At 42.7% G+C, this 208,716-nt stretch overlaps 13 protein-coding genes, 1 long non-coding RNA gene and 1 other non-coding gene across 27 annotated transcripts; 4 read left to right on the top strand and 11 right to left on the bottom strand.

Annotated features, from left to right (window-relative positions):
- Nucleotides 1–58,242: 58,242 nt before the first annotated feature.
- fam181b (family with sequence similarity 181 member B) lies at nt 58,243–60,389 on the bottom strand. The gene has a single exon (XM_040190966.2). It carries the CDS (start codon nt 60,196–60,198, stop codon nt 59,266–59,268), a length of 933 nt encoding a protein of 310 aa, XP_040046900.1. The 5' UTR covers nt 60,199–60,389; the 3' UTR covers nt 58,243–59,265.
- A 3,239-nt stretch (nt 60,390–63,628) lies between these two features.
- prcp (prolylcarboxypeptidase (angiotensinase C)) lies at nt 63,629–73,511 on the bottom strand. The gene is given in 11 exon segments (XM_040193284.2): nt 63,629–64,640; nt 65,082–65,269; nt 65,418–65,585; nt 67,050–67,222; nt 69,024–69,181; nt 69,325–69,506; nt 69,696–69,797; nt 69,884–70,024; nt 73,026–73,285; nt 73,288–73,393; nt 73,395–73,511. Coding segments are annotated over 11 exon segments (1,791 nt in total). The 5' UTR covers nt 73,497–73,511; the 3' UTR covers nt 63,629–64,429.
- A 580-nt stretch (nt 73,512–74,091) lies between these two features.
- Nucleotides 74,092–77,887, bottom strand: rab30 (RAB30, member RAS oncogene family). Its single transcript, XM_040193336.2, has 5 exons — nt 77,766–77,887; nt 76,499–76,597; nt 76,327–76,410; nt 76,057–76,240; nt 74,092–75,708 (listed from the first exon to the last, which is right to left on the bottom strand). Exons 2-5 carry the CDS (start codon nt 76,589–76,591, stop codon nt 75,458–75,460), a joined length of 612 nt encoding a protein of 203 aa, XP_040049270.1. The 5' UTR covers nt 76,592–76,597; nt 77,766–77,887; the 3' UTR covers nt 74,092–75,457.
- Nucleotides 77,888–78,225: 338 nt separating this feature from the next.
- On the top strand, nt 78,226–80,278 carry ndufc2 (NADH:ubiquinone oxidoreductase subunit C2). The gene is made up of 3 exons (XM_040193360.2): nt 78,226–78,743; nt 79,415–79,558; nt 80,086–80,278. Exons 1-3 carry the CDS (start codon nt 78,605–78,607, stop codon nt 80,133–80,135), a joined length of 333 nt encoding a protein of 110 aa, XP_040049294.1. The 5' UTR covers nt 78,226–78,604; the 3' UTR covers nt 80,136–80,278.
- Nucleotides 80,279–80,325: 47 nt separating this feature from the next.
- Nucleotides 80,326–81,268, bottom strand: thrsp (thyroid hormone responsive). Its single transcript, XM_040193348.2, has one exon. It carries the CDS (start codon nt 81,012–81,014, stop codon nt 80,595–80,597), a length of 420 nt encoding a protein of 139 aa, XP_040049282.1. The 5' UTR covers nt 81,015–81,268; the 3' UTR covers nt 80,326–80,594.
- A 943-nt stretch (nt 81,269–82,211) lies between these two features.
- Nucleotides 82,212–84,998, bottom strand: guca1c (guanylate cyclase activator 1C). Of its 2 annotated transcripts, XM_040193299.2 has the most exons (5): nt 84,686–84,998; nt 84,173–84,322; nt 83,534–83,621; nt 83,283–83,386; nt 82,212–83,183 (listed from the first exon to the last, which is right to left on the bottom strand). In XM_040193299.2, the coding sequence occupies exons 1-5, from the start codon at nt 84,878–84,880 to the stop codon at nt 82,923–82,925; spliced, it is 798 nt and encodes a 265-aa protein (XP_040049233.1). In that variant the 5' UTR covers nt 84,881–84,998; the 3' UTR covers nt 82,212–82,922. The 2 variants fall into 2 exon arrangements, with proteins under 2 accessions (XP_040049233.1, XP_040049242.1); XM_040193308.2 differs by having other exon boundaries at nt 83,112–83,386; nt 84,686–84,996.
- A 777-nt stretch (nt 84,999–85,775) lies between these two features.
- On the bottom strand, nt 85,776–91,779 carry c15h3orf52 (chromosome 15 C3orf52 homolog). Its single transcript, XM_040193322.2, has 7 exons — nt 91,440–91,779; nt 89,158–89,229; nt 88,826–88,900; nt 88,589–88,700; nt 88,295–88,455; nt 87,626–87,696; nt 85,776–87,501 (listed from the first exon to the last, which is right to left on the bottom strand). The coding sequence occupies exons 1-7, from the start codon at nt 91,479–91,481 to the stop codon at nt 87,306–87,308; spliced, it is 729 nt and encodes a 242-aa protein (XP_040049256.2). The 5' UTR covers nt 91,482–91,779; the 3' UTR covers nt 85,776–87,305.
- Nucleotides 91,780–92,725: 946 nt separating this feature from the next.
- On the bottom strand, nt 92,726–105,769 carry LOC120829465 (capZ-interacting protein). 3 transcript variants are annotated; one of them, XM_040193582.2, is made up of 6 exons: nt 105,329–105,769; nt 96,394–96,477; nt 96,169–96,237; nt 95,627–95,695; nt 94,797–95,012; nt 92,726–93,653 (listed from the first exon to the last, which is right to left on the bottom strand). In XM_040193582.2, the coding sequence occupies exons 1-6, from the start codon at nt 105,332–105,334 to the stop codon at nt 93,243–93,245; spliced, it is 855 nt and encodes a 284-aa protein (XP_040049516.2). In that variant the 5' UTR covers nt 105,335–105,769; the 3' UTR covers nt 92,726–93,242. The 3 variants fall into 3 exon arrangements, with proteins under 3 accessions (XP_040049516.2, XP_077959376.1, XP_077959447.1); XM_078103250.1 differs by lacking the exon at nt 105,329–105,769 and adding an exon at nt 104,365–104,427; XM_078103321.1 differs by lacking the exon at nt 105,329–105,769 and adding an exon at nt 96,700–98,067.
- Nucleotides 105,770–108,013: 2,244 nt separating this feature from the next.
- On the bottom strand, nt 108,014–111,528 carry LOC144407988 (uncharacterized). The gene is made up of 3 exons (XR_013467724.1): nt 111,388–111,528; nt 108,209–111,192; nt 108,014–108,116 (listed from the first exon to the last, which is right to left on the bottom strand). It is a non-coding gene; the product is annotated as an uncharacterized LOC144407988 (long non-coding RNA).
- Nucleotides 111,529–126,943: 15,415 nt separating this feature from the next.
- Nucleotides 126,944–130,658, bottom strand: mlnr (motilin receptor). The gene is made up of 3 exons (XM_040188091.2): nt 130,472–130,658; nt 129,072–129,902; nt 126,944–127,564 (listed from the first exon to the last, which is right to left on the bottom strand). Exons 2-3 carry the CDS (start codon nt 129,847–129,849, stop codon nt 127,257–127,259), a joined length of 1,086 nt encoding a protein of 361 aa, XP_040044025.1. The 5' UTR covers nt 129,850–129,902; nt 130,472–130,658; the 3' UTR covers nt 126,944–127,256.
- Nucleotides 130,659–132,569: 1,911 nt separating this feature from the next.
- fndc3a (fibronectin type III domain containing 3A) lies at nt 132,570–173,622 on the bottom strand. Of its 9 annotated transcripts, none has more exons than XM_078102731.1 (29): nt 173,257–173,421; nt 172,980–173,120; nt 170,617–170,683; nt 170,357–170,502; nt 162,747–163,271; nt 160,832–160,907; nt 150,508–150,584; nt 150,163–150,403; nt 149,733–150,044; nt 149,012–149,070; nt 146,375–146,541; nt 146,205–146,264; nt 145,976–146,114; nt 145,231–145,284; nt 145,005–145,129; nt 144,632–144,806; nt 144,098–144,184; nt 142,564–142,702; nt 141,972–142,040; nt 141,731–141,849; nt 140,713–140,818; nt 140,301–140,476; nt 139,998–140,111; nt 139,739–139,888; nt 138,589–138,929; nt 137,738–137,950; nt 137,297–137,463; nt 136,130–136,254; nt 132,570–135,064 (listed from the first exon to the last, which is right to left on the bottom strand). In XM_078102731.1, the coding sequence occupies exons 5-29, from the start codon at nt 162,756–162,758 to the stop codon at nt 134,741–134,743; spliced, it is 3,627 nt and encodes a 1,208-aa protein (XP_077958857.1). In that variant the 5' UTR covers nt 162,759–163,271; nt 170,357–170,502; nt 170,617–170,683; nt 172,980–173,120; nt 173,257–173,421; the 3' UTR covers nt 132,570–134,740. The 9 variants fall into 9 exon arrangements, with proteins under 9 accessions (XP_077958857.1, XP_077958795.1, XP_040031490.1 ...); XM_078102669.1 differs by having other exon boundaries at nt 170,595–170,683; nt 173,257–173,418; XM_040175556.2 differs by lacking the exon at nt 162,747–163,271 and having other exon boundaries at nt 170,595–170,683; nt 173,257–173,418.
- A 2,381-nt stretch (nt 173,623–176,003) lies between these two features.
- rcbtb2 (regulator of chromosome condensation (RCC1) and BTB (POZ) domain containing protein 2) lies at nt 176,004–184,191 on the top strand. Its single transcript, XM_040176847.2, has 12 exons — nt 176,004–176,299; nt 177,355–177,489; nt 178,089–178,239; nt 178,484–178,650; nt 178,840–178,998; nt 179,374–179,481; nt 179,563–179,705; nt 179,944–180,134; nt 180,646–180,772; nt 182,257–182,396; nt 182,493–182,623; nt 182,776–184,191. The coding sequence occupies exons 2-12, from the start codon at nt 177,364–177,366 to the stop codon at nt 182,914–182,916; spliced, it is 1,584 nt and encodes a 527-aa protein (XP_040032781.1). The 5' UTR covers nt 176,004–176,299; nt 177,355–177,363; the 3' UTR covers nt 182,917–184,191.
- Nucleotides 184,192–190,096: 5,905 nt separating this feature from the next.
- Nucleotides 190,097–192,818, top strand: lpar6a (lysophosphatidic acid receptor 6a). Its single transcript, XM_078102978.1, has one exon. The coding sequence runs from the start codon at nt 191,150–191,152 to the stop codon at nt 192,251–192,253; it is 1,104 nt and encodes a 367-aa protein (XP_077959104.1). The 5' UTR covers nt 190,097–191,149; the 3' UTR covers nt 192,254–192,818.
- A 10,373-nt stretch (nt 192,819–203,191) lies between these two features.
- On the bottom strand, nt 203,192–207,550 carry nek3 (NIMA related kinase 3). Of its 2 annotated transcripts, none has more exons than XM_040182804.2 (13): nt 207,257–207,550; nt 206,848–206,941; nt 206,661–206,758; nt 206,479–206,562; nt 206,163–206,230; nt 205,963–206,049; nt 205,145–205,199; nt 204,782–204,982; nt 204,438–204,552; nt 204,199–204,345; nt 203,980–204,102; nt 203,764–203,881; nt 203,192–203,551 (listed from the first exon to the last, which is right to left on the bottom strand). In XM_040182804.2, the coding sequence occupies exons 1-13, from the start codon at nt 207,371–207,373 to the stop codon at nt 203,485–203,487; spliced, it is 1,374 nt and encodes a 457-aa protein (XP_040038738.2). In that variant the 5' UTR covers nt 207,374–207,550; the 3' UTR covers nt 203,192–203,484. The 2 variants fall into 2 exon arrangements, with proteins under 2 accessions (XP_040038738.2, XP_040038746.2); XM_040182812.2 differs by having other exon boundaries at nt 204,199–204,342; nt 207,257–207,536.
- Nucleotides 207,551–207,900: 350 nt separating this feature from the next.
- Nucleotides 207,901–207,973, top strand: trnak-uuu (transfer RNA lysine (anticodon UUU)). The gene has a single exon. It is a non-coding gene; the product is annotated as a tRNA-Lys (tRNA).
- Nucleotides 207,974–208,716: the final 743 nt, after the last annotated feature.

Raw genomic sequence — 208,716 nt, 5'->3', positions numbered from 1 at the left:
TTGCCTGGGAGCTTACATGACACACCATACACACATACCTTGTTACAGGGGCTGTCCAAGGCGACTTGATCAATCACACCAGGAGTAACCGCTGATATTGCAGTGTGGCCATTGTATGCAGAATGTGCAGCGCGCTCCCTGAAAGAGGCTGAATTGACAGCGTGGTGAATAGTGCCGTATGTTCCTGATAGAGAGAGAGAGAGAGCGTGTTGTCACATAATGTAGCCTTTCTGGAAGATTATACCAGCATCCTTCAGTCGGACTGAAAATATTGTTGTACCTGAATGCCAAGTTATTAACAGCATTGGATTTTGTTTGGATATGTTACAAATGCGGTGTAATAACATGTATTACTACAATAATACAACAATCTACTAATGCTTCAGTGTCATTATTAGTAGCTTCCCTTGTGTGCTGTATATCGGTTACTACTGCTGTAGTTGTTGACTGTTTTTACCACTTAAGAGCTCCATCTGTGACTGGCTAATACAGTAACCTTTACGGCTGAACTACCCGTGCACTAATAATGCTGATAGTAGCTTTAATTGCTATAATTAACAATGAGTGAGATCTCCTCCAGCAGGCTGTTCCAAAGCAACAAACCTGCTGACATTTTGTTTTTGCAGTCTGCACTGAAGTTATACTCATGCACATATAATAGCATAACGAGGTGCCTTGCAACAGTTTGAATATATTTAGTGGCTCAGGCTTCTATAACAACAAAATGATTATAATCAGCGCTACCAGAATACCAGGGTAATGACCCGTTAGTGCAAGGTCCCGTGACCTCCTTTGTAATAAACTTGATCCCCGTATTAAAGGTGAGGTTGCGCTGGGTGGCTAATAATAACGGTGATCTAAACTTTTGACATCTTTTTAAATAGAAATGCTCAGTATTGAATAGTGAGATAATAAAAAAAATGTATCTGCATGTAAATTTGTTGTATGAATTGATTTTAAAACAGTGGGTGGATCTTCCCTTTTCCATGGAGAGGCCTTGTGTTGTATTTATAAGTGTAGGCAGTGCTCTTCTGCCCGAATTGACCTTACAGATGAAGATGAGGCGGCCATGGGAGTGTGAGGTGAGCGACAGGGTGAGTCACCAAGGCAAATGATTTGTTAGAAGTAGGATATGACTTCTGGCAGATTCTCTTTGTTTCAGATGACAGCGAAGGTGTGCAGTTGTTGCTGGTGATGTACATCCACCGGCTCGTCAAACAGGTACGCCACTGTCAAAACAAGAACAAACATTTCACTTTAACAACGAAATGCTGGCGTATTTTGTTGTCATCCTTTATCACGTACAACTTCTGCTGTTTGAGCAAAATCATTTCTCTTTCATTTATTGTAATTATGGCTGCTCTGGGGAGCATTTGTAAACTTTAACATAACGCAAGGCATGTGTCATGAATTAATTCTGTGCTCCTCTTCAGTGATTGAAGTCCAAAACGTTTTCAATGGGAGGCAGTTTCTGAATTATTATTTTTTCCAGCCATCTGTTATATTCTACATCTTCGTTAACAGGTGAATAATTTATCTAATGCATGCGCTAACAACAAAAACAAATAGACTACTCATTTCATATTCTTGCAAGATGATAAGTAGCGAAGTGGCCCTCGAGTATACCCGTGAAACTGGAAATGCCTCTTGCTCATTTTCTCATTCTTAAGATCTTTAACCTATTAAGCTATTTTAACTTCATAAAGTTGGTGCTGTAAAATATTTCATGCCAGGTGACAAAAACAAGGTTACGGATGGTCCTGCCATCCTCTCACTAACATGGACTATCTCTGTGTGTTGGAGTCATTCCAGCCGTTCCCAAGTTGTCTTTTAGTCAAGAGGCACCATTGGTCTCCAGGAAAAAATTGTTTTTTTCAATTGCGGTGTGATATTGATGTAAGCATTAATGCATCGTTTGGAAAGAAGGACACGGATTTCTTAAAAGCCCCAAATTACTTCCTGACAAAATGAACTGCAAATATTAATGTCAATGTGAGAAAGCTGTAACCGATTTAAGAGCTGAAGTATTCTTCAGATGATAAGAGCTAGTGGCTGTTATTATTTTTTTTTCTTTCTCTTTTTAAAAGCCGATAAGTGGAGTGAAGAATTTGGACTGCCGCGGAACGACACGGATGTGATTTGCCAAAATATCCTAACTGCTTACGAAGGTCTCAGCTACTGACACAAGGTCATGCCACAACATTAAGCTGACGCTGAAATAATATGGACAAAGCACACATGGAGTAAAACACAAAACTCTGTGGCAGTACACGGACACAATGGCTGCAGAGGTTATCTCTCCCATCGTGTTACAAATAAACCTCCTCCTTGAAAAAAAAAGAAGGAAGAGGGGGAAAAACGTGCGCGGCTAGGCCAGTCTCTCATGGGGAGGGCGTCTCTGGACAACAGTCTGTTTCGGTCGCGAGGTCACCGAACTCCCAGTGAGAGCGCAGGACGCGTTGAGACTCAGATGGAAAATACGACGTCCTTTAAACTGGTTTGGTGATTTCCTGGATCCAAGTGGTTCCCGTGGGCGGAATCTTGAGGAGGCTCGTCTTGAGGGGGAGGGGGGAGGGTTTGGTCCTGCTTCTCGTCCGACACCCGGGGAGACGTGTGTAATGTAGAGAGAGCAGCTGAGAAAACACTTCAGTGGAGACAGACTGCCCCGACCTGCCTTTATTCCCGACAGCTGGAATGATAAATGCTCTGATTTAAGGTGGTTTGAATCTAAATCTGAGGAACACAAACTATTCTGAGACAACGGGGAAGACATCAGTGGAGCAAAGCCTGTGTAATGTATTAGTTCTCTAGTTCATGTAATATTAGAAGCAAATTTATGTTCAATGTTAAATCAGAGAGAGAAAAGCACTATAACTTAAAGCGGAAGCGTATAAAATGTTTGGCAACATCTTCGGTGATAAATTATAACTGCTCCTTTTTTTTATTCTGAAATTTGAGCTTTTCTGGGCGCTGCTGCTTGGGCTTTTCTTTTAGCCATGGTTGCTGTCAAGTCTTGTGCAGACCACCTTTGATCTTTAGCCTTCCCTGTAGTTAATTTAAGCAAGCACCAACACTTTTTTTTATGTTGTTACTCTAATGTTGTGTAGAGCTCCATATCTGAAAATGTCAGACTCTTACACAAGTAAAAATGTGATAAACTGCACCAGTGTGTGAACATGCTCCCTTCTTGACTTGATGGAGGTACACTAGTTAGAAAGGAATTCTAATATGTTCACTTAATTATAAATCCAACAATCTTCTCTTTGCCTCTCATGAATGATCTGTGTACCCGTCTCTTTACCATTGACATAAAGTCCATGTTCACTAAATGATCACGTCCGCAACGACAACATTTCGCCAGGCATCCTCGACACACTTCATCTGACAATGTTCATGTTTGCTCAACTATGGGCTAGAAAGGACAAGATAATCACAAAGTTATGGTTAAATTAGTCCCTGAGAGCTGCGTGGTCCTTTATTTGACCCCTCGTTTTAAGCATGACAAGACCTTGGATATGCATATTTGCAGAGACATTGTTGGTAAGTCCCCAAATAACACTCTAGTGTTAGTAATCAGCCTAATTACCCTAATTTTCTCCTGGTGTAGCATCATGCACAGCTGACGTTTGGCTTCTCTAAATATTCAATGGAAATTCATTGCAACACAGCAGCCACTCCAATTTGATCAGTTGTCAGTGGACTTTTGCCACAGCCACAAATTGAAAGGCGACATTAGCCAGCTGGAAAATGGACATGGAAAGCAGATTGATGGCCAGAGGGAGACTGGATGAAAAACTGCCGCTGGCTCCCTTGATACAGAAAATGACTCGCGCCTCGAGTTTATCTTCATCAAGGTGTTGATAGCAGGACTGCAAACCTTTTAACTCTCCTCTGATCAGCGGAGATGACAAAATACTGCAGCACCTACTTGTCTGTGAAATTCGTGGAATTAAGGGCTCTTTTTGGTAAGTGCATTTCAGAGCTCCCCAGAGAGTTAAAAGCCGAATTAAATGTGAAAAAGAGCGCTGGCTTTTAATTATTTTTTCTATGCATAATAGATCACTGGGAATATTTTCCGTGCTCTTGTGTTCTTGTAGGTCAGATAGAGTCCAGTGTGTATTAAACTGACCAAACAGACATGCACTGAGCAAAGAAGGGGAGATAAATATAAGGAGGAATAATGTAATTAAGGAACAGAAAATGGATTTTTCAACCTTTGTCTTCATAATCTACTGTTTGCCCACATTTAGGAATCTCTATTTATACAGTATGGGCTCAGGTAGGGGGCAGAAGGGACATGAAAAGACGTGACTGAATTTATTTGACTGTCAAATAAGGATCATTCTGTCAAACGTGGTTGTAGGGCAGATGTTTGTGGAATCGAGGGGTTCGGACGGCACAATTGGTGTTTACAAGTTTGTCAGGTGTGTCAAACGTAGACCTCTACTTGACTAAAGCTACTTTGATAAACTGTGGTGCGTTAGCCTTTCTTATTCCCGCGCAGTTCGCCCTCCTCATTCCAACAACAAAACAAAGCGCTTTTTTGTGAAGTTATTATGGACTTATAAATGGGCATCTGATTGTCATATTGCCGCGCGTCACTGAGGGAGATTTTCTTTAAGCCTGGACCCATATAGCTCAAATACGAGAGGTAACAAGGGAGAGAAGACCAGAGCACACGGGGAGGGGGAAAGGAATGGGGGGAGATTTTGTCAGCGTTAAAGGCTTGGAAACAGATGGTTGCTAAAAACCTCGCAGCCTACAGGAAAACAAAGGAGGTATTTTAAATTGGATGGTAAAATCGCTTGAGTGAAGGAAGAGGAAGGCCTTGCTTCCTATTGAGGCCCCTTAGATCTGGAGCTCTCATTTCTGCCAGTATTGCATGATGGCCGGGGGGGTAAAAACACAACAGAAATACCTCAAAACACTCTGGGCCAGGTTGAAATTACACCAATGCTAACTCGCAGCATGACCGTTGGATTCCAACTTCAATGGAGAAGTGTTTTCTTTGCTCTAATAATTTCAGACAGTGTTTTTGCAAATAAGTAATGTACATCTAAGGCAATCCGTATGTTGGGATTTCTCTGGTTGTTTCCAGTGGTTGTGCTAAAGCCATTGGGCAAACAAATCAAATGAATGCTATATAATATATATTATGCTCAATTTTAAAGTAGTGGAGACTCTCTTTCTTAATTCGTACAGTGTTGCTACAGAGTTGCTACAGTGTTGTTGTTTTGCATGAATTGTCAGACTTATTTAGTATCTGTACATGTGGCACAATTCCAGGTGATTTTAATTCGCCGAGTTGAGACTAAATTTGACTGAATAAACCATCAGAGTTCACATTACACCTGTAATCTTTGCTGCCACTCTCGGGAGATTAATCTAACACTTAATCTGCATATTTTAAAATGTACACACACGTCATCGTCTGCGCGAGAGGGCTGGGTGTCTGCCACATGTAGAGTGGGCTTCCTCCTGCCACACAAGGTTAAAACCTGTCAGGATTTGTGCCAGGCCAACTGTCCCCCACTCTGGACAAGGACCGGGCCAATAAAATGTCCTTGTTGTCTCAGCTCCGTTAACAGAGGTTAGGTTACTTTGAGAGCAAAATCCTTCCTGAAACTATGTGAGACATCCAAATAAGACAAATGGTAAACATACTTCAGAGTCCATAAAGGGATGATCTGGATATATCAAATATCCTCATATACACCGACTGGGCAACGGCAAAAGAAATTCCAACACGGTTAGTTTTTTATTACTTTTTGTCCAAACAACTGGTCAGCCCTCAAAAGCAACTTAATAGAAGTAGAATTTTTTTTGTTTTTTTTAACTCTGTCTAGTTGTTTTTTTCCCCCACAATAATAAAATGCAACGATTCAATTTGACATTCATCTAGAATGAAATGTTCCTTGAAACATTAGGAAACTGTTCCTCAATGTTAAGGGAAGCGACTGCACTAATGCATTAACATTGTTGACCGTCTCGAGGTCGTGCCGCTGCAGAGAAGTGGTGCGCGGCCGGCCTGAGTGTGAAAGACAGATCGGGGTAGTGGTATTAATGGGAGTCCCTTTGCCGGGGAGCGTCGCTGACCTCGGTCTCATCCCTGCAACCTTATGCATGATTGATGAATAAAAATGAAAGTCAAGATGTCTTCCGAAGCTGTGGTATCTAATCTCATTACGAGACGATTCTTTTGGCAAAATGAGAACAGACCCAGCTGGGTCTCGGCTGGCACGCCTTTTCATTTTGCAGCACTTCTGCTGTCTCAGACAGAGACTGGAGATACAAAAACAATATTTCTGCGACTTCTCTCCACCTCAAAAACAATTGGATTCACTGATGGGTCAATAAATATTCCATCTCCCGAGTAATAAACATGTATTAGCTGGCGGTTCTCTCTTTTCTTCTCTCTGTCCTCCATGTAGCATGCAATGTAAAAATACATTTAAAAAACGTCATGTGGTTTAAACGTGCATTTTCACTTTGCTGTGAGCAATTTGCTTACAGTTCGGCTCATGAATTATTAAAAACCAGAAAATACTGTGTTTACCCTTGATATGACAAGGCTCTCTGAAGCTACAACACTGCATCGGATGTTGTCAACATAGGTGCACGGATGTGTCACCCAAGCGATGTGGTTTTCAACTGTTTGTTCTCTAGCATTAGGATGCTGCACCCTGTGCTGCAGAATACAAACAAAGGCCTTCTTTTCTTTTTGAAAAGCTTCACACTAAACCCAGCCGCCGCTGCAAATTTGTCTCACTCACTATATGCAGCCACATCATGTCATATTACAATATTTGTTTTGAACTGTTTAAGCAATCATTCCCTCAACCGATGAGGATGCCTAGAGATGCTTATTCATAGATTGTCATATTTTTAAAGCTATGTAGCTCAGATCTCTGATCACTTCAAGAGGAATTATTTGGCAACAGAGTACATGGCGATTAGTTGTCCATTCATACGACCTACACAGCAAAAAAAATCCGTGAAATATACGGTAAATTACTGGCAGCTGTGGTTGCCAGAGGTTTACCGTAAAAAAAACAAAGTGACGCCGTTTTTTTGCACCCGTAAAAATTCCAGTTGAGAACAGTTTTGTTTAGAGAAAACCACTATTAAAAAAACAGATACACCGTAAAAAGAAATCGTGAAATATACGGTAAATTACCGTTTTGTTTGTATAAGACAATACGGTATGTTTTTTAAAAACAGCATTCATTCTGAACCTAATTAAGGTCTTTCTCAGAGATAAACACAGTACAACTGTATGAGTTACGGTATTTTATTACAAAGTTCAAAGCAAATTGCCAGCAACTGTATTTTCCAGAAATCCATTGAAAAAAAAAAGGTATAACGTATTACAATATGCTGGCATATATTTCAGTCAACATCAGGAAATATTAAATAAAGCTGATGGTAAATCAACATCCAGGAAGCGGAGCGGTTCGGGACCTTCTGCTTGAGGACTTGTATCCTCAGGTGTTCACTGCGGATTGGGATAATCCTCCAGTCCAAAAACAGTTAGTCCAAAAACAGAAACAAAGGCAAAGTTAGATTGATGCACTGCTTGAGCAGAGACACATTCACTGCCTTCTTGCGTTTAACTGAGCTTCAATGACCTAGAAGAAACCAACACTCTGAATATACAGTAATTCCACTTTATAGTTAATCAAAATTAATAAATCAGGTTAAATGTTAAAAGAGGACCCATTTTAGCACAAAGGCATCAACGTGGAAAAAAACAGGACAAGGTGAACAAAGACAGCGTCTAATAGCAGGTGGCATGAATACATAGTTACCACTCTGACGACAGAAGGATCTGGCGCTGAATGGCAGGAAGACCCAAGTTGATGTAGGAGAGTCCCCTGATGGCTGATTTGCCGTCAGCTGTTCCAGCCACAAGGGGACAGGGGAAACACAGGCAAAGCAAACAAACATAGGGGGAGCTGCTGGACTGACAGCATGACATTCACTCTCAAGACTCAATCAAGACTTATTTTCACGTTTCATGTGGTTCATTTTTTAACAACAAGGATAACTGCACATCTAATTAATCCCATCAATTATACATTTTTGTATACATTTTGTGTGACTTGTGAGCGGTGAATGAGGATTTGACCATGAAAACGTTTTTACATCCACTGACTGGACAACTCACAGCGCGTCCTTCCATGAGATGCTCCTTCAAATGAGCTATTAGCTGTTTTGTATTTTGACATTGACGTTCACATAACGCCACACCGCATTTGAGAGCTTTCCCGACAGTAACGTTAACAGAAGCTGATAAGTTAACGATGTGTCCGGGAGAAATGAGCCTTAAATGCTCCATATCGAACAAAGGTCTTTTTGCAACCAGCTTCAACGCACCTAAACAAAAAACGTTGTTCATTTCTATGAAGTTTGCAATGAAGCACATAACCCCTCTGTTTTTTAACCGACCTGCCACAGTAATTGTATTGAAACATTTCCTTAGCCAACGTTTGGTAAACTAATGTTAGCTAGCTAACGTTCAGTGCAGAACAACGTTTTTGCCACAGTGATGCACAATAGTAGAAAACAAAGCATCAAATTAAAATATAGCTTAGATGATTATGTAGGCAAGTTACCTCAAGAAGAAATGTAGCCCGGAGTCAGTCAGGCCGTTGTTCCAGCAATGCAGAGTGTGTAGAAATCACTCTGAAGTGGAGTTGAAAAGTTCAATCTTCTTCTGCCCTCCTGTCGTATCTCTCTCTTTCCTTCTGTCTCTCTCTATATCCCTCAATTTTTCTCCCTTTCTCTGTCTCTCTTTCCATAAAAAATCGGAATGGTTAATATACTGTAATGTACAATGTAATAAATGCAAAAAATACTGGACCGGCTGTGAATGCCATAATACATTATATTTCCACTTGCAGCAAAATAGTCCGTACATTTAACAGTAACAAAATGTATTTTTAAATAGTAATACATGCAAAAACTATGTTATTGAGTGTTGTTCATATTACGGTGGATTACCGTCATCAGTACAATTTTTAGTGCAGTGACCAACTGTATCCTTTACAAATTATAAATGCAAAAATAACAGGGCTGGCTGTTACATTTAAAATACGTTATATTTCGGTTGCCAGCACAGTAGTCCGTACATTTAACAGGGACAAGATTGTATTTTTTTTAAGTTATAAATGTAAAAATTACGGTACAGAGTGTTTTTCATAATACGGTGTATTTCCGTTATCGGTGGGCTACACTGTTTAGTACTATTAACAGTGAGAAAATGTATCTCTTACAAGAAATAGATGCATTAATTACGGTTTGCGCTGATATATACATATACGGTATTTCAATGTGATAGAAACAGAAGATTACCTATTTTTAATCAACGGTCTTTTACCGTTGCAATTTAACAGTTTATTACCGTAAAATCAACATACTTCTTTACAGTGTACCAGAGGGTTTTACCAGGCAGAGTAACATGAAACCAGAGGGATGGTTTTCTGTCTGTGAGTGATGATCACCCAACTAATTACTTCCATGAACATACCCAGTAACACACACCATGTGCAGTTTATTATTTCACAATACAATCATGCGAATATTTTGGGGTAACTGATAAAGAAACGTCAGTTAAAAATATTTGTTTTAACTCTCGGTACTGTGTACCAATTCTAATGCACAAAACTGTAAAATACATGAACCAGACTGCCTGACAGTTTTGCTTCAGTGTAAATGTAAAATATTAAACCCTCACTAGGCATTCCAGCAGTTTAGTGAACCTCAATATAATTGGACTCTGTTTTGAGAGTGTTTGAAAATGACCCTTAGACTTTGTTCGCACAAAATGATCACAATGACCTAAACCGGTTCGTCAGATACACTTTGACCAAATCAAAATGTGGTTTTCTTGTGGATTGAGGAAGAGATATTTCTTCACACATAACATTTTCAACTGGTGTTTAAAAAAAGGTACGGCTCATTTAAGTGAAGAGTACCGACAGATCTACCAGGCTTATGGCAATTTACAGGAACCGGGATATGCCACAAGCAGTATTTCACAGGTTTACTCATGTGATCACAGCCAATAATGTGTAGGGTTGAAAATCACTGCCATCATGTGATCACAGCCAATAATGTGTAGGGTTAAAAATCACTGCAGTGTTTTGGGGTTTTTTGTTATCCAAACACAAATCCAGATTGAAAAAAAGACAGGAGAGAGAATACAATGTGATGTGTATCTGAGCTTTACTGTGCCCAGGTGAGTAAACTGTATATGCTTTTTCCCCACTGGAGGGACCAAAAGGAAATGTGCATTTATGAAGATGTATTGTCTTATCTTGCTCACCAAATCCATCCATACATGCATGCCTTATAACTTAATTTCCTCTTTTATGGATATAGTTATTTTGTGTTGTTTGTCATGAAGAACCATCCTGTTTTATACAGCTGTGAACTATTTTGATTTTGTAGTTTGTTTTTCTACTTGTTTATTTTGAGACCCTTGTCTGCAGCGCACAAATGAGCCTTCTTTGCTTTACTCATGTGATGTTATACCATTTGTTCATTCATTGTAAATGATAATGCTGTATTAATACACTAATTCATATGTTGTAATGTACTACAAGTACGTTGGGGAGTTTAAGAGCTCTGGAAGCCCTGTTGTTAGAATTTCTTCTTAATGATAATGATATTGAACATGGTCAAAAAACACAAAATAATTCAACTAAACATCGTAGTCATCATCGTAGCTGTATTTCAACTCAATGAGCATTGGTTTTGCTGGTCCTGCTATGACAGCTTCTATAGCAGTGAGTGTGACAGCGTTGCAGGAAGGGCTGGTCCAGCAGCACCGGAGTGGACATGTGATGGATGGCAGGAACAATCTCCTCCATACGTGTGGCTTTGACCTTGTTGCTACTGATGTTACACGTAGGCTTATACCGACCCGTTACAGCTAAAGAGGCCGAACTCATCAACGCATGCTTCCCATCAGTCCAGAATCTAGCAAGTCTAAGGACATTCAAGGCTCCAACGATACAAAAGGCTAAAAGTGCACAAATACATCTCTGAGGTACTGAAATGGACAGTATTTGAAATTTTGAATATTCCCAGTCTTCCACATGCAGCTATGAAATAATGACTTCACAATTGGACAATCTAGTTTACCAATGGCTTCATTCACTTCATAATCCCAAAAATCCCTAAAAACGCTCTCTGAACTGTTAAATTGAACTACTATTTATTCATGAGTTGCCGACTCCAGAGGTTATCCATGCGCGTGCCAGGGGAGCATAACTATGTGACCCAGACCCCAAAATAATTTCTTGAATTTTGGCAATGACTCAAATTATGTGCACCATGATGGTGACAGTCAACGACTTAATGTGTTACTAATAATTGTCAGAGAGACTCTGAAACAGAAAGGCAAGTGAAGTCCTTTACTAGTGTTCATGCAGGGTGTAAACCGGGAGGTCCGTCCATCGGGCATGGGAATGGGCATAGTGAGCATGTGAGAAGGACACGAGGACCAGGTGAAGGGAATGGGAAATGATCTGGTGTGGATGACAGGATCTGGATTGACAGGAAAGTTCATTAAACAAGCAGGCTGGATAAAAACTAATAAGGCACATAGACTTTGATACAGAATTATGTAATATCTCAAAAAAAAAATGATGAATATAACTGTGATGTCAGGTCATGTTCTGACTGAAGTTTTATTGGGAATCTGTTCAGTGTCTCTTTGGCCTTTGCAAAAGAACTGCTTGCAGCACACTTCTGCATTTAAGTGAATCCGTCCATGTTACGAGCACTGCCAGACCGCTCATAATACAGTTGCACACGCATCTCTTGCAAGATGTCTGCCGGGGAGCTGCATTCAAATAATTCTATAACTACACATTTAACATTCAATCACCGAAAGCATTTAGACAGCATGACACACACACACACTCACACACCATTATTTTCTTTTGTGGTTGTGATGCAGTAGACTGTTCAGCGGTGCAGTGGATCCGCACATCATGAGGTAGTTATGCTGAATAGAAGGGGGAACATGAAATAAATTAGGAGCATGGAAAATAATTCTTGGGTCTGAAAAATGGCATTGTGTGGTAGCGCTGAAGTCCCACAGGGTGGCTCATGATGTGAATAGTGACAGATTGTGCACATGATACTATTAATAATACCTGAGAGGGTTTTCCCCTGTGGAAGGAAGGATGCTAACCATCTCATACTTGATTATTCCTATCATTCTACAGATTGTTTAAAGTATGTCATTTCACACAACCATAATGATCAACCATAATGATCACCTACAAGAAGAACTGGTCCTTCAAATGTAATACAAATGTGAAAAGATTAAGAACCAAGGTCGGGAGAAAAGGACAGCCGTTGGACCGGCGTTCACCAACCCTCTGTAATAGGAGTATTGGCTCCAAAATGATGTCTCCAATTTGCCTATCGTGAAAATATTGTGATTGTTTTGATTGAGGATCAGATCACAAGGGGACAGGACTTAATAAAAACCGATAAAAAAAATGCATTGTGATCCATTTGACCGCATACATTTTAATAATTTGATAATAAGAGCTAATAAAGCACCAATGTGGGTGCAACAGGAAAATTAGTCTTCAAAGCTGCAGAGCTCCTTTTGCGCCTCCTTTTACTTATCTCCAGTTGGATAGCAAATTGCAAATGTAACATCTTGGAAGGTTGGTCAGCTTTCACCTACACCCAGTGTGTAGAATTGATTTTTTTGCGTTTAACTTCCAGTTTACTATTCACGGGAAATGCATTACTGCCTCCCACCAGTAAAAAAAAAACAGCCACGCATTTGATCTTTGCAAACGGAAGTAATGTACGTGTGTGAAATCCAATCACAAGTGGTCAATCGATGTGGAGACCTATCCTGAATGTGAACAGAGAGCCTTACAACTGTCCACTGACATGTTATTGCTAGGTGGGTTTATTACTCCGGCTTCTAGTAAGTACCTGGCAGTTTGGGGGGGGTAACCGACTCCTTGCTCTTACTGAGAGCCGCAGCTCTCTGATCAACATGAGCTATATAAGACTCTTGTTTGAGCTCACATGGACACTTGTTGCCTCTGCCCCCCCCTCCCCCTCCCCCCAGCCCCCTAGGCAATACAGTACGTGTGCAGCTCACAATGGAAATAAATTAATTCCAAACACACCAACAAATGTGCTTTTACCACATCATTTCTAAATGTGTACATATTACACCGGTCTTGGGTTAAAGACTTGAAAAGCTGTGGAGCTTTTAATCTGCAATCACTATATGTGCCAAAGACTCGCCTCGCAACTCCCAGTCCTCTGATGACATTTCAATCTTGCGCTCAATCAACACTAAGAAAGAGGCTGTAATCATCTTTCAGCTTACGCTTAAAACGTGTCTCTATTCCTTCCGCATCCCTCTTCTCCAAAACACGTCTCCGTTCTTCACCGTTTTAAAAACGCTTTAAATGTCCCCACACAGGCACACACAGACACACAATCACACAAAAATCTACAGTTAGCGAGACACGGCAAAATCATTCCCGTAAAAGGGAGATAAAAAATTTCTTCATTTCAATAAAATAGCTGACTCTCTATGGAGGCAAATTTTTGATCATTTGAAAAACACATGTGAACTTGGAAGTCAGTCAGTCAGTCCTTTATTTTTTTGAATAAAACATTTTTATTTTTCACTTATATATTTTTTGATATTGCGGTTTTATATTTTTAGGTTCCAGATTTTATATTTTCAGATCTTATCACTTTTTTCACTTTCACTTTCTTCACCCATCAATATACGCCCCTCTCATTTGATGCCCCCCGCCCCTCCCCCTCCGCCCCTACGCCAGATCGGGGCCAGAAGTCTGAATGTCAAAGAAAATGATCCGAAAGTGAAAAAAACATTTGAAACATTTCTCTCATTGAATTGACAGAACAAAAAGCAGCAAGCTATCAAAGCGTAGAAATCATAAACAACTCTTACCTTTGCCATTTTGAACGAAGTTATGAAATTAATCTGGGATCCAAGGTTCTTGATGCCTTTAAATGAATTTCACGGGCGTTGTCATTCTTGAGGGTCATTTACACTCCACCCATTCTGGCTTCTAGGTGGCTAAGGAAGCGGTCAATCATTTACGCGTAGGTTTAGTATCCAATAAGATCAGATGATTTGAAAAAGTGGTCAAAAAAAGGCAGATCGGCCAACGAGAGCAGGAGTTCGAAAACAAAGAGTTTTAATCCTTAATCTATAAACATGAAACTTAACCTTTGGGTTCACACACTGAGCTATAACATAGATGTTTTATAGGATTTAGAAGGCTCTTGTGATTTGTGTGATTGAGTGATTTCATTTCAGGTGAAACATGTTAAGGTTTTTTGTGTGTATTATATTCATTTAGTTCTTCACCAATAACACAAATGTATTTTTACACGTCAGAACACTCACAGGGGTTTGCCTTTATCCCCACAGAAAAAAATATTTCTGGAGCAGAGGGCAAAAAACTGCCTCAGTGCACTGAGGCAGAGAGAGTTTAATTACATCAGTGTCACCTGGAAACTATAAATGCTGACAGAATGGTCAAGGGCTTGTGTTTTATAAATATCCAATATCTGATGTATCTAACTTTACTGACAATAAAGCAGGAACCTGAAGTTGTTTGTTGCAAACAAACCATAAATTCGAGAAAAAAAAAGGTTCTGACACAATGCATTGTCAGCAAGAGACCAAGTTTGTGAATGTTGCTACACATGATTAATCCTGGTATCAACAAGCTGTAATCACCCTCTCAACCCCCTACAAAACATCCTTGAATAAATGGCCTGAAGAAAATCTTATTTATACTCTTGGGTGCATTACATTATATATGCTTCGGCCTAATGCATCCCCTCATTCCTTTCTTCTGTTTGCATATGCAGTAAAGAGTACAACGGGGAAACACTGCAACAATAAGTGTCACACACTTTGAGACAATACACTGTTGGTTACCTTGCCTTGTAATGCCCATCCTTTCAGATCTATGGGTCTAATTAGACCGCAAAGACAAGTTCACGCAGTCTGAGCAGCGTTTGAGTTGGAGGGTCGGGGACAGCCACTGGCTGTGGAAGGATCCCCTACTGGGACGGGGCCTCCGCTCCTATCCTGACTGTAAACCACGCCGTTTGAGGGGTGTGTTAGAAACAAAGTTCTCCACAGAGAACTAACCAATAATTTAACGGACAAATGTTTTACTTTTCAATGAATACTTTTGAATGTTAAATACTTTACTACAAGCATACAAGGAAATCATGAAATTATGCATAACAATCACTGGTATACTGCATAATAAGAGAAAGAAGCTCTAGAATACACTAATTTTTGCTGAAACTAAATAATAGTTAAAGAAAAAGAATCATAAAGTATTATTATATTCGACAGTAACGATGAATTGATTGCTAAAGTGTGCACTTAAGATTGTGTGAAAAGCTTGCAACTCTGCTGTGAAGACACGACTTCTTCCATGCTGCACTAAGTCTGCAATCTAGTGTTTCACTTTGTAAGATGATAGTCACAAAAAAAGCTCTCATTTTTCTCCACTGCACGCTTACCTTTATTCTTATTTCTTAAAGTGCTTTTATTCCATTATTTCCCATTTTAACGTTATATTCTCTTGGCTCTTTAATTACCTCAAATGTCTTTAACTGCCTTTCTTTGGCACTGTGTCTCAAAGCTTTTGATATTTTATGCAAACCACTTTGATGCCTATTTCTAAATAAATAAACCTGCTTTGCCTTGAGAGATGGAGAGAGGAAATGCTGACTAAGCGTCACTAACCATTTCTTCATGCATTCAGTGCTTTGCTAAGCTTAGCTGGACCGAGAGCTCTTTCCGTGTGTTCACCAGCGTTCCATCCCTAATGGCGCAGAATACAACGGTACAGACTTGTATCGTGGATACAGATGTTTTTGGTACATCTATGTTATTAGAAGAAAATCACCCTGTTACCAAAAGGCCGCTGTGTTGACTGTCCGAGTCACAAAGAAGACAGGCAGAATCAGAGTGAGGGGGTTTCGAGCTGTGAGGGTCTATGAGCAGACCACAGCCTAAATCCAATGGACTACCGCCTTTGAAAGGTGATAAATCGAATAGGAATTGGGTTGGTTTTGATCTACTGATGGCCAGATGTCACTTCTTTGAGCTGCTTGAACTAGTGTGATGTTTTGTTAGTCTGAAAAAGGTGTTTATATTACAAAAATTTGAATACCATCAATTTGAAGCGGCCTCTGCCATTATTACAGCATTAAATATGTTGTTGGTTAGTCACCATTCAGCATGGTACAGTACTAAGTGGCACACATTTGTTTACTGTTCATCTATAGAGCACAAATGACTAATTGTACAGAGAGTGATGCATTAACATCCCCCATTCAAGGTCCTTTTCAGCCCACTTGGCTTCAGTGTTCTGATATACATCTGCAAGATGATCATATCTGCAAAGACTGTAATGGATGCAAGTTGATTTTCATTCTCTTCCTGTTTAAAGCAAAAGTCAACATTTTACTCTCAGGTTATGATGTTATTTGTTGTTGGAGCTCAAGCCGTTTTGGGAGATTTGTGACTTAATCAGTGATGCTAATTAAGTTACAAATCTCAGCAAGTGTGTTTTTTCCTTTTCTTTTGACTTAAAGTAAATTGGTATATTAATATTGTATTGTGGTGAAAGCCTTTTTTGTCTCATGTATTTGAGCTACATTATTTTTTGAGCTTCAAGCTGTAGCCTGTCGAGTTGAAATTCAACATGCATTTTCTGCATGACCATACTTCACACCTGCAGTGCAGTTTGCGTGCAGAATACATTTGACCTCTATTGGCACGAGTTAGAATATTGATCCTCTCTTCTTGATGACAACCAAGAGTCAGCTGTAATTGATCCGAATCAATTAAAGCACTGATAACCATCAGGAAACTTCACAGTGTGAAAGCTAATAGTATCTGAGAATGCACTTGTTTACTTATGTGCATACAACACTCTTAGCTGATGCCAAAGCACTTTAAATGATAAATTATCTATAAAGGAGTGCTCAGGTCTAAGCACAAAGGACGAAATGGTTGTTGGGGGAGATCAGATATTGCAGTAGCGCCTGCAGATTATTGCACAATCGCTTAGATTGCTTTGATGGTTTAGATTACCATGGCACATACTTTCATTTTAATTGAAATTTATAGTAATCTGAATCTGAAAAAAATCTGTGTGCCTGGATACAAATGTCCTCTATCTATTGAACGTTTTTTCTGCTGATGCTCAAAAATGTATCCATCACTCCTGGTATACCTTTGAAAAATGTCGACCAGCGACCAACAACAACAACAACATACTTGAATCACTTCCTTTTGTCTTTCCAGCATGCATGCAGTTAGTTACGGTTTAAAACTCATTATGTAATTCTTCTAATTTTGAAATGCAAAAAACAAAACATGACATGTTCCGTTTTTCACTGCCGAAGCCGTAAACCTGTTTTACCCTGATTTGTCCTTCACATATGTTAGTATCTGCTTGCACCCACAGGCTTACACCTACTAATAGTATTAATATTTGTGCTCTTTTCACTCTGGGTTCACAACGAATTCCCTGTACTTCAGATACAAGATTTGCTGTATATCACTTAACTATGAGAAAAGCCGGATGGCTTGAGAACAAGCATCAGCTCCGTGCCACACAAGCAGAGATTATCCCGATGCAGCAGAAGCAGCGGAGACGGAGGCACATCCCCACGGGCTGTCCATTATCATTGTTGTTGGCTGGTTTCACACGTCTTCAGGCACAAAATATGTTTACAGGGTCAATCACCTGCCACCTACTCAGTCTGAGTAATTGGAAATGACAACTGTTACATATTGAATTTCCAGCAGAGAGGAAATTCAGTTCCGTGCTTCAGTAAATACTTATTGCATCAGCTGGGTCCTTTGTGCTTTACATAAGCAGCTGCTCAAATGACCTCAAAGATGCTGTTGGAATACATTTACATTTCACACTGCGTCTAACGGTGGCCAATGAAAAAGCTCCGTCTGTCTTGGAAAGGGTTGCAAAAATAAAGGTTAAAGTTTTGTGGAAAACAATGACATCACGTTGCATTTGACAGATTTTGACCCTTTGTGTACCAGTGTGCTAAGTGGTAGTGCTTCAGCCCACGTCTCAAAGTTTAAGTAAATCTGCATATTTCATGAACATGTACAAATATTCACTTTTCCATCTAGTGAATGCACTTTTTGAATTTTAAAGGTCTCTGGATAAAAGCATCAGTGAAAAATAGATAATGTGAAGGTAAAAATGTGTTTTTTAAATGACTGAAAAAACAATAAAATAAATAAATTATGCAATGCAGAAATAAGAGCTGAGATTGCTCTTGTAATGAAGAGCAGCCAGTGGTACCACTCATTTTCTTCTGTCACTGTCATTGAATGAACTCAATCAAGTCCAATCTGTAAAATTGGAAATGGCTAACGCAAATAAATGTTTAGCAGGAGCAAGAGCGTCTCATCAATAAAGAATGAAGAATTAACAAACTGCAAAATGTACAGAGCCATTTGCCTAGCGTTAAATAAATCACTTTGAGTAGTTCAATACAGCATCAACGTAAGTTCTGGTACGAGCTACTTGAGCTTTTAAAATAATGAAAGCTAATCACAAAGATTGTGTGTGTGTGTGTGTCCTTCACCCTGCGCTCCTCAAATAGCATTTCGGACACACCCCAAAACAAACAGCAGCACGACTTACTTCAATTAAGACTGATGTGTGTAACAGAAGTAATAAGAAGCACTCACTATACTCCATATGTAATGAAAACCTGACTTTATTAATAACATAATGAAATTAAATGTATCTCTGTGGAAATTGATATACAACAACGAGAGGCACAGAGACAGACAAGACGTTCATGCTTATTGTTTGCAGATGTGACAATTTAAAAATCTATTCTTACTACATATACATTTTCACTTCTCGTGTGAGAGCTTTGCTTGGAAGCTCCTGCCAGCGAAAGTAGGCGTGTTTGAGATGGCTAAGCACACATGGATTAAATGTGTCAATCATTGGATGCACTTTGAGTAAACAAGCTTACACGCTATAATAACAGCAGTGCTAACTTTATGCTGCAGTTTATTGTATGTTACAGATCTGAATATTGAGAAAATGTAGTCTAAAGTGACTCTAAGTCAATATATGTAACAAACATGATTAAATAAAGAGAAAAAAAAGAGAAACACAACCTAATGTATCACAAGATGTTTCAGCCTTAGATATTATAGCTTCTCTCCACTGTATATGTCAGTAATCTGGCATCATCTCACTTGATATGAAGAAAAGTGCTCTCACAAATTATAATTTGATGCTAAAAGAAGAAAAGAAAATCCTGCTAGTGGCCTGGATGCCAAAGGAGCACGTAATTTTACTACCATTGCTTGTCTTCAATGTAAATGTAATTATTATTATTATTGTATGTCACACACTTTCTCTGTATACTTTGTTATCTTTCCAACTGGTCCATAATAAAATATCCCTAAAAATGTCTGCGCACCAGAGGAGCCGTAACAGAGTGTACAATGAGGTTGATACAGACACAGGTTACTAAAGGTAATCTATTTGTTTGTCCTTTAAACGAATAAATTCAACTTTCAAAGCAATTGAAATTAATTTGTCAGTGAGAGCATTTTAAAGATTGCAATAATGACAAATGCAAGATCACGAGAGGACTTTTTGGAGTGGAGGAATGATTATTGTTGCCTCCGGTGGGAAGAACTGAACACAAATATACTTTCTCTCATAGATTGCTGTATGTAGTCATGATACATGTGGGACTGTACTTCCTGTTTCACCTTTACCTGCACTTATGACTAATGAAAATTCAAATAATCATCATGGTGGTAAAAGGACCTTCATAGGATAATTAAAATACAACGGCGGGTGACCACTCAGGATATTACAGAACCAGAGGTAAGCTACTCCTACCCATCTCAGTTTAGTAAATGAAGACAGGGTGAAGAACATTTAACGTTATGGCGTTCAAGTGTGACTGGTAAGCAGTATCAGATGGCCAGAGATATTTTTTTAAGAAAAAAATAATTACTGTCTGGAAAGCAAAGGTACATACATTCATACATTCAAATAGAAAGTATGGTTCGGCATATTAATCATAGTTATTGGTAGAGTAATAATTTAATCTTATCAGCACACAGTACAAACAATAAAAAGAGGATCAAGCTGTATCTTTTGCAGCAGTTAGGCCAGGGCGCATATTCTGTGTGACGCAAGTGCAAATGCAAATCTATTGGTTTTGTATTCCAACAGGCACTGCTGGTCAAACATAAATGAAACATTAAAAAAACAACTAATTAATGCAAATGTTCGTTGTTAGCGGTCTAATGAATTTTAATGCAGGTTATCAATTCTGGAGCGAGCAATCCACAAGAAAATAAGAGGCTTTGCTTTACTAAGCTGCTGTCTGCTGTGCAAGCTATCAGTCAATGAGGATATTAACGCAGCAAAGGAACCTCCTTAATCGAATTAGAACCACAACTACGATCATCTGCCGTCTTGCTCTCAAACTTTCGCACTGTCCTCCAACCAGTTATTTTGCGCATGGCAAATTGACATCTACATCCAGAAAGCAATTAGTAGATTGTCCTCGAGATGAAAATATAAATTCATGGACAAGAGCAAAAGCAATATGAAGGCTGGATATTTTTTGTCAACCGCACTGAATTGAGTCACCATAATGATGTTTAAATGGGCATAATGAGGGGGAAACAAGTATTAGATACAATCTTACATGTTTTTGTACAAAGGACACCCTGAAGCACATAAACAATCAAACAGAATCTCGTTTTTGAAACAAAAAGTACTAATCACTTACTTTAATTAACTTCCCTTTTCTGCTCAGGAACGCCACGAGGGAAGTCAAAGTATTTCTTGTTTACCCAGTAAAGACCAAACAAAAGGGAGAATGTTTGTTATGGAGGTTATGGTGCAGTGGTCCAGAATATACAATGTTAATAAAGCTGCCAACCACTAAATCTCGGGGGAAAATGAAAAGTGACTTAACTACTGTGGGGGAGGGAGAATGGGCCCTCCAGTTGTGACTGTGCATGATTATCAAGTGCGGTTAGGAAAATAAAGGTTTGGCCGAGGGAATGCCTCTATTGCTTTTAGGGACTCGTTCTTCAAAGGTTTGTATGGGGCTCAGTCAATGTTATGCGTGCATATGTTCTAAACCAATGAAAACTCTTCACAAAAGGTGTTGTTGAGAAAACTTTAGGCCGTTAACCTAAACCTAAAGGACCGTCCAGACCACAAAATCTTATTAAATAGTCATTTGAGGTCACAGATCTCTTTGCCATTCGCTATTCCATTTGTACGCTCGCCTTTAATCCGACCACTCTTCCAAATGAAAGACCAAAGGGATGTGATGGCTAAAGAGAACAGGCCAAAACAAATTAGTAGAAATGCATCAAGAAAGAAGAAAATCTACAAATGAATTCAAGCTATACCATAAACATTCTTAACCAGCTTACACATCGCATTACATTTATAATGCTATAGTTTAATTGTTTCATACTATTCAGTCTTAAATAATATTCCACCACAACAGCGGGTATGCCCATACATGTGGTACAGTGATTGTTCAGACTATTTTGCATAGTGCACGGCTCCTTTCCCCTCGGGTGAAATTATTTCTCTATGTGGACCGACATATCTTAGGCTGTGAACTAATGGCAGCGCCGTGCCAATGGGTGCCATGTCCAGTCTGAGATCCAACAAAGGGCTTTCTCTAGAGGTTTCCCCAACGAAGCACAGCCACAAACAAAGACAAAGCAGTGTGACCATCTAGTTGCTGCTTTTTTAGGTTTTAAGTTTCCCGATTTCAGCGGCTACCGCAGTGACAGCATCTTTGTTTTGCTCTAAATAAAGAGGGCAGGACAGCTGCTCGTACAAATACAGTCAGTCTTCCAGTCATCTTCTACACGGTTTTTCCTTAGAGGGTCACGCCGGGGGGGGCGGGAGTCAATCCTGGGGTACACACCCGGGACAGCAGCATGGAGACAGACAACCATCCACACACCTACGGCCAATGTAGAGTCACCAATTCAGCGAACACCCAGAGCACGTCTTTGGACTGTGGGAGGAAACCGGAGTACCTGCAGAGAACCAAAGGCGCACACGGGGAGAACATTCAGACTGCACACACAAAGGCCGAATGGAGCTGAATGGAGTTGAACCCAGGACCTTCTTGCCGTGACGGTGCAAACCGCCACACCACCGCGCCGCCCTGTACGAACATAACATAAAAAAACTGCGAATAATAGCATTTACATTTTTTGTAAAATATACTTCTATCTTTTCTTGGAGGAGATGACCTTTCGGGCGCATGTAAAGCCATTCATCTGTAGCACACGGCTCTGACGCGAGAGCTGAATTATAATGCATTGATGCTCTCAAGCAGAACCTTTTCTATTAAAAGTGAACCACAGTGCGGAGATGTTTCAAGGGCCCATGGTATTTTTAAGTCACATACAACTTCTTACTTCAATGTCCCCCAAAACATGGTTGTTGGCTGACTGAGGCCGATACGAAGCCAGAGATTGTAAACTCCAAGTCTCCATCCAGTGTTTTTACTGCAGCTGATGATGTGATGTTAGCAGGAAAGGTCGCTAGCCGTAGCCGAGGAGCTGGCAGGCATGTTGAGTGTGATAGGAAGCACCCTGCAGTCCCTCCAAATCGAAAGCTTCTGCACTGACCAGAAGACTCATTTCTGGCCTGCGCTGCAAACCAACAGCTTTTGACACACATTGCTATGTCCACAGAGCGCAGAAACTGCACTAAAACCGTTTTCGAAATGTACTGTACTTTATTCGAAATGGATTTTACCGACAGGTGAAGCATGTCGTGCAGCGCCGGCCTCTGCTGATGAACTGTGGTTGTTCGGCGCAAAGTCAAGTCCTCTGTCACATGAAAACGGTTCTTAGGACACAGAGGGTGTCATTATCGCTCAATCTGATGGATGAGCCGCTGGCTGGGATGTGAACCGGTCCCGGCCTCCGCTTTGGTTCAAGAAAGTGCTATTCCTCGACGGGAGACTCGCAGTGATTGAAGTATTTGCGACAAGACAGAAATGTGAGGGGAGAAAGAATGCGGGTGACAGTGACTCATGTTGGTAACAGCAAAAAATGCACCGCGGCAGGACACTGACCATGACTGATAGAAAGACAGTTTGTGTAGCACGTCCATGTCTTTTTGGCTCAGGATAAAAACATGGCTGCCTCAAAGCTCTCCCCATTTTTGCACAACCGTAGCAAAAAGTGTACGTATGATTAAGCCGGCAGAGAAAAGTGCTTTCTCCTCCATAAAAAAAATGTTATAAAGGCAGGATACGACATAATGAAGTGCAGCACTTCAAATTCAGAGTTGAATGAGGGCAGTTTCTCCATTTCTATGGTTAATATTAATCATGATGAGGAGCTTAAACTATTCTGCTCCAAAGTAAAAGCAAACAGAAATATCACATGGAAAGTCTCACTGCTTTAATTTTTCCATCTCATTATTCTACATATTCCACTTCTTAATTCTTTGTGCTCTTAGAATGACTTACTAGAGAATAACGTTAACTGATATAAAACCCAAGACATTAGCATTAACCGTTAATTGGAGACACTGATCGAATGACGCTGGGTGTCTTGGAGATTCTAAAATATCCGGCCTGGAATATAAAGACACACTATTAGGAAAATAACATGTGTTACCCGAGTATTGTTGTACTTGAGTTTTGACTGCATTTACCATAATGTTGGTTAACGCCTAATGAAAACCCTAACGCCTGTAATCATAAACAAATCCCCTTTAACCACCTATGAAACAATACTAACTGAACGTTTTATACATCATCCAAATTAAGTTTCTCATTAGTTATGTGTGGAAGAAAAGGGGAAGCACAAGAATGAAAAAGACACGCGAGGACGCGTCCTGTCCTCTCTGCAAGAATACAAGTGCACCACTTGTGGAATTTGCACAGCTGCAGACGCACATCTGTCAGTTCCATTTCAAGGGAAGCTGATACAGAATGATGTACATATCAGTGTCAGGGTATAAATCCTGCTGTCAGTCTCAGCTGCTGCTATCAGTTTATGTCCTGTGAAAATGAAATGGTTACCTGAGCAGATCATCGCTGCTGACGCTGATTGTACACCCTGTTACGCCGCTGCAAAGTCGTCTGGTTCCCTTACTGTTGGGCACGTTTTGAATACACTGACAGTAATAAAAAGGAGGCCTGCGGGAGTAGCAGGCGTTTTTTCAGTATTCACCAAGGCAACGCAGACTCCTGATTTGATGGATTTTTACTTAACGTACAGCTTGAGCTTGTGACGGATATTGCTTTTAGCTCACGATAGTTGGAGTGCAAACGAACCCTGCTTGATTTTGGAGTCATGTTTCCATGAATGTTCAGTGCAGCAGAAAGAAATGTTTTTAAAATATTGATTTATCCAGACAATAGCGTGTTTAAGGCAGCGAGAATCTCCTTGCTGGGGACTGAGGAAACATTTTTTCCTCTGGCAGCTTTAGTAAAAAATAAAGAACATCTTGCGACTGTTATCTTACTATTGTATCAATGGAGCATCACTGTTGCGTTGTGGTTTGGCACGGATACACCTCGATAATCATGGCTGCTGTGACTATTTTTTATTTAAGGCTATTCCCCCAAAAATAGGACAAAACAAGTCATTGGGTTTAAGACAAACTCTGTATTAATAGACTTTATTGCCAACTGATTTATCAAGTGCACAACCATGTCTTAGTGACCTGTTTCCTGTGTAAAAGTAATTGCGTGAGCAGATACTTGTACATGGTCATATATCACCAACCTGCGTTGTTCAAAGCAATTCACGGGTTACTTTGTGATGAGCTGCTGTAATCTATTTTTTTTCTTGGTGTACCACTTCTGCTGTAGCTGCCTTGTCTACTTCAGTGATTTTGTTCATTTCCCAGACTATTGACGACCTCCCGTGAACTTACGTGTGGGTGGGCTGGGTGGAAGCGATAGGGACAGCGCTGGCAACAGTGAGAGCAAGAGATCACATTTTTCAAGCCGAGAAAAAGTCACTTGTACTCATATTTAGTGTCTCTATTACATTGTGGTCTGTTTAAGATACTGTTAGCAGATAAATGGGTATCTCTGCCTCTCTTGCCATGCATTTCCTCTTGCATGTTAGCTGAACCATCGCTGCAAAATAGGGGGGAATAGAAAGAGCCCCTTGGGGTTTGAGTAAATCTGATGTTAGCTATTTAATGACTTCATCAACATATAGGCTACGACCTGGAGAACATAGAGGGACCCCCAGCTGCTAAGGAGCTGCTTCTCTCAGGTGCTGGAGGACATGCAAATGATTACACACATTTACCAAGTGGCCGGAAATATTCCAAATCAATTCTAAAGATGCTCTGTATTTGCAAATAAGAAATCTGAGTATACAAAAAGTCAACTGTTTGCTAAATCAATCTACAAAAGATTCAATAAAGTCAGTGTTACGTGTACAACTTTTTTCCGCTGGCCAAGTTCAACCATGAGATGCAAATACCTGCCATAAAAATGTGGTGGAAAGAGAGTACGGTGCTTCAGTTTCACCTTGTTGCCAAGCATCCGTGCTGCTGTAGCTCTCTGGGGGAAGATGCTGGACGCCGCACCCCCCCCCCCACCCCCCCACCCCGGGAGGCAAATACTTTAACAAAACAAACAATAATTGGAAGAAATTCTTTTATAGACAAAAGAAACTAAAAGATAACACAATGTGTCATGTCCCCCACCCCATTTCTCACGTTGTGACAAGCTGACAATGATATTTTTGGCTGTGAGACAGATATCCAGATAATTGGTTCCTCACCTCTCACCTTATGGGAGGTGTGGGCGGTTGAGCTGCCACACACTCTCACCAATTTAAGGTGAGCTGCTGTAGGTCAGGAGTCCCTCATGTCCTCAGATTTAAGAACAGAGGTTCCAGCTGCTTTTTTGTCGGTTGACTAAACAACGTGAGTGACAGCCGGTGAAGGGAGCCAAATTGATTTCATCACATTATGCAAAGCTTTGTGGTCATCCCCTGTGTGTTCTCCTTTCCACTTACCCATGACTGATAAACATTTATATTAATTTCAATAATGTTACCAAAACTATCGGAAAATAGATAGAAAATCTGTTAATAGGAAATTACTTACATAAGAGCAGTTGAGTGCATTATTTCGTCAATAAATAGGGTGAGAAATCAATCTATCAACAAAATCAATAATTCTGCATAGAATACCATATCCAGGCAATTGATTGTAACAGACAATACACTTTCCGGAGTTCATGTTCATGTTCAAAACGGATATTGACTTTTATTTGAAGTTGTGCTGTCTGTAGCCACACCTGGGTTTGGTGTGGACTCAGAGAAAGTTCAAAGTCATTGTGTGAGTTCTTCTTTCTTTTTCCCTTGGATCGCTTTCTTTCAAGAGCAGGAAGCAGGCAGTGTGGAGGGTGCAACACGAGCGTTCAAAACATATCCAGGCAGGGTTTCCCAGGGCGGACACGTATTCAGATTCTGACGACTGAACTTCTTTTGAAAATCTGAGGCTGGCACCAGGATCTGATCAGACCTTCAGTGAATGGGTGTTCTGCACTTACTTAGACTCTCGAGTAATATGGTACTAAAGAAGTGAACGATGCATTCAGCCTTAACCTTGTTTGTGGTTGGGTACCAGCTCAATTTTATTTAAACCTATTTCCACCGGTAATAATAGTAGAATTAGCCAGAAATACAGACCAAGCTCTAAAGATGTGCCTATAAATGCAGCTAATCCAAACCTGTATTTAACAAACAACAAATGAATGCTTAAATTTAAGTCTTTGTTTTTGAAAGACAAAAGATCAAATGAACATGGCGCTGTGGCCTTTAGTACAAACGCTTGTTGTGAATGTACTGAAATCCTCAGTTTGCTTTGCAGTAATTGCAGCAATCGGCATTCCATCCCTCTCTAATCCCTTGTTGTCCCGTAATAACATCCAACAACATGCCCTCCTTCCCTCAAGATGCCATGTGTGGTCTGTTTTTTCCAAATCAGTTTCATTGCATACCAAAAAATATATAAAAGTCCATTGGTGGGTTTGTGAGGGCAGACCCACCAATGGGTCCTGTGTAACATCAGAAACAGGGGTCCACACAGCTCACTTTGTCTGCCCACATCATACAAGTAGCTGACAATGATCATAGACTGAAAATACAACAACAGCAGATATATATATACACACACACATGCTGAAGGTGTGCTTGATAATGAAATTGTTGGCGGCAAACGTTTATACTATCAGGAATTTTAAATAGCTGTTTTCCAGCTGTGATAACAGATAGGGAGGTGAAAAAAAAAAAAAAACTCTAGCTGAAGGCATTTTGTCTTCTCTAGCATCCTGCCAGTTTTGTTCCACTGCCCATTTGTCAACAGTGATGTCCAATCGCTCAGTGCCAGGCGGGCAAATCAGCGCCTTGTCACTTTTGAAATGACAATTTGATACTCAGTCAAGTCTGCAAACGCCGTTTGCCTTACAGCCACTCACTACCTCAAAACAAGCACTAAAAATAAAAGCCAGCCAATCTGAGAGCGCGGGCTCGCATGCAATCTGACCAAAGTGACCAGATTAGAGCTCGGAGGTGACTTTGAGATTCAAGACATTTCTTCTCGTTCATCAGACGCGTTAATGCAAAGTTGAGTCGGGAGACGGGAAGCCTCTGTGGCGGGCTTATTGGACAGCGTGATGAAATTTCAGTTTCATCTCCAGGCAAAATAATCTCAAAACTGGAGGATCGGTCATGGTCAATAAGCCATGTAATATAAGCAATCTAAGATGAATGTGAAGCCCCAGTGGTCTTAATGCAGGAATTTAAGACATACACTGCTTAACGCAATGCCAAAGTCACAAAACACTCCTCATTGTGGCAATTAAAGTCGAAGCCATCTTGTGATTACCATGTCAGTCCTCCCACCAGCTCGTTTTGTCAGCCTCATATTGCTTTGGTCTGCTGCGATTGTTATCATAACTTGTAAATATTCCACACACTGATGTGAGAACGTTCGGCGAGGGTCGGGATTAATAGACAGCCACACGAAAAAGCGGACGGATTCAAACCCAGACATTCCCTTTGAAGAGAAGATATACCTGGTGGCAGAGTTTTTGATCATCTGACAGCAAACTCATTAGAAAGCCTCTGCATGCAGGCTGATGCACGTTGCAGAAAATGGCCCTTTATTGCTTCTTTTTTGCCAGAGAGGTGTTAATAATGAGCTTTTCTTGCCACAATAGCGAGAATCGTGTATGAGCATCCAAAATCAAATAGCTAAGCTCACAGTCTTTTATTTTCCATCAGTATAAACAAAAGGAAGATCTATACTGCCGGTTTTTCTGTCGTCTTCTTTTCATCGCTTCAGTCTGGAATTCAGATTCCACAGCTTTACTCCTGCCCCCCTACCTACATGTCCTTTGCGTGATGTTTCTGAAGCAGATGGTGTCCACATTGCACACTGTGATGCAGTGAAAATACAGTGGGTGTCATTTTTTTACCACCTACTCTCTAGTCCTGCACTTGCTTTTATGAGTGGTCTCATTTTGGTTAACAGTGCACACTTTTAACTCCCACTCCACATCAGGTCGGACTCTCTCTTGACCGCTTGCTATCGTTTTACATTTTCTCCTCTTACCTGAAAGTTAGAAATATGTTGGTCACAGCTCAAAGTGGTGTATAAATCATTGCTACATGACTACCATTATCAATGTCTGGCAGTTTAATCACCAGAGTCTCTAAAATGTGTTTTAGATGTGTGCACATAACATCCCAGTGTGCAGAAATCCTGTAACATTATTCATTTATTTTCAAACTGATCTGGCCAGGTGCAGATTATTTAGCAAAAATACTACTGACTAAATTCTAGATCATGATTCACTCAGCAGAATCCAGGTTAAACAAATTAAATCAAAACATGTAAACTGCGTTGTTAACGTAGACAAGCTTATCTGGGAAACATCATATGCACTTGCATATGAACATGATCTTTCCTAGATCAGCATATGCACTTACATGGAGCTAAAATGAATACAGAACTATGTTTAATTGTGTTCACCGATTGAGTTTGTGTCATAATAGATTATAAATAGAAGTAGCATATGTTTACTGATAAACTCGACTGTTACATCTTTACATTACGTGAAGGTGTAAAATCTTGTGTCACACATACTAATTTAATTTTATTAAAAGTATCTCACAGAAGAGCTTTTAAAGTTAAATATCAGCCGATATAAAAATAATTCTTGATGGGAACCAAGATTTGTTGTATTGGGCAGTTTGTTTACGCAGTCTTGCAGTCATTGGATTTCAACAAAGGTCACTTCGAAACAGGAATTTTGTAAGAAAGATGATCGGGTCTGGGGACCAAATCAGAAATAAGCATTAAGCCCTGTAATGTGAACATAATTGACTCTCGTCATTCATTATTTCCATAAATCATGTTAGGTGTCAAACGTGGACATACTACAACCCAAACGGTATCACGTTGACCAAAGTGTTCCTACGAGCTCTTCCAAAAGAATACCTGAATACAATTAAAGCAACTCTAATATATATATATATATATATATAAATATCAGTCATTTTGTAGCCATTTGACACAAAAATGACATGGAAATGAATGCTTGTCTTAGGAATTCAAATCAGGCGGAGTGGATCAGAAAGGTTTCTTGTAAAAAATGTTTGTGAGCGGTGAAGTAAAGCATGCCAACTATCTTTGTTCCTCTTTGCCAGCTCTCAGTGAAACGTTCGTGGAGGTATTGGGCTAGAGGTGGGCTTCGAGTGTTTCTACTACTGAAAAATGTAATTTATGTTAATGCAAAAAGGTGCCAAACACTTTCCCGGGCTGTTTACTCATCAAGTAAATTGGCTGAAAATGAATGACGACATGTGCTCTGACGGTAAACATGGACTCTCGAAGAGAACAGATGATTGATATGCTCAATCCCTCTTTATTTGATTAACTTCTGTTCTCAGTCTAGAGACATTTGAGACCTCCCCAAATTTACAAAGAGGATAGGGGAAAAAAAGATTAACTATGTGATGTATTGAAGTGACCACTGACACCTAAAGGGGTATAATCCATAGATACACATTAATGTAATTGGTGAGACCTTCCAGTGGATCTAAATCAGAAACAAGACAACATTTCTACATTTTGACAGCCTGCCTGGTTGAAGAGGATTTAAAAATAAGAGTTTTGAATTCTGTTGATCTACAGTAGAGTGTGTGTGTGTGTTTATATATATTGGATCATCATATTGCTGGCATGCAGCAAAGAGAACACTCAAGATTTTTTGGAATGGCATCTGATTATGAAGGGCATGTAAAGGAGGTCAATGGATAACTTGTGCATGACTGAAACTCACCCTTGACTTCATTATATCATCTACCAGACAAAGTCTATCATCCTCTGGCAACTTGACAAAATGGCCAACACCTGGAAGCTTATTGCTTTTACTGTAAAATGTATGTAGTTTTTTACCCTGTCAGTTTTTTGTGTGACAAAAGTCATTTGAAAGAGCCAACATTTACAAGTCTAGTTAGCTTGCTATGCTAAATAAATAAAGAATTGAAAAAGCTATAAATATATATAACTTTTTATTTCCAAAAACAACGAAGGTAATAGATAATGTAATTTTCCTAATGTTTCAGGAGGTTAGCCAACACAATAACTATTGTTTTTGTTCAACTAGATACTATTTGTGCGTATTTCATCATATATTGCGGCATAACAGTAATTGACTAACATTAATTATACGCACCGGTTTTCATCACAGAGTAATGTACACAATTTTATGTTCTGTCCGCAGAACCATGAAAAACATTTTAACGAGTTTCAACTGCGACTGTCTTTTGTTAATACAGAAGAAGGTGGGCGGAAGACGTCCCAATCAAATCAAAAGCGTTACTCTCCCACATAGTGTAATTTACGTGTTGCTTTTGTCCTACAAAAGGAGCAGGACACAGGTGCAGACATTTCTATTTGAATTAAATAAATCATGAATACAGTATGATGGCACACTCAACAAAAATATAAAAATACAACATCTGTGTCACAATGATTCACCTCAACACATGTGGAAAGCAATTATGTTTTTGTGTTTAGCGGTGAGCAGTACTCAGTTCTTCTTCTTTCAGGTTTTCTGACGCTTCACAAGCTCTTAAAAGGGATCCTGAAGAATTACAGACAAAGCCACTGGGATGCATTTGCATAGTATTATAAGTTGAAATCATTCAGACAATACAAACGTTGTCCGCTCTCTGGCAGTTGGAGGCAATTCAGTTCACTGATGTGTTTTTAATGATATTTCAGGAATAGGCTGTTAAGGTTACAATCAAAGACACTTGCACTATGCTGTTTTTCTAAATGACAGGGTAGTGTGCTGATGGATTTCCATTTCATTAACTAGGCTGTATGTACTGATAAAAATATGGGAGCCCTTTACTCCCATTATCATAATTGTAATGCAGTGGCGGTTGGTCCATAGAGGGGAATGGGGCGTGGCCTCACCATGAGCGACGAAAAAGGCAAAGAAAATGTTTTTTGTTTATTATATTAAATATGCATTTTACAAATATTAATTATCAATATTATTATATTATTATTATGATATTATTATTATAATTATATATCAATATTTGTGTTTTTGAAACGTGGATTAAATACCCGGTAATATTTGTAAAAAAAACAACTTTAAACGTTAAACTTGAAATCAATTATTTGGAGTGTCTTTGTATAGACTTATTATTTGTTCATGGGTTAAATCGTTACGTTTATTAATTTCTCTATAAAAAGTACTGCCTTTGGTAACGTAACTAAAGGAGCATTTCAACATTAAGTCTAAAATGACTCTTACAAGTGTCTGATTCAGTTGTGATGATATTAACCAGTTTATGTTTATGGCTGAATCATTTAGTCCCCAATTATTTGGTTCATTCATCACATAACTGGCTATATTTGTCCACCAGAGCACCTGAAATATATCTTAAAGTTTCATCAAATAAACCACTACGGGGTGCAAGAAAGAACAAAAAAAGAAATAACAAATAGAAACATCAATAATTATCAGGCTAATATTAGATTTTGTCCCATCAAAACTTGTATAGTTTTATAGTTGTTGATTAATCAAGGACAGATTTTGGACACATCCATAAACCTGCTGGAAATCTCCAATGCATCTGTAGAAACGTGTCTCCAGATGTCGAGAAATATCACTGGCGGTAGTTTGAGTGCAATTACTGACAGGCTGTGAACATTGTTATTAGACACAAGAGTGTGAATGTTCTCGGTGTTTCTTTAGACAGAATAAAACAGCTGAAGTGACTGCACAGCTTAGTGAAGAAAAGTCCTTGCAGGCGGGAGAGAGACAGAAAGGAAACATGAGGACCGAAGTGAAACATTAATTTCTTGTGAACTTCAGTCACAAACTGCTTTGAAATGGTCATCTTTTATCATTTCACGGTTCAGACTCAAAGAAATAGTACATAAAAGGTCTGAACAACAGGAATCAGAGGTTTATCTCATGGTACCAACTCCAAACTAGAGCCTTCTCCACCTGATCCAGTCCAATAAATTATTAACACCAATGAATGCCGACTTCTGTCTGGATTCCTCACTTACCTTGAGCTCTTTTGAGGGCCACAGATCGCGTCATTATCACCTTTTCAGACTCTTAAGACATTGTAATGAAATTTCTAACAGGAAAACTTCAGTGTGAGTAGTTCTCCGGCTTGAAATTAACTGACTGAATTTGCCACACGGTGTGTTCTTATCAACGTGATCTCCAAAACCTGTTCGTAAAAATGTATACGAAACAGATCACATCAGATCAGAACAGATCCAGACTTTCTGTTTCATCTAAATGTAAGCTAACCAGCTAGCTTCACGTCCAACAACTCAATTAGTTGTGTCATCGATGGTCTTTTAGAATGTGAATGGTTGTATGTCTCTGTGTTAGCCCTGCGATTGGCTGGCGACAGTCCAGGGTGAACCCCGTCTATCGCCCGAAGTTGGCTGGGATAGACCCCGGCCCCCCGTGACCCTGTGTGCAGGATAAGCGGTTTGCAGATGGATGGATAACCTGTATATAGCACTATTATATTGTCATAATTAGAGATGGGGGGCGGCGCCACCTACCGCCGGGGAGGTTGAAGAGGAACCAACGGAACTCGGACCGAAGTTCGGTTATTTGATGTGTGGCGGAGAGCGTGACGAAAGACCAAAATGAGTGACTGTCACGCTCAATATATATGATATACTGTATACTGAATATATACGTATATATAAACATATATAATATATTGTAATATAAGTATCCTTTAATATAATATATTTATTATATAATATTTATTTGGGATATTTCTAATAGTTACGATATGGTAGTTTGTCTTGCTTGGCCCGAGCAAAAAAGAGATTCAGAGCAGGATTGCTTCACCCCTTGTAGATAAAGTCTCCTAACTAGAAGCTTCTGGCCCTAACAAGGCCCGTCTTACAGCACATCAGTCGGAACGTCCTTGATCTGAGAACACATCGCTCTCGGTGTGATCGTGCACATCAGGGTGGAGAGATGCTCTGAAAGGAGTTGGAGCACTGCAGCCAAGTCGTTTGCTCATGCTTGTTATGGCTGAGCTAAAGAGGTAATCCTCATAACCCAGACAGCTGTGGGATGGTAATGCAATGCTTTCATTGTATAATTCAGAATGTCATTGCATCGGTATTCAATTTACAATTCTTATTTTGTTTCCAAAATCAAATGACAGTGTGACTATCATTGCACAGGATGGTTGTGTTCAATATTACGATTAATGTTACATTTAGTTTTGACAAACTGATGGGGATAACGAGGTGATTCTCTGCAGGCTGTAGTCTGTAGTTCTGCCATTACCATACATTTATTCAGTACCAGGTGTGGATTTTTTTTTTTTTTCAGCAAGGAAATCAAATGAGAATAGCGTTTCTGTACCTTGGAGCCAGGCTCATTAAAACATCACTTTGTTAAATTGGAGAGCCACCAGACAAGCCCGTAGCCCTGGTGAAGGCCTATGTGGCCTGCCACTGCTGTTCGGCTCAATAAAATAGCCCAATGAAGTGCTTTATATCCTTCCGGAATCCAGATTTAATTTTCATCTCCGCAGCATAGCGATGCAGCTGACACCCACGGAGGAACTCTGACTATTTACAGGTTCCTGCTCAAAGCCCGTTTTGGATGAATCTGTATTTGTAGGAATCCTCAATACACAGTGTTCACATTACAGGTAACACGGTCTGAATACCATTGGAGGACGACAAGCTTAATCTTATTAGGTTTTACGAAATATTATGGAGTTTTTTCGGCAATTATATCAGCGAGCACAGAACAGGCAGATGTTTTTCATTACACTTTTCGATCATTTTTTCAAAACCTTGATACATGCAATAATCAAAATTTCAGAAAAAAGGATAGGCCATCAACACATGCTGCATATTATAATAAAGGCATGCCTATGCCTCACTTGCACAGATGGAATTACAGGGCAGAAAATAGGCTTGTCAAGGTGAATGACATCTCATATTTCTATAATTCACAGCAAATAAGCACCTGAATGTTCACCGTTATTGGAGTTTCTCGGTCTCTGTCTTCTAAAATTGATATTTGTTTCCTTTTCCAATGGGCCAAACACAAAAAAATCCAGGTAACTAAGTGTGGGCCTTATCATTACATCACCTTAAAACTGCTTCAACAGAATTACAACAATAAGTGGTCTAAAGAGCAAATTGAACAAAGTGGACAAGCAGTAAACAAGCAGAAACTTGTATTTCTCAGATCGCTTTTCAATATTCAATGTTCGACTGCTAATCTGGCACCCAATCTCTTTGACGAATGCACAGATCTGGAGTGACACCACAATCTGTGCCCCATGACTGGGCCGTCGGCATGCTGTCGGTCAGCCTGTCAGCAGTGCAACAGTGCCATCTACGGTGGTGTGGCAAACGGGCCTGGTCATCCATGACACAGTGATGACTTGATTGGACTGCACTCTGTTCTCAAGTCATCACCATACCAATGAGAAATGGTTTGTCCATATTAGTAAAATGAGTGTTTTTATGCCTGACAAAACCTAATGACATGGAGAGGTGTATGTAATGTGCTGGAACCCCATTACGTCTTGGAAACACATCTTAATAATCTTTGGACATTGCCCCTCTCTTTGCAAAAAGGACGTTCACCCTCACCACCCTTTAGAAAAGGCTGCTATTAACCTGCAGATTACAGTGACCATGAGCTGTCTTTACGCATGGACATCGTATCGGAAATGTGAACTGCTGTGATGAGGTTGGAGGCCACTGCAAGTAGTAATGGAGCATACACTTTTGCAATTTGCATGCTGTGATAGTTAAGGAGACGAGACCATCATTGCTTTTCACTTATTTTCAAGGTCATGGAGTACTGCTAGAAATCTGGGTAGAATAACCGTGCATGTGCAGGGTCAGAAAATGGTTTTCTACGCTTGCATACAGAAGCCAGTCAAACTGTGCTTCCGTTAGGGAAGGGTATTCTTCATTAAAAGTTATGCGAGTCATTCTTTAATTTGTTCACTCAGAAAGGTCTCAGGGATAATATTAAAAACATGTCAAATAAGAAAAGTAGACCCATATAATGCAAATCTATCTGGAAATAGTTAAGGGGTTATTGTTTATTTGATTTCAGAGGAATGTAAAATTCCTCTTCAGGTAAATGAAACAATTAATGTAGAAATTAATGAATCCTTATAGGCATATTTTCTAATAATTTCCTAAAAATCAGGAGAAAGAACAACCATTTAAATCCACATGAAAAGCATTGTATGAAGCACCTCAAATCCTAGTTTTCAAATCTAATTTGAGGTTTAATTTTGGATTCCTATGCGTTTGTAACCTAGAAATCATCAGTACATAACAAAAAGTAATTATCAGCAATTCATACGCACTGACTTTTAAGAAAACGTTGGTTATGTAAGAAAAATGGAAAATGTTCAACATCGGTTCATTATCTCACTCGTGAAAATCGAAGAAGTTAAATGAACGGGCAGGAGAGAAGAGCAGAATTCATGCGCCACGTGTCAGTGCTTATTTACCTTTACATGTGGGGTCACAAGTACACTCAATTTATAACGGCAATGAAGCCAAAAAGGGGAATAATTCCAGAATTGTGTGCGTATAATGGAATTTCACAGCCATGGGGACTTAGTGTTGCCCACCTCACAACACCATGAAAACAAATCCTTGACCAAAGAATGGGTTCGCGTTAATTCGGTCCCATAACACACTGAAATTCAGCCCCAGAAATCCCCTCCAGTGGCTGGAAGAAGTCTATTAGGCTGCAGTAGATCTATTACAGCAGTTTGTATACTGCACCAAAGACATCTCTGTAAGCATACATTTTTGCGATGCATGCTTTCTACCAAATGACCTTCCCTTTGCACTCTGAGTCCATACTGAGCATCAGCTTTTACAATCATATTCACGAGGATAGCTTTATGGGACTCATAAGGCCACCTTCATCCAGGAGCATAATATGTTTGTGTGAGGGATATAAAGCCTGTAATATGCAATAAAATATGTCCTTTAATGAACTTTGTAGAAAGATTGAAGCGCCCACACAGCCGTAAGTACGGGGCACATAAAGAATTGCTAATGGAAACTTCCTGTACAACTGCTATTAGGAGAGTGATCCGTCTGGTCTTCACATCTAACCGCTGTCCATTTGAAAGATTGGAAATCCATACAAGTTGCATGGGATCATGATACCCTTCACTTTAAAGGGCATCAGGGGTTTGGTTTAGCTAATAAGGTACATAATAACTTTAAGATGACGAACAGGCCTTAAAAGAATAGAGCCCCACATGGTCAAGCTTTTTTCTTTTTACGGTTTGATCTTGACTTTGATCCGACGCGATCACATCAAATCTAACCCACGGAATCTGTTGCATGCTGTGAATCCGTCCGGCGTATGATGGATGATGGCGGTGAAGGAGCTGAGAGGACCAGCGGACAGGGCAGACCCTTACACCTGAGCAGCCAGGGATGGCTCGGCCACATGCTGTTCGCGTCATTACACAGCCTCAGCCTCAGACCTGTGAGTGCCGCCCTGATTGATGGGCTCCACCGGGCCAAACGGCCCAATGGAGGCGTTCCACGCAGACTGTGGCCCAGCCCATCCATCTCGAGTCCCTAGTACAGAGAGTCATGTTACCGTAGCCCGCGTCTCCTCCGGCACCGGGCGGCTCAGGCTTAATCCCACTGCCTGATTAAATGGGCCGCTGGGTGCAGCGAGGGCACGATTCAATATTGTGTGCTAAATTGCCAGTGACAAATCAGGAAGTGGGAATGAATTCAACACACAATGAATAAAACACAAAATGGCATTGGTTTGGGATCAACGCGAGCAACCATCAGTTCATGATGTTGTTTATTTGGGATGGCAGTGTTTCACAACGCTTAAAGTAAAGTTTGTATAATTTAGGGTTTAAGAAAAACCATATGTTGTTTGTCACAGTATTGCCATGAAAATACATAGTTTTATCAACTTGATTATTTTATTGCCAAACCAAAAGATTTGAGTCGTGAATGCCATGTTAAACATTAACAGTTATCCCTTGATGCCGTGTCTTTACTGATAGTCAATCACTGCCAGCACAAATTAAGCGTGTGCTTGTGTCTGACTTTGGTCTTTGTTTTAGTTTAGGAGTCATAAATCATCAGGGCTTCACAGAAAATGTCCTATGTGGGAAATGATGAATTATAAAAGGTGTGATGCAGAAACTATCAGCAGCTCATAATATCTATCTTGTGCTCATCTATTAAAGCAGAGGGAGGGACTTGAATTGCTCGCCAAATGTCATTACCTTCAATTTACCCTGAATGACATCTTCAGATTTTCTGACAGTGCACTTAATATCCACCGCAGAGGATGCGTCAATATGCAGCATGTGAGATCCTTTCCAGTACATGGCAAATACTGACAAAGCCATTTGTCCATCCACAGGGACGGAATGGCCAATAACAAATGAATGACTTCCCGCCTGCCCCTTTGGACGTTTCTGCCTCTGCAGCCAGATGCAGCCGCCAGATGCACACAGCTTGTCTGCTACCTTGCCGCTTCAATAACTCTCATTACGGTAATTGTTGCCTAATGTTTTCATAATCTACTGCTTACAGGAAACTGTTTTTCCTTTCTCTCATACCATGGCTGCCTCCCCATGGTCCCATTCTCAACGCACATTTTTTCAAATTCTTCATCCACGTTTTTTCCATCAATAATGAGCCGGGAACTGTCCCAGCTGGCTGCTTTCCCCCGATCGAAGAAAGTCAGGCAGAATTGCCGCTGTTTTGAATGAAAGACAGTGAGCCATCAGAGAAAGGCCAATGGATTTCACTCTTGTGATTTAATGAGTCACTCATATGCCATGTTGGCACCAGCTCGCAGCATCTGGCACTTGGGTGGCCGTGCGCATTTGCAGAGTTTACTTACATTTCACCTCTGCGTTGCTCAGAATGAAGGATTGCCTACTTACCCCCTGCTCTACGGGGGGTTTTCATTCTAAACACACTGTAAAGTATTTGGTTGAGTGATCCTCTCAATCTCACGAGGTGGTGATGAAGTGCGTCTATTACAACCTGCATGGAGGTCCAAAATGCTATTTTTTATGTGAAGATTTGTGTTCACCCTGGAGGGCTCATTAGTGGGCAATTACCGATCAAATCTCTTTGCAAGCGTACTGACAATTAGCCACTTCTTCTGCTTCATAATCTGTGAATATGACAAGAAAGTTATGATGGATCATAAAATATATTGCAGCTAGAGCTGCTGCTTCGGCTTTGGTTTGGCAAAGTAAGACTATTGGAGACCATTGTGTTGCCCAGCAGGGCAAGGACACACTACTGTGATGTCTTTGTCAAAGGCAATCGAGACCTGCATTTGTGTCCAGCGGGAATAAGAAGAGTCTGTGTTTGTTTTTCTCTCAGATGTGTCCAAATAACAATTGTGTGCAAGACATAAAACTTTCAAAGTTTAGGTTTAGTCTTATATTAATTTAATAAAAAATAATTTTCATATTAAATAAACTAAACAATATACAGAGTTTATGTATTTTGTATTATTAGTATTACTATTAAGTTAAATCATTTTAATTAATTGCAACTTCAACTGTTGAAGCTTTCCTTCTCTAAATTTTCCACCCCATAGGTTTTATTGTCTGTGCCTTGTGACAGCCTTATAATGAAGGTTAAATACATGAATAGGGCAAAATTAAATACTTACAGTAATTGTGTGTTCTGGGCAGCCCATAAGTGCGCCTACAATTAGGGAGTGCTTGGTCAGCTCAGTGTTTTGTTAAACTGAAATTACACACAACTGGGAACCAGCGCTGCAGTGTGACGTTTGCAAACTTTTGTCAAATGATGCAGGATAAATGTTAGCACGGCCGGAGTTCCCCTTTGGTCAAGGAGGGCAAGTCCATTAGTTTTCCAATCACTACAATTGACCAAAATATTTTTAGGTAATATCTCAAAGCGCTAGTATGGTTTCTTAGAAAGTCCACTGTTTTTGCAATAATGAAAACTTACTTAAAAAATCTTTGGATCTTGCATTTCTCTCTAATTATCTCACATGTGCATTCCGCCTGTGACATTTAGCCAGGGCGTTTTCAGTAAGTCACAGGGTGGACTGCGATGCCATTAGGTGATAAGGTTCATTTAACGTGGACCTCTCATCAGCACATTTCTCCCGCCTTAAGGCATTAAATACAATCCACGCTGATTAGCATCGGCCTCATATCAGGAGAAACATAATAGCCCCACTCTGAAGGTGAACCTCCTGCCGCAGTTTCAGTCAATGTAGACCACCGATTTCTTGGAGTTAGAGGATTATCTCTGCAGCTTTGTCTCTTGAGTGTTGCTCACACACACACACACAGACACACACAGAGGGTAGTCTTATTTTGTATTCATATAATGTAAAGTTGGTATTTGGTAATTAAACCATTCAGTAACGGCATGTCCTTCATACTTATGGTGCGTACCTTGATGTAATGTCGCTGTCAAGGTTTATTAGTTGATATAAAGACAAATTAGAATGGAGCCTAAGTGTTTCACCAAGCTTGGTAATTGAAGGGACCCAGCCCCTGTTTGCCCTTGGGAACAAAAGATGAAAAAAAAATTAGCTGCAGGTTTGTTTTTCCTAATTACAGTGGTATAATATTTCGGAATCGGTATACTTTTCAAATACGACATCCAATATGCCTTTTCTTCCACTTGGCAGGTTTACTATTAGATCCGTTACAGACTGCCGTGGCTCTGTGTGATAGTGGATTTGATTATGTAAGAGAAACCACCTCCTGCGGTTGTTACTGGATCTAATGGTTAGGATAGCTTATTAGTTGAGTTAGTCGTCTCAGATTTACATAGTATTTCCAATCATTCCTTAATCAGCTGAAAGACATGATCCGTGTGCAGAAAAACCTGTTCAACTACAGCGCCTGTGATCGTGACAAAAGCCAAGCACCGGGCGGGGGGGTTAAAACTCAATTAGATTTCTGCATAGATAATTCAGGTAACTGAGTTGTAATTAAACACACCCCAGTCTTTAGGATACAGCTAGACAACATGCCAGGGAAACACTTACCAAGGGCCGGAAATCTACACGGGTAGACTACAAGTAAGGTTTAGCTCCAGATATAAAAAATAATTGGGTCATTGTTCGCATGATATTGAAAAACAAACTCATAACTTAAGTAAGGAATTGTTGAATTAGAAATTGCGGGATTGAAAGGGCTTCAATGTAAAATGCTCCGGATTTACAGTAAACACTGGCAAGTGGCATTTTCTATTGTTAGGAATCAGGATACCACAACAAGCCAAAAGAACAAACAAAGGGCTGACTGCCTAGGAGGGTCTACAAAGAGGAGAAGTCAGCAGGGACATCAGTTCGATCAGCGGCCAGGGAGCAGAAAAGACACGGAACATGAAACTGAAAGATATATTAGGAAAATCAATAAGCAAAAGAACTGCCATGAACATCTTATGACGGATGCACACACTCTCTGACTCAGACTGTGCAAACATCGTTCTCACCGTTCTGTCGTGCTGCCAAGTTTATTTGCTCTCATCCTTTTGAACTCATAATCATGTGAGTGCAATATGTTGGATTTGGTTGTACAATAAAGGAGGAGAAATAGTTACTTTTTTAGGAGGGCAAAATCCTTAGAAAATAAAGTTCTGTTTGAAAATCTTGGATGCTATTATACCTGTTATTTTTTATTTTGCTTGTATCATTTTAAAAACAATGCATCTTATAAAGTAAAAAAATGTCAGTGCTCATATGGACAACGGCTATAGTTCATAAAGAAACTCAAGAAAGACTCACTGATCCTTTAAGTTTGTTTTAACTTTTAGAAAGCCATTAAGCATACGGTACTGTTCTTTTTATGTGTTTTACTTTCAAAAAGCATTAACATAAATAAACAGCCGGCCAAACTCCTTCTTAAGAGCCAGGAATGCGAGTATGCTGGCTCCTGTTAATAAATACATATTACATCTTGGCAACGTTGAATTGGAGAAACTAGAAAAGAGAATACAAAACATCTCAATCAACTGAATTAGAGAAATCTAACAAAGTCACTATTCTTAATCATTAAACAGATCAAGAACAAGAACGTTGCTTTGTGAGGGAATTCAGACACAGGATTGATTTGGATAATAAATGCAATGCCACACGGCTTTGATTAAGCCCTCTGCAGTTTCCACCGCTACTACTTTCAGTTTCCTGTTTTGCACTTAATCACAGATGTCAAAATAAAATGACCACACCTATTTTATCTTTAAACAATAAAATAAACCGTAAAGGTTAACTTAACCTAAACTGCAATATATTGAAGCCAGAACACATTCTGACTGGAAATATCAAACTAGCAAGAGGTCTGCAAAGTTTGAATAGTGACAACACTTTGTTGCCCGATGTGTTTTTGGGGGAAAAACACACAATTTCACCTAATGTTTTTGCCTGAAGGCAAAATTCCTGACAGAAACAAACCCTTTTCCTCAGCGAGTGGTGGTGGCTCAGCGGTGGTCTCGCGGGGTTGAACGGATTTGTTTACCAAACGATCGGTAACCATGGCAAAGCAGACTTCATCACTCTCGTGCCAAAGCATCTCTCATTGCCTGCAGCAGCAGCAAGCAGCAGGACATAGGAAGACCAGCAGACCACGCGTCCCCCCCCCCGCCCCCCCGCTGTCTCTCTGCTGTTCAGAATACAGGGCCACCTCTCAACAGAGGACAGCACGATATTTGTAGTTTTGTTGTTATTTGTCGAACAATAAAGAGCGTTATGTTTTCTTAAACATAAGATGCAGAAAATCAGGTTGTGATCCCTAAGAATCAAAGAGCATGATTGTCTCTAATCACAGCTCACAGATGCAGTGATAAGACACTTTGTGATTTGAGCGGAGGTGCGGTTGCAATCACACACTTGACAGCTTGCTGTATTCCACGCCCGTGCAAACACCTTTGATTGAATCCAACAAGTTCATTCCATGGGTTGTTTGAAGTTCTGCAAGAACCAAGGAAGATTTCTTTTTTCTCATTCAAATAAACACTTGATTACCCTTCTCTCTCCGTGGAGTTGATGAAGCGTTATTTTTTTCCTGCTATTATTAGTTCACGTTTCCGGTATCATCAAGCTATTTCGCGATAATCTCTGGGATGACATTGAGATGATATTACACAATGTGTTCCATGCTTGCACCTGGCAAAAGCCTCCACAGCCAAGCAAGTACAATGCATCACAGCGCATCCAATAAAGCCTCCACAGCATGCATATCTCCGCGGGATTACAATCTGCGACATGTGGCTCATTAAATTGTAATGTCATATGTATTTTGTACGATTCTTTGAAACGGAAGTGTCCACCCTTCTTATTGCCTTTACCTCCTGGAGGAGCGGTATGTTGGAGAACACTAATGGTCCGTTACTTTGATTTAAATCTCTGACAAAAGCCCCCTTTCCTGTTATTAGCTTCCCTCAAAATATGCAGTGGAATTGTACTCTGCTTTACTGTCTGCTATAACGGTGTGATTTCTATCAATCATCGTAGGGGGAGTGTCAAGAGATCTGGCAAAATCCTTGGAGGACAAAGTCATGTTTATTGTTTTGTTTTTTCAATTTTATTTCTTCAGGTCATTACACGTCAAAAATCACTTGCAAGGAAATGTGCGTTTGTCTCTTTTTTCGCTAAAGGTGAATTACTTTGCCCTGCCCTCTGCATTTATCAGACAGAATGATAGCGTGTCCAATTACAGTTTAAAAATAGCCCTTAATTAAAATCAACGCAGTTCAATTAAGATGAGCTTAAGATTCATGCATGTTAATTAAAAAATGAAATGGTAGGTAAGCATTCTGTGCCAAAAAAAATGAAGAAAAGCCTCAAGTGCTATTCTGTTAGCACGACCTGTGCTTTGATTGTTACAGGACACATTAAATGTCATGACAACAGCTACACATTATGAGAACAGACAATGAAAATATCACATTCGCAAGCGAGACAAACCGCAACAACATTCCCACATGTCATAAGAAAACATTCTTCTACCAACACAACCACATTATATGTTCACTGTCACCACATCATCATATCTTTATATCATTCTGTAAATTCTACAAACCAGCACGGAATAGGCCTCCGATAACGCATGCGTCTGTGCCAGGATGCAGTCTTCACACAGCAGCTGATCCTTTACTTCATGGATGTCAGCTACTTACGGAGCTTTTCTTTTTGCAGATCACTAATCAGTGCTAGATGAATGTAACATTTTGCATCCAGGCCTTGTGTGACTATTCTCCAAGTATCATGAGTCGCGTAAGCATATCCGCTGAATGTTGACAGAACAAGTCACTCATGTTGTTACGGAAGGAAAGTGCAGGTGTTCAAGATATGACACACTGCTAAAGACAAACTGTTAACCAACATTTGGGCCATAACCTCCCATTGCAGATGGTGTAATGGTGGTGATGATGTATTGCTGCATTTTACACTCATATTATCTCTGTGATTGCTTTTCTTTGCTGGGTATAATATTTCACTGTAGTGTACACATCATTGTTGGAGGATTTGAGATGATACAAGCACTGAGCAGAGAGCTGTAGAGGTTTATCACAATACTGCCAGAAGCAAATATTATCTCCAATTATTGAAAAACTGTGACAAATTCTCCTGGGTTTCTTTCTTTATTGGAAACAAATATTTTAAGAAAAAGAATAGAGAAAGCCATTTTGACATGTAGCTCAAACTGTGATTTACAGGTGGCTAAAGCTGTGATGGTATGGGGATGGTCCCAAATGACGACATACAGTAGATGAGTAAGCACCAGAACCAATTCAATAGCTTGATTCCAAAATTTGGACTTGCTATTGTCTGCAAGACAGGCAGGGGACAGCAGTTGAACACAAAGTCAGACTATATCCCCAAATACAACTGAAGACAAAACAACAAATAAAAAGGACCTTTCGTGGTATAAACACAGACTGAGAAACGAGAAAGTGAGATGAACAGGTGAACAAGAGCACGTCTGACTAGAGAGGTGAACCTAATGAGGGCGGGGCAGACAATCACAAAGCAGATTAATGAACAAAAGGCCCATAACAAGACACATTAGGAGTTAACTTCAAAATAAAAGAAAGGAACACAAACCTGAATTTAAAAAAAAACATGGGAAAAGGAACAAAAGCCTGTATGGAGCCTGTATGGAGCCCTTTCTGTGAATAACCATTAGATGCGCTCTTTACCCACAAATCAATGCAATACGACGGGATAACCAGTGAACGGAGAAACCACATGAAATCAGACAATGTTTACTCATTTAGTCACCAAATTGTGTTTTGATAAAAAAATAGTCAAAACACTATTTAAAATTGCCTCTCATCTCAAGAGAGCTTGGAAGACATTCAAATCAGGGAGGAATTATCGTGTACAGCTGATGGTTGGACGGTTGTTCAATACAGTTCCCCACATGCAAGCTGCTCCGCAACCTTTTATTTCTCAGTACATCACCGACAGACAGACAAATATAAACTCCTTTCACCAGCCCACAGGTCCCTTGGACAGACATTTTATATTTGCCCAAACATACGGAGCCTGGTTACATAATCAAAATAAAGTCCCAGAGAAACTAATTAAACAAGGTTTGAGTTCATCCTTACCTGAACAGAGTGAAGTGGTTAAGGTGAGTCAGAGCTCTCGGTTTGCTCCAAAGCTGGAGGTGCTGCGAGTAAACATAAAGGGTATTCGTAGGGCAACAAGCAGGAAGGGCAAGGAGCAGACTGGTTTCAGTATGTTTTTAGCCTAATAATTAATCCCAAAATCAGACAAGGAAAACAAATTGTCAGAGAGATCATTTCAATTTTGCAACCTTGACACTACATTCTAGACAACTCATGGAATAAAACTGCAAGACTAGATTTGAATGTACAAGATGAGTTTGGCTTTTACCTTCTCATAAGCACAACAGATAAGACTAACAAATTAAAATACGAATGATTGTTTCATGCATTCCAAACAGCACAAGATAACGTCTGCTTTGAGAGCCATAATGCGTGGCCATTGGTATCTGTATGACTATACTGACTGGCGTGTAAACAGGTTCGAAGGTCATCTCAAATACCAAACATAAGCTTCCGGGGAGAGTTAGATGCATGCGCTTTGTGTACACGGTCCTTCCCTCATCAGCATGTTCCTCGCTGTTTCCTGTAATATCCAAATGTGAGCAGCTGAGATGGTGCCGGACGCCACTTTGTTACCGAGAGGACAGTGTCTGACCTTCTCACCGTGTTCGCTATCATAATGCGATCTGAGTAGGTCACAGAGGACTACACTCATACTAATCACCTTGATGGATGGGATTGGATATTTAGTCACGTGAAGCTAAAATATTTTCCAGTTATCATTTAATGAGAAGAAAATGTTTTTTCCCCAGAAAAGAGCTGCTATTAGTTACAAAAAGATCTTAGTTAGGCTGTTAAATAAACTCACTATAATGATGTCAGCTTTCATGCCAAGAATCCTTCTTGATAAAGAATTCACCAGAATTCGGTCGGACCCGGCATCGGGCCGCGGTATCATTTGTATGCCGATCTTCCCTCCTGCATTAATGTCAATTGAACACATTAATGCGCACTCATGTTAAGGATCAGATGCTGTTGGTTCAAGATCTTATATTAAGCATTCAACCGATTTACTGGTGTGGGATCAGGGTTTATTGATGAGTCAATAGTTATTGCTGTGCATGTAAATAAATGCTTTGTCTAAGTCCTCTCAGCAGTTTTTTTAAATATCCAACACACCTTGTAGTATAGGTTATCCTCTTAAATCCAAAAGGATAATAATATACTTTGTATCCTGTCACATTTAGAGAATTATCCTTCGAACAATGAGTAACGATTAACCCGAGCAGTTGGGTAACATTGGGTTGGATAAAATCTAACATAAGTCTGGAACAAAGACTGAACAAGGAAGCCAATTCAATCATTAAAAACAGCTGTACTTGAACCAAAAAAAACTCAAAACATAAAGTTCACTCGACTCAGAAATACCCACAAAAATGTTCAGCAATTTAATATAAACACATCTTCTGGGCCCAAATAATCAAGTGAAAAGTCCCTTAAGGGAAGGTCTCAAGTGAGGAGGCCAGATATTGTCAATTGGAGTGTATGAGAGAGAGTATACGGCGTGGACAGGTGTGTGTGTGTGTGTGTGTGTGTGTGTGTGTGTGTGTGTGTGTGTGTGTGTGTGTGTGTGTGTGTGTGTGTGTGTGTGTGTGTGTGTGTGTGTGTTCCAGGTCGGTCAGAGAGAGTAACGCAGAAGTCTCTTCTCCTGCCACCTCCTCCAGAGATCGGACAACCTCCACCCATATACCTGGTTCCACCGACCTCACTCCTTATTCACTGCTCCCTTATGGCACATCCACGGTAGAGAAACTAGAGATCTCTTTAGTCTCATTTGCTTCATTTCGCTCCTCTCTCTCTCTGCCATGCAGCCTCTGTCAGTAGAATATTGTACCCGCCCAATTTGAAGCCTTCCTTGCCCCACCTTATTTCCTGTTAGGTGGAAAAAGGGGCGAGTGTGCAGACTTTTCTTCTGCTACGACCTCGAACCTCTTCGGCTGGGCGACAAAGCTGTGCTTCTCTTCATGCGACTGCATTCTTCATTCATAGACTTTCGTTAGATCTGTTTGTGTCATAGCAGAGTGAGCACAGGAATCAGTTACAACATGACAAACGTCCAGTATTTCCTAATACAACCACTGCAACATCTGTGCAACATTTTCTACATCAAATAGAGCCCCAAAACATGTCACAACCGGCAGGCGTTTCGAGATAAAAGGTTGGAATCAAATCTGACTCTAAAGCTCACTCTGTACACAAACATGTCCCAACGTTTTGGTGGCCGCATTTTTCCCCCTAGGAGGAGGAAACTTTGGTATTGAGGTCAAGTGTCAGGGTGTGAAGGTGTGCGATTGTGTTCATGGGGGGAGAGGAGGGAGGGTGGCAGTGACAGCAGCCTGATATGAAGGTGCATGGCCACTAACAGATGTACTTACCTGGGCATAGAGTTCCTCTGTCGCCAGTGTGCTTAAGCTGTGCCCTCTTACGTAAAGCCTCGCCTCAAGCATCGAGAACAAAAAACTAATTGTGTTACCGCTATTGCACCAGAATTGTTAGCAAAGCCATATACTGGAATTACGGTTAACGCCAACGACTAATCCCACAGGCTGGCGAATGTATTATTTTAGCCAGCGAAAAATAAATGAATGCAAAGCTTAGCAACTGAATCTGCTTTGGGCAAACTGAAGGGTGTCGTTGTAGGTCAGTCCGATTATTCTGAAACCCAAATTGTCCAGACAAATGTCCCAGTGAAACGTGATCCCTCTAGTGCAACAAAAAAAACATTTTGAAAAGTGTTGATGAAACGACTTGGTGATTGCTGCGAGTAAAAAAAAAGTAATACATTGATGCAAAAAGTTTTCAATAAGGTAACCTGCTTAATTCAAAACAGCACAGTCAACAGTGAGTGTGTATTTATTTTCGGTTCATCCTCATCTAAAAGAGTCTTTTCATTTCACGTGTTATCCTGTGTTTCTTTATAAAGCACTGACTCACAGACACTCGTGCCCACTTGTCTGTTCCAAGATGATTTCCAGCACTGGTTCAGACTGCAATACATGATGAGTCAGCACAAAGCAGCGCCATCAACAACAAAACATAAACTGTGTGAGGTACTGCCCTATTTAGGTGAAATGTTTTGAAAGCAATTGCTCAATTTCATACGCCTTGTTGCTCATCATGACCAATGAAAAAATGTCTGTTAATGATTCCGGAGGTTTTAAAAAAGATTAAGTATTCACATGTGAAGCTCAATATTCCGCTCACAAACGTCTGATTGGATGTCTATGCAGATATTTCTGCCAATTTCTACTTGGTAAATGACTTAAACATGATTGCCCCATTCTTTTTTTAAATTCCTATTAAGAACCTATTTCCTCTATGAGGTGTGGGCTTTTAAAAAAAAAAAAGCATACACCTCATAGAGGAAATGGGTTATTTTGCTAACTGTATTCCGCTGCACAGAGCACTTACGGAGCATGTCTTTCTAATAAGTAATTGTGTTGTCGGAAAATAGTAGTAATAATTGATATTGCTAAAGAATAGGCTGTCTGGTTATTTGGAAAGTCTAGAATTAATTTTTCAGAGTAAGGCTAATGGAACAATTTACCAGATGAGAAAAAAAAATGTTGCTGGCCAGCAATACAATCAGTACATGTAGACATCTCCTGGGATAGAGATGCTAATGGCCCTAATCTGCATACATTAGCATACCACAAAAACGAACAAGGACATGAAGAGGCAGCGTGTCTTTATAACTTTGTTGCTTTAACTCAGGATTGAGTCAATGTGACTGAGCAACTTTATTATTAGGAGCTTTTATAAATTAGATAAGAGGAAAGAACCAAAGCCTTTAAGATTAGTGATTTTGGTCAAAATTGCGTTTAAAAGCAGATCCTAAATTGAATTTTAGCCAGTGGAATGCAGTTGATAATGTAATTTTATTTCTTTTCAAGCAGTTTAGTTTCTAAACTATTAATTAAACTGCGAAAATCGCCTAAAAGGTAAAAATGATGTTGTTCATCGCTGGACTGTGTGCCATATTTTCTGTTGTTGCAATGACTCAGTTCCTGCTTATCTGGAACTTACGGTATCTGCGAATGCTTTTATCACAGTGAGAGAGAGAGCAGAAACTAAAACACAACCTGAGATCTTCGGAGTTGAAGAGACTGACTGAATCCCATAAATAATTTAATTAATCTTCCCCTTGCACTTTGTAAAGAAATCTACATTTTAAATAAATTAAACAAAACAAAATGTCCCAAGAAGGGTTTCTTTCTCTCTCTCCATGAGCAAACCTCAAACATTGACAGAAGAAGCAGACACAAGATAAACAGTTCATTAAAAATGGGGGCACGCCATTATTCACAGAGTCGCTCTGCACGAGCTGCACCACGATGCAGAAGGTACAAGGAGGTAGACAAAGAAAGCAGTTTCATCCAAGAATACACCTGGACAGAGGAATCTTTTGGACATAAATCAAATCATCTAAACAGCCGAGAGGATTAAGCGATGGAAGCCAGAAACACAACAGAAATGTGCTCTAGCAGAGGACGAAAAAAAAACCCTGAAAAATGAAGACCGTACTGTTGCATGACAGAAGAGAGTATGAATAAATATGATTTATGCTACAACCATTTTAAGACTTGATATATGTTGCATGCATGTAATACATTCATGTAAATAGACTGAGAATTATATAATGTCCGCTTTTTGGGGACTTATTAGTCTTACATAGCTTGAAGATGAATACATTCAGTTTGCACATGCTTAATATTTATTTCACTCCGTTTGAATTCCAACTAGATCTTATTTATTGTTTTGTCAGGGGGGAGAAATAAAAAGCCTCAGCCATTTAGTGGACGAGAACACTGTGGGTATTTCGATACTGTGTAATTGGGTTGACTTAGATGTAAAGCCGAACAAACGGAGCTGAGGGAGCAGAACAAAGGGCCGTGTGATCTTGGGTGACAGCGTACGGCATTAGTTCTCTCATGTCAGTCAGCTCACACAGGCACATGGGCTTTCGTCGCTCATGAGGTCTTTGTACTTTGTGAAGCGACATTGTAGCCGTCACACAGACGCGGCCCTTTCACCTAGGTAAGGTTCGACTAAATTTGTTCAACTTAAACACAAAATATATCAGTGTTGTGCGCTCCCGCACGCTGCCCGGCTTCTCGGGGCACTCGAGCCGTGCCAATTAAAGTCATCATGGTACTTTTTCCCCTGAACCGCTTGCACACATCTTTGCCCTGAAGCTGAGCACAGACTGCGGCCATTACCACAAACATCACCCTGTGGGGTTCGCTTAGCCAGCCCAACAGATTGTTCGTGCCACGGGTACGTCTGAGGAGCCGGTATTGGAAATTGTTTGGTAAAGGGCAGGCACTTCCATGAACCTTCAGATGAACAATATGTCAATCAAACTCTTAATGAAGCCAGTCAGCAGACACCTAACCCCCACCCGTAGCTGCCTCACGGGATGCTGGCTGCTCCGTACAGTGGCTCAACGTGCACAAAAACATGTGCATTGCTTGCACCTTGACCAGTATGGTGTGTGATTGTCACGTTGTCATAATCCTGTGATATATCGCAAGAATCCAGTTGCCATGCAAGGCGAGACGAGGGCCGGCACCAGAGATGTGTTCGGGCTTGCCGGTTATCACAGCGCTGAGAGTTGTTCGGCCCATCCGGTACCTCGTGGACTTGGGGGAGGCTAATGGCTGTGCCTCCCGAGTGTCCGCGATGTTGCACCGTAGGGGAAAAATCAGCGCAAAAGAGTGAGATGCTTCATACAGATGTGCGTAGCCAACGTGTTTTTAATGGGAAATCTGTGCTCAGATGAAGGGTTAGAAAGGTGAGGACAAGAACACCTGCTCCTTCACGTTGAGACAGTTGAGGTGGTTCAAGCATTTGATCAGGTGATTTATTCAGGGTTCCCTTTGCAGATGGCTTAAATAGCCTATTAATTATTATTAAATAGATTTTTCTAAATTATATTAAGAAGAAAATGTATCTCACATGGCATTGGGAACTCCAGGATTCCCCTAGAAAATATGTTTTTTATGAACCTTCAATCAGACTATTTCCATCTTAAATGAAACAGATTTATTCCAATAAAATAATTGGGGAAAAGGGAGTGGAAAACAAATCATATAAAACTCAGACAAAAAAAACATGAATCTGATGAAACAAAAATGAAATTAAACTTTTAGGTGTGTGACTCTTTAAATAACCTGTTTAACATTTTTGGACACACAAATCATGGAAGCATTGACAGCAACTGGCGTTTTCTAAATAAAAGATATTAGGAAATCCATATTTTACACTTGCTCACATCTGCACAACAAGTTGCCATTTCTCAGCACACCAACTAAAGGCCTGTATGTCTTCAGCGTCAAATGATGGATCGATGGTGTCATTACAGGACTGTTTTATATTCCAACAGTTGAGAAAGGCCAAACCCTGCTATTGGCAACGACAAGCTGAAAATAGATGTCCGCTAGATTTCTCATAAAGATAGTCTGATATCAGTGCGTCTGGTGTCCTTCACCCCTCCCGCCCCCCATCCCCCATTCCTCCCAGAGGGGAGGCTCCAGCAATTACGAGGGAAGAAATCTGTGACAGGTAATGGGATTTTCGCTGCTTTAAAGATTATTATGCTTCTCAAGGGATGTGCGGGTGGTACAGTACAACTTCCTCTCCTTCAGATGATGGGCACATCCTTTACATCTTTAGATCAGATCCTGCCCTCTGTTTGATACAATGACAGAGATGCTTCAAACGGGACCTCCCTCCTAACATCCCAAAACATTTGCATCTGACTGTAGCCAGTAGAGGAGATTTATTTTACAGGCTGCTATGAGTCATAGGTGAAGACATCAAAAGAGAGACAATTGCAGCTACAAAAAATAATAGAACAGCTTTGTGTGTCACGGATTAACAGTTTTCACAAAGTAACATCTATTTTGAGGTGAGAATGTCACGTTCCTACTGCACATCCCTGCAGGATGACAAACTAAATTGTCAAAAAGAAGTGTTATCATGTTGTGTGCAGTGGCAGACTTGGCTGCATGAATTACTACAGACAGGCTATACATATCCAGCCCTCGGCAAAAGTGTTATGCAACAACTTTTTTCCTCAAATCTTTTGCTATACCCACAGCTAGTAAGAAATGGTAATTACATTTCTAATTTATGTTGTTGTGCACTCTAAGATGTTGGACACAAAGCTGGAATGCATTTGCGGCTGCGAAGCTACAATGTCTGCATCTAACGTCCTACTGAGGTGGCCAAATCCTTAATGTCTCCCTTAAACCTTGGGTCACGGGTCAAGTGTACAGTATGTACCTCAGTATTATGTAAATGGGAGCGCGACAGCACTTAGCAACATAAAACATCACCGTGGCATGAAATTGTGGGCCTTGGCCGTTTAATATTTATTTTCTTCACAGCTAAAGAGATGAAGGCGGTACAGCATCTTACCGAGTGGGCCAGGAATTTTTAAATCTATTTTATTTCATTTTTTTAAAGAGCAACATCATGAAATAACAATGTAATGTAATACAGTCTTGCATACTATTAATAGTTTTAGTCAGTATTAGCCTTTATTCTCTCTAGTATTATATAACAAGTGCTGCTGTTATTATTAGTCTCATCAGATATCAGGGAGCTGAGTGCGAGGCAACAAGAAAGAATAACCCAAATGCACACGATTGGGCAATTCCTGAAACGTCCCCCCATGAAAAGTTTCAGATTTCAATGTTGACGGTTCCATGCAGGTTGCAGGTCAGACGCATGGAAAGCAAAGACACAATACGGCAAATTATTGCGGAGAAGTGACTGGAATATGCTCTGCAGGGCTCGGGTTGGTGGGCATGGAGGCTCGAGCACTGGGAATGTCTGGAGAGGGTTTACCGCAGGGAAAGAGGGAGTGCCTGGAAGTGACAGACTGGGGGGGGACTGGGACAGATGGAGAAGTCTGAGGGCATCTGGTGGACAGGTAGAAAATGGCAATGAAGGTTGTGAAACTAATGGATGGAGAGACAGAATGGGAGCTTTCTGTCCTGCATTTCAAAATCCATCACAAGATAATAACTGACTATGTTTATTTCACATTATAATGTCATTGCACATTTGTTTTTTACAGGGTTCACAACAGGGACATGTAGAAGATGTTCACTAAACAGTTCAATACAGCAAATCATGTTGGAACTTGACTCCAGGCCTTTTGCGATAATCAACATATTGACATATCACGCAATATATGAAAATGATCGCGATGACGTTTGGTGCTGTGATATATTACATTCATTTTACATATAAATGAATGTCACCAACATTTGAGTCAATCGCGCTGCCTCTGTCCTCTTGTCCTCATTCTTTGTTGAAAGCGGAGGCGGGGCTCAGGCAGCGCCTCCACACACACACCCGCGCACACACACGCACACAAACACACAGAGCCGACACCGACAGCTGAAGAGAAGGCGTGATGGTAGCGCGTCGCCCTGCCGGCTGCTGAAGCTCCCCGGGAAAACCTTTTTTAAACCCTACCGCACCGCATCAAGACCGATGCTTCACGCATCGGCCCCTTGCTGCGTGTCCCTTGCACTTATTTTTTATTTGTTATGTTAATTTAGGATATCTGTCTAAATATTCTGAAGAATAAATCCTTTGAAAGAGCGTACTTGTATTATTATGCTACTATATAGCCATTATGTAATCAGGGGCATAAAATGGTCTGAAAATTACAATAATATCGTTAATCGCAATTTATTTTGGTGCAATAATCGCACCACAAAAAGTAGTTATCGTGACAGCCCTACTTGAATCATTGAGCTAATGGACAATGCCACCCAAATTCTTTTTAACCAACCTCTGCTACACAACTGAGGAAGAAAACACATGAATAAATAAGAAGCCCATAATTTTTTTTATCTGTAAGAACTCCAGCGTCACGCTGAAAGAGGCGTTATTAGTGCGTGTGAAATCTTTTAGCCCCTGCTTAGTTTAGACTTCAGGGCCCCATTCATACAAAGCAGCTATGAGACTAAGTTTTGCAGTTCGACTTTCATTTAGAGACATTTGCAACAGTAATACGAGCACTGCACCGGGAAAATTGTAATGAAGCCCGATGTAAAGCTCTTAATTTTCTAGATTTTCTGACCTTCACCTGGTGTCGCATGCTTTGGATAGTGACAAATGGCAGAAATTGACTGGATGTGGGGGTCATCAATAAGAGTTGACCTTGTTAGGAGTCACCTCTCCGCGGAGGGGCACAAAGACACTAATTGATGGGGAGAGTCTTGAATAATTCAAGGGGTCCACGGCTGGACAGAATGTGTTTGGATATTAGATATTCAGCATGGTAAAGCCTCTGTTTAGCTGTTTATGGGGGGTCCAACGTTTTCTAGCAGTGGCTCTTGTGACTTATGGCCAAGGCTGCTTCAGTAGAATAGAATCTCTATGGTTGCAAATTAGCCTAAAACAATATAATTGTTCAAATATTATTTCTGCATCCTTACAGCATTGGACCATTAGCAGACCCTTCCTTCAAATATAAAGGGACTAAATACTAGATTGACAACATTTCTAACAGTTCCGGCAACTGCTGAGACGAAAGGTCGCAGCTAACAGTGCTAACGTCGCTAACAGCGCTAAAAGTCCAAAGTGCAGACAGAGCTAACAGTGTCATGCATGGGGGTGAAGCGGAGGGTGCGTGCTTTGTCTCCATGGCAACACCGTCGGTTGGGACGATGTTATCAGATGTGCGGTAAGTATATGGCTTTGATAGAATTCACTAACTGTATATTGCCCTTATAAAGCGTCTGAATTTTGACAGACATTTTGCTTCCTTAGGCCTCTTTGATAGCTTACCCATTTGATCATGCTGAAATAGAATGAGTTGTTTTCCTTCAAGTCATAACAGCGGCTCCACCTATTAAAGTCTCTTATCCGAGCGGGCAATGGCATTTGGACTGATATTTATTCATGTGATCTGCATGAGAGAGTGGTGTCATTCAATAGAGTCTGCCAGAGATGAAAGGATTGTCTCTAAGACTTTTATCTTGTGCTCAGTGTTCAATTGTTATCACTCTGATGAAAACATACAGATGTGAGCAAGCATTCCCCACAACACTCTAAGGAGGGAAGGAGTACATCATATCTTCTGAAAATAACTACAAACATAAAAAGAAAGCAGTGATAGAAATCCATGTGGGAAGAAACATGTTGTGTTGTGAGGAAAGTGTCTTTTGCAATCTCACTACCATTGACAAAAAAGGATGAGGAAGGGATGCATTAATAATTCAAAATGAATGTCCACATATACTAACTGCTATCACTGGTTGAGACCTTGCGATTCAAAATGTGACAAATGCACCGTGAAGTTGTATCTCTCTTCACTGACTTTATTTACTGCCTTGCAGGAGGAGGTCCTTGGAAGGTTGGAAACAGCCTATATCACAGTCTGTGATGAAATAACATTACTAGAGTTATGGTTGTCATGTTTCACTTGATTCCACCAATGTATTTAGGGCTTTGATAGGAAATATTTTGGAGTACATATATAACCAAAGGAATAAATGTATCACTGGGCTTCTCGTGATAGTAAATGCACTTTTTGGACATTGAAGTGCAAGGTATACAACGGCTAAAATTTGGTTATGACAGATATATTGTATTAACATGCATGCTGACAGTTATTCAAAAAGACGATCGCAATCTTTAAAATCATTCAACGTCTAATCAACAAACACCATGATATCACAAAGTATTTTATCGAGATAGAGCAGTTAGCAAGATTCCTCTGCAAAGAAATCAATTAAAGATAACAGCAATACTTTGATAGCCAACATGTGAAATATTTCTTTTTACATTATTGTATTAATTTGCCCTCTATAAAAGAAAAACACAAAAAACAATTATCTGACTTTGGGACAAAAGTTGTATGTCACTGAGTGAGACCACATAGGCGTGTGGATATCATCCGGTGCCGCGATTCCAACCCGCTAATGTTAACAAGACATGAAGAGAACAAGCTGAGAAAGGTCAGGCAGAAGGCGATTGCAGATGGACACTCAATTTCCAGCGTGATACTATGAACAAACAACTCTAAAATAAAGCTTTCGCTCTGTAGTATTTTTAACCATGCTCCTGTGTTTCCATTGGTCATATCTGTGTGCATATACAAACCATTATACCACATGTGTGCGCGCGTTATTGTATTATAAGATCATAGGATGCTGGGAAGAATCTGCGGAATATTATCTGGTTTACCTAGATCTGGCTCTTGTTATTCAGGGCTGCGCCAACACAGATCTTGTTAATCGCTTTGACAAACACAGCATCTCCAGTGTGCTATAAAGCAAAGCAGGATACAGTTGTGGCTCCATCAGTGGGCTCTCATCTGAATGTATCAGCCAGTGTCAACTCAGAGACACAAAATCCATATGCCTTCTGTGTGAAAATGTGCTGGATTGCAAATTGCCAGATATTATTTTGTCGTGCATATGACAGGGAAGTGTTGACCAATCTACGAACAAAGCCAGCTGGCAGGAGGTGAGGAAAAAAAACCTGGCAGACAAGTGTTTCAAAGTAGAGCATACATTACAATGAATGTGTACACCATCACACAACACTAGTGAGTAGAAATCCATTTAAAGCTCTATAAAACAGATTAAAAATCTTAGTTTACAAGCATTAATCCCCCCCCCCCCCCCCAACGTACACAATTCCGGACGGATTGGTTTTATGGAGAGACATCTGAGAAGGCACTCAGTTTTTCCCCACTCAAGGCTAAAATTTCAAACATGATCTCGTACATCAGATTGATCGTTTTGTCTGGCTATAGGAGTCAGTTTTCCAATGCAGCATTACTGCCCCCTACTGCTCACATTGAGCAGCCGCATGCAGGCCTGAGGACACAGACTGATCTGTGGCGCTCTGCCATTTTGTATTGTTTTCTGATTGAAAATTGAGAAAGTGAGTGCGCTACGGCTCAATAAATCCTCAGGGGGGGCAGAAAATTGTTCTTGTCTTTTTCAACAAGCCAAAGCGCGGTAAACTTCATCTGAGCTGCCAAGGAGTGAACAACTATAAGGCCGCTGGTCAGTTACAATGTGTGTACGCAGCAACGCAAAGTGTTGCTCCCAGACAGACAGTCTTCTGCAAAGCTATGATCATAAAACAAAAAATTTTTGGACAGTGCGTTTAGGGACTTGACCTTGATTTGACATCCTTCCTCTATAGTCTCTGGCCCGTGCTGAGACAGATCTACATCACAGAAAAAGTACTGTTGTTTTTGAAAAGACTACTATGACATTCTTGTTTGAATGTTTCTAATATGTCTGAAAAACAACCAGATTAACGTAGTAGCGGTTGGTTAGTGACCTTCAACCACCAGCAGGGGGTGAGGACAAATTTAGTGGGGTCACGGAAGTCAAATGTCCAGGGAGAGATTTCCTGTCAGCAGGTTACACTGCGGGAGCTCAAACGCGCAGCCAACTGCATGTAAAAATGCAGGCAAGGAAAGGATCCTGGACAAACCCCATAATCAAATATTTAGCTGCCAAATGGACCAGTAGAGCGGTGTGTGAATTTAATCGAAGTCCTCCATCTTGGCTCATTAGTGGGAATAAAGACATGTTTGTGGAAACATTGAGGAGTTAATTGAGGGCAATGAAGTGAAAGGGATTAACATTTATATGAACTTTCATTATTCTAGTCTCACAACACTTTAAGGTGTTGTACAGGATGTTTAACATGTAAAGTAAATCATGTAGCGCTGACATTATATAATTCTATATTGATTCAATTGTTGTTCAATATGTCAGCTCTAAAGTAAATACTATTTACTTATTTAGTTTTCATTCATAGTTTCGCGCATTGACTCATATGTCAGTTTCGTAACACAACAGTTATATCGCATTGCATTCAAATAATAAGTAAAAGTGCATCTATAAAGAAGACAAAGGCTCATAAAGTGCTTTAATAAATAAATGCAACACCAAATACAACAAATAAAATCCAGCAAGTAAGAACAAAATCAGAGCAAGCACACATCGGTAAAAACATTTAAAACACTGAGCAAAGTTTGCTGACCTGACTCCCCTGTATTTATCTGTATCTATTTACATATGGTCATATTTTTCTCAAATTTGCCCGAAACTGTATGAATACCTTGTAGAGACACACACTTTATTCCATGCGGCGCCTTTGTACCCTCTGGTAGTCGGGAAATCACTACATCCATGATAAGCAATTCACACAAACACTTGCATCACAGTAATAAAGACCAGCTTTATTTTGTCGTCTTGCAATGGCTCGATACATTTAGGGCGCTTCCAAAAAACTGGATACAAGTGGTCACTCTGCCACTCTGTGAGGGCTGTAAAACGTTGGAATACAAACACAGCATCACACATTGTTGTAAAAATAATTTGAGCAGAGTGTGTTTTCCCTTCTCCGTAGAATAGATTGTTTCAACATGTTTTGTTGAATGTGATTTCAGTGATACGTTTTTTTTTTCTAACAGCACTTTTAGTGGAGTAAGCTGACAACTATTTCTGCTTTTGACTTTTTTAGGAAACACAAACATGTTAGAATGAATTGACTGATTAGATATATCCTAATGAAAAGAGCTGTATTTTTCCTTCCCAATGTTGCTAGAAATTGCCTGAGGTAATGAAAACAACATCCACTTGAGAAGCATTTTAATATTAAACAGAACAGTCGGTAGATGAAACTGACATGTTGAGTGACACAAGAGGTACAAGCCATCCAGTTACTTGAAAAGCTTTGGATATTTTTTTGTTGTTGTTGTTGTTGTTGCTGTTGTTGAGGGGGGATTGGCACAAATCGCAGAAATTCCGGTTACGAAATTATTTGCGTGACAGATAAACAAATATAATAAGCAACTCTCTCAAACTAGTGTTAAAATTGAGCAATTTTTATCTTCCATTTGTCTGCACTTTCAACACCACAAATGTCCCCCTTCTCATAGAGATGAATAATTAGCTCTGTTATAACCACCGCTTAGATCGTAGGTGGCCTGAGGTGCGGAGCAGTCCGTGAAGTAGTTGGGGAAGGCCAAAGTGCACAGCGCGTTGTCCTCTACGGACACAGAAGCGGCCTCAGACGGACAGTAGACGGGAGGCTGGCTCGCACCTACTTTCTTACAGGGTCCAGAGTAGCTAGTCCAGGGCTCCGAGTACAGGAGGCCGCCAACCAAATGCTGAGCCTCGTAGGAAGTGGGATCCGGGCCTCCCATCTCCGGCTGTACCCGGACACTTTGATAAAGGTCCTGTTCGCTGACCATGTTGCTGTAGTCGGGCCCCAGGAGCTCAAAGAACTCGGCGGCCTCGGGGTTGCCTCGCTCCAAGTCCTTCAGCGTCATCCCGGACGTGGAGCTGACTTTGGAGCAGTTGGCCGGCTCGGTGAAGAAAGAGGGGGGTAGATTGCGGTGCCTCAGGGGGGGCTTCCTGGTTCTTTCGCCCCTTATGTCCTTCACAGGACTGAAGAGGGCTGCCAAGCTCTTGCTCTGCAAGCTGGCCTGGACCCCGTCGCGTTTGGGTGGGGTTTTGCTCTGCGAGGGCTGAGCCGCAGGGGAACCCTGCCTCTTGACCGGGGCCTCTGCCGTGTTTGCTGGCGTTATGATGCCCGTGCACCTTTTGATCTGCTTTTGCAGGTACTTCCGGTGGTTGACCTTCCTCTTGGATTTCACCGGCTTGTCCAGAGCCAGCTTGATGTTGCTGGAGGCCGAGTCTATGAAGCTCAGCAGGTCGCTGGTGGTCTCTCTGTAGTCCTCTTCGGTTTCCGCCTCACCCAGGAGGCTCCCGTCCAGACTCTTCTCCACGTCGTACTCCATCACAGAGCCAGGGAAGCAGAAATTCATGAACTGAGGGTTCATGATTGCTGTCTGAACAGCCATTACTCTGCGGAGCCCAGCGGCTACACCTGTGGCATCCGCTGTGCTGCCTGAGACAAAAGTTTCTTCAGAGCATGTCTTGTTCTTACCCCTGACAAACCCTCGGTCCTGATGCTGCTCATGAAGTTCCTGTAAACATTCCAGTTTGGGAGTGAAGGGCTGGGAGGGAAGCAGGGAGATCTTTCAGGGGGCCGGACCAGTGATGTCAGAACATCAAAGAGGAGGGGCAAAGAGAGTGCAGGACTTAACTCTTTGCTTGTGTCTGACCACCTGCATCTAAGAGGGATTTGTCTGAAATTCCCTGCAGAGTTGAAGACAATAGCTGCCGTCACAACTCTCCCCCTCTAGTTTAACTGTTTGTGTGTGCGCCGAAACAAAAAGGCTTGCATGAAGCCGGAGGATATTACTGTAACCGTGAAGAGAAAAGAATAGTAGTTGTTGTGCCAAAACCTTAAGCTTTTAAGTGTAGTATTATTATTAAGGATACCACATTTGGGATACCAACATGTTAGGCGGGTTAAGGTCAAATGTCCCATATAAAATACAGCCAATGAGTGTCATTATTCATAATATTGACACATTTTGAAACTTTTTAACCACTATTCAACCATCAAACCTACTTGTGTGTTTCCTTAGTGAATTATCAAGTAGAAGTTAAGCAATGAATCTAATCAATGTTCATGTAGGCCACTGACACAAACCCAAATATCAAATTGAGGCTAAACATTAGTGAGAAAGGCTTCTTTTCAGTGGGAAAATCTCTGTGCCCAAACAGATGCCACTATTTGGGAGAATCTCCCCCAACTGCTCGCCTGTGTCTTAATCTGCTCATGGCAAAAGTTGATTTCTAGTGCATTCCCAGGCCAGTGGGAATTTCTGCCCTGGCCTGACAACTATTATGGGCTGCCTTTGACATAAAGCCCTACAGGGTCTAAATAGCCTCTATTCTTCGCCCGGCACTGAAAGGGAGCTTTGTGCCAGAGATTCATTAAATTGCACCTCACAGCCCCTTCGTAAAATGGGTCTCAATAATGAACAGTCGATTTAACTAGAAAAGCGGCCTGAGCTGTTAATTTAAAAAGGGGAATAAAGTGCAGTTCAGGCTCAGGGGGGGCAGACGAAATGTTGACCCTAAGGTATCGCGTGTATTAAACTTGTGTAGTAAAGCATAACTTGTAAAACTTTACTTGTTCACAGGAAGTTTCTGGGCCGGCCGTGAATGCAACGGAGGATGTGTCCAAGAGCCAGATTGTTATGTTGCCAGCACTCATCCCAATTTGAGTGGAATTCCAGCAGAATTCTGAGTGTATGGATGGTCGGGCACAGTTTAACTTCACAAAAAATGTCTAATTGGCCACCGCATTTGAGTAGCCAGAAAGTTTCAATCTGATCACATTAAAGGCTTCGTGTATTATTCACATTTCAAGTTAATTATTAGCTGAATTATTGAAAGACGATCCCTCCTCTTACCAAAGTGCATGCTGAGGTGAGGCAGGGACTCGTTATAGAGTTGGAGGGATGAAAGGAAAAGTCTTAAGCAGCGAGGGAGTGAGGCCGTTAAAAAAAAAAATCTTTCTTATGTTAATTCCCGGGGAGGAAAGGAGACGGTGAAAGTGATAGCACTGATCTAATTATCCGTGGCAGTATGCAGCTGAAAAGAAATGCAGAAAAACTCAAATCTACGAGCAACAACTGGTTACAAAACAAATAATGTCCGTCTGTTTGTACAGCTGGCCATGAAAGACCTGATTAAAAAATAAATAGCCTTGGCATACTCATCTGGCATTATATTACAAGCTTTCATTTGTAAATTCAACACTTTTAGTTGATCGCAGGGATGCCACACCACAACGTCTCATGAATTCAGAGGAGAAGAACTGAGCTTTTAACGCCTGGATAAAGTGAGTCTGCCTCCCTTTCCTAGTTTTGGCAAAGTGACATCATCACAGTCGTGGCAGCGATCCCACCCCCACGCCCCCCCCCTTTTTTCCCCTCTAGTCGAGGGGCTTTGGCTTTTGTGCCAGTGGGTCATTCACATCAGAGTCTGACGCACAGATCCCGGAAACAAGTTTCTATTGTGGCGTGAAGGCTGCGAGGGCGAGAGGGGTTGAGGCCGAGGCTCAAGGGTTAGGAAAAAGAATATATAAACAGAGAGCTTTTGACTTGTTTCCATTCTCCAGACATTAAGTGAGAAGTGAATAGTTGTTTTTTTATTCAGAATACGGGCGGTTTTAGAGTTAATCACAGAGGTCAAATTACTTCTTTTTTTTTTTTACATTGTCCAAACAAAACATATTTTATTATTAAGTTTAAGTTTTTTAATTCAGAAAAAAAAAATAGTTTTCTGCTGCGCAGTTTCCCCTACAAGATTTCGTCAAACCCGAGAATTTATGGATTCAGCCGCACCCTCATAGTCCTCGGGAGCGAGATGCTCGGCTCAACGTGATGTGACACGCACAGGCCTAATCTCTTCCTACTAGTGTGTGGTCCCCGTCTGAGCAGGGACATGCTCTGGGTTTTGGGGTCGGGAGAATACTAATAACACCTTTGATTGATGACCAGTGTCACAGACTGAGAAAGGGCCGGCAAAATTAATGACCTCTCAAAGTCCTGAGAAAAAGTTTATGAACGGCATTTAGCGGCGGAGACCCCGTCCTCCCCCACGTTTAGCTATGTGTCCGAAATCCAGTGAGGCCTGTGACAAAATGTCCAGGCTTTGTGTCGCCGCAGTAGAAAATCAACCCACATACCAGTGCAGGACATGCCCCCACCCCCCCACCTGCCTCACAACGTCCCGTCATGTCAGGAACTTCTGCTTTCAAAGAGGGCGGCGAGAAAAAGAAGTGACCCAGAATAGTTTAAAGGGAATTAAAAAGCAACAAGACAAGCTTTCATTAGCAGTCCACACGCTTTAGTCTCAGTAGTTTCACGACACTTGATTCTTTTTTTTTTTTTTTTTTAAATAGAAAAAAAAAAGAAAAAGCAGCTTCTTGGTGAACTTCAAAAGACTTTTTGGTCCCGGCCGATTCCTGATTTACTTTTAACCTTCCACCAACCCTCCTCAACCTCTCTGGCACCCCAGGAGTTGTATTAATAATATTACTAGCAGGGGGGGAACAAACCCAGGTCCATGAGATGCCTTGGTGCAGCAATTTAGAGCTTTAATGGCAAGCCAGTGAATGAATGTGTGCCGGGGGGAATCCCACAGGTTGGTCCACAGGGGAGAGGTCAGCAGGCGGAGATGCAATAATCTCCCACCACTGACTTTATTGCCCTCCTCCGATTGGCTTTTTATTAAATCACAGCCCCATGCTATTGTTCCTGCTGCTAGGTGGAAGTAACTAAAACGGCAGAGTCTCTCTAAAACATGACAAAGAGTTGGCTCCAAAGAGTAACGCAACATCCTCATATGATCCCCAGACAATGATGACAATTTCATCGGTAGCTTTTTAATCCGTTTTAGCGGCAGACAACACATTAAGCACAGGTGGTATAAAACAAATAGAAAACTTAAGAGCGAGGAATGCACTGTGAGCTGGAACAAATGAAGTTTAATATTACATTGTGCAGAGGGTATTAAAAAAAAAAGTCTTCTGTAAGAGTCACAAAACAACAGCAAATAAAACACTTACTTACTGTAGAAGAACTACACCAGCAATGGCTAATCAACAAGAAAAATAGAAATGAACTGTAAGGTGGTATTAACTAAACATATCCCTGATTGTACCGCAGAATAACAACAATAATACACAAGCTTGGAGGCAGAAAGGCCTTAATGAGCTTTTGGCAAATGCTGTGATGCAGATACAGACTAAACTGAGGACACGATCCAGTCGTTTGATGAAAATAATGTGAATAAATGTAAGAAAAAAAAAGAAGAAAAAAAATGACAGTTACTAGTGAATCTCATTTATTTCTCCTAATGGAAAGCCTCTCGAAGCAATTTGAAAAGTATAGTTTGGCATTAAAATAAATGGAGCGCATCTCATTAGGTCTAATACACTTAAGATATAAAAAAATTGCCACGTAATCAATGATGTTGCTATTAAGATCAGGAGTTCAGTTCAATTTTTGCAAAAAGTCGTGATTCAATGTAGACAAAATGTTTTACCACAACACTCATTTTGGAAAAAGGCTCAAACTTTGGCATAACGATGCAGAGAGCTGTCACATAGATTAAAGCTCCACATAAAGCACATAGTACCTGAAGGCCAGCACAATGTCACAGGAACTATCAGGTCTGAGGGGGTCTTTTAGCCTGCTTGATCCACTTTCGAAAGTACATCACCTCTAACGCCCGGGCTGCGCGGACTGAAGGTGGGTCGTAGTCATTCCTGTAGCGGAGGTCCAGGTGATGTGCTCCGTCAGGGATGACAATGGAAACCAGGGAATCTGTGATGTTGGAGGTCACTCCACCGGACGACCACGGGTCGAGTCCTCCGTTACTGAAATAACAAAACAGCAGAGGCCTTGGTCAAAGACTTGTGTGCCACATGTATGGGGGGGGGGTCATTTAGAGTATTTACATAAAGCAGCATTGGGGAACAACTGCTTGTAAAAAGTACACAGTACTTACAAGATGTAAGAAACCAACCCTGCTTCAAACATGGGTCCACGTGTGTTGTGTGTCGGTATCCGACAACCCCCTTTTAATACTCGGGATATGTTTTGACAATTTGTTTAAGTTGCTTTCAAAAGTGAGTGGCAGACCTGACAAAAGCAGCTACACGTATTCACCCGCATGAAACCCAGCTTAGTATTTATGACTCAGCCACATTTTCACCTCCTGCCGCTACGCTTTTATTAGCCCACCATAGAAGCCAGTCCAAATCAGCACTTTAAATGCCTCTCAAGGAACCAAGAACCGCTCCACTCGCCGCGGTTACCTGAAGATGATGTTGCTGTGCGAGGCGATGTCCTTCCCGCCGTAGACCGCGCCGGCCCAGTCCGCCCGCGGCCTGACACCAAACATGGCGCTGCACTCGTCGGCGAAGGCCTTGAAGTTCCACTCCTCGGGTTCGAACATGTCCTGCACGCCGTCTGTGCACATGGGCATCACCATCTCCGTGCAGGCCTGGGGAAGAGGGGATCGAACACGCGTTCACCGTGACAGGTCAAGCTGCCCGCTGACACGGGGCTGTGCTGCGATTTTTTTTTTGCGACAAGCCTGGCTGCCCGCCCCCCCGCCCGCCTGCCCCTCCCTGCACGCCCCCCCGCCGCACCTGGTAAAACCAGCCGAGGAGGCCGAGGCTGCCGGTTGCCGTCTGAGATGTGTTGAGGCAAGAGGAGGTTCCGGTGAAGTTGTAGTAGACCTTTGCTGCTTGGGAGACGCCGTGCAGCAGCTGGTAGTCGGACACGCCGGGATCGTAAGCCAGATGTTTGCACACCACCTTGAAGAAAGCAAAACCACGAACAGGCAAAACATAATAACAGAATAAGTCGGTGATTGCTTTACAGCGGAGGCGTTGACAGCTTCCTGCACCTACACAAAATCACCTTGTATCCAAGTTGTTTACAACACTGCAGCGTTCTTGGGGCTCAAAGTGTTTTTCCACATAAAAAGTGGTGGCGCCTAATTTGCATGTGAAATTCCCTGGAATGAACTTGGATTTATCGCTGTAATCTCGGCACCAGGAGGCAACAGCGAACATTTTCTTATAGCCAATGATCTAAATGTTGCTCCACTCAATACTATTTTGTTTGACCACGGTTGATTACCTTAGAATTAACAGCGTGGATGATAAATATTTGAGTTTCACCCTCTGTTTAATTTCCCCGTGTGTTGTTATGGTTGCAGCAGCAGAGTTGGCTGCTGCTGTTGTTCTGCACTCTTTGTGAGGCAGACAAACTGGGCTTTCTTGTCCTGAGGTTGGAGGGGAGCTGCGCTAGTGTGGAGTTTGTTACCAAGGCTTTTGTCTTCGGGGTTGGGGAGGAGTTGGTGGTCGATGGATGAGGAGGGCCACAGACATGTCCAACCAAAGATTTATACCAGGAAAAAAAAAAAGAAGAAAAACACTGCAATTGCTCCAAAGCATCTTCTCCTTACTTTTCAGATAGGATTAGGCTTATACATTCATCTCTGCCAACAGATTTCCCCTCCTCTAAGCCCTCAATACCCCGTTCTCACACTCACTCAGATAATCACATTAGCTTTGTCATTAAAAAAAGCTCCTCTTTGCACCCACTGCCTAAACCGCTTAAACCACCCATAGGGGTCGCATACATTAAAGGCAAGTAGCCAAAAAAAAACAAAAAAAAACTCATAATGACCCTCTAGTGTTTGTTTCCAGTGACGCTGCTGAATCTCTCCAGAGCATAACTGATAAATAAGCAGAGCGAGAGGAATGCACCGCGCTGGTAAAGGCTTTGGTGCATGTCCGCTGTGCGGGGCGCTCGTGGGGTGTCCCAGAGAGGCCGGACAACAGCAGAGCTTGGTTTGAGCACGTGACACGTCAAGGTGACTGGTGGAATGCACTGCATCCAAGTCAATCAGCCGCAGCCACTATACTGTGACAAGCTCTCACATGAAAAAAAAAAAGACATTTTGTAATGACGGGGGTTTATCAATCTTGGCAAGTTATACCATTATTTTTTCACCTCAATTGGCTAGTGAAGTCCACTTTCTCTGTGGTGTCATGTCCCAAGAGGAAAGAAAGACCCAATGGTACGAGAGGAAGCTTCTCATCTAAAGAATACTTCAAATCTAAAAAGAAACGAGATCCTCGTGAATATTAATGAAAGCGAATTGACAGCCGTTGTCTACAAAAACTTGAACAACAGTTTAAAATTATTTGGATCAGTTTTTCCTCCAAAAATGTGCTTCTAAATCTTAATTTAAGAGGGGATCTTTGTACCGTGATCGGCCAGCGAGGGAGTGGCTGCAGGAAGTTGGCTTCGTAGGGGTAGTCCACCATGGCCAGGTTCACCCAAGTCTCCTGAAGCCAGTTCTTGAAGCCGACAGCATCGCTCTTGTTTTTTAGAGGGATGCATAGACTGAATTCTTGGGACAGCCACTGCAGACCAGACACTTGTCCAAAGAGAGGAAAAAATGAGATGTCACTATTGTTACTTCAACTGCTGGGTACTAGACTTTGTTGAAATTGTTGTTTTAAACAATAGTTCTATAGCTCACATGGGTCCGGTATGAAATAAGTTGCATGCAAAAGAACCATTATCTTCTTGTCTTTTAAGTGTTCAATGTTATGAAGCAAATAATCATTTCATTTATGCACAGAAAACATCGGTATGATGGTTCATCTTTCAGAGAAGTACGGGGACAAACCTGTGGTATTTCACACTTTGGTGCAGACTGTAACCAATTGAAACTTCTCTACGATGACCAACACGAATACTTGAAAAACGCAAACAGTCCTTTAAGAGTCAGTAGGGTTTTTGTCCTTTCTTGGCTGCTGCATAAAACATGGCGCCCGGCTCTATTAAGACTACCTGCTCCACATGTAGATACACACGGTCAAAAGTTCTTACCATCGGGTCTGGCTCTCAAAAACTTAAGATAATGAATCCCGATCATTAGATTACTGTTCCTTTAAATGGATCAAACCTTCTGATTTTTATGTATCTTTAACAAAAAAGTATTAATCCTTATACTTTAACCATCACAGTTAAATCAAACCGTGAATTGCTACTCACATTAAATTATCCGATTAATTGTCTAAACAACACATCTTCTTTCTTATTATCTTTTTCAGATGGGACAGATGCTACAGAGAAGCTTCCAACAGCTTGATGATGTATACCAGCTGTTGCAAGCATCTCGGTCAGAGATATAAAAAAGTACCACCACCCAGATGTTAATCGTATTGTTTAGTAATATGACAAACAGCAGGCTTTTCTACTCTAATGGGATGGTACTCAGTTTAAGACTGCTGCGAAATCTCAATTTCTCTTTTTGCCATTCCTTTTAAAAATTCCTTTTAAAATCCTTTTTTTTTTATTGATATAACCATCAGAATAAAGATTGGTACCTCTATAAATTTATAAGCCGTGGTTAATGGCTTTACTGGTGTGTTCTTCTTTCACTGATGCTCAATAGAACAGTCATAAGCTATTAAGAAGAACACCTTTTGGGTTGCCAGGTAGTGGCCTCTTCCCGCAATCAACATCAGATATTTAGTTAATTAAATTAATCTTTTAAATTAATTTAGAGGAGGATTTTCTCTGACCTGGCAAGAAGGCGGCGATTGCTATTAAAAGCATACACCTGTTCAATAAATCATGAGTAAATGTTTTAATAACAATAAACCAAGCCATTATTTACAGCTTATTAAGCCTTTATTAAAAGAGGCGCCTCATTAGAAAGAGGTTCTGACCCTTTCATTCCCAACTTTCACCACTAAGGTGTGATCTGAATAACAAGTACCACACAATGTAATAAAGCTTACTCCTACAGTTTAGGATTGTGGAATTGGAAAATGTACCAGAGGGATCCTGTAGGAAAACTCTCTTATTCTGATCTGATCTGAATACTAAAGGACTGAGGCGTCTGAGTTATGCAGGCTGTAAATCTTATGGATCCACACATAACAATCTGTGCTCTGTGCCGCCGAGAGGCTCCAGACTTTATAACCACTTTATATAACAAGTTTTAGTAAGAGCTGTCTGGTTTCAGGCTTTAGCAGACAATGAATTGAACCCACAAATGTAGACAATGTGGAAAAAACGTGCAGGAACTCTTAATATCCAGGAGGCTTTTTCACATATATACGATAAAATGTGGTTCATTTATCATTCTGCATAATTCAAATGGACCTTATTCCCGCCAATATGACCGGAAGGATAAATCAGCCCACCTTGACTGTACAACTTACCAGTGGAAGAGACATTGTTTATGGCCTTCCAAGACTTTCGGATGTTTGCATCGCAGTTGTACCCACTCCTGGCGTAGTCCTGTGTGACTATTTTATAAAAGTCTCCACACGGCACAATACCGGTGAACTGCCAAATTGGTGCAGAAGCTGCCAAAGCTCTGAAATACAATAAGCAGAAGAAATTCACTAGGTATTACACTCCACTAGTTCATCTTTAAATAATATGTGTAACAAATATTCCCCTTAAATCTGTTGTGGAATCCAGCCTCAAGGTTCCCCCACATCCGCACCAATATCTCACCCAATAACTATATTGGGGTATTTCATCCTGAACCAGGCGGCGAGCATCCCGCCGTAAGAACCTCCGACAGCGATGACGGGACTGTGCTGAGCTCCCGGTAAAGTGCTCTTCAAGTTCTGAATCAGCACTGCAAAATCTGCCAGGGCTTGCTCCGAGGTCAGGTAGTTCAGGTGCTTGCTGTCCTAAAAGCGTGTGACAAGTATAATAACAAATTAATACATTCACAAAAAAAGAGAAACGGCACTGACATTGAAACACGCACAAGTGTTTTTTTCTTTTTTCTTGTTGCTCATTTCTTACGGGCCGAGAAAAGATGAGAAAACACTTTTCAGGCCTTAATCAGATTTGAATCCGACTGCATCTTCACTCACGCTGTAAGAGTCTTGTCCAAATGGCAGAGACTCTCCATAGTAACGATGTTCTGCGAAAACCAGCATGGCGCCCAGCTCCTCCGCAGTTTCCCACATGAAGCCCTGACACAGAGATGGAAACTGAAGAACTGAAGCAGCAGCGGGGATTATGTGCAGCGTCAGTGCAAGGCCACAGGTGGGATGCTCACAGTGTTGTTGCAGAACCAGGTGATGTCGCCCTCGTTGCCAGTGTAGAACAAAACGGGTCCCCCGGGCTGCTGCCAGTGTTTGTGGGCCACAAGGTACCTCTGTTTGAAGGTGCCATCCTCGAGGAAACCGAAATGATCAATCTGTGAGAGATAAAACAGGTGAAACCAGTGCATCATCTTAAACGTATTCGCCGCGAGCTGATCAACGACATCATCGCTATCACAGCAGCTAAACTGTGCAGCTTGATTACTTAAAAAAAATTAAAAACTGACGGTCAAAATCTGAATGTCTCTTGTGGTTCGGCCAGACAGAAAACCCAATGTGGCGATAATTCGCTGATGTGAAAATCAACACACAGCGGTTTACAGGTCGCAGTCCATCGGGCGCCAACTACTCGGTGTCGGATCGGGGGCCAACGTGGGAAATGACAGTCCCGAAGTTGGGATTTTGGAGTAATTAGCCCCAATTTGTATTAAGATATGTTTGGAGCCAGTCGAAGGGATGCCGCATTAGTTCCCCTTTAGATGAGCTCCGAGGTGTCCTTTCATCCAAAACTCGGGGATTCCGGGGCGTCTTCCCCTTTCAGCGATTTTCCCCGTATTCTTCGAGAAACAAAGGCCGAGAGAAACCAACAACTTCACAGAGCCGACGGCCCCTGCAAGGCGGTCGGGTTGTCTAACCCCTTGAAACAGCACCAACGCTTAACACAAAATGTTTTTGTTTTGTTTTACTCCCCCCCCACAGTCCCCTCCTCGCTCACTTCCCTCCTCAGTGGACACAAAGGAGGCAGCAATTTTATGAGCCAGTGACACCAAAAAGATTCTGGGGCCTCAATGTGCTCATTCAAGCCTTGACTCCTCGGGGCTTGGCAAATGCTTTTAAGTGTGAGGGGACCATGAGACAGTTAAAAAGGAAAGGTTTGGCAGTTTGGGAGCTAAATAAGTCTCAGTAGTGTTGGTCATCCAAAGAGTAATGTGAGAATTGTCTTAACATTTAAGCGGTTTTGATTTTCTCATAGCGGGATCGTTAATATGGTAGATGTCTGATCTCAAGAGTGAAACGCTTCAATTATTGAAAGACAAATTCTGTTGCAGCACGAACACAAATCTTCCTTTGAACTATGATGTAAATACCAAACTAAAGTGGTTGAATAAATTAAGCCCCCCCCCACCACCACCACCACCCTTCCGGTGAGTACATTTGTACCCACTCAGTATGCACATCACAAAAAACACAGTCCACAGTTTCGAAGAAGTCGGCGGCCTGATGAGTGGTGCCACCATGTGGTCACTGCAGGCAGCGTTTACTGGACATCTATTAGACCAGAGCTTTTCTACGGGATAATAAGAGTCGAGTTACAGTCTCAGAAATGTTAACAGGGAGGTGAGGGGGGGGGGGGGGGTGGACAAGCAAAGCACGGGCTCCAGTGGACGATCGCAGGTAATTGGGAGGATGCTAATGGACACTTCCATTCATTGTCCAGAGGGCAAAACGCAGACGGGAGGATTTCCTCTTCTGGATCGCTCAGTGAGCGTCTCACTGCAGCTCGTCCCACACAGAGCGTAGACAAAATAAAGGAAACGCCATCGATGATTCTTTTGTAACAAGAAAATAAATAAAAACAGCCGGCTTGGTACTGCTACTGAAAAGTGGATGGCAGGGATTTTATTCAATTTAATTGTTGCGAAGAAGCATGTCAGCTGTTGTTGATTGGCCAAAGAAGAGCATATGAGAAAAGACAATGGACAACAGAAGGGAGGAAATGGTTTTTATCATCTTGTCGGCGTGGCTGATTGTGCAGGATGTCGTGGGCTGGACCAGGTGTGGAGCATTGTCTCCTAATCCAAATACGGTCTTGTGAATGCACGCTATCAGTAGCTTGTTAATATTACACTTCAGACTGCAGCAAACAGCTATTTTCCTTTTTGATGAATCACACTTCTTATTTGTTGACTAAGGAAATGAGAGTTTCCCAGAGCACAAGGTACATCAACCATCAAAGTGACTTAAATAATTCCTTAATTATCAAAACATCAGTAATGCAATATGAGCAAATCACTGTAGCTCCAAAAATCCAAGTATTCTCTGCTTTTGTAACACACACCTAATAACTTGTGTAATATTCTAATGTGTTTATTAACCTCTAAACGTTGGTTTGAACTGCTTCAGGGGTTTATTGTGTAAACTTCCTCATTAGGTTCAGCTTGTACAGCTATGGATGTTGGGAAAAGAGCTTGAAAAGCTCTCAAACATCCATCTTAGCAGAGAAACAGGCTTAAATGTCCAACAAAGTGAAGTCCAAGAGGCAAACACAGACAGATCCCCGACTGTGTTTGAATGAGAGTTGAGTTTAACTTCTAAGGCATCGCTGACCGCAGGAACCAGAGAGTCTGTGCGCCCGAGTCACTGTGAACGACCTGCTGCGCTACGTACCAGAGTCAAACCAACATGCAATATGTACCTCCATCAAGTAATAGCAAATGGAAAATCTAAAAGATTAGGATGAAAATGCCTTAACCCTCCCCACACACACACACACACACACACACACACACACACACACACACACACACACACACACACACACACACACACACACACACACACACACACACTTAGGTAAAGTGTTCACAGGGCCCCAGAGACCTGTTTAGGAAGGAAGCCAGGAGGGATAGTTGCCGCTCTGCTGGCAGGAACAGAACCAACTCTGATGGGTTTCCCTTCACTACCGGAAGCCCGAGGGAAACACCTATTGTCTGCAGACTTCACTCATGAACAGTCTCTGCAGAGGCAGTGCATTGCCATTTTAGAAAGAGCAAGTGATGCAGATATCCGTCAACAACCAACGACGCTCTAAAGGGCTTTTGGTTTTGTAAAAGATAATTTGGACATACAACACCAGTCTGAATGCAGTCATTGGAATCATTTTTGTTCGGGGCCAAATACAGGCATCCTATTTACTCAATTTAGTGATGTTTTTTCTGCCACAGTAAATTCAGCCATTATATGGCGCAGACCAAAACATGTAAGTGTGAAGTGAAGTGAAACAAAGAAGTAAATGAGGAAGTAGCAAAACAGAATAAAAGACCAACACAAAACAAATGAATCAAAAGAAACCATAAGGGTGAATGTCACACTCACCTTCTGATCAAAATAAAACGTCTCATAGCTGACGGGGGCCTCAGCGGAGTCAGATGACCCGCCGAGCCCCGTCAGCAGTTGTGATTTGAGGGCGATCACGTGCAGACAGCCGAGGCACAGCGCCAGGGCGCCGGTCACCGCGGCTCCGTCCAATCCGCGCTGCAGGACTCCGGCCCGCATCGCTGCTGCGGTCCGACGCGGCTCACAGCGGGACCGATCCACGGCACATCGCCACGAGGCCGCGGGGTCGCGCTTCTTAAGAGGAGGAGAAGTGTCCCGCGGCAGAGAGGAAGTGAGACTCGCCTGTCAGCGTGTTCAGACAGCTCGTGACCTATATTTAGCAACGCCGGCAGGGAGGAGGAGGAGGGAGGAGGGTAGAGGAGGAGGGAGGCACGGGAGCAGGAGGCTTTCAGGCTCAAACTTTTCTCCAACATTTTGAACAACTTTCATGTGGCTGTAGCCGGCTAGCATTCAGCTAGCAGGGCGAGCAGAACGCAGACGGCTCCCACTGTAAATCTCGCAGGGGTTGATGGGAGTTTGCGGTTGATGCACGCTGGTTCATTTAATAGCAATAAGCATTTATATTGTGCTTAACAGCATGATGGGTAATTGACGCAGCGCAATCACGCTGTCTTGTTGCCATTGGCTTTCAGAATACAATCCCTTGTGTATCAGCTTTTTATTTTGAAAGAATATTCCGGAACAAGTGAAGTGAGCAATTAAGCTACTCGTTTTTTTTGCTTACTTAAACTGATTTAACATGAATTTTGCAGATATAGATAATTAGTATAAAACCTTTGTTTGGTAAAACACGTGTGAATCTAAAATCCCAAGCGTTTACTGCAACATTAAATGGATCAAGTTGCCGGAAATGCAGTCGCGCTAACAAACCAACGCCTCTGGGAAATGTAGTGGTGCATGACGTGCTGCTCTTTATTTTGTTTTATAACAAATGTGTTGATGCTAGGACAGGTTGATCTGTGATTTTAAAATCAAGAGTGTTTGCTGGCTTTTAGAGGTGACAGCAAGCTGCAATTGTTTTAGGAAAAGAAGCACAACATCCCAATAGTGTTTTCCTTTGTATTTCCCGTATGTGTTGACAAGAAGATGAAATGGATTAACAATACGTCACTGCTGTTAAGTCTAAGGTAAAAGGCAAAACAAACCGCTCGCCGGTTTTACAAAGGGATTACTGAAAAATAAAACGTATAAAAGCAAAGTGCGAAGAAGTACTACAAGTCTGTACAAGAAAATATTACAACAAAAATTATAAGTGTGCAGTATATGGCATTGTGCAATACAGTACATTACAGGTATGGCAATTATAGGAAAGATCAAGTTAGACACTACAAATTATGGAGAAAAAAAACATGCTGGACAATCAAAAGATTTACAATAAAAGCATATGAAGTACAACGTCATATACAATACACGAACATACCCCTTCACACAAATAAGAAGCGATACAATTCCATGGTTGGGCAGCAACCACAAAAGCCAGACATATTAATGTCTATGGATAAAAATAACAGCTGACAGTCCAATAAAAAAGGCAATTGATTAAACTGTTAATAATTTCTGATGACTGACAATATCTCAGGCTTTCCCAACTTCTTTACTCTACGTCAACCAACTAATCGCAAACACTGCCAGTATGCAAATAATAACAATAAGGGTGTCACCGAATACTGTTTCAATGTAGTATTTATGTGTATTTCAACACATATAATTGATGTTATCCGACACTATAGAACATATTCTAGCAGCAAGTACAAATTTTCTACTGGGAAAAAATACTTCACAGTTTGTAATGATGGATGCAGATAACTACGCAGAAATGAGATTACGAAAGCTAGCAAGTTGAATGCAAGGCTCAGAGCAGAAGACCTAGTGGGAATAACTGATTGTGCAACAGGTTTTCGGGTACGTTTACGCGACTCAATCAGACTTGGTATTCTACAAAAAATGTACTGTATGTAAACATTAAGTTACCATTTACTGATAACCTCAGATGACCATGACACTCGCTGTCAGCTGTGCAGAATCTTTAACAGAATACCTGCTTGAACTTTTTACTTGCGTAATACTGACTGCTGGTGAATACTGATGTTTAATGAAAATGGATCCAAACAAAAACATTTTGCCATTTCACTACGAAGAGGACAAAATGGAGCCCTACTCAAGATTCCTGGATGCATCACGCAGACATATTCTGCATCCCGTTGCATTGGCGACATCTAAAATGCTTGTCCCTTGAAGGCCAAACTAAAGTTGACTAACTCCCTTGTGCAGCTTTAAAAAGAAGCACGGGACTAGAAATGACGGGGACTAAAAAGTGGCTTCACGCCATTTTAGAGGGACGGAGGCATTGACAATCTGCCCTCTACAGTCTATGGCTACTGAGTCAAGATGGCCAGAAGTCTGAGCTCTCCCTAATTGACGTTGCAGCAGCTCAAGTAACTGATGGTTTTACCCTCGCCGGGCATCGGGGCAGTGTCGTTGTTATCCAGTTTGTTCTGCTTGGCCTCGCGAATGAGTTCGCAGGCCAGGTCAAGGAAAAGTTTCTCAACATTGTCGGACTCTTTGGCTGAGGTCTCCAGATAGAGCATGCTCTGAGCCTCAGCGAAGTCTTCCGCCCTCTGCCGGAGAACCTCTCTCTTCTCTGCCAGATCTATCTTATTACCTGGAAGGAAACACGACAGGTCAGAATGCAGCAGGTCCCCTGTGGTGAACGTGATGGGGGCCTGACGGAAGCGGGGAGGTGCGAGTGTGCGTGCATGTGCGGGACGGACAAAAACAGGGTTAGTGTGTTAGATTTCGGTTCCAGAGCTCTTCACTGAGAGGTCGCATCACATGTATGTTAACAAAACTGGCTTTGAATTTACCAAATCTTTTCAGAAACTTCTCAAACACGCTTCCATTTACGCAGGCTCCGAAAACCAGGCCAGTTCCAGTCAAATAATACCGTGTTCTCTAAATGAACAATGAGCCCGATCCATTGGTTATTAAAGCGCAAAGTAAAGCTTCTTACCGACTAATATAGTCACCACCTGGTTGTTGGCATACTGCTCAATCTCCCTCAGCCACTCTGGAAGGCACCGGAAGGAGTCCTCACAAGTGATGTCATACGTGAGAATGAGGGCGTTGGCACTACGGTAATAACTCTGAGTAATGGAGCGAAATCGCTCCTGTCCAGCTGTGTCCCATATCTGCAGCTGGAAAACATAATACATGGAATGAGCAACTTCTCATAGATTATTGGATGAATATAAAATATATACATGTAAGACTTTGTGTATACCTTGACCTTCTCCCCTTTGATTTCCACGGTTTTAATCATGAAATCTACTCCAATAGTAGCCCCTTGTCCAGGTGGGAAAAGGCCCTGAAACCAAAACGGAAATACACAGTCTGATATTTTCACTCTGTGTAATTCAATAACTCCAAACTCAGAAGTTCAGACAGATACAAACCTGAGTAAAGCGCCGGACAAGGCATGTCTTCCCAACTCCAGCGTTTCCTATCAGAACTATTTTGAACAGGTAGTCATAATCTTCCATGCTCATGTTAAACTGTGAAAAGGAATAAAGGAATGATAAGTAAATGCATTAACATTGGATATGTGCATTTGACCAAAGCCAACACATTTGTCTCATTTGCACATTCTGAAAAGTACTGAAGACAGACAGTGAAGACGTTGAGAAAACAGTTATGAAACTGGTGGCTGGCATGCCGATCACAGCTGACAAATGTCCTAAATAATCTCCATTTAGAATTGTGTGTTAAATATGCCCCAGGTCATATCAACAGAATGTAAATCCAGTCTCAGTTCAATAGAATGTTTATCAATCTAGGATACTCACACAAATAATCAAACAGACCAATATATTCGATTCAATTGTAATTCAAAATCGATTAAGACTCTGACCACTTTGAAAACACTATATAGTTCAATATGAAATAAAATAAAACGTCTCTATTTCACATCTTCACGGTCTTCCTCCCATTGACGTGCACATTGGGGTTTTGCTTAGCGCAGTTTTTGGGGGAGCCGTGCCCCGCTTTGGAGGGGGGGGGGGGGGGGGGGGGTTATGGAACCACGGAGGCTCGACACACTGTTTGGGCGAATCGTCCGCAATAACAACCTGTAAACATGGTTTAGCGGCGGATCGCTTCTCCCTCGTCAGCGTCAGCGCACCGCACAGAGGCGCGTCTGCCGGGGCGGTACCGGACTATTTGGGAAGGATCAGCGGTTCGTTCGCTCCGACACCAGCAGTGAGCGTCCGGCCTGTATACTCGCGTGAACGACTACATGTTTAAAAAAAAAAGATAAAATAATCCAGGAAATATGGATGTTGCTTGCAAGCCTACGTGATGCATTCAATGCCAGTCTGATTACAATAAAGCATATTTTTAGGAATTTATTCAGATGAAACCATTTGCACACAAAAAACCCGTTTGTGTCGCATTTGCTCTTTCTTTATCCCACATTGTTTGGTAAAGGAAAGTAACACTGTAGCATTTTGCACACACGTATTCTCGGCTGACATTGCTCCCTGTAAAAAAAAAATGCGTCGTTTTCAGTCTGGCTTGAGAGCCGTTCGGGCGAAGCTAGCAAGAGTAGCAACAAGCAGCTACCGAGTGACTCTAGCCATTTTGGCACTATTTGCACATACGAGGGAGGGGAAAATAAATCCCAATCGGTCTTGAGAATTGATTCTGTAAATAGTTTTCACTTACCAAAAACACGGGGAGATCCCCGGACTTATGACTACTTGGTATGCATAGGTCACCTCATCAAATAGGCAAAGCCGCTGCTGGGCAGGGCATAATTCCTCTGGCTGTGTTTCCTCAGCAGCAGTCTGTGGAGGAGGAGGGGGGCTGCATTCAATGATGTCATCAGCTCACATGCAAAGTGTCTCAGAAGCATCTACTCGAGTAACGTTACTGCACCTCACTGTTCTTCCAGGGAACTGTCGTATTTCTTGTTGTTGGGCGTTTTTACTCCGCTGCATTTCGAACAGAAACACTGTTTTGCTCTAAATTATATCATTTTGCCAAGGGACATTTCGCACGGTGCTCAACTCATAACTTAACGAGAATATATAACCTAACGTTATTTTCTTGACCACATATATGTATGCACACGTTAAATACGCACAGGCACGAGGCAACGATTTTATAAAATGGAGAATCTTCAAATCGAGCACTCAGGTTACTGGTGGTAATATAGTACCGGTAGGGTGGGTTAGCTGAAGCTAATTAACGTAAACAAAACAAGCTAGCGTTAATTGTGGTCTAGTCAGTTGCTTAACTTTATTTTTGTATATTTTAGAATATAATTAAATCATTGTAATGGTCCCCAAAAGTAATGCTCTCATTGTTAAATGTATAGTTAGCCTTCTAGCGTTGGTTGCTAGGAAACAGTAGGCGGAACTGAAGTGGCTGTCAATTGTTGTTGTTCCCGGACGTCGTATTTGGTTGCGCAGCATGTCCTTGACTTCCTACGAGAGGTGAGGGCCGAAAGTAAAACGCTGGGAGGTCACTTGGATATCTGAATTGAAGGGGAATTTCTTACCATGGGCTTCGTTCCGGAACTTGGGAAGTCTCTCCCTCCTCCGTCCATCGCCAACCGGAATTCGGTGTGGCTGGCCGGCGTAGGCTGGTGCTCCGCGATGCTGCACAATGCCATTAACCACAGGCCACCGCTAAAATCAGGTTAGCATGTTGTTAGCTGACTTTCACACTTTATCCTGTCTAGGAGGTCGCAAAGCCCATGCGACATTTAATGTTTATTAAAAATGATTTATAAACTTGAAGTAGAACAAAATGACGACCTGACATGTCACACAAGAGCAGTGACCGGTTATAACGCCTTCATTGTGTTAGCTAGCTATACGCTAAGTTACATTACATGTTATTTAGCTGACGCTTTTATCCAAAGCAACTTACAATAAGTGTATTCAACCATAGGAATACAAACCCAGAAGAGCAAGAAACAAGTGCAATTTCGTGCACAATTAAGTGCTACAATTTGTCAGTCTTCTAGTCAAGGTAGAGTCTAAAGAGGTGTGTCTTTAGTTTGCGTTTACGGTTATGCTCTTTTTAATTTCCTCTGCTATCAAATGTCTAACGTTAATATGTTTTATGTTGATCTTATTTCAGAGCTTCCTTTTAATTCCATAAGTTATATAACGTTTACTCATTTTAACTTTATTTCAGTAGCATGCAGCTTGTACCTTGTTTGTTTATGAGTTGCAAGCTCGAGGTTCCCCATTTGCTCAATGAAAGCTTTTAGTTGTGTTTTTAGTGTTTACTTTATTTCAAAGTATTGTCACTTTGTGTGCTTAAAATGCAATCATATCATTGTCCTGTTTGTCATTTTTTAGGGGTCCACCGGCAATTCCTATTGGCAACCATTGGTTGGTTCATCGGCTACCACGTTTCAAAATATGAAAATTACACTTATGCCAAGCTCGATCGAGACATGAACGAGTACGTCAGACTTCACCCAGAGGAATTTCCAGCAAAGGGTAAGTGATTTATCGGCGCTTTTGTCTAGCAGAAGACAAAATGACTCCACTATATGTCTCTGTCTTTAAGTTCCAGCACGTCTCTGGATATTTAGTTATAGTACAAGACGTTGGGGGGGTTGATGAATATTAGCGTCATGATAGTTATCAGGTGGACTTTTATTAATTAAACTGGGGAAACAATTGGCCAGAGCAGGTATTTACATGTAACGATAGAAGCACGGTTTGCTCTTTCTATATTGTGTGTATGTGTGTATATATATATATATATATATATATATATATATATATATATATATATATATATATATATATATATATTACCACCATTAACCGCATTCCTATGCTTACTACAGACTGAGCGTGTTCAGTTTGATGGTATGCAGACACAAGCTGTGCGCTTGGTGCCTCACTTTATGTATATCATGAACAACACATTTGTTAAAACTCATAGAAGTTTTGAACTTGGTGGCTCATATGTGCGTGTAACCAACGGGTTTCTTTCCTTTTTTCTTTTATCTCACCAGAAAAAAAGACCTTTGCAGAGATCGTCGAGCCTTTCCATCCCGTGCGCTAAGTGTAGGTGGCTGCTGAGATGGAGGAGAGTGAGAGAGGACATTTGTAGACTACCTGTTTTGAGCAGTCTTTCTGGGAAATCTGTCATTTGTGTGGAGAAGAGTAGTTATGTAAATAAAATAAATACCTGAATACAACAACAAACATGATGCGTTAGTGTGTTTTTACGATAAATCAAGCCTAGAACACTGTTCTCTTGTCTCATGATCATTTAATCAGTCAACGTTTTTATACATCCCCTAAGCATAGTTTCCAAGGGAGTATTACAGTTGTGAAGAGATAGAATTGATCAGTTTTGACAATGCACGTTCGTTTCATATCCATTAAGTTAGAAGCAGTGGATCACAGACTGTAAACACTTCAGATATTTGACATGTTCAGATGACTTCACTACATATTCAGCACTTTTACAAACACCATACTTTTGTTCCACTGGAAGTTCACAGCTCTTGCACGCTTTCTAATTCACAACTCCGATGATGTCCATATATTTCACAGTGAGTCTCTGAGTCTTCTTGGTGAGGTCACACATCACGGAAAACAGTCCGCTCAGGTGGAAGCGGAAGAGCGATTCAGGATCTGTGTCCAGAAGAGGCTCCAGGGTTTTGTTGAGTGCTGCGTTGCTCTCGGCCTTGTGGTCGTCCAGCAGAACCAGGCTGCACTCCGCCGTGTTTCTTATGGCTTTGAGCATCAGGTAGTTGCTGTACAGGTCTCTGCAGGACTCCTCTGCGGCTTCACAGCCCCACGCCTCATCAGCGGGCACATCTCGCAGCAGGCTCGGCAGGAGAACGGTCTGCTCCATGTCGCTAACGGCTGAGCTGTACCGTCTCAGGGTCAACAGCAGGTTGTTCTTGTTGAACTGGGCCTCGGCAGACTGCATGCTTCCAGTTGGATGTGGTCGGCTGGTCCTCGTGCTGTGATGTCTTACAGTGGGAAGCAGTGTGCAGCGCAAAGCTACAAGAGCACAAGCTGGGGTATTTATAGGGTGAGCACCGGCGGGGTTGATCAGTGCTTTCACGTCATTGCATCACCTGCATTTGAGTTTGCTTTGGGTGCTTTGTGTAGTCAAACTCTTATCTTTGTTTGTTTTACATAACCTGCAATTTCTCCACGGTCATATTACTGTCTGACCCGTGTACCCAAATTCATCCCTGTCAAATTATTAACCGTGCAAATAATACCTTTTTAAATGGCCTCGGTATGAAGCAAACATGGGTTTGTATTCATTAATTTAAGATTAAATTTGTGCTGAGGGAGGATAGATTTCGACAAATCAAAAGGAACCTTACTGTTAAAACAAGGTCAGCAGTGTTTACATTTGCAGGTCATCCTCGCAGCATAATACTGCAAACGCAAAAAGTGCTAGAATATTTGGTTTAAAAAATAAATGTAAGCATTGTCGTGGCGAAGTTTAATATAACCTTAATACTGAAGCCCAGACGGGCCCTTTGCAAACATTTGTTTCCCCCTCAAAACTAAATGCCAATTGGATAATACTGTTCTTTCATGTGTGGGTAGAGCTCTTGGCTTTTCTGCAGAAGTCCAAGAGCAGACCAACGTCCAAAAGGAATATATAAATGCTTATGGAAATACTCCAAACACAACTCCAACAAGTTATAAAATACGATAGGCAAATTAGTCCAGAAAATGCACATGTGCCGTTGTATGCACGCCACAAGTAATTTCATCGCTTTCCGGGCAGGTTTTAGGGGTTGGGGGTTTCAGCCAATCCTACACTCAACCCATGTGGGCTTCTGAGTAGTTAAGGAAGCTGTCGACCATTTCCGAGTGGGTTTGGTCGGATCCAATAGGATCAGACCATTTAAAAAAGTGGTTGAAACAGGCAAATCGGCCCATCACAGCCGGAATTAGGAAAAAAAATCCAGATTTTGACTGCTCCTGTTTCTCTGCCACGAGTCCTTCATAAAAGCCTGTTCTCGAGTAGTAATCCTCTATCAACGTGGAACTTCACATGCTTACTGTTCACACACTGGGCTACCACGTAGATGTGCCTGGTATTTCCATCTTTAACAGGACTTATAGGATTTTATTTCATGTGATTCACAAAATTCAAAGGTTTATGTGTTATATTGATTTATTTCTTCACCAGTAACATACTTGTTCTTGAATTTGTACACATTAAAATACTCACAGGGGTTCCCCCTTTATCCCCACAGAAAAATATCCAGATAGACAAGAGTTAGTGTTACAGTTATTACACTTTATATCACGGGTATGCCATTTTTGGAGCAGAGGCCAAAAAACAGCTTGTTCAACTGAGAATTGAGTTAATAAGAGTGGATTTGGCCATTTGATGGACTTCCTTAGTTACAACCTATATATTTTAATCAATCAGTTCTTTATTAACAGGAGAGGGCTTTCTATCTCTTTGGACCACATGCTGATACATTAATAATTACAACTCAGTGCATGAGTGGCCTGTAATATGTGTGTGTAACCAGAATCCCTCTATCTGTGTCCAGCACTTTCAAAAGAGTATTGATTTTTAAGGCAACATTGTAACCTTAATTATTGTAAAATACAGTAAACATTACATTGGACCTCAAATCTCCCACTTTTTAAACAAGCAGCAGTATAGTTTTCATGCAGGTCTCACACAAGCAATAACACAGAACAAAGGAGAAGCGAGTGTTTCAGAACTTACAGTGTTCCCGTGCTGTAACATGCACCCATATGCTGTAGACGGCAAAAAATCACAAAAGGTGGTTTGTGACTTGACAGTTCTGCAACCCAAGATTTCCATACAATAGTATTTTAATTAAGTCAGTCATTCCCCGTGATTTGCAACGTCTACTGGAACCTGGAAGCAGAAGGGCGCCTCTCCACAGAGGCAAACACATCCCCCGTTTAAAACGATTTCATACTTCACAGAAACGGGAGGGCCGTCGTCCAAGACCTTTGAGAGCACAAGCAGAGGGATGAGCAACAAGTTCTCTGCCTCCCTCAGAGCCATCCTCTCCGCGTGGGACCGCTCAGTCAGTTCGGGCTGCTTCCCGATCAAGCACATCTTTCCATCTTTCTGCTGTTTCTAAAAAAAAAAAAATCTCTAAAAACAACCGAGTTCTCGACCGGGTCCAGCTCGCCGATCACGGATTCAGTTTACGGCGTTCTTCCGTTGACCACTCACAATGATTTCCAGAACGTTGGTAAGATCCATCATCTTGCTGAGCATGTCCATGATGTCGGGATGATCCCGGGCTCCGCTGATGAACTCCTCCAGTGTCAGCTCACCTGAGGACAAAAGATGTGATTGGCTATTTTACTAGAGGGTCAATCAATGCCTCATATTCATGCAATAATTCACTTAGCTGGGCTGGTTATGGGAACTTTACTTCTAACCACAAACACTGATCATAAATTAGTATTAGTATTTTTTACCTTCTCCGTGGACGTCAATCTTCTCATATATAAGAGTTACAATCTCCTCTGGAGGCACGTCGTAATTTCTGGTGATATCTTGAATGGCCTGATGGAAGAGTGTACACAGTTAGTTAAATGGAGTCCTGCAAAGCGCCATCATTTAACCAAAACACGCTTCCTATTCTCAGGAATCAGAAATCAGGGAACATTTATTACCAAAATATGGCAGACATACAAGGAATCTGACTTGGCGTTTGGTGCATGACATCAGACAGTAAAGGAATAAAAGTTCAAAAGAAAGTGCACCAGCTAACAGAAAAGCCATACTCTACACAACTGTGTTGTCAGTGTATATACAGTGCGGCATCACATGCTTGTTTGTATGTGTGTAATAATAGAAAAGGTGAAAAGTCTTTGTGTAATCTGTGAGGCGATTTACGCTACGCTTTCGCGACTGATTAGGTCGGAGGCATGGCCGAACTTAGACGTGTAACATAAGAGGCCCGCCAGGATTATGTGTCATGTCTAGTTCAGGGCCCATTTTTACTTCTTCAGATAAGTGCTTCTAAGCTTTGCAATTCAGGAAAATGTGAGCCGCTCGGATGCTTAGATCTGTAACCCACTAATTAGGGAACACTCTGAGAAAATATAGTGTACCTTAAATATGGTCTCCAGTTCCTGCTTGTCAATTTTCCCATTTCCATCTTGATCAAAGAGCTTGAAGTACCACTTCAGTTTCTGGTTAATTTCTCCTTTTAGTAACAAGCTTATTGCTGCAATGTATTCCACAAAGTCTATGTAGCCGTCCTGCAAAAGGGACACATGGAAGATATGGTTGCTACATTCGGCGGAAGGACTTTGAATCCACCTGCTCGCGAATCAACATCAAAATGGATTTCAAAAGAAAGATTGTGTCACTTTGCGTTTTGTGATTCTATGCAAGGGCCATTGGGGTAATGCGACCTCATAACAGTTCATTCAAAAGTTAAACCATTCAATATAATGCAGTTTTTAACTTTGAGTATCACATTGTTCATCAGGATTTCCCCAAACAACTTTTCTTGTCAATAGACGAAAGTGTTACCGGTCTGACTAAACTCTAAAGGTTGTTCCACAATAATCTTTTTCCTAAACAGGGAAGAAGAGATCTGCTGCAGAGGTTTAACTTACCCCATCCATGTCAAAAGTGACAAACACTTGGTCCACGTAGCTGCTGGCCTCCTCTGTCATACCGTTCATTTGCAGCATTGTCTTGAGCTCAAAGAGCGTTATGAGTCCCGAAGGAGACTCCTTCATGAATTTGGTGTACCAGTGATGCATGTCCTCCTCCAAGATATCATCAAGGCTGGAGTAGTTGGCGCCCATTATTCCTCAAGAGGTTTTGGTGTGGACAAGAACCCTGCAGAGAGCCAGAAGTGAGGGCGGAGGCGAGAGAGGACAGTGTTCCTACAGAGCTCACCGGAGAACTGAGGACTGGCTGGAATCACATGCCACAACCGCCTTAATCCACAGCCGAAAACAGAGATAACCCTTTAATGAGATAACTGCAGACGTCTTCCTAGAACCCGAGGACATTGCATGTTAAATGACTAGAGTGGGCTTAGGTATAAACATCTAAGCAGGTACGGCTCTAATGGGTGTAAAAAAGGGAATATGTCAGAGGTACACTAGGTTCAGTTGAATTGAAGACTACCGCAGATTCCAGAGATCCGGCTCACCCGCCGTTGAAACGTAGATATAAAGTTCATGATTGCGTGTTGATTTTCATTCTACAAACATTTGGGGTTTTCTTTGATAAGCATCGATGTGGCGAGCCGGGAATTTTGTCGTTTTTTTGTTTTGCCGTAAGCTGTTGAAACTTGACATTCTGCCCCAAACTGAGCATTCTGGAAAAGAGACGTTATGTGACAACGTTCAACCAATTTACACGGCCGTGCAAAGCGGCATCGTGCCGGTACTGCAGACGTGCACGAGGGGACCCCGTCATCCCTGCTTGCAGCTCTAACTATGATGTAATTTGCTGCTGTCTGCAGTCTTGAGTTCACCTGTAATTAAATGTTGTACATAAATAAAATGGTTTTACCCACCCTCAGTTTCCTATTTTAAATTGTATACTATATTATAAATGTGCCGGGGTTCATATGTGGTTATTTCTTCCTCAGTGAAAAGTCCCCAAAAAGTGTAAACCTTAAACCTTAATTATGGTGAAGATTGTTTAAGCATAAATATTTGCTTGAGGTACACTAACGACAGTAGCCTTGATATGAAAATCAGCTTTATTTGCATTTATCCGTGACAGACTTTGAGTCAATAGAATATACAGCAGCCCTGCACACATCCAGGATGGATAAATACACGTTTAACTATAAGTGGTGACCTATAGTGGTTTAGCATGACCAACCTCAGCGGATCACGAGTCAGATAAAGGATAGGCACTGGTGGTGTTTTGAGCGGGAGATCGAAGCTCCCAGGCTTATCGTAGTTAATCTGCCTTTGGACGATGAACAATTCTGAAAATAGGACAGCGGAGACGGGCCACCAGTGACCTCAGGTGGCCCAGGCAGCTAGCGCCCATTAGCCTTTGAGGTACCCACCACTGGGATGCATGCTGCCGCGCTGTGCCCGGGCACTTGATCTTTCACTGCTGCCAAGAGATAAAGAAAAGTGTTTGCTTTAGCAGAACATAAATGGAGACATGCAGAGACCCAAGTAAACCCTGAACACCCGCAAGCAGCTTATGTCAATTCAAGTTGCTTCATCCTTGTTTATTCCCACATCGGCGCTATTTGAAAGTTGCATAGAGCGGGTGGCGTGATGTGCTTGTATGTACAGTAATAAACTGTCGAAATCTCTTGGATGTCAACGATGCGCTGCTGTTTAAACTTGATCTTTTGACCAGCATGTGACTGTCATGCAGAAGACCTGCACGCGTAAATACAGTTCCTCTAAAGGTGGTCAAGCAGACCATATGCTCAGTGTCTCATTCTGAATACAAAACCATTAGTGATTTATATCATACACGGTAAGTTTTTTTTAACTCTTTTTTTAACTTTTTTTTAAATTGGCCCTTTTCAGATCAGTTTCTCATTTAAACTCATCTTGTTTTCTGTGTTATATGCGCTGCTGTCAGAACCCCCACAATGTACATTCAAATACCAATGAAATGTCAACGTTATACTTGTTTACACAATGAATACATATATTATTTAGTCAAACGTAAAAAAGATGAAAGGACTCAAGTTCTAATGTAATTAAAAAAATTATACAGCTGTATTTTAAAACATTTCTTAGAAAATGAAAGGCCTTATACATGTTATCTTACATTAGTTAAGTTTTTAACCATAAAAATGAAAAGCAACCCTTTCGAGGGGGTTCCATAATAACCCCGTAGCGCATGCGAAGAACGGCTGCGAGTGACCAGATACTTTACCACAAACAATAATGACAGCTGTAATCTTATTAGAAGTCAGATGATCACGTCCAGGAAACAGACTGCGAACTCACACACTGGCACACAGCTCTGTGCTGTACATGTGATACGTCGTGATAACTCGTAACCAGCCTGTTTGACATGCACTCCTTCTTCTTTTTAACCATACAGCGTGTTGTCGCGCCATTGAACAGCCTTCACTTCACAAAATGATCACAGCTCTGCTGTGTTTGTTGCTCTGTGGGCAAATATTTTAGGAGTGCTTCACCGGTTTGGTTTGCAGATAATGTCTGGGAAAAGGCACAGATATGTAAAAAGTAAACACTTGTATTTCTATAAAAGCAAGATACACCAGTTGGTTTAGACTCTTACAAACATATGGAGGGAAACTGGTTCAATGTACATCGGCCCTGAGTCTTCTGACTCGAGGTCGTACAGGAACTGTCTGAACACGTTGTACACCATCTCCCTGCTCAGGGTCACGTTTCGCAGCTGATCCTGCTGCTCTTCAGGCATGAGGAACATCAGCTGGTAGTCGGCGATGACCGACCCGTTCCTGTGGGTAAAAAAAAAACAAGTACGCAGATTTTTTACAAAACTACGAAAGGATAAATCGTGAAGCAGAGGTGAAAATAAATGTAGCTCATGAACAATGCGTTGCGAGTGTGATGCTGGTTCACCGGAAAGCCTGTATCTCTGCTTGGGAGAAGTATCGTCCCAGAGCAGGAGACGATTTGTAGAGGTCGGCCAGCTGGGTAGGGAAGGAACACAACGATTAAGAGTGCAAACCTTTAGGCTGGTACTAAACTACTTTCCCTTTAAGGGGCTTCGGGTGCCGGCAGCTATGAGCTATGCGTTTGTCATTCTGAGGCTCGTCTCAAACTGTCTCAGTTTAGAAGCTGTGTCTTCCGTGGAAGTGGCATGAGTTACATTTAAGTTCTCCACAGCGGTCATTGGGAGGTGTGTATGAAGTCGGCTATGCAGCTCACTATGCAGCACTTAACAATAACAAAAACGCTGATTAAAAAAATTTAATTTAAAATTTAAATTAATGAAACCGCTTTACGTTCTTCATATATTTGTGTTGCATTTCCTTAATTGTCACATTTTTCTGTACATTACTTGTTAATGTACGATATAATGTAAAGCATATAGATGCTAATTGTGATTAATGTGTTATTTAATGTAAAATAAAATTACCTTACCTTTGATAACCTTTCATTACCATTAAAACACTAAACATAAATTAGCAAAATGTGAATGTTTGCCACTAGATACCAAGTTATGAACAATTAATTGGTACATTTTTACTAAGCAATTTAGCGCAACAGTTCATAATTGGCAATAACCTTGTGTTGAAGCTCAGCAGCGAGTCCTTGGCTTTCGTTGGACGAAAGGGTGACAAGTCCCTCTGTGAAGACCCGATTGGGCAGGCGGAAGCTCCCATTGAAGGACCGAGGAACTTTAAACAACGAACTGTCAAAGTCCACGTCCGAGTCCTCATAGATCGCTGCTCAAAGAGGAAATCGGTCAAATATTCTTATCTTTGGCTATGAATTGTTTTATTCCTCTGAAAATGTAGCATTGACTATGCACATCTTCTGTAACAAATGCATCATCATCTCACCCTCATCGAGCATTACCTGAGCACACGGCCAGCGAAATCACAAAAACAACAGCGATGAACACGATGATGACCACGATGATCAGCAATAGTTTGAGCCTCTCTCTGCTTATCCTGGATTTGGAGCAAATCTAAAAACACAATGAAAATGCTTCATCAATCGGGGTTCTGCGTTCAAATTGTAAACTACCAAAAGATATTAGGAAGGTAAAGCCACTGAAACATAACATTTATTTTTGATTAAAAGTCTCCAAACCTCTGCAAGAGTGGATGTCCGAGTCCCTTGAGATGGTGGTGTGCAGGGCTCTGGGTCCGAGTTAGCACTGGTAGTCTGACAAAAAGACATATCAGACATATTTTACCTCCCTACTACTACTTACTAGAAATGTAATCAGTCATCTAGGGGACAGTGTGTTTATTCGTTCACATGCAGGAGTGCTGGGAATAAGTGACTAAGAGAAGTTGTGGCAACCGAAACGAGAAGTGCTTGCTTTACTAACCTGCTGAAGTTAGTATATGGCTTATCCTAATATGATGAACAGATGGTGAATTTGAGTAAAAGGCACACACGCTTGGATGGAAGCTCACCTGTGCGAGGAACCCGTCTTTCTCTGTAGCATCAGGCATCGTGCAGGCCACACTTTCTCCATTACCCGTCACCTAGGCGCAGGCAATTATTGGGAGATAATACAATGAAGTAATAAACCCCAAAATATATTTTTTGAGCAAAATGATGCCATTAAATGGAGCAGCCACTTAGAAGACAGAGCAAATGTGTTCACCATCTCTACCAGTAGGTGGCAGAATACATGTATTTAAACCATAGATTTATTTGTATTTAACTGTGTATTTGTTATTTATCTGGGTTATATACAGATTATATACATGCATTTAATGCCGTTTATTTTTAATGTGATCTTCAGGGCTCTGTTGCAACTGTTGTTGTATACGTCTTGTAATTACTTGTTGTATTTATTTCATTTAAGAATCAAACATACCTCCATAGAAGCAGGATAATTTGTTGATCACAATGTAATGATGACAATTCAAAATAGATACTGTTTATTTCTATTAAACATTAAGAATAATTTACCTACATCATTATTTGGCACACTTCAACCCTGAATTGAATGGTTAAACCGAAGAAGTCAAAAGGATGAGAAGATGTTGGTCAAATGCCGTGTTCTGAAGAAAACGTTTTATTGCAGTCACATTTGTTTAGATACCGTACCTCAAAGCCTGGTTTCAGGGAAGCTTCTCGGAGGCCCCGCAGATTTCGAACAATCTTATTTCAAAGAGTAAACCATTGTTTTTTCCTTCTATTAAGTTTTTTGGTCTCAGATCAATATATTCTTCACATATAATCTCACATATTAAATTTAAAGGTAAAGCCTTTGTCTGGTTGTCTTTAATTTATCAATATGTAATCACGTGTGCTTCTAGGTTAATTGAAGATACAAGATAAGTTGATTCATTCATGTTGTGTTTAACTTATTGCTGCCTGATACTTGTCAGAGTCAGCATAGGAAACAGGTTGTAACTGCAGAAAAAAGCAACTGTAGTAATAATTGTTAGGGTGGTCCCATTCAATAAAGTCTGACAGGATAAGCAGACAGCCTTAAGTACAGCCAGGAGTTCAATGAATCAAATTAGCTGAAAAGGGACTGAGTGTTCTTTCTCCTGTGGGGCGAGAGAAGCTCCGACCAAGTTGGTGTGAAGCTTTAATACACATTAAAGAGGTGTCAGCTGTCCAATCAGGACACACCTGCTCAAAAAGGAACTCCAGCGGGAAAACAGATGTCGAAGGAATGCAGATTACGGCCACTCACTCAGTATGACCCTAGACAGCGATGTTATGATAGACAGAAGCAAAGGTAACAAATGGATCACCGGGTTCCAGCTGTAAAAACACGATGCCACCGTGGACAAAGGCTTCCTGAGACTAACAGGGTGCATGAGATCAATCTCCCCCAACAACGACTTTGTACACGGCTTTATCTAATGAATGAGAAAGGGAAGCTGCATACAGTGCTTTGCACAGGTATTCATCCTCCTGGACTTTCTCCCCCCATTTGGTAATGTTCCAAACTAGAACACCTTTTCTCCCATTTGATCAACACAAAATGCATTGTACTCCGGAGGTGCAAAATACCTTTTACTGTGACAAATGCGCTTTTAGGGTACAGGATGTCTTGGCAAAAAAGCTGAAGCTCAGTCAGAATGGATGGAGACGGTCTCTGATCAGTAATCTTCAAGTATCTGCATAGATTCTCATTTGGATTGAGGTCGGGGCTTTGACTCGGCCCATTTTAAAACATCAACGTGCTTTGGTTTAAACCATTCCATTGTAGCTGTGGCTGTATGTTTAGGGTCATTGTTCGGGGATTTTCCAGTATTTGGCTCTCAATTCTGACTAGTTTCCCTCTTATTTTGGATAATTCTCTTAATTGGTACTGTAAAATAATTTCATGTCTGGTATGAGAGTAGTCAGAGATGTCCTGGGCACATGTACATCCGTCTTTGTGTGTAATTATTTAGAAAACTGCTTTTATAGGATCTCAAATAATGAGAAATTAGCTTTTCTTTTACTACTTATGTTAGACTTTTCTTTTAGAAAAATCTTATAATTGGTAGGGGGGGGGGGGGGGGGGGGTCAGAGATGTCCTGGACACTCACACACACACATTTTATAATATTAATGAAAATGAATGTGCGAGTAGTCAACCACTGTCCAACACGATCCCATTGGCCCGGATCATGCATTTTTATTTCGTTTTGGGATCCTTTCACTATCACTATCACTACTACTACTACTACTACCACTACTGTCGCGGTATTATATCCCATTATAAACATGTTGATGAATTTACCTCGGCCCCATTCGTCTGGATGGTCTTCATTTCGATGGCCATGCTGCTTTGCGTCCGGGTCCCAGGACGAGTCCAAACACGGAAGTGCTTATTAGTTTCAATAGAGAAAGCGCAGCGTCCGCGGGACAGTAAACGTCTCGGGGAGGAAACAGCAGCAGGTCACATCTGTCAAAGAGCAAGTTATTCTTTTTTTTTCTTCCTTTTCACCGGACAAGACTTGTTCCTGCGCTTTTTAGCTTAGCTTCTGCTCGGTGTTTCCCAGCAGGTGAATTCCTTTCCAGTTTGGGAGCGGCTGACACCGGAAGGCGTCGTCAAGACGAGAAACCAAGTGGGAGGAAACTTTTAAAAGTCAGAGGAAGACACGAAGGACGGGATTATTTGTGTCATTAAAGCATGGCGGGTCAACGGGTCTTCCACCGTATACCTTTCTGTTTTCTTCAATTGTTTTGTTTGGATTAAGGCAGCTACATAAGCATTTGCAAATATCATCCATGCTTGTAAATTAATTTAAGCAGGAAACCTTTTACAGTAACGTTTAAGTGTGCACCTGCAGTCAGGTGTTGCTTCAGAATCAAACTTTAGCAAAAAAAAAAAGTGGATCAACTTCAACGCTTCTGGATCAATGGAATGGAAAATGGATCAATAATTTAAAAGGTCAATTTTGATTCGAGATACATAACAAAGTTCACACATTTGGAGTAAAGTAGCCTTGCAGATTACAGGGACATGGATACATATTACCCCGGTGCTGCAATTCCCAATGACCACCAGTAGAGGTCGTCAAAGGTCATTTACACGTCAAAGGTTTGTTTAGCCCACAAAAATTAACAAATATTATTAGTACATCAAATAAATGTGACTGTATACATAGTGTGATTCCTTTAAAACAATGTTGATGAGTTTAATATTCACGTTCTTTTCACACAATTAGAAACAATTCTTCTGGTTAGACCTCTGTGCGGGTGGAAAATTATGTCTCCAAAAACTAATAAGAGGTGTAATTTCAGACAGACAAAGAGGACTATCCTATTAAATTGCCTGTGTGAGTGTGTCTTTGGTGTGCAAAAGCCTTTAAAGCTGTAAACTGGCACCGCAATCTCTTGTCCTCCTCGGCAACCTGTAGCTGTAATCTACATTTTTGGAACTCATCTAGATGAATTGTGACTAGTTTGAGATGATACTCAGCATTAAATATTTACTGGCCGGCCCACCAGAATCATCGTCCCGAATCTCAATGAATCTTGCAAAACAACAAATCTTTAACAATACACATGCAAAGTCAACTGTTTTCGTAAAGAAGAAGGAAAATGTTTATTGACGTAACATTTCTGTGCATAATTGCTGAGGACTCGAGCCACTGCATTGTGAATTTGATATCTTGCAGTGTACAAAATAAAGCAAAACCAACACACGAGTTAGACACGAGCCAAAGCGACCAGCTAGATAAGCAAAGTACATAGTTTTGAACATAAAGTGATAGAGATGTGAAATGAGCAGACATTTCATCTACCTGCTAAATATATGAAGTTTAATAATATTTTGCATTTTGTCAACGCAGCTCTCCTGAGTCTCCAGTGCTTATAGACCTGTTCTGCAGACGGCCAATAGGGGACGACAGAGGGGACCAAAAGAAGAGCAGGAACCCGCAATCCAAAATGGACTAACTTCTTCTGAGGAGAATTTAAAGTTATCTTAACCAAGGAACAGAATAACGTACTCCGTAAAAATACAGCTATGCGTATGCAAAACTACACATACACACACAAGCACACACAGGTACACAAGCACACACTCATTCCAACTTCACGCCATGCCGTGTCCTCCTTGGAGCTCCTCCAGAGGCATCTCCTGCTCCTCTGTCTCCACATGGCCTTCTATCTGCTGGGCCGGGCCAGGACCCGAAGGCTGCTGTGACTCCTCCAAAGCCTCCGGGTTCGGGGCTCGCGGGGCTTCCTGCTCCATCCTCAGATCTCCCCCGTCCTCTGGCTCACATTCAGAAACCCCATCCTGGGTCGTGTCACAGTCCCTGTCCTTCTCTTCAACTTCTTTCAGACTTGCCGGCTGTTCGTATTCAAAAACCTGGTCCGTGTCCCCGTTTTCTTTTGGTGTGTCCAGTTCACAGGGGGACGAGGCACTCCCATCCACCTCCTCTCCAGCTGACTTCCTGTGCTGCCTCGTGGGCGGGCGCCTTTTAAAGGATAGCCGCGCACGGGTCTGTGTGGAAAAGATCGGTAAGAACTAGCCAGGAATTTATATCACCTTTTAAAACATTTTAAAAAAAATGTAAATGAATCAGGCCCACTTACATTACATTACATGTCATTTAGCTGACGCTTTTATCCAAAGCGACTTGCATTCAACCAAAGGGATACAAACTCAGAAGAGCAAGAAACAAGAAAGTGTAATTTCATCATATAAGCCAATTCAAAATTCTCAGTGGTTGGTGTGGAATCTTCAACGTACAATATTAACTATCGGGTAGTTATAGTTCAGGTTTTGGTGTCAGTCTTTTCTTTTCATCAACTTTTTGAGAAGAACTTTTTTTTTTAAAAGACTTCTACACAACCATGCGGTACATCTTGTTTGCTACAACCCTGCTGTCTGACTATATATTCTTAATCATAACTGACATCCTGCTTATTTTAAGTTACATTAAGTTTACCATGCAAATGTGGCTTTGTGTTATCATATGCATTGTTTCATCTCTGTACACTTTTGCCACACCGGTTACTTTGATAGCAATGACCCTGGAGCGCTATGTGGCCGTTTGCAGGCCCCCGAGGCATGGAGAGCTGTGCTCAACTCGCAGAGCTCTGCACTGCGTCCTCATCATTCACAGCCTATAGATAAGTGCCGTTATAAGTAGAAAGTATGTGATCAATCAAACAGCAGGGAAGTTATACTGTATGTAGTGTAGATTCTTCCGTACAGTCAAATCGTTTCTGTCCCGGTTGTAACATATGCGTGCGACTTAACACAAAGTTACCCAGGGACTAACTAGGCTAAGGGGATTACATCGTCAATCCCCCTTGCAGCGGCGCTCATGCAGTGCAGGGGCATCTCGCCCCGGCTTATCCGAGGCCTGCTTAAACTGAAGGTGCAGAACGCCCCGCCGAGGGACGTGTCAACGGGGACAGGGAACATGTGTCCGGCTGTGACGTCACAGCCCACAGTCAACGGATGGCGTGAGAAACATTTCCGTGAGCTGTGAGATCAGCTCATGTTTTTCACTTAGTCACTCGAAAACGTGAGAAAACACGCAAAGTACGAACGACTAGAAGACGCTTAAGAAGACGGGAGTGAAATTCCCACTTTAAAAGACACGATCCTCTGCCACACGCAGCTTGGCGTCGTTACCTTGTTGATGCTCGGCAGGGCGGCCCCCTCCGGAGGGACGTCGAAGCTGACGGCGTCCTCCTCCTCGCTGGACGGATGCGAGGGCCTCTGGGTGGGGCTGAGGGGGCTCTGCGGGCAGCAGCGTGTGGTCGGGGACAACGGCGCCGGCTGGAGCTTCGCCTCGGGGCTCTTGGTGCGTGAAGGCAGCAGAGCAGTGGGGGACAGGGCGAGATCGGCCTGCAGTGGGAAAGGAAGACGTTGAAGCCCGGCCACTATAATCTCTCTATAAGTGCCTGGTGTTCCCGGTGAAACTGGATTGTCATAGAATGGCTTTCATTAAAAGTATTCAAAAAGCACTTTGGAAAAAGTGCTCTGCTCCCTGCTTTGAAAACACGGCCAGGAATTGCACACGTTGGGGGTCACAAATAACACCTGTCATATTCAGTCCGAGAACTAAAGCACGGTCTTAAGTCTTAAGTTTGGAGCAGAGTATCTTACCTGCACTGGGGAGAAGAGGAAAAGGGAGAAACGGCAGCCCTTTTGTCCCATGGCTGCCCACAGCGCGAATGGCTAACTAATGGAATGACGGAGGCGGGTTTGTGCGGGGCCGGGTGGCCTGTGATCCAATTAACTGATTAATCTGAGCCATTTGTGGCATCACGGACGACTTCTTCCGTTTTTTTTTTTTTGTCAGCACGCTCACAGCTCAGGCACCAGTGCCAACTGAACAATGGGTGGCAGTGATGCCTCACGTCTCTATGTAACTATCTAGCGCAGCACAGCGTTGGTGAGGCCAGCGTTTGTCTCCTATTTCCCGCCTGAAATATTCAAATGTTGAAGGCTGCATCTACCTGGATTTTCTCGATCATGGCGGAGTTCTTCATCTTGATCTTGAAGGGATTTGGTGAGACGATTGCTTTCTGCCAGCGAACAGAGAAGAATTAGTGAAAAGACAAATGTGCCTCCCTGTTTAAACCATGGAAAGCTGATAATTATTGTACTTCAACGTTGTCTACAATGTGTGTTGTCATTGTAATATACGAGGGACATACAAGCACGTACCAATATGGAAAATGGGTTAGTATAGTAAAAAAAAATGCAATTTTATTCATGCCTGTGATGCATTTTGTACCATTATGTCAACTGTGCAAGGATATTATGTGTGATTTGTCCGGTAATGTTTGTTTTGACGTTTCACTGAAAGAACTAAAACAGCAGCACTTACCCAGTGTTTGGGTAGAAGCAGAAAATAGACAAATCCAATTGGGCGTACTGATTGTTTACTGTGGTTTACTGGGTACTGGTTACGAAAATATATAAACAAATCCAAGCCGGTTTTCTGGAGACTTTCTGTGTATATTAAATGGGTCAGCGGAGTAAGAAAATGACTTACATCTGAGTCACTTTCATCTTTTTGGTTCTGTAACTTTAGGGAACATGGAGGTCTTCTTCGCAATCGCAACTTCAAACAAAAAGGAAAATGAATTGTAAATAAAATCTGTAGTCACAAGCGGTCCATTGGATTCACCAACTACTCAATTGAAATTGTAAGGCAGCTAAACAGATTTGTGTATATTTCTGCATGCCTGTTGCAACATGTAAGACATTAGGAGAGTACCTCGTCATTTGGGGTAGGCATTGGTAGACTGTGACCTTTGAACCTTCCAGCCAGCTCAGCCACAGATCGTTTGGATGGAGAATCCTATTAGAAAAGAAAGACATTTAATAAAACCTTTTATTTTGACATTTTGTTGTATTTTAAAAAGAGGTACTTCCTCCCATGATTGTCCTGGCTGGATTCAGAAGCAGATGACACATTGAGCCACATTTCATAGCCCACAATATAACTCTGGTAAGAAATGCAAATATTAACACCAGCACTTTTGGGTGTCTGCATAGTAAAGTCGGTTTCAGTGTGCAGCACCTGCTCTCGTGCAGAGAGAAATGTCGCGGCTGAACGAGGACATTTTCGAAGAGAAAGAACAACTCTCACTTCCCTCTTCTGTGACGGAGACCACGCAGACTGATTGTGAAAGAACCGCAGAGGGTGAACTTGTCAGCTCCATCAGTGTTGAGTTCAACCCTGTGTGGGAGGAGCTTGTCTCTTCTCTGGCTAAAAAGTCTATTTTGTGTTTTTGTACACAGGAAGTGAGCCTCTCTCTCTCTCTCTCTCTCTCTCTCTCTCTCTCTCTCTCTCTCTCTACAGCTGTTCAACATCAGGCTGTGACAGCAGGGACCGGTCCTTGAAGCCTCACACTCTTATCACCGCTCGGCCCCTCTATTCCCGAGCCGATTGCTCAACTTCCCTCCCCCGCACTGCCCTCTCTTGACCATTGACTCACTCCACATATCTGTGGCCACAACGACAAGTCGGCCTACAGCTGCCGGCTGTAACGTTAGGACTTTAGTATTTGGTCTCTGACTAGGGGCCAGACTTAAAAAAAATAAAATAAAATATTCAGGACCCTGAGATGTGTCAGCACCCTGAGATGTGTCAGGAGTGTGCAGATTGTCATGCTGACATGTCACAATTAGTGTCGTCCAGTCACAGCTTGCGGTCGCCCTCACTTTCCCTTTCGGGCTTAGGTGCCACCTATTTTAATAGGATAGAGATGTGTAAAAAAGCTGATGCCTCTCCTCACAGCTGCCTGTCCGGTGGTCACATTTCGTGGGCGTGTGCGCCCTCGGCTCCCTCGGCTCCCTCCCACCACACTTTGAGCTCCACAGAAACACACATTCCACATGTCAATCACAAGCTTTGTTTTCCTTCTCCCCCTTGTTCTCTGCATTACCTCACCACCTTGCTCCCTCCACCCAAACGTATTACAGCACCAGCCGGCCCCGCGGTGCCTCTGTTGACTCTACGCCGTGTCCTGATCCACATCCCAACCCTTTTCCTGAGTTCTCTCATCCGCGATAAATGGAAATCACCAGGGACCACCCACCCGCCGCACACACATTAGTTTGTAACCACATTAGTTGTTTAACTCTTTACTGTCCTTCAAAAAGAATTGCTCCATACGGAGCAAACTCCGGTCACGACAGTGCATGCAAAGGCCTTTGTTTGTTTCAAACGCTGCTCAGGTGTTTTGGGCAAAGAACAAAAGAAGAGAAGAAAATCTTGGTTTGGGATTTTGTGAAAGTTTATTTTAAAAACACACAGGAGAACTTGTTACCAGCCCCCTGAGGAATAGTCCGGACATATGATCTAATAGAATATGAAAAGTACTCTTAAAGGGAAAAAGGATTTTTTCTGTTCTGTATACTTTTTAATATTTTAGAACTGGCCCATTACTTTATTAAAATGGGAGAGCTGTACATTGAAAAAGGCTTTGGCGGCTTTAACTATAATAAATTAGCGGTTACTCCTGAACTACAGATTTTTATGTAATATGATTAAAAGCACAGCAGCCTCTAAAAAATATACATTGGACATTTTCTTCTCCCAGTTAGACGCTAACTGTTTCCCTGAGATGACAAAAGAGCTACATTATTCCAATGCACCATACAAGGCCTTCGGCTAGTTATCAGTGTTGCACATGTTTAACTCAGCTGGGACCCCATGTTTTGTAGAGGAGTGGGAAACTCTGGTTCATTGCAGGAGAGTGCAGGTCAAGCTCTATTTCTGGGTCTGGAGGCCTGGGAAAAAGCCCCAGAGCTGTGCAGGCAGCCCGGATCACAGCGCCGCTCTGTAACCCCTCAGCTCCTAAGAGAGAGCGTCCCTGATATGCTGGACCACATCTGCATCTGCATTCTGTAATCCAGCATACAGAAAAATGTAACATGTCTAAACAAGTAATTACGAGTGGGAAAAAAAAAAAAAGGTTCCATACCCATGTGATTAAAGCTTTCCAAAAACGGGCCCGTCGACACTGAAAAGCAACAAGCTATTTCTGACCAACTACTTCCATGGAAACAGATGCTTTAAGCCGATTCTTTTTACAGATACACATACAGCAAAGACGTAGTGGACTCATCTAATAAACATTTCTTTTCCGTTTATTTAATAGAGACACTTGCTGTCTCGATATAATTAGCAACACTGCCAATATTATACAATGAGAAATAAATGGATAGATGCCTTGCAGGGTGTTTTTTTGCCATCTATAAAAGTACCACCAAACTACTGAATAGTAGCCATTTGTGCTAAAAACAGTTCATTTCCCAACTGACTGATAACGCATGAAAAGAAAACTGCTTGTGTATCTTCAGAGAGCAAAGGTCAATGCCAACTAACGTCTTCATTTCCAGGCCACGGATGGAGACACGAGGTTCAGTGTATGACCGGCAGATGAGCGAGAACACAGACACAAACAGACAGCACAATACACGCTATTGTCTGCGCTTGTTATTCCTATTTCTAGAGGCAGGGGGGGAAAAGCACATGATAGCAGTCTCTAACAACGTAATCCACGCAGAGCTGATGGAGAACACGTCTGGCTCGGGATCTTTAACCCTTCTCCAGGTACATTAAATCCTCATAAACTCTATGAAAGTCAAGACAAACAAAGCACACCGAAGCGCAGCTTGCTGAGCCAGACTTATTTCTACAAGATGCTCCAGCGGAGTGTGTGATTGTGAGTCCGCAGAATTTTGTTTCGTCAAGTCAGCCCGTTCTGCCGAGACTAAAAACCACCGTAGTGAGCAGCTCCTTTTCAGCCTGCACTTGTTAGGTGGTAAGAAAGGCAACTTCCTGCTTGTAACCTTCCATGGAAACACGATGTGTCTTTTGGACCGGAGTATTTCACTTTCACACTGCGCTTTCATGCTTTCCTGTTTGTGTATTTTTTGTGTGTAAAAGTACTCAAAAAGCGCTTGAATCAGAGAGACGAGGCCAATGGAGACGCTCATCTACTAGACATCGCTGTCGCTGCCTCAAAGGAAATGGGTGGTGCTGTAGACACAGACTAGTACAGCAGGGCGGGGAAACAAATATGTCATATGATAATAACAACATAGCAACCAGAGAGAGGGAAAACAAATCCAGATGACCTGGGAACAGAAAGTCTGCTGAAAATGATTTAAAAGATGGAAATATGTATTTTTCTCAAGTGTGACAAATGCAACAACACATGAGTCAAGACCCCAAGAGGCTTTTAGAGATCTGCTGTTTAACTGGCAAATTATGAAGCTATGATAACAAATGAGCTGAGCCTGGCTTGCTCATGAAATGCACGGTGATATTTCAATGTGATAACTATAGTAGTCTGCCTAAGATAGTCTGAAGTATTGGTTATGGAGCGTGAATGGGGTGTAAGGAAACATAACAAATGCAAACAGCTCTTAGCCGATGGGACGTCCACCACATGTTGGAGGCAAAGCATTGAAACTGAGATACAAGCGTCTGTGTTCTGGTATTCTCATCCTCTCTTATCCAACAATCACCAAGACAAAAAAACATCTTGACAATCGATTAAACAGAGTTTGGGCATCTATTGAATCCACGGCAGGCTCGGGAGCCACTTTAGGATACAATATTGTACGTGAAAAATCTCTAAAAGGGACCGTTCTCCATGTAGTTTGGTACCTGCAGAGGTTTTGCTGATGAAATGTCTGTCTTTCTACTGTAGTACACTTGTTTACCCCTCCATGCTCCCCCATGCTGAAAACGCAAAGCTCGACATACTAAAACTTCCTGTCAATCGACTCCTCTAGAACGCTGTGTCTGATTGCTACCAACATTTTTCATTAGCGAATCAATGTCAAACCAAGTGTGTTGATGCATCTCATTGCGATTAGAAGACATTGCGCCAATGAGGCTCATAAAGCTTTGTAAATCAATACACAATTTCCAAAACATTACACACAACCCAGACCACCGCGTGCAGAACACTGTGGCAGCTCAGTAGAGCTCCTTCAGCCAACGGCTGCTTCACCCCGGTGTGTGTAGGAGAGGCACCAGGGCTCCTTCCTTCCTGCTGCGGTCGGGCTGCACAACAGCTCTGCTCACAGTAGACCACAAAATACAAAACACTTGCAAACTGGGAAATAATAGTTGTATCGTTGTTATCGTCTGTAGGCCTCTATATGATATTTCACCTTTTGGAAATATAATTACCGAGAAAAAAAACAATGGATTTTACAATAACAAACTTATCAAAATGGAGAGTTTTCATTGTGCGATCTTGACGTTGCATTGCGGCCATTTTGTACGGCTTGTAATGAAAGAAGAAGTTGTGGTAAATGATCCAATCTTACCCAAATGTATTATGCAAAATCTTAGTTCAGCCCTGACCACATTTTCATGGCAACATTTCACCGTTCACATTCAAAGAGAAGCAGATCTTTCTATGGCTTAGCATGATAAAAAACCTTTGGAACTTTACACCTGTAAAAAAAAAGCAAGGTTCCAGCCCAAGTGGTTTAGTTTCATCACATGTAAACCGCACGCAGTCGCTTGCAACCATGAAGTCACACACAAATCAAACAGAAGTCACAGGAATGATTAAAAAAAATAACGTTAGCAGAAGGTTTAGAAAATATTGTCAGCGGATTTTTAATTTTATACAGTTTCATAACCAGTTCAAACTTGAACGAAAGGATGCGGTTAGTTTGGCTTTCTTATGCAAAGGCCACAGGACACAGTCCAAGCTACTCTGCCGGCACTGTGCACTCGTCTCTCAAGTCTCTATTCGGATATCCAGCTGTCAGGTTTCTGCCAGCAGTTAAAGTTCATGCTTAAACTTGCATCTTCCGTCTGAATCTAAAACCCAGAATGCAAAACCGGGGTTTAAAAAAATAAAATAAAATGGCGCTCGCAAAGCACGAGCAGCTTGCAACACTTATTGCATTTACTAACCTTTCTCCCCAAAAAGGAAGTAAAGACCACGTAAAGACGCCAAATTTAGAAGAGGGTGGTTGAGGAAGGTGCAGGCAGAATGGGTTAACCGGTCTGCAGGGAGATGGAAGTACGTTATAAAAGTTATGATGATGTTGTTTTTTCTGGATTTTTCACTTCCTCTCAAATCACATGTCCACAAATCTCCTATTTGTGCACTTGATGTCGACTAAATCCAAGATGTTTGAGAATAGGCAGATGTCTGACACGGGTTAAAGCAATGACTGGGGCGGCCTCTCTGTCTGCGGTGTCCGCCCAGGCCAGAAGTTCCCTAAGTGTTTTTCAGATCACTGTGTGCTTGCTATCTTGCCTGCATTTTCCACCCGGGATATCTCTCTGCCTCACAGGACGGAGGAGCCGGGTCTGACACCACCTCCTCTCCGGTGGCACGACTCACACTGATGTGCCAGACAATAAAAACAAAACGCTCTGTAATAAAAAAAGGAGTTATGGAATTCTGAGGCTTTATGAAGCATTTGATTGGTCGTAAAGGTGTATATATATCATCCAATGAGCTCCCACAGGAGAAGTGGGCACATATGATAAAACAACCAATAGATATTTCATAATGGCATTTGAGATTTTCTTCAGGCGATCACACATTTAATGGGAACCATTTAAATGCTTCGGGCAGCAATCCCCAAAGGCTTCTTTTTTTATTTAAGCAAACACATTTTCTGTTTGTAAGAGTCTGTTTCAGCCTGTGCTCTATCATCCCCTTCAGAGTATACAAAGCAGTCAACAGAAATGTGAAAAAAGGGAATCTAAGTTTTTCATTCACGGCCTAAAGGTTTGTTGTACTCTAAAATCACGACTGATTAAGCGCTGAATGGCTTTAATAACAGGGCTGAATTGTATCATTTAGTCAATCAGATTACAGCTATACATTATACACCCTTTGAACACAGATTCAGCCATAACCACACCTTGAAATAGAGAACGGGGTAAAGTTTCATAGCCGTTCTTTGATGCGGATGGTTTATATTCTGCTGAGCTTTAAGGTCAGTTATGCGTCTGTTTCAGGCCCGAAACACACACAGCTTAATGTACACCGCAGGCTGCATCTTCCCCAATAATAGACTCTGAACATAATCCCATGCTTTCACCCTCCGTCTTAATCCCACAACACCTTAAAATGACACTTTATTTACTGTGACATTGGACGATTGGTCCTTTAGAACAGCAGCAATAGTGGGACACTAAGGAAGTAAATTAAATACTGTTGGAGAGCAGAATAGGAGAAATACGGACTCAATAGCGAACGTCTGGCTGGTACAGACCGAGTTCCTCTGTTATTGGTCTGTTAACTTTACTATGGAGAACATAATAAATGTGCACACCATATGGTTGGCAAGGCAATCCCAAATACCCACTGCTTGTGTTGTTTTTCCATCAAACTAAAATCTCCGCCCCCCCGCCCAAGCCCACGAGACGACGCACACATGCCGTAACTCCTCAGGTGCAGGCACAAACACACACAAATGCACAAAATGTCCAGTGTGTCCACTTCGTTGCGACACAGGAAACAAAAAAAATGAATAATTTCCAATGCGTCATTTTCCTAAAGGGTTTCAATGAGGCAGTTAGAGCTAGAAACACACATCAGAATTTAGACAAAGAGGTGATGTCATGAAGGGCAGAGCTCACGCAGTTTACATGACGGTGAGTGTGAGCTTTATTTCCAAGGAACATATGAGCACGAGCCCTTTTTTAGTAAAAACCAGACTTTGGTGGTGTTTTTGTGCAAAGTTTAGAGATGTGAGAGTGTAAATCGATTAGTCGTGGACAGCCTATCAACAGCTTCTATTTGGGGAAACTGATTCAGTTTCAGGAGGAGCTGGGCAATATTTAAAAAATCAAATATCATTGACAGTTTGCACCAAATACCTCGATATTGATTTTGTGATCTCATAGTAGAGTTGACCATTGGGGACTCACAAAAGACCTGCACAATGACATTTTGATAAATAATCATTACTGAAGTGGGTGAAGGCAAATAAGAGAAGTACATCCCTTTGTAAAAAGGACATCTGTGATATTGCGACAACCCTAACCCAAATCAATATCCACTTTCATATCAATGTGATATAGACGCATTACGCAGCCCTCGGATTGCTCAGCGCGCTGAAATTCTCGGCAATGGAAGTGAACGTTTTTAGCTGCAACACACCCGTTGCAAAACCAGCTGGCGGATTTCCCTTTACTCATGAATGTCGCAAAACTCGACAGGCATTGCTTGGTTGTGATTAGTGAGTGCGCGCCAAAGTGACTCTGAAGGAAACCACTGACAGAGGACTCGTGAACCACCCCTCCCCGCCCCCCCCCCCCCCCACTGCTTTTATCTCAAGTTAAAATGAGAGTGGCTGCCATGGAAGTGTCACGTTGTCCCCGCACCAACAACAGAAATATGCTCCCGAATGCATTCAAGGGGAGAGATCCACTAGAAAATCCCCGTGCAACATTAACGTTTCAAACCAGGCCTTGGTTAGTTAGTAGGTCACGAGGTCAGATAGTTAACAAGCGGCAAGTAAACATTCCGTTGCCACGCTGCTCACTGTCATCAACCTGTAAACAGCCTCCCATTAAAGCTCTGTTTGTAGGAGCTTCTTCTACAAAAAGCTGGAATCACAGATATTAGTGGAACCTGCCTTCTTCACCTCTGTGTTAACTTAACCCCCCCCACACACACACACACACACACACTTATTTCAATGTTTTTGGCAAAAGGGAAAGAAGAATATGTTAACTGGCCTGAAGCATATCTGAGTCCTAACGTTGGGTGGTGTTGGTTTGTGAAAGCAGTTCTGTTGTAGATTACTAATGTGCTCCGTCACGTGCTGGGTGGGGGTAAGGGGGGGGCGTTTCTCTTCCTATTTGCCACATGACATTAAATACTTGAGCAAGATGTAGAAAGTCAGAGGGAACAGCTTGTTTTGAAGGGAGGAGACCGCAAAACCCTGCATGAGCAAAGCACGTGGACAGGCCAATAGTTTCATGAGGACACAAGAACATCTTTTTTAAGGGGGGGGAAGCATGGCTCCTCAGCTGGGGGTTCAACGGGTGGGAAAGTGTGATGTTCAGATTCAAACGCAGACTTACAGAGAAGGCTAAATGAACTTCACACAGCCGTCACAGGGAACATGACAGATGTTCTGTTCAGTGCTCCAGTTCCTTTAGTCACTCGGCATGAGGTCATTACCACAAATCTACCGTTAGACCCCATCAGCCGGATGCTCAAACGTACGCGTTTCCGTTGAGTTGTGTTGAACACAAGAACGTCGAACAGTACGAGTTTCTCGTGTACAAGGAATTACAGTGATATGTTCGCATAACACATAAAATGTTGCCCATAATTACAACACAGTATCACATATAAGGCGAGAGTTAGTTATAAATACAAAATATTAATAGGAACTTCTATAGTGAAAAGTAGCCAACACAACACGTGCGTAGTAGTTTGTAGGAGTACGATTTTGACACAGGTGTTTATTTGTTAAATGGTCGCACAGACAGGTACTTAGTACCTTTACAAATATCACAGTCAATACACTATCAAATATACAATAGTCACTCACTGAGCTCCAGTGCTGTACTATTTTACGTCCGAACCAGAAAAACTGCAGAAAAAAAAACTTGATATTTAAAAGATGTGCTCGCGTGGCCTGAAGGTTCAGACTAGCAGAGAAAAGTACGCGCAGAGTAAACGAGTTGTTACCTCCATCCTGGGGGAGATGCCAGACACCGTCCCCTCGCGCTGCTGCTGCTGGTGTTGCTGCGTGTTTTCGGCCCGTTGGAGCGAGCTGCTGTCTGCTGGATGAGAGAGCGATGAGGAGCGCAGCGCGGACACAGAGCCGCTCTGTGTTTATAACCGAGGAGGAGGAGGAGGAGGAGTGGAACTACTTTACGCGCACTCGGCTCCGGCGGCGCTGTCAAATCGGTTTGGGGGAAGGAAAGAAAGAAAGAAAGAAAGAAAGAAAAAATACTACTTCTGCCGCAAACCATCAAAATAAAATACATTTGAAAAAAATAAACTGAAACTGTTGCACTAAACGATCAGTCCAATTCTACGGATTGTTTATTGGAGGTTGGACTAATAATAGTTGCATACTGTTGTTGCAGCCGATAAGCAACCACGTGACTAACTACAAACTGTGTACACGAGCAGCTGGTACTATTTCCCCATGCACCATTAGTGCGACGCTTAAAAGGTCTTAATGTATCCTTACTCCTTACTCCTGGCCCTATGAGCTTTAACCTGATTTCAATGAGACAAAACATTCAAGCATTAATGTTTTTACTCCTGGCCACAATCCGATTAATTAAGTCACTCATGTTTGTATAGCTGATGGAAAATACCTAACATCATTGATTGAAATGGGGCCAGATGTGCAAGCATTGCAGTGTGACAATCCTTTTAAACTGTAAATGTAATTTCACCTGGGGAAGTTCATATAGACGATACATATTGTATTAAACTGAAAAGAGCCATTTGTCCATCTCTCTTTGACCAGATTAGTGCTGTGTATGAGATCAATATATTCATGTACCCAATGATACTTGTCACTGTATGCGCTGCGTCCAAATGGAAATGTGTAACAACACAATCTTTGACCTGCAAGTGGAGAATAATTGTGGTTACTCACTGTATAATTGAATATCTAGCTAATAATATCGATTGAAGCCTCCTTAGGCTGAGGTCATTGTGTGTCTTCATACTGATACTAGTTATCTAGTTTTATTCAAAGGTATTAACCAAGAACAAGTATATGCGTTGGGACTAATTTTATTTATGTCAAGATTATATGGTACAGAAGCGACAGCCCACCACCATTTACGGTGAGTACTTTCAAAATAGCTTTGGAACAATGTTCAAAAAGCATCAATAAAAGTACGAATCAGACTTTTTCTGGTGAATATTTTGAAGTTAAAGAGTAGCCTGGGGGAATAGCAATACAATGTATACAATAAAGGGTTTATAAATACAATTTAAGAATGTGATACAATTATAAATCATATTTCATCACTGTTTGAAACCAAAATATACAGTGAGTCACCACAATTATTCTCTACTTGCAGGTCAAAGATTGTGTTGTTACACATTACCATTTGGACGCAGCGCATACAGTGACAAGTATCATTGGGTACATGAATATATTGATCAAACACAGCACACGACACAAACAGCCTCTGCCCACGGGGGTGGGGGGGGGGGGGGGGGTTGTATTTCTGTCCATTGTAAAAAAAAAAAAAAAACAGGAGGTACAAACATGCATTTGTTAATTAAACTGAGCAAATTTTATATTTATTGCTAATACATCATTTTGTTCTTCCGCTCTGATGTGAAATAAACAAGAGCGGAAAATGTAAAATGAGATCCGGCCTTTCACAATAAGACTTCCTGCATACACCTCTGAATAGTGCAATAAAAGCTCTTTCTTCGTCGCCCCAGCATCGCACGACCAAGTCTTACTACTTTCTCTCATCAAAGTAACTTTTTGCAGTACTTAGACATGTAAATTACGTTTAGTTATATTATATAGTTTATCACTATATAATAATTTTTACTTGTATGGTGACGAACCATTTAACTTCATGCCCCCTCAACGGTAAAACATATTAATTAATGCATGAGTTTAGTATTTAGTAATAGAACATAATAAATAAAAAATGACAACTAGATGTGTTAATGATTGTCTTGAACATCAACCCCGAGAACAAACCTTCTGATTCGTTGGCTGATTTTAGTCACTAAAGATGGTTGAAATCAAGTTACCATTAACATTGGAGTGAGTAAATTATCCTATTAGAATATTTAGAATATGTCATTTTGGGAGCAGTTAACACACATTTGTCTGATCCGTTTTTTATCATATTTATTTATTCATCTAAACTGTAGGAATGTTGAAGGGCTGCAGCTCCCATCCTGCAGCGTGGCGGTTTCTGATTGACAGCGTGGGAGAGAAGATGTTGTCTGTGGTCCAGCAGCAAAGAGAACGAACAGATATTCGTAACTCTGGAGTTGCACTTGACTGCGCTCACACGTCCCGATGAACTTGGGGTTTGAATTTGCTTTATTTGTATAGAATTGAGCTTGTTTGTGCTTTGAGTTGCCTGACTTCCTTTTTTAGAAGCATTCATGTTTTAATCAAAATGTTTCATATCGGAAACATGTTCATTGACTAAATATTCTCTTCTTCTTCCGCCTGATGTCTGATTACAGGAGGAAGTGAGTCAACAATTGAAATCAGGCTTAAAATGTCGACTGAAACCTTTGTGTGTCATTAAATACACAAACGCTCATTAACTCAAGATCATTGTTGTTTCACTTCATTCAAGTCAACGAATAATAAAGAACATGTGATTCTCTTTGGTCTGAAGAAAACAAGACGGATTCATTTGGTTTTATTTTTATTAAAATTTATTTTCATTGTTAAAATAATAAACAGACGACATGATTAAAAATAATAATAACACAATCATTGGGAAAACACCTGAAGCAGTTCCTGAGAAGAGAGAAAAGAAGAAAGGTTATTAACATGTTAATGTTGTTAGTGTGTCTGTGTGTACATCTAATTGTTAGTGTGTCTATGTGTACATCTTAATGTGTAGGGGTTGACGTGGCGTCCTGATGGCATCCTGATGGCGTCCCGTTGACGTGGCGTCCTGATGGCGTCCTGATGACGTAGCATCCCGATGACATGGCGTCCTGATGGCGTCCTGATGGCGTCCTGTTGCTCTGCAGACAAGGAGAAGAGACGTCAGGAAGATCATCAGGATGTGTCTGTGTGTAGATCTAATTGTTAGTGTGTCTGTGTGTACATGTAAATATTAATATGTCTTTGTGTACATCTAAATATTAGTGTGTGTCTATGTTTAGAACCAAATGATAGTGTGTCTGTGTGTACATCTATGTGTGTGTGTGTGGGTGTGTGTGTGTGTCATGAGTAGATCTGGATTTGCTCCTGAGGGGTTGACGTGACATCCTGATGGCGTCCCGTTGACGTGGCGTCCCGATGACGTGGCGTCCTGATGGCATCCTGATGGCGTCCTGATGGCGTCTTGATGGCATCCTGATGGCGTCCCGTTGGTCTGCAGACAAGGAGAAGAGACGTGAGGAGGATCATCAGGATGTGTCTGTGTGTACATCTAATTGTTAGTGTGTCTGTGTGTAGATCTAAATATTAATATGTCTTTGTGTACATCAAAATATTAGTGTGTGTCTTTGTTTAGAACCAAATGTTAGTGTGTCTGTGTGTACATGTAATTGTTAGTGTGTCTGTGTGTAGATCTAATTGTTAGTTTGTCTGTGTGTACATCTAAATATTAATGTGTCTTTGTGTACATCTACATATTAGTGTGTGTCTTTGTTTAGAACCAAATGATAGTGTGTCTGTGTGTACATCTATGTGTGTGTGTGTGTGTGGGTGTGTGTGTGTGTGTCATGAGAAGATCTGGATTTGCTCCTGAGGGGTTGACGTGGCGTCCTGATGGCGTCCCGTTGACGTGGCGTCCCGATGGCGTGGCGTCCCGATGGCGTGGCGTCCTGATGGCGTCCCGTTGACGTGGCGTCCCGATGGCGTGGCGTCCTGATGGCGTCCCGATGACGTGGCGTCCTGATGGCGTCCCGTTGGTCTGGAGACAAGGAGAAGAGACGTGAGGAGGATCATCAGGATGTGTCTGTGTGTTCATGTAATTGTTAGTGTGCCTGTGTGTACATCTAAATATTAATATGTCTTCGTGTACATCAAAATATTAGTGTGTGTCTTTGTGTACATCTAAATGTTAGTGTGTGTCTTTGTTTGGAACCAAATGTTAGTGTGTCTGTGTGTACATGTAATTGTTAGTGTTCCTGTGTGTACATCTGTGTGTGTGTGTGTGTGTGTGTGGGTGTGTGTGTGTGTCATGAGTAGATCTGGATTTGCTCCTGAGGGGTTGACGTGGCGTCCTGTTGGCATCCTGATGGCGTCCCGATGACGTGGCGTCCTGGTGGCGTCCCGTTGGTCTGCAGACAAGGAGAAGAGACGTGAGGAGGATAATCAGGATGTGTCTGTGTGTAGATCTAATTGTTAGTGTGTCTGTGTGTAGATCTTAATGTGTAGGGGTTGACGTCCTGATGGCATCCTGATGACGTAGCGTCCCGATGACGTGGCGTCCTGATGGCGTCCTGATGGCGTCCCGTTGGTCTGCAGACAAGGAGAAGAGACGTGAGGAGGATCATCAGGATGTGTCTGTGTGTACATGTAATTGTTAGTGTGTTTGTGTGTAGATCTAAATATTAATATGTCTTCCTGTACATCAAAATATTAGTGTGTGTCTTTGTTTAGAACCAAATGTTAGTGTGCCTGTGTGTACATGTAATTGTTAGTGTGTCTGTGTGTAGATCTAATTGTTAGTGTGTCTGTGTGTACATCTAATGGTTATTGTGTCTTTGTGTACATCTAAATATTAGTGTGTGTCTTTGTTTAGAACCAAATGTTAGTGTGTCTGTGTGTACATCTGTGTGTGTGTGTGTGTGTGTGTGTGTGTGTGTGGGTGTGTGTGTGTGTCATGAGTAGATCTGGATTTGCTCCTGAGGGGTTGACGTGGCGTCCTGATGGCATCCTGATGGCGTCCCGATGGTCTGGAGACAAGGAGAAGAGACGTGAGGAGGATCATCAGGATGTGTCCGTGTGTACATCTAATTGTTAGTGTGTCTGTGTGTAGATCTAAATATTAATATGTCTTTGTGTGTCTTTGTTTAGAACCAAATGTTAGTGTGTCTGTGTGTACATGTAATTGTTACTGTGTCTGTGTGTACATGTAATTGTTAGTGTGCCTGTGTGTACATCTGTGTGTGTGTGTGTGTGTGTGTGTGTGTGTGTGTGGGTGTGTGTGTGTGTCATGAGTAGATCTGGATTTGCTCCTGAGGGGTTGACGTGGCGTCCTGATGGCATCCTGATGGCGTCCCGATGACGTGGCGTCCTGATGGCGTCCCGTTGGTCTGCAGACAAGGAGAAGAGACGTCAGGAGGATCATCAGGATGTGTCTGTGTGTACATCTAATTGTTAGTGTGTCTGTGTGTAGATCTAAATATTAATATGTCTTCCTGTACATCAAAATATTAGTTTGTGTCTTTGTTTAGAACCAAATGTTAGTGTGTCTGTGTGTACATGTAATTGTTAGTGTGTCTGTGTGTAGATCTAATTGTTAGTGTGTCTGTGTGTACATCTAAATGTTATTGTGTCTTTGTGTACATCTACATATTAGTGTGTGTCTTTGTTTAGAACCAAATGATAGTGTGTCTGTGTGTACATGTAATTGTTAGTGTGTCTGTGTGTAGATCTAATTGTTAGTGTGTCTGTGTGTACATCTAAATGTTATTGTGTCTTTGTGTACATCTACATATTAGTGTGTATCTTTGTTTAGAACCAAATGTTAGTGTGTCTGTGTGTACATTTATGTGTGTGTGTGTGTGTGTGTGTGTGTGTGTGTGTCATGAGTAGATCTGGATTTGCTCCTGAGGGGTTGACGTGACGTCCTGATGGCGTCCCGTTGACGTGGCGTCCCGATGGCGTGGCGTCCTGATGGCGTCCCGTTGGTCTGCAGACAAGGATAAGAGACGTGAGGAAGATCATCAGGATGTGATACAAGATTCATGTGTACATCTACATGACAACAGCAGGAATCAGATGTTTATCTCAAGGTATTAGCTCTAAATCACAGCCTTCTCCACCCGATAGACCAATACATCATTCACAGCAGTAAGGCTGCAGTCTGTCTGGATTCCTCACTTACCTTGAGCTCTGTTGAGTGCAGCAGAACGCGTCTTCGTCCCCTCTACAGACTCCTGAGGCATTACATGGTTGCTTTCTGCAAGTGTAGGTCCGGAAAACAGTGTGTAGATGCGAGGTTTGAAACTGACTGACTGGATGTGCAACAGACTGTGTTTCTTGTGCTGTGGTGAACGGAGCATAGAACATGGAACATGGAGAAATGTTCCATCATGATGTAACGTCTCTATGGTTACAGTGAAGGTATCTACATTATGCAAATGAGCCATTAGAGAAAATGTGTGTGTGTGGACGGTGTATTTGTATTGATGAAGCTCATCCACTTAACATGGTGCATAAAACACTTTGCTCTACTTGTTTTTTTCTATGACCCCATCTTGATCTTGAAAGCAAACACTTTAAGAATAAATAAAGAACAATTTTTGTCCATTGTTTCATCAAGTCGGAAATTTGTAAACTGTTGAATGCGGATTTCTAAACATCCCTTTCGAGCCCTCTTGTCTCCAGTCTCCATGCTAAGCTAACCAGCGGCTGGCTGTAGCTTCACGTTGAGCGTGCAGACTCATGTCTGGTACGGATGAGTATCGTTTGGGTTTTTCCGATACCGATCCTAAACAGAGCCTGAACCCAAACACAATTGAAGAAAAGTTTTTTTTCACTTCAAACTATGCACAATATATGAACTTTTGAAAGTTTACAGTATGATTACAGTGTTTCCCCTCTGTAACAGCGGAAGTGTAGTTAATTGGAATTTGGGGAATATTAATCATTTAATTTGAGATTCATGTTCATTGTGCAGGAACTAAAGACATTTATTGAAAAGCATTTACGTTAGATTGACGCTCCTCGTTTGTCTCAAAGTATTGACGTGCAACACAGAAGAGCTGCATGAGGCACGAGAGCACATCGCTTTTCTATTGTGTAGAAAAATAAATACGAATAGAAGGTAGATGGCTAGCTAGCTGCTGTAGCTACACAAGCGGTGAGCTATCGTTAGCTGCTGCGAGGACAGTTATCAGACTGTTTAATTAGGGTGACCAAACGTCCTCTTTTCCCCGGACATGTCCTCTTTTTGAGACCTAAAAAATCCTTCTCTGGGTCTTTCACAAACTAGTTATTACGCCCTTACAAGTTTTGGAAATGGTGTCTCCCTTACGTTCCACCTTCTTTCGCGAGCTCTGACTGTAGAGAGAACAGTCATTGGTCGACCGATCTCAATGTTGCCAGATACACGATAATTATCCTCCAAATACGACCATTTTGAGCCTTTGGTACGATACTTCACCATTTCCAATCTGGCAACACTGAGCACTTTGCCGCCTCCACTAGTTGCATTGTTTACAGCACATCTGCAGCCATGCCGAAACGTAAATGTAAGTTTACGGACGAACTAAAAGAAAATACCCATGTTTTCGCCTCGGCCGTGATGCTTCGGAAGCTTTTCTTATTTTAATATGTGGCTATATAAAGTATTTACTATTTAGTATTTGTTTATTTGTTATCATTATTGCTTCAATATATGGACAAGACACATTAAAGAAGCGCTGGACTAAATCTCACAAAAAAAGATTTGTTTTACATTTGCACTTTTCAGTTTTGTTAAAGTTCAATAAATAGATGTTCATATAGTCATTTGTGTCATTTTTGTCATTTCAATTGTGACATTTGTATGCATTCACATGGTCATGGTACGGCATGCTATACACTAACCCCCCCCCCCCCCCCCTCTCCGCGACGAAGTGTCCTCTTTTTCACAAACTCAAATCTGGTCACCCTAGTTTAATTCAAGTTTTTCAATCGGCTCAGGCACCGAAAGCAACCACCGAAATCCGAGGGGCTTTCCGGTACTTACCGGTAGTTACCGGTCGTGTGGGCACCAATATGGCACCGGTGCTCGGTACATAATCCTACATGAGAGTGGTCAAATCAACTATTGCTAAGTAAAGGTTTGGAATAGCTCAAATTCAACGAACAATATCTATTTAACTCTCATTCATTACCAAAACAGCTGGGCATGCATGGTGTAGTCTTTGGCACTGCGTTTATTGGAGGCTGTTTAAGACCTATATGAGAAAAGTGCCCCTTCTGCTGGAGCACAATTGTTTCTTCATTCATCAATATTTTAGAATAACTATTACTCGCACTGTCATCAAATCCCCCCAAATGTGTTTTGACATTCGACGGGGCATTTATTTGAGTTCTTGTGAGAATTTAACCGAACTGCTCCGCGGCGCCCACAAGCCGCGCTCCTTCCTCCTCCTCCTCCTCCTCCTCCGCCTAGTGCTCGTGCAGTGCTGACACACAGGTGATGACGGTGTTTGTGAAATCCCCCGACGTTGTTTAGTGGTAAACTACTACCACTAACCATTAACTGTTTTGTTTAATATACAATTGTTGAAATGAAAGGTAGGTCCTAAGTTGAGCTACATGACAGTCTGGTGAGGTATGTTGTGGTATATTAACGCTGCTTATGCTTCAACACAAAACAGTACAAAAACATTTTGTGTGTCGTCAGCTTTTTATTATTATGCACAACATTGTTTATCTCATTTACAAAAGACTCTAAAAGCAGAAGGACAGGGAAAATATCCTACTGTGTTTTTATTTATTTATTTTATTAGTGTTTTTAATTTCATGAATAATTTTGGCGATGGGTGCCCTTTTGTTTTGGTTTGAGCACCTGCCCTCCAAAATGTCTGTGCACGTGCCTCCAACAGTACTTACAGGTTTCGTTCAGCATGATAAATCTATACAATTGAAAACGTATCACATTAATGTTATGATTTCTCAAGCGTGAATGCAATCGCATTTTCTAAAGAAACATTGGAAACGCATAGACTACGAGAGTAAAGTAACTGGAAGGTTTAAAAATGTCAATTAGTTTCTATGTTCAAGGACCAATTCACTCGACTCGCTTTTCTTTGCTTCCCTCCGGTGGTCACAGAGACGAACTGCAATATTATTCTCAACACGCTACACAGATTCATGTGTTCATGCGGATAATACTTTCAAAATGCACTTACCAAATTGAAGGAATCGGACTAAACTAGCACAATCTTGAATTTTTTTTTCAAGTCGTAAATACATAGTGTCATGCAGCCATTTCCACTGAGAGCGTTAGGAATACAATGAAAAAAGCAGAATCCTCTAAAAAATAAACATACCTAGACATTGGGTGCAATAATAATGTATTGAAGGGCCATTATAGCTTAATGATCATTCTATGTAAACCATCTAGAAAAACTAAATAGAATGTTACCTGATGCAACGTTACTGTTGTGATTTGTTTTAGTTTGGAGCATTAGGGTCGTCTTAAGCCAACTGTACACATATTGTGAATTAGTGACTTTTCTTGTACATACAAAAGGTCATTGATTATGAAATAGATATTCTTAGCGTTACGTTTGACCGAAATCTAAATCACGTGCCTTCTTGTGATCAAAAAGAAGAATTGCGGTCCAGTTGCGTGCGGACAGTGCAGACAGTGTCCATCCGGTAAGTGCTTTCAAAATAATGTTCTCAAACTGAAGCAATCAAAATAAACTTGTCCTTATTTAATCGTATGTCTAAATATTAATCCTCCATCATCATTTAAAATCAGATGTTAGAACGCATTGTATTTGATGTAATATACTGTATGTATAGATATGGTCACATTCCACCACTAGAGCTTTAAAAATACAGCGAAAAACTGAACACACAGGGATAGATATTCAAGTTGAAATCCTATACACTCGACTGCCCCTTTTGAAATGGACTTAACATTAAGCAAATATATGCTTATAACTAGTTAATATTAGCTAGCAATCATTGAGAGTTACTAGCAAACTTATCGTGGCATGAACTGTCTTTTGAGGTTTGTCGTGTTTTTCCCACTGATTTTAAATCGCATGATTTATCTCCAGTTATTACGGTGCATTGGGTTTTGTTTTCCGTCACCATAAATTTGAAGTGTGTCCAAATAGCTTTCATGCAATGTTGAACCAGTCACTAGGGCTTCACTTGCAAGACTGGGCATGTCAGGGAAGGCGTGGAGTGTGGATACAGGACCCGGCAACATTCAACCAATGATGTTAGGTGCATGCAAATTTAGGAAAAAAAATTAGCGTGACTTCGTCAAAAAACAACATTTTCGTCTCTTCTCGTCTCGTTAACAAAAGTTAAAATAGATTTAGTCATAGTTTTTATTTTCAAAGATACATTTTCGTCAACGGTATTAACACTGCTTCTCATAGACTGTCTCACGGCTGTTCCTCCAATTGTCTCAGACACTGTCCCGGGACTGTCTCACAGACAGTCTCACACACTTTCTCACACAATGTATCACACACTGTCCCACCAACTGTCTTACAGACTTTTCACAGACTGTCTCACACTGTGTCCCGCGAATGTCTCACGACTGTCTCACACACCGTGTTAGGCATTGGATATATACGGTTGTCTCTCCTCTTAAAGACGTTGAAGGCTCGGCCCACGCGGCTGAAGAACTTCTAGATACTGGTTCTCGGATCACCGTGATTCATGTTGATGCAATCTTCAACTTCCACGTCCCCCAATATCAAGCAGAGCAGCACATCTGCTCTACCAACCTTCATCTTGTACAGCTCATTGTAAATCTTCTCGTGCAAGTTCTTGAAGGATTTTAGTTTGACATCAAAGTCTACGTCCTTGACTTTTTTATTATTAGTTATTGTTTTGTGTTAAAGAAGACCGCTTTAGAGCCAACCTTATTTTCTCATTTGGTAATTTCTTAATTTATATGATCATGGTGGCCTTGGTTGCGTATGCCAGTGCAGCTTTCTTTGGTTAAAAAACAGCGGCCCCTTTTACGTTGGTTATTTTGAGCTGTTAAAAATGTGTGATATGTCAGTTCGGCCTTTTTCAACTTAGAAATGTGTATATTTCTGTTGTGCTTTAGTAATGGGAAATCTTCAAGACTGGTGTCAGGTTTTTTTGTGAGAATCAAGGTATTAAAGATAAATGGTTATTCTTGGTATCCTGTGTATTCTTTTTGGTCTAGAGCAGAGGTCTTCAACAGGGGGTCCACGGAGATACTGCAGGGGAGTCGCGAAATTCTTGGTTGCAATTTTTTTTCCCCAAATTTAAATGTCTTCAATATCAGAATTGTATTTATTGTCTTCTTTATTGTTACACATTAACATAAATCCAACATATTGTGGCGAACGGATAAATTAATGGAGAAGACATTATCTTTCAGTCCGCAAAACACACATCCAGCTTCTCACAGCAGCTCTCAAGCTGGGCACCGGTTCACTCACAGCTCCTTTCATGCTGATACAACAGCACAGGCACCAGCCAATCAGATCACCATCATGCTCACGTAAAAGGGCAAAGCTCAAAAATAAAAGATGGCGGACGAAACTCTGTAGAATAGGGGGTCCCTGCTCCATCTCGCCATCAGTTTGGGGGTCCTTGGCCTGAAAAACGTTGAAGACGCCTGGTCTAGAGGAACTATAATGAAAAACGTTTGAGAATTTACTGTAAAAAATAGTGTGCTTTCCTGTATATTATTAACCAGCCGTCTTGTTTTTTTTATCAACTACAATACATCGGTGGGAGAACATTTCTCACGATATCAGTGATATTGATAAACTATCCAAGTCCATGAGCCCAAAACCCTTTTCTTAAAAACAATTAGCCTTTTCTGCTTCTAGATGCTGAAGTCACGATTGTGTTTGTTGCCTTGTTGTCATCCAGCTTTGACAACAACAGTGCAGAAGGGAAGTTAGAGGGCACCGACACGCAGGGAGGCATGATTGCCAAAAGCGGTGGACTGGTTTAACAATTTCAGGCGTTTAGGTTTGCACAAGTTACATTACCTCCCACTTCTAAATTCTCTACGTTGTCCTCCATTGCTTTGACAGTTTTAATTTTTGCCACAACCAGACGGTTGGTAAAAGCATTTGGGTTTGGCGAAGCGGAGAGAGACAGCGATGGCACCGGAGGCCATGAAGAGACCAGAAGGTAATAATAATAATTGTTGGCGCACATTTAAGTTGTTTTGTACTCGTGTTTTCCGGCGAATTGTTTGTGTCTTAAAATAAAAATAACTTACTTTCAAAAACTTCTGAACTTAACATCGGATATGTCAATCCATTTATTTATAACAAAAATAACAAACAATTCGGTTCCCAATCCGCCGTGCCTCACGGTCAAAAGTTATCTGCCTCGCTGTGCGCCACACCTGCACTAATTAGCCCTGGCGTTAAATAGGCTGGTGGCAAAAACAGCGCCATCCCATTGCCGTATTCAGAATGGCTCCAACACAACCGGCCCCTAATTGTTCATGGCACTTCAAGACATGACAATTACAAACAATTCATGTATGGAGACATTCATACAACAAAAACAACGTTTGCAAACAAAAATAATAAACAAAAGCAAATCAACCCTCTTTTGGTGCATTTGTTTTACTTTTACATTGACTGCTCTACCAATAGTCCTAGTTTTGTCACTGGTCTTTCAATTACATTTGTTTTGGTTTTGATTTGCACAGATCTAACTATGCCTGATTTGTCTGGAAAGGATTTAATAATCCTTCCAATCATCCAAGAATTTCGTGGTGCTGTAGCATCTGCAATCAAAACAATATCTCCTTCCATAAGATTACGTTGTGTTTTGTTCCACTTTTGTCTTTCCTGTAGCGTTGCAAGATTATCTTTGTTCTGGAAAAGGTGGACGAAAGAGTCTGAGCCTGTTTCCATCTTCGTCTTACGTACTGGTCCTTTTGATCAAACAGACCTGGAGGCAAAACTGGTATTCTTTTCAAAGTAAGAAGATGATTAGGTGTTAGTGGCTCTAAATCATTAGGATCCTCAGAAACTCTCGTAATTGGTCGGTCATTCAAGATTGCTTCGGCTTCGCATAAGACTGTGACTAACGTTTCATCAGTTAGAGTCTGTAGATGTAAAACAGATACCAAGACCTTCCTGACCAGTCTGATCATGCTTTCCCAAGCACCGCCATGATGGGAAGCTGCAGGTGGGTTGAACGTCCACTTGATATTGTCATGAATTAAAGCCTTCTCAATTGATCTGTGGTTTAAATCTGCAATTGCTCTTTTTAGTTCCTTTTCTGCACCTGTGAAATTTGTGCCATTATCTGAGCGAAAGTGTGCCACGGGTCCTCTTCGGCATATGAATCGACGAATAGCACTGATGCAGGAGTCTGTGTCTAACGAGTGTGCCACTTCTAAATGAATTGCCCTGCTGGCCATGCATGTAAAGATAACTCCATAACGTTTCACATAAGAACGTCCTTGTTTTACCTCAATAGGCCCAAAATAGTCCACGCCCACGTTAGTAAATGGAGGGAAGTCTGGAGTAATCCTCTCTTTGGGAAGATCCGACATCTTTTGATCACACAATTTTCCTTGGTGACGTCTGCAAAAAGGACAATTTGACAAGATTTTCCTTGCTGCTGCATTGGCATGAGTGACCCAGAACTTCTCTCTCAATTTGGAAAGGATGTAATTTCTCCCACCGTGTCTTGTCTGTTCATGAATATTTTTAAGAATTAACATGGAGATGTGCTGATCTTTACACAGGATGACTGGATGTTTGCTCTCTTCGGGCATTGCAGTCCTGGACAATCTTCCACCAACTCTTACCAGTCCTTCCTCTAAGACAGGATTCAGCTTGTAGATAGGGCTACACCCTTTTACAGGTTTTCCTGTCTTTAGTGCACAAATCTCAGTGTCAAATCTTTCCCTCTGACAGAACTGAAGGATAGCGTTTTCTGCTGCTAATAGATCCTCCGTTGATACACGTTCTCGTTTGAACGACCTTCTGGCTTCCAACATTTTTCTGTCAACATCAAGATTAGCCATTCCATCTTTCACAAGTTGCTTCCTTCTTTGACTCAACTCCAATAGAGTCCCTTTGACCAACAGCAACCATGCAACTGCAACTTTCAACCTTTGCCAGTCAGAGAAATAGGTGATGAGTTGGCTGGTTGCATTATCCTCTTGAATGGTTATTGCGTTTGTGGAGATTTCCACTTTGACCTCTGGATCATCCTCCTCCAATGTGGACTCCAGTTCGTACTGTAACCATGTTTCTCTTGCTCTCCACAGGAATTCTGGACCTGATAGCCATGTTTTGCTGTTCAAAAGCTTATGGACTGTCAGTCCTCTAGATGCGTCATCTGCAGGATTTTGTTTTGTGTGAACATAGCGCCACTGTGCTGGCTCTGAAGATTCCCTAATGATGGCTACTCTGTTGGCCACAAATGTTCGAAACCTTTTGTTTTCATTGCTGATGTACTTCAAGACTGTAGTACTATCAGTCCAGAAACAGGATTCTGACAAAGAAAGCTGTAACTCTGATTTCACCATCCTGTCCACTCGAACAGCTAAAACGGCAGCAGTGAGTTCCAAACGAGGAATGGTTACGGGTTTAAGAGGTGTTACTCTGGACTTTCCAAGAAGAAAGGAAATATGAATATGACCTGCTTTGTTCTGTAACCTTAGGTAAGTTACCGTGCCATATCCCCTTTCGCTGGCATCGGCAAAGTGATGCAACTGGGCGTGGACTGGTGTTCCAAAGTCATGTGGTTTCAAGCACCTACTCACTTGGAACTCTGAGATCTCTTTCAGGTCAGTTAGCCACTTTATCCACTGCTGTTTTAAGGTTTGTGGAACTTCTTCATCCCAGCCATAGTTCCTTTTGCACAACTCTTATTGTACTCTCTTATTAATTATTGTACTCTCAACTCTTATTAATATGTGCTTGGCTGGAAGAAGGACTGGCGCAACGTACCCTAAGGGATCGTACACTGCACTAGTGACTGATAGAATCCCTCGCCGTGTTTGCATCCGTTCTTTGCAGTTCACATGGAAGTTAAACTTGTCATTTTCCAGACACCAATGTAGCCCCAGTGCCCTTTCCACCGGAAGTTGGTCTATGTCCAAATTTAGTTCACTCACACTTTTAGAATGTTCTTTCTCAGGAATTGTTTCAAGGACTTTGCGACTGCTACTTATCCACTGTGTAAGATGAAACCCTCCTTTCTGGCAAAGTTCAGTCAGGTCCTGGACAATCTGTACTGCTTTCTGCACAGACGGTGAGCTTTTCAGACAATCGTCCACATAGAAATTTTTATATACCGTGTCAATCACCTCCTCCGAAAACCCATTCCGACTGTCCTCTGCTGTCTTCCTTAGAGCATAACATGCACAACTAGGCGACGACACTGCTCCAAAGAGATGTACAGTCATTCTATATTCTTCAACTTGCTTGTGCAGATCTCCATTAGGCCACCACAGGAACCTTAGAAAGTCTTTGTCTTCGTCGGCCACTCCAACTTGATAGAACATAGACTTCACATCAGACATAAAAGCAACTGGTTCTTGTCTGAATCGTAGAAACACTCCTATTAAGGAACTTGTAAGGTTCGGACCCTGCAGAAGTTGTTCGTTCAAAGACGTTCCTTTAAACTTAGCTCCACAGTCGAAGACAACTCACAACTTGCCCTTCCGTGGGTGATATACTCCATGATGAGGTATATAGAACAGGTTATCTTCTCCACAACGCAATTCATCCTGTGGTACCATTTCTGCATAGCCACTACTGATGACATTTTCAAGAAAGCTTGTGTATTCTTGGTGGAATTTCTCATTTCTTTCCATTTTCCTTCTTAGTCCAATGAGGCGCTGTTGAGCAATACAACGGTTGTTTGGCAAAGTTACCTCTTGGGCTTTAAATGGCAGCTTTAAACTGTAATGTCCGTCCTTTAACTTTACAGATTGATCCATTATTTTAATGAATCTTGCCTCTTGCCTTGACATTTCTTCATTGTCGTCGGCGATTTTCTCATTGAAGTCACTTTGGTACTGCTTCTCCAATAACAGCTGAAGTGATTCTACAGATAATCTGTTTACAGAAACAGAAGGATAGCCAATGCCATTCCTATTGTCTTTGGAATCCTTTCCTAAGCCATTGATCACCCACCCTAATAGGGTTTTAACAGCAAAAGGACCCTCACCTTGGCTATTCACAATTTCCCATGGTTCTAGCAACTTTGAAGCATTAGTACCTATTAATAACTCCACGGTAGCATCAATTTCAGGGATTTCAATGTGATCAAGGTAAGGCCACTGTGATATGTCCTCTGGTTTTATGATGTTTGCTGTGTCAACTGGCATCTTTTTCTGTGTGTAAACATTTGGAAGACTGTAGTACCTTGTTCCATTAAGGCTAGCTACTTCAAGTCCATTCACAATGTATGTTGACACTGATGTCTTTGGGCTCATCGTTAACAAACCTATTTTTGACTTTGTTCCAGTAAGATTAAGTCTACGCATAAGAACTTCAGAGCAGAATGTGGATGTCGAGCCATTGTCCAGAAAAGCATAAGTCTGAATGACCTTGTTGCCCTTTTGTGCTTTTACCTGAACTGGCAGGATGGAGAGCATTCCACTACCACCGGCCCCGGTCTGGCTCCCAAATGTCTGAGCTGACACAAGCGTATGGTTTACAGCTGGTTTAGGTTCCTTGGGATAGATGCCACTGCTGTTCATCGATTTGTCCACTTGTTTGACGTGAATGTGTAAAGCTGTTGGATGGCTCCGTTTGCATTTTTCACAGGTTTTCCGCTTATCGCAATTTTTGCTCAAATGCCCAATGTTGAGACACCCAAAACATACTCCCTTTTCCTTTAAGAAGTTGATCTTTTCACGATGTTTGTTTTTTGCAAGTTGTTGACATTCATCCAGACTGTGATCTTGCAAACAGAATAAACAATTGATGCCGATGTTGCTCTCCCTGTGTTTACCTTCTTGTGTGTCCCTGCGTTGCACTTTGCTAACAGCACAGACGTTTGTAGCAAAGTTACCTTGCTTCGACCTAGGCTTGGCTGTATACACATCCCTTTTAACCTGCCTCGCTCTTTCAGTAGATTGAATATCACCAAAAATAGGATCAGACAAGATTTTTACTTCATATTCCACAAAGTGTACAACGTCTTTAAAGTTAGGTTTGCGGAGTTGTCGCTCCCGAATACCGCAAGCAGAACTTCTAAATTTTTCCCTCAACTTAAAAGGAAGTTTTGAAACAATAGTTGAGGTTAGCCGGCAAGTCCAGCTCTTTCATGTCCTCCAAATCTGACATTGCATTATAGCATCCACGTAGAAATAATGCATAGTCCTGTAGAAACAAAACCCCTTCAGGCTTCACCACAGGCCAGTTGAGAACCTTTTCCATATATGCTGCTGTAATCTTTGTTTCATTGCCGAAGTGTTCCCGTAGGAGAGCTTTAGCTGTTTCAAAACCTCTCTCCGCACTCATATGTAAACAGCTTTGCACAAGGTCGTGAGGACGCCCCCTGGTGTACCTTTCCAAAAAATACATGCAATCCCCTTTAGATGCAGCTTTCTCCTCCACACAATGCTTAAAAGCTTGCATGAACATTTTGAACTTCAATGGGTCACCTTCGAAAACAGGTAGTTGTCTAGGTGGCAGTTGGCTTGCTTTGTGTTGTTGTAAGAGCAGCTCGGATATTTCATTTTGCCTTTGCAGAATCTGTTGTGTAGAATTGTCATCAACTGCATGTGCAACATTAGCAGTAGATAAACCTTTATTACTCATCAATCTTGTAGATTTTTCAAACTTCGCCTCAGAAACGTTAGGGCTTTCTTTTGATTTTTGCTTCTCAATGTACGACTCCATACCATCCTGATCTGAAAATGTTTGCAGTACTGCCAATTCTGCATCTGAGGCTTCAATCTCAGCATCCATTTCCACCTGTTCCAGTTTTTTCCTTATTGATTCCACCTCCCTTTCCAATTCATGTTTCTTTTTTAACGCTGCTGCACGTGCTATGAGTGCAGCTTTCCTGGCTTTTGCTTGCACGTGTACAACTTCCAATGCAGCTTTGCTTGATCGACTTGATCTTTCACTGGTACGGCTTTTAGTGCATGATGATGTACCAACATTTGATACACTATCCGTTGGCTTTAGATCATCCTCAAGGGCAACGGTTTCAGTAGTACCATTGTTTGCACTCTTAAAACGATTTTCTACGCAATGGCAAAATTCGTTCACACTTAACAGCTTTGCGTTGAACCAGGTTTCATGCCTTTCCTTTTCACCTACGGGTAGCAACTCAAGCAGTTGGTTATGTGCAACTTTTGCGTCTTTAATCAAGGCTTGATATTTGCTGAAGCTACCTTTTATTTCAGCTTCATAACCAGACTGACACATTAACCCTTGAACAGTTTGTTTTATATTGGCAGCTTTACTTAACTTGGATTTCCTTAGTGTCTCTAAGCCACCTAGTTTGGAAAGCAGTACTTTGTGTCAATTTTACAGACCTTTTTTTCACAGAGGCTTCATCCTTATTAACCTTTTGTAAGTCAGCTGACACATTTGTTACCTCACTACCTTGATGATCTTCATCCATTTTACCTTGTTTTCCAGTCAACCACCCAGAAACAGCAATATTTCACAATATCATGAAAACGAGCATCAGAATAAAAAACAAACCATTAACACTTTCATTTTCTTGCAAACCCAAATGTCTCTTATTTCAAGTCCTCGTTGGAAAATGTCAATGTCGATAAACCAAATGTCCATCCATTGTGTTCTCGTTAGTCCTGCCGTGTACACTTTAATAACTGCAGGCAGCTCTGCTTCATTCCTTCTTACTCGTGTGTGTCAACTGCTCATACCTCGCGGCTCGTTCCAGGTCCAACCAACTTTTCTTCACTTGGTGACGTAGTGTCCAATCCTCACTGACCAATGTGAGAACGCTCACCAACCTCCGTCGTGACCGAGTTCGGACAGCCTCACTATCCACTGTGAGGCTCCAGCGTAGTTTCACCGACATCCGCTACCAATCACCGCTACCGGTCACCGTCCTCCGCCGCCGATCCCCGCTACCGGTCACCGATCTCCGCCCGTGGCTGCTCCACTGTCCAATGTGAGACGCGCTGCGCCCGTAGTATACGACTAACGCTATATCCAAAGCACGCGACAGCGTTTCCATTCAGCCGATCGCCGTCGAAGACAAGGTGCTCAAACAGCACAAGGATCGTGCCGTCTAAACTTGATCGGTCTTTTTCTCATACTGAGCCAAACTTTTGACTAATTGTTGGCGCACATTTAAGTTGTTTTGTACTCGTGTTTTCCGGCGAATTGTTTGTGTCTTAAAATAAAAATAACTTACTTTCAAAAACTTCTGAACTTAACATCGGATATGTCAATCCATTTATTTATAACAAAAATAACAAACAATTCGGTTCCCAATCCGCCGTGCCTCACGGTCAAAAGTTATCTGCCTCGCTGTGCGCCACACCTGCACTAATTAGCCCTGGCGTTAAATAGGCTGGTGGCAAAAACAGCGCCATCCCATTGCCGTATTCAGAATGGCTCCAACAATAATAATAATGAACCTCTGCAGACAAGAAAAGTCCCACAGACCCGTCTTCTGGATAAGTAATGCAACTTCCTGAGAACACATGCATGGACCAGAAGTCACCGGGAGCCAAACAGGAAGAGAACATGAGTGGCTGATAATTTGTGGAAATGGGCTGAATGGGGAAGAATTTTTACACGAAGAGAAAACCAGAGACCTCAAACGTAACGAGCATTGTTGAAGCCGTTTAACAGAGATGTTTCCCTGATCTAAATCCCACAAAAGGTTTGATATTGTTACATATTAGTCATTTTGACTGCATAGTAAATACATTCTGTTCTCCCCTGACATCAGTAGCGTTTGACTCCTCCCTCTGGTGGAAAAGACCATTACACTGAAATGCATCAGAAAACCACCAAGTTTCATTTGGAGATGAACGTAACAGAGACCGCGAAGCAGTGTGTCTTGGCATTACAACGGTTAATCTGGAGAAATATAACTTTTATTTTGAGTGTGTTCCATAGCAGATACAGTTGGCGCAGACTGGAGTTCACCAACTTTGGATCATAGTAACGTTAGCTAATTTGATTTTAATTAAAATCTTAAATTCATCAGGGAAAGACTATGCAGGTGCTTGGAGCGATAAACTAAAACACAACGTTAAGAAATATAACTTTTCTGTTAAGTGTGATCTGCATCGCTTAATCTCCATACCGCCGTTTTTTTGTCGGTGGTAGCGGGTTAAGCGGCACTCGCTAAAATGACATCGATAGTCCACCAAATTAGCCAACGCCAGAGTACAGACTTCTTAGCTTGCCTCAGGACTGACTGTGTACCCAGTGAACGGCAGCAGTAATTTAACATCATTACAGTAATTGTTTGATTACTCGTCTGTTTTGAAATAACAGTATTTTTTATCCTAATGAACATAATACACCTCCCTGGAAACGTATTATCGCATTTCATCCATTATTTCAAATGACTTCTGTCATTGAAATAAACGAGTGTGCGATGGGTTTGAGGTCCCTGACAGAGAAGAAGTCGTGACCTGAAGGTTGAGTCAAAACAAACCAACAGTACCTTTCTGAGGCTGAACGATTCCAGGTGGTGTGAAGAGGGCCTGACGGGGGGAGATGACGGCTCTGGAAGAGACCCGGCTCATGGACACTCTCCTCGTTATCAGGGAAGAAATGAACCATCAAAGGAGTCGTGAGACCCGCTGATTCTTCCCCAGGTGATGGCAAGATGGAGCGCGGCATGAAAGCTTTTACCCGCTGCTTCAGACAGCGATGAATGGCTCCGTGTCATGAGGGTGAGTCAGCCTTTGTCTCCCGATGCTTTATGTGCATATTCATGAGGGTTCTTTTTAAAGAAGGAGATGCATGGCAGAGCATGGAAATCTCTGAGTTTATCTTGGGATATTGTTCAGGATATAAATGGCCAACTTTGACCTTTGACCTTACCTTCCTCGCCAGAGTGCGTGAGGTGCAAAAGTGTCCAATTTCTAATCCAAAATGCGACATCGCAGGAGAATTGGAGATTATGCAAGTGGAGGCGATAAAAGCAATAAGCCCTGCTGCTGCTGACAACGTAATATCTTTTCCTCCTCTTTGAAATGCACTTAGAGCGGCCATTACTTTGAATATGGTGATGCAGGGACGTTGGCTGCCGGCCTTAATCTAACTCAGAGGCCAGGTAATATAATAGCTGTGTCAGATTAAGGGATGGCCGGCACGTACGCAGGCCCCAAAACCTCAGGGCCCAGGTGGCCTCTGTTTCACGCACACAGACATCAACTGCGCCATTTTTATAACAATGTGCTTTTATGAAGTTTATCTCTTTTTTCACTAGAGATAAATCGTACAACACACAACCCTCTAAAAAAACACACAGACGCACAAACAAACACACCCAATGTCACAGCTGCACAACTAATGGACCAAAGCAAATAGGTTAACTTTTTTTTTTTTTCTTGATTTATAGAAGTAACACACAAACCGCATTAAGACAACTGCACACTATACGTTAAACAAATCCAATCTTACAACATTACAAATAACCTGTCATGTAAAATCCGTGGTTAATAAAGAGACATCACTTTGTAATGGCTGCTGTGGATTGATGGTAATTGTGAACTGAAACAGTGCACATGCTTGATGAGAGCAGACATCAATCAGACATACAGCGGCGCACAATGTCAACTTTATTTGTACGAGGTGTAACACTAAAATCGGACGACGTAAATGAATTCTTATTTTTCTCACGTTTGGAAAGGAATCATCCAATTTCTTTTAACAAAACGCCTCCGAATAGTAAATCGGAATTTGCATTGTGAGGCAAAGCTTTCAGCCCAGCTTTCTCCCTGAAAGAAAAAAAATAATACACATCTCCATCGAGCTTCCTCTTTAACTGCAATCCTGGACCTGGAAGAAACCTGCAAACTCTCCCCCCGGGTGAAAAAAAACACGAGAACATTGCCCAAGAGCGCGCCGAGGCCCCTCACACCCCAGTCAGGCTTTCATTCAGGGTGGAGGTGTGGTCGATCACGCACAGCTGCCTCTGGTCGCGGCGGGCCTGTCTGGAGCGCTGGTGCAGCAGGAAGAGGCGTTTGGCGGCAGCCCTGTACTTTCGGGACATGAGGTTGTAGACGACGGGGTTGATGGAGGCGCTGAGGTAGCAGAGCACCATGGAGGCCATGTTGAAGTTCTGGCTCAGCATGGCCGTGTCGTAGTCGTCCACCTGGGCGAAGAGGTTCCTGCCGATGTGGTAGGGCAGCCAGCAGATGATGAAGGCAAGAACCACCACCACTGAGCGAGAGACAAAGTCAAGAGAGGGGGATCATTTTTATTACAAGGCGGATTTGGGGAGCAGCTTGGAAATGACGCTTTTCCCCCTTTTTGCTAAGAGTTGGAGGAGACGATTTATGCCGAATTCTCCATTTGCTTAATCCTAAAACGAATGCATCACACGAACAGACGGCTGCTTTGACATATGCATGTGGCAGTTTGCAAAAATATTGTTTCTTGTAATGTTAAAGGTCGTACTTTTATTTTATTTTTCAAAAGAGCCCTCACAAAGTAGCAAGATGATCAATACACCCAAAATGTGAAATAACACATAAATAATAGTATTCTTCTACGTCTGTTCTCTCCGGGTTAGTTTATCAAAAGACGCAGAAAAAAATAAATAAAGATAAATTGGTTTTGAGGATCATTAAGAAACACATGATCTATGGTCACCATTGACTTTTATTATGACCGGCAGCAATTACCATCAAAAGGGCTTCTCCTTCAACCCACGCAGCGACAAACACGCTCGCACCACCTGCACGGTCTCCGTGAGTGACGGTGGCCTCCAATTGGCCCCAACAATTAAGTGACACAATTCACATTTCAGAGCAAGTGAGCTGAATGGAGCATTTATGCAGCAGAAACACGTCACAAAATCAAAAAAGTACAGAGGTTTATTAGGCTTCTACAAGCCAGAAGTCTCTGGGGAAGCTAATCACTGAGTCACTGGAATTGATCAAGAAGCCCCCGCAAATAAATCACCATCACTGAGTCCGATGGGGGCAGTCATTTCTATAAGGATGACAAATGTCTGTTCAGTAATTAAAAGAGGAGTATATCTGGCTCCCCGGGAGCCTAATTATCGAACCAGCAGTCATCTATGAATTGAAGACCTACATGAAAGACTAACATTGATTTATGGAAGGATATGATGACGATCCAATTTAGGATTCAACAAATGTGGCTACAAATGACAGAAAGTCTAGCAACGTGAGCTCTGTGCACTGTGTGCTCGGCCAATGAACAGCATTAATATCATAATGGCTGCATCTGGATTGGCCTGACCACGGTCCTTCACTGCAAAACAGGGTTCCCTACGACCTGCAAATTGAACCAATCAGTGTGCGCAGGGACAGGAAATGATTAGCTTCAGACAAAACGCAATAAAAAATACAGCTGGATTTCATAGGACAAGGTTAGCTGCTCTAGGTTTTAAATGTCGAACAAATCAGTGCTTTAAGTATATGTGACAATTTGAATTTGAAATGTGGAAACACGCTCAATGTAGCGGAAGTGCAGAAAACGAGGAACCCTACATTCTTCATCCATCTGTCAGCCTGTTAGATTTTCCGCCTCTGCAACAATGAACGGCAAACCGACTTGGTAAGCAAGACGCATTTCTTATTTTTTTACCTCCAAGGAGAGTTTCACATGCTGTCATTCCTGCTTCTGAATCTGGAGTCCGGCAGTGGAGAGCAGAGACTTTTAGAAAGCATGGGATAAAAACACATGTATCTGCACTCACCCAGGATCTTCACTGTTTGCCTGTGTGATCTTTCACGGGCCAAAGCGCCTCGCAGGTCATTTTTGCTTTTCCACAACTTGCACCCGATGGAGCCGTAGAGGAAGATCAGGCAGAGCATGGGGCAGAAGAAGTAGGTGGTGGACACCCACAGCATGATGTGCAGCTGCCCGGAGCTGATGGCGTAGTTGGTGTGCTTGCACTGCCTGGTGTTGTAGTCTGGGTGTGTGTCGTTATCATACTCCACCCCGACCAGGAACAGCGTGGGAGCCGCCGACACCAGGGCGAAGGCCCACAGGGCCAGGATGATGTACTGGACCCGGCGCCTGGTCACCACCACCTTGCTCCGGAGGGGGAAGCTGATGGCCAGGTAGCGCTCGATGCTCAGGGCCGTGATGTGGAGGATGGTGGCCGACGTGCAGCCCTCAAAGATGTAGTGGTAGAAGCGGCACACCGGCTCCCCAAACAGCCACGGCACGTACTTCCACAGGCGGTACAGGTCAAAGGGCAGACAGAGGAAGATGACGAGGTCAGACACCGCCATGCTAGACAGGTACAGGTTGGTGGTGGTCTTCATGTCCTTGAAGTGCTGGATGATGAGGATGGTCATGGTGTTGCCCGTCACGCCGATGATGAAGATGAGGATGCAGATGACCGTGACGGGGATGAGGGTGGAGGTGGGGAACAGGGAGCCCTCGAAGTGGTGGTCGTCTATGTTGTACTGGTCCATTGCCTCCGCTCCAGGAGCATGAAGGTCCACCTGGGGTCGGGTCCAGGGCATTCCTCCCTCCGCTAAGGGCACTGCGGAGCGTCGGATCAGCACTGAACAAGCAGCTGAGGAGAGAAAAAGCGGAGACAACTTTGTTATATCTCTCTAAACTGTACATAATAACTACTTCACATTTCTTCTAACATGCGGTGGGGATTTTACAGTATTTGTTTTAATTCCAGGCAGCTGTTGGCTTCTATTCAATTATGCACGTTATGAACATCTGCTTGCGGCGGAAGCTTGTTGCTAAATATTGCTAATTCACCTGGTAAATATTAAGTCTGCAGTTTATTTTTCACGATTACAAAGGGAATTTCCACTGATTTTCCTGTATATCCTTCCATCGAGAAATATAGATAAATTCCCAAGTTAGTCGGACACATCTAAATAGTTTACACAGAAATGTATGGAAATCAGTGTAAAATACATGCACATATATGTATATATATATATATTCATTGCGTTGAGTATATATATATATATATATGAAGGGAAAAGCAACAACAAATTCAAGTCAATATTAGGCAAAAGCAGGTTGTAGTGAAAGGGCAAAACCACTGGAGTGATGCCTTCACTTCAAATATAAACACACAAAATAACATCCTAGCTTGAAATAAATTGCTCGTAACTTTACCTTTAAAACTGAGCTGAATCCCTCAAACCTTTAAACTTTTTTGGGTCTCTGTTGTGTGTCGTTGGAGAGCAGCAGCAGCAGCGGCGGCAAAGAGAGAGTCTCGTGAAGTGGCAGAGCCGGTCCCTGATGCTCAGAGATCAGTCGAGCTGTGGTGACGAAGCAAGGAGCACCTCCTCCACACTACCATGTGAAGTCAGGGAGCACCAGGGGGGTTGTCTGCTGTGTGTGTGTGTGTGTGTGTGTGTGTGTGTGTGTGTCTAAGTAGTCTTTAATCAAATGACGAAGGGACAGATGATGGTGAAAGTCACAAGAGGGAAACAATACGATTTGAAGGAACCTTTCCCACCAGCTCTGCTCCTCTGGGAGAATAAATGCAGATTGAGGATCCTACTAATCGGGACTGAGGACAAATACGAAAGACGCACACATATAAAAGGGGTGCAGCTGTATTAACTAATGCACAGGCCTGTGATGTCCAAGGGTGTTTGCCAAGCTGTCTGGTAGAAGTCACTGAAAACCAAGTTGCGTGTTTGAGGAATTGAAAACCAGCCAAAACTGTCCGTCCTCTTGGCCTCATGCCGTCACGAACCAACCTGCTCATCTCCTCCTCTTCACCCTCACGTTGTCTACCAGGCTCGTCTTAATGAACTGCTACGCTGCTGGTTAAGAAGAATGCCTCCTTAAGAAATTACAGTTTAGTCAGAGCTTTGAGGGGTAAATAGGGACTTAAAAGGTCAAAAGTTGTGTGAGTTCTTCGACCTGGTTCACAGTTCTGCGTTTCAATATTAAAGTACCAGCTTTGGTTAAGTGTAAGTACACAGTGTTCTTGACTTTGCATCCCAATGATTTACAAATTCTGAGGTTTTCAGCTCGATTTCATTCATTGCGTTGAGTGTTTAGAGCTCTGCAGATCAGTTTGACCACTAGACAGCACGCCGGACTAGTGGGTTGCGAGTAGAAAGGTCATGAACCTGGACTGCAGGTTATTTTTCACTTCCCGATCTACAGGTTTTTCTGTATTGTGTCCGAGGAAACAATGGTTGCCAAAAGCCCGGCAGACCTGCTGGGTGGCCAGCGGTGTTGGTTCAGAACAACTATTTCAACTTCCTGAACCTTTTGAGGCAAAGAGTCCCACTGACATCGGGGTGTTTTTGCATGTTTACACTGAGCTGACCCACAGCCGAATGCATCACTTTGGCCCTCGGAGCGGCGGCGGGAATGTCCCTCCTCCACCATTGTTTACTCCTGACAAAGCAACACGGCGACGACAGCTTGTTTGCACTTTCTTAGTTTTTTTTTAATTATAACTTGGCAGTCCTTCACTGAACCAGAGCCAATGTTGTACGCTGAAACGGTGACGGAGGCGAGCCCCCTTTTTTTTTTCACCCTGGTGAATCATTGCTCACTTAGGCGGTGAGCAGGCACTCTTCCATCTTACTCCAGAGGCTTTCTATTTCACAATGTTTGGGGAGCGGACCCGAGGAGGGAAATGGATGGGAGCTTTTTTGCATTTGCTATACAATGCTGGTCTCCTAGCAACGGAGATGACCTTTACACAATGAAAGCAGCCGGCAGGGTCATCGCATTTACCTGTCGGGACATCGCGCACTGTGCACAGGATGCGATCCGGGATGTGGAGCTCGTCTTATTTGTTGTGGTAGAAGGTTTTTAGGCTTTAGGTTTAACTAAAATATAGTAAATACATCGGTTTCCTAGGGGAGAGGTGTGCTTTTTAATTTTGCCCCCCGTGAATACTTAAAGACAAAGCAGAAGGCCACCGCTGCTTGGTGTCTCCCCCGAGAGCGTTACAGCACTTATACCACCTACTTGTTTCCAGTGAGTGTGTCTGTTTTACCGGAGTAGATTATGGAGCTTCAGCACGCAGCAGCTAAGAGAAGTAATGTTGTTATCAATTAAGGCGGCAAGTAGCACTTATTTTTATGGGGAAATAAGCTGCTATTTTATCTGAAATATTTTCTGTTAATGGACATTGATGTAAGCAGATGCCTAAATTGTTTAACCTGGCAGCCAATAAAAATTATTTAAAGTATTTAATGAGCAATCAAAAGTAAAACATATGGCAGAACTTCAAACACGATTAAGAATTATAAATCTTTTATTGTGCATGGATCCTTTGTAGATATCATGGCTATACAGATACACTTCAGATACATAACTATGATTATACATTTTTCCCATAACGAACATTTTAAAGTGATATGTCTGGTAGTATGTATAGTATAACAAATTTTCATTTTGGAATGTACGGTGTATGAGGTAACTGCAAACATTCAAATTACATAAATATGGTCTCTATTTTTGTGCATATTTTACTCATTTTGTCAATCTCCCCAACCAAAGGTGGTAAAGCCCAGGATGGAGAGGTGTTAAAATGGCACATGTTGCAATCGCTATCAAAAATAGGAATTTGATTTCTTTAAATGACGAGGAGAAGACATCTGCAGAATGCCCGAAAGACCAAATCACGTAATTATCCGGGACGTTTTGCAAGGTACCTGTATTTCATTTTTACAGTTGTAACAACAGTTATCTGCCCCAAAAACCAGACAGCACTAGAGCCTACAGCCAGATTACCACTGAAAACTCAGCGTCAGATATCCGTCACGAATACTTAACACACAGAGAAAAGGCAAATTTAGATTCACAGGAAGTACATGATATAACACATTTTTGTATTTGCCATTTGCGTTACATGATTCATGAGTACTCAGGATTTATTATTTTCTCTGGAGAGTATTAACTTATATTACTTCAATATTATAAAAAAATATACTTCACACATGTATGACCGGACAAAAGAAATCAAAAGAAATCACAACACATAGAACTACTTTGCATTTCTCTCCCGATTACGTATGGTTACTAACATCAAATAAGTGTTGCAAAAAAAGAAATAGCGTAAATAAAACGCATTTTAAAGTTTACACTTAAAAGAAAAGAAACAAAAAAACTTAACTTAAGAGAAATTAAGAAAATTCTCCCGAGATTTTTTTTCCTCTCCAATTAAGGCCTCTGAAACAACTGGTACAGACTTTTTTTTGTTTTTTTTTAATTCTCTTTTTTTGTTTTTGCTGAGAATATCAGCTGTTTCAGTGACACATTATGTGGTACTACAACTTTTAAAAACACCCAAAACACATGTAGGGTTGCACAATCTCAAAGTGTTTTCTATAAAATGCATCACAAGACCAAGACGCACGCAGCCAGTCGAGGTTTTCTTTCACTAAGGTGCAAAATCAATTACTGGGGAAAAACAAATAAAACAAAAACATACAGGTAAGCATACATTTTTTGTGCTGAACAACAATATTTCAGAGTAAAGAAGCAGTAGAACTATATGATAGTAAAAATAATTAGAATCCGCTGTTAGTTTGGTTGGTTGTTTGTTTTCTAACCTTATATTGATCCCCCCCCCCCTCAAACTTACAGGTCCTTGTGTCGTCACTGTACAAAAATATACTAACATTTTCCAGTCATTTTTGCATCCTTAAACATTCTGAACATCAAAAATTTTGGAAAGTGCTAAATGAACGCTCTATAGTGTGAACAAGATTCTTGCTCCTGTTTCTTCTCGCATTAGAATCCTTAAACTTCAGCAGGGGGTTGAGTCCCTTCGTCTAGCCCTGAAGCCTTCCCAGCCGTGTACCTCTGTGGACTACATACAGTATACACATCTGGACACATCTGCAAACACTGGCCCTCCAGCTCCCAGGATCAAACCGCACATTGGCTACAGACTCACCTACATACTATTTCTGGAACACTATCTAAAGCGGTTTCATACTGGGTACATAAATGGAAATATAAATAACGACTATCTCTATACATATAGATATATCTATATATATATCCTGTTATCGACGAGGACGAGAGTCGAAGCACCTCTCCCTCACCTTCTCCCCATAATAAACCATTTCTCCGCACTTTCTTTTGCGTTGGAAGCCGTCCACGATGAAACAAACACCACAAAACTGGGCCCCTGTGACCAGGAGTCACGTGTACCAAGTAATGTGTTGTATCCTCCAGTTTCAACTTACACACTACCCCTCCCTCCATTCCTTCGCACCACAATGCAGCTAAACGGGATTACTCTGTTGACAGCAGGTGGGGGCAAGAAGGGACGTAGGGGGGCAGGAGGGCAAAAGACATAAAAAAAAAAAAAAAAAGGTACAAAACGGAGAATACAAAACAACATAAAGAGAGGGAAAGAATAAAGCTATAACCTTGCAGCTGGGTGGTGCAAACTGCTCATTTAATGACAAAGTACTGGATGACAAAAGCGATGAGGATGGCGATGACGGCAAACACCATGAGGAGGAGGAAAGCGCACTGCTCGTCCGTCATGCTCCGCCTGCTCCGGTTGGACTCAACGCCGGCCCTGGAGCCCGAGGCGGATGCGCCGGCGCCCACCGCCACGTCGCTCCGCTGGGGGGAGAGGGTCACCGTGGGGCTGTAAGGGCCGCTCAGCTCCGGGGCGTCCTGGCACTGCCTGATAGCGCACACCCTGAAGCGGTAGTCGCTGTTGGGCTGCAGGTTCTGAACATGGAAAGATGTTGCGGAGCCTTTGTAGGCCTGTGAACGAGAGGGCAGAGAAGAAGTAGTGTGATTTAAAACAAAGATAAACGTGAACTTTGATTAATTAATTATCGGTCTCATCTTAAGCCCTAACATTTATGCTCATACGTCACTGAGGGAAGGCTGTAGTTAAGCTGCTTCAAGCCATCCTTAGTAGAATTTAGGTTGTATTGCTCAATTTAACTTCTACTGGAAACTAAAGCCGACAAAAAGATTTTCATCTTCCTTTCTCAGCCTAAATGGATGAAATTGCCTTGCGGCTCATTCAAGCATATTATGGGCAAAACAACAAGTTACGCATCCCTCATTTACAGAATGATTTATTTCAGAGTTCGTTGTCAGCGTGCATGAAGGGGGAAGCCAGCTGCCTTTGCCGTTTACGCAGCTGACACACCCACTCGTTTCTAGACAGACGCGAGTTTCTCTTTGGTTGCTTTTAAATTATTACAGCAAACCTAAAAATATATTAAATCAATTCTTAATTCATATTGCTTGGAAATAAGGACATAAATAAAGAAAAGCAAATTCAAACCACCAGGAGAAAATAAAAGTTGCGTATATAGCAGCCAAACTACACTAGCCTAGAGGGTACAAAGACTAAGGCAAAGTGCCTCAGTCCAGAATAAATGAATAACTCCCCTTTCTGGCACACGGCCTCCTGAGTCTAGGCCACTTGGAGTGACAGTAAGGAAGAAAACAAAGTCATGCCGGATGGCAGCCACATATTTAAACTCCCCGATTCAATTGACATGTATGATATGGGGAGATTAGCACAAGCCTGCAGTGGCCATTACTCCAGGTTAACATGACTGGAGGCCAATGAGAGGGATGGATGTGCTGGACGCATGGGATACCTCATAGATCCATGACCTTTACATAATGGGCAATTCAAAGCCAGCGGTGACTAATGCAGACGGCCGTGGTGAAGACATTAAGGCCCCCGGATCCATCTGTATCCTGATCTGCATAATCCGGCCATTGTGATGAAAGCTAGGTCAGCCACAAGTAAGGACATCAAACACAGAGAGGTGCAACCAGACCTCCTCGCGACAACAGCCGTACCTGTTTGAACTCAGAGTTCCCCATCATGCACTGCAAGGTGTATAGGATCGGGTCTCCCTTCATGGGCGGCAGGGCCTCCCATGTGACTTCGCAGGAGTTGTCATCCAGACGTTCCACTTTAGGGACTGGAGGTGGGAGGAAGAGAGGGCATATGTGTTAAAAAGTGGTGGTGAAGATGGGAGACCTCTGCAGTAACTCAACATCTGCTACATAAATAAAGAAAAGCCAATTCAAACCATCAGAAGAAAATAATTGATTGATAGGAATCCTTTCTCAGTCTGATTGATCAATTAATAGGAGTTGCTGTTGAGTTACTTGATCCATCATAAAACCAAAAATGGCATCAACATCTGCCGGCGACAAGTCTCGTGAAGTTTGAAAAGATAAAAGCGGTGCACGTGCTCGCGTACTCATGCAGTGTAATCTGAAAAACCTCAGCGATATTATTAAGAAACAAACCACGTCTGATAAAGCTGGTTGTTGCTTTTAATTCCTAAATATAAAAAAAAAAACTAAAACCATACCAGACAAAATACACATCAAACTCACAACCAACATTGAATCAGAGCGTTGGGGGATTCTCACAGCGCAGCTGCTTTAATACAAGAGAACTCACTTTGATACGAGCTAAAGAAGAGCCCTGGTGTGCCAATCGTGACACAACACAGTGTGCAGGGTTTGAATTTTTTGACATCAGGATGTAGAAACAGTTGAATTCAAAGAGTTAATCCTGGAGAGTGCACTTCACCGCGGGGGAAACAAACATTGTCGAGTAACACAGACAAACTGCCACATGACCGCTTGAATCAAGGGAGGCGCTGCTATGAGAATAAAAACCCACGTCCTGATTACCCACTTCAATGCGTGGGATCAAAGGAGGCTTTGCAAAGGCTGGTTGAGACCAGAGCACAGCGGCGAAAAAAAACATGCCTGACTCGGGATGACAGCCGACAAGAGAATCTCGGGCTGCTGCGTCCTAATCAAATGCAAGTCCCACTTGAGTCAACTAAGGTTACAAGCTGAACACGCTGGCTGTGTTTGTAAAGATAATAAGAGCTGATTGCATTGGGGGGAAGGGAGACAGTGAGGTAACCAGATGGAAATAGATATATTGCAAGAGATATAGAGATAGATAGCTGGAGAACGGATGAAAGACTTCCACTGTACCTTTCACGGGGACTGGAGGAGAGCGTGGGGTGGTGAACGTGTAAACAGTGGAGAAGGGCCCCTCGCCCGCCTCATTAAAGGCCTGGATGCGGAACGTGTAAGAGGTAGACTCATTAAGCCTCTGGACTTTGTGAGTGTGGCATGGTCCTTTATACAAGGATAGAAATCTGCAAAGACAGAAACACGGGGAGATGGGGAGGATTTAATGAGCAAACCGTGACAAGAAGCAGACGAGACGAGGGACTTCTGTGCCAAGACATATCGCACATTATCCGTTCCTGTCTCCCTGTGAGGACACTCTGTCTGAAGCATTACTTCCTATGTACCCCACCCTCCTCGGTATAGTCATCTGAAGCTTTCGCTCAAACACCGGCCTCCCCTCTTATCGGATCATCTTTTCCGCGTGGACGCTTCCGCTCGTCTGAATGATGGGCCACTGACCTGCCGCTCTTGTCCCCCATCTGCAGCTGATACTGGAGGGCGTCCGAGGCGGCGGCTTTGGCTGGGCCGTCGCCCCACTTGAGCCTGAGGGTCTGGTGGCTGAAGGCGGTGCACTCCAGGCGGGGTGGCTGTGGGGGCAGGGGCTTCGTCTTCAGCTTAAAGGTGTGACTAAAGGGCCCCGCTCCCAGGCTGTTCAGGGCTTGGATTCGGATCCTGAAGAGGAAGCGGCGGAAAGAACATCAGACAGTTGGAAGGACTTAGATGACCGCGGCAGAAACAATGCAACTGGGGTGGCACACACTGATATTGGCACATTTCACGTTGTTTCACGCTCTTTATGTGATTGTGAACATACTCTTCCAGCCTAAAAGCTTTAATTCAATCTCAGTCTTTATAAGTTCATCATGAAGGGTAAAAACATGTCACTGTCCAGCTTCCCTCTTGAGGGATCAATAAAGTATCTATCTATCTATCTATCTATCTATCTATCTATCTATCTTCCACTCCGCCGCCTCTACACGGCACTGCTGAGTGGGCCTAAAACATTAAAATGTATTAAACATTACATTACATTACATACATTAAAACTAGTATTAAATACACACGTGGGGATGACCATCTTAAAACATAAATCCACAGCGGATATTTAACTAATCTTATTTTGTGGCAGATGTGCACCCTAGTGTGCGTGTAGTGTGTCTGTGTGTAGTCTGTGTGTGCGTGCAATGAAGTTGTATCACACTCGTTCACACCAAAATCCAACAGTTCCAAAACTGTTTACACCTGAAAGGTGCAAAGTTGTGTGGCACAAGTGTAACACATCATCTGCGGTCAGAGGAGGAAGCGCCGACCTGTAGCTGGTGTCGGGCTGCAGATTCTGTATGATGTGTTTGGTGACGGGGCCGACCGCGACGGGCTGCCGCTCGCCGAGGTCAATCAGGTAGGAAGTGATCTCGGAGCCATGGTCACACGGGGGCTCCCAGCTCAAGCCCAGGCAGCTGGACGGAGAGTAGAGAGGGGGCGTGCGGGAACCGTCATCCTCGTCTTCCTCGTCCTCGTCTGCCGGGGCCTCTTGCCTTCGCAGCGCGGACTCCTTCAGCGCGTGGATGCTGCTGACAGCCGCGGGCACGGAGCAGGGCGTCTGGCACAGCACCGCCTCGCTGAAGGGCCCCAAGCCAGCCAGGTTCCCAGCCTGCACACCCGAGAGGGACAACGTTAAGCCAACGGCACGTCTCACTTGGGACGTGAGAGGACACGTGTAACGACCATGTTTTAGCACAAGGGGGCATTCCAATGTAAACATGACTGCTATGGGCTTCGAAGTCTTAAGAAGCATATTTTTATTCTCTAGCCAAACCATGAAATGTGAACAAAAAGATTTTAGGGTTTTATGTTTTTTGGATGAATGTCTGGTTATATGATCAAAGTGGGATTTTTAGGTGGGGCCTGGACATGAATACTGCTTCTACTATGCAGTAACAGTTACGTATGGGGAAATGAACACACTGCAGGTGTGAAAAACCATAATCAAATAGTGGGGGTCACTCCACATTATTTTTTTTTGTACCAGAGAAAGTGCTGCAAGAGCACGGCACAATCTGACATTTCAGCCTGAACCAGAACCCAAGAAATAAAGCCAGTGTTTTAAGGCCAGCATCTGTCTCTCCTTCTGCACGAACACTGACAACGTTGACAGTCTAAACTGCATTCAGTGCAAATGTAGTATAGAGACATGGTCTTAGTTGCTGCTATATCAGCACAATCCTCATAAGACGTTATAAAGTCAACCAACTACACTTTAAGATGCTCTTGGCAAGCATTAGTTAGCCAATCCATGACAGGCAGTGAGACACTAAATTTAACCAATACAGCTGATCCTAAAAACGTAATCAGCATTTGTTACACAGTCGCTTAATATATTCAAACTGATTTGTCCCTTTGCACCAATGTGAGAAGAGCATTACTTTAAAAAGTGTTATCCAAGAGCTGATTTCACCTCACCTGTATCCTACAGAAGTAGTTGGTCGCAGGCAGCAGCCACTTAATTTCGTGGCTGAGCCCTGGTCCACTGTAACACACCTGCATGCTGCCCTCAGCAGCGCCCCACTCCAGACGAAACTCTGTGACCGGCGCTCCGTTGCAAGGAGGGGCCTGGAAGACAAACACCAATGAGAATGACGATACATATCCTCCGAAGGATGCACGAGTTATTATAATGCGTTTGTGTCAGCGGGGGGAATGGAAGTGGAGCTAGTTTTACCTCCCAGCTCACAACAACACAGCTGGGGGATTTGCATGTGGTGGAAGGAGCCTTGCACTGCTCAGGGGCCCCGGGTGCAGTTGTAACCTCACATCGCTCCGACAGCGGTCCAAACTATGCACACACACAAAAAAAAAAAAAGAATTTAATATACACAGAACCAGTCAAAAGTTTGAACTTCTCATTCAATTAAATGAAAATGTATCACTGTCAAGTTTTTAGATCACAATTAGTGAGATAGGGTTGAAAGATTATTAAAAACAATTGTGTTATTGATGGATCAGGGATGACGGTGCTTCTCACCCCGGCTTTGTTCGCTGCTTTGAGCCGGAAGCTGTAAGTTTTGCCGGGCATCAATCCTCCCACGGAGCAGTCCAGCTCTGGACCCTGGTGAACCTCCCTGCTCTCCTCAGACTGCGGCCCACTCACTTCTATGCTGTAGCAGGACACCACGCTGCCTCCGTCTACATTCGGGGGACCTGGGAAATGTGTGCGTTTACAAAATCAATATACATTAAAAAAACAATGATACAGTGTACACACACACACACACACACACACACACACACAGGGACAAATGTGCAAACAGCAAAAAGTAATAGAAACGGCATTATCAAAGCCCACTGCTTTGTGGTAGTTTACTCGACAAACAAAACGCATCCACAGAAGCTAGAATGCATCCCACACAGATCTGAGTCGGAGAAGAATGACTCACCCCAGCGCAGTTGCACCTCCCTGGCTTTGGGCTTGCCCACCAGCCGAGGGGGCTGGCACGGCCCCGGGGGCACCGCAGGAGTCTGGACCTGAAGGGTCTCCGACAGCTTGCAAGAGAAGACAACACACCAATTAAAACCCGGCGCCAATAACAATTTCCCAAACTCACGTGTCTCTCTCTAACACAACGCAGTTGGTAAAACTGACTGATCCAGGCCACAACAGACCAGAAAGCGTTGCTTAAAGGGCTTTAATGCATTGCTTAAATGACGCCGGCATGCAGAGCCGTGGATGAAGTTAGACCAATAGTCTAGCGAGAGAACAAATTTGTTTTTCAGAGACAACTTCGCTTTGACAAAAGGCAATCATGGGAGTGTTGTGTCACATTGTGCTGCACCAACAGACACCATGAGTCACGGTTCTTGACAAGTCCCATCGTGAATGAATGCATGCGCTAACAGCTGATGAAGAAATTAATGAAGAGTGTGTTCACTCAACTAATTAAGGAAAACATCCTCTGACACATGCACAGGGGGTTAATCGATTAGTGGGCTTTTGTCTTGTTCTTACACCCCAGGAAGCATTGTTTAATCTCCCAACATAGAACACTGGCTGAATAACAATTTCCTTTTAAAACTCACCCTATCTAGGCCTATCTAAAATGCTTAAAAGTTAAATGTGCCAGATGAACCGAGGGATGTGGTAGAGATTCACGACTACCTTAGCGTTGCATGCTAAACTGTACAGCTACATTGATGTGGACTGCTGTAGCCAATAAGGCAAGAGCGTCTGCTTACATATCGGTTGTGTGTATACAAAATACGCCGCTCATCAAATCTGTGTCACAGATTCTAATTTTGAGAATAAAAAGCAGGCACACGATTTATTTCTACCTGCAAGCAAATAAAATTGTAACTGATCAGCAAACTCTCGGACTCCCTGTGACAAAACTCTGGGCCGTGTGCAGGTCAGTGTGTGCACGTCAGTGTGAGCACGTGTGCTGATGCTGAATGACTCACCGGGCTCTGCCCCCCCTCGCTCATGCAGTAAACTCGCGTCTGGTAAGAGCAGCCGGGCTTCAAGCCTTCACACACGTGCTCCCCGGCTGGCCCAGAGTACACCAGCTCCCATGACAAGCCTGAATGGACACACATAGCAAATGATTGTTAATTTGTCAAACCCACTAATGATTTCAATGTCCAAAACGCTACTTTCCCCCGTTAACGTAATCATTTTCTATTATTAGCACTTGCAACTTACCGCTTAAGCCCTCAGACAGCTCCACAACATACTTTGTGACTTCCGCGCCACCATTATCTTTCGGGGGCTCTAAATTGCAAAAACAGACAACAATTTCTTCAACCAGACCATTTTTGCAAGCTGATTTTTCATTATTGTGATGTCTGTATATATATAATTAATTAATTGCAGTAAGATGTACGCTGAAGCACATCAACAAATCGTGACATTTGGGGAGATAATGGAGGAACAAGCTTATTTAAAGTTTCCAAACTCATAATTAAAAAACTAACTAATAAATGCAGATGACCTATAAACACAGAGGTACTTTTTACCCTGCAGATTTTTTCATAAACTCATTTTGCTGGAAACCAAAGGACATTTTAATAAGTAGAGCAGTGAGTGGTGTTTTTGTCCAGTGAGGTGTAGCAAGGATGGATGCGGACGACTGAATAAAAAGGTGGAGAACTGTCAAGTCAGCGCCTGTACAGACTACTGAGGATGTCACGGGCCTCCGGTAGATCCACGGTTAGACGGAGCTCACGAGAACAGCAAAGTCGTAAACTACACGCGAGACAGAGGAGTTATGATGATTGACAGGAAAGACACTCACCCCAGGCCATCTTGAAGCTGTTGGGCAGGACTTTCCCTCTGATGACAGGCCTGCAGGGACTGCTCGGTCTGTCAGGATTGGTGATAAACTCGGCCACCTGGCTAGGGTTACTCTTCCCCTCGGAGTTGTACGCTGCCACCTGGAGGAGCGGCATGAACGCAGGCAGTGAGGAGCCCGATTATTCCTCGGGTTGAGTATGGGCCACTGTTTGCTTAGCTGGTCAGTGAGAGCAGTGAATAAAAGGTCATTACGTTTTCCAAAGACAAGCACCGACTAGACTCCGAGCAGTGTAACGGTGGCATCTCTGAGAGCCAGCAGAACACTCTGCCTGCGACGATAACGCCTACGGACAAATACCGTATTATCTGACGGATTCAGCGGCTTCAATCTGCACATAAAACGACACAAGGCGCTACAGGCCCTGCAATCAAAAAACAGCGCAATGAGCTTTACTACCATTTGTCTTTCAGTGCACATCTGCGACGCGTGCGATGATATGGAAATGTCTGTGAGCCCGCTGAGTGCAGCTCGTCCACTGATTGTACCAAGACAAACCCGCACAGCGCGATGCCTCCACGCACACTGCGCAACCGGATAATTGGGAACGAGGGAGGAAGGGAGTCTCAATAGTGACTAATAAACGTTTTTGTCATTTGGGGGAATGGTGGTCTTTGTGGGTAACACAATACCTTTCTGTCAGTATCATGTTGAGAAATTCTGTGGTGCTGCTTTTCATAGCAACCAAGATGTATCGCACAGAGCCAACATGCAGGCAATACAAAATAAAGAATATTATGAGCATGGACGTGCAGGATTTAGTGTTGGTATTCTGGGCTACAGTAGAAACATGGCTCCCTCAGTTAATAACAAGTGCTAACTGTAAGCTAAGAAAAACGCAACAATTATTACTTTCAGGTGATTATACACCTTTGAGATCAGAAGCACAACCAATCGTATAAAGAATTTCATAGTAAGTCAGCCAGTCATAGTTCAAACCTAAAGTACTTTCATTTAACTGCATACATGTATTCAGCATGAATATATATATAATATATGTCTGAATACATAAGCTAACGCGGCACACATAGTACCGTTCACTTGAGTTCCACTAATAGTCTTATTATCAGGAGCATCGTGTGTCCTTATTGCGGTGGTCTTTGTCTTTTCATAGGGGGTGAAAAACAGTGACCCGTAATTCATCACAGCCGGTTGGTAAACAGTTAAATGTCCAGGAGAGCTATCATTCTGTAGAGAACGTCAGAATGAGAGATGAAGAAGTAAGAGAAGTGCAGTGACACAGAGAGAAAGACACAAACTCAGGTCAAACACTTTGCTTCGCCAGCTTTCTCACTGGGATCGGGCATGTGATGAGCGGCAGGGTCTCCTGTCAATGCCTCCCGTCCCCGCCCCTCCCCGCTGGAAGAAGCCTGCAAAACGGATGAGTCATAGGGCCCCTTTGGGCCTCAGCATCCTCCTGCGTGAAGCCTGTCCCCACCGCACATACACACTCTACTGCACTCTACGGATGCCTTACCCTGAACTTGTACTTGGTACTCCTGTGGAGGTTCCTGACAGTGCAGGAGAGCTCGTCGCCATTGTAGCTCGGCTGGAAGCCATATCCCTGTGACGGGGACAAACGGCAGAGAATGAAAACAACCGAGTGAGCAAAGACTCATACGCCAACCATTGTTGCACTGAAAATAAAGTGGTCTGCAGGAGACAAACAGCTACTTTGTGTTTTTCCTGGCAGGCATTGCCTCTGCAGGTAGCTGCTTGACGCGCTGCTAACAGAAGAAACTAGCTATAAATGTCACATAGCTTTTTAGAACAGTTTCTCTTAGCCAGTTGAATTGTTGAATTGAATAATACCTGAACACACCAAGCAGCTACATAATAATGCAACTAGGGCAATGTTTGTCTGTTATTCATAATCAAATGATTATACATGTGAAAACTGTATATGTACTTTATCAAAAGCAAGCATATTTCATGCCGCCGAGTCATTTGTGCCTCTCGCTTTTCGGATGACCGGATTCTTCTGGCTTTAAAAAGAGCCTGAGAGACATACCGAGCCTTCCTCCTCCATCTCCAAAACATAGTTGATGTCATCCTCCTTGGGAGAGCTAGTGGGCCTCTGCCACTTCATACACAGCCAGGTCACCCCCGTCATCTCCAGCTCTGGAGGGAAGGGTGGCAATGGCACACTGCATGAGGTGAACAGGTCCACCACTTCACTGAACTCGCTGGGGAGGGCAGAGAGAGAGGGAGAGAGAGAGAGAGACAGAAGATGGGAGAGAATGGGAGAAAGGAACAGGACAGAGTGAGAGACATACACGCACACACAGATGGAGACAGTGAATGGAAGAAACAGTAACATAAAAATGGACAACAGAGAAGGGTGCCATCCAGGAAATAGATGGAGCCTAATCTCGAGCGCCTACCTTAGCCCCATGTCGTTTTTGGCTGCAAGGCGGAAGGAGTATCTTGAAGCCGGGGAAAGCTTGGTCACTCTGTACTGCTTCTGAGGTCCGTAGTAGCACTCCTCATAGATCCCAGTGCCCTTACCCTTCAACGACAACATTTGAGTTTTAATAATAAGTCACTTGGAATGTTAGTGACAGCGATCAACATTTCCTTCATGAAAAATAGAAAATACATTTGTATTACCTCATCCCATTCAAGAATGTAGTTTTGGATTTTGGAGCCGTTGTCGCATGGAGCCTGCAATGCATTTAGAGAGAATTATATCTCAAAATACAAAAACTACTAATATGCAAAAAAAAAACATCCAGTTATTTCTTTGAAATTTGTGAACAGAGCCACGCTAAAACGTTACGATGGCTTGTGACATTTTCCATTACTGCCGCTAATTACAAAGAAGCAATTTTCAGCCCGACCAATAACAAATAATGTGCATCCAGGTGTGCTCACTCTTCTTTTGTTTTAATTAAATCAGCGAAGTTTGCAGTGCATGCAAGATTATTCTTGAAGTGCCTCGCTTAACTCTCACAGGTTGACACTCACTCCTGGGAGCTGATCCGTGTAACAACTACCGTTTACTGCTAGCGATAGAGCGACTTTAATGAAGCTACAGAAGGTAGAGTACCACACTTAATGTGAAGTCAGAAATGGTTGTGGAAGATTAGGGAGACTGATTCTGCACCGTGTGTGTGTGTGTGTGTGTGTGTGTGTGTGTGTGTGTGTCTGCCTGTGCGTGTCAGGTATCAAACACACACAGAGTCATATGAAAAGGCACTTTCACTACCAAATAGCAAAAACATTTTTTTCGCCTATTATTACTGTGCCCAAAATACCCCACAGCCATGTGTAGCTGCCTGTCGGTCGGTCACATCCATACGTTTGCTAATTATGAAAGATCGGCCCCTTACATTTTTGGCATATGTGGGATTACCTTCCACTGGAGTACCAGCGTGTTCTTGGTCCCGCTGGCCTTCCTGGGCGCGTTGGGCAGATCCGGCTCACTGCATGAAGTCGTGAAGCTCACAGCCTCCGATGGACTTCCCTGTAAACAACTAGACATGGCCTGTACCCTGAGGAAAGGCCAGCAAAGCGGTCAGAGCGTGTTGCACCGTGTGTTAACACAGTAGTTCCAACAGAAGCCGGCGGGAGGTTAAACCAACCTGACATGGTAATCTGTTGCTGGTCGAAGGTCTTCTAAAGTAGCACTTAGTTCTTCCCCGCTGCATCAAAAACAGAAACAAACATTCTTTAGGGTCGTTTCAAATATGTTTCTATCCAGAAATGTTATTAGAGAAGCTGGTAGTGAAAAGTATTTAGCTGTGGCGCTCACCAGTACACTGTTGTGTACTTCCCATCTTTGCCCGTAGGTGAGATGGACACCTCGTAGCTGAGGGGCTCAGGGGGGCCGCGGCCGTCCTCCACACTGACGTTCTCGCTCTCTGGCCTGGCGGGCGCGACCCAGCTTGCTACTGCTCCCCTGGCCTGGATGTCCGATACCTAATCATGTGAAGGTTGCGAGCGTCACAATTAAGTCTATATAAAACCAAACCTAGAAGGAGAGCTTTTGTCACTTTTCTAAACTTTACTACTCTAAACCTGATTCCAAAGAGGATCATGTGTGTCCTCAGTCCTGTATCAGGTTTCTAAGAAAAAGGTATTTTTGTTCAATTTCCCAACATAAAAATCCCTTTGCTTGGCAGTGGGAAAGAGATGAGGATTTCTCTTTGGAAAAAAAGTTTTTTAGCGCTCGGCAGAGATGTGTTGTGCAACCCACACGTTTCGTTCTGTTCTGAGGAGGCTTAGAAATAGCCTAAGCTACACTGCGGGGGGAGGGGGTCATGGGTGGAACGAGTCAATTAGGTCAAGTCTGTTCCACCGTCTCGCAGCCCACCTTACTCCCTCACTTCCCACGGTGTGATTTTTGGCCTTTTGAAGAAGCAGTGTGGCAGCAAAGAAAAAGACATCTGAAGCCTCTTGGATATCCTCCCGTAACCTTCTCAATCATCTTCCATTTTACAAAGAGTTTAGACCCATCTTATACGATGTCAAGGAATACTTATTTTTAGTTACACCGACTCCCATCGGCTGCTGTTCAAACAGCTATGCCCCTCTTTGATTTGTCTTTATTCATGCTCACTGCTTCCCCGCATCATTACACTGCGGGTTAGTTCAACGAATAAGACAATTTTTGGGTACATACAGTGCATCCAGAAAGTATTCACAGCGCTTCACTTTTTCCACATTTTGTTATGTTACAGCCTTATTCCGAAATGGATTAAATTAATTATTTTCCTCAACATTCTACACACAACAACCCAGAATGAAAACGTGAAAACTCTTTTTGGAAACTTTTGCAAATCTGTTAAAAATAAAGAACAAAAACATAACATGTACAAAAGTATTCACAGCCTTTGCCATGACACTCAAAATTTAGCTCAGGTGATGTTTCTACAACCTGATTGTCCACCTATGCTAAATTCAGTTGATTGGACATAATTGAGAAAGGCGCACACACCTGTCCATATAAGGTATCACAGTTGACAAGCCATGAAGTCCAAGGAATTATCTGTAGACCTCCGAGACAGAATTGTATCGAGGCACAGATCTGGCAAAGGGTACAGGAAGATTTCTGCAGCATTGAAAGTCCCAATGAGCACAGTGGCCTCCATCATCCGGAAATGGAAGAAGTTTGGGGGCAATTGGGGGAGAAGGACCTTAGTCAGGGAGGTGACCAGGAACCCGGTGGTCACTCTGACAGAGCTCCAGCGTTGTTCTATGAAGAGAGGAGAACCTTCCCGAAGGACAACCATCTCTGCAGCACTCCACAAATCAGGCCTGTTTGGTAGAGTGGCCAGACGGAAGCCACTCCTCAGTAAAAGGTTTGCAAAAAAGCACCTGAAGGACTCTCAGACCATGAGAAACAAAATTCTCTGGTCTGATGAAACAAAGATTGAACTCTTTGGCCTGAATTCAAAGCGTCGTGTCTGGAGGATACCAGGCACTGCTCATCACCTGGCCAATACCATCCCTACAGTGAAGCATGGTGGTGTCAGCATCATGCTGTGGGGATGTTTTTCAGCGGGAGGAACTGGGAGACTAGTCAGGATTGAGGGAAAGATGAATGCAGCAATGTACAGAGACATCCTCAATGAAAACATGCTCCAAAGCGCTCTGGACCTCAGACTGGGGCGACGGTTCATCTTCCAACAGGACAACGACCCGAAGCACACAGCCAAGATAACAAAGGAGTGGCTTCGGGAAACCTCTGTGAATGTCCTTGAGTGGCCCAGCCAGAGCCCTGACTTGAACCCGATTAAACATCTCTGGAGAGATCGGAAAATGGCTGTGCACCGACACTCCCCATCCAACCTGATGGAACTTGAGAGGTTCTGCAAAGAAGAACGGGAGAAACTGCCCAGAAATAGGTGTGCCACGCAAGTATTGAGCAAAGGCTGTGAATACTTGTGTACGTGTGATGTTTTCGTTCTTTATTTTTAACAGATTTGCAAAAATCAGTTTTCACTTTGTCATTATGGGTTGTTGCGTGTAGAATGTTGAGGAAAATAATGAATTTAATCCATTTCGGAATGAGGCTGTAATAAGCGCTGGGAATACTTCCGGATGCACTGTATATTTTTTTACGTGATTATTTCGGGAAAAAGTAACGCCCATCTACTTTAAGCATACGACCAAGCAGAAGCATTTGTTGAGCAAAGAGCACGGACCTTTTTGCTAGCATAGTTAGGAGCAGAAATTCCCACATGGATGCTATTTAGCCGGTCTGACTCCATTAGCAAGATGTCAGCAAGAATCCATCATGGATGTTAATAAGAGGGTTTAATGACGCAATGCATTTGCATCGTTATGGGCTCTCATGAACACAACAGCAATAGTAGCACAACATCATCCTCAATATATTAAGATAAAGAAAAACAAATAAAAGGAGATAGCAGGAGGGAATACTAACCACTGGGGTACTGATGGTACTCAATAATGCTTGTAGGGCCCGAGCATCCTCATCTAGCTCTGAGAAAAGAAAAACACAAGCGATTAAGGATTAACAAAAAATAGTTTATGAAATGATAACAAAAAAAAAATCAAGAACATTTAAGGATTGTGAAAAATAACCAACTAGTTGTGATCTAAATTATCTAATTGATCTAACTCAATCTATGCCCAAAATGTCTCCTGCTGAATTTTGTGGGAGAACATAGAAGATCCATTTCGCTTTTTAACATTTCCTATTTTGTTAACAACAGTAATAACACCAGACTCAGTAGGGTTGCTTTCACAGTTCTAGTACATCCTACAGACAACTAGCTTACCAATTAGGTACATTCGCATACCAATCTCTAGTAGAAAGCAACAGACTCCTCCTTCTCAAGGGAATTATCAAAAGTAACAACATGGTTTTCAACATTGCTCATGTTCCTACATTTCCTCCAACGGGGTCATAAGGTGGAACTATTCCCCTCCACTGTCAAAAGCTGTGTTAAACTCATGATTAATGAGTTCATGTAATCAAGAATAACATTTGCTGTGTTGCTAATTCCTCACCGCCACCAGCTGCAGCGGCTAACGAGGCTCCACTCTCAGCGTTGCCTTAACGCAACTCACTCCCGACATCCGGAAAACGCAGCTAATGCTTCGTGAACCTGGGCCCACCTCTTCTATCCGACCGACCTTACCTCCTGACTCTCCTTTTCTGCCCCTGGCTGTCTGCTTGCAGGAGTCGACCACTGCGGGGTTGAGCTGCCCGGGCTCCGCCTCCAGCCCGATCCCCGCGACGCCGTTGTGAACGTCCACCGTCGGAGGGCTGCTGCAGGTCTTCTGCGGTGAAGGGGGGGTGCTGTCCTTCTCCTGCCCCACTCCTCCTCCACCACCACCACCCCCCTGACGGTCCTTCAGTTTCTTCTGCAGACGCTCATACGTCTTGCTGGTTCTGTCGTCTCTGTGAGCGAACAGCGGGCGTCCATGTTGGGGGTGAGAATCTGTAGAGACTGAGAGAGCGATAAAACAAGACATAGCAGTGTGACCCGGGAGTTGATTGTGAAAGTGTGCAAATCAAGTACCGGGGAAGTAACTTAACATAACAATACACTGCCGGCTCCGACTCACCCTGCTCTGAGTAGATATGAGCTGGGTGGTACTGGGAGATGTACTGAGAGCTCATGTCGCCCCCCGCCATGCCTGTGTACAGGTGGGGTGGCGGGGGCATCATGGCAGGGTGTGGGATGAAGGCAGGCAGGTGGGCATGGGGCGGAGGTGGAGGGTGATGGAGAGGGGAGTGGCCCCCCGGGTGGAACTCTGGTTGCTGAGGTAAAACTAGAACCCGCCGCACTCCGTTCTCTTCTATGATCTGAAAAGGAAGCGCGGGCAGAAGATAGCAGCCATCAGAGCCGCGCATGTTCGGGGCAGATGCCAATGAGCAATCTTCCACTGGAAATAGCACGGAATAATTACCTGTGAAACGTATCCAGGAGGCACATAGATTGGAGGCACTGAACCATTTGGAGACATCATGGGAACCTGAGCAGGACCTGTGAAGAAGGAAGGAAGACCAACAACCGTTTCATCTCCGGTTGGTGAAAGTAGCAGCGTGCGGCGGAAGTGCGAGCTGAGTCACAGGCCAAACCAACAAATGTGTTCAAATAAGGATGCTTCATATTGTTTTTTCTGCTGTTATCCAACATTTCCAGCTCATTAATGCAAAGTGACAAAACCGTTAATAGCACATTTATTTGCTCTACCTAAACGGTAGATCACTGACCATAAGACAACTATCGTAACTTACATGTGACATTGTTAGTAAACAAAATGGGTCTCTGTCAAATATGTGAACATTGTATATCAGGTTGATGCAAATACTCTATTTTAAGGCCTTTCACTGCGGACACCAATGACTCGCATATATCATCATGCTTCCCTAACACACACACACACACACAACATTTGAACGTTTTTTTCCCCAAATGTGGGGCTGAACATAGCAGTTTGAGACACGCATATTTTAGAGAACCAACTAGCTTTGGAAGCACAAACCAGAATTAATTGAGAATATTCCAATACATCCAAAATTGATCACCCAGCCAAGCCTTTTAACTGTCTTCCAACTGCCTTAAACCTCCTATGCCGATAACAAATTGAAATTGACTTTCCGTAGCCCGGGACAACCATAATAACTCCTCCCACCTTGCAACCTTTAACACGTGGCACGTTTTCACCACAGCAAAACTCAGCGACTGCCTCTTCGATCCACTCTACTCAACGAGTACATTTACATTGGCAAAAGCAAGAAGGCCACTGTAGAAAAACGCTGATAAAGAACAAAGTTCCCTGCGCGGGTCTGTGCAGCAGCTTAGCTCAGAGAAGTGACGGCTCAGCAGAAAGCGAGAAGGACCTCGCTGCTAACGTTGCACACTGCTCTTCTTACAGACTCAAGACGTATGTGTTGGGGGCCCTAACGCCAGATATCATGCAGATCCTCAACACATACCAACCTGCCAGCAGCCTGCCCGAATCTCTCCTCAGATTTTAAAGCCGGCGTAAGCAGAGAGATGGCACTTACTCCTAAATGAGCAACCATAATGGGCCCACGATTTCAGAGGATGGCTTTGTAATGATGCATTGAAATCGTCCCGTTACTTAACGTCTCGTCCCAAATACCCCCTGGTGCTCCAGGCCCAGCCTCTCGGGGGTAAGCGTAACAACGAGTGACTGTTGGAATAAGGACGATTACGGATCGTACAGTCACATTCAGATTTCCTTTTTTATTTGTCTGAAATAAAAAGTTGAAGGTGGACGTTTGGTGGTTTGTGGTGCAGTTGGTTTGCAACGCGTTATTTTGTTCTAGGAACTGTCAGTAGAGTGTACAACTGTTCAGCAGCTCAATAAACTTCCCCCTCCTAAAGATCACAGTTTTACTGCGGGCTGGTTGCATTAGTTTTATCAAAGTGCCCCTTAATAAACTGACAACTGAGTTGACACCTGCACACATTTCAACTCAGGTGCAGTTTACGGCTGCACTAAAAGCTCAATAAGGATTCACTGTTTGTAAGATTTTAACTCACACTGCTAAGCCTGGATTTCTTTTAACATACATAATGTGTTATATCTATCTCATATATATATATATATTAGAAGCATATACAACTTTTGTTATTATAAACATAATTGGTAAAGATGGACAGCAGGTTGGCCTCTTATACTTCTAACAGTCTTTGGAGCCCGTTTCAGTACATTGAACCAGCCGACTGACAAAAATATCAATTCAGGGAGCTCTGCCTAAATGAAGGCATTTCAGATTCACATCATTGGTGTGGGATTTGAGTGTGCAGTGTTCACTCAACTTACATTTAAAGGCTGATAAATTCTCTCTTGCTTGTATTGATTACCTAAGCACACCTGACGAGACGACTGATTACGTCAATTTAACACGATGCAGACAAACAGGAAATCAAATGAATCCCATCAGCATTGTTTGTCTGTTCTGAATGAGACACGCATGTATGCCGGCTAGGAGAGCGAAGGGAGGCGAGGACACACAGAAAGCTTTAGGGGGAGGGAGGTGGGATCAGGGAAAGAGAGAGAGAGAGAGAGAGAGAGAGAGAGAGAGAGAGAGAGAGAGAGAGAGAGAGAGAGAGAGAGAGAGAGAGAGAGAGAGAGAGAGAGAGAGAGAGAGAGAGAAACACCCACTCTTTTACATCAGGCTGACGCACGAGTGCTGACAGACTTCAGATAGAAAAGGCCACGTCCTCGTCTCCTTCCCGCCCCCGCCCGCTTCCATCGAGTCAACCGGAGCGGTGGTTGCGCTGACGTGGCCGTGGAGGGCCAGCCTTCCAGAGGGATCGGCCACGGAAAAAACATCAGCCCTCCTCCACAAAACGGCACGCTGACACTGAGCCAAGAATAGGCACAAACAAGCAGCCCGTTCTGGCAGTGTAAACAGAGGCCGGGCAACACTTCAGGAACACCACCCTCACCCCGTCAACATCACGTGAACCGTCCTCGCCTCGCGGGACAGGCCAACAGTATAACTGGGCGTCGGCAGGGTCGGAGTTGGCCGACCAGCTTCCTCAAGTCTAATGGTGCGTTCACACCAAAAGCTGTTTTTAAAGCCGCCCAACTAGTTTATGGAAAGCCGTTTTAGTCCAAATTAAAAATGAATAAATACATGAAATATTTGAATTTCGAATTTGAAATACATCATGAAATAAATAAATGAGGCAATAAATACATAAATATTAAATACATTTAATTATTTCATGGTACTTTTATTTGATAATGCCGTTTTTCATTTCCAGAGACTTATTTCATAATGCCGTTTTACATTTCACATTCTTATATGCAAATCAGGGGGCGTGGCTACATCTAACATTCAGAACAGACAACAGAGCCGTGTGCAAAAGAAGGCTGGCTAAGGGACGTGAGATTAGCGCTGGTACTACAAGCACAGGTGCTGGACGCCCGCCTCTGGATATTCCTGGATATTGGGTTTCTCGGGTTGATAGACCGGACAACACAAAGTTAGCCAGCTTGTCGCCAGGAATACCCAGAGGCGGGCGTCCAGCACCTGTGCTTGTAGTACCAGCGCTAATGTTAACTTCTTCAACTTGGACCTCTTCCACACGCACGCGGTGCTCAATCAGTCTTAAACAATTTAAAACTTCGTTGTCTATGTATACATCTTGAAGAGCACTTATCCGCCCTAGTATTTCCAAAAAACCCTCTGTGTGTCAAAATTGTATCTGCAGAAAACCCATGTTGATCGATTTGATCTGCTAATGCTAGCATGCTACCTCGGAGCCCACCGATGTCTTCCATTATATCAACACTCACGTCCCTTAGCCAGCCTTCTTTTGCACACGGCTCTGTTGTCTGTTCTGAATGTTAGATGTAGCCACGCCCCCTGATTTGCATATAAGAACATGAAATGAAAAACGGCATTATGAAATAAAAGTACCATAAAATGAAAAGTGCCATTATCAAATAAAAGTACCATGAAATAATTAAATGTATTTAATATTTATGTATTTATTGCCTCATTTATTTATTTCATGATGTATTTCAAATGCATATTTCATGTATTTATTCATTTATTTAATTTTGACTAAAACGGCATTCCATACTAGTTGTGGTTAATTTGCCTTCCTTTGAGTGTCCTTTATTTGCGCAAGAAAGGGGGCGTTGCTTATTTCTATGGCTTGTCTCCGTAATGACACTTATCATTTTCGTTATCCACCATGGAAAAAAAAAGGCTATTCCTGCTCCGTAGCGTCTGTCGATTTGTCTCCAGTTTCATAAGTATATTCGAGCCATGGCAGCAGGACGACGGTGACGACAAGCGGAGCATGCAAACACTGATTGGCTTTTGCAAGACAGCGTTGAGTCAATTTGTAGCCAAGTTGAAAGCTTCCCACTTTGGATATATTCAATTTGCTCCATTTGTGTCTTTCGCGCCCTCCGCGCCGCCCGTTGAAAGTTTACGTCATCCGCAAACATTTGCATCTGTGTATTGCGTTTGTATGGAATCAACTCGCGCAAATGATCTGCTTCGTTTTTGGTGTGAAAGCAGCATAATGACAAGTCGAGGTCGGAACAAACAAACTCAACCAGGACTTTCCGAGGCGTTCTGCGAGCCGAGGAAACTCTGCAAAGTGGCTCCAAGATGTGGGTGGCCATCCAAGCAAACCGTCGCCTTTAATCGGGCGTGCAAATGAACCCTCAATCAGACACGGTGAATAAAAATAAAAAAAGTCAGGCGACGAGCAGAAAATCTAGGAGGGCGAGCAGACGAAAAGGACAGCAGCGAGACACGACGAGAGACAGAGGGTTTTGCATGGGAGCTCTCAGTAAGCTCTTAATGGCAACATGATGAACTGTAAGCCTATAAAGATGGAGAGGGCTCAATTATTAATTAGAGCTAATAAAATTGTCTCCGTCCACAAATAAAGAGGAGAGAGGGGACGGGCAACGGAAGACGAGCTGACTAACTGACAGAGGTTAATCATTTACAGCCAGGCAGGGGAAACGGGCTAAGTAGACAACAGTCTGTAAAAAATAAATACTAATTATGACGCATCCTTCCTTCATTCTTTGTGACGACAATGTGGCCAAGAGTTCTGCTTTTTGCATGACATGGCCCCCGCTTTGCTCGCAAGAAGCAGAGATCTTCCATCATTTAAGCAAACAGTAATTTGCAATAACTAACATTCTATGAGCAGATTACAAAGCTATTCCTTCACAACATGCCCTTTAGCATCAGACCACGCACGCACGCACGTCACATCAAGTGGAAAAAGAAGATGGGGCAGTCTGTGTGTAAACCCCCGCCTGAGGGAAGAAGCTGTACAGCAAAAAAATGGAACAAACATGAGAATAGCGATATTTCTTTAGGTTTCGGGGGGAATTGTTGATATTTTCAGACATCAGGAAGGCTGTGACCAGCATGAATGACGTTTACAGGAGGGGATCAGTAACCTTCATGCTTGCGCATGTTACAGAAAAACTGCTGCTGCTCTCAGCCAGACAAACCCGGAGCGAGGGGATTGCCATGACCACAGGGCCCGGATTCTTTGTTAAATAATGAATTATTTGGCTCCTTTCAGGATATGAAGATTCCATTCTAAAACCACTGTCTCCTCCTGTAACGAGAGGCCGACCTCACAAGCCCACTGACGTGGATAATTCAACAAACACGGCCGAGTGAACAGCTGGAAACGTCATGTTCCTCCGGACATCCCGCCCTTTATTAACCGGATACAAAAAATAGGTTTATTATATTATTTTGATCAAACACCCCTATCGCATATCATCTTCCATTATCCTCTCTACCTTTTTTCCCTCCCCCTTCGTATCGACGCAGCAATGGGAGAATGAGTCACAAGCTCAGTCATTCCACTCGCTGCAGAAGCTGTGAATGAACCTCGTCTGTGTGCGCGTCCCTACGCACGGTTGTGTACGCGTACTCGTGAGTGAGGTTGGGGGGGAATAAAAATACTGTGCTAAAGTGGCTAATGTGTCCGACGTTTGCTGTCCAATAGTATGAACCCCGTGTGATGAGCTTGGTTTGACGGGGTGCTGGGTGCCAGGAGACATGAGCGTCAGTCCTAATGGACATGACCCGTGCAGTTTCATACGGCGTGCATTCGCTTCATCCACATCATATGATGATGATGATTGGGTTTTACTCCGGTAAACATTGTGAAAAACACAACACAAGTTTATGGTCTCAATCACTAGTTTCTTCTTAAGAGTCCATTCAGAGTCCCTGCGACGACGTTATCCATTCTGGGATTTGTCAGTGTTTTTGCCTCACTAGCGTTATCTTTTCAGTGTTTGTTTTCAGTTCATAAAAGATGATCGTAACCTTTTGGTTGGATAAAAATGTCATCTTCAGCTGTCGTGTCATTTGAAAAACCAATACACTTTCTTTATAGAGGCCATGTTTGAAGCTTGTACAGAACATACACATTTTGATTCATGTCTTTGTAGAACGTCATGAAAGTTTGTTTCCAGACAGACGCCACTCGTGTATTGACACAATGGATACAGCCTCAGCCCGTCGCCACGCAGTTCAACAGTGCACACCCGGGCTGCTCAATTTCAGGCAGAGAGGATATGACAGGCTCAACACCCTGCATTATAGAAAAAACAAAAACAGGCCAGACCCAACAGGAACGAGGTGAGATGTTCCACAGCTCAGCCAGCAGAGATAAGGGACGAGTAGGCAGATGGGCTGACTGACCAACTGGTATCCAACGGAAGGAAAAGGCACGGGGACACGGGCTACAAACTGAGCCAGGTGTGTGTGTGTGTGTGTGTGTGTGTACGCCAGCCCGCACTAAACAGTCAGACACGCACACGCACACGCGCACTCTAACCGTCTCGGCTTCTGTGGGAGAAGGCACGTCTTTATCGTGCTCGGTAAGTCGAGTGGAGCTAGACGGTGCTTTCAGACTGAATCATGCAGGGTGATGCGAATCACCGGGGGGGCCACGTCAGATAAAGAGGTGGATCTAATCAACCCGGTGGTCCCGATGCCGACTCGGCTCATCAGTCACAGAGTTTATTGGGTGGTCTATTGCTGGGTGCCAGTGATACAGCCTTCAGACCGACGCTAAATTACACCCCCCCCCCCCCCCATCTCTCCATTGAGGCAAAAATGGCTTGCATGCAATGAATGTTATGAGATTGACTGTTTGTATTGAGCTGGCCGTCATGCGTTAACACGAAGCAATTACACATCTAGCTGCTAGAAATACATAATTGAATACATAAATCAGGTGTGGGATGGAGAAAATTCTTGAAAAATGTGTGTAAACCTCATTCTCCTGGCTTTGCAACTGTGTGACGCTGTCCCTGTTGGCGCGCACTAGGGTAAAAGGTGAAAGCATGCATATGCACAAAGACACTTGGGTGAACAAGGGTAATCTGTTCTTCTGAACACACACACACACACACACACACACACACACACACACACACTTCCTCCCTCCTTGCACCGCAAACGGTGAGTCATCCTTCTATTCACGTCACAGAGAGATGAGTGCACCCTGTGACAGGCCAGTTACTAGCAGTCACACTGATCTATGTGGCACCTCTCTCCCTTTGTTTCTCCTCTGATGGAGAGACTATGTATGCTTGCTCCCCATTAGAGAGAGGGGGGGGGGGGGGGGGGGGGGGGGGGTTACTGCGCTCATATGAGGCGGGGCGGCGTGGGAGCTCGGTCGGACAGGAGTAGGGAAAAGAGCCACCGCTTTGGGAAACTGTATGATGGCTGCTCGTCACTGCTGTAGCTCCTTTGTCATCCAAACCTGGATGCTTGAGGCCTGTTACACCGGGCTATTTGTTATTCATGTGCGTCACAACGCATAGTCAAAGGCTACGGATAAGACATAGCGCTGGGACAATAAGCACAGGTCTATACATGGGTCACACTGACCGACCCACCGGGGTCACAAAACGGAGCAATAATTATTTACTCACAAGCCTCCACCATGCTGACGTCCCCCATCTTTCGGTATCAAATCAAAGTTTAACAGAGAATAAGGGTGGCAGTGATCTTACAGAAATGTCAATACAGCAGAGGGATGTCCACAGAGCATTTTCGGATCTCCGTTGTTTTTTCGGGCGACTACATTTTATCATAATCATCGACAATTATGGCCCTGCAGGTCTTCCTCCGACTACTCCAGCTGTCTTCCTCAGCGACGTGTTGGAGCCAGACTTCATTGTTGCTGTCACAAAGGTAGTGCATTCACACAATTGAGGAGAAGGAAATGACTGCCATTAGGACGGATAACAATGTGTGGCAAATCTTCCAGCCCAAAAACCTCTGCCGGCACACTGTAAATCATACCATATGCGTATTATACATTATCATAGTATAGCAGCTGATTTTTACCATCTGTCAAATTAATCACGGCGAGCCAAATGCAAGATTATATTTGCGTAGCAGAGCTGATGAGGGATAAAAAACTATAAGTTGAGTTATAAGTTAATAAGAGTGGTGGGGGTATCACAGTCTGGGAATTAAAAACACAGGAGTGACACATCCTGTACTACAGGAAGTGTTGTAACAGAACAAACATAAAAACCAAGGGACTGTTTCGCGGGTTTCTCTCTAGTGTTACGTGGATACATGATACGCGTTCTAAATTTCTAAGTTACAACAAATGTAATGCATGTGATCGAACTTCATCCGCTCCGAGCCTCCTGGAAAACATCTCACTTCATAAAGCCATATAAATGCACTCAAATAACAGATTCTTTCAAGCTACACTATTACCTGCTGGAATCATAAAATGTAATTGTGTTATTGAGCAGCCCGGGAGCTGTGAGACACGACTGTCATCCTGTCAACATTCCTGTAAAAATACGTCAATGCATTCTGGCTGATGCCCCCTCCACTGCACGCGCCGAAGAAAGAGGGACGAATCCGGCAAAGGAGATTGCTGGGAATGAAAGAGGTTAAAGCTTAAACCTAGCTCTGCTAAATTTGATTATATTTATACGCCGTTTATAAGTTGTCAGTACGATTTTAAGCGCCTACATGAAATTTTCTCTTAGCGGGAAGAGCCTTTCACAATTTAATTTGAAGATGATTTTTGGAGCCTCTTGATTCGACATAATTATCCACAGGCGCATAGATACTAAGCTCTCACTTACAGGTATGCAAATTGTGGGTATGTGTAGGTGCTCATGGAAAAGCTCTAAAATGTTATCTTCAAACGCCATCTCTTTAAATTTCAAAACTGATTTCAACTAGCCAGAAATGACTAAATATAGGGTTCTTGCACCATTTCAAAACTAAAATTGAATGCTTTTTAAGACCTTTTTAAGACCTCAACAAATATAATTTAAGACCCAAAAATGTCACAATTCCTTTGGAACGCAAATTATTGCCTCCTACAATGGAAATCAAAACTTTTTTTCAAATTAGGAGATAGTATAATAACTGACAATAACCCTTCCAACACTGTTTGGCCAATATAGATGTAAACAATCAAAGTGATTCCTTTGTGATGCAGAAAAGAGCCAACATAACATACATAGGTTTGGATTACACTAAACAACACAATGAATTGCGAATCGGGGAACATGGCAGCAAAGACGCCACGTATGTCATCATTAGATTTAAAAGAATTGTGCCTCGTCACAGTATGGAGAACCCACAGTACCTCTGCCTTTTGGGTGTCTGGTGTTGAAATGAAACTTGTTACAGCCGACTGAGAGGTGGCGTGTGAACTTGTAACGTCGTTAGGTCGTGCTGCAAACAATGCAGGGATTAACCCGGCCCCGCTATGGCTAGCTGCTGCAACGTATCGCTGGTGCTTTCCTCCTTTCATGTGCCCAATGGTCCCTAATGAAAAGGTCTTTTTGCCTCATTGTTGTTTTCAACCAGCGCCAACCACCTCCTAAATTCCTCTTCCATCCACTTGTCGTTAAATTTGCCCCACCTTCTTGCATTTTCAACCTCACATCGACAACCGCGTAATGGCGACACGCAGCCTGACGTCAGCGTCTGTAGCCGACGTACCGTAAACAGCTATTAAATTGCGGAGACTCATTTCGCACAATACTAAATTAATCAACTATTAGATGTTTTACAATGCGCCACTGTGCTTTCTCGTCGGCATGAAGCGCCCTGGCAAAAAAAATTGTACTTACAGTAACTTTACGTGAAATTTAAGACAATTTAAGACCTTAATTACCCAAATTTTAATTTAAGACATTTTAAGACTTTTTAAGGACCCGTGGGAACCCTAAAAGAATTAATTTAATTTTTTTGTTTTGCACCTTTCAGAGGTTTAGCATATTTGTTTATTTGCACATTATCGTGACACCCCTTTCCACTAAGGTGAAAGCTGAGGACTGAGCATTTTTAAAATCAACCATACTTCTTCTAAAGGCAGCCCTGTGAACGGTGTAGCAGAGAAGGCATTTATCTTGCGGTCACAATGGCCTGAAACTCCGTCTTAATGGGTCTTCTGCTCTCACTCGGACACTCTGTGCTGGCGCAGCAGGGCTTTGCAGCAAAAGCTACAACAAGACATTAAACACGCGTCGGTGTACATTGTTTTATATCTTCATGTTTAGAAGGTGATGCTGTGACTTGGATGAAACTGATTTGATGACTATTTATCTTGCTGCTTTTGGGATTGGTACATCCGAGCTATATGTAAAGATGGGGCTTAACTGTATCAAAATAAATCCTCCAACTGTGTATTTGAATTCCAAATGACACTGAGAGGGTAGACACATAATAACAGACCAACGGTCTTACCTGTGATACACTGAAATTGACCATCCTCCCGTCGAATAGTGAAGGCCTCTCCTGGGTTTACCTGCACCAGGATTACCTGTGGAGAAACACAAAAGAACAGTTGCAGTTAAGCAACTAGAATGAACTAGAATGAGCACAGCATCATTCTGAACTAAAACAGCCTCAGCGTCCGCTGAGAATAAGAGCAACACTCGGGCAGGTCACCTGCCTCAGGTCTCAACCACTCCAGTTGTTTACAGTGAAAAAAGGCATTGGTAACGAAACCAACAGGAGAAGTGAAGCGAGAGGACTGACTGACTAAAGTGGAGGCGTGACTCTGCTCATCAGTTTAGCTGTAGGGAAACGCATTCAATAATTAAATAAGAAAAAATGTTTTTGTTTTTACATGAGACTAAAATGTGGACACCAATAATCACAGCAGCACTTGCCAAGCTATGTTTGTGTGTGTGTGTGTGAGAAACCGACTGTTGAATGCAGCAGACACAATCAATACACAAACTCTAATGTTCTACACCATTTTTCACTCACATTTTAAAAATATTATCCATAGTTTGGGGTATTTTCTCATCGCAGGACCATATAAAGAAAATACAGCTTGGATTTTGCATTGAAAATGCATTTTCCTTCAATTTGGTTTGCAAAAGCATTTTGAAAGCCTAATGAATCAATAACTTAAGGCAAAAAACCACCATCAATTTTTCATAAAAACCTCATTAAGTTTTGGACCATGAAAATATGGTCCGGATCTCTTTCAAAACACAAAACAATGAAGTGGCTGTTCATTTTGTAAATGAATGAGATGACATGGTTAAATGCCCAAGCTGATAATGCATGTCTTGTAATGCCTTCACTTTTATCATTATTTACAAAACTCATTTTTCTTTCTGTAAATATGACAAAAACAAGAACCACCTGTAAATCTGGGGAGAATTCATCTAATGTTGCAAAAAGCCAGAAATGCCCAAACAAACCTATTGATTTAAAAACACAAAAAAGAAAAGGAAAAGGATTCATGACCTAGTTTTAATGTAGAGCAAAACCACTTTCCTGTTCTGGAGTCATCTTGCCTCCTAAAAGCTATAAACTAGAAACCTCACAGACTCTAAACTTACATCCCCATTGTATTCACAGAGTTCAACATGACTACTGGAGACATCGGGTACAGACTGCTCCCCTCCACTGAGTCACGCCGCTTCTGTCATCACAAAAGACTTCAGAATATGCCTCAGAAAAGCAGGTGCATTATCCCCAAGGAAGGAGCTTCTCAAACCCTTTGACATCCCAGACAAAAATTTCATCAGAAATATTTCCCCATCCACTCAGAGCTCCACTAAACTCTTCAATCTCTTAACTCCAGAAAGAACCCGCGCATTTCGGGCTTTTCCGTTGCCCCGTCGCCGCGTGTGGCCGCTGGTTACCTCGCTCTTGTGGAAGTCGCTGTCATAGAATCTACACTCCCCTGGCAAAGGGCTTTGGCTACGGTTCTCCCCGAGCACGGCCATCATCAGCACCTCCATCATCTCCGACACTGCTCCCATTCATGTGCTCGGCAGGGAGCGGAAAGAGAGCTTTGACTGCCCCACACGCGCATGCGTGCGCGTGCACACACACACACACACACACACACACACACACACACACACACACACACACACACACACTCGTATGTATGTTCACACACAACCACACAGACCGCGGTGGCAGCAAGTGTAGATGGTGGCAGGTGTGGGAGAGGGAGGGGGGCAGGGGGGATGATGTGGGGGGTTAATTGAATCAAAGTCAAAGCACTCCACAGTCAGGTGCGCGTGTGTGCGCGTGTGCCGTCCAGCGCACGCTTTGTGAAGCAACATTGAAATCAATACAGATACATTCATTGCATGGAATGGTGCTGGCAAAAGACGTGACTGCTACTCACTGTTGCCCGCATTGCTTTTTCTCATCCAGGCGTCGCTGTTCACGCGGTCAGAGAGAAAAAGAAGAAGAAGAAAAAAAAAAAAGAAAAGATGCTCCAGGGTCTGCCAGACCCTCCGGCACTTCACCCAACCCTCATCAGAGATCACATGACCTGCGATGCCAACACCGCTGGCCAGGCTGATCCTTCACACCCTCCAATTCCAACGAACTCCTGCACAAAATCCTGGCAACGGACCGGCGAGAGGTGGCGGCGTGCAGCGGGAAGCTTATGTGTGCGTATGGGGCTCGGTCTCCTGCGCTGGAAAGTGTGGCGTGAATCTGGTGTTTGCTCAGCGTGGCTGAGCCTCATCTGCTCCGCGCCGGCACTCTCTGCAGCAGCAGGGCGGCTTGCTCGCTCTCGCCTCTGGCTCCAGTGCAGCCTCCCCACCGGCAGTATCCACGGCAACCCCCTTCAACAAATAAGCCACGGCGATGCCCGTGCCAAACCTCCAGTGAAGGGATTGAAACCTTATCGGCAGTGTCCACTCTGGGGGGGGAGGAGGGAGGGAGAAAAAAAAAAAAGAAAGAAAAAAAGAAAAGCAAACGTGAGAGGGATGATGCCTCAGTTTGCTTCTCAGCTGCCTTGTTCCGTTCTGTCACAGACTGTGAGGCAGCTCCGGCTAACGCCCGCCGCGCTCCTTAGTGTGGTTCATTTAAATAGCATTCCATCAGGGCGTGATCATAACACAGCTTAGCCGGTAAAGGTATAAGAGGTCCATGGTATGGGGGGAGTTGGGGGGGGGGGGTAAGGGTTACTCCTTTGTTCTGCCTTTTTTCACAACAAAAACAATGGCGTGAGGCAGCAGAGCGACCCACGCAGCCTCTGAGGCTGACATATACGACTACGCTACAGTCCCTCTCCCTCCCCCCGCTTCTCTCTCTCTCTCTCTCTCTCTGTTTCTCTCAGTACCACGCCATACACCCGCTCTTAATACACCAATCGATGTGGGAGGAGACGAGGTGGTGGGAGTTCAATTTCAGAACTCCAGCGTTCAGTGACAATTGCACCCTCGAGTTCCCCACTGTCACTGGGATCAAAAAGCAGCCCGCCGGCACAATTCGTACGGCGACACAATAAACAAGAGCTCTCAGGTATTTGGTGCTTCGGTAATATCTGTCCTCATTCATTCTGAAAAGGATCAGGCATTAAAGAGACAGCGCCGGGTCCCTTGATCAGCGTGTTCCAAGTAAGATTCTCTGCGTCACTGATGCTGCTGCGCAAGGGGTCCACCTACGGCACATCCTCCACAAAATGAAATCCTCCGCTTCTTTTTACTCAGTGTAAAGACAGAAGAAGAAAAAAAAGGGCTGGGATTTAGGTACTGAAGCTGATGTAGCCACCAGCAGCAATGATCAGTATACGTATTAAGGATTTAGTGAAATATAAAGTCAAGAGGAATTTTGGAAGACAAAGAGTGCCAAGAAAACACTGTAATAGCGGGCTGGACTTTGAGCAAATCGGAGCGGTTATGGAAAGGATGCGGAGAAAAGGACTAATTTTTCTATGATAATCATGCCCACTTTGGGCTTATCATTTTATACATCTAAAAAAATCCACATGCTGAAATGAAACCAAAAACACAATTAATGCAGCTTTTATGATCTTCTGCTAGGGAAAATTTGACGGTCGCCACATGGAAATGAGTTTTGTTGGAGGGGGGCTAAAGAAAAAAAAAATAATTGTCTGGAGCCTTATAGATCAGCGATATAATCAAACGAAGGGAGCCGTATCTGCCAATATGGATCATCAATGAAAATCAAGTGGTATTGGTCGCAAAAAAAAAGAAGAAAAAAAAAGAAAGAAACTTGACCGGATCCGTTTGCTATCGTTTTTCTTTCGGGCTGAGCCGATATACGATAGGAACAGTTTTATGGTGCCTACAAAAGCTTAATTTACAGCGCTGCTGTCAGATACACGCAAACTGTGCCCCTGCTGTAGGATCACTGCGGCCCTGATCACATGGCTGCCATCACAATGTGCACGAGGACTTCCTTTGGTGAAGTGTACAGACTCCGAAAAGGTGCATGGATACTGCAAAGGTTACTTTACCTCACGCACGAATAAGCGCTGCGATGTTAAATGCTTTCTTACTCACGTTCACCAAAGGGAGGATCTATTTACCAGATTTACCTTTGAATGAAAGAAGCCATGCATTAAGAGAAACAACGGCAAAGAAATACTCACAGAACAGTATTTCCCTCGTGAAAAATATCTTGTTGCCACCATTGTAAAGAGTGTGAACCCCCCTGCAATGAGAGTGTGGATCATTTGTGTCGGCCAACGCTGTGTTTTATTACCCAGGAGAAAAGGCTCGCTCTGCTTCCATGGCTGTTAGCTCTGACGTTTCTCAGACGTCGGTGACTCACAGCTTGGGCTTCGCACTATTTGTTCCTCTTAATTGTTTACCGTGCCATGATGTGAACTAGCAGCTGGCCGGACAGGAAATAGTAGCCAAATGGCACGGGGGAAAATCCTGCCAGGTGGCCCAGTCTACCTGATGGGGTACACTTACATGCGCAATGAAAATTTACGGCAAATTGATGATCCTTCACCCTCCATGACGGCCTGGACACAGGGGGGGGGGGAGATAACCTATCCAAGGAGGTCTGCAGAAGCAAGTCCTTTTAAATAAAAGCAGCATCATGGAGAAGTTATCAAAAGCACACCATGTTTCCAAGCACTTGTTCTATGTTGATTCTCGTATACATTATTATTCCTACTATTTAATCATATCATAAACCACTACTGATTAATGATGACTAAGGACAGGGATTTTGGTCACCAAAGCTTCCCATCCAGCACGTCGCACATTATTATTGACTTAACTCTGCAGCTGCAGCCTGCTGAGTTCTCAGGGGAGCCCATTTGTGTCCACGTATTTGTGGAACAGAATTCTCGATTTTTTTACTCAGAATGTTTGTAGCAGTGCATCATGTGCCTTTCAGCCACAGCGTGGCCTCTATAAGAGAGCGCGGGCGGCGATCAGGAGCGATAGGACCGCAATCTGAGATCAGCGAACCGCCTATTTGGATGAGGCGCGAGTATTTACTATAATACAATATTATGATTGCGCTGATTTTGGCCCAAAAACATAACACATTTAGTTTAAAAGTATAAATGAAAATATACAAATTAGGACTAAAAAATTTATTGATTTTACTTTTTTTTTTTTTTACTTTTTTTTTTTTTAAGTCAGGCCCCAACAATGTCCTTAGACAAACTTTGGATACGAACACCTGAATTACGGCGTAAAATTAACTGAAAGTTAAGTAATACATAACTCACATTAGCAAACCAGAATGACATGCCATTTTTTTTTTCCACCTTCATTTAATTAGAGAAGTCACTTACGTCCTCATTAGTTCGGTACGCGGTGCTTTGTAGTGTCTCTGTTTCTTTGGAAATTTGACGTACCGCCATTGAACTCATTTGAAATAAGAGCTATGACGAGAATCAATAAAAGAAGCCTCTCCGGCATTGATCGGGCCGCATGGTTCGAATCATTGCCCAAGAAGTAAGGAGGCTACTGCTTTAAAAAAAAAGAAGAAGCTCCAGTAGGATGCTGCTGCCACCACCTCCTTCCATCTGGCTCCTCGGGAACACAGTCCAGACTTGTGAAATGCTTTACAGAGCGTAGTCCTTCCAGAGGAAGCTACGCTACTTTAAACTCATGTCAAAGTCGTCCTTGACGTCCAGGTCCTTCTAGCTTGGACAGTCAACTTGCTTGAGGGAAAAGTCAGAGTAGTTTTCTCATTTGGCTGTTTTTAATGAAAAGCCGTTCTGGGCTCTGGCATAAATTTATGTTTTACATTTTTAAAAAGTCCATTTGAAAGGTTTTAGTGCAAAGAAAGGAACTGATTGTGTTACAAAAATTACGTGAACAAATTTCTAATATGTACAATTAAATCACTTTAGCCCATCTATTTATTTATTTTGTCACTTATGATGTGTATGATTTATTATAGGAAACAAAACACTATCTTAAGCCAACAGAACCTTCTGCTTGATCAATGTTATGCCTGATTACTCAGTATGCAAGGGACCATGTTGCACAGTATTAAACATACACGTTGACATTGGATGGATTGTACTAGAGTTTGCTTAGTGTGTTCGCTGCATGTTGATCAATGCAGTGCCTGTACATGAACGGTTATTGAGCGGAGATCAGATCAGTATTTGTATTGACTGGATTCGCCTGATAAAATAAGCAGCACGGGTTCGGTTCTCACTGTTAGTGTAGTAATACCGGAATGGTTCGTCTCACTGGTGTGGAGGAAAGTGTCCTTTCCAACGGCTGAGTCACACACTGTCCACCTCCTCACAAAAGTTGGCCCACCCCCATCTTCACAGATGATTCGCTGGCGGACGAGGAGAGCGAGCTGCGAGGTTTGTTGCTGTTTTTTTTCCCCTTCTTCCTTTTGTCACAACTTCTCGAGTCCTCGGGCAACTTGTGAGGGGCACATGTCCAAGGCCCTGTCTTCTGTGTCTGGCTACAGCGTAGAAGGCCAGCACTGAAGGCGGCGGAGTCGGGGGCGAGGTCTCACTATCCTACAGTAACATTAGCCCACACATGGCACGTAGCCACAAGCACACTACACATTCAAGGCTTTGTGTTCTCTCACACAACCAGTGTAGTCAATCTCACGGTATAGAAGATATAGAAACTAAGCAATGATCTTATATAAACATCATTAGAATAGAAAGGGAATTCAAACCAATGAAAAAAATGTCTTTAAAGATCTTTAAACTACACTCGTTATTGTGAAAAGAACTGCCAATGAACCATTTTCTACTTTCAGCTTATGATATAAAAGGTCTTATATCATTTTCAGTCTGTCAGGATACAAACGCAGTCGAACAGAAAAAAAAAAAAAAAACATACAACCGGAAGAATATTGACGCAAGCACAAAGAACATGAACACACTAAATGGAAGGTCTAATTAAAAAGGGTAATGAACAAAATGGAAGAAAATATACATAGCCATCAGCACAGACAACAGCTAAGTATGTAAGCCATTAGCTGGGCTTAAACATTGACAGAAACGGACTGATTCATCCGTTACCAATGTAGCTACAGGAACAACTTGGGGGAGGGGGGGGGGGGGGGGGGGCTAAATGGATGGATGGAAGCAGTGAATCATACTGTAGCCAAAGTCATCTCTAAAAAGGAATCATCTCAGGTAATGACACCAGGACTACAGCCTCTTCTCTGACTCAGAATAATTGGTCCAGCAGAGCATTACTACCGAGCCGATGCCGGGATAAGGAAACCTAGAACAAAAGAATGTGATTTCCTCACAGCTTCTCCGGCTAAAAGGGTCAACGAAGGAGGGGTCAGCCATCGCTGTAAATCCTCTTCACTGTCAGCGCAGCTCTGCCTCGCACTGTCAGGGCCCCAGACCCCTCCAGTGGCTCGCGCGCCTTACTCCGCAGCTGTCAGGATATTCACACACCTCCTCAGACAGGCGCGCACGCACACGCACGCACGCAAATAAGCTGCATCTTATTCACAGCGACTCGTGGACAGCGGCCCTTAAAAAGCCCCTTGTTGAATAATTCAAAACAGACGCAATACCCCGCGGATTTGCAAACAGCGAAACATTTAAAAAAAAATTAAAAACAGAATGTAAAAATTGAAGTCACCATGAAAATATCAGTATATGCGTTATATTTCTTTCAGCATTACCTTCAGTGGAAGACATTCTAAGGCTAGCTCGCCGTGCTGGCATCACGCTCAAAAAGGTAAAAGCTGAATGAACCATTACACGCACAGAGCTGTGTTGAAAATGACGGCTACAGATGGATGATGCTGGCCAAAAAAGCACAGCATAATAATTCCGTTATGGCAGCGTTCAGATCACTGCAAACCCAATGGGTGCTGTCCAACAGGTTTGGCTTCATGCCGCCCATTGTTTGCTGCCGTTTAAGGCAGCAGTAGGCATATTTTGACAAATATTTTGACATTAATTATTTTCTATAAATTGCTGTTTTTTTTCATGAATAGTAGTTTTTGATTCTGACATAATTTAATTAATATAGAATAACCAAAATCAGAACATGTATATGGTAAATCAATAGCAATAATAGTATCTGCTTGTATATTATGTATATGTAGATACGTATCTGAGCGTAATAATACCTCTGCGTAAACAAAGTCGTTGTGTTCTCACTCAGAATCTGCTCCGTGTTATCCGATACTTGTTATTCCTCCGCATAGCACATTTCAACAATCATGGACATGCAGTGTCTCAAATGGGTACAATCAGCAGGGCGGAAATGATGGGAGCCAGGTAGGAACTGTCTGCAGCAGCACTCCACTACCTCTGACAAAAATTTAAAAAACTGTAGACACAGACGAGCCCAGGCCGTCACCTTTGCGGGGAGGCTGTAAGGGAACTAAATTCCATGAGAACCCCCGCCCACAATACAACCGATTCAGGCGGGGGGCTTTCCATTGCAGAAAATGACAAGACGGCTGGAAAGGCATGTTCATAGGGCGGAGCTAATATCGAGGAGTCTTATCTCGACAAACTGAGCGAGCCTGGGGAAATGACGGAAAAGCTGTAACTGCAGGTACCGGCCTCTCCAGAAGGAAGTCATGGAAACTGAAGCAAATTGAACAGATCAGGAAATAGCCGAGGGTTGTCAAGGCCACTCAATCTCACTCTGATACTCACAAGCGTTGATGGGGGATATCTCCCCATATCCTGTGCTCGTACCGCAGAGCCCAGTATCAAAACCGAGAGAGAGTTGTAGTTCCTGACTAACATGCACCTGTTGCCTGTGAAACGAGTTCCATAACCATATTGCTGAGTGGCAGCAGGTCCGTCTGGCTGGTTTCAGTATTTATCCAAATGTGCATATTTTGTTTACCATCTGAAAACCAGTCACTAGGTTTCATGAGAGGTACGGGGTTGGTTGCCGTTGTTAATGTAAATTGGAAGGAAACAAGAGTTTAGATCCAGTTTACAGCAGACTGATGAGTCAAAAATGATTTTTCAAAATATTGCTTTCGAGATAAAAGTTAGATATAAAGAAATGAATTGGAATTAAACCTATTCAGAGAAGTGGCATTTCTACGTCGATCATATTGACCAACTCTACATGCAGGCACCTTTTGATTTATTATTCCCTTACCCACACAATGCTGGCCATGGCCTCCGCTGGACTACGTATCAGGCCAAATTCCGCATTAGCGTTTCACTGTTGTGCTTTTAAAAATCAGGCATAAATTGGACAAATATTTCTGACAATAAGACAAGCTAGCACTAGCTATTAAGCCCCCACCCCGCTCTTATATTAAAGGCTCAACTACTTGGAAACACACACAAAACAGTTCAATAAAAGGCTAACAATAGAGAAAATAAGCCAGAGGCACCAGCTCTTACAAATCCCCTCAACTGTGATTACAAGGCACACTGCTGTAGGCACATTGTGGGAATGTCAGACTTGATGATGCAGTAACTGTAGAATAATAGCAGGGAGACATGAGCAGTGTTTGCCCTCGGTTTGCAACCTTGCGGCAGGGGAAGGTAAGTGGACCGGCCGAAGTTTATGGGTATGACTTTACCTGCTGGGGGCCCTCCCCATTGACCATGGTTGGGGGTGGCGGTGAGGCCAGCATTGGGAGGTCAGGGCTGAGAAGCTGGCTGGACTCCAGAGGTGAGGTGTGGTCTGCCATGTCTCCCTCATTCACACCAATGAAGAGGGACCCTCCTGCAACAAAGACACTGCGATCAATGAAAATGCACAAAGTAAACCACCAAGACTCGCGGTGGTGTCGACTTCAGGTCTTCCAGTCATCTGACCTGTAATGAGAACCACATTTACCCACAACGCCCACAGGATGTGGCTTCTCTCTCCCCTTCCCCAGTCTACAGCGTGAGCTCTCGATCACCTATTTGGACAAATATATGTATATTTAAATTAGGATTGACTAGGCTTACTTTGAACACCATGAAAAGTGGATTTCTTCATGTTTTTCAGATTGAATAATACAACAAACAAAAATAAAACATTCTTGTTGATTTAAGCAGTGTGTTGAAAAATGTGTTGAAAAATGAGGGATGAAAAAAGACATTTTGAAAGAGATGGCAATGTCAATTATTTCTTATTTATATTATACAATAACAATATGACAGTGAAAATATACAACAGAATACTAAAAAACATTTTGGTTAATGGGACACAAATAACCTCTAAATGAAGTGTTCACAGTAAAGATGTTGGGATATAGTCAATAATAAGAATAATAATCCTGTGAGAAGCTTCCCTCTGATATATGTTGAATGTTCACCTTAACAAGTTCAAAATAAACATTTTTCATGTCACAATTAAAGAGGAAAACACAAACCAGACATGAGATGGAATACTGTGCATAGTATTTGGTACATAGTATTTCAGCTGACATGTAGTACCGAATTATTAATCAAAACAACAGGTCTGCAGATCCTAGTGTTTAACAAAAATGAGGGAACTATTGAGAAGAGAAGGTAATTAGTAATTGTTGTTGTATATGAGAAAAAGCTAAACCCCTTCAGATGACAAAATGAATTGTCTGTCAGGCCACGTAACAAATAAAAGTACGTACTGGCACCCAATGTGTGCTCAAATCCTTATAATCCACATAACAAATAACCACAAATATCCAAAAGATGACCATGGTGACATAGAATGTCTAGTAATTTCAAGACGACAAATGCAACATTGAGGTACTTTACCGAAGTAGATGTCAAGTCAAACACTACTGGAGTACCTACACGCCATGGCATATGACTATAAAGGGCTACACTGGATGATGACTTATATAAGTAACAAGAACATCACATTATTTCAACAAACAACAGTACACCATGACAGAATTGTAACACGTGTCCTTGAACCTAATTACAATCTAGCGCATGCGCCCCTAAATCTCAGTGATCTGGCTTATCTCTTAGCTTTAGCCGCTCCCGGCCTTAAGCTTAAACAGTGTCAGTTCGCCGTGCGATGGTCAATATAATGGCTTTGACGGAACCATCAATAGCAGTGGAGGACCGACATGAGATATCATCACTTGGCATATTACCCTCCAACACCAGGCAATTCCCCGTTGACTCCTGCTCAAGCGTAAAGTCATTTGCGAAGACCGTAGTTCACACAGCAGCCAGCTATGGGTTCGACACAAAGGGGGAATCCCTGATCACAGAGGCTCCTGTTGACCGCCCACCGTTCATGAAACTCTAAACAGTATTCTATACTTACGTTAAAAAACTATATTCATGATATATTGTCCACAAATGACATCATTCATTAATGGTGGAGTCAAGTGTTTTTACACTCCTGTTTTCAGTGTTAAGAGCGGCCCTGTCACTGAATCAGTGCCATGTTTCATGCAATAAACTAAGTACTCTCCCTTCTTAGATCCTGGACTCTCGGAAAACAATGTGGTAATAAAAAGTTGACAATAAATAATCAGAGGTAATTGCACTAAAGCCTGTGCACCGCCTTCCCTGTCGCAGCACCATAGACATGACTTATACGTGGATATTGTGGTAACATCTGTTGTTGACTGCGGCTGACGGAGGAGTCAACTCGGGAACAACAGCTGGTTTTCAGTTACAGTTTTGGGTGCGAAAGGGAAAACAAGAACCCTGCGCCCAGCCAAGACTTGACGTTACGTCTATTCCACTTGGGCGTGGGTCAAAACAAAAACAAGTAAAATGATCGGGGCAAAATAACGTCAGTTTCTGATAAAGGCTGCGTGGTGGAACAGCTGTTTACACGCACAGCGGACTTCCCCGTCGCCCGCCGAGCCGAGCCGGTCTCTGCCGTCTTACTACGTAACGCGCCACCAATTACGAGCGCGTTTGACATTCCGCAGAAGGAAAACAAAGCGGAGGAAGTTGATGATCTTTTAGCTTTTCTGGCTATGGCTGACGTTAACGTTGCCCACAGTTAGGTTAGCTTGCAGCAGGCCGAGGCGATTGTTTACTCTAGCGACAGGTGTGTGTGTGTGTGTGTGTGTGTGTGTCCTTAACGTTATGTCATAACGTTAGCTGCTCCGTATCTAACTCCAACATTACATGGAAGTTCTCTAAAGTTCATTCGCAAACGATGACCCTTAAGAGCGCGTAGCTGCAGTAGCTGCCCGTGTAAAACGCAGCCACGTAACGTTAAGTGGGTTATTGGCAGCTAACGTCAACGCTACTCACCCTGTCAGTGGGCTCGGCGGCAGCAGCCTGGACCGTCACGCCGATGACTCCCCGAAACGTTTAACGTCAACGAGCTCCGATGACCAGCTTACTTTTTCTGTTGTTCTGCGGCACCCCGGGGCGGTTACCTTGCTAGCTACCCTGGATAAACACAAGACAAGGCAAAATGTGACATGCTAAGCGTTAGCTACCTGGTGCTACCCAAAGGCTAAGAGTTAGCAAGATGAAGATTTGCTTTTCTCGTAATTTGAACGACGGCCGCTCGCTTTGACTGCACCTAAAACAGAGCGAAGTTACTAGCGGGACACGGCGGCGGCTCTAGGCATCGATAATGTCGGCCTGGTTGCCAGTTTTATCGAGGTAGCTGTCCATCAAACCCTGCTCCTCGTATAAAAGTCAGGAATTTCTTCATCGCTTACGGGGTTCTGTGTGCGCATGCGCGTGTCACCGCAAATCGTGACGAATCCCAAAATTCCGAGAAAGCGAAGATAAACATTTGTTATATCGTCACATTGTTTAAATTTTGCTCGTGTCGTTGTTCGGATCAGAACGCTGTATAATTGAAATCAACTTAATCGGTCAATCTATATTTCTAGGTTGTTGTATTTGTTTTAAGGTTGACGTGTCCCTGATCTGTTTGATGACCAAAGCAAGTCGCAATAAAGCAACAGTAAGAAACACATTCAATTGAAGATGCGACCTTTAGCACTGGTTCGTGGCCCACGCCTTATTGGAATTTCCAGACCTTCACGGCATCATATTGCCTTCAAAGGAATTTATCGATATTGATTCATTATTTTGACCATGCGTACTTGTAATTCAAATAGATTTACTTCAAGGATCGATTAGTCAACGCGAAATAAAGGCGTTTCAAATATGTTTTATGCATTTCTTTATGTATTAAGAGATGGCTTGTGATAATCTATCTATCTATCTATCCATGTATCTATACATCCATCAACATGTCTTATATTATATAATTATGGTGCTAACCCCCGGTTATCACAAGGTTCCCGGATATTGATTCTACGGTTTGACAGATTACATCATAGACGGTAAATCAATCAATCGTCACAACACTGTATCACATACTTCACAGAGCAGAGCCTTGGTTGTGTGAAGCCCTTCACATTACAAAGTATGCAACAGTGACAAACGCCAACTTAGACATACATAACAATTGTTAAATTACATCCGTTGGTGAGTTCAAACACTATATAATGAGCTTACTATTACATACAATAAATAAAACATTACTTAAATAAGGTATTTTTATTTTATCCAAGAAACAAACATGTGCAAACACCATGTGTAATATGAAGGCTAAAGGTGTACGAGGACTATTTTAAATATTATTTCAGGATTTCTTTTAAGACACAATCCTACTCATCGACACATGCTATGCATTTTTTTCAAATAAAATACCAGCTCATCAACATAAGGTTTATAAGGCCATCCATGGCGCCACCTGCTGGTTGCTGTACATATATAAACAATGTATTTGCATTTCAGTTAAATGGTAAAGCGTTTGTCGTCCCTTTGTTGAGTTCTTTATATTGTTTTGAACCATATCACCTTATAAGTGGTTGTCTAATAAACATAAACATAAACATAATTGTTTTGTTGGTCTATGAACAAAAATAGATACTAGCCAAACAACACCAGGTTGAGTTATCCTGGCAGGAAAAACATTTGATTTAGATGTGAACATATCAATGTCCTAACTTATTCACATTACACACACACGGTTGTTCATTATTAGCCTAAGTTCTGAATATTTTCCTCAAGTAAAATCCCTCTCCAAGACCATATTCACGGTGAGAAGATGATGACGGTGCAAGTCAGTAGAGAGAGAAAGAAATTGTCTTGAAACAACAGTCAAGTATGTTCACTCAAGTCCTTTGCAGCCCACGGAGTTACTGAAATGATGTGACACTGAAGCTAAAGGTGTGTTTTGTAGATGTGGATGTGGTGAAAATACTATAATAATATGTAATTATTACATGCACAATAATTAATGTGCCATGCTTCGATTGGTTAAGATTGTTGGAGACGAAAGAATACAACAGGGAGAATATTGTGAATGTCAAGCATTGTTGAATCCTAAGTATATAGATCTAATTGGGGACCTGAAATATCAGCATGCTTGCTGTTATTCTGACAAATACATATCACAGAAAAGGAATTGAGATTGAGGGTGTCGAAGGGTGTTTAATCCAAGGCAACATGTAATAAACACTAACATGTTGCAAGCTAAATATGAATGTCTTCATGCCAATATGCAGCTAACATCCTATAGTATTATCTTTTTTTCTTCAATTATAGTTAAGAGGGGACAATGCACTTAAATCTGTCATGTAAACATGATAGATTTATAAGCACAGACTCATCAACACAATTAATACCCACACATAAGCAGAATTTAACATGCCGACTGTATGCACATTAAAATGCATACAATATGACCCTTCCTTTGGCACCACCGTGAGGTTAACTTTTACACTTTCTATTGCATCCAACAATTGTTTTCTAGTATGTCATGAGCATCAGAGCTGCATGGAGAGGTGTGACATGTGTGTCTGTTTTCACTATAAACGAACTTTGATACAATCACATAATAAACAGCGTCATGAAAGTTTTACTTTGCATCAGGTGCATCTGCGGGCAGTATGAATAGTGTTCACATGATATTAATCTTGCAAAATAAATAAAGTGTGATTTTGTAAGGGTTTAAATTGTATAATGTAAGGATACATACAAATGAAAAATCAACACAAAATGTCTCTAAATTGTTTATCATCGCAACTCTAATCTGTATTTAATCTGAGTAAAACGTTTTTCCATGTATTCCAATACAATATGCAATGATAATACAGCGACTAGGTTTTCTTGCAACCGTTTACTTTGGCTCATGGATGTGTATGTATTTGATCCGCAACTTTTTATATAGTCAGCTGCTTCCCAAAACACGATTGAAATGATCTAACTGCATTTACATTACTGACAGGTGGGTATGATAATTTGCCCCCATAGCACACGTTAAGCGCTCCGATCTCCGACATTCATGAACGCACCATGTTACAACAGGAAGTACGGTGATGCGTTTTGGTCAGTCGGCGGCGTAGCGACCGAAGCTAACCAACCATAACAAGGTGCAACCACAGCAACCGATGCGAGGATAGATCCGTAGCAGACTGCCGAGACGATTCCATCTGCAACTTGACTCGCCAATAATGTTGGTCGACAAACTGTCAATGTTTCAGTGTGTAGGGATTAGAAAACGGCACCGCGGACGAAACGCTAGCTAGGACAACGCGAAGGTAACGTTTACGTCAGCTGCAGCTCCCAACGGCGATAATTAGCTTAAATGCTTTCTGTTGAAATGTTTACTTGTATAGTCAGGACTAATGCACATTGGCAAAGTCTTACTAGTTAGTTGCATGCCAACTTGGCTAGTTAGTTTAGTGTTGTGTAAAGTGATTTGCCATTGTCTGATCTAGCGTTAGCGTTATTAACGTTAGGTAAAGTGCTGCACGTCTTTCTGCAGTTAGGAAGACGTGGTGTTCACCAGGTCAGGGCTCCTGCCAAGTATAACGATTCATCATCGAATAGACAATTGCCCCATTTTTGCCAGGACAAATTCGGACACAGTTTCCTAATTAATTTTACAGCTTAGAATTAATCATAAATAAACGATAAATGTTTCCCCTTTCCCTTTACTTTTTCCTTATTTTATTTTTATGCCACTGAGCTTTTAGTTTGTGTATGTATTGATCCTGGACCAAACTGAGTGAAGATGATAAATCAGCTTCATTACATACCTATCAAATTGTGTGTCATGATGTAAATAAAAAAGAAGAATGAGTTGATCCATTTGAGGCTGTAGATATGGTGGAGCAGAGGAACATGTCGAGGTCATGCTGAGAGTAAATACAATTAGTTTACTTAAACAGGCATACATGTTTTAATCTGTCGACACAACCGGGCTAATTGTCCTCTCGCTCTCTGTGTCGGCCACTTTTGAGACATGGAAAACCGTCTCTCATCTTTTACTTCATGCATTGATTTCTTAAGACTGGACAATAGTTAACTTCCAGTTTACATTGGTCACAGTTTAGCATATTCATTAAACAGTCTAGTTTTACATTGTTCTGAAAAGATGTTTACCATTTAGTGTCTTTTTGACAACTTTGTCCTTTAAAAACCACAACAATAGGAATTATTGTGCAGTGAAGAGACGGTAAAGCGTATTAGGTTCTTACATTTCCATAAGTGTTTTTTCTGTCTTTATTAATGATATGGATATTTTTTAAATCAAATCTCTGTATGACTTCTATTCACATTTGTCTAAAAGTGTTTTCTCTTCGTTTCCTAGCTGAGCAGTATGCTGGAAGTGGGGAAGTGGCCCGTGTTCGCGCTCCTTCCTCCTGAAGAACTGCGGCTTATACGGCAGGCTTGTGTCTTTGGCAGTGCTGCGAATGAAGCCCTCTATGTCACAGTTAATGACGAGGTAACACTTTGGCTTCTATCCTCTTGTTTACATGAAGATGTGGTGCAAGACCCAATAGACCTAATATACTTTCATAATATTGGTCAGATCGTTGACATTTAGAAGTGAACAGAAAAGTGCTGCAGGCCTTTGGAAAGCTGTAGCTTGCGGTTCCAGGTTCAGAGATAAGCAGATAGAATGAGGCTATCTTTAGCCTTACAGGCCTAATACCTGAGCAAGCTCCATTTCTATCCTCTGGAGAGGCAAAGGCCGTGTCTCATCTCTCCACTCTTGCTCATACGTTTATCCCTTTGGCCCAAGAGGTTTAAGTGTTTACAGAGATATTTCACTGAGATCTTGAAATCACTTGACACACGAGTAATTGAAACTCATTAATTTTGATTAATTGCAATAAAAGTTTGTTTTTCTTCTACAAATGAAATCTTCTAAATTAACCATTAGTCACTTTAGAAATTGTCTATTTTAGAATTTTAGATTTATTTTATTGTAAACACAAAACTACACACATGTGATCATCTGGGAGGCAGAATTTCATCTGGTAGAACATGTTGAACTAGAGAGCTTTGTTAAATAACAGAAATGGTCTTTTTTTTTTGCAGGTCTTTGCTCTGGGCACCAACTGCAGCGGCTGTTTAGGCCTCGGAGACCTTCAAAGCACCATTGAGCCGCGCCGGATTGATGTGTTGTGTGGAAAGAAGATTGTGTCCCTGAGCTATGGAACTGGACCACATGTGGTTATCACTACTGCAGGTAATCCAGTCCATATTTGACTTTGACATCACAAACGACAAGATGCCTCGTGCAAATTTCTAGAATCTGTTTTTATGTCAATACTGCCAGGACACTATAAAACCCCCCCACCTAATTTAAACAGAACAGCGCTCTAAGCTATTATAAATAGATTATTAGAGCCATTTGAGGTCAGCTGCCTCTCATTAAATGATAAACTATGAATCATTGAGACTACATGAACTGTTTGCCTGCTGCTCTGTAGATGGAGAGGTGTTTGCTTGGGGCCATAACGGCTACAGCCAGCTGGGCAATGGCACCACCAACCACGGACTGACCCCCGCCCTGGTGTCCACCAACCTCATTGGCAAGCGAGTGACCGAGGTGGCCTGTGGCTCCCACCACAACATTGCCCTCACCACTGATGGAGAGGTAACGCGTCGTCGGTCGCGTCGTCGGTCGCGTCGTCGGTCGCGTCGTCGGTCGCGTCGTCGGTCGCGTCCTCGGTCGCGTCCTCGGTCGCGTCCTCGGTCGCGTCCTCGGTCGCGTCCTCTGGCCAGTTGGTTTTCGTCCGAGTCGGTGCATCTCCTCGGCCGTTGAACATGTCTTCCTGTTTTTCAGGTGTTCGCGTGGGGCTACAACAACTCGGGCCAAGTAGGTTCTGGGTCTACGGTCAACCAGCCGACACCGCGGCGGGTCAGCAGCTGCCTGCAGAACAAAGTGGTGGTGAACATCGCCTGTGGTCAGCTCTGCTCTATGGCCGTGCTGGACAACGGAGAGGTAATGGGTAAAACAGCAAGACAATCAGTGCTGCCGCCAGGTCACTTGTAGTGAGCGGTCATCTTATTTTAAAGGGGGTTGGCTATGTAACACACCTGAATGAGCATCATGGCTAATGATTATATGTCCATTTAATAAATAGACCGGTTCATTAGAAAGGGAGCTGTCTCTACCAGGAACACTGCGTTCCTCTCTGAACGCATCCACTGAAAGAGTGGCGTGACAGATTTACATAAAATGCTAATTAACTGTCTGATCACTTGAAATATATGGAGGTAAAAGCCAATCGATGCAGAAAATAAGTAACCTTAAACAAAAAGAGAAGAAGAAGGCAAAGAAGGCAATGTCTTGTTTAAACGTGTCCCCTGTCTGTAGATCTATGGTTGGGGCTACAATTGCAATGGACAGCTCGGTTTGGGCAACAATGGGAACCAGCAGACCCCCTGCAGGATCGCTGCTCTCCAAGGTATCAACATTGTCCAGGTAAGAGCCTTGGGGCGACGTCTCCTACATCTCTTGTTTTTTTGATGATTCCCTTTCAGCCTCAATCCCTTGTGCACACAGGTTGCCTGTGGATATGCACACACGTTGGCACTCACAGACGAAGGGATGGTTTACGCCTGGGGAGCAAACTCATATGGGCAGTTGGGGACGGGCAACAAGAGTAACCAAGCTCTCCCCACCCTAATAAACACTGACAAGGAGAGGTCAGTACCTGCTGCTGAATTAGCACTAAAGGCCCTGAGCCACAGCAAAAGGTCACAGAGGGGCCGGTGACAAGATCCTCAGACATTTAGCAGCTAAATGCCTCAAAGGCATAAATAGTTTTAGAGTATTAGAGCGCTTTGTAGAAATCGATTGGTCGAGGGCCTTCTTTGTTTCTTCTGCATGAGACGGCTGTACATTAACAGTGGTTTAAAGTTTGACTTTTTTGTTTTTCCCCAGGATGGTGGAGGTGGCTGCATGTCACACCAGCCACACGTCAGCTGCCAAGACGCAGAGCGGGCAGGTTCTGATGTGGGGTCAGTGTCGAGGTCAGGCTGTGGCCAGCCCCCACCTCACCCACTTCAGCAGCACAGACGACGTGTTCGCCTGCTTCGCGACCCCAGCCGTCACGTGGCACCTCCTCTCAGTAGGTAAGTTAACATTGAAGACACCCCTCTACTCCTCCAAGGTAAAAGATGGTCATATATGTGTGTCGCATAGGAGCAAATTCCTGGAAGTGGTTTAAGAAATAAACAGGAAAGTCTGTTTCCTGTGCATGTCAAACAATCGCGTGTTTATCGACTGATTCCGTTTGAACTCGCCTCAAACGGAGCAACACAGACATTTCCTGCTAAGATCATTTTCTGTGCACACTGCATTTTGTAACGGTAGTGAAACAAGCCTCTGAAATCATTGGTGTACTCGCAAGTGCAACCGGTTTCTGTTTGTCACCTGTTCAGGGGGGAGAGTCGTATACATGCGGTCTAAAGGGATCTTTTTTTTTTGTTTTATAATAATTTACGAGATTTCAATAAAAGAATGCGCATAAGTTAGCTGTTCCTTTTACAATGAACTATTGTTACAGGACTGTACAGCACTTTTAACTTAGTGTTTACCCACTTTCAGACTGTATGTATGAACTGACTTCTCTTTTGATTTTAGATGGCGATGACTACCTGACCGTTGCTCAGTCTCTGAAGAGGGAGTTTGACAGCCCGGAGATTTCCGACCTCAAGTTCTTGGTTGACGGGAAGTGTATCCACGTCCACAAAGCGCTGCTGAAGATCAGGTACTTTAAAAGGAGAGCAACGAGGCGCAAAGTAAAAGAATTTTCAACTTATTTTAACTTAATTTATTTTCAGTGCAGTAAAGCCTCCTCAAAAATGAAAGTGATTGTCCTGAAAAGCAGTTTAAAACAACACGGTTCCCATTCAACCGGTCACTGGTAAGGTGCACAATGTTGAAGCATTTTGAGCTGTACTTGCTCGCACACGATTTATTTCACATCAGACTTCTTATTTTGGTTCTTGGTATTTTTGGATGCACTTGGTCTGCAGGTTTCGCTCTCTGATGTTGGGACGCTGTGCTCTTTTCTTATTTGCTCGACCATGTTTTTAAGAGACAATTTTCCTCTCCTACTCACCAGAGAAATCCCGCTTCTCCAATCTGACTTTCGTATTAGTCACATGAGTGTGTTTTTCACATTTTAGAGGTTGGGCTTGCTCATGAGTAATAGAGGTGCTGGTCTTACTTTGCTAATGGGTGCAGCATGTACCCAGTGAATGCTTTCTATATCCAAACTCAATATCCTCATCTTTCCTGTTTATGTCACAGGGAAGAAAAGACAGACCTATTATTTCCTACTTTGCTTTTTATAACTACAGTTGAACACAAGGTCCTGTGTCCTTTGCTCTTTCTGCAGCGTCAGTAGGAAGGAGCCATGCGGTCTGCGGCGCTCACACGGAGCTGCATGCAAAGCGAGCGATCACATGCATACGACACGTTTTAGATGCTTAGAAAATGACAATTCAGTTGTTTGCCTCAACCGTATCCTGAGACGAAATTATGGGAGGGGGCGGGGTTTTGAGCCAATAGAGATTAGTAGCAAGGAAAAATGGTAATCAGTATTTCCAATGCAGAGGGATGGAAGGAAAAATACTTTAAGTTTTAGTTGTTGGCGAAGTGCCTTGCTGCAGGAAATGTGCATTAAGAGTGCATTTCCAGTTGGATTACAGGAGTACATGACTATATATGTATATTTTCTTTCCATGGAATTATAATTTTACAATACTAGTATATTACATATGGCTGTTTCTACATACTTGTCAGTGTCAGTCTAGTGGGGGTAGTGGTGGGATTCAGATTTAACAGTATGGGAGAGAAAACACGATTTACATTCAGACATGAGAAGCACTACATGCACGTTTTAGTTCCATAACTACTCTGAGTGTTTACAAAGGTTGTGTTTTGAGATTTCTGCAGGTATTGTTCCTTCATATATTTGGTCCATTGATTTCCATTAGGAAAGGTAATTAGGACCCTGTTGACAGAGTGGTGTGAGTGATTACAGCAAACATCCAGTCTCATTATTCTCCCTCTGGCAAATTCACGTTTCATTTTCATTTTTGAATGAGTGCTGTGTGGTATTGATTAATGCAGTAATAATCCCACCTACTGGTCAGCACACCTTTCTTACAAAGTGTAAAGGTATGACGAATGGGCTAACACATGCTACCTGTGGCGTCTCTTATGATCCCTTTCTTCCCGCCTCAGGTGTGAACATTTCCGCGCACTGCTAAACGAAAGTGACGAGGATGCCGTAGAAGTTCACCAGTTCTCCTACCTCGTGTACCGAGCCTTTTTGGAGTACCTCTACACGGACACCATCAACCTGCCACCAGAGGATGCAATTGGTAAGCCCAACAAAGGCGCCGCACTCCTGCACACACTCAAAGTCGACGCGGGAGTCCCTAAACCAGCTCACCGTCGGCTGTTCCTTCCGTGTGCAGGCCTGCTAGACTTAGCCACCTACTACCGGGAGACCAGGCTGAAGAGGCTGTGCCAGGAGACAATCAAGAGAGGCATTTCTGAGGAGAACGCCGTCACACTGCTCTCTGCCGCTGTCAAGTATGAGGCGCGGGTAAGCTCATAGCTCCTGGCACACAGTCAAACACCGTGGTGGCGTTGCGGGGGCCCCCCCTCTCTCCTCCCCCTCCTCCCCCCGCTCCCCTACTCAAGTAGCTAGTCAGTTATACTCCTCAGCAATGACCAGACAGCCCTCTCCGTTTTTAGGACCTGGAGGAGTACTGCTTCAAGTTTTGCGTCAACCACCTAACGGCTGTCACGCAGACCCAGGCCTTTGCAGACATGGACCACGACCTGCTCAAGAACTTCATTAGCAAAGCCAGCCGCTACGGGGCCTTCAAGAACTGACTAGAGGGCCCCTGTGGCGACGGACGCGGCGCGATGAGGTCTCAGTTTGCTGGGCTCCCGAGAGCCGACAGTGGACCGAAGTAAACGGCAGGCCCGGTGAGCACTCCGCAGCCTTTGTCTCTGGGGATGTTAAACACCGCGGAGAGGCGAATGGCTTTAGATGGTACGCGTTGCCAGCCCGAACCTTAAAACTATCCCACGCACAGCAGCTGCTCGGGGCCGCCGATGTTGGGTCTCCCCACTCGCTCGAGCAGAGATGTGCCACAGTGGTGGTCTTTGTGTCGCTCACAATAGGCCCGGCTGCTTGTGTCTGAATTGTTTGATCAACAGTCAGATTGGGTGCCTGGTGGCAGCAGCCAGCTCAGACCGGATGCCTGGAAATGCTGCATGATGTCCAATGCGATACACGGTTTTGGGTTTGAGGTTTATTATTTTTTTTACGAGTTTGGTGAATAAATTTATCGATGCGCATATCACAGTGTAGCCATGACGTAACCCTTGAAGTTATGCTGCTTTTCTGTGACGCCTTGATGCTCCATTCTGGATTGAGATTTAGTATTTAATGAGAAAAAACTCACGCCGTTGTTGTTTTTAAGAAAGCATGTGTGTCTAATACCCTTTTTTGATGTACAGCTATAGCTTGTATCTGGTCAACAAGACCATCTGCTGTCTCTCGCAAAAGTTAAGTTTGCCACTTTGTTTTATATTGCAGCTTTTCACCTTTGCCATCCAAGCGTGTGGTTACTGATTGATGTGGAATCAGAGCAGTGAGGTCCAGTGTGCACAGTTTGACTTATAGGAGCATATTGACTCCTGTGCAGCCTGTAGGTGATGTCACACTGTAGGTGCAGCTGATTTCTACTGTGGCGTTCCATTTGCAATTTGCTATGTTTACAAATATTTTAAGGTTTTTAAAGTTTCTTTTTTATCATTATGAGTGTATGTTTGCAGCAGAATTCTGTATTTCCTCTAGTCCCCTGGTAGCACCTTGTGCAAATTAAATAGTGCCGGCTTGGTAGAATTGCCAACCGACTGTTGAATATAGGGCCACGAGGTCTTTTAAATGTAGTCATTAGATACATTTCCCTACATCTATCTAAATAGACATGCAACAAAATGCTCTTTAACAAGCCAATTATTGTATTGTATATTTTTGGGAAACATTTTGATAGTTACAAAAGAATGCCTGTGTTCTTATTTTGTATGGAAAATGTAATATGCGCCACAGGGGCTAACTTTTGTAATTTTAAATAAATGAAATGCCGTAGCCATGAACTTTGTTGTATGTGTAGTTGTTGTCATTGGTAGTCAGTCTGTGGGGGGATAATGAGCAGCCTTTACGAATATGTAAAAATCTAGTATTGTATAATAAGTTCTATTAACATATTTCACCCACACATGTTTTGCAGCTACCAAAACAATAGTGTGAGAACTTAACTAGGACCAAGCCATAGGGGTGGGGGGGGTGACTCACTTGTTGGTGACAAAAAGCCTGCTGAGGATACAAAGTGACTGCCTCAAACACATGTAGAGGTTAATTAACTGCCTCAAACATCAACTCTAACGTAATGTCCTACAAATGACATGTCATGCTCCACACATACCCTGCATTTTTGATTACGTTGTTTAACAATTTGATTCTTATGTCCCCATTGATGTGTGTCACACAGAGAAGAAGGTGGGGGACAACTGGGTTGGTTGTCACACTTTCTACTCCCGCGTGATTTGCTCATCATCAAAACATTATTCAAAAGTCGTTCCTACGTTGAATAGCAGCTCAAGTTGTTGGCTTAAAAGGCCCAACGTATTGTAACAAAGAGGGTAATTGACTATCAAAGACACTGAGATCCAACCCCATCACGGGGACAGCGGTCACACACTATGGGGTCGGTTGGTACAATGTTATTCCAATGGCAACACTTTTAAAAAGTAGGGAGAACTAAATTTGAAAGTTGAATTGCATTGATAAGATGACAAGTACATAACTTCATTCTACATAACTCAAAATGAGCAAGGAACAGGGATTACGAAAACACACTTTAAGGATAATTAACAACAAAACAAATATGCCCCACAGTAATAGCCCACTCAACTTGGCTGAACACCGTCACGATCTGAGGGACGTGTGTGTTGCAAACGAAGGGTCTGCACGCTCTGCCAGAGCTTGTGTGCCCACTGGTTGTACACGCGACACTTTACAGCGACAGCTGGATGGGTGTCCCGTGTGCCCACCAGCCCCTACCGGGATATCCTTCTCACAACTCGTTAGCTAGCTAACTGTTTTGTTATAAACCATCGCGAAAAAGTCTAGAAGAAAAATACTGAGGAGCGGGAAATGTTCTATTCGACGTGAAAAATACAAAATGTCCTTTCACCTCTGCTTTAGCTGATGACCATGTACGCAAGGATTTAGTTTTTTTTTTTTCTTTTTTACTGTCTCGACAAAAACAAAAAATGATAAGCTTCATCACATGATGAGCCCTAACAGACAGCATGTTTGGAGATATCGTGATGAAAGCCAGAACAGCAGCCCACGGACGATAATTCAGTTATTCCGTTCCAGCTAATGGCTACTCCCAAAACAAATCATGTTAGATTCATGTGCACGTGGCTTCAAAGGTAACGCCCAGTCTGACAAATTTTCTCTACATTTGCCAGAATCCCCCCCCCTCCTGACAACTACTGGTCGGTTTGGAAATGGGGCCTTTTAAGAGTATAATGTGCGGAATTGGGCTGTCAGTCATGTTAATATTGTTTTTATGTGGATAAAGCCTCAGACTAAACATATGTACATTGTCACCCAAAATGACTCAATGTAGCTGACACACAAGTTCAACTGTTTTTAGAAGGAAATGACGAACTGCACTAAGCTGCCAACAGTACCTGGCCGTCTGCCACATACAAGCCCTCGACACTCTCTCACCCAGTAAGGCCGAGATCCTCCTTGTGGCAGTGGCAAGTGGGTGGCATCAAACTTGAGAGCCCCACCCCCTACACGGAACCCGCCGGTCCAAACCTAAAATTAGCCTCTGTAATAAGAAGACGGGGGCTCACGTGTCTCAAATAAAATTAAATAAAATTAAATATTTACAGCAGCTGACCTGTCGTACAAATAACAGTTGTTTCTGGGAAAAATTGGCTCCTCCCACCCAGCGTGCCGTCGTGACGCCGACTGATTTACTGGCGATTGCCGCTGCCTGCCACAAAGTTGCCACCCACTTGCCACTGCCACAAAGAGGATCTCGCTGTCACTCCTCTCACCCACACACTCACTCTGACTGAGTGAATTCCAGTAATTTATGAATTAGTTTGATCTCAAAGTCCTTTGGTTTTCCTAAAAGATGTATATTTGAAGATGTATACTCTAATGAATTGAAAAAGTGTTGCAAATAGTTGCAATTAGATCCGCATTCAAAGTTCTACTTCAGTAGAAGTTGAGAATCAACTTCGGTTTCTTTCTTTGGGTCAAATGTCTGTTGACAGGAAGTTGTTGGGTTGATGGAGATCTGTTAAATGGTGTGAACGCGTGGGTTTGCTGTGTGGTTCGCTCTTTTACTCACCTTGTGTATTTGTAGATTGTGATAACACATCTCCATTTCTGGCTGCCATAGTGTGTTAGTTTCCAGTTTCATGTTCCAGTTTCTGTGAAATCTATAATCAAACATTAGCTGACTAGTCTGTGCCTCCTAAATACCTCTCTGAATTGCTGCGTAGGTTAGTTTACCCTTGATCCCAAATTGACATCAGAAGTCCAACAGTTTACCTCTCGTAGGTCGAGATCACGCAGCAAAACATGTAAATGTAGACGGATGAAGATGAAACCATCTAATTGCATGCACCAATACGGTTGGTCCCGCTCTATTAACAAAGCACTTGGCTTACTGGGAGAAATGTGAATGCAGCCCTAAAACGAGTTAGTTTAGTACAGTTTTGTTGTTGGTTTTGGCACTACAGATACTGTTGTGTAAAAGAAAAAAAAAAAACTTTAATGGAGGGGAGTTTTGTGGGTGGGTGTGGAGTATTTGTTTTACAAAACAGTCAAAAGCTTTCAGTTGATAAGCCAGTCGTGAAGCACCAGCAGGACACGCTTTTCAAATGTCAAGACAATAAATTCCATCGACGGTGCCACCGGACAGTTATTTTTATAAGAGAAGAGAAAGACAATAAAGTAAGAATTCGCCCTAACATGGAAGGCTTTATTTAATGTATTAAAACTCACGCTGATTGAGCTTCTCTTTTGTCTCTTTTCAATCTCTTTGGCAATTCATATTTTCCTTTTATTTATTCTTTATGATGAAAGATGTCTCAGAGTTCTGTACTGCACTCGGAACACTTCCTTGGGCTCAGCAGTTCTGCTGGTTTGTGTTCGCTTCCCTTGTCATTTGTTTATTTCTTTACGCCAGCACAACATTCGTGCGGCCTCTGTTTCCAAGGTGAACGCGGATGGAATGAACCCAAAAGCCCATTGAGTCGCAGGGAAGTGGTCCAAGGTCCAGAATGTATTCCGGCCAAGTTAGACATTTGTTCAGCAGTTTTCATTTGGTTCGCTCATTTTTGGTGTTTTAGATCTTCTTCAAGAGGTGGGATTAAGTACTTGTTTTGAAAGTCACAAAGGAGTGTTGAGTCTTAAATCTCCTCAATCCCAAAGTTGATTCCAAAGTTAAACCTACTTGGGGTTTAGAGTGCTGAACGAGCCCTTATGCGTCATCAAATTTAATGAGGTTTTACAATGTAATTGTAGGAGCCATTTTTGTAGGTCAGGGCTGCCCACACTTTTCCGGCTCGCGAGCTACTTTTCAACTAACTTTGGAATGAAATTTAATGCGTCCGTTAATAAGCAAGGGTCGCCAAATGGCATTCGTTTCGGTAGACCGCGCATGCGTGACGTCATACACGTCACGCATTTTTTTTTATTGATGGCACGCGATCGACTGGTACTGTCTTCGAGATCGACTGCTCAATCAACGTATTGGGCCCTGCCCCAGGTAGTGGGAGGTTGTGTTTCAGTTAGGCCGCGAGGTCAATATAATCAGGTGGATTACCTGGCACAGGTGTTGGTGTTTGTGGGACGTTAAATATTTTTTTTGGACCGTGGAACGTGAGCGAGACAGAGTGAACGTGACACGGCGAATGAACAACATAAAAGACAATTAAAGACAAGTGGAGATGTCTCAAGGAGTATTTAAACGCGTCAAAAAAGTTGAGTTGCCATTAGAGTGAAGTAAAAACAAGTAACCACTAGACATCTGTTTTAAATGACTAATTTGACATTTTGGGAAGTGCGGGCATCCCCCTTTCTAGCTGAGAGTTGACTCCACCCTCATGTAAGTATGTAACGCCACCGGCCGAATGGCTCGTATCAAAGGGACGCGTTCGCTGCAGGTTTACCGCCTTATTAGCACATTTCAGCCCACAGCTCTGGTCTGCGGCCCTGTTCAACCAGCTGTATTGTTCTCCTGGACCAAAACATGCCCCGAGCTCCCGTCCAGGGAAACCCGTTAGCTGAGTGGAGTTTGTCTGGTCCGTCTGTGAAACTAAGAGTTTGTGTCAATTCAAGAAGTTTAACATTATGGTTCAGTCTTTTGTTGGATCGCTTACCTTTTTGTTATGAAGTAATTTTCCAGGTGCATTCTTTTAAAATACGTTTTGAGGTCATCACCAAACGTGTGTCCTGTGTCTCACTACGCTTCTGTCCGTCTCTGATCGTGACACACAACAATATTACGTCACCTGCCCTCTTTCTTGTACCCTTGTAAGCCTTGAGTCTCGGCCTTGGGGGTGCCAGGCCGTTTCCTGGCATTGTGAGAAATGCAACAGTCGAGGGATTTCAGGCACATGTTTTTGTTTAGCAGCCACATGCTTGCATGTGAAGAGCTTGTTTTTATGTGTTGAATAGAACTGTTTTGCAAGTGAAAGACAATAGTACAGGTTTGTTCTATTTTTCTCGGACATTTCACTCGGCCCTTGATGGTGTTTGTTTTGTGGTAGAGTGACAAAGAGAGGCACAGTGGCCATAAAACCCCCACTGACTCTTTGGTCCTGTGCGAGATATTTTTGAATCAGTGGAGAAATATTATTGTATTCAATAACAATCTGCAGGCTAAGCTTCCCTATGTTTGCGTGGTTTTACAAAGGGGGAATTTGTTGGAGATTCAAATGTTTTAGCTGAGAGGAAAACCCAATTAGGAAGCATAGATAGATGGAACAATTTACAACACGTAAGGCAGCACAACCTATCACAAAGCTCCGAGCACTTTTATGTGTTCTGAGACTAATTATTGATAAACTTCACATTCCTGCCTGCTAAGCTACTTCGCTCAGAACAAAGGCCTCAATGTTTTTACTGACTACCAAGTGGGGAGTTTCTACAGGAGAACTTGAATGCTATTTTGCAACGCTGATAAAGAGAAAGCTGTGCATATGGGCTGACCTGAGCGACTGAAAAGCCAATGAATAGATAAAGCTTTCTGTTATATGTCCCCTGCATAATGTAACAGTGCTTCTCTGGCAGAGCTGCTGCCCACACACGCTGTCAAACACAACCAGGGGACGGTTCAATCCTGGCGCTACGCCCATCGGACTCGGGGAGGCCGTCACCTCCACCAATTACAGGGTTTTAGTGAGCTTTTACTGAACTTTTGACTTCCTGACTATGCTGACAGCAAACCCACACGTTCACAAAACCAATCAAGCGTAATTCAATTGTCTTCACTTTCTTGACGTTTCTGTGGTGGAAGAGGCTTTATGTAAAAGTGAACTAACCTAACCACCCTAGCCTAACCACTCTATAGAAATACTCCACTCACAACAATTGTTTCTCACAGCTTTATATTATTAGTATTTTATTATTGCAATTGTATTATCCATCCATGGATGTATAAGCAGCATTTTATAATGCATCTAGTGGAAATATAGCTCCTTTTAATTTAGATGTAATTAGGATAATTTAATAATATAGATAATATAACAAAGTAGTCTTCAAAGTAATTAAGGAACTAGGAATAATAATATAATAATAGTTATAAAGTAGTATTTGAGTACCACGAATGCTCTGGGAGATTTGTGCATAACAGTAAAAGAGCAAATTATATTAATGTTAAACTCAGTTTGGATATCACATGTAATATTGTTTATTAAAAGGTTATTTTTAGCATATGCCCTACAATAGTTAAAAACGTTTTTTGGGGGTAAATATTCATTTCATTTTCTATTTATGTATCAATAAGTTTGTTTATAGCGACGGTATTACAGCAAATGATGAGTATTTACAAACCATTGATGAATTCCCTCACCATGTGGTTGATTCCTACTCCAATTGTAGAGCAGACAAAGGAGTAGGAGGAGTCCAGTGGGAGGGCTTACCAAGGCTGCTCTCCCTCCCGAAGTACAAAAGCTACTTGTGATACTGCCACAAAGTAGAAGAAGCGTGTGTGTCTGAGTGTGATGCGTGCGAAGCTAAAGCTGCGAGCTGGGTGAGAGAGACAAACCGGAGGAAAGAGACTGAGAAGTAGACCCAGAGTGACGCAGTCAGTAAAGAAGAGAAGGAACTAGGAGGGAAACAGTGAGACGCTCACATTGTGGCACATTCAAAGCACCAGAGCTCCTTTGCATAAGGCTGGTAGTTTGTGGTGAGGACCCTGTGGGCGCTGGAAAGCCAACAATAACTCTTCAGCTTTCGAGAAGGACGAAAACACAGGACCTGAGTTTTGACAAAGAGAAAGGATTTTGCCATGTGGACATCTCTACGGGACCTGAATGTGGATTTGCTATCATTTCTTCTCCGGACTCAGCCACTCGTGGGAATTAAGGACGTCTTGAGTGAAAAGGAGACGCAATTGATTGACTGACTAATCTGAGTAAGTGAAGCTCAGTCTACAACTTGTTGGCTGCCGTCTGCCCGGGAGACAGGACAGGGGGAGGGGAGGACGCTCCTGCCTGAATCTCTGTCTTTCAGGAGGGATCTTTTATAGGAGGTAACCCCAAAGATATCCACATCAAGATATGGACTCATGTTGACCATGTGCTACAATCCTCTCTAACATGGGCAGTTGTGTTGGAAGGAAACCTTTGTACCAATGGCCTGAATTATCAGAGGACCCATGAGTGTCCTGGTGTAGGACGGTTCTGTGCTTTACTCTCCATTCATGGTGAATTCATTGTGCAGGCTAGCCCTTCCGTTACATGGCTCTTATATAACAGACACCCCTCGTCCCTCCACTCTTTGTCTCTCAGAATGTACAACGGTACCCTCCCTCCCAACAACTCTTACCAGCCCTCGGCTGAAAAGGACTTGTCGAACAGCTCCGACTGCATCAAGAACGACGGCTTCAAATACCCGCTGTACAGCACTGTCTTCAGCATTGTGTTTGTGGTGGGACTGCTCACCAACGTCGTGGCCATTTACATATTCACCTGCACCCTGAAGCTGAGGAACGAGACAACGACCTACATGATGAACTTGGTCGTGTCTGACCTGCTGTTTGTCTTCACGCTGCCTCTGAGGGTCTTCTACTTCATCAACGGGAACTGGCCTTTCGGGAGCACGCTGTGCAAGGTCTCCGTCTCGCTCTTCTACACCAACATGTATGGCAGCATACTCTTTCTCACCTGCATCAGCGTGGATCGCTTCCTAGCCATCGTGTACCCCTTTCGCTCCAGGGCACTCCGGACCAAGCGCAACGCCAAGATAGTGTGCGTTGCCGTGTGGGTGTTGGTGCTGTCCGGGAGTCTTCCCACGGGGTTCCTGTTGGAGACCACCTCGCCCAACAACAACAAGACCAACGCCGCCATTTTCTGCTTCGAGAACTTCTCCTCCAAACAGTGGAAAGCTCACCTGTCCAAGGTGGTGATATTCATAGAGACGGTTGGCTTCGTCATCCCGCTTCTACTCAACGTGTGTTGCTCCATCATGGTGCTGCACACTCTGCGTCGCCCCAGGACGGTCGGCCGTGGGGGGAAGCTGAACAAGAAAAAGATCCTGCGCATGATAATTGTGCACCTCTTCATTTTTTGCTTCTGCTTCATCCCCTACAACGTAAACTTGGTTTTCTACGCTTTGGTCCGCACTAAAACTTTAGAAGGCTGCTTTGTGGAGTCGGTGGTCCGGACGATCTACCCGATAGCCCTCTGCATCGCTGTGTCCAACTGCTGCTTTGATCCCATTGTTTACTATTTCACCTCTGAGACCATCCAGAACTCCATCAAGAGGAAGTCTCAGGGGAACCGTTCGATTGACGTCAAGTTCTCAGAGGCGCTGCAGTCGGAAACCACCTCAAACCTTCAGTGCAGCTTGAGACATCTCAAAGCTAAAGTCTTCCACAATGAGTCATCAGTGTGATGGCGGGGGTTGCTATCCACAACACGAAAGGTATTAAATTCATTGTTCCTTAGAGAAATGAACCTTCTTGAAATAATTGCCTTTTGGAACATCTGCTAAGGAGGTATTATCTCTTATCTCAGGGCAAAGGTTTGGACTTGACAGCCTCAGCTCTGCAGTATTATCTGTGTATTGCCTATTACTACTCATTTCCATTTTCATGTGGAGCATTTCGTAGTTGTGTTCAGCACAATTCTCTGCCTCGAGAGGCCTGGGGTTCATGAACAGACATGAACAATAATGTTGCTACATGTGCCTGTATATTTGTACATTTCTGTGGTAAATTGTGGTGCTAACTTTAGATTAGCATCTATTAAATTAACATAACGACATACCAAGATATAAATTGAACAGGGCTTCTTTTATTTTAAATTGCGAAGAAATAGGTCAGAGAAGTGATTTTTTTGTTCTGCGCAGGATTTCCTTATTGCCTATGTCTATTCTTACTGACAATTAAATGCACTGATAGAGATTTCTACTTACTGCACTCAGCAATGAATAAAAGTCATGTCCTGTTTAAAACAAACAACTGCATTTGAAAGCTTTTGTCATTTAAAAGAAGAATATGCTTGACACTGAATTAGGAATGATTTTAAATGTTGAACTAGACTAAAATGACATGTCTGTACGGGAATCACGGTTGTGTTGGTGTGAGCTCTCTCTTAGGGCCCCTGCACCACTGGGGTGTCCGTGCAGGTTGCATCATGTTTGTGCCGCATGCAAATTAGTTGGAACATAAGTGGAAGTAGAAAGTTGGATGGAGTAAGTCTTCCTCAAGCTGGTGGTGGGCAGCTTCCTGTTTGGCAACAAGTGGTGGAAGGAGAGGAAGTGTTTATCAATGGCAACTTATATAAGCAAACTAATCACATTACAAAAATTCAATCAATTTGTACGGGGATGTGAACAGGATAAATGTACGACTGTATGCCATTATGATGTCTTCTTAAACACAGTGAAGGGATCAGTTGAAGGTAGATAGGATTGCAAGCAGTTCAGTGTATTTTATGTTTAACTCAACCTAGAAAAGAATTCCATTTCATCATCCGGAAATATTTTGTTTTCCTCCTCCACAAGGACAAGGGTTTTAAATGTCGTCTCAGAAGAGGCTGGTCTTTACATCATCAGTGAATTAAGATACAACAGTCATGCGGCCTAACTTGAAGAAATAAGTGCTGACAGCCTTTTGAAAACAAATATCCAATTTAAATGAAATTTAGTTTTCTCTTTGCAGTTTGATTGAAAAAGAACATACATATGACACATTCTTCAAATTCTTCTACAAATGTACAAGCGATGTGGAATCAGTGAGGATACGGCACAGTGTGACTGCGTTACTGACGTAGCCTGGAGGTCAACTTTATTCATACCCCACCTACAACTTGTCCTGGAGCCATGTGGGGAGCTCCAGGACGGGGGTCAATGACCCGGTCTGTTATGAAAACAGTACGATTTGACTCGGAGGCGGGTTCACGTCATCATCAGCACAGGAGGCCTTCCTTGTGTGAGTAGCTGCCACTTGGCCACATGCGTGTACCGAGCATCTTGAACCAGAACTTGTTCCCCACTAATCATTTCAAGAGGATGTTTGTGTTCACTGAGCAAGAATGAGTCGGGCCCTGTGTGTTAAGCGCATTCCACTGTTATCTGACCACATGGCTGCTGTCATCTGGGCCAAAGGTCAGGGCAGAGAGGGCAACAACAAGAAATCCCAGTTTAAATGCAGTTCATATTTGTATGTAAATTGTTTTTCTAAACTACGCAGAGACGGAAAATACAGTTCTTGCTAAATATGCTACTCAACACATTTACTCAGGAAATGATCACTGACTGATGCAACTGCAAAACTTGTTGCGAAAAGTGTTCCAACTTTATAATGTCACTTCAAGTGTGGAGGACACAATCTTGTCTATACTCTGATATCTTGTGGTAGTATAAGCTCTCCGTGTCGGGGATCGGACCCCCCTCGCGTGAGCCCTGCATACACAACAGTTATCTAATCAGCCTGACCTCTTCCCCAGCGGGCTGCAGGGTGAGAAAACACAGACGAGTGTCATCGCGTACACTCTGTTTTGAATTTCTCTGGTAATTCCAGATGGGAGCCCTCATCAAAGCCTTCCCGTGCACTACGAGAGGGGCCGGGGATCTGGGAAATATTATTGAGTGAGCGATGTGAAGAAAATATGAAACTTTTGTAAACATTTATACTATAAGATACGACATTCAGAGAAGGGTTGACATGCAATAGTTGAATGTGCTTAATAAGATCACATTTTTCTGCCTGTATGAATCCATCACACAGAAAAGCAATCTGTTTAAAGTAACGAAAACAGCGTTTTTGACCTCCGCAAGGGTCAGCACAGTCAGTGTCTTCCTCCACGTCTTTCTTTTCCCCCAGTTGGTAAACGCAGCATGTTCTCTCCAATGAACCTAATAGCTTCTTTGAAGTTTTCTCAGTCCCGACTGACTGCAGATCCTCTGGTGTGTTCAGAACTCGTGTCAGGAGTAATCTCCAACTGGGGCCTTAACGGGGACCTCTGAGTATGACGTGAGATCGGGGTGAGGTCCTCGTCCTCAGATTCACTCCACAGCTCCAGATCACATGACAAGGGCAGCGCATGTCCAACTAAACGGATCTGGGGTGAAAGGGGGGGCCCTTCCGGGGGGGCCCTCCCCAAAGGATAATCAGCCATGTTGCCAGCCTGGCACGCAGGATGAATTTAAGAGGAGATGGTTGTTATTAGCCTGATACGGCCATGTGCCCATTTAACATTTTCCAACAATTACTTAAGAATTACTTTCCTCATCTCTGGTATTTACAATCCCACCTTGGGTTGGGGGTAAACAGGTATAATTATTACTCTGGAAAGGTTTGTCACCCTCTGGGGGGGGGCAATTTCAGGCTGTTTGCTCGCAGCCTGGGAAAAAGAGACGGCAATTAAAGCGCACAATGAGGGAGACGGAACATTGCACTAAGTAAACATTTATCAGGATGTGGATGGACAAAAAAAGAACGAAGTTGCTTGTCTTGGTGGTGCACAACAGCGCAAGTTATTCTAAAATCAGAGGCAGCACTGAGCCAATAACCATTGGTGGAATGAGCTCAGTGCCGGCAAAGGAAAGGAGGTGCACCAGACAGTCCCATGCAATCTTCCTTAAACCTCCCCGCCGCCTCGCACCATAAACACGCCTTGTCAATCCCCGGGGGAGTTAACCGACCAGATCAGCTGCTTGTCGCATAACATCTAAGGAATGAAACCAGAGGCGCCGGCAGACTGTTGATGAAGCGCTTCGTTCGTTTTAGGTGCCACGCTGTTTGCAAACCAGTTTATCTCCTGAACGGGAAAGCCCGTGCTTGCCTCATGTGCATTTCAGCAATGCAGAAAGGAAATCAAATTAGGATATTTCAACTGATTTTCACAAAGGGTGTGTGCACAAAGCCCGTTATTGTTCTCGCATTCATTGACCGGATGAGTCTCTACCTTAAGGGAAGGATTAAGAGCCTGTTTGGGCCACGTGTGACACAGGAAGCTAAGAGAGCTGACAGAATATGGTTCTTCTAAAAAAAAAAAAAATGTAATTCTCCATAATATGCTCAAGATTTTGACATAGAGCAAGCTGTTTCACTTGACAACCTTTGTTGTTGTTGTTTTTTTCGCCATCCCACGTCCTAATACATTTTTACTTAATGCAATGTTCTGTCTCCCTCATCGTGTGTATTTATTGTCTTCCCTGTGGCTTTTTGATTTTAAGCAACAACGTATTAGGCAGATTTTGTGGTCAGCCTTCCTAGGTAATTATACCATGAGAGTATATGAGCTGTTTAGTTTCAAACTAAACGGCTGTCTGCTCTTCCTACAAGTCCCAGCTTGATCCGTCACTTTATGGGAATATGTGTCAGCATTTTCGAAGAAATCCATCGTGTGAATCCTGCTGGGAGATTCCCACTGTAGCGCTCAATCTTTATTTTCCTGGAAACACAAGGGTGTCCCTACTCCTGCAATCTAAAGACACAGCGGCACACATATAATTATGTCCTTGTTTTGATTAAAGTGTTTTAGCCTGACTAAATGTAGTATCAGTTGGTCAGAGGAAGAACAAAAAGCTCATTATTAGGTGTGTTCTGCTTGATGGGACAAGTTGGGCTCTCCCTAAATAAGAGTCCTTCCTCTGGGAACTCCTGTGGATTTGAACAATGTCTGGCCATCTAATGTGGACACATTAATCCCCCTGAACAGCTACAGCTTCTAACCAAAGACGACAGCTCACCGATTCAACTGACAGTCTCATGAGAGAAACTAGATTTGAATGTTGTAAACCTGCTTGGAGACATCGGAAAACTGCTACATGTAACAGCAATAGGAATATATTTAAGAAACATTTTCATTGTGTTTAAAGCAATATTGTCCAGCAACATTTCTATGATTCGGAGTGTAGTGGATCACATTAGCAGGTTCATTTACTTTGGGACTAATTTAGAGGACCACACTGTCCCAAGTTCTAAAAGATACTTATCTTATACCTATAGATAGATACCTATATCTTGTAAATAGATACCTATATCTTTTTATTAGCCAACGGCTGTTCTCGGCTCTGAGAAAGGCCGAGTCCTTATCAGTATGTTCACTGTACTATGGACAGTGTACAATAAATACCTCAATGTGAAACTGAACTGTTGAGTCGACACACTGCAGCTGATCAGCACAACACAACAAAGCAGGAACAGTTACAAATCGTAATGAAGCCTCAAGGGCTCCACTGAGCACCTGGCAGGATTAGTGGAGCCTGCTCATGCTAATGCTACATTACAGACACAAAAACAATTGCCCGTAGCACACCCCACAGCACAAACACACATAAAAGCTGACGCTTACAGGTCAGCCTTGAGGTCAACACGTTCCCCCATGAGGAATTTCAACAACCCTCACCAAACTTTCCCATAGCAGAATTCTTCAAGTCATCTTCAACCACAGAGATTCGCTCTTTAATCCCTCAATGAGGTGACGCCCTCGTGTTCTCCAAAGCGCTGCTGTCTGGAAGTCACGGCGCTCTCTCAGACCTCATTGTGGGATTCCCCGTTTTTTTAAAACAGGGATTTATCTCCCTCCAAAGGACATTGCTGGGTTTTTACTCACTGACAAGGGTTAACCCAAATGCGGTGCACTGACACGGAGGTTAAATGATGTGCGTAGGCTACGGTTGCACGAGGGTAGAATGTAGGCATGCAAACCTGAAACATAAACCCCTGGGGAACTACCCGAATCAAGCTTGAAGCCTGAACCTCTACCACAAGAGTCGCGATAAGGATCTGAGGAGCGGTTGACAAACGTGGGGTTCGCATACAGCGGGCTGAAGATGGGTAGGAGGGCCGACTGGGGTTAGTGGTTACGGCTGATTGCAGACGGAGTTGTGTGACAAGCAGAGGAGCAAGGAGAGGCGGGAGGGCCACGCCCACCCATGCCGAATTAGGGGAAAAACATCCGACTGCTGCGTAGGCCACGGCCACAACGGGTTTGTTTCTCCTCAAATTCAACTTCTTCAACTCTTTTGAAGCACGCTTCTGAGAGTGCACCTAAATAATTGACAGTGTGGTCACAGAGTAGGAAGGACACGGCTCATTGATAGCCCCAAGGTTATCTGCAGTGCTCCAAAAAACACACGCACACAATTAGTTCCAGGCAGATAAGACCACGGTGATTCCCGCGAGGTAGCATCAAGCCAGAGACGAATGTGCTATTTAATCATCACATCATTTATGTTTTTTTTTCATTTACACCACATTTAGCAAAAAACACTTGACTTTACTTATTACTATGAACTGTTTTAAGGGTTTTCCCCAACGTTAAATAATTTCTCCTCATTCTCTTGAGGTTGAGTGATGGATTACACAACTTTTAAGATTCAATAACCTGTGAAGGGATTTCCACATGAAAAGAGCTGACGGTGATGCCTAACCAGACCAAACTATTGAAAATATCTGAAACATTGTCAGCGTCAAATAACCCAAAACAGTTCTCTCCCTGTACGCTCATCCGTGTGTGACACTTTTCCAGTCATGTAAATACGTGTATTCAGAAAGTCCAAGTGGCAGTTTGACTCATCGTGTGACCCCCGTTTGAACTTGTACTGTACTTAGAGAACTTGTGCAAACGTTGAATAACAAGCAGCTTGGCGTTTGGGCTCTTTGCCGTGAATGTGTTCGTCGGGGGTGTCAAAACCACAATGCAGTGCTGATTCACACAGGATACAAACACAGATTAAAGCTGCGAGCAGCGTTGGACGGGTCCTCGCAACTCCGCACGTCGGGGCACAGGCCGGACGGCTAGATAAGCAGCCAAGAACTCCCGCGGCCGTCGGACAAAGCATCCAAGAGTCAGTTGTCGTTAACCGCGTGGAGCGACGCAAATGTCAAAGATTACCAAACCTCTTAAATCTCATTCACCAGCCTTAGAATCAATTTCAGATGGTATTTAAAAAGGAAACAACCAATAGCTACGTGATAATTCCATTTCAGGTTCATAGTGCACATCCCCAAGGTGTCAATCAGGGATAACCAGAACTTTCTGATGTACCGTTCCAAAATGAAAGCCTCTCAAAATACAACATGAGAGACAATTTCCTCACAATTGGACAATTCTCCATCACAAGACTACTTTTGGTCAATTGAACGTTAGAATTAAAAGGGAACTATCAATAGTTACATAATCATTTCACTTCAGACGGATAGTACACAACCCCAAGGTGTCACTCGGTGATAACCAGGACATTCTGATGTACCATTCTCGAAATTAAAGCCTCTCGCAATGCCACCTTCGTTTTTTACTGGATACTAGGAAATTTGACTTTCGGTTACCATGTAGGTGGTGCTATGACATGATTCAACTTTACATCTCTTCAGGCCCAGAGTGTCATCAAACATATGTAAATTGGAAAGAATCCGATGATGTCCGGTTTAGTTGTTCTTGGCGAAGCATCAACTTTGCCGATGCACCATCTCGCCACCGATTATCGGATTCTTATAATATTCACAGTGAAGCCTTATTATGGTCTTAACTTTCTGCTAAGAAATTTTGAAAGGGATCAGATTAACCTTTGAGGAGCATAACATGTGAGGAGCAGGGTGTAAAAAAAACATTCAACTTCCTGTTTTCCCTAGGTGGCGCTATGTCTATGGTTAAAAATGATCTCATGGATGTCTACAGGCTGAGAAGTTCATGCTATATGAGAAATATGGAGCAGATTAGATAAAGTATGGTCGAGTTAAAACAACTTCAATTTTCATGCCGAATGGTGGTTTTTCAAAAATGCAATCGAACATAGCGTTTTTCACCAAATTAAAAATGGCAGAAAATTTAATTAGGCACATTTGCATACCATGATTGACTTCTGGCCGACCATGATTTGACTACTTCGCAGAGCATGTCCAAGAGCACATGTGTGCCAAATTTCAAGTCAATCAGGCATTGGGGGAAAAAGCTGGCCTAGTGTGGCCCTATAGGGGGCGCTATAGGGACATTTCTTCATACTCAAATGCGAAACCCCCAAATTATCAAATTTTTCACCAGTTCTGATATGCATGCCAAATTTAACAACTTTTTGAATATGACAAAGGCCTCAAAAAGGGAAAATTCCTTAGAGAAAATAATAATAATTCCATAAAATACAATGCGAGGACCCTAATTAAGATTTTCAATGTATGCATGGCGGAAGCCAAGTGTCACATGGTTCATCTTCTGATCAGTGTGTAGATCAGTGAAGTGTAAAGTATTCAAATTCAATTTGTACTCATCAAAAAAAAAGAGGAAAGATTAGGCTAAAACTTTTCACCACGAGTAAATCTACCTTTTACATAATAAAATATTTGGAGTTTCAGAAAACTGCCTGTGGGCTACACAAGTGGAAGCCTTTAAAGACTACTAATGAGCTATTATTGGATGAGAGGAAGGATGGCAAAGGGACAGGCCAAGCAGAGGCTGCCTTAAAGTCGGACCAGCCCATCGGGAGTCACCAGGCGAGCCCCAAACAATAGCAGCGCCTCTCAAAGTGCAAATGGTCCGATAACCTCTGCAGAGGCCGCACTGTCTCACTTTGTGTAACACAGGATCCAAATTTAACTGTTCCCGACCTTTTTATACGAGCGGCTGATGAATTGCGGAGCTACACAAAAAAAAAAGACCCTGCGTGTCCATTGTGCATGCAGACTCTGGCAGGAGACAATGGCGGGTCACTGCAGAGGGCTTGAAATAATCATAACAATGACAGCTCCCATATTTATAGTTGTAAAGAGACCTAAACTGAACTGAACTGCAGCGCCTAAGTGCTTTGTTATTAACAGGAAGAGCGGCTCCCTGTGAAGAATAAACAGCACTTCTCTTTACTGGGTAAATCGTGGTGGCGTGTTTCATAGTTTCCCCCTCAGTGAGGTCATGTCTAATGAAAAAGTTAAATACAGTACTGAAACCAGTGTAGCTGAAAGCACAAATACAATACATACAACAACAACAACCCCCCCAAAAACACGCGGAAATGGGAACACAGAGAAGGAATTTGTTCAAAAATGCCTTCCTAAGCACCAGTAGCCAGACCGAGGGCACTGGGTCATCTTGCATCTGCAGCGCTCTTCCTGTGTGAAAATGGGGAGGGGTCACGGGGGGGATAGAATCAGGCACCGTAACAGAAAGGGAACAGAGTGTTGCACATTGACGACGATCAAAAAGAGATGCAAGAACCGGCAAAAACGAAAAGGTCTTCTCTGCATCATTTCATAAGAGGGCAAGCTACTTGATTGGATGCCCTCAGGTCACCAGGATGGAGACAATCAATGAAGCTCTTCAGATTAGATGTCTAAGAGCTCGGTGCAGAGAGTCCACCTCACTGTAGCTCTCAGTCAATATGTGTGATACAGGATGTGGGCATAAGTAACACTCCATTGTGAGGTAAGCCGAACAGAGAAAGTTAGTCAGGAAATGCTTGCAGGGCCCTCGGTCGCACGGAAAGGAGTCACTCGTTAGCTGCTCTGCTGGCACGCATGTTCAAAACTAGATCGTTGTGGCATTTTCGTGTGCTCACAAACAAAAACACTGCGGCACGTTCTGACGCTCGTCAGTGCAAAGCGTTTGACCATCAAACTGATGCGACAACCCAGCTGCTGACACTCAGGTCCGGAGTGGTGCACACAGGAGCAATTCATTCAAAGAGAAATTCTCCTTTTTTACCCAATTCTAGCCAACGAGATGCAGTAGACACGACTTCACATCCTTCCTGCAAGAGGAAAAAGCCCCTGTTCAGCTGCTTGTTTGGCTACATATTTTCACTAGTGCAACTTCAGAAAATAACCCTAACCTAATAATTAAAGGGGTGGACATTAATAAATCAAAATCATTTGTTGGGACAGTTAGAGAGGTGCGTTTCTCAGTTTTCTCTGGTGTTGCTTTATATAATCCATTCTAATTGTCACAACAGCAAAACAGTGTGAGATCCTGTTGTTTTTTAGACTCAGTAGTGTTGAAAGGCCAAAGAAAGAAAATTGAAATAAAGCACAAAGAAAGATACCAACCACATACAGCACATTGTGCTGTTGCCTACTTGCATACTCTGAGGCCTCAGTTATTATGATACTCAATTAAATGACTTATTGCAGTTTATAACAGAAAAGCTTTAAGAAACATCAGCATGTTTGCTTTTGTAATTCTCCATACATTTCTCAACGCTTTAGATTCTGTGAAGATATCACTTATAGTACACTTTTGAGTTTAGTTTAGTTCCAATTTCAGTCTCAAGAAGTAGTATAGTAGTGAGAGGATAAAAAAAACTTCCCATAAAACCCGAATGCAGACATAAAGTTCAAGGTGAAACTCCTCCGCATACATTAGAATGCTGACCAGACGAAGTCATGCTGGTGTTGTGACTCGTACGGCACTTTATCTGCATCCTTGCTAAACATGGACATTTTTGGAGGTACAATGGAAAATGAAGTAAGAATAAAAAAAAGAGGGCAGGGGGCTGGGGGAGAGGGGTGGGGGGTGGGATTTAGTGCGTTTTCAAGATAAGGGGCGAGCTGTGGCCCCAGGCTTCCTCAATAAAACACATCGTGGGCAGATATGTGGAAAAAGACAGCGGAGTCCTCTCGACAGCCAATCAGAGGCCTCGGCCACTGGAGGAACTTTGGCAGCATGATAATCCATCCCTGGTGTGACTGTTAATGGTGAATCAGCACCATTATGGTTCAGTTGCCTCAAGGGTCTGAACTATATCTGTATCCTGCCAAGCCCAAACTGTCACGGGCGAAACCTGTTTTTTTTATTTTACCAACTTGTCTGCTCTCACTCCACATTGCTGAGCTCCTAATTGGGCAAAACAAAGACCCCAACAGCTTCCACTGGTTCCCTTTTATTAGCTGTGTTTATGCTCTTTAGAAGGTGCTAATTGCTAAGAACTTAGTAGGATGAGCACTCCCAAAATTGAGCTGACTATATCTGATTCTTAATATCAAAAATGAACTGACTCTCGCTCCCGACCAACGCCCACGGTTCACATCAGTGATTTCACCTCCACCTAGTGGTTTACAAATATGCGGTCATTCTCCTCCGTGTCTGGACCATTGTTTGGGTTGTTTGTGTCTCGTCGAGGGGTAACAGACAAAGGATACTAATGACTGGGCATGTTTGGCGTACTTATCAAATTGCGCAGGAAATAGATATCAAAAGGCGAGGGCGGGCTCAGAGTGGCGTGACCCCGTGGAGACCCCGCTGCTCTGAGTAATACTTCCTGCTTCCCTGACAAAGGCAACCAAGAAGCTTCCAGACAGCCTCAAATCTCCTGGGAATGTTATTGTTGGTAACCAGACCAGTACGCGGCAGATCAAATGGGAGGCAGAGAGCGCACACACACACACACAACACATTTTTATCTCAAACATCTTTATGTAAGAAAGGTTCTTACGATAACAATATCCAACTCACATTGTGGTGTTTTGTTGGATTGGGTTCACACGGATCTGTGCAAAGTCTCACTGTGAGCTCCACTGTTTTTTGGTTTTGTTTTATAAACTTGGATAGAAAGATGCTATCGTAGTTGGTCCTCATTTACTGCATCGAGACGTGGTCTCAAATACACAATGTGAACTTTACGCCATTTAGTGTGTTGAGGGAATGTAAACAACTTTTGATTGTGCAGGCTCAGGACAAAACGAGGCTTTAGTGTTCCGAAAACATTTTCTCAACTTCCTCCATCCAGTCGCACGCAGAGTCCTCTTCAAAGTCTCTGTGAAGCGAGGAGAACCGATACATTTGAACTCTGTTATCATAATAGAGATCGTACAAAAAAAGAAACGATGCATTCCATGCATTCAAACAGAGATTTACACCCCCACAATCCACCCGCCCTTTATGCATTCACATTTAAAGAGCATTTCAGTAACGAGTATTAGGATAGAATGAAACCGGACGGATGATTAAGGAGTTAAGGGGACTCACGTGTCCTCGTCGTCGGAGCGCGGCTGCAGTCGCTCCTCGTCCTCGGCCACATTGGGCTCACCGCCGTCCGTGTCGTCCCCCCGCGGCTGGGAGAGGGGTCCCACCAGGGGGTCGGCGACTGCAAAAAGAGAAGCCCGAGAGGACTGTCTATAGTCTAACGAGAGGGGAAATGACTTCGACGAAAACCAAATACCACGTATTGAGACGTCATCAGACCTCCTGAGTGTATCAAAAAGGTGCTGGAGGCTCTGCTGAGCCGGGCCTTCTCCAGCAGAGCCAGAAGCCTCTCGGGAGGATCCTTTTCCCATCGTCTCCTCGGCCTGCTGCCCTCCGGCTCCTCTGACGCACCCGGGAAAAAAACAGGGACACAGCTGATTACACTCTGGTGCTGTACGTCCTCCTGCGCGGTTGGACGTTGCTGCAACTGTCCTGTACCTGGCTGGTCGGTGGATGGCTCGCTGTCGGACGAGGCGAGGCTGGCATCGGCCAACATCTGGCGCGCGGTGTCCGACGGCTCAGCCGCCCACCGCTTTCGGGGAACCGGCCTTCTGCTTTCGCAGCGGGCTTCGGCGAACTCCTCTGCTGAAGTAAAAGGTCTCTTAACTGAATGTAAAAACAAACATAACATCATTTTCTTTTTTGTTGTTGTTGTTGACAGCACTGCTCAACTCTACCTTCACATGTTGACATTTCTATTAAACTCTTCTCTCCAAGGAGACCAGCCACGTTCTTCCCCTCCTCCCTGTTCCACCGACCTGTGCGCCTCCCCTGCTCCTGCGTCTCCAGCGCCTGTGCGAGATTCAAAGCGCTGCAGTAAATCGCGACACACAGCGTGACGCCAAGACGTGGCCATCTGCGCCAACAGCGAGGGCCACGTTCCCCCCGGGGAAAGTTGTGCAAGGGCTTGACGTCTCCACGTTGACACCACGGCGTGTCGGGCTGATGCACGAGCGGCCGTGAAGGAAATCCCCCTCGGGTTGAAATGTCTGCGGCGAGTGTGTGTTGGCTGCGCCCGTACCTGGGGGGGCAGGTGCGCACGCAGGAGTCTGGAAACGCGGTGGGAGGTCAGGATGCTGTGCAGGGACGGCCTGTCTTTTGGGTTCGTCTTAAACATCTGCTTGAGCAAATACTGCAGCTCGTAGGGAAGGCGACCGGGGAGGGGAGGGTACGCACCCCGACACACCTTAAGGATCAGGCTCCTCCAGCTGGACGCCTGGAACTGGACACGCAAAGAGGGAGGGGTGAGGCTTCGCGGCCCGCCATCATTCTACAACAGTGCTTTGTGATATCTGGCTGTGATCTGAGAGGGGGCAGCCGGAACATCGCACACAAAGTTTCATTGACGATATTTGGAGCGGCGAGAAGGAGAAAGGGGAAGTACCGGGTGTCGCAGGGTGCAGAGCTCGTAGAGAACGCAGCCCAGAGACCACACATCACTGCAGGACACACAAACACAGAGAGGGTTATTCATCCACTCCAGACATTAGTCACGTACAGGCAGGGGGAAAAAGAGAAGCCGCATGATGAGACGCATCATGGCTTTGGACACACACTCTCATTCAAGTGCGTCTCCAAGCGTGTGGCTGCTGCTGTACGCGGATGGATCGTCAATCCGGAAAGGAAAGTCTTAGCGAACATGGAAATTGAGGAGAGATCATGACAATTTCTTTCTTTTGCCGTTTTTGAAATACTCTCCTGACCTTTGATAGCTGGATTTTTGGAAATGGTTCGTGCTCGTAATTATGCAGTAATAATGTACATATAATGTACATATTGTGATTAGACATTCTAATGTTTGTATCCTGCTCCTCTTTACCTCATGTCTGTTACTTGCAAGGCTAAATTTCCCTCGTGGGAAATAATATTGGAAATATTCTGCACTGATGCTCAGAAACGTAAATGATGTGCACATTCTGCAGAAATCTCATAATTCATAGACTAGTGTGCCTAATATTCCTCATAGACCACCGTTAGCCCGGATGGTGTCTTGTATGTATATGGACCCCTGTACCACATTTTACTAAATATATTTATTCATTAGATTTTCTTTGGTTCTATAAATGGGGGGGGGGGGGGGGTTGGGTTACCCAATTAATACTCTCTGTTGCAATGACCCATTTTCCTTAAATTGGCATTGATCCAAGTGATTAAGGTTAAATGTATTTTATATTTAAAAGTAAGACGAACTTGGTAAAATACCTCTTATTGTTGTATGGTTTGTTGTCCCAGATTTCCGGAGCCACATAATACGGTGTCCCAACATATGTATGTGCGTATGCCTTCGAGCTGCAACATAATAATAAAAGAAAATGATCACATCACAAATGCAGCAGCAGCAGCAAATTGAGCATTGATGTAAAAAAGAAAACATTCAAATTGTGGCTGTTCTCTTCCTGTACCTGTTCAGAATACACGCCGAACCAAAGTCCCCAAGCTTGATTGTCCCATTATCTGTCAGGAAAATGTTCTGGGTACGGAAATGAAAAAGAAGTGATGACTAGACGCGAGGACAAAACAAGAGCAGCCACAATGATGATATTAAGCACGTGGCAGGTGATGTTGTCATCTTAGCTCCATCAGCAATTTCATCATTGTTCGATTTACTCCACACCTCTCACACTGATGAGATTAGATGAACTTCCTGTTCAGACACGCAACGGAAAGTATCGACATGTACAATCGCTATAAACTACGATGTCTGCAGACTACTGCTACCTTGGACTTCAGATCTCTGTGCAAAACCCGCTTGTCGTGGATGTGCACCGCGGCAGCACACATTTGAGCAAACCACCTCAAGATCTGGAAACGAAAGATAACAATAAATAAAACACAAACTACATGTGGTTCCATGTGAAACATAAACACGGTGGGAATAGTCGGATGAGGTCGAGGCTTACATCTTCAACGCGGAACTGCGTCGTTTTTTGTTGCCGGATCCTCTGGAGCAGATCTCCTGCACTGCAGTACTCCATAACAATACACAGGAGGTCGTCAGCTGAACAAACACAATCACAATGTCTGCGCTGCAGTCCAAAACCACAATAACTGTATGTCTTGTTATCAGAGAGTTATCTTTGTGATTACCTTCGAATGCCTCCCTGAAGGCCACGATATGAGGATGTTTCATTCTTGACAGCAGGATGGCTTCTCTCCGCGAATTCTCCAATTTGGAGGGATTCTATAAAAATGCAAATACAATCATGGATGCATTCTCTATTGAACAAAACAATCAGTCTCCACGTCTCGGTGCTAGGCCGCAATCTGGTAGTGTACCCGACCCCGGGGACACAACAGTCTGGAATGAGGGGGTCTGCAAGCAGGATGGTTTTACACGCTGGTGCAAATCCAACATCTCCTTGCGCGTAAAACACTGTTTATAACTAGAATGTTTTTGTTGTTGTTGTTTTTTTTATAACAAAGGCTTGATGCGTTTGGGGGGGTTCCGTTTGAGTTACAATTATTTCGCAGTAGTTATATGCGTGTCTGAAAATACCTTCGGCAGCTGGACCTCCTTGACCACATACTTCTCCTGAGTGCTTTTGCAGCGGACTAACAAAGCCCGACCAAAAGACCCCTCGCCGATGACTTTCTGGAGTGAGTATCTCTCCATAACAACCACCGGGAGACGAATTACATCTAGTCTAGCTAGAAAGAGCCGATGGAGGCAAGAAGGTTGTCTTGTTCTGGGCTCGCACAACAAAATCTTCCCGACTCGTGCCGTTTGCTTAGCCGCTACTTCCTTATTATCAAATGACGTGTGTAATATTCACATGCGCTGCGCAGCTCCGCCGCTAGATGGCGGAGGAGTATAGTCTCTGCATCCTGCACAGCATGTGACGTATTTGTAATTAAAATGTCGTTATTACAATTAGTCTGAATTTTTTGATATTATCACATTGTGGTGAGCTTGTTTCAACTGCGTCGGGAATGTTTTATTCGTTTCCTCTTGTATTATATATATACTATGTCATCTGTTTTCCAACCTATCGCTCTACACCATTGTGTCCACATTTAGCTCCAATGTAAATGTTGCTTTCCGACGTTGCATAGTTTGCTCCTCCATCGACGATTAACTTATTCAAAAACTACAGTGCGTTTTTTCTATTTTTATCTTTATTGCTACATCTTGCAGTCAGAGCCCGGATAGCTCAGTCGGTAGAGCATCAGACTTTTAATCTGAGGGTCCAGGGTTCAAGTCCCTGTTCGGGCGGACATCTTTTCGACTTTTCTACAAACTACAGAGTTAATATGCACATGTTTACAGACGTTTACACAATGTCAAGATCTTTCAGAAAAATCTTTACTTCTGACAAAGCAATGAATAGAGACCATAACATGGAACGCTCTTTTTACACAAATGTAAAGTGTAAGTCAAACGTTTTGTAGGTCAGGGGCTGAAAACACACAGAAAACTGGCATGCAGCAGAATTCCCCAAACATCTTGATCAAACATCAAAAACCAGACGCGTTTAATAGCCCACCGATTTCACAGTGGGTCCAAATGTCTGATATTCGCTCGTCACCTCCAGCATTTCTCAAGCAATTGCTCGTCCGCCAGAGAGATGTAAAGGCAATAATGAGGTGAATATTGTGCGCGGTTCAAGAGTTTGTCTGCAGTTCCTTGATTACGTTGTTTACTATAAACAGCCTTGTTGGAGCTGAAAAAAGTGAAAAAAGTTCCAATCCAATTTAATCGCAATCCCTTCACGGACCGCCGGGGGCCAGAATCGATCCCTTTGACGCGCGGCGTGAGGCGCAGTGATTTAGATCCACATCTTCTATCGCAGTCTGACTTACATCACACTCCATGACAGACAGACAGGCAGACAGACAGGCAGACAGACCAGCGCGCAATGTTATGCGAATCGCTGTGTCTTTGAAGAGTGGCGAAAAGCCCACAGTCTGATCCGCAGAATAAGAGAAAGGCAACACTGAAGCTTGAGCCACCACTGC

This window comes from Gasterosteus aculeatus, chromosome 1, assembly GCF_964276395.1.
Source record: "Gasterosteus aculeatus chromosome 1, fGasAcu3.hap1.1, whole genome shotgun sequence".
NCBI lineage: Eukaryota > Metazoa > Chordata > Actinopteri > Perciformes > Gasterosteidae > Gasterosteus > Gasterosteus aculeatus.
Note: the sequence above shows the minus strand (reverse complement) of the source record. Positions and strands in the feature narration are given on the sequence as shown.

Excerpts from the sequence above, each read along its gene's own strand:
- thrsp (XM_040193348.2), bottom strand. The coding sequence starts at position 81,014 with ATGCAGTCTGCCGAGGCCCAGTTCAACAAGAACAACCTGCTGTTGACC.
- lpar6a (XM_078102978.1), top strand. The coding sequence starts at position 191,150 with ATGTACAACGGTACCCTCCCTCCCAACAACTCTTACCAGCCCTCGGCT.
- nek3 (XM_040182804.2), bottom strand. The coding sequence starts at position 207,373 with ATGGAGAGATACTCACTCCAGAAAGTCATCGGCGAGGGGTCTTTTGGT. Across the intron at positions 206,231-206,478 it reads ACAGAGATCTGAAGTCCAAG|AACATTTTCCTGACAGATAA; the intron begins GTAGCAGTAGTC and ends TTCCGTACCCAG. Across the intron at positions 204,346-204,437 it reads AGAAATGTCAACATGTGAAG|CAGAGGAGTTCGCCGAAGCC; the intron begins GTAGAGTTGAGC and ends CTTTTACTTCAG.
- c15h3orf52 (XM_040193322.2), bottom strand. The coding sequence starts at position 91,481 with ATGGCCATCGAAATGAAGACCATCCAGACGAATGGGGCCGAG. Across the intron at positions 89,230-91,439 it reads TCCAGACGAATGGGGCCGAG|GTGACGGGTAATGGAGAAAG; the intron begins GTAAATTCATCA and ends GCCTGCGCCTAG. Across the intron at positions 87,502-87,625 it reads GCAGAGATACAGGCTTTCCG|GAACGGGTCGGTCATCGCCG; the intron begins GTGAACCAGCAT and ends TTTTACCCACAG.
- ndufc2 (XM_040193360.2), top strand. The coding sequence starts at position 78,605 with ATGGGCTTCGTTCCGGAACTTGGGAAGTCTCTCCCTCCTCCGTCCATC. Across the intron at positions 78,744-79,414 it reads CAGGCCACCGCTAAAATCAG|GGGTCCACCGGCAATTCCTA; the intron begins GTTAGCATGTTG and ends GTCATTTTTTAG. Across the intron at positions 79,559-80,085 it reads AGAGGAATTTCCAGCAAAGG|AAAAAAAGACCTTTGCAGAG; the intron begins GTAAGTGATTTA and ends TTATCTCACCAG.
- mlnr (XM_040188091.2), bottom strand. The coding sequence starts at position 129,849 with ATGCCCTGGACCCGACCCCAGGTGGACCTTCATGCTCCTGGAGCGGAG. Across the intron at positions 127,565-129,071 it reads GCAAACAGTGAAGATCCTGG|TGGTGGTGGTTCTTGCCTTC; the intron begins GTGAGTGCAGAT and ends TCTCTCGCTCAG.
- fndc3a (XM_040175526.2), bottom strand. The coding sequence starts at position 162,369 with ATGGGAGCAGTGTCGGAGATGATGGAGGTGCTGATGATGGCCGTGCTC. Across the intron at positions 146,542-149,011 it reads GTACCATCAGTACCCCAGTG|GTATCGGACATCCAGGCCAG; the intron begins GTTAGTATTCCC and ends TCACATGATTAG. Across the intron at positions 137,951-138,588 it reads CAGCCCGACACCAGCTACAG|GATCCGAATCCAAGCCCTGA; the intron begins GTCGGCGCTTCC and ends CTTCCTCTTCAG.
- rab30 (XM_040193336.2), bottom strand. The coding sequence starts at position 76,591 with ATGAGCATGGAAGATTATGACTACCTGTTCAAAATAGTTCTGATAGGA. Across the intron at positions 76,241-76,326 it reads TCAAAGGGGAGAAGGTCAAG|CTGCAGATATGGGACACAGC; the intron begins GTATACACAAAG and ends TATGTTTTCCAG. Across the intron at positions 75,709-76,056 it reads GGTGGTGACTATATTAGTCG|GTAATAAGATAGATCTGGCA; the intron begins GTAAGAAGCTTT and ends GTTTCCTTCCAG.
- fam181b (XM_040190966.2), bottom strand. The coding sequence starts at position 60,198 with ATGGCTGTTCAGACAGCAATCATGAACCCTCAGTTCATGAATTTCTGC.
- guca1c (XM_040193299.2), bottom strand. The coding sequence starts at position 84,880 with ATGGGCGCCAACTACTCCAGCCTTGATGATATCTTGGAGGAGGACATG. Across the intron at positions 84,323-84,685 it reads TCACTTTTGACATGGATGGG|GACGGCTACATAGACTTTGT; the intron begins GTAAGTTAAACC and ends TCCCTTTTGCAG. Across the intron at positions 83,184-83,282 it reads CCAACGTTCTGGAAATCATT|AAACAGCAGAAAGATGGAAA; the intron begins GTGAGTGGTCAA and ends TTTTTTTTTTAG.
- LOC120829465 (XM_078103250.1), bottom strand. Across the intron at positions 96,238-96,393 it reads TGCCTACCCCAAATGACGAG|TTGCGATTGCGAAGAAGACC; the intron begins GTACTCTCCTAA and ends TTTTGTTTGAAG. Across the intron at positions 93,654-94,796 it reads CCCTGCCGAGCATCAACAAG|ACCCGTGCGCGGCTATCCTT; the intron begins GTAACGACGCCA and ends TTTTCCACACAG.
- rcbtb2 (XM_040176847.2), top strand. The coding sequence starts at position 177,364 with ATGCTGGAAGTGGGGAAGTGGCCCGTGTTCGCGCTCCTTCCTCCTGAA. Across the intron at positions 177,490-178,088 it reads ATGTCACAGTTAATGACGAG|GTCTTTGCTCTGGGCACCAA; the intron begins GTAACACTTTGG and ends TTTTTTTTGCAG. Across the intron at positions 179,482-179,562 it reads AAGGTATCAACATTGTCCAG|GTTGCCTGTGGATATGCACA; the intron begins GTAAGAGCCTTG and ends TTGTGCACACAG.